Raw genomic sequence first — 245438 nt, 5'->3', positions numbered from 1 at the left:
GTCCCTAAGAACATTATTACTCCTAATCATAGCTACTGAAAAGACACCAGCTTAGTTAGCATGGTGCTTTTTCAGACTGTACAAATTAATTGCATGCAATTTCCCATTTAGAAATGGAATTATAATTTCATCAGCATCTATGGGCTCCTTTTCTGTTCTTCCATAGTTTAATTTCCTCTAATACGCTAATAACTTCAGTTCTAGCTAAATCATCGCATTTTAACTAAATTCATGAGGGAAAATTTGGTAATAAGCTTATGAAGAAACAAGTACAGTTTCAGAATATGAAATTTTTTTTTACTATTAGACCATGTGCTATTACACTTTACACTTTAAACATGCAAATTCAAATGGATATATTTTATTAAAAGTTTGATGTTGAATTCATTAGTTTATCAGTCTAATAGCTAATCATATTAGTCAGCTTTCTATTTCTATGAATTTTAAACAGCCAAAAAAAAAAACCCCAGAACATTTTGACTTATTTTAACAGAACATGTTGACTCATTCTGTATCTACTTCATATTTTTGAAAAGCACTTGACCGTTTAGGTTTTTTTCTTATAGTTTTTATCTTTTCAACATGTTCTGCAATCCACCACAGGAGGGATTGTGACCTGAGCTGTATTCTCCTGCCTCCCCCTTGCCCCCACTCCCCGACATCCCACCCACCCTCACCCCTCAGACATACATTCAGGAACACATTAAGTAAAATTTAAGGCGAGTTCCCAGGCCTCGGAAAATGAACATATCTGTTGAATAACTGCTACTTGCGCAACGTGATACCAGACCCTGCCCTTCAAGAGAAACTTAGAATATGGCCTCCAAATGAAAGCGGGGGTGGAGGTGGAAGTAGTAACCAGTAGTTACTACTAGTGCCAAGAGGACTTGACTCCTGCAATGAAGAATCTGATATCATTAAACTTGTCAGTTAATTGGATCCCATGAGGAACAGCCACGAATAGCTATCATAGGAGATGCAGTATTACCCCAGCTCCACAACGTATCAGCTTTGTGACTTGACCAAATCACTTCTTTTCTCTGCTCTTCGTATTCCCACTTGTAAAAGAGGATTGATAGTTCCCATCTCCTGAGTTTTTTGAGGATTAAGGGCATCCCTTCTGTGGGACCTGTGCCATCATGGAATCTCTGTAGGTGGAGCATCTTTCATACTCTCCCATGTTGCTCTATGTTTATGTTCTAGGGGTGATATCCCCCCAGAAAGTTTCTCCTCCTGGCTTTTATGAAGGACTGCAGCACAGCATCCCAAAGTCAAACAATCCTGCAGGTCAGGCCAGGGTTGGCCTTCAGGCTGTCAGTTTTCAGGGCCGAGTGGGGATGGAACCATCATTGTTTAACAGGACAGCCCTTCTCAAGCCCAGCCCGGCTCTGTGCCCTTCTCTGTACCAGCTACTTTGTTGCCATGCGGTAAAGGCCAGATTTTTCAAACTTTCTTGTGAAGCTAGAAATGCAGATTTTTGTTTTTATGTTAATGTATCCTATTTCTAAATGCTGGGAACCAATTTCAGTTAAACAACAACTACAAAAACAAAAACACACCACGAACCGATCCAAACATTTCTGCCAGCCACCAGTTAATTAGCGCCAGCCTAAATGCATCAAGGTGTTTACAACAGATGTCCCTGAAGGGCAGAGAAAAGAAAGTAGTAGGAAAAAGAGAAGAGATTACCCAAACCTGGGGAGGAGAGGGGTGCCAGTGTTCTTGAGGCTAGTTGGGACCCACATTCCGCTTGTTGGCAGAGCGTTGGGGAGGGGAGAGAAACAGGGATTGGTCCCATGGGGCCCTTGGGTGGTGGCATCTTCGGCTCTGACTTACCATCTTTGGCTCAGACTCTTAGGCCCCTAAATTGATGTCCCAGCCTCAAGGGACTTTTCCAGCTAAGAGACCAAAGAAAACACCAGACACGGACTGAGACAAGAGCATTTATTATAGGTATCTATTTACAGGAGTGAAAGAAGAAAGTCAATCAGGGAATCAACCTGCTCTGACAGTGGCCCATACAGAGCTCAGTGTGAAAGTTCTCCAGAATTCGGCGGGAATCAACAGGGCCAGTTATAGGGTCCAAGACAAAGACAGCAGAGTGGTCTTGCAAGTAAGATTATAGGTTAACAGTAAACATAATTCCAGGAAGGAGGAGTAAGGTATAGATTAACATTTTACGTAGACAGGGGTCTGGTTCCTTCCTTACATTGATCATCTGTGCACTCTTCCTTTGTAAAGAGTTTAGCTTAAACATTAACTGACCCAGATCATGCTAGTGGCTGCGAGCTTTAAAGTTTCACAAAGACCCAGGGAATGGTTTGGCCCCTGGGCTCCCACAGTTAACATAGAATCAGCAAACTCACTAGACTTTTACGAATCTTGTAGGCTTGGGTGATGGACAGCTCATCAATGACCAGCAAGGGCAAAAACTGCCAAGCCTCCCCCAAAATTTGCTCTGTGTGAGAAACCCAACCCTTCTGCATAACACTTTGTGTATGGCATAGGAGCCCCAGTAATGACTGAGATTGAGTTTCCTCACTTTCGGAATGGAAGCTTTGGTTTGGATTTAAGTGTATAAAGGAAAGCAGCATTTCTTACAGCTGTTCTTAACAAGGTTACTTTCCTTTGGGGTGAGCTTTGGGCCACCCAGTCCTGGTGGGAGCCACTGTGGTTCTCTCTGGAGGCATGGTGTAGGGGGCAAGAATCCCCACTGTCCACACAGCTGCAAAGCTGGGGACATTTCTGGGACTGTGGCAGAGGCTTCAGTCCAGCAGAAGATACTGCTCAAGGGTGCCCTGGAAAGGGTATGCCTTTAATAGAGGGCTTGTTCTAGTTTGCTAACTGCCAGAATGCAATATACCAGAAACGGAATGACTTTTAAAAAGGGAAATTTAATAAGTTGCAAGTGTACAGTTCTAAGGCTGAGAAAAATGTCCCAATTAAAACAATCTATAGAAATGTCCAATCTAAGGCATCCAGGGAAAGACACCTCGGTTCAAGAAGGCCAATGAAGTTCAGGGTTTCTCTTCAAGTGAGAAGGCACATGGCAAACACGGTCAGGGTTCCTCTCTCACCTGGAAGGGCACATGGTGTCATCTGCTGGCTTTCTCTCCTGGCTTCCTGTTTCATGAAGCTCCCTGGGAGGTGTTTTCCTTCTTCATCTGCAAAAGTTGCTGGCTCGTGGACTCTCTGCTTCTCATGGCTGTGTCCTTCTCTGCTCTCAGAATCTCTTCCGTTCTCCAAAATGTTTTGTCTTTTATAGAATTCCAGTAAAAAGTAATCAACACCCACCTAGAATGGGTGGAGACATGTCTCCACCTAATCCAGTTTACCAAGTGCTCTGGATTGAGTCACATCTCCAGGAAGATAACCTAATTAAAGTTTCAAACATACAGTACTGAATAGGGATTAGAAGAAATGACTGCCTTTGTAAAACGGGATTGGGGTTAAAATATGGCTTTTCTAGGGTACATACCTCCTTTCAAACTGGCGAAGTGGTCATATAGTAGAGGCAGCAGACTTTTGAGGGGGCTTCACTCAGCCTGCCATGAATTATCATAAACTGGGTAGCTTAAAACAACAAAAATGTTTTCTCTCACAGTTTGAAATACCACAGGTCAAAAAGTCAGAGTGACAGCAGGGTTGGCTCCTTCCGGAGGCTCTGAGGAGAAATCAACTCATGTCTCTCTCCTTGCTTCTTGTGTCTGCCAGCAGTCCTCAGTGGTCCTTGGCTTGCAGACACATCACTCCAGTCCCTGCCTCCATCTTTACATGGCCTCCTTATCTGTGTGTCTCTCTGAATCCTCTCCTCTTCTGATAAGGACACCAGTTACTGGATTGAGGGTCCACCCTAAATCCAGGATGATTCATCTCAAGATCCTTAACTAATTACATCTGCAGAAGCCCTATTTCCAAATAAGGTCACATACTAACGTTCCGGCAGAATGCTGGGGATACACTATTCACCCCGCAGTAGGGATGGGGAGATGGTGGACACTGGGATGAAAGATCCACTCCTGTAACATTGCGACTTTGGGAAACACGAGGTGACCTTGTGGGGGTTTGATTCACCCACTGCATAATGCCTGTGTGTGTCAATATTCTTTTCCTCTGAAAAGCTTCCTTTGACATCCTGAAGCCAATAGTACAGGAAAAACTGGTGCCAGCTTACTCAGCTGTCTGGTGAAGAAACTTCCCAGGCTTCTGGGTGAGTGTCTTGGCTCACACAAGTCTGCCCCCATAGCGTCTTCTGTGTTATGAGATCTCTATGGCACAAGAGTTCTGTTTTTATGCTGCTATTGCAAATACACCTGAAGGCTATGAAGCTACTCCCTACCTCTCTGTACTATAATGAACAATAGAAATAAATTACAAAAACAGAAAATAATATCCCCCCTTTGAATTCAAAGGAAAGCCTAAACATATGGCCTGGGGTCAAAGAAAAGTCTCTTTAGACTTCTTGCCTGATCCCTAAATGATAACACAAGCAGGTCCCCTAGTCACAAGCTGTTTTACTCTTTTTTTTTCTGGGTGCATGGTTCAGGAATAGAACCCAGGTCTCCTGCATGAAAGGCAAGTATTCTACCACTGAACCACCACAAGCTATTTTAAAAGCAGGGTAACACAACTGCTATTCCTTGGTGATTGCAAAAACAAACAAACAAAAATACTGTCCTTCCTAAATTTCTACTGCCAGCATAATGCTTTGTATTTGTATAAATGTGTACATTTCCAAGCAGGTTCTAACATGTGTAACCGGATACTGAATGGGGACTTTTCAGGTTGCCCTGCAATTATCACCCAAGACCCAAAGGATGACAAAGAGGCCTCACGTTCCTTCTTTCCAAAGAACATCCAAGGCAATTAAGGCCCAGTCACCGCTTCTGCTCTTTGTAAAAGGTGACGCTACTGCTTTGCTACCCACAAACATCACTCTACCACCCACCTAAGGCTGTGTTCAAAGATGATGGACCAAGGAGTGGTAAGTGATAAGCCTAAGGCCTTTCCTGTAATAGGGGGGTAAGAGTTCTTGTTCTCTCTACCCTAAGCCAAGTTAAAAAGGGTAAGTCCAAGAGAAGCTCTCACGGATATTGAGGGACTTGCTTAGGTAGAAAGAAAAGAGAGAAAGAAAGAATTAGGGGAAGGAGAGAGAGCAAGAGAGAGAGATTAGCAACCTGCATCCACATGTCCACATTTTACTGAGGAAAATATGTGTGAGATTCCCATGGATCAAAAGGATATAGTGGCAGGTTACTTCCACCGAGCCCACTTGTGGCACTCTTTTGAAAAGGACACCTTGCCAGGTGTGAAGAATGCAGCAGCAAGATGCCGTGGGGTGAAGATTCTGGAAAGGAACTGAAAAGAGTTTAGAAGCTGTTGAATCAGACTAAGTTAGACAAGTCTCTGGGAGGAGAATATATTGCATTGGAAAACCCTTCCCTTAATGCATTGTCCCCAGAAAACTTACACATTTATTCTAGGAGAGACTTAGCATTTAGCTGGCTGCCACCCAGAGGGCATCAAAGACTGATGGATTTGGACCAGAAAAGCAGCAAGAGAGAGAGAGAACCACGCCTGCATCTATTAAGATAGGGACATTTGCACTGTCTCACCACCCCTGATCCCACGGTTTTGGAAGGGAAAGGACCCCAAAAGAACAGAAGAGAAGGAGTGAAAAAGTTGATCCCACATCCTCCCTAATCCAAGTCTCTTAGGTGCACATTTTGCTGGATTGGGAGGAGATGAGATGCCAAACAGATATGCAGTTGAGTTTTAAATTGCATTACATTGAACTGGTCTGATATTTTAATAGCTGAAAATGGCCAGAAAACAATGGGATCAGCCCAAACTGTCATTATGGGGTGGGAAAATGGAGCATAGTAATTGGAGAGCAGTAATTGGAGAAAAGTGAAACTATTTCATATTTGTACTCTGATCACAGTTCAGACTGTTGAATAAACCAGTTATACATTTTGACTCTTCTGATCTTTCCAGCAACAATATGTGGAGAGTAAAGCATGGTGTTTTACCACCATTTAGCAGATGAGAAAAATCTCAAGGATGATAACTTCAACAAATTGGTGAGTGTCAGAGCTCAAATCTTTTGAATGCCTTTGTTAACCTATCCCAGTGATTCTCAAACTGGGCTACACATAAGCCCTGGGAACACTGTGCTAGAGTAGCAACTCTGGGTATCATATTGTGTAGCCACAATGTTAATCAATGGTAAAAAATTAAAACATTGTTTTCATATTAAAACAAACACGAAGCTATTGTGGATACGATATAAATTTTGCATGACTTTAAAAGATAGAAGATAACACTTGAAAGAAACGTTTTGGACTACATCTTCAGCCTTCACCTCCCCAGCCCCATCCGTGTTAGCTCTCTTCTGCGGTTAAGGGATCAGTTGGTGGACTTTGTGAGACGCCACCACTCATATCTTTTTCTTTTTTTTTTTTTTTACATGGGCAGGCACCAGGAAATGAACCCGGGTCCTCTTGCCTGCTGACCCACCGTGGCCCGCCCACCACTCATATCCTTGAGCCATATTCACCTTGAAAGTCATTTGGAGTGAAAAGAAGAAATGTAATGTTTAAGGGAGCAGTTGTGGTGGACTAGATTATATCCCCCGACCAAAGACATATTCTTAATTTTGTATCAGATTTTTATTTTGAAATAATTTCAATCTTACAAGACAGTTAAAAACCCATAAAGGCAGCTCCAACATACCTCTGCCCACCCAGATACCCCGATGCATCAATTTTTATCATTTTGTACATTTGCCATATCATTCCATCTGTCTAGCCATCTATCTGTCTACTGATCTATATAATTTCTAAGCATGTGAACATAGGTTGTCATACATCGTGCTCTGGAAAGATGTAATACTTCCACACATATCTCCTTAAAACAAAGCTACTCACTTATGAAACCACCTTAAGTACAGTTATCCAATTTAAACAATTTTGCCTTCATATTAAGCTTACAGTCTATATTCCAGTTTATATTTCCAAACAATTTTATTTTGGCCTTTTCTCCTCCATTATTATTTGCAGTCCAGGATCAAGGATTGCATTGAATTGCCATTGTCTCTTTAGCCCCTCTTTTTTTTTTCCAAGGACATGTCCTTAATCTTAATCTGTGTTCCTGTGGATATGAACCCATTTGTAAATAGGGCCCTTTGAAGATGTATTATCATAAGTTCGTGTATCGACTTTGCTAGGTTCTGGTGTCCAGCTGTTTGGTCAAGCAAGCACCAGCCGGATTGTTACTGGGAAGGTATTTCATGGATTTAAGTCATTAGTCAGTTTATTGCTGCTGTGACTAATTATAGCTAGGTCAACTAAGAAGATTTCCTTCAGCAATGAGAGCCATCTCATCCAACCAGTTGAAGGCCTAAAAGGTGGAAATGATGACTAAAGCAGTCAGAAGGAAGAATTTCTGTCTCTACTTCAGCCAGGCAGCTTCTCCTGGGGAATTCTTTGAAACCTTCAGTGTTGTTGCCAGCTTGTGGCCTGCCTCTAGAATTTGGACTTGTCAACCCCCACAGTCATGTGCGCCATTTCTGTAATGAATCTCATAATGTTTACATACATATATATCCTATCAATTTTGTTTCTCTGGAGAACCCTGATTAATAAACCATGTGGTATATTAATATATATTAATATATTAATATTATTATATAATAATATATATTATTATTAATATGGCTTAATAATAATATGGGCTTAACATGGAGTAAGCCAAGGAACTCCAAGGATATGGCAAGCCAGCATCAGAAAACTACAGACTTGAGGGAGAAAACATGCCTTGCTGATGCCGTCATTTGGACTTCCAGCCTCCAAAACCTTAAGATAATAAATACTTGTTTAATGCAACCCATTGTGCAGCATTTGTCATAGCAAACCTGACAAACTACTTCCACATAAATCCCCATGGGGTGGAAGAAGTTTAAATTTATTATCTTGAATATATGTTAAAATTATCTCAATATAGTGAATGAAGTTCATAGGAAGATTCATTTACGTATTCTACTTACTACAGATGTAAAGGGTTTTACATTTAATACGATGTACCCTCATGATTGCTGACTATGATAACAGAATGTTACTGTACTCTACAACATGCATTGCTTTTTTATTACAAAAATGCTTTATGTCCCAGATAAAAGCTGAATCAAAGATAAAAATAATGATTTTTCTTTTTCTTTTTTGGCTAAGAATTTGCTGGTGTCAACATTGACAGGCTTGTCCTAGCATTAGCCAGAAATATATAATCTTTCAAAATTGTCAAATATAAATTCTAGTAAGTTAAAAAATAAGTCTATTTTGTTCATTACCATATCCCTACTACCTAGAAGAGTATCTTACACAAATGTATAATAGATTATCAATAAATTCTTATTTGATGAATAAATTAAGCCAAACTTACAACATTAGAATTATATTTACACCAGATTTAGAAAGTGATAGAGATATAATCCTTGAATGCGTAGTCATGGTGAATACAAAACTAGGTGTGGATTAAAAAATATAGCTGTGAAATTGTGGTATTTAGACTGAATATAGGAAAATCACTAGCCACTCTCTGATACATTTAGAAAAACATTCTCATCTACTTTATTTCAGAAACTTTTTAATAATGTGAAGAAAATTATTTATTGTACTAGAGGAGAAAATAAATGTTTACAGTGATGCTTTGAGAAAAGTCTCAAAGGTTAAGATAAATATAAACAGATGATATGGATGAGTGCCAGGGACAAAGAATGAATGGCTTTATTTTGAAAAAATATTAATAGTCCTCCAAGTGTTTAGAGGAAAGAGAGAAAAAAAATGAAGAAAAAAAGGAAAGGAAGCAAAAAAAAGGTAAGGAAGAGGGACATAATATTAAAGTTCTATGTTTCCTTAGTGTTCTCATTGGCAGTCTCACAAGAAGTCTGAGTAGCAAAGGGGATTGCTCCATTAGGGAGTAAGAGGAGTATTAGAAGGAAAGAAGGAAGGAAGGAAGGAAGGAAGGAAGGAAGGAAGGAAGGAAGGAAGGGAGGGAGGGAGGGAGGGAGGGAGGGAGGGAGGGAGGGAGGGAGGGAGGGAGGGAGGGAGGGGGGGAGGGAGGGAGGGAGGGAGGGAGGGAGGGAGGGAGGGAGGGAGGGAGGGAGGGAGGGAGGGAGGGAGGGAGGGAGGGAGGAAGGAAGGAAGGAAGGAAGGAAGGAAGGAAGGAAGGAAGGAAGGAAGGAAGGAAGGAAGGAAGGAAGGAAGGAAGGAAGGAAGGAAAGAAGGAAAGAAAAGAAAGTGTGGTAGTTAGATTCAGTAGTTAACTTGGCCAGGTGAAGGTGCCTAGTTATATTGCTGTGGACATAAGCCAATGGTAAGTGAACCTCATCCATTGCTGATTACATCTGCAGTTGGCTAGGAGGCGTGCCTGCTGCAATGAATGATATTTGAGTTAACTGGCTGGTGCTTAAATGAGAGAGCTCAACCTAGCACAGCCCCAGCAGCTCAGCATACCTCATCTCAGCACTCGCAGCTCAGCCCAGGCCTTTGAGGTACAGAAAGGAATCACCCTGGGGAAAATTGTTGGAACCCAGAGGCCTGGAGAGAAGGCCAGCAGAGATCACCCTGTGCCTTCCCACATAAGAAAGAACCTCAGTTGAAAGCTAGCTGCCTTTCCTCTGAAGAACTATATGTCAACTAATTAAATCCCCTTTTATTGAAATCCAATCCATCTCTGGTGTGTTGCATTCCAGCAGCTAGCAAACCAAAACAGAAAGTATAACAAAATAAAAAATAGATAATTGGACTTCATGAAAATTAAAAACTTTTGTGCATCAAAGGACTTTATCAATAAAAAGAAGAGATAGACAAGAGAATGAGATAAAATGTTTGGAAACCATATATCTTATAAGGACTAAATATCCAAAAGATATAAAGAACTCCTACAACTCAACAACAAAAAGATAAACAACCCAATTAAAAATTTGGTGAAGGATTTGAAAAGATATTTCTCCAAAGAAGACATATAGATGGCCAATAAGCTCAGAAAAGAAGCTCAACATCATTAGCTACTAGGGACATGCAAATCAAACCCACAATGAGATACCACTTCACATCCACCAGAATGGTGATTATTTTAAAAATAGAAAATAAGTGGTGGTGAGGACATAGAGAAATAGGAACACTTATTCAGTGCTAGTGGAAATGTGAAATGGTACAGCCTATGTGGAAGAAAGTTTGGTGGTTCCTCAGGAAACTAAGTGTGCAACTGTCATATGACCTGGCAATCCCATTATTAGGTATATACCCAAAATAATTGAAAACAGAATTTTGAATGGATATCTGTACATGAATGTTCATAGCAGCATTATTCACAATTACCAAAAGATGGAAGCAACCCAAATGTCCATCAACAGTAGAATGGATAAACAAAATGTGGTAAACAATAGTATATTATTCAACCATAAAAAGGGATGAAGTGCTGATATATGCTACAACATGGATGAACCTTGAAGACATCACCTTAAGTAAAATAAGTCAGACAAAGTAGGACAAATTCTGTATGATTCCACTAACATGAAATAATTAGAATCTGCAAATTCATAGAGACAGAAAGAAGAGTACAAGTCACCAGAGGCAAGGTAGATAGAATTGTGGGAAGGGTGAGGGGGGATGTGGAGTCAATGAAAAATGAGTGCAAGATTTCTGTTAGAGATGATGGAAAAGTTTTGGTAATGGCCAGTGGTGAGGCTAGGATATCATTGTGAGTGTAATTAATCCCATTGAATTGTATGCTTGGGAGTGGTTAAGATGAGAAACTTCATGTTGCATATTTGTTTCACAGTTCCAGAAAAGAGAGAGTACAATGACAATTAAATGCAATACAGGCTTCTGGACTGCATCAAATAATGGAGGAAAAAATATCCAAAGGACATTATTGAGACAATTTAAAAAATTAGGAGTATAGACTGTAAGGTTTATATCAATGTTAAATCTTGAACTTGACACCTGTTCTTAATGTGGTTACATAAGTGAATATCCTTGGTCTTCAGAAACATAGATGGAAGTATTAAGTCTTCAAGGAACGTAATGAATGGGACCTATTCTCAAAGATTTAGAAATTGTTTAACAGATGACTGATAGAAGGATAGATGATAGAAAGAATGTTATAACAAATTGACAAAACTTTAAAGGGTTGTTAAATCTGGGTATCTGATAAGCTGTTTATTAGCGTTCCCCATATTAGATTTTTATTATTTTTGCAACTGTCCTGCAAGTTTGAAATTATTTCAAAATAAAAGTATAAAAAGAAAGACATATTTTAAAATCTAACCTTCTACAAAATATAAACTAATATTTCTTAATAAATGAGATGTATTTTTTGAAATATTGTTATTTAAAGTATGTATTTCTCAGTCAGTTATAACAATTCTTTTATTTATTTATGTATTTTTATTTAAGAAAAACAAGCAATACACTTAAACCCACCAAAAACGGATATCTTAGTTAGCTTAACCATAGGCATATTTAAATAAAGTAGTCATATAATAATTGTAAAGCCTGTGTTTTTGCAGTAAGTTTCATAAAACCAATTTAAAAATAAGGCAACAAGGAAAAATCTACATATTCCGATAGCAGAGTTCTTAAATTCTAATTATTAAAAACTAACTTAGATATCATATGATCAGATGTTAAAACTCTGAATGTTCACAAAATATCAAGTAGAAAGTTTTTACAAATATCTGCATTACTATAGTAATGACCTATATAATAATTCTTATTTATATAACATTTACATTATACCAAGACATGAGATATTTTAGTTTTGTCCACCATCCAACTTAACATATTGGTTTCTGTTACCTCTATTAAGGGATATGGACACACCAAAATGGTGTCTGTTCACAAGGGTGGCGTTAAAAAAAACTGTAATTACTTGGTTTTTTATCATTTTTATGCGATTTTACTGAGATATAGTCACACTTTATATAATCCATCCAACATATGCAATGAGTGGCTCACAGTATCATATAGTTATGCATTCATCACCACAATCAATTTTAGAACATTTTTATTACTCTAAAATCAGAAGTCAAAAGAAAAAAAAGAAAACCCAAAACATCTCATATCCCTTAGCTCCCACCCCATTATTTTTGTGGTCTTTATTACTAATCCACCAATATGCTGTATAAAGGGAGTGTCAGCCACAAGGTTTTCACAATCACACGGTCACATAGTAAAGGCCATATAGTTATACAATCATTATCAAAGATCAAGGCTATTGAATTACAGTTCAACAATTTCAGGTATTTCCTTCTAGCTATTCTAATACACTAGAAACTAAAAATAAATATCTATATAATGAGTCAGTAGGCATGTTTATCATTTTAGTTGTTGAGAATTTTAATGGTTTTGATACAGAGCATCCAAAAATTATTTTTTGTTGTTTTTTAATTAATAAGTCATTATGTGGCTAACACAAATGCCAAAGTCCAAACTTTTAATTAAGTTCCATGAGACAGGAAACTTGTTTGTTCAGAACTCTATATCCAGGGCCTGGAATAGTGCTTGGCTCACAATAGGCATTCAATAAAATATTTGTTGAATGAGTGGACAAAACTGTAATGTATTTTAGCCAGTGGATGATTTTAAACCTAATCTAAATGTGATGCATTGAAGTAATATCCTCTATTATAAATTTCTCTAAATAGTAAAAAATCTGTTGGAATACTGAATTCTTCAAAAGAAAATATTACAATATTGTTTTGGTTTGCTAAAGCTGCTGGAAAGCAATATACCAGAAATGGAGCAGCTTTTGAAAAGGGAATTTATTAAGTTGCAAGCTTACAGACTTGATATGAAGATATCCAAATTAAGGCACCAACAAGAGGTTACCTTCACTCAAGAAAGGCCGATGCTGTCCGGAACATCTGTCAGCTGGGAAGGCGTTCTGCTGGTCCATTGCTACTTGGTTCCATTGCTTTCAGTCTCTGTTCCTGTGGGGGTTCCTCACCTGGCTTTTCCAGGCCTGGGTTTCAGCTCTTGGCTTCCTTAGGCTTAGCATCTTATGGGAAGGCACGTGGCATCATCTGCTGAGCTCTGCCCATGTCTAGGCAACTGCTCTCTCTGTCAGCAATCCAACCATCTCCAAACATCTGTGTCTCTGTCACCTCTGAAGCAACTGTTCTCCAAGCATCTGCATCTGAGGTTTCTCCAAACTGTTTCCCCTTTTGAAGGACTCTAGTGAACTAATCAAGACACACCTTGAATAGGGCTGAGTCACATCTCCATCTAATCAAAAGGCCACACCCACAATTGGGTGTGTCACATCTCCATGGAAACAATCCTATCAAAGTTTCCTACTCTAAACCATAAGTCTAGCCCCACAAGATTGGATCAGGATTAAAACATGGCTTTTCTGGGGGTACTAATAGTTTCAAACCAGCACACATATTATTTTGTTATATTTTGCTAGTAGCTTACTACTTTTGTCAAATATTTATGCTTCAATTTTTTTCTCTGTAGAAATCAGAAGTATTCAATGACTTTCTCTTATTTCTTAACTGGACTAAAATAGAACTGTCAGCCACAAAATTCCCAAGTTTCTTCAAATTTTGAATATCTAGATTTGCCACTCTCAATATTCAAAAATTTACTTCAAACTTATACTGGGGGATTGAATGCATTTATCATATATCTGTTTTCAGTGAAGTTCACTGGTGATTTTTTTAAATTCAAGTAAGCATTGAAAACTGAGCAGACATTCCGTGGCTTAAGTTTGCTTCCATTTATAAAGTATTAAATAGTATAACAAATGCATCCAAATGGACTCAATTATAATCCCACCCAAAGAGTCAATTTATTACCTCTAAGAGTAGAGCGTGGATTTGTGCATAACCTGGTCAGTCCCTGGAACTTCAGGTATCTGTGAGACACCTGAGACTGAGAGCTAGAGTTCTACAGCTATGAAAATCAGCATTATCCTAATCAGCAATTTAAAAAAAAACTGAAAAATGGATCAGACTTCAATTAGAGATATGAATAAAGCAGATCTTGTAAGGAATAAGGTAAATTAGACTGAAGGGTAAAAGATGCTGTTGATTGCGTTTGTTTGTGTGCTGGCTTGAAAGGATGTATGTCCCCTAAAAAGCCACGTTTTAATCTAAATCCTATTCATAAAGGTAGAATAATCCCTATTCAATACTGTATGCTTGAATCTGTAATTAGATCATCTCCCTGGAGATGTGATTTAATCAAGAGTGGCTGTTAAGCTGGATTAGGTGAGTCTTCACCTATTTGGGTGGGTCTTGATTAGTTTCTGTAGCGCTATAAAAGAGGAAACATTTTGGAGAAAGGAGATTCAAAGACAGCAGAGAATGCTGTAGCACCATGAAGCAGAGAGTCCACAAGCCAGTGATCACTGGAGATGAAGAAGGAAAATGCTTCTCGGGGAGCTTCATGAAACAGGAAGCCAGGAGAGGAAGCTAGCAGATGATGCCGTGTTCACCATGTGCCCTTCCAGAGAGAAAAACCCTGACTGTGTTCACCATCTGCATCTCCCACTTGAGAAAGAAACTGTGAACTTCATCACCTTCTTTAACCAAGGTATCTTTCCCTGGATGCTTTAGATTAGACGTTTCTATAGATTGGTTTTAATTGGGACATTTTCTCAGTCATGGAACTGTAAACTAGCACCTGATTAAATTCCACTTTTTAAAAGCCATTCTGTTTCTGGTATATTGCATTCCGGTGGCTAGCAAATTAGAACAAATCTTGGTACCAGAGAGTGGGGTGCTGCTGCTGCAGTTTGCAGATACCAAACATGTTGGAACAGCTTTTTAAATGGATAAGGGGAAGATTCTGGAGTAGAAAGTGCCAAGATGGTGGCTTAGCAAGGTGTGGAACTTAGTTTGTCCTCCAGAACAGCTACTAAATAGCCAGGAACAGGACAGAACAACTGCTGGGGCCACATCAGTGACCAGACACACAGTGTACCCCAGTCTGGACAAGCTGGACCAGCTGTGAGCCCCCCCTGAACTGTGAGTTCCCCAAGCCATGGCAGCTGGCACCCCACCCCCACAGGCTACTTCCCAGAGGGGAAAGGAAAGAGACTTTACCAGCAGCAGGGGCTGAGCACAACCAAGCTCCAATTGCGGAATTAATTTTAAAAATCTGACTGCTAAAAATAGGCCCCCAGTTCAGCTGAACCATGTCAAAGCAGAGGTTGCTGATTTTTGCCCCAGCACTGAGGGGGAAGGGCTGACAGAAAAAGAAAAAAAGAAACAGAGGTTTATTGGATCAGATAGCACATGATACTTGAAAGGGTCTGAACCCTGAAGGAAAGGAAGGGGCACATTGGACCTGAAGGTACACAAAGCAACATGCCAACTTATGCTCTTGATTGGCAAACCTGAGGAATGGGGTTGTACTCTGAGAAGGATTTTTCTCTTTCTCTCTTTTTTTTTTTGTGGCTGTGTTTCTACAAAGGCTGGACTGCCTTTGAATACAGTGGCAAGCCTTCTCAGGCTCCAACTGCCACAGGCATAGGCAGAAACAAGCTTGTTTGAGAGCTTGTCTGGAGTCTATGCCTTCTGCAGGAGAGGGGTGGGGCCCAGCTCAGATGGATTCGCTCCCTCAAGGAATTTAGACCCCAGGGTTTGGAAATTTGAAGTGATTAAAGCCAGCCTAAAACCTCTCCTCTGTCTCCACCATGCCCCCAGCATGGAGAGTCTGCTGGAATTAAAGGTACCACATCACCTTATGCTGGTGGGACCTGCAGGCAGAAAAGCACCACATGCTGGGCAGGATAGGAAAAACACAGAGTCCAGATGCTTCACAGGAAAGTCTTTCAAACTGCTGGGTCTCACCCTCAGGGAAAACTGATGCAGGTGACTCTTTCCTCCGGACAGGAAGCCAGTATGGACTGGGAAAATCTGGCTTGGGTCTATAATATCTAAGTAGACCCTCCTAAGGAGGGGAAAGGTACCATACAGGCAGGGTAAGAAACAAGAAAACAAGAACTGAAAAATTCTGTTCTGTTAAACAAAACTAAGCTAGTGGTCCAGAATAAGCTGAACGGAACATCAAAGAACAGATAGACAACAAATTCATCCAGCAAGAAAACCCTAGGTAAAAGAAGCAAAAACAATCTCCAGAATAAACTAATTAAAGTAATTAAATGCCTAGATGCCAGCAAGAAAAAATGAATCACACTAGGAAAATTGAAGTATGGCCCAGTCAGAGGAACAAACCAATCATTCAAATGAGATACAGGATTTGAAACAATTAATTCAGAATGTTTGAACAGACAGGGAAACCTCATCAAAAATCAAATCAATGAATTGAGGGAGGATATAAAGAAGGCAGGGAATGAACAAAAAGAAGAAATCGAAAGTCTGAAAAAACAAATCACAGAACTTATGGGAATGAAAGGCACAGTAGAAGAAATGAAAAAAACAATGGAAACCTACAATAGTAGATTTCGAGAGGCAGAACATAGGATTAGCGAACTGGAGGACAGAACATCTGAATTCTGACAAGCAAAAGAAAATATAAGGAAAAGAATAGAACAACATGAGCAGGGACTCAGGGAAATGAATGACAACATAAAGTGCATGAATATATGTGTTGTGGGTGTCCCAAAAGGAGAAGAGAAGGGAAAAAGAGGAGAAAAGCTAATGGAGATTATCACTGAAAATTTCCCAATTCTTATGAAAGACTTAAAATTACAGGTCCAAGAAGTGCAGCGTACCCCAAAGAGAACAGATCCAAAAAGATATACTCCAAGACACTTACTAATCAGAATGTCAGATGTCAAAGAGCAGGAGAGAATCTTGAAAGCAGCAAGAGAAAAGCAATCCATCACATACAAGGGAAGCCCAATAAGACTATGCGTAGATTTCTCAGCAGAAACCATGGAGGTGAGAAGACAGTGGGATGCTATATTTAAATTACTAAAAGAGAAAAACTGCCAACCAAAAATTCTATATCCAGCAAAATTGTCCTTCAAAAATGAGGGAGAAATTAAAACATTTTCAGACAAAAAAATCGCTGAGAGAATTTGTGACCAAGACACCAGCTCTGCAAGAAATACTAAAGGGAGCACTAGAGGCAGATATGAAAAGACAGGAGAGAGAGGTGTGGAGAAGAGTGTAGAAATGAAGACTATCAGTAAAGGTAAAAAAGAAGAAAAATTAGACATGACAAATAAAATCCAAAAAGCAAAATGGTAGAAGAAAGTACTACCCGTACAGTAATAATACTAAATGTTAATGGATTAAATTCCCCAATCAAAAGACATAGACTAGCAGAATGGATTAAAAAACAGGCCCCATCTATATGCTGTCTACAGGAAACACATCTTAGACCCAAGGATAAACATAGCTTGAAAGTGAAAGGTTGGGAAAAGATATTTCATGCAAATAACAATCAGAAAAGAGCAGGAGTAGCTATACTAATATCCAACAAATTAGACTTCAAATGTAAAGCAGTTAAAAGAGACAAAGAAGGACACTATGTACTAATAAAAGGAACAATTCAACAAAAAGACATAACAATGATAAATACTTATGCATCGAACCAGAATGCTCCAAAATACATGAGGCAAACACTGAAAAGAGAAATAGACACATCTACTATAATAGTTGGAGACTTCAATTCCCCACTCTCATCAATGGACAGGGCATCTAGACAGAGGATTAATAAAGAAACAGAGAATTTGAATAATGCAATAAATGAGCTGAGCTAGACTTAACAGACATTTATAGAACATTACACCCCCCAACAGCAGGATACACCTTTTTCTCAAGTGTTCATGGATCATTCCCAAGGATAGACCATATGCTGGATCACAAAGCAAGTCTCAATAAATTTAAAAAGATTGAAATCATACAGAACACTTTCTCAGATCATAAAAGAATGAAGCTGGAAATAAATAATAAGCAGAGTGCCAGAAAATTCACAAATATCTAGGGGCTTAACAACACACTCTTAAACAATCAGTGGGTCAAGGAAGAAATTGCAAGAGAAATCAGTAAATATCTTGAGGCAAATGAAAATGAAAACACAACGTATCAAAATTTATGGATGCAGCAAAGGTAGCGCTAAGAGGGAAATTTATTTTGATACAGGAAATGCCTATATCAAAAAAGAAGAAAGGGGGAAATCAAGGAATTAACTGTCCACTTGGAAGAACTAGAGAAAGAACAGCAAACTAACCCCAAAGCAAGCAAAAGGAAAGAAATAACAAAGATTAGAGCAGAAATAAATGAAATTGAGAACATGAAAACAATTGAGCAAATCAACAAAACCAGAAGTTGATTCTATGAGAAAATCAATAAGATTGATGGGCCCTCAGTGAGGTTGACAAAAAGAAGAAGAGAAAGGATGCAAATAAATAAAATCAGAAATAGAAGAAGAGACATAACGACTGACCCCACAGAAATAAAGGAAGTAATGAGAGGATACTATGAACAAATTTATGCGAATAAATTTGACAATGTAGATGAAATGGACAACTTTCTAGAATGGCAAGAACAAACATCATTGACTTGAGAAGAAATAGATGACCTCAACAAACCAATCAGAAGTAAAGAAATTGAATCAGTCATTAAGAAGCTCCCCAAAAAGAAAAGTCCAGGACCAGATGGCTTCACATGTGAATTCTACCATATATTCAAGAAAGAATTAGTACCAGTCCTGCTCAAACTCTTCAAAAATTGAAGAGGAGGGAAAGCTACCTAATTCATTCTATAAAGCCAACATCACCCTCATACCAAAGCCAGATAAAGATATTACAAAAAAAAAGAAAACTACAAACCAATCTCTCTAATGAATATAGATGCAAAAATCCTCAACAAAATTCTAGCAAATTGAATCCAGCAGCATATTAAAAGAATTATACACAATGACCAAGTAGGATTCATCCCAGGTATGCAAGCATAGTTCAACATAAGAAAATCAATTAATGTGATACACCATATCAACAAATCAAAGCAGAAAAACCACATGATCATCTCGATTGAAAAGGTATTTGACAAAATTCAACATCCTTTCTTGTTGAAAACACTTCAAAGAATAGGAATAGATGGGAACTTCCTCAAAATGATAAAGGCAATATATGAAAAACCCACAACTAGCATCATCCTTAATGGGGAAAAACTGAAAACTTTCCCTGTAAGACCAGGAACAAGACAAGGATGTCCACTATCACCACTTTTATTCAACATTGTGTTTGAAGTTCTAGCCAGAGCAATTAGACAAGAAAAAAAAATACAAGGCATCAAAATTGGAAAGGAAGAAGTAAAACTCTCACTGTCTGCAGATTATATGATACTATATGTCAAAAACCCTGAAAAATCCACAGCAAAACTACTAGAGCTAATAAATGAGTACAGCAAAGTGGCAGGTTACAAGATTAACACTAAAAAATCTGTAGTGTTTCTATACACCAGTAATGAACAATATGAGGGGGAAATCAAGAAAAAAATTCCATTTACAATTGCAACCAAGAGAATAAAATATTTAGGAATAAATTTAACTAAAGAGACAAAAGACCTATACAAAGAAAACTACAAGAAATTGTTAAAAGAAATCACAGAAGACCTAAATAAATCGAAGGGTATACCATGTTTATGGATTGGAAGACTAAATATAGTTAAGATGTCAATTCTACCTAAATTGTTTTACAGATTCAATGCAATACCAATTAAAATCCCAAAAATTTACTTTTCAGAACTAGAAAAACCAATAACCAAATTTACCTGAAAGGGCAGTGTGCCCAAATAGCTAAAAATATCCTGAGGGAACAAAATGAAGTCAGAGTTCTCATGCTACCTGACTTTAAGGAGTATTATGAAGCTGCAGTGGTCAAAACAGCATGGCATCTGTTTTGGTCAAAACAGATATACTGTCCAATGGAATGGAATGGAGTGTTCAGATATAGACCCTCTCATCCATGGACAATTGATCTTTGATAAGGGAGTCAAGCTAACTCACCTGGGACAGAACAGTCTCTTCAATAAATGGTGCCTAGAGGAGTGGATATCCATATGCAAAAGAATGAAAGATGATCCATATTTAACACCCTATACAAAAATTAACTCAAAATGGAGTTATAGATGCAAAACTATAACTTAATATTAGATCTAAGACCATAAAAACTGTTAGAAGAAAATGCAGGGAGATATCTTATAAATCTTATAATAAGAGGCAGTTTCCTAGACCTTACACCCAAAGCACGAATATTGAAGAAAGAAATGGGAACTCAGAATTAAACACTTTTGTGCATCAAAGAACTTTATCAAGAAAGTAAAAAGACAGCCTACACAATGGCAGACAATATTTGGAAATGATATCTCAGATAAAGGTCTAGTATCCAGAATATATAAAGAGATTGTTCAACTCAACAACAAAAAGACAGACAACCCAATTACAAAATGGGCAAAAGACTTGAACAGACACTTCTCAGAACAGGAAATGCAAATGGCCAAAAGGCATATGAAAAGATGCTCAACTTCCCTGGCTATTAGGGAAATGCAAATCAAAACCCACAATAAGATATCACCTCACACCCACCAGAATGGCCATTATTAATAAAACAGAAAATGACAAGTGCTGGAGAGGATGTGGAGAAAGAGCCACACTTATCCATTGTTGGTGGGAATGTCAAATTGTACAACCACTGTGGAAAGCAATTTGGTGGTTCCTCAGGAAGCTAAATATAGAATTGCCATATGACCTGGCAATGCCATTTATGGTATCTACTCAGAGGAAATGAAGGCAAGGACACAAATGGACATTTGCACACCAATGTTTATAGCAGCATTATTTACAATTGTGAAGAGATGGAAACAGCCAAAATGTCCATCAATAGATGAGTGGGTAAACAAACTGTGGTATATACATACGATGGAATATTATGCAGCTGTGAGACAGAATAAAGTTATGAAGTATGTAGCAACATGGATGGACCTTAAGGACATTATACTGAGTGCGATTAGCCAGAAACAAAAGGACAAATACTGTATGGTCTCACTGATATGAACTAACATTAGTGAATAAACTTGGAGAATTTCGTTGGTAACAGAGACCATCAGGATGTGCATCAGGACTGAATGTAAAAACTCAGAAATGGACAGCACAATACTACCTAACTGTAATACAATTATGTTAAAACACTGAATGAAGCTGAATGTGAAAATGATAGAGGGAGGAGGGCTGGGGGCACAAATGAAATCAGAAAGAATGATAGATGATAAAGATGAGACAGTATAATCTAGGAATGCCTAGAATGTATAATGGTAGTGACTAAATGTACAAATTAAAAAATGTTTTTACATGAGGAAGAACATAGCAATGTCATTACTGCAGGGTGTTGAAAATAGATGGTAATTAATATTTTAAAATTTTAACTTATGTGTGAGACTAAAGCAAAAAAATGCTTAATAGGTACAAAATTTATATTTTGACTAGTGCATTTCTTAATATAACTTAGGTAGACAGCTTAATTGAACACCATAAGTACATGGAACCTTGAGTAGGGCATGAGATTTTGTTGGTCTGTCCAGAGTGATGCCCCGATAAATCCCAGAGTGATTTGAACAGTGAATAAAAAAGTATCTGCAAAGTCCCCTTTGGGGAATGGTGAGAAAGGGGGAAAATTCAACTTCCCCAAGTTGAATTCTTGATATTCTCACAAGCAGTGGGGACAACCAGAGCAATAGGCTGAGCCCCCAATCTTGGGGGTTGTTCATATGAAACTTAAACCCACAAAGTAATAGGTCAATCCTACTTAAAATTAGGTCTAAGAGTCACCCCCAAGAGAACCTCTTTTGTTGTTCGATGTGGACTCTCTCAGCCAACACAACAAACAAACTCACTGCCCTCCCCTCTCTACGTGGGACATGACTCCCAGGGGTGTGGACCTTCCTGGCAATGTGGGACAGAAATCCTAGAATGAGCTGGGACTCAGTATCAAGGATTGAGAAAACCTTCTCAACCAAAAGGGGTGAAGAGTGAAATGAGACAAAATAAAATATCAATGGCTGAGAGATTCCAGAGTCGAGAAGTTATCCTGGAGGTTATTCCTACACATTAAATAGATATCACCTTGTTAGTATAGAAGTAATGGAGAGGCTGGAGGGGATCTGCCTGAAAATATAGAGCTGTGTTCCAATAGCCATGTTTCTTGAAGATGATTGTATAATGATATAGCTTTCACAATGTGATTGTGTGATTGTTAAAACCTTGTGTCTGATGCTCCTTTTATCTACCTTATCAACAGACGAATAAAACAAATGGAATAAAAATAAATAATAGGGGGAACGAATGTCAAAATAAAATTAGTAGATTGAAATGCTAGTGATCAATGAAAAGGAGAGGTAAGGGGTATGGTTTGTATGAATCTTTTCCTGTTGTCTTTTTATTTCTTTTCTGAATTGTTGCAAATGTTCTAAGAAATGATCATGATAATGAATATGCAACTATGTGATGATATTATGAATTACTGATTATATATCTAGAATGGAATGATCATAATAAAAAAAGAGATTCTGGAGTAGTTGTGAGGATCTTTATAGAGAAGGCCTGGAATGCTTTGAAGGGACTGTTGGTCATAACATGGACTCTAAAGATATCTCTGACCAGGCTCTAGACAGAAATGAGGTGTGTTCTACTGCAGACTGGAAGGAAGGTGATCCTTGTTTTAAAATAGCAAATAATCTGGCAAAATTGACTAGTGGCTTTGGCTGGAAGGCTGATTTTAAAAGCCATGAACTTGGATATTTAGCAGAAGAGATCTCCAAATTAAATGTGGAAAGTGCAGCCTGGTTTCTCCTCACAGCTTATAGTGAAATGAGACATGAAAGAGATAAGATGAGAACTGAACTCTTGGGTACTAAGAAAGCAGGAATTGATGTTCTGGAAAATTCTGGGCTTCCAGGAGGGGAGACCCCAAAGAATCGTGCCCCATTTGAGGATTTGGCTAAATGTTGGACCAGCCAGCCACTTCAGAGAAAGCCAAGATGGGACATAGAGTTATCCGGGAAGGTTTTGTGGAAACTCTTTATGTCTGATGGGCATGATCCAAGGTTACTGCATAGAAAGCCAACGACAGTGCTGTGGGACCTGTATAATCAGAGCTGCTGCCAGTCTGGACTAAGGGGTTCAGAGAAGGAACACATTGGAGGAAAAATAACTTCAGAGGAAAAACCATGGAGGTTGAGGTCTGAAGTCAAGAGGCCTCGGGCCAGAAGAGTGGACCAACCCAAGCCCATGGAGAGGGTGAGTTTGCCCCAAAGGCAGAGGATGGGCCTTCCACCTGGTTGCAGTGGAAGAGTCATGCCGCCTCAGGCCTTGGAGAGGGTGAAGCACATTCCTTGGGGTTTGAGGAGAACCTGGCTGCCACCACATGGAGGGGTTGAGCATGTGCCCCAGAGATGGCAGAGAGCCTGGGTGCAGTCCCAATGCTTGTAGAGGAGCCGAGAAAAAGGTGGTCTCCCCGATGTCCCCCAAGGTTGCATTCAGAGAGAGGCAGGCCTCTGTGTAGGCCCTTGGAAAGGGTGGGACTGCCACTTTCAGAAACCCTGAAGATAAATAACTCTCAGACTTTGAAATCTAATGGTCTTTGCCCTGCAGTTTTACGAAACTGTATGGGTCCAGTGATCCCTGTGTTCCTTTCTCCCTATAGAAATGGGTCTATATATCTCATGACTGTTCTTCCTTTGTATGTTGGCAGCAAATAACTGAGTTCTGGGTTTTTATAGGTCCAGAGCCAGAGGAGAACATTGCCTTAGAAAAAACCATGCCTGTAACTAACTTTGATAGGAGTTTGTACTATTTCCAACTTTGTATTTCATGTATATTGCTACTGAAATGGTTTAATTTCTCTGATATTGTTATGGAATGAATGTATTTTGTATATGGGGAAAACGTCTTTTTTAAGGTCCAGAGGGTGGAATGTACTCATTTGAAAGGATGTGTGTCCCCTTAAAAGCCATGTTTTAATCTAAATCCCATTTTGTAAAGGCAGAATAATCCTTATTCAATACTGTATGTTTGAAACTGTAATTAGATCATCTCCCTGGAAATGTGATTTAATAAAGAGTGGTTGTTAAGCTGGATTAGGTAACGACATGTCTCCACCCATTTGGGTGGGTCTTGATTAGTTTCTGGAGTCCTATAAAAGAGGAAACATTTTGGAGAAAGGTGATTCAGAATGCTGAAGCACCATGAAGCAGAGAGTCCACCAGCCAGCGATCTTTGGAGATGAAGAAGGAAAATGCCTCCTGGGGAGCTTCATGAAATAGGAAGCCAGGAGAGAAAGCTAGCAGATGACACCGTGTTTGCCATGTGCCCTTCCAGTTTGGAGAGAAGCCCTGACTGTGTTCACCATGTGCCTTCTCACTTGAGAAAGAAACCCTGAACTTCATCGTCCTTCATGAACCAAGGTATCTTTCTCTGGACGCCTTAGATTGGACATTTCTATAGACTTGTTTTAATTGGGGCATTTTCTCGGCCTTGGAACTGTAAACTAGCATCTGATTAAATTCCCCTCTTTAAATGCCATTCGATTTCTGGTATATTGCATTCCAGCAGCTAGCAAACTAGAACAGTTTGTTTGTTTTTTTACTGTGTTTTAAAACTTCAACTTCTGTGTGAGACCAAAGAAAGAGGTGTTTATTTGGTGCAAAATTTATATTTTCTGTTGCACACTATATAATTTAACTTGTATGGTCAGTTTATTCAAACACCATAATTACATGGAAACTTGAACAGGAAGTGAGATCTTGTTGGTTTGTACAGATTAGCATGATGCCATAATACATCCCAGAGTAATTTGGGCAGAAATTTCAGCAAGTTGATTCTTGAAGATGATTGTATACACACATATATATAAGTGTGACCATGTGATTGTGAAAACCTTGTTGTGCTGACACTCCTTTGACCAGTGTATGGATAGATGAGTAAAAAAATAAGGACAATAAATAAATAAATAGTAGGAGGAGATAAGGGGTGCCCTTGTTTGCTAGCTGCTGGAATGCAATACACCAGAAATGGAGTGGATTTTTTAGGGGGAATTTAATAATTTGCAAGTTTACAGTTCTAAAGCTGGGAAAATGTCCAAATTATAGCAAGGCTATAGAAACGTCCAAGCTAAGGCACCCAGGGAAAGAAACCTTGGTTCAAAAAGGCCAATGAAGTTCTCTCTCAACTGGAAAGGCACATGGTGATCATGGTGATGTCTGCTAGCTTCCTCTCCAGGCTTCTTATTTCATGAAGCTCTCCCAGGGGCATTCATCTCCAAAGGTCTCAGCCTCCATGGGCTCTCAGACTCATGGCTCTCTAGTTGTTCTTTAAAAAGGGACTCTCTCCAAAATGCTTCCTCTTTTAAAGGATTCCAGTAAACTAATCAAGATCCATGTGGAATGGGTGAGTCACATCTCCATGGAGATAGCCTAATCAAGTTTCCAACCTACAGTACTGAATAGGATTTAAAAGAAATGGTTACTCCCACAGAATTGGATCAGAATTAAAACATGGCTTTTCTAGGGTACAAATTCTTTCAAAACAGCTCAAGAGGTATGGGATGTTTGGGGTGATCTTTTTTATTTTTATTCTTATATGTATTTTGGGGGGAGTAATGAAAATGTTAAAAAAGTGATTGTGGTGAAGAATGCACAGCTATATGATATTATGAACCACTGGTTGTATACTTTGGATGGTTGTATGATATGTAAATATCTTGATAGATTTGCATTTTAAAAATCGTATATCTTGGAAGCTTTCATTTTACACATGTGGTCAGGTTTTTTTTATTCCTGTTCTTTCCCCCAAAAATATTTCTCCCCAGCTCACTTGACTTTCTCCCTGCCCAGCCTGGTTCTCAAGCAATTTCGTGCCTAATGTTATAATTTTGGTATGATAAAGTGGGCCTTCATGTTTGTTCCTTGTATCTATTAACTTCAAATTCACTTAAAGCAAACATACTCTAATCTGGTACTCAGAAATGACTCAAAATTACTCAGTACATTTTTTTTCTTTTCTCCTCCTCAAATAAATCAACCATGGAGCGGTTCAAAAATAATAACTGTTCCAATCCAGCACTTTAAGAGCCCTAAAACCAAAGAACGTGCTGGGCTGAGAGTCAGGCATGGATTATATAAGGACTTACGAACAGGAGACCATCCTTTCCAACAGCGGCCAGTCAGAAATGGAAGTTAGTGCTGCGCAAAGGGGCGGGCAGTGCAAGGGACTGATTCTAAGGGTTTAGGGCAAGGGAGTGAGAACAGAGTTTCAGCAAGGCCTTGTGACATGTGGGTCTGGAGGTTTGTTATCAACGGTGATCAAGGGAGGGCAGTTTTAATGCTTTGTTTACCTACCATCTGTCCATTCTCCCCTCCCCACCCCAGGAGGTCTGATGATTTCATCTTCTGCGGGATCATGCAGGCAGCTACGTAGAATAATTTATTTTTAATATGGAAGAGGCTGGGGTCTGCTCAGTCCTGGGTCTCCACAATAACATACCTAGATTACAAAAATCCCCAAAACAAAGCCTTACGCATTAAATGTCTTTTGATTTTTAGAAATATTTCCAATAAATCAGCTCATATAAATTGTTTAGACCTTGTCTTCCATTTTAAAATCTCAAACGTGAACCTCCACATAAAAAAAGAATAATTATTCCATTTTTCTTTAATGTAAGAGCTTTCTCTTTTGACACATCTATTTCTTTTTCTTAGCTTTGCATGCCAGCTAAATAGAAATAAATTAAACCTAGCTGCTCAATATTCAGCTACCCTGGATACTTAATTTCCTCTATGACCACATGCTATTATAATTTGTAGGAATGTATGAATCTAGCAAATTAAATATAAGTAGTAATGGAAGATGGGTGTCAAAGTGCGTATAGATCTGTAGTGTGCAAGTTAAATACTGCTGGGTTTAATAGAGAAAAAGTGGAAACCCAAAAATTAGCATCTTTGAAGGGCAGAAGATTTTTCTATTGAAATGTAGCATGGGTTTTCCACAATTATTTAGGCACATATGTAATTGCCAACATGTAACTCAAATTCAATTGCATTTCTCTTAAAAAGAATCATGTAATTATCTTCCATCTGTTTTTCATCACCACCCTTTCTCCTCAGACTCTAAACGTATTAATTTCCTAGATGCACAAGTTACAACACAGAATGTGAAAATTATTTCACCAGAGGGAGAAAAAGGTGGGCTTCTTTTAAAATTTTTGACCTCCTTTCATTTTTATGCTTTAAATGTTATTTTAAATATGTATATATGTTTTAAGAAATTTGATAAAATTATTTGAAAAAGCACCACTTATTTAAAAACCTAAGGATTATTTTTGCATTGCTATTATGGTGAATTAATAAAATCTCTCTTCAGTATAATTTTTCAGCTTGATGATTCAATATATAAATTATTCACAGAGAAGTGTATTTTTTTTGGCATGGGCAAAAGAGGTGTATTTTAATGAGTTCTCATCAGCATTGATATTTTAAGATTAGATTTCAAGGGCATAATAGGTAAAACATAGTTTAAGCAACAAATCTCATTACTGAGATTTGCCTTGAAATCATTGGCATTTTAAAGGTGATTGCTAAAATCCTTTATCTATTAAAACCCAATCGTATTATCATACTGTATTTAATGGAAACTTTTAGAATTACTCTTTAAGATGCAGTGGTGGTTTGTATCCCTAGGTACCCCAGAAAAACATCTTCTTAAACTGAATCCATTCCTGTGAACTCATTCTAAGTAGGGCCTGGACTTCTTTACGTGAGGACTCTTAGAAAGAGAGAAGCCACACGGGGAGTACCCAGAAGCTGAACAGAGCCTGAAAGAGAAGGGAGAGGCCAGGAGAAGCCACCCTGTGCCATGCAACATGCTGAGGGCCAAGGATCACTCAGCCAGCCCCAGAATGCCAGTCTTCAGGGAGAAAGCATCACCTGGAGGACACTTGCTTCGGACTTTCTTTTAGCTTCAAGACTGTGAGGTAGTAAATTCCCAAGCTATTTCATGGTATTTGTTTGAGCAGCCAAAAGAAATAAAACAGATGCTATTTTTAAGATGATTAACTTATTTTGACAGGTACAGAGACAATAGCAACTTATGTTTCCCTGTGCATCCCAACTTAGGAAGTGAAACTCAGGTCACACTAAAGTCATGGTGTGATAAGTGAGATGATAAAACTATATTCTGAGGAATTCTTCCATACAGATAGGTATGTTGTATCAGTGTTTGTGTGTTTCCAGGTAGAAGAAATGGAAATTTTACTGATTTAGGGAATGAGGAAATATGTAAACTGGTATTTTAGAAGTTGGAAAGGCTTCAGTGTTAGCACAGTCCCTGAAAGTACCTCAGTTGGGCCTTATTCTCAGGGTGTTTCATTCTCAGGCCAGCGTCCCTCACTGGGGAAGAAGGTATAAATATCCAACCGCTCCACAACGGCACACAATGATTTCCTGAGGAAGAGAACATGTCTTTTCTGATGGCTTTCCCTTATTAGCAAGGATATTTCTTTCCCAGCAGCCCCTGGCAAACTTTTCCTGGAGCCTCGTTGGCTCACAATGGCTCTCATGCTCATTCCTGAACTAATCTTGTGACCAGAGCAATGCCACAAGCATCTCTCCTAAGACTACGTCTCTTGATAAAGAATGGTGCAGGACTGACTGGAGCATTCCTGTCCCTTTTGCAACAGAGAAAAAAAGAATTTCTCAAAGAGGCCTGAACAGCAGTGGGTACCATTTTAGGTGGTATTGACTTCATCCTGGAAACACAGGAATAGGAGAACTTCTTTTTTAACCTCAACTCTATTGTAAATTTAATAACATATTTCAAATTTTAAACACAATATGAATTCAGCGTGGAAAATTAAGAACATGTAGGAAAGTATAAAGAATAAAAGCCCTCATAATCCCTCCAGTTAAGAACCATTGATGAAGACAACTTAAGTAGAAAAATGAATGAAGCTGGTCTGGATAGGACTAAGGTAAATCAGAATACAGGGTAAGGGATGATATCATCCATATTTTAAATTTTCAACTTCTGTGTGAAACCAAAGGGAGAGATGTTTATTTGGTGCAAAGTTTATATCTTTGGTAGTGCACTATCTAATTTAACTTGTATGATCAATAATTACCTGGAATCTTGAATAGGGAGTGAGAAAGTAGGATATTGTTGGGTTTTACTTGTTAGGGTGATGCCCCAATACATTCCAGAGTAATTTGGGCAGAGAATAAAAAAGTATTTGCAAAGTCCCCTTAGAGGGACTGGGGAGAAAGGAGGAAATTTTGAACTTCCCCACCAGAGGAACTTTTGATATTTTTGCAAGTGTTGGTGACAACCAATTTAATTGGCTGAGCCCTTGATCTTGAGGCTAACCTCTATGACACTTATTCCAGCAAAGAAGAAGTGAAGCCTACTTACAGTTGTGCCTAAGAGTCACCCCCAGAGAACCTCTTTTGATGCTCAGATGTGGCCTCTCTCTAAGGCAACTCGACAGGTGAACTCACTGCCCTCCTGCTATGTGGGATGTGACTCCCAGGGGTGTAAATCTCCCTGGCAACATGGTCACATGACTTCCACACGATGTGACCCAGCATCATCAGAATGAGAAAGCCTACTTGACCAAAAGGAGGAAGAGAGAAATGAGACAAAATAAAGTCTCAGTGCCTGAGAGATTTCACCCAGAGTCAAGAGGTTTTCCTGGACATTATTCTTACACATTATAGAGAAATCCCTTTTTAGTTTAGGGTGTTTTGGAGTGGTTGGAGGGAAGTACCTGAAACTGTTGGACAGTATTCCCATAGCTTTGATTCTTGAAGACAATTGTATAATGATATAATTTTACAACGGCCATGTGATTGTGAAAACCTTGTGGCCGATGCTTCATTTATCCAGGGTATGGACAGATGAGTAAAAAAATAAGGAAAAGAAATAAATAAATGATGGGGGGTGGATAAGGGGTTAAAAAAAAAAGGTAGATTGAAATGATAGTCATTAATGAGAGGGAAGGGTAAGGGATATAGGATGTATGGTTTGTTTCTTTGTTTTCTTTTTATTTCTTCTTCTGACAAGGATTATGTTCTAACAAGGATTATGGTGATGAGTACACAACTACGTGATCATATTGTGAGCCATTGATTGCATACTTTAAATGAACCATATGGTGTGTGAAGATATCACAATAAAAATATCATTTAAAAAAAAAAACCATTGATAACTTTGTGGTGGTTTGGAGCTATGTATACCAGAGTGAAACCCTGTCCTGTGGGTAGAAATTAATTTAGATATCTAAAGAATAAGGCCTTTAGGCAAAAAGATGCTTATCTGAGAACCTGGAAAGTGAGGCTAGAAACCCAGGCAGTCCACAAGGGGACCGACTTCCCTTTGATGTCTGAGGTGGTTTCCCTTTGGGACTCCAAGATATAGAGAACTTAACCATTCCCCTTCTATGCTGTAATTCACCTTCTGAAATTGTAATAACCTTAATAAAGAATTAGTGCATCCTTCAGCCACCTGCATCATCAGGCATCATGTAGAAGGCCCAAAGTCCATAGTCCATCAACATTCTCAATTTTAGATAATTTCATTGTTCCCAAGAGAGAGAAAACCAATAAGCACACCCTCACCAGTAGGAAATCGAAACCTCCTCTTAGCTCTTGTCCCTCCCCCCATTATTTACCCCTGCTGTTGCTGTGGTAGTGCTGATGGTTTTGTCTTAAACATAGCCCATAGCATGCAATAGCAGTTTTCCCCCTGAACCCTGAACTTAAACTCTCTTTGTGCATGAATCATACTTTTGAAGTAGTTCTTGCAAGAACTTATTTATAGTTGTAGTGTTAATCAGTGGGACACATAGGTCTATACAACCCCTTTCAATCTTGTTCACCTTCAATATGGTAATATTACTTATAGACCTACTAGAGAACTGCCTTCATTTCTATCTATTCCCTTACATTTGAGTTCAACCTCATTAGCTAACCATTCACCCATCTCTAGCTTCTGTGTATCTCTAAGTCCCCTATATTCTATATTATAAGCCTCTGATTTTACCTTTACCGTGGTCATAAAAGTGGAGTCATAGAGCATCTATCCTTTTGTGTCTGGCTTATTTCACTCAGCATTATGTCCTCAAGGCTCATCCATCTTGTCATGTGCTTCAGGACATCATTTTGTCTTACTGCTGCATAATATTCCATCATATGTATATACCACATTTTGTTAATCCACTTGTCTGTTGATGGATATTTGATTTGTTTCCATCTTTTGGTGGTTGTGAATAATGCTAACATGAACATTGGTGTGCAAATGTCTGTTTGTGTCATTGGTTTCAGCTCTTCTGGGTATATGCCAAGCAGTGCTATTGTTGGGTCATAGGGCAACTCAATATTTAGTTTCTCAAGGAACGGCCAAACTGTCTGAGAAGTAGATTGACGAATGATGGTGGATGCCTAGGATCAAATATTGTGCTGCTACAAAAAGGAACAAAGTAGTGAGGCATGCGATGATGCAAATGAACCTGTGGGACATTTGGTGAGGCAAAATAAGCCAGAAATGAAAGAACAATTATTGTATGGTCGCCTTTAGAAAATGTGTATAAGAAAACGGGTCCTAGATTATAAGCTTTTAGAGCAGACACTTTTAGTCTGGCGTGGTAATTATTATTTCTGGATTTTGAGAGGCTATTATGTATATATGTATATATAAAACCTGGTGTTTAGAGATAAGAATGAAGCTGATCAGGTCGGGGTTAAAGTAATTCAGAACACAGGGTTAAAGAAGACACTGTCGATATTTTAGAATGACACATACTCTTTGAAAACAAAGGAAGAAAGGTTTGTCTGGAACCTAAATTTTCTGTAGCACATAATCTAATTCAACCTATCCGTTTAGCTCATTTGAATAATTGAAACACAGGGAGCCCAGAATAAGAAAGAGGACTTTAATCCTGTACAGCTTAATGTAATGCCTGGATACATCCTAGAATGTATTAAGCAGATAATCAAAAAGTATTGGCAAAGTCCCTTGAGGGATGGGAGAAAAAATATGGAACTATTAAACTTTACCATCAAGGAATCCCCTGATACTGTGTCAAACTTTAGGGACACCCAAATCAATAGGCCAGGCCCTTGATCTTGAGGCTTACTCTTGTGAAGCTTATGTAGGTAGTGGAGAAGCTTAGCTTACCTATAGGTATGCTTAAGAATTACTTCTGGAGGACCTCTTTTGTTGCTCAGATGAAGCCTCAGTCTCTTTAAGCCCAACTCTGTAAGAGAAATCATTGCCCTCCCTACCAAGTGCAACATGACACCCAGGGGTGAAAGCCTCCCTGGCAGCGTGGGAGATGACTCCCAGAAATGAATCCAGCCCTGGCACCATGGGATCAACGATTCCTTCCTGACCAAAGGGCAGAAAAGAAGTGGAACTGGTAAAGTATCAGTGGCAGAGAGAGTTCAAAGAGTCGAGAGGCTACTCTGGAGGTTGCTCTTATGCAAGCTTCAGTTAGATATTGCTACCTATCATAACTTGTCAAACACCAACCAAAACCATTCCAGCCAATCCTAAAGAACACCTAGGGCAATATATAGGATTCTACAAAGGTTCCACGCACTAGAGTAACCTCCCAGAAACCTACAACCTCCAGATGGGTCCCTAGACCAGGTAATTCCTGAAACCTAGAGGGCCCAGCCTCTCCAGAATGTTAGCTAGTTCCATCTCCTTACCCCATATTATTGACAGGCCCTTCCGACATGAAAAAGTTAGAATGGTCATAGCCCAAATACCCCTAAAGAGAGGGACAGAAGGATCAAAGGTGATGGTGGAGTTATACAGAGAAGATAGGATTTAACAAATGAATATGATTGCTGAATCATTAAATAGATATCTCTTTTAGTCTCGGGTATCTTAGAGCAGCTAGAAGTGAAAACCTAAAATTGTGGAATTGTAACCCATGCCAAACTCTGAAATCTGTTCTACAACTAATTGTGGTGCTATATTTGAAATTTGTTGCTTTTTTGTATATATGTTATTTTTCACACACAAAAAAGTTGATTGTGATGATTAGAAAAAAAAGTATTTACTTCTTCTAGCCTCCTATATTCTGGAGCAGCTAGAAGGAAAAATCTGAGATGATGGTAGGGTAGCCCCTGACAAAGTCTGGGTTCTGTCCTATAACTACTTGTGGAAGTATGCTTTGGAAATTATTGTTTTCTTCTTTCTTTGCTTTCTATATATGTTATATTATACAATTATATAAAAAAAGGAATTAATATACATCTGCACAGCTGACCTGGCAGTTTTCTGGAGAACAAAAAGTAGAGGCAGTTTGCCCCACTGTCTCCTGGTAGACTCCAGCAGAAAAGCCATTTCATCCAGATGAGTAGACCATGGTTCTTGTGTGTGTGTGTGTGTGTGTGTGTGTGTGTGTGTGTGTGTGTGTGTGTGTGTGTGTGTGTGTGTGTGTGTGTGTGTGTGTGTGTGTGTGCATGGTTGGTCTGGGAATTGAACTGGGTCTCCTGCATGGAAGGTAAACATTCTACCACTGAACCACCTGCATACCTTAGTCCGTGACTTTTAGAAACAGGTTTTAACAGGTAGTGCTGAGGTGATGGTCCAGGGTGGAGCTAGAAGTGGCATTGCTTAAAAGAGTGTCCCTTAATGGACAACTCAAAATTCAGTAAACTAATATTTCTATCTTTCTTATGAGTTAGAGCAGCATTTCCAAAACTTCAATGCTTTGGAGACCACCTTCATGATTTTGCCAAATCTTCCTACCACCTGTACTGTCATTAATATTTTTCTTTCGATTGATTCACTGTGTATAAAAACCATTCTTAAATTAGACAACAGAATCACTTACCACAAATGCAAATAGAAGGTAACCATGTGAGTCCAATGAAAACAAACAACAAAAAAGTTAGGGCTAAATGCTGTTGCTTGTTTCAGGGGTGGGGCATTAAGGAGGGAGAAATTAGGAAGTGTGGAAAACATTAACAAGAAATTGAGATTACCCATGGACTTCCCGAGAAAACTGCAAGGAAACAGAACCACTTTCACTATGTGATTTGATGTTATTTATATCACCTAAACTCCTGTCCATTGGTGTACACTCTTCTCTAGCAAACATTGTTAGAGGAAGAGGAAGCTGTCCACTATAAAATAATAGGAAGCAGGCCTTAATTTGCCCTAGTGCAGGCTTAGAAGCTATTAAGAAGTTGAAGAGATACTGAAACCCCTATACGCTGTAGTTATATGCTGGTCAGGGAATGATCTCATATGCTGTAAAAAATTCAAGTGGGAGAATATTTGGATGAGACAGATTTTGTACAGTTGCTTCCTGTAATATTACAAAGTAACTTGTGTCTGGAGTGCAGGTAGGGGCCATTTGGATTTGGTTCCCTGGGTGGCAATGGAAACACATAATGGAAATTATGCATAGGGAGGCATCAGTGAATATACATATAATTACATCAAGTAACTGAAAAGCAATTTTGTATCATTGATGTCATGATGTGTATATTCCAAGGCTGGAAACCCCTCTAGGCTAAAAATAACCAAATTCTTAAAGGTGTGGTCCTTGCCAGAGCTGCAAATGGACCTTTTTCAAAGGTAAGCCTTACTCAAAGGTGGACCTCTTCTAAAATTATAAAATCAGTCATAAATGAAAAAGTAACCCATTTGTCTTCATCAGCTGATGGCCATCTCTCCTGGTGTACAAGCTTTAAAAGTCTGACCTGTCCAGCTGGTGGGCCCAAGACCCAGTTTGGCCACTTTGAGGAGTAGCTTAACTTCCGAGGCAGGCAGCAAGTTTCTGATATGGAACCTGGGCATCCCACGAACCATATCTCCCTCTAACATCCCTTATGGTGGCACGGATGATCCAGCTGATAGATTTATTAATACGAATCCAAGACATTCCTGTATTTTGCCACAGCAATCTCCTTCAGATCTGAGAGAGTGCAGAGAGACAGGATACCAGAAGATGCTGCTGTATGCATTAGATGACCCAGTGGTGTCAAGGAGAACCATCTGACTCAACACAGCCCCTGGAGCACACACCAGTGCCATAATCCTCCATACAAATGTATAATTATTGTAGTTGTTTGTTTTTTTCCTTTTTTGTCTGTCTCTTCTCCTAGATCATAAGCCCCTTGAGGTCAGAAGTTATCTAACCTGACATGGATTATCAGCACCTGACAGGATACCTGACATGCAGTATATGCCTAATAAGTATTTTCTGAAGTAATGAATGGGAGCTAAAGAATAGGTTATGAAGCTAAACTGGCTAGATATGAAGCTCAGCTGCACCATTCACTAACTCTATCACTGTGCTGGTTTGAAGTATTACATACCCCAGAAAAGCCATGTTTTAATCCTGATTCAATTTTGTGGGGACAGCCATTTATTTTCATCTTGATTCAGTATTGTAGGGCAGAAATTTTGATTAGTTTATCTCCCCAGAGATGTGATTCGTCCAGTTGTGGGTGTAACCTTCTGATTAGATGGCGACGTGGCTGCATCCATTCCACGAAGGTCTTGATTAGTTTACTGGAGTCCTTTAAAAAAGGAAACATTTTGGAGAGAGTTCAGAGCCAACAGAGAGAGAGCTGACATGAACTTCAGAGCAGAGTGAAAGAGATATCAACACTTGGAGAACAGAGGTATGATGTTTGAAGATGCTTGGAGCCCAACAGACATCTTGAGATGTTAAGTAAGTCAGAACCTGGAGAAAGCCAAAGGAAGCCAAGAGATGAAAGCCAGCCCTGGAGAAGCCTCTGTCCTTTGGGGACAGAGGCTGAAAGCAATGGAGCCCAGGAGCAAGGGACCAGGAGATGGCTAGCCACGTGACTAGTCATGGTCACGTGATACGAGGGGCTCCTGACCCATTGGCATTCCTTGAATTAAGGTATCTCTTACTGGATGCCTTAGTTTGGACATTTTTATAGGTTTAGAACTGTAAACTTGTAACTTATTAAGTTCCTTATATAAAAGTTGTTCCAATTCTGGTATATTGCATTCTGGCAGCTTAACTAATACAATAACATTGGACTAGTTACTTTCCTAAGTCTCAGTTTTCTCTTCTGTAAAATGGCTTTAGCAATATAAATTTCACAGTGTTGTTTTAATGACTCATTGAACTAGCACAGCACCTAGCACATAAGTGGCTGGTAAATATTTGTATCATTGTAATCATTTGTTTAGAAATATCAGAAATTCTGAATCTGATTGACAGAGAACGGCTGTTTGGGCAAATGTAGATCATGGAAATCATTGTTGTTATTGATGTTTTTCTGAAAGAGGGAATTCATTAATTTGCAAGCCATAGATCCAAGGCCACAGAAATGTCCAAGCTAAGGCATTCAGAGAAAGATACCCTAACTTCAAAGAAAGGGCCAATGACATTCGGGGCTTCTCTCAAAGCTGGGAGGGCACATGGTGACATCTGCTAGCTCTCTCCACTGGCTTCTTCAAATGGCTTCTCCAGTGATGCTTTCCCCTTGCATCTCCAAAAGTCTCTGACTATGTTGGGCTCTGAAACTTTTTACAAAATGGTTCCCTCTTAAAGAGTTCCAATAAGCAACTCCACTTTAAATGGGTAGAGACACATTCCATGGAAACCACCTAGTCAAAATATCGTACCCACAGTTGGGTGGGTCATATGTCTATGGAAACAACTTAATAAAAAAATCTCATCCAGGGCAGTGCAATGGTGGCTCAGTGGCAGAATTCTCACTTGCCATGCCAGAGACCTGAGTTTGATTCCCCAAGCCTGTCCATGCAAAAAAAAAAAAAAATCCCATCCAGCAATACTGAATGTGGATTAAAGAACATGGCTTTTCTGGGATTCACAACAGTCACAAACCAGCACATTTCACCTTCTGGACCCCCAAAAGACATGTTCTTTCCATATGCAAAATTTATTCATTTATTACAATATCAAAAAGCCTTAAACCAGATACAGATACAATGCCAACTGAGAAACAATACAAAATCTCATCAAAGTCACCTAAAGGCATGGTCTGTCCTAAGGCAAAATTCTCTTTTGGCTCTGGACCTGTAAAAATCAGAACAAGTTATCTGCTGCCAACATATAAAAAAGAGATAGTAATAGGATACCTGTTTCCATTTCCATAGGTAGAAATTGGAAGTAACACAGGGGTCATCAGACCCAAATAGTTAACGAAAACTTGCAGGGCAATCTCCATTAAATTTCAAAGCCTGAGAGTCATTTATCCTTGGGGTATTGGAAAGTGGCAATCCCACCCTTTCCAAGGGCTTACATGGCAGCCCTATTTTCTCCAAATGCAACCATGAGGGACGTTGGGGAGACCAAATTTTCTTGGCTCCACCCTCTTCAAATATCATAGCAGCACCCGGAATCTCTGCCATCTGTGGGGCACATGCTCAACTCCTCCAGAACAATGAGGTGGCAGCCAGACTCCCTCCAATCCCCAAGGAATGTGCTCCACTCTCTCCAAGGCTAGTCACACCGTAACTCTTCCAGAACATGTAGGTGGCAGGCCCGCCCTCTGCCTTCAGGGCAAACTCGCCCTCTCCAAGTACATGGGTGGATTCACTCTCCCGGCCTAAGTTTTCTTGGCTTTAGACCTTAGCTTCTGTGGTTCTGCCTTTGAAGGTATTTTTCTTTCAATTTGTCCCTTTTTAGTCCAGATTGTCAGTGGTTCCATTTATACAGATCCCACAATACTCTTGCTGGTCTTCTATGTAGTATGCAGAGATCACAGCCATCAGACAATAGGACTTTCCACAGATTCTTCCTGGATAAGTCCATCTCCAATTCTGGCCTTTTCTGAAATGGCTGACTGGTTTCATGTTTGAATAAATTCTCACATGGGGCACTATTATCTGGGGTCTCCCTTTCTGGAAGCCCATAATTTTCTAGATCATCAATTTCTGGTTTCTTTGCACCAAAGAGTTCAGTTCTCAGCTTAACTCTTTCTGTCACATTTCACTATAAGCTGCAAGGAGAAACCAAGCCATCCTTTCCACATTTAATCTGGAAATCTCTTCAGCTAAGTATCCCAGCTCGAGCTTTTAAAACCTGCCTCCTATCCAAAACCAGCAATCAATTTTGCCAGATATTTTCTTCCCGTTTGCAATGACACATTTCTCATTTCTGTCTAAGGCTCATCAGAGGTACCTTTAGAGTTCACATTTCTACCAATAATCCCTTCAAATCATTCTATGCGTTTTTTATCAAGTATATCAATTCTTCCAGAATGTCACCCTTATCCATTTAAAAAGCTGTTTCAACATGTCTGGCATTTGCAAACTGCAGCACCCCACTTCCATGGTACCAAAATCTGTATTGGTTTGCTAAAGCTTCCAGAATGCAATATACCATCTATGGAATGGCTTTTAAAAAATTAATTAATTAATTTTTATTGTGAAAAATAACATACATACAAAAAAGCAATAAATTTCAAAGCACACCACAATAATTAGTTATAGAATGGATTTCAGAATTTGGCATGGATTACAGTTCCACAATTCTAGGTTTTTCCTTCTGGCAGCTCCAAGACACTGAAGACTAAAAGAAATAACAATAAGGAGACATACACATTTGTTAAATACTTTCTTCACATTTATAACTCCACTTTCTCCTTTGATCATTCTAATTTATGTTTACTTATATATATTATATATTTACATACTATGTACTCATCCAAAGTGTACAATTAATGGTTTACAAGACCACCATACAGCTGTGCATCTATCATCACAATTGACTTTTTTAAAAAATTTTTTATTGTATAGTATAACATATATACAAAGCAAAGAAAATAAAAAAGCAATAGTTTTCAAAGCACTCTTCAACAAGTAGTTACAGGACAAATCCCAGAGTTTGTCATGGGCTACCATATGATACTGTCAGATTTTTCCTTCTAGCTGCTCCAGAATATAGGACACTAGAAGGCTTAAATATTTTTTATCATCACAATCGACCTTTTTTCCTTCTTTTTTTTTGTAAAAAATAACATATATGCAAAAAAAGCAATAAATTTCAAAGCACAGCACCACAATTAGTTGTAGAACATACTTCAGAGTTTGATATGGGTTACAATTCTACAATTTCAGGTTTTTACTTCTAGTTGCTCTAAGATACTGGAGACTAAAAGAGACATCAATTTAATGATTCAGCATTCATACTCCTTTGTTAAATCCTGTCTTCACTGTATAACTCCACCATCACCTTTGTGGAATGGCTTTTAAAGAGGGAATTTATTAAGTGCAAGTTTACAGTTCTAAAGCCATAGAAATGCATAGATGCATCCAGGTAAAAGATACCTTAACTCCAAAGAAGGGCCGATGATGTTCAAGGTTTCTCTCTCATCTGGGAAGGCACATGGCGATGTCTGCTATCTTTCTCTACCAGCTTCTTCAAACGACTTCCCCGGGGTTGTTTTCTTTCTTCATCTCCAAAGGTCTCTGGCTATGTGGGTGCTGAAGCTTTTTCCAAAATGGTTCCTTCTTAAAGGGGTCCAAATAAGCAACCCCACATTGTAGGAGTGGGGGTGCCTCTGCTTCCACCGCACCAGGAGCAGCTGGGCCACCACCAAAACACCAAGGAGGATGAGGATCATCTCTGCGTGCATGGCTTCTTGGCCACCGGGTTTGGCATGCACATGTGCAAGCTCAACCCTCCACTACTCCTCTGGGAACAGGTCTGACATAACCTCAACCAGGTCTCCTTCCCCAGCAGCACCTCCTCCAACCTGCTCCTCACCACAGCCGCCATGTTCACAGCTTGCCCCCTCCCCTCAGTCCTTCCATCACTGTTTATTAAACTTATTTCCTGTGTGCAGTGTTGATTCCCATTAAAAAAAATTTCCTGACCACCAAAACATATGCTTGGACATACACGAGGCATTACACCGTGAAAGTTATAAAAATCACAGCCTACTTTTTTTTTCATTTTAGAATGTTGGTGCTCAAGTCCAATCAACTTATTTTGTGCATAATTAACTTAATTCACTATGCGAAGTGATCCAAATGCTTACTGAAAATAATTTGTCATACCATAAATATTGTTTTTAAAATCTAAAACTATTATGCGTTGAACAAAGCATTTCACATCTTCATCCATTATTAAAGGTCCATATGGGATAATGACATTACTGCAGATCATTATGAAAACTTCAAGTTATAAATGATTTATATAAGGATCTAAAGGAAATACTTCCGGAAAAAAATTTGCATTCAGTAAATGTCATCTGTTTCCTAGAAGCAGGTTTGTGTGGGTGTATTTCAGGAACATAAACACTTTTGGGTCTCTGAATATAAAGGACTGTAGTTAAAAAGAGGGTCTGACAAAACTTGAAGTTCTAGTTTAGCTTTATAGATGGTCTAGTGAGGAGCATTTGTGGAAGAACTAACAGCTAATGGTCAAATCTCCATTTTGATTGCTAGTTTTGCAGGAATATTGAAGGCTCTTAATAATATATTCCTATCTGATAATCATGCTATTATAAAATGCTGTGTTTCTATTCTCCTTAATTATCATGTCTCCAACTGTGTTGGAGAATGCGTGCGCACATCCATGTACATCCACTACACAGACAGAATACAGAATGCCCTATTTTAAGTGGCATTCATTATACGCTAAAAAAAAATTTAAAAGTCTTTATTTAGTTATTTTCGAGTAAACCCTGTCTTGCAGAATTCTTTAATAGAGTCCATAATATCTTCTTCAATGCACTCTGTTTTATTTTGAATACATTGTCATGCACTTGGTTTAGATATTTTTGTTCATTTATTCGAAGACTTGCAATCTTTAAACAAATATTCATTGTATTTAGGCTGTGAGGGAATTCAAGAAAATTATGAGATGAAGTCCCTGCCCAAAAGGAGTTTAAAATGAAATTAGGAAATAAGACATCCTCATGAAGCAAGTAGTAAACATATGAACAAGGTAGGATTATATACACATACAAAAGTGACCTTTTATCTTGATTTTATACAAAGGTTAGGCAACCCTGCCCTCTCCCTAAGGAGACAATTACAGTTAGAAGAAGAAGAAATTCTCACTTTTATTTTTCATCTTGCATTAACTGAGGTTGATGTGGGTGAATGATACTATCTCTTTTTCAGGAGTAGTGTATTGTGTCACAGACATGCACATGCTTTGTTACTGGAAAGGGTGGGAGGAGGGTTGATGAAATGATTTGGTCCCTCTCTCCTTGAGATGTGTTGTTTTGCAACTAATAAAGACTAAGAAATTCTGTTTTAAATCTGTTCCTTGATGACTCAGAATTTTAGAGCCCAAGTTCCTTTTCATCATATGCTGCATTACATCCTCAGTGGATTAAAAAATGAACAAAAATATCTGTATGATAGGAATAAACCCACATGTATTATGCTTCTGATCTATTCTACTCTTGACTGCAAACCCGGGAGGATTCTCTCTGGCTCAGAGAGATTGAGGTAGAGCTTTCCTCTGTCTTATATCACACACTTTAGGTTTCTGAAATAATGCAAAACCTGGAGATTTAGTTGAGTAGATGTCTGAATTTACCATGTTCCTCACTAAACAATGTATAGGCATTCTGACTATTATGTTTTACTTACACAAGTTTATTAGGCATCAATTGAAAACCCGTACTTTCCATACATAATGTGTGAAAGGGGAGTTTAAGCAAATCACACATCTCTAGCTATGCAATTGACCGTGACCAAGAATCATTCATTTATTCTGCATCAAAAAAATAACGATCATTAGGCATTCATTTAAGATGCCTTACTCTCTCTGGTGTGATTCTGAGCACCTAATTAAAGTATAACTGGGGACACAGGTGGCTACATGATTTTCACAAAGGGAGCAGGCGGTTGTACTAATTTACTTCTTGAGCTCCGGTTCTTTTCTGTAAATGATGCAGAACATGACATTAAATATCACCATTTTAGAGTGTGAAAGAGAATTCAGAGGGATTATAAACCAAAAGCAGTATGTACAAAAATATAAATTAGTTTTGCATTCTTTGGCTTGCTTGATTTTCACCTCCAATAAATAACTGAATTTGTCAAATAATGATTGTTAGAAATTATCCTCAAATAAATCCTTTTTAAGATTGTCATTTGAACTTCCTTTTGAGAAAAGAAAAAAAAAACCTTTGAATCATTTTGTCTTAATAATACACATTTTTTTCTTAGCAAAATTCTAGTAATTTGTTGCATAATTAGGGGTGAGATTTTAAATTTTGGCCTCTACAACAGGGTGTAAAAAAAAAAAACAGTTCCTTTAATAGTTCCATAAATTCCTTTTGATTAGTCTAATATACAATGTGTTCTTGAAGTGAGCAGCAACAAAAATATTGCCCTACAGCAATGAGGACAAAAGAAAAAGATGAATACAAATGGCCAATAGGCAAGTGGAAATATGCTTAACTTCAGGAGTACTTAAAGGAATATTATTAGGTATAACATTGAGATACCATTTTTCACCTACCAGTATTTTTTTTCACTTGTCAAATGCCCATAGCTCACAGGTTGGTGAGAAGATACAGACTCTTTGGTACTGTTGGTGGGAATATAGATTGGTACAAAATGTTTGGTTAACAATTTGTCAAGGTATAGCAACCTGTGAACAGTATGTAAGTTTTAACTTAGTAATTACACCATTAGTAATTTATCCCAACAAGATAGCAAAAGCAATACTCAAAAATATTTTACAGATATATGAACTTTGCATATCAAATCATGAAAATAGAGCAACCTGATCATTGATCATTAAGAGATTTGCAAAATAAATTATGGTATAGCCGTACAACAGAATATTATGCAGCAATAAAAATGGTGATTATTAAGGTCTGCATTTGACATGGAAAGGTGCATAGGACACGATACGGATTATTAAAAAAATCAGATCACATTGCAACATATATAATATTATCCTAACTCAATAAACTTATATGTTGCAAGACACCTGGAAGTACGTTATTCAAAATACTAATAGTGACTATATCTGGGTGGTGGAAATTTGGTTGTTATTTAATCATATTCTTATTTTTCTGTATTACTTAAGATTATTATAATGAACATGTTTTACTTTTATAATTAGAACAAAAGGCAGTTGACCTCTCCATTTTTAAAGTAAAAATCTTCTTTTATGAATGACAATGGTACTTTTTAAAAAGCTGAAAACACCTCAGTTCCTCCACACTCTATTTGGGAAAATGTGTATTATAATTACGCAGTGTATTTAGTAAATCAGTGTGAGTCCTTTGTGACTGAGTTTTGTCTAATTAAGAGTAACCAGTAAAACAGGTGTGATGGGTGGGACAGGCCATCTGTTTCTCTTTGTGGAGGTTTGTTGTTTGTTTTTTATTTAAGGATGGAAAAGGATTTAAAATCTATCCTCATTGACTGAAAAGCTGGAAGAAAATTAATACCTTTTCCCCAATCCAGCATTACCTTCTGTTGTTTTCAGTGAACATATTTAGAAAGTACTAACAACATCTGCAGAAAGTTTTGGAAATACAAGCTTTGACTAGAGCTAGAATCTCAATGTTTGCTTGCCAAAAGGATGTTAATTAGTGGCTGAGGTTAAGGGGAAAACAGCCATAACTATTGAGATCTTTTCAGAAATTCTCAGTTACTTTGTTTTGTGCTGGAAAGGTTTGGAGCTCTCCTGTGTATGGAGTGGAGAAAATTTCTCACTGTTCTCTCTGCTTTATTCTTTGTTTTCTGCTGCCTGAAGAGAGAAACACGTTTGGTTCACTAACTGGAAAGTTGATAATGTTTCATAATGGTATTATTTTTGTTCTTTAAAGGAACCTGTGCCAGTTTGTGTTATGTAACCCCAGAAAAGCCATGTCTTTTAATTCTCATTCATTATTGCTGGGTGGGATCGTTTGGATTGTTTCCATGGAGATGTGACACACCCAGTTGTAGGTGATAACTTTTATTAGATGGTTTCCATGGAGATGTGTCTCCATCCATTCAAGGTGGGATTGCTTCCTGGAGCCTTTTAAGAGGGAACCATTTTGGAGATAACTTAAGAACCAACAGAGCCCACACAGCAGAGACCTCTGGAGATGAAGAAGGAAAACGCCCCTAGGGGAGCTTCACAAAACAAGAAGCTGGGAGAGAAAGCTTGTAGACAGTTGCCATGTGCCTTTCCAGCTGACAGAGATGCTCTGGACCCATCGGCCTTGAATCAAGGTACCTTTCCCTGGATGCCTTAGTTGGAACATTTTCATGGCCTTAGAACTATAAACTTGCAACTTAATAAATCCCCCTTTTAAAAACCCATTCTGGTATATTGCATTCTAGCAGCTTACAAATTAAAACAGAACCTTACAGTAGCTCTCTTATTTAAAACGTCATTTGGATGGTCCACAGTGGCTCAGCAGGCAGAGTGCTCGCCTGCCATGCTAGAGACTCGGGTTCAATTCCCAGTGCCTGCCCATGCAAAAAAAAAAAAAAAATATATATATATATATATATATATATATATCATCAGTGGCTGCTATGTGAACATCTGGATCATCATTACTCTGGACAGTATATATATATATCTGCCTCTGGCAGACACTGCCAGACCGAAGATGGGGCCTCATGTCGTGAAACATATTGCACACCTCATGAATGGTAGAACCACGAGAACCATGAAAGAATTACATTGGGTATTTTAATGGGATGTATGCAACCTATTACATTAATTTTTACCACATGACACATTGGAATATTCTGATCTCAAACCGTATAATAAAATTCTTTATTGTCTTTCAAAAGTAAGTTTAATCTTGTGTCTGATGCTCCTTTTACCTATGATATGGACAGATAAGTAAAAAATATGGATAAAAAATAAATAATTGGGGGAACAAATGTTAAAATAAATTGAGTAGATTGAAATATTGGTGATCAATGAAAGGGAGTGCTATGGGGTTTAGAAAAAAAGTAGGGGTGACAAAGGTTAAAATATATTGGTAGATGGAAATACTAGTGGTCAATGAGAGGGAGGGGTAAGGGGTATGGTATGGATGAGTTTTTTCTTTTTTCTTTTTATTGCTTTTTCTGGAGTGATGCAAATGTTCTAAGAAATGATTATGGTGATGAATATACAACTATGTGATGATATTGTGAGCCATTGATTGTTACAAGTATGGAATGTTCATATGTGAAGAATGTTTGTGTTTCTACGTTGTTTCGTCAACAAAAACATTTTTATTTAAAAAAATAAGTTCAAGTTTTTAGCACTGAATTCCTTTAAAAATATCTCAATAACCATTTGTTGTATTCATTTTAGGAATCTCCAAGTATAAGAAACATGATTGGGAGGATCTGAAGTATGACACCACTATGTCTTGAGAACTATGCAGATGAACAGGCAGAGCATATGCTGTTTTCATAAATCAGCATTTTATGTTTTGAAATCACTCAGATGAAAACTCTGGTGACTGTGAAAATGCACCACTCAGTTCTCCTGGGGCAGTGTGCATGGTTGATGTACAGCGCTAGCCTTCTGGATCTACAGTGTCTGAGCCGAGACCATATGTGCTGGTTTGAAAGGAAGTGTGCCCCCTAAGAAAAGCCATGTTTTAATATGAGTCCCATTTCATAAGGTAGAATAATCTCTATTCAACACTGTATGTTTGAAACTGTGATTGGATCATCTCCCTGGTTGATGTGATTTAGTCAAGAATGGTTGTTAAACTGGATTAGGGGATGGCATGTCTCCACCCATTTGAGAGGGTCTTGATTAGTTTCTGAAGTCCTATAAAAGAGGAAACACTTTGGAGAATGAGAGATTCAGAGAGAGCAGAGGATGCTGCAGCACCACGAAGCAGAGAGTCCAACAGCCAGCGACCTTTGGAGATGAAGAAGGAAAATGCCTCCCGGGGAACTTCATGAAACAGGAAGCCAGGAGACAAAGCTAGCAGATGACACCATATTCGCCATGTACCCTTCCAGCCGAGAGAGAAGCCCTGACTGTGTTTGCCACGTGCCATCTCACTTGAGAGAGAGACCCTGAACTTCATCGACCTTCTTGAACCAAGGTATCTTTCTCTGGATGCCTTTGATTGGACATTTCTATAGACTTGTTTTAATTGCGACGTTTTCTAGGCCTTGGATCTGTAAACTAGCAATTCATTAAATTCCCCTTTTTAAAAGCCATTCCATTTTGGTATATTGCATTCCAGCAGCTAGCAGACTAGAACACCATACTTCCCCCTGGGCTGCTCTCAGCCAGTGACTGGGAGCGGGAGAGCTCCTAGGGCAGGACTATTGCTGCAGGATGCAGGGGTCCTCTAAGGAAAGGACTCCCCCTCAGCCTGGCCAGAACCCACACAGAACTGTGCTGTAGTCTGAGACCTCTCCCCTTCCTCTCTCTCCTTTGCCCTTACTTTTCACAAATGCCAGACCTACCTTGCTGTCTGATGCTTCCCCAGCCTATGCCAGATTCCTCCTCTTTATCCTTTACAAACGTTTCCCCTAGTAAATCTTTTGCATGTCTAATCCTATCTTGGCATTTGCGCTTTAGAGAACTTGAACTGACACAAAACATACCCAAGCTCTAACACATGGTCTTTTTTTTTTGTATGCTATATGGCGGGGGTCACATTTCATTCTTTTTCCATGTGAGTATCCCATTATTGCAGCACCATTTGTTGAATTTTGTTTTTGTTTGTTTGGGGAAGTGCATGGGCCAGGAATCGATTCTGGGTCTCCCGCACGGGAGGTGAGAATTCTACCACTGAACTACCCTTGCACCCAACACATGGTCATTTTAATCCTTTGACGCAAAACCATGTTAATGAAAATCTATAAAGCTTACACCTATGCTTTTTTAACTTTATTTTATACACGTATGTTTTTAAGGATTAAATTTTGATATTCAAGAATTGTCAAACTCTTTTTGTTAATATAATCACATATTCTGGGTAATATTTCTTTTATTTGGAGACTATCAACTTAATGGTTTATCATACAGCTTCCAAGAAGGCATTGGATCATTTAACTGATGTGTTTTTCTTTCTCTTTCTCTTTCATTGGTATAAAGAGCAAAAGTAAGGAAGAGACTTCAATTTAATACAGGTTTCTTAGCAAACATCTTTGTTTTCTTATTAATTGGACATGAGAAAATCTTATCCTTTTCATATTTTTAAGGTCGTTTTTGTGAAAAAAAATTTTTATTTTGAAATAATCATTGACCCATAGGAAGTTGAAAAAGTGGTAGAGAGGTGCAGCATTATTCACAATAGCCCCAAAATGGAAGTAACCCAAGTATTGCTTGGGGTGTGAAGCAACCCAACAGATGAATGGATGAACAAAATGTGACATACATACATTAGAATATTATTCAGCTGTATAAAGGAATGAAGTTCTGACGCAGACTTCAACATAGATGAATTTTGAAGACTTCATGTTGAATTAAATAAGCCAAACATTGTGTAATCTCACTGATCTGAAATAACTAGAATATGGAAATTCATAGAGACAGGAAATACATTACAGGTTATCAGGAGCGGGGCGGGGGGAGGAAGAGGAATTTAATGCTTAATGGGAATGTATTAGCTTACAAGAACCTTATAGTTCGGAGGCCTTGAAAACATCCAAATAAAGCCTTCATCAAGACGATACCTTTTTTCCGAAGAAGCCTGCTGGCAAGCTTGGACTTCTCTGTCTCATGGCTAGGCGCATGGCAGCGTCTGCTGCTCTCTCCCCTTCTCCTCCAGTTCCTTGCTTTCAGCTTCTTGCCTCCAGGGCTTTCTCTCTTTTCTGAATTTTATTCTTTTATAATGGGCTCCAGTAAAAGAACCAATGCCCATCTTAAATGAGGTGGGTCACATCTTAATTTAAGAGCCTGTTCACCAAAAGATCCTACATACACCCACAGGAATGAATTAACTTTAAGAACATACTTTTCTGTGGTGCATGCAGCTTCCAATCAACATACCAGCTTAGGCTACTTTGAAATAGGCTGATCTGTTGCTGACTTTCGCATGTAATGGCTTTAGCAATATAAAATGGCTCATTTATTTTTTGTTTTTCAGATGCTGATACTTTTTCTCTTTGATATTTCTAATGATTTTCATCATTTCAGGTTTTTGTAATTAGTATTTGATTTCTGTTCATAGCTGCCTTAGAATTGTAAGAAAATATTCTGATTCTGATTTTGTCTCTGTAAAATAACTCACTACCTGAGAGTCACTCCTGAATCCTGGAAATTTTGATGAGTTAGTAAAATGTCATATTGTTTCATTATTACTTTGGTGGTTACAGTTTTCTTTTTTCCCTTCTGCTTTCTGTGCCTTCGTTTATGTCACGCTAGAAAATACTTTTGATCTTCTCTTGATAACCTGACTAGACATAATGTCTCCTATCAGAGATCTGGGGCTGCAGGAGAAAATGAAATCTCTATTGTCTGTTTATGCTAATTGGAACTGGCTGTCTTGTTCTCTTTTTGCACAAGATAAAGAAAATGATAATTTTATCTTGCCTAATTTTTAAAAAAGCATTTAGTGTTTTATGTAGGATAAGGAAATGGTTGTTGTTTAAAAAATACAGCAAGTAACCTTGTAGAGATTCCCTGTCACAAATAGTTAAACTCTGAAGGAAAAATTATAACAGTTGTTCCTAATTTTTGTAACCGAAATTGTCTGTGGCAGATTAATTTGATATGGATATTAAATTTGTAGGGAATGGAACACTCTTAACTTGGAGTCTGCTATTTCTTTATTATAAGCAGGCTGCTTGCTGTAAGAATAAGGACAGTTTTAGCCTCTTCAAAAGCTCATTATTTTGAGGGGCAGGCTTTGTCTTGATAACTAGAACAATTTCTGGCTCATGGCCAGCTTTGTCTCCTTCTAAACCAACATTCAAGCGATTGACTAGCATCATAGAATGTTAATATGGAAGGTGCATTAGGGATAATGTAGCTCCATTGGTCCTCACATGGTATAAATCCACCAAACCCCTGGGTCCCACCATAACAGGAAGAAAAATATACACACACACACAGTCTTCTCTGAGAAGTTTTGTGCTTTCTACTGTTGTGGTAATGTCTTAGAATGTGTTCCGAAGACGCAGACATGCTATCTATGCTACAACTCTTTTCCTGGGTTGAGAGCCACTGCTAGTTTCTAGATTGAGAAACAGGCTCTAAGTGACTGAGGACTCAACTGATGAGTGGCCAAGTCAGCATCAGGGCCCACATCTCTTTGCTCTTTTTTCTCAATTTCTTGTCTCCTGGGGCACTGGACAGATGCTCAATTGACTCTGGAGTGATCTAACCCTGCTTCTCTTTACGTCTGCACTCTATGGGCAGGTCTTCATTTGATGAGAGTCAGCCCCCAGCATAAATCAGGCAGTTTTCATGAATATTTAAAGGTCACTAGGGTACCCTTTAATAATTTAAAGTTTTAGTTTAACTAAGAGACATTCTGGTAGCCTGAGAGCATTCACGTGCCTCTAAACACATTAAACCAGAATTGAAGAAATCTATTTTAGTGAGTTAGCAAATAATCGACAACTTTCGTTCTTTCAAAATTAAGAATCTATGTTTTTTAGCTGATGAAAATTAAATCATTTCTGTCACATGTTCATCTTGGTGGCTATTACTAAATCACTGCTAGGTTGCATAGTGATCAGATCATACCATTTTATTGAGTAGCTATTATGTAATAGGAACTCGAAAATACAGAGATAAATCCCACACACTTCCTTTACTAGATTCAAAATCTAGTAAAGAATTTAAAAAATATATAGACAGAAAATGTTTTTGGTGTAAAGACTGAGTCGTTTGGCTTGAATAGGTATGGAGAGGATCAAGTGTTGTACGGCTTTTACTTTCTAAAATATATTATAAAACTTCTGCTATTGAATAAGGTCCCCAGCAAAGTTATTTTCAAGTCCTAACCCGGGTCATTTGGGCCTGGATTCATTTGTAAATGGGATTTTTAAGTCCTAATCCAGGCCATGTCGGTGTGAACTCTATTGTAAATAGGCTCAGGAAGACCCCATTATGATGAGGCCAAACTGATGGTCTTAATCCAGTATGACCAGGATCTTTATAAGCAAAGGGAATTTGGACGCAGGAGGTGAGAGAAAAGGACAGGTCACCACATGACAGAGGTAGAGATTGATTTCCAATAAGCCACCGCCAGAATGCTATGGACTTCAGAGAAGGTGCAGCCCATTGCTACCTTGAGTTTAGATTTAAAGCCTCTAGACTGTGAACCAATAAACTCCTATTGTTTAAGCCAATAAGTATGGGATATTTTGTTATGGCAACCAAAAAAAAAAAAACTATGACAGTTACTAATACAGAATCCTATTATATCAAGATAATCCTGAATATTAGTAGAAACCCATAGCAAAGAAATATAAAGCATATATTTCAGCAATAACTACTTATTGGTTAAAAATAAAAGATCGGTATGGTTTTCTAAGAACTTATGTGCATGTCATCTTATTTAAACTTCAAAACAACTCTGGGAAATACATAGAATATATAATGTTATCATTTGATAGGTTAGAGAAAGAGATTCAGAAATTTGGAACCTAGCAAATGATAACCAACTAATAAACTGGAAAGTCATTGGAAGCTCTCCCCCTTCGGCTTCTACCCTTGCATACAGTCCTGTGAAGTGGGACTCATGTTTTGGACCCAGAATCCCTTCCTCTTTTGCCTATGATTGGAAGCCAGAAAAAAATGTAAAGGTTCATTTGCTTCTCTTCCTTAAGTTGGGTGCAAAACTTAAATAGAGTGAAGCCCAAATGAAAAAGTTGAAGATAAAGACCTCAACCCCTGATGGGCTGAACTTTCAAAGACCAGAACCTACTAAAAACCCTACCTCTGAAAAGCTCCTCTAGCTCTCCTTAATTGTCAATCCAGTCCCTTCGTCCACCAGATCCAAGCACCATCTTTAAGCTGTGATACTTCTGCTTTGGGAAGTTAGAATGATGCAAAGGAAGAATGCTACCCACTGTATTCCCCCGGTTTGGTATTATTTACTTCCTCTCAGTCTTTCCTAACCAGTCTACTATTGTGAACACTGTGCGTATGTTTCTGGTAATATTTTGGAGCTCTTTCCTCTCTTGTCATCTACCAGAATCTCTCCTTGAGGAAATTAGAGTGAATACAGTAGGAAGTTTAGCCAAAAGAGTCAATATTGTACTTAGTGTTTCTGACCCCATGTCCATTCCATACATCAAAACCCCTCAACTAACCTCTTTATATTTTTAATATTTGCTTCACTGATTTGATAGTGATAGCAAACAAACACGAGCTTCTTTGCCTGATGTTCATAAATACCAGTCTATGATGCCTGGATTTCAGAGAGAGAAAGAGTTTTTTGCTAAGCATGAAGCAGGAGATCAGATGGCCCCAAAATCTGCTTCCCTGAGTCTAAGGATTTTAAGGATTTCATAGATTCAAACAAGGGGAGATGGAATTGTTATGATAACAATAACGAGCATGAGCAGCTACATTTTAGAAGTGTAAAGGAGTGGAACTATGTTAGAACTAAGCTAGCTATTATAAGAACAAGTCAATGTTTCTGAGTTGACTCAGGTTCCTTCATTAACATTAGATGATTGTCTTTGTGATTATAAGAATAAGGCAGGGCCAGGTCTGAGGTTTTCACAACTTGCAGCTCAGTGGGTTTCAATCATATCAGGTATTTGGCTCTTCTACAATATACTAGACAGTGCGAAAAAAAAAATCTATATACTGATTCAGTAATCATAATCATTTGTTAATTTTTAACTTCTTGGTTACAGTCATTATTCACAAGTGCTCAAATTAAGACATAAGCAATAGCAGTGTTTTTATATACTGATGAGGCAACCCTAAGTTAAAGAGCCATTTCTCTTCCAAATCAAATTCCACCTAGAAATCTTTTAACCACTAATTAATCTATAATAACATAAAGAGTTTGCTAATTTTTATTTGGCTGTATAAGAGCTGTATGTTGTTGCTAAAGTAAAATAGAATATCATATATGTAATCTGATTATTCTCAGAGCTGTGGATTTAACACTGCAAGATAGTGTGGTAAAGGGGTGAAGAGTGGGGTATGGGCTTAAACTGCCTGGGTCTGTTTTGGAGCTCTACCATTTAATTGTGTGACTTTAGGCAATTTATTTAACTTCTTCCTGCCTCGGTTTTATCTAAAAATCTAAAAATCAGGATACTAATAATATCCATCCCATAAGGTAGATGATTTGGAACAATGTTCCAGCCCAGCACAACCCCGAGATCAAAGAATATGCAAGAGAGAAGATGAGCCGTGAGTCTCAATCAGGGACTGGGAAGGGAGGGTGGCTTCTACCCAGCGGTGACTGGTTGGAAAATGGAAGTCTGCACTCTGCCCAGAAGAGAGAGAGAGCAGAAAAGAGAGAGCAGGGGTCGGGGATTGGGGGAGAGAGATGCATTTTATAAGGTTCAGAGTCCTGCGATTTGACCTTTCCCTCTGTCCCGGTCACGGAGGCAGCTGTGTGACTTGCTCCCAAAATAGAGAAGGGGGTAGGGCCCGGCCCTGGGTCCTTACAATCCTCCCCACCCCACCCCACCCAGCAGACTACATCGATCATAGGACAGACATTGCATTCTCTAGCAGTAGAAGACAAAACAGACCATTAGGAGTTCCCCACACTCGGATAACTCCACAAAGTGATGCCGTTATGGATACTTGATAAAACCTGTGATTTCCATCCTACATGAGATGATTCTCATCCACATTTTTCCTACGTGCTGAATTCTTCCAGGCCAGAAGGGTGTTCCACGCAGTCCGGTTTACAGGGGTCACAGTCCAAGGCAGGCGGGTGGCCCTCGACTGCGGCAGTTCAGGGCACACTCAGCACTGAGATCTGCTGTGCACGCAGGTTACTGCAGAAGCCCGTTGCAGAAAGGTACTTGCTACAATGCTAAGGGCAAAAAGAATATAAGCTAAATGTCCATTAGTAGACAGATACCACACCTTTTCCCCCTGCAATTGCAGGGAGATTTCTGGAGCCCAATCCACAGTTAGCCTGGGCATAAGAAGTGTCCACAGAGTCATACATACTGTGCCTTGCGGTATGGGGGGGCCCTGGGCCGGTTGCATATACGACTTTTGGCATTTTGTCAATAAACTGTGGTCTAATACTTAAATTCTAGGCCACCCTAATGCTTTCTGGGCTTAGGATTCCCAACCAGTGTGGCTGCTTTGGCTAGGACCACAGCCAATTGACCTTATTTTCCCCAATTTCTAATGCTTGTGGCATAGGCAAGAGCAAGTTATTTTCATTACCTCGTTGTGGTTGTAGCATCACTGGTCCTTTTACCTGAATTTGCAGCACTTGCATGGGCCCCGCCATTCAGGGATATGGCAGCATACCTAATTCTGCCTGGTACACTGATGGGTCAGCACAGGGGCAGCCTGCCTCCTGGATGGACCCTACATGGCGGGAAACCGAAACTATGCAAAGCAGTCAAGGGGCTGAATTAAGGCCCGTATGGATGGTCATTGTTCACAAGCCAGGAGGTGCATTAACTATTTATGCTGACAACTGGGCAGTGTACCAGGGCTTGGCAGTGTGGATGGCCACGTGGAAGCAAACCAATGGACTGTTGTCTGCTGCCCCTCATGGGGAAAAGAAATGTAGGATGATATCTGGACTACCTGTCACAAGCGAAAGGTAATCATGTTTTATGTCTCTGCCCATAACACTGATTCTTCACCGGGAGATACTGAAGCAGATGCTTTAGTGAAAAATTGTAGTCTGAAGTCAATATCGCACAAGGCTGCTGAATGGTTGTGTGGAAAGACAGGACACCAAGGGTATCAGACTCTATGGAGACTGGCACAGCAATTTCAGCTGCCCATCACCAAACAACTGGAAGAAGTCATGGCCGCCTGCCCCTCCTGTTCGCTGTGATGCTCAAAATGCTTCCTCATCAGTTCAGTCACATTGGCACAAGCATGTTCCAGTCACCAAGTGGCCAGTAAATTATATTGGGCCTCTCCCCTTATCTGAAGGTGCAAAATATGCTTTACAGCTGTACATATAGCTGCTGAACTGTTGCTGGCCTTCCCGGTAGAAAAAGCTAACCAAAGAGCTCCAGTACATAGCATAGAAAAGTTCAATGCATTCTTTGGGTTCCCCACACATGTGGACCATGATGGGGGGACCCTTTTTATCAGACAACTAACCCAAGCCTGTAAGAAGCAGAGAAGAAATGATGTCTATGGTTATTATTGCATATGGGCCAATATTCATGGAAAAATATGGTTTATTCTCCCACCAGATATTGCAGGAATTCTGGCCCCCAAATCTCAACAATGTATTTCTAGTATTTCCCAATTATGGTTCTCATGAAGTCACAAATACTTATATTCTTCTGCTTTGGCCAAAACCACCTGAGTGCATCTTTCCAGTCCCCCACTGCTGGCCCTGTGACAAGGCTGGTGTCTGCCAAAATAAGGCTGTCATCTCTCAACTTCCATTCCCAGGAGGCTCACTGCCTCAAAGCCAATGCCACTTCCATCCAGAAGGGAAGGGGACATGCTCCTCCTACCTCTTGATATCATATACTAACCCCCTTGAGTGTCTCAGGGAATTTGCTTCTACTCCTCTTGCCTAAGGCCTCTTTTTCCATAAGCTCCAGACTTGGAACCCTGGCTAGGGAATGGTGATGTCTGAGGCAGAAAACCCTTTGTTCTCTTTACCCCTTCCCTACTTGTCAATGAAATACCCTCTTGGAAATGGAGTAATGACAGTACTAAGATGTCCTTGGTAGGTTTGACTCTTACCTCCATTTCCCCTATATTGTTATGCAAAGTGCTAATAAAGCCAAGCCACCTTCCTTTGGCTTCTAGCCTGTAGTGTTTCCTCCTAGTGCTCTCTTTGGGACAATTTACATTCTTGTACTATTTTTATTACAAACATTTTCTAAACAAAGTGAAGTTTTCCATACTTTATGATTTTTTTTAGTATGCTAGCAAGTGAGCAGAATAAAAGCCTGAAATATGCACAGTGCTGCTAAAACAGTCTTATATATATAAACTTCCTTAAACCATTTTCCATCAAAAGTACAAAATTCTCCAGAATATATACTATGCACAAAATTCTCAACTCCATGTTATGTCAACTTAGGCAAGTACCTAATTTAATATTACCTAGAAGATGTCTTTGTGATTCAGAATAGTAGATAGAAAGGGAAATTAATATGCTTAAAGCTCTGGGGGGAAAATATGAAGGATTTCATAGTTGTGGGGAGTGGGAAACCATTTTTTCTGTGACACATTTCTAATGGATAGTGCTTATATACATGGGTATATACTTCCACTGTTGCTATAGGCTCAGCAGAGATACAATCGGCTGTAGGGTGTGTACAATAATCTAAAGCCTAGTTGTAAGACTTTTTCTTCATCTCCCATTAATCTGGCACACATTGATGGTCAGGAATTCCTGGTCCCACCATGAGTATTAGTGCTCTGTGATTTGTGATTGCAGTTGCTAATATTTCCTGTAATGTATCCAACCTCTGATTGTTGTTGCATCTGTTGGCATTTGCAGTTCAGCGAGTTTTATCTCTGGGTCACCTCTAATAGAAAATGACAATGTTCTGAAGCATTACCAACAACTTGGCTCTTGAACCCTATGTATCTGCATTTCATTAGTGTACCTTTTTATTTAAGTACAGTGGGCTGGGAATGTCTAGAGAAAGCTTTACACACAGGATTCCCTGCTATCTGCATTATAGCCACATATAACTATGTGCCACTCAACTGTATTGTAATAAAAGGGAATGGATTAGTCTGGGGTGGAGCAATGGAAAGAAGGCAGCTTGCCAGGAAAAAAGGATAAAGATTTTAAGAACAGAGATGCCTGTTTACCATCAAAGCCAGGATCTACAAATAGCAGTGTTAGCCAAAAACAAAAAATGGATATTCTTCATACACAAACTTTTCAAAACCACAACTATCCCAACACTGTCACTAATATCATCTTTCAAAAATTTATGTTTAAAAAGTAATTGGGGGCGGGCCACGGTGGATTAATGACAGAGTTCTCACCTGCCATGCTGGAGACCTGGGTTCAGTTTCCGGTGCCTGCCCATGCAAAAAAAATAAAAGTAATCTGCATAGAAAAATCAGGATGCTTGCTTTAAACATAAAACCAGAGTTCATGATATAACGTATATGTTATTCCTAAGTTTAATAAAGAGAAAGAAAGCCCACGGAGGAACTATCCCATTTATTCAAAAATGCTAATATTTCTGCTTCGGTTGCCTCTTCTCTCTAACACAAAGACTATTGGGAGCTTCAAATGCCTCTCAATTGCTAGGAGCTAGCATGGCACATAAACCAACATTCATTTAGCCTCCTGCGAAAGAGAGAGCTAGCAAATGGCTTGAAGTTTCATAATTTTAGAAGAGACCATCAGCATCCCAGAATACCACAGAACACCACATTGCATCTGGATATATGCAAGCGATGCAAGCTATGATCCTATTTCAATCTTGTGCAGATGAAACAGAGACACTGCAACAGACCTGCAAATCTCATTATGGTGCCACTAGGATGTCCATCACTGTCAAAATCCTACTGACATTCCCATTAAAGAAGGAGGAAGAGGAAAGAGAGAGGCAGTTGAAAGGAGGACAAAATCTTAGCCCTTGAAAGGGGGCTCATATATTTGCATTTAGTGTTTTCTATGCTTTGATGATTTGTCATGTGCAATGGGAGAGACTGACATCCGACTCTGTTTGGCATTTACCTTAGCTTATCCTTTGTTCCTAACCACAAACTGAACAGGAAGTACCATGCGAAGGATCCATGATGTCAGAACTTTAAGCCATTGGGCTACTTTTGTAGATGAAGATGTTTCACCAAATGAATAATTTATTATTTACTGAGCTTTTTCCCTGCAGGAGTAATCAATTGCCACCTAACATTTACATACACTCATTCAATTCTTATAAAAGGCAAAGGCCAATCTCTTGCTCAGGAACATGAAGTATGATCACCTGGACAGAGATTTTTTTCCATGGAGTGAGAGCAGATGCCTACAGAGAGGGAACCCTTCAACCGGGACTCATTAGTGCAATGCTCTTGCCAACTGAACAAATTGGCTAAAGAACAAAACAGCTTTTCCAATCAGGAAATAAGCCTGGTTGTCCAATGCTGTCTACTGAATATTAAGCTATTCTCAGCACTTTTGTCTCGGGTTAAATAATTATATCACTTTTCATCTTTTCTCAAAAAAAGCTATCTAATTTCCAGAGACCTGACAACCAAGGGTATCTGCCAAACTTTGATTAGAGTCCTTGATGAAAAAAAAATTGTAAAAGACATTCTGGAGAAAATTGGAAATGATAATATTAAGAAATTACTGCTAATTTGATTAGAGACAATAATGCTATATAGTTTTGAATAAAAATGTCTTTCTTCTTGGAAGTTGCAGCTGAAATATTTAGGGGTGAGATGTGATGTTTCTTTTCAAATGACAGACACATAAGTAAATGAAATACTGCCAATAATTAACAAGGTGGTGAGTATCCAGATATTTATTGTACTATTCTTTCAACTTTTGGGTATTTTTTTTAATTTTCATAATAAAAATTGGGAAAAATAATCTCTATTTCTCAAGTCAGAGCAGTTTGATGAAAGCAAACTCCAGGCAATACCAATGTTTAAAATTCAATACAGTAAAATGAAGCTGAAAACTTCCTCTCCTAAGTAGGGTTGCAAAGGAAAATAAATTTAAATGAATTTATTTCATTCTTTCATCCACCAAATATTTTTTGAATATTTACTCTGTGCTACATAATGTGGGGGTAAAATGATAACCAGAAATTTCTCTAGGAATCTATAATTCAATAGAGAAAATCAGCACCAAATATTGTCAATTCTGCTTCCAACAGCTTTCCATTCCCTTCCCTTCAAATATTCTATTTAACCATCATCTAATATTCTTACAACTACTGCTCAAAATCATCATCTCACCTGGATCACTGCAAGCTCTCCAGACCTAATAATGCCATTTCAGTGCTTAAATAAACACTTGCCTCTCTATTGGTTTTAAACCAGTATAATCAATTAGGTCTCAGCTTGTCTCTCCAGGCTCTTCTATCACTTCATACCTCAAAATCTACATTCAAATAAACTAAATTGCTTACTATTTTCTACATATGCCATGTTCCCTCTCACTTCTAGGATTTGCACATGACATTCCCTCTTTTTGAACCACATTTCTTCATCGTACTCCTCCTCTCTCTTTGCTTAACTCTTGTGAATCCTCTGTGTCTCAAATTACATGTAACTACCTGCAGAGGGCTTTCTTTAACCTCTGTGATGGTTAAGTTCACCTGTTAAGTTGGTGTCCAGTTATTTGGTTAAGCAAACACTGGCCTGACTCACTGTGAGGATATTTCGTGGATTTAAAGGATCAGTAGGTTGAGTGCATTTATAACTAAATCTACAGGCAACTAAGGAGATTGCTTTCAACAACGAGAGGAGTCTCATCCTGTAAGCTGAAGGAGAACTGATAATTTCAGCAACCAGAAGGAACAATTTCCACCTCTATTTCAGCCAGCCATCTTTTCCTAGGGAGCTCATCAAAAACTTTCATCAGAGTTCTCAGTGTGCAATGTGTCCTAAAGAATTTGGATTTGCCCATCACTGGGCTTGCATGAGCCAATGCCTATACTAGCTCTCATAATATTTACATTATATATTCTGCCAATATATGTATACTGTCAGTTCTATTTCCCTGGAGAACCCTAACTAATACATCCTTCAAAATCATAACCTTGGCATAACACCTCCTATTTTTTCTATCATTCCACTTATTGCACTATATTATTATTGCCAGTTTAATAGCCTATTAATGCTTAAAAACCAGCCCGGAACACTTCTCACTATGAACTCTGCCATTATTCATAAGATGAGGATAATAACATTAACTGGAAATACCAAATGGATGTCAGAAGAGACTTCAGTTCTTTGTATATGAGTAACCTGAAAGAAATGGTTATTACCATACGTTGCCATGGTGAAATTGTCTAATTAAGAATTTTCAACAGAGACTAAATGGCAACACATTAGCTGTGTTTTGTTTGGAATTATAATGTTCTTAGAAAAATGTAGGGAGTCAGGATCCAACCCTTTTATGCCTGCCTGGTAAGGTGGTACCACGTAACTTTAAAAGACACACACACACACACACACACACACACACACACACACACACACACACAATTACTAAAATGGTACGGAATAAGGGAGAGTATGCTTATCTCTACCCCTAGGTTTTATTAAACTATTTACTAGAGAACCTTTCCTGGGTCCTCTGGCAATATGAAAACTCTAATTATAGTATAGTTTATGCTTTACTATGTGTCTTTTACTCAGTACTCTCTCCTACCTTTCTTTTCTTTTTCTTTTCCCTTCTGCCATGGATTATTAATGAAGGCCAGCTGTGATTTATTAGCCTTCTTGTACAGTGTTTCTTAAGTGTATCATTGACATTAGCTAATTGCCAATGCTACAACCCTACCACAATCTGTCACATTGTTTTCCATTTAAACACTTGCTGTTTTAATGGAAATTTCATTCATCACTGATGTCTTCTAAAGACAAGATAATTACAATGCTGCCCACAATGTGCTATTTATAGTACTTTGATTCAGCATGTTTTAACATGCGAAGTTTTGCTGAAAGAAGAGCAAATATGATACCATATGTTATCATGAATGTTTCTTTATATATTTCCTATAGAGTTTTAAAATCCAGCTGACCCACAAAATACACCAGTTACAAGGCTGAATTATCACTCTTACGTGAAAAATGAAGAGTAATTCTGATTTATCATTTGTATCAGACATTTATAGTGCTCATCCACAAAAGCAGGCCTATCCAGCCTTCCACCTTCTGATAGTTCCAATATCTGCAATGAGTAATGCTCATAATGATGAAAGTTAGGAGCTGCCAAGATCCTGAATATTAACTTATGGTCAGTGTTATCTTAATGTCAAATGTGCTTAATTGTCAAACTCTTCAGAAATGATGATGCACGTGTTGTATGGGTGTTCAAGGTGAGGGCTTGTTTTAAACTGTTAATTGTCATTAGTCTGTTTTTCTTAACAGAGTGCCCTGAATGCACAGAGTTGTAATTGTGAACTCTAGCTATCTGCCTAATTTTTAGATGTTTTTCTGGATGGAAATGATGAGTCATTTCAGAATCCAGGAAAAAAAATATAATAATAGTTATGAAAGTTATTTCTCCCACCAATTATCACCAGGGAAAGTCTGATATTGAATTTTCCACTAACTACCCTTTAGTTGTATAGTTCAATGGTAATAAATGTTAGAATTGCTTGCAGTACCCTTAAACAAGATTCTCAACTTACTGATACACCTTGGCCATCAGTTCTAGTCTCTCTGCGTTCTTCCTCTGAAGGAACAGAGGCACAGACCATTCATGAGCCTATATAATCAGAGCATGGGACTTATTTCACTAGTTGCCCCCCCCTTAAATTTATTCATTAATCCAAATTCTAGTAGGATTGGATAACAATCAGCAACTCTCACTGACTAATACAGAAAACTTAAAATGCAACATTGTCCTTAGTTTAGTTTTTAGTGTTTTAAAATAAAATTTAAAATTCTGAAGTTGTTGATTAGAATTGCAACAGATGAAACAGAGCCAAAATGCTTTGACTTTTTTTCGCCCATTAAACATTGTATTTTCTGGTAACAGAAGCCTTGCTCAAAACTGATAGTTTGAAAAATAAAGTAAAACAATAAAGGAAAAAATATAAACTCACTTGTAATCGTTCTTTGTTTCCAGAGATAAACTCAATTAACATTCTGGTTTGTCTTTTCCAATGCCCGATTACACATCCCTATAGAATAAAATATTTCCCCTGTATAATTGTCATCACACCTGTAATATTAGTTAGTATTTGCCTTTCCCCATTGACTGCAAACTTTAGGAAGCAGGCCTGTCTCTGCCTTATTACTCTCATATCCAGTGTCTGTCTCATAGCAGGCATTCTACAAATATTGGGCACAGACAAGTGGCTGTTTTTCTATGCATTTTTATAACATATATATTTGCATTCAAAACAATAGTACTATATAGTACACATTGTATGTGCTTTCAATAAAATCAACTTTATGTGCAATTAAAAATATTATCTCAGGTGATTCCATTGTCACCTTACTCTGCTTTTAGTTTGAAAAAATATTCTTAATACATCTTCAAGTAAATACTTCACAACATAGTATATGTTTTAAGCCAGGTCACACTCACACAGCACAAAATCAATGAGTCAAGCATGGACAGCCAGCAAAAGTCATTCATCTTAATTTTGATAATGCTGTAGTGGCTTTTCCAAATTTATGGTATAGTACCATATCTTTTAAATTTGTGACAACTTCTCATTAGGAAAGCAATTGAACTGCAGTGCTCCCATGAGAATAGACCAATCTAAAAGTAAATAAATAAGGGAAACAGGAGACAGAACAATCCCTTGCCCATTTAGAGGAGGTGAAATCTTCTAGAAAATTTTAAAACCAAAGCAAATATATAATGGTGACAGGTTTCTTAATATGAAAATATACCTATGTATAACTGTGTATTTCTCAGAAGTCTGAAATAGAGAGATAACTAAAATATTGGATCTGATGCCTTGCATTCATTCTACAACTCCTCGAGATTATCAGGAACTCACTAATCACGAATACAATCATTATCTCTTTTCAACCCTCTTCTCTACTGACATCTTTTTTAATTCAATTTTAATTCATGCAAGGCACTGTATTAGGCATATTCAAAATGCTAACTAATTTGATCCTTATTACACCCAATGAGATACTACTGTTATCAACTTAACTTGCAGATGAGAAAAACCTCATCGCCATATTGGCCTTGCTAACCAACCCTTCTTGAAACTGTCAAAATCAGTGTATATTGGTTTTCCTCTTTTCTCTCTGACAATGCTTTATTATCTTTAATGGACAGAGTTGCCTTTCCTTGCTCTGCACAAATTAGTGATGTACTTTCATTTTTTGATGCCATGACCCCCTCAGAAAGTTTTATTCTACTTTCATACTTTCAACTCTAAGTCGACCTCCAGAACCATATTTTCAACTTTCTAGTCTATCGCCTTTTCATTGTCTGAAATTTTGGGCACCTAGCTTGCTCTTTCTCTCCCCTCCAAGCTAGCTTTTGTACTAGGTGATTCAATATCCTGGGTGATCTATCCAACATCTGCTTCACAATTCTATTTCTACACATCTCCTATGACCTCTGTCATTCTACCTCAATCACCTGCTCCATGCTTATTCTTCGGAACCCAAAATCATCTGAAAATCCAAATCCAAAATCACTAATTCAAGTATTCTAGTCTCTGATAAAAGCTTCCTCTTTTTCAGTTGCTTTTATTTTTCTTTCTTCTATAATGCTAGCTCAAGGATCACACCTGAAGAAGAAAAGTGATCGAGGCAGATAGAGTGTTTCCTCACGATACCCTAATGATGCTGAAAACCTGAGTACACTATAACCTGTTCCTTCTCAGGCCTCTCTCCTGAGAGATTCCGGTTCCTTGGGACTGGGGTGGGGTCTTGGAATTTGTGTTTTTCACATGTTCCTTAGGAGATTTTAACCATCTTGGAAGGCTAAGAAAAACAGGTTTACATGAAGTCTATTATTTCCCTGCATGCTTCACATTTATTGGTGATTAATACATTTATTAGAGGTGATTAAAATAATCTATTTTCCCTATGAAACTTATTCCTGCAAAGAATAGGCTAAGCCTACTTATAATTATGTCTAATTATATCTAAGAGTCATCCCCCAGAGAATGTCTATTGCTCAGATGTGGCCTCTCTCTCTAAGCCAGCTCAGCAGGTGAACTCACTGCCCTCCCTCCCTATGTCGGACAGAACTCCCAGGATGAGCCAAGACCCAGCAACATGGGATTGAGAAAGGCTTCTTGACCGAAAGGGGGAAGAAAGAAATAAGACAAAGTAAATTTTTAGTGGCTGAGAGGTCTCAAACAGAGACAAGAGGTTATTCTTATGCATTATATAGTTACCCCTTTTTAGTTTTGGCTGTGTTGGAATGGCTGCAGGGAACTGACACTGTTGAGCTGTGTTCCCATAACCTTGTTTCTTGAAGACGGTTGTATAATGATATAGCTTTTACAATGTGACTGTGTGATTGCGAAAACCTTGTGTCTGATGCTCCTTTTATCCAGCGTATGGACAGATGAGTAAAAAAACAAGGACTAAATAAATAAATAAATAATAGGGATAAGGGGTAAAAAAAAATAGGTAGACTGCAATACTAGTGGTCAGAGAGTGATGGGTAAGAGAGTGTTGTGAGTTTTTTCTATTTATTTCTTTTTCTGGAGTCATGTAAATGTTCTAAAAATGATCATAATGATGAATACACAAGGACACAATGATATTGTGAGCCACTGATTTGTATATTTTGGATGGACTGTGCATGTGTGAAGATACTTCAAATATATTTTTTAAAATCTATTTTAATAGCAGTAAAGCTGCATACATGTTACATGATTACGTAACAAAAATTAGTAATGTTTATCAAACAATCAAAATGGAAAATTTCTATCATTATTATATGAACCTTAGGTAATACCCCTTCTTTAAGGCATATTTGCCCTGTATGTTTATCACAGCTAAAATGGCATCATTTCTACTTTTAATGGTCTGAATCTCATATATTGGTAATTGAGAGACAAATATAACCCTTTGTCAATTATAGGGAGAGACAAAAGTCTTAATCATTATTATTTACAGAGGATGTATGATCTGTCCTGCAGGAAAACTGAATTTGTGGTAGAACGTAACTATCGTATTACTTAAAGGAGTTAATTTCTTTCTAGTTAGATTAAAAATAATAAAATACTACCCCAAGAGGAAAAACTATGGCTAAGTCCCCACATATTTTTTTTTCATATCCACCAAATACACATTCTCCCTTACACCTTTTTCCATTCCCTGGTAGCCTCTAATCACTAATCTCATTCTCTAAACTTGCTATTTCTAGGCATCTCTTATATGACATCTGCAATATTTGTCCTTACGTATGTTTCTTATTTCACTGAGCATCATGTTTACAAGGTCTTTTCATGTTATCCACCTGTTTTTTAAATTATACTCTAACCACATAGGGTGTGTGTGTGTGTGTGTGTGTGTGTGTGTGTGTGTGTGTGTTTGTCTAATTCTACGTTCAGTTCATTGACCCCTGGTCTTTCTCCTGACAATCAATCCTTTGACTTTACTTCCTTTCTATAGAGCTCAGTTACTATAACCCAACACTTCAATATTCTCTTCCCAATATTCTAAACTCTCTTCACTTTATTGTCCTTCTCAGAGAAGGAGAATATTGTTTCTCCAACTCCTGAAATATTCCTAACTCTAAAAGAGCCTATTTATCTGCATTCATCAAATTTCCACATTCCTCTGAAGAAACTCTTACAACCAGGCAGGCTGATGTTGCCATGTATTCACAACCGTGAACCTTAGGCCATATATAGTTTAAATAGATAGCCATGTTACTCAGGCAGCTCTCCAGTTTTTTACCGTAATTATTCAAAAATATTTCCCATTATTTTAAAAAACTGGAGAGCCTTTCTTACAAATCCTTAGTTGCTCTCCAAAGATTTTCTTATCTTCTACTGAGAAAAGAGTAATTTCAAAAGGCAATTTCCTCAACTTGTCATTTTAAGACCTACAAACTTACGTGTTTCTGCACCCATTATTTCTTTCTTCCATCTTACTATAATCCATTCAACAAGAGCTTACTATGTGCCAGGCACTGTACTAGGTTATGAGAATAAGGTAGATACAGTCTCTTCCCTTATGTTGCTTACGGTTTTGCAGACAGGAAAGCCATTAAATAATTATACTGACAATTAATTAATTACATGTGTGATAGGTACCATGAAGAAAACAGTGCTTTCTTATCATACAACAGACCTATATTTAAAATAAGAATATTAGAAATATTTAAATATTTAAAGATAGGTAGGAGTTGGTTAGCCAGAGGTATATTTATGCAGAAGGAGTTCCAGCCAAAGTCACTCTATGGATAAGAGACGGCATGTCCAAGGAAATGAGAAACAGTTAATGTGTCAGGAGTATCACATGAGGCGGAGGGTAAACAGATCCTCGTTGATTGTGCTAAGGATTCTGGCCAGTTTTCCAACAACAGAGGGACAGTTTAAGCAGGAGAGTATATGATTGGATTTGCTTTCTTTCTTTTTAAAGAAAAACTAACTCTGGCATTTAAAAAAATGTTCAAAATTTGGGGTGGGGAAGCAGTTGAAGTAATGGGAGCAGAAGTCTGATTAGATTGTACTTAGGAGTGAATGTGAAAGCAGAAAATGGATCAGCAAGAGCATATTAATATTTCCAGCTTGATTATGAAGGGGAAGGAAACGCTGTTACTGCAGAAGGGTGTGAGGTTTGCTTTCATATGGGACACACATGAGTGTGGATATAGTAGAGGTGGTGAGAGTGAAGGAAAGGTGCTGCATTTACAATGATTCAGAGAAACCTTAGGAATAGGACTTTTCGCAGTCAGCTTATGCTATAGTTAGGCATACATATGTTTGAAAAGATCTCTTTCTATACCAGAAATATGTCACGACAGCGGCACATATAAATGACATAGTTTAGCTATGAGATGAAAGGAGAGATGGAAGGATCAGGAAGGGGTGAGTATTAGGGAAGATGTGGCACACAAACTGAACTTTAGCAAATGTGTAGACTAAAGATGTCCTGAACTATAGTGATGGCAGGCTAGATGCAAGAGACATTTCAAGAGAAGAGTACATTATATTTTATCATTAGGCTCATAGAGACAATTATGATGGGAAAAATCTCCAAGGTATTAATTCTAGGTTTTGTGAATTGGTTCTACTGGTTTTGGAAAGAAAAGGGTTGGTGCATTTGAAAATGGTTAAAATGGGAAAATTTAGGTTATATACATGTTATGCAATCTAAACAGAATACAAAATGTATATATATATATAAACCTTAGAATGGTACAACACAAAGAGTGAACCCTAATGGAAACTATGAGCTATATTTAAATTAGTTATAATATTGTTTCAATTGTGACAAAGGTACCAAACTAATGCAAAATGTTATCAATAAGGAAAACTGTGTGAGAGAGCTGGTGGTATATGGGAATTTTGTACTTTCTGCATGATTTTTCTGTAAACATACAATTGTTCTTAATAAACAAAAAAGAGAGGGGGCTGGGTCTCTGCTTCAGTCTCAGAGATGATGTTTTTCTGCCCCAGATGAAGCAGGGAATAATGAACAGAAAATGTAGGGCTGGGTGTGCAAAGTAGAAAATGACCAATGTCCAGATGTTACCAAATCTATTCTTCATTTTGTGGCTCATTTTCTTGTAAAAATTTCCAAAAATGTCAAGTATGTGCACGTTCAAGAATAAGTCCAAAATTATTATCCATTTTTTTCTCTCAGTTGGCAGAAAGGAAAAAAGAATAATAATGCTTAATATTGATGAGGGTGTGGGAAAATCAGTACTTTCATACTTGTAGTGAGAGGCTGAATCAGAGGAATATTTGTATAGTCTAGTAACCAGTGTTATAATTACTTCTTTGGGATAAATTCCTTTTCTAGAAATTTATCCCAAGAAATGAAATGGAAAAGTTTAGGTATTTTTTTAAAGTACAGTACTTAAAAAAAAAAAAAGGTATAGGTATGGCGACTTTCATGGCAGAGTTATCTGTAAGAGTGAAAAATTTTGGAAACACTGTAAATGTTCATCCTGAAAGTACTGGTTAAATAAAGTATGGTATATCTGTACCGTGTAATACTGTGGCGATGTTTAAAAGACTCCAGCAATAACTATCTACATGTATCAACATAGAAAAATACCCACAATAGAGGCAAAATATAACAAGCTACCCAATATGTGGTATATATATATAATAACATTAATGAAAGAACTGCTTACTTACATGTGAAATTCTGAAAAGGGATCCAGTGAGAGGCACAAAAATGATTTTTCCAGGTTATTGGGAGTGGGATATGACTGCTAGCCAGTTTATTTTTGTTTTTAAATATTCCCTTTGTATTTTCTAATTTTATTCAGTAGTTTGTAAATATTGATCTTATAAAGAAAAATTGTTTTTAACTTTAAAAATTCAAATTTAAAGTATTTGTGATAATACATACCAATGCTTTCACTCATCAGCAAACATAATGGACTATCCATAATAAAAGGGAAAGGAAAGTGAAATTTTGGAACTAAAATGAGTAATGAAAAGCTATCTCATGCTTAAGCCACCACGGGCTTTTCTTCTTCTTAATGTGATACTATGCTAAAAGGTTCTCCAGAGACTTAAAAGCGTTAATGCACCTCTCTAAGTACCCAGCAAAGAAACATGCAGCAAGTAAAATGACTCTTCAAAATTGGAAAGATGCCCAAGTAAAATCCAATTAGCGGCAGCCTCCTCCACCAGTGGCAACTAAGAATCCATTTCCATTAGAGTGGTCCCAGGTCCAGATTAAAGATAATTATTTTTGGAATTCAGGTCTCTGCATGATGGACCCAGCTTAGCTCAGGATTCTTGGAGCTTTAATACTAATCTACCTATGAAAGTGCCTTCATATGAAAAGACTTACTGAAATGAATGAATTAATGAAAGAAAAATTAAATAATTATATGGCCAAGATGCGTCAGAAACTTTAAGATGCTGACTGTGACAAAATAACAGTAAGGATCATAATAGTTGCTACAAGGTAATGCAAAACTACAGCTCTCAGGGTCTAGTAGAAGTGACACAATGAAATCAGAAGCATGTCAAGATGCTTACAGAGATAGAGTATGCCTTTGATCATATTATAACCGGTTGTACATTAATTGACGGCATTTTTGTAAAAGAAAAATTGGGTGCAGTAAAAGCCTACAGTCAGCAGGGAAGCCTAGGAAAAAGGAGGTGTCAGAGAGAAACCCTTGGCAATACCCACTAGGCATGTCCAGTGGCAGGCAGGGGCAGAGGGTGGGTGCTCTGACCTCATGGCTGCTCCACCAGGTCCCTGTGGCAGGTGACCTACTGTGTAGGCTGATAATCAGGGGGTTGGAGATGATGTCATTAAGCATTTAAACACTACAATTGTCTCTCTCCCCTCTCAGCCATCACTACTGTTTCTCTCATTCTGTGCTCCAAAACAACTTCTGATTGTAATGCGCTTTCCCACGCAGATTTCCTCCAGGGAAAGAATGTGCTGCTCTTGCAGACTTTAATAGTCCATGGGACAGCTACATTTCCCTTTTTAGCTAACTGTCATTTTCATTTATACAAGCTCATCTGGTGTATGCTGGATATCTAGAGGCTAAAAAGAGTCTAGGAATACTAATCAAAAAGGATGAAATCTCCTAACTATTTTACTCATTCAGAGAATTTGGTCCCTGGTTTCACAGTCTCTTTATCCCAAATTGTACCATCCTCATGGGTTATTTAAACATGCATACAAATGTCCAATCCAACTTTCTGCCCTCTTAGTTCTTTCTTCCTTTTTTTTTTTTTAATATAGTTGATGTTTTATTATTTAGAACAATGGAAAAAATGCAAATGACCAAAATAGCAAAGGTCAAAAGGACTCAACTGCATCCACTCACTCAGTGGCATATTTTGCAATTTCTGAAATTTTTTAATGAGTGTTTATAACTGAGATAGTCTTGTGTAGTAACATGAAACAAAAACACAGTTTCATATGTGGTATAGCATTGGTGTTTAAAAGGAGACTGGAGACTACACAAAACATTGAGTTATTGATTTTGAGTGGTAGAATTCTAAAAATTATTATTTCCTTTCTCTGTTGCAAATTTTCTATAGAATGCGTGTACTATTAATTATGGGGGGTGCATTTAAGTGCTTTTAGTTTATAAAATAATGTACCAACAACATGGTACATTTGACTTTATTTTGCTGCAGAGTTCTCTGAATGTGAGGAGAGCGCCCAGACCTCTGGAAAGTGACCACGGTCCCAGCTGGGGTGCTGAGCTCACCAGGATGACATCTCTGACCTGTCTGTGTGCAGCTACCATGCTAGAGGGATGAAGAGACCCCACTCTAAGCACGTGCCAGTCCTTCTGCTGCTGGGCACCCGAGTGGAAATCCCTACTGATTTCCTGGGAGCCTTTCACTAGGCCATGACCGCTGACCAAACGCTGAGTATTCGCTCAGAGCTATTGTGTTCTCAAAGCCCTCCAATATTTATTGTCTATTTTCATACTCACCCCCAAGAGATAGGCGGTACTCTCTGTGTTATGGATGTGAGAAGCAATGTTCAGAGACATTCAATAACCTAGCCTGTTCAAGGAAGTTGAGAACTGACAGAAGTCAAATCTTTGGATTCCAAATCCTGGGCTCCCCTTGCCACATCTCTGTCTCTGATTTCCCAGCTGTGTTCTGTGTGGATGAACTTGACATAGCTTCCTCCATGAACTGTCATTAATTGGCTTAATGCCACACACAAAGTGCAGTTCAGAACTTGCACTAAGGATTTTTTTTCTAAACTTGGCTACTTGCTTCCGCCTCATGAATTTTCTCATTCCTCAAAAGGCAAGTTCCCAGTGGTCCTTGCAAAGCCTCCAGCTGCCTGATTCCCTTCTTCAGACTTGCCTGCACCCTCGGCCTTCCCCGCCGAGATCTAGGTGACCCAGAGCTACTCAGAAGCCTGGCTCCAGGTGTTCACTTGAATGTATCCAGGATCCCAAACCCCTGCATGAAATGCTCTTTGTCCAGGGAGTATCCATAGTGCAGCGTGAGACATAAGGTTTGTATCTCACTGTACTGCTGGATTCACATGAATGCTTCCTGGGGCCGGTCTCTGGTTTCCATCAGGGGGCCACATTGGCCACAGGGCAGTACGTACCTTTCCACCACCCCCAGAAGGTAAGGTTGACCACCTGCAGCATAGTGCTCCACTCATTGACGCACAGGATTCCCACCAGCCTTTGGAAAAATTAGCTCATCTTGTTAGCATGGCCAGGGCAAAGCCAACTATCCCAGCCACAAGGCACAGGGAGCTGAGACTCATGAGACCCTGGGAGTACCAGCAGAAGCCTGGGAGCAGGGTCACCACTGTCAAGACTGCCTATGCCACCTTCAGCTGAGACAAATACCCAAAGGCTCTGATGGCATCAACTCGGCAGACCATCTGGAATTTCTCTTTCTCTGTGTCAGATGGTTTCTCCTTTGAGGCGGGTGCCCTAGTCTCCACACACTTCCTAGAATCCTGCTCACTGCAGCACCACAGCCCATGGAGAGGCCTTCCCCATGTAGCCTGTCTCCACAACCAGGATACAGCTCCGAGGAGGGCAACCAAGGCCCGGCCGCCTGCTGCGGGAATTTTCTCTTTAGTTCTCTGAGACACACGTATCCCATTATATAATATAGGGTGGAGACAATTAGGCACATAGACTCAGATTTTCCTTATCCCATGGCTTCCCCAGGTAGGGTCATTACAAGGACTTCAAGCAAGGCAGGAACAGCTGTATCCAGAAAGAGGGAAGAGGCTCCTCTTTGAGTCATACAGATCCTTCCACCTATTCCTGGAATGGTTAATTTTATGTGCACTTGGCTAGGTTTTGGCATCCAGTTGTTTGGTCAAACTCTGGCCTTTTGTTGCTGTGGAGGTATTTCATAGATAGGATTAGCAGCTATGACCAGTTGACCTTAACTAAAGGAGAGCACCCACAGGGAATGGATGGACTTAATCCAATCAGTTGGAGGTCTTAAAAACAAGAACTGAGGGTTTCATGAATCAGAAGGAATTCTGCCTCAACACCATAAGCTGGACTCTTCCCTGGCTTTCAACAACATCCTTAACTGGAATTTCCAACCTCCAGCCTGCTCTGTGGAGTTTGGACTTGCTAGTCCCACCATCATGTGAGCCAATTTCTTATAATGTATCTCTTAATAAATGCGTGTGGGTGTGTGTTTATTTAGTTAGTTATTAATTATTAATTAATATTATGTACTTATATCCTGTTGGTTGTATTTCTCTGGAGAACTTTGACTAATAAAATCCCCATTCTAATTCTTAAGGCCCCACTCTTTTCCAATATTTTCTCTAATTTCCATAGAAGAAATCTGGAGAAGTTGTGGATTTTTTTTGGGGGGGGGTGCTGGTGGGTGGTGCATGGTCTGGGAAACAGAAGCTGTGGATTTAATGGACATTATTCAATAACCCACTGGGTCAAATTTTGGATTTAAATTTTAACCATTTTAGCCCAGCAACTTCAAGAGATAAGAAAGGTCTTGTGTATATATTTATTTGCTTTTTAAGTACTACCATAGATGTCTAATGTCATTCACTATCTTCAACTGAAGATAGCCAATGGAAGCCAATTATTACATCCAACTTTCCTTTATCTCTCCATCCTGGACTGACCATAGGATTTGTCACCTAAATTGAGACATTTTGGAGAATGAAAGGGAATGCTAATGAAAAATTATTATCACTTGTTCTAATGGGCTATAGCCCATTCAAAAAGTTTTATACTGCTTCCTCAATTTAAGCGTGCAGATTAGTCACTTAAATGGATGTTTGTCCCAGGCAATGTATTTGTGTAATTTTCCAGGTTAATTGTGTAGTTTAGAGCTAAGCCTTTCTTTTAATACTCAGAATAATGGAGACACTGCATTGTATGTGAAAAGAGAATAAAGGACAATGCCAATACAATGTTGAATGTGCCAAGAGGAATTACTTTCATGCTTTTGGGGAGAAGGTGACCAGGATCAATTCTCTAGCTCTAGGACAGATTTTTGGTTCATTAATAAGTGAAGAGTTGGATTAGGTGAACTATAAAGCATTTTCAGCTCCGTTATTCTATGAGTCTAAAAACACCAGCATGGAAAAATATCTGCATAATTATGTATCACTCAATGTTATAAAATGATAGTTATGTTACTTGATTAAAATGTGTATGGTAGCTCATTAAAATGTGCATGGTTATAAAGTTTAGGGTTTATAAACTAAACTATAAACACCTTTCCTGCTGGCAAGAGAGGCGGGTAGAATGGGAAAAAGCTGTATGGCTTATTCCATGCTTAGGCAGAAGGGAATTAACGTGGGCAAATCACTCTGTCACTGGTCTGGCGGATTTTGAAGAGAGGATTCTGACTGAGAAGGTGAGCCTGCTGGGAATCCACTCCTGTGGACACTGCAGGTATGAGTTTGGTGTGATGCGGTTGGCTCTCTCATTTTGATGTGGCCTCCAACCTTTACTGCCAGGTTGGATTGCAAGCCTTTCCCGCATGGGACACTACCATTTACGACAAGGTACACATTTCCTCTGTGGTTACAAGAAGTGTGGTTTTGTGCAAATGAACATGACTCATCCTCCAAATATCATGCTCCAGAAGATTAAATGATCTTTTCATATTACCATTTGAAAGTTATTTAAACGACTTGTCTTAGTACGTTTGATGCCTAATAATTGTGCTGTTCCTTTGGACGAAAGGTTATCAGACAGTAAATCTACCCCAGAAAATATATTTATAGAAATAAGCTGAAGAGGAGTTGAGTGTGGGGACATGAATGGACATTTGCACACTGGTGTTTATGGAGGCAGTGTTCCTGATCCACAATGAGTGGAGGTGGCCTAAGGGTACAACCACTGAGGAATGGAAGGGGGAACTGTGGTGTTTACACCCAATGCACTACTGAGCTGTCACAAGAACGAATGAAGTTGTGAGGCATGCAACTAGATGAATGAATATTAAGGGCCATATGTTGAATGAAATGTCAGGAACAAAGAGACAAATTATTATCATATGATTATGTTATAATAATATGGACTAAGTATAATATAAAAATACGGTGAACTAAAGTTGAGAGCATAGGTTATCAGGTTGGGGCCTATTGTAAAGGGTCCTAGATTGTAAGCTCTTACAGCAGTCACATATATTCAGGAGTTGTAGCTGTTCATTCTAAGTTCTCAGATACTGAGACGTTTGTATATGATATGGTCTTTTCCAGAAACTTCAGGTATTTACGTGATACCTGAGACTCACAATCAGAGTCCTGAAGCTATGAAAGCTAGTAGTATCCCATATAGGAACTGTTTCAAAAGTTGAAAAAGGGATCAGACATCAAGTAGAGATATGAACGAAGCTGATCTGAATAGGACTAAGGTATATTCGAAGACTGGATAAAGGATGATATCATCCATATTTTAAAACTTCAATTTCTGTGTGAGACTAAAGGGAGAAATTATTTGGTGCAAAATTTATATTTTGGGTAGTGCATTTCCTAATTTAACTGGTATGGTCAGTTTCATCGAACACCGTAAGTACATGGAATCTTGAATAGGGCATGAGATTTTGTTGGTTTGTCCAGGTTAGTGTGATTCACTCCCCAATAAATCCCAGAGTGATTTGGGCAGTGAATAAAGAAGTATTTGCAGGGTCCTTTTGGGGTAATGGGGAGAAGGGGGAAATATTCAACTTCCCCATGTGGAGAATTTCTGATACACTCACAAGCAGTGGGGACAACCAGATCAATAGACTGAGCCCTCGATCTTGAGGTTCACTCCTATGAAACTTATCCCTACAAAGGATAGGCTAAGCCTACTTAAATTAGGCCTAAGAGTCACCCCCAGAGAAACTCTTGTTGCTCAGATGTGGCCTCTCTTTCTCTAAGCTGACACAGCCAGTGAACTCACTGCCCTCCCTACCTATATGGAACATGACTCCCAGGGGTGTAAATCTCTCTGGTAACATAGGACAGAAATACTGTGATGAGCTGGGACTTGGCATCAAGGAATTGAGAAAACCTTCTCGACCAAAAGGGGAAAGAAAAATGACAAAAATTTCAGTGACTGAGAGATTTGAAACTGTCAGGAGGTTATCCTGGAAGTTATTCTTATGCATTATTTAGCTATCCCCTTTTTAGTTTATGGTGGATGTATTGGAGTGGCTGGAGGAAAGTACCTGAAATTGTTGAGCTGTGTTCCAGTAGCCATGTTTCTTGAAGAGGATTGTATAATGATATAGCTTTTATGATGTGAGTGTATGATTTTGAAAACCTTGTGTCTGATGCTCCTTTTATCCAGGGTATGGACAGATGAGTAAAAAAAATAAGAATAAAAAATAAATAAATAATAGGAGGTGGATAAAAAGAAATAAGCTGAAGAAAATACATCTTTAAAAGCAGATGTCTTACAACCACTGTTGTAATAGAGAAGCAGACATAGTTCATCTTCCACCAGGATTGCATTTTTTGCCTGTGTAATTCTTGGTTTTGATTAATGACAATGCAAAACAATACTATAAGATCAGGAAGGCATAAATTTGTTCTTTAAAATTCATTTTTATTGAATTTCTGAAAGCCACTGAAATTGCACTCATCAAACAAAACTCTATAGTTTGATGTTCTTTCATATTGAATCCAGTTTTCCCATTTGAGAACTTTGGCTTTTATCTTTATCTGTGAATTTCTTAACATTGGCCATAACATGTTCAATTTTGTAAGAAATTATTGTGTTCTACTCCTGGAATGTATTTCCCCAGGGCTTCTTTATTGGTCCATGCTTTAATGTATGATAGTTTAATTTTTTTCCAGTTTGATCAATTTCTTTTAAATTTGAATGAGATTCTGCTTTTCCACAGTACTCAGCTAATACTATTGACTCATGGTCAGTAGGGTGTGCACTTGAAGTAAATTTTGCAGTAGTAGTGATGTGAATCCATACACACACTCTTAACCACTTCTTATGGCTAAAGATGCTTCTGACTGGGTAGGGAATGGCTGTATTTTTTAGCTTTGTGATCTGCCAATTCACACTGGGTCCACTCTCAGCCTGGGCACCATCTTCTGACCAACAGAATTAACTGACAGCAGACAGTTATTTTCATCCCCGGGGGAATAGCTAGGCTTTTGCTGTCTTGTTTGTTCTTTCCATTTCTTTAGGTTGAAATTGCTTTATTTGCTAATATTTCCTAGCTCAGGTTGAGTTTCAATCCAAGGACATTACTGCAAGAGTAGCAAGAATAGAAAATCAATAACATATTGATTGCCAGTGAAAATGATTAAGAATAACTTTGGTTACCTGTTTGCAGTTTAAGTTCATTGTTCTATCTCCTCCATTTATGTCTTTCTGAAAATTTTTAGTGAAAATATTGACATTGAATCAAAGACCTAGGGAAAAAATATCATGTTTATAATAGTTTGTAAACTCCAAAGTAGTGTATGTTTTAAAATATCTTTCATCATGGACCTAAAATGGTTCATTTTCCTCTTTTGTTTTTTAATAAATGTCATTTTGGAAGCACATGTCTAATAAAATGGTCATGTTTAGCTTGAAGTAATTTAAGATAAAAATATTTACCTGTCCACAATATTTTTATTCAATTTCATGATGTCAAAAAGTCTATTGTGTATTTATATATTTCTCTTGGATCTGATATTTCTTGCAAATTTTGAGTATGAAAGATAATAATTAGCTAACCTATTAACTTAGAAATGCTTCAAGTTTTAGAGAAATCAAAGATAACTAGGTCATGCTTTAAGGATTTTGGGGGTTAAGAAAATGTATTCATTAGTAAGTCTGATTGATACTAAATGTATCCATTAGTAAGTGGGGTGGGGAAGGAATCTGCCCTGTCTGGTAGGCTCCTGCAGCTCTTTGAGCACAGCCAAACTGCAGTCTCAGGGACATTGATTAGGACTCTAACTTTGGGAAGACAGATTTTAAAAAGAGTAAGAATCTTATGTCTCTCAGTGGTAAGAGTTTAAAGGAGGGACTCCTTCTTCATTTTCATCAGTGCTGTACCTCGTCATCTTTGATATTGAGTCACTCAGAATACTTTGGTTGTACATAACAAAAATGACCTTAACTAACTTATGAAAGGTTGAATTTATTGGCAAAAAATGAATACTCTGAGAATCCAGCAAATACTGAAGACCCAGACTACAGAAAGGGCAGCAAGCAGAATGACTTTGGTGATCTAGGTGGCCACTGAAGTCCAGACTCAGGATGAAAGAACATCATTTATTTATGATCCTTTTCTTCCTTCCATTGGGATTCGACTTCCTGGGAGAGGGAGTGCAATTGACCCAGCTGTGCTCCTGGCCCACCCTTGAGTTAGGCTGGGCAAGACTTCTTGATTGACATCCTGCTATGCCTTTATTCATGAGGGTTGAAGAAGGTCTCAAAGTTGTGCATATAACCCCTTGATCAAATTTAGAATACTTTCATTACTCCAGAAAAGAAATAAAAATAAGAAAACCTAATTCCTCCATACCCTTTATCCCCCCCCCCATTATTGACCCATAGCATTTGTGTGGTACATTTGTTACTGTTGCTGAAAGAGTATTAAAATATTACTGTTAACTATAGTCCATAGTTTGCAATAGGAATATTTTCCCCATATACCCTTCTATTACTAACTCCTTTGAATAGTGTCATACATTTGTTCTAATGAAGGAACTTTATTAGATTTTTACAGTTAATCATGGACATTGTCCACCCCCAAAATTATACATTTCCATGTTTTAACCTCCAACTTTCCTTCTGGTGACATGCATGCCTCTAAACTTCCCCCTTCCACCACACTCACACACCAGTTAGCACTTTGATTATTCTCACAATAACATTCTACCATCACTTGTATCCATTTCTAAACTTTTAAGTTCACCCTAGTTAAACATTCTGCACATATTAAACAATGATTACCCATTCTTTAGCTTCATTCTATATCCTAGTAACCTATATTCTAGATTTTATGTCTATAAGTTTTCATATTCTAATTGGCTCATATTAGTAAGATCATACAACATTTGCCCTTTTATGTCTGACTTATTTCACTCAACATAATGTCCTCAAGGTTCATCTCTGTTGTCATATGTTTCAGGACTTCTTTCCTTTTACTACTGAATAAGATTCCATCATAAGTATATACCACATTTTGTTTATTCATTCATCTGTTACTGGACAGTTGGGTTGTTTCCATCTTTTGGCAATTGTGAATAATGCTGCTATGAACATCAGTGTGCAAATGTCTGTTCATGTCCCTGCTTTAGATCTTCTGGGTATATTCCAAGTAGAATGATTGCAAGGTCATAAGACAACTTGATACTTAGCTTCCTGAGGAACTGCCAAAGCATCCTCCACAGCAGCAGTTCCATTTTGCATTCCCAATTACTAATATTTTTAAGTTGCCTTTTTCTTGATTCAATGCTTCCCAGTTACTACAACACTTTAACAGTTTTCTGGAGCTCTGAGAAAAAAATGGCTCTGCCAGTTTTTGGTGGTTATTTTAATATCCTGAGGGAGAATGGAACTCCAGAGCATTTCACTCCACCATCTTGGTCTATGGGAAGTTGTTCTTCTTAAATGATGCTAGATTCCTCAGCTCTGTGCTTCTTCTAGCATAACATTTCTGATATTCCAGGTGGATCCCAGTGATGTCAAATGATCATCGCAAAATTTTCTTTCTTTTGTATATTTGGAAACATCTCTTTATACGGTTCTTGCTTATCCAGTATTTCCATCTAATCATATTTAAATTTTATTTTAGTAAATATTGAATACATACAAAGTCCTAATGATAATATGTATAAGAAATACCAAATAATGATCTTATGTACCACACAGCTTAAGAAGCAGGATGCAATGTCATTCTCTCTTATAGTAATGTTCTACTTGACTGGTTAGAATGGATCTGTCCTACCTTTGAAGTTAGGGAAACTGTATTAGAATCCCAGCTCTAATAATATCTGCATGATCTTGGGTAGGTTACTGTATCTCTCTGAGCCTCAATTTAAACCTCACATGTTTAAATTATTTGACAACGTAATGAGCACTCCAGACATATTTCCTTCTTTTGCCTGCTGTATCTCAGTGAGTGTCTAGCCGCACCCCTTCTTATGCCTGCTCCCCACTGCCCTAGCCAACTTGCTTAAGCCCACCCTGCCACAGGTAGGACCCTTCTGGGAGTTGAACCAGAAATCCTTAAATCTTTTTTAAATTGGTCCAAGATTGTCTTTACAATCTTGCAAAAGCCCAAGTGGAACATAAGGGTTCTATCTAAGGGAAAGGAGGATATACAGAGGGTTTTGGCTACTTGGAGGTTCATTATCCATGTCCCAAAGTTACAAGGTTACTGAGGGAACCAAAGGTTTCATAAGAGGAGATTATTCTTCCATAAACTGACCACTTAATAGGTGGTCCTATTTAAACATCTCATCTGTCTCAACATCATTGCTTACTTCAGCCTATTAATTCATCTTTTTTTGTTGTTGTTTTTTGATACATGTACTTTCCTGGAGTACATGTATCAATTATAGACTTTTATCATGCCACATATTTATTATTTATTTCAATGTCTTTTCACATTAGACACAGATCCTCAAATATAGGGCTCTTGCATTTTTTATCTCATTACCTCTCTACTCAGTACCATGACTGGCACCTAATAGATGCTCAATAAATATTTGTTTCATGAGAGGTGCAGAGGCAGGGTACTGCAACAATAGAACTTGCATTATAGAAGAATTAATAATGGAACTTGCATATATGATTAATAAAACATACAATGGGGTCAAATTGTCTTTTTATATATATATAAATTAAGAAATCCTTTGCTTTAGTTTGCTAAATATTGCCAAATTGCAATATACCAGAAATGGGTTGGCTTTTACAATGGGGATTTGTTAACTTACAATATATAGTTCTTAGGCCATTGTACTGGTTTATTAACGCTGCTGGAGATGCAATATACCAGAAATGGAATGGGTTTTAAAAGGGGACTATATTAAATTACAAGTTTACAGTTCTAAGGCCAAAAAAAGAATGTCCAAACTAAGGCATCCAGAGAAAGATACCTTGACTCAAGAAAGGCTGATGGGTCCAGAACACCTCTGTAAGCTGGGAAGGTGTGTGGCTGGTGTCTACTGGTCCTTTGGCTTCTGGTTTCAAGCAGCTTCCCTGGGAGCATTTTCTTTCTGCATCTCCAAATGTTTCTGTCTGTGTTAGCTCTAAAGCAATGGTTCTCTCAGTGTTTCAGCTTTCTCCAAAATGTTTCCTTTTTTAAAGAACTCCAACAGACTAATCAAGACCTACCTTGAGTCACATCTCCATCTAATCAAAAGGTCACACCCACAGTTGGGCATGTCACATCTCCGTGAAGACAATCTAATCGAAAGGTTTCACCCACAACTGGGTATGTCATATCTCCATGGAAACAATTCAATCAAAGTTTCTACCCCACAATATTGAATCAAGATTAAAAGAAACATGGCTGCCAAATCAATAGGCTGAGTCCTCAACCTTGGGCTTTGCCCCTATGAAACTTATTCCCACAAAGGACAAGCTAAGCCTACTTAAAAATTAGGCCTATGAGTCACCCCCAGAGAACCTCTTTTGTGGCTCAGATGTGACATCTCTCTCTAAGCCAACTCAGCTTGTGAACTCACTGCCTCCCCACTATGTGGGACATGACTCCCAAGGTGTAAATCTTCCTGGCACCATGGGACAGAGAGCCTGAGATAAGCCAGGACCTGGTATTAAGCAATTGAGAAAGCTTTCTTGACCAAAAGGGGGAAGAGAAATGACACAAAATAGTTTCAGTGGTTGAGAGATTTCAAACAGAGTCAAGAGGTTATCCTGGAGGTTATTCTTATGCACTATATAGATATCCCTTTTTTAGTTTATGGTGTATTGGAGTGGCTGGAGGGAAGTACCTGAAACTGTTGAGCTGTGTTCCAGTGGCCTAAATTCTTAAAGAAAATTGTATAGGGATATAACATTTAAAATGAAACTGTGTGATTGTGGGAACCTTGTGTCTGATGCTCCTCATATCCAGGGAATGGACAGATGAGTAATAATTTGGATAAAAATAAATAAATGAATGAATAAATAATAGGGGGTACAAAGGGTAAAATAAATTGGGTAGATGGAAACACCGGTGGTCAATGAGAAGGAGGTTTGAGGGGTATGGTATGTATGAGTTTTTCTTTCTCATTTTAATTTCTTTTGCTCAAAAAATGATCACAGTGATGAATATATAGCTATGTGATGATATCGTGAGCCATTGATTGTACACCATGTATGGAATGTTTTTATGTCAAGAATATATGTTTGGGGCGGGCCACGGTGGCTCAGCAGGCAAGAATACTTGCCTGCCATGCCAGAGGACCTGGGTTCGATTTCCGGTGCCTGCTCATGTAAAAAAAAAAAAGAATATATGTTTGTTAAGTTTTTATGATAAAAATATCAAAATAAAAGAAAAAGAAACATGGCTGCCCCCACAAGATTAGATCAGGAAAAAGGGCATGGCTTTTCTGGGGTACATAACAGTTTCAACTGGCACTGCCATGAAAATGTCCAACTCAAGGCATCAACAGGATGATACTCTGAAGACAGGCTGCTTGCATCTGAGGTTCCTCTGTCATATGGCAAGGTACATGGAGATGTCTGCTGGTCATTCTCTCCTGGGCTTCATTGCTTCCAATTTCTGGCTTTAGTGTCTTCCTCTCTCAGCTTCCGTGGGTATGTTCTTGTCTCTTGTCTTCTCTTAGCTCTCTGGGCTTTTTCGGTGTGTCTTTTATCCCCTCATAAAGGACTCCAATAAGGGGATTAAGACCTGCCTTGGATGGGGTGGGGCACATCTCAATTGAAATAATCTAATCAAAAGGCCCCACCCACAAACATGAGTCCCAGGGATATAAGCCTCCCTGGCAACATGGGACATGACTCCCAAGAATGAACCTGGCCCTAGCATCATGGGATTGAGAATGCCTTCTTGACTAAAAGGGGGAAAAGAAATGAAAATGAATTAGGTATCAGTGGCTAAGAGAGTTCAAGTAGAGTTGAGGGGTGATTCTGGTGGTTATTTTTTATGCAAGCTTCAGCCAGATATTGCATATTGTCCCAGTATGCCAAGCGCCAACCAACAGTATTCCTGAGAACCTTAAAGAATACCCTGGACTCTGTCTAAAACCTTATAAAAGTTTCTCTTAGTAAGTTTAGTCTTTCAAAAACTTAAAGCCTCCAGATGGCTCTTAGGCCAGATGAGCCCTGAAACCCAGAGGTTCCAGTCTCTCCAAGAGCATCAACCAGGTTCATTCCTCTACCCCATAAGGTCAACACCCTTTTTCAGCATGAGGAAGCTAAAATGGTCATTTCCCAGATATCCCTGAAGAGTGAGAGAATGATCAAATGAGAGGGAGGACTTGTAACTGTGAAGTCAGTATTTAACAAATGATTATGAACATTGACTCATTACATAGATATATCTTTTTAGTTTCTAGTGTATTCGAATAGCCAGAAGGAAACACCCGAAATTGTTGAACTGTGATCCAGGAGCCTTGATCTTTGATAATACTGCATAATGACATTGTTTTTATCTTGTAACCATGTGACTGTAAAAACCTTGTGACAGACACTCCCTTCATCCAGTGTATAGGTAAACGAATAATAAAGACACACATTAAAAAAAAAAGTTGGGAATTCGGAGGAAAAAATACCCCTACATAAACTATGGACAATAGTTAGTAGTATTACATTTAACAAGCTTTCATCAATTGTAACAAATGTAGCTACTGCTAAAAAAACAACCCAGAGAATTACAAAAAAAAAGTGCTATCATCTATTGTAACAAGTTTTCTGCACCAATGCAAGTGTTGGAGATAGGGTGGTGTGTGGGAATTCTGTTCTGTAAACCCACAACTTCTCTAATAAAAACAATTTTTAATAAAAAAAGGTCCCACTCACAATAGGGCTACACCTGCAGAAATGGATTAACTGAAGAACATACTTTTGAGGTCCATAAAGCCTCCAAATCATTATTCCCTTAGAACAACATTTCAAATCGCTATGTTATTATCCTAACATTTTCTACACCCCATTTCTGACTCTGTTTCAGGCTGAATTTGAGTCTATTCTTGAGTGAGCAAGAGAATACTTTATGCTCAGCCTGAAATTGTGAGCAGGAGAGCTTCAGGGGAGCAGAGCATCTCCCTGCCAGCCTTCCTGCCCCCACCCCCTGCCCAGGGTGCTGTCACATTATTAGTGTGGGGAATGCTCTGTAAATGTTGACAGAATCACATCCATAAGTTACTTGATGTCAGCTTAAGTGGATATGTCTAAGTGAATTGCCACCCACATCTGAAATTTCTGGGTGTTTTTATAGTAACAGTATTTATTTTCCTTATAAAAGCAAAAAGATCACCGTTCTAGGGACAAAATTGACTCAAAAATCAGAATAATTTTAACAATCTTTTGTAATGATCATTAAGGGTTTTTAAATCCAATTTAGGAAAATTCACATAAATATATAAAATATTACTTTAGATTTAGGAAAAAAAAATCCAACAAAATTGCCATCACAAATTCCAAGGAGGACATAATAAGTACTTTAACAGTTACTGTGTGTGGGTTGATTCTATAGTGGCTGAACAGCCCAGAATATTCAAAAAGCAGTATTTCTATGTGTGGGTGGTGGGTGGGAAGGGGTGTCCTAAATGAAAGCAGCTAAGCAGCAAACATGATTGTGATTGCAACACGGTGGAAAACACTGGAAAAGCTTATAAGCTTGAAACAATGAACACAGACTTTGTGTCAGCTTGCATGCATTAAAGGAAGTATGGTAACCTAGAGCCCACAGTCTGATTCTGGCTCATTTTAACAGTCCTTAAAAACCCACGGTCCAGTTCGCACCAGTCTTAACTAGATCTGGCCAGCCACACGGTTGATGTGTTGCAGCTTTCCTTTTTCCGTAATGTCACTGTGCCACTCAACTCCACCCCAGCCTCCTGAATTTAGAATTCAATTGCACTTGGCTTTCCATGATTAAGTTTTGGGTGTTGTTTTTAATTTTTATTTTTTTGGAGTAAGGACAATGTTCAAATATTAATGGTGGTAATGAATGCACCACTGTATTATGATACTGTGAATCATTGATTGTACACTTTGGATGATTATATGGTATGTGAATATACACCTCAATAAAATTGTATTAAAAAAAGCAGCTGGGCGGGCCATGGTGGCTCAGTGGCAGAGTTCTCGCCTGCCATGCCAGAGACCTGGGTTCGATTTCCGGAGCCTGCCCATGCAAAAAAAAAAGAAGCAGCAGCCCAGTAACATTTGGCAAATCTGAAATTTTGTCATTCTTAAAAAGACGAATTTCTAGGCTTTTTTTAAGCATAATGTGTTTTTGTTCTGTCTTCTGTTATCATTTATGTATTTTTAAAGGCATTATGAAAGTGAAACCTACTTTTTTGGGAGGAAGAGGGGCATAAAATCACAATAGAAAGCAACTGGAATTCTGAAGTCATTTTTAAATGAGGATAATTATTGTTAAGCTAAGTGCAATAGAGAAAGGAGCGATCTGAAAATGAACATTATCTTCACATGAGAAACACCAATCAACTAAGAATTTCTAAATATAAAAAAGTAGTCTGAAAATGTATGAGGGTGGGACAAGAGTCAGATTAGCCAATCAAAACACCCTACTTATAGGAAAAAGATAATTTGGCAAGTCAGTTCACTCATTCATATAGGAAACTGGAACAATCACTTTATGTAAACTATGGACAATAGCTAATAGTACTACTTTAATAGTCTTTCATCAATTGTAAACAATATAACGACTGTTAAAAAAAATAATAGAATTACAAAAAAATTGCCATCATCAATTGTAACAAATTTTCCTCACTATTGCAAGTACTGGTGGAGGGATGTTTATGGGAATCCTGTATTTTATGCATGATTGCTTTGTAAACCCACAACTTTTCTAGTAAAACATTTTTTTAATTAAAAAAATCCAAAAAAAGAATAATAAAACAAAAAATTAATTTGCAGATCTTTCATAACACAGCAACAGATTTCCAAGATTTCCAGTTGGACTTTTGCTTCTACTGCTAGTGTTTTTTGAATGAGAGAGTACTATTTTTTTTTGGAATTTTCATCATCATGATAATTTCTTAGAACATTTGCATCAATTCAAAAAAAGAAATAAAAAAAAATTCATACATATCATACCTTACCCCTCCCTTTCATTGATCACTAGCATTTCAATCTACTAAATTTATTTTAACATTTGTTCCCCCTATTATTTATTTATTTTTAATCCATATATTTTTCTCATCTGTCCATAAGATAAAAGAAGCATCAGACACAAGGTTTTCACAATCACAGTTACATTGCAAAAGTTGTATCATTATACAATCATCTTCAAGAAATATGGCTATTGGAACACAGCTCTACATTTTCAGGCAGTTTTCTCCAGTCTTTCTGTTACACCTTAACTAAAAAGGTGATATCTATTTAATGTGTAAGAATAACCTCCAGGATAACTTCTCAACTCTGGAAACTCTCAGATGTAGACACTTTACTTTGTCTCATTTCTCTCTTCCCCTTTTCAGTCAAGAAGGTTTTCTCAATTCCTTGGTGCTAAGTCTCAGCTCATTCTAGGATTTCTGTCCCAAGTTGCCAGGCAGGTCCACACCCCTGGGAGTCATGTCCCACATATAGAGGGGAGGGCGGTGAGTTTGCTTGCTGTGTCGGCTGAGAGAGAGAGGCCACATCTGAGCAACACAAGAGATTCTCTTGGGGGTGACTCTTAGGCCTAATTTTAAGTAGGCTTAATCTATCCTTTGCAGGGTTAAGTTTCATATGAACAACCCCCAAGATTGGGGGCTCAGCCTATTGCTTTGGTTGTCCCCACTGCTTGTGAGAATATCAAGAATTCTCCACTTGGGGATGTTGAATTTTCCCCCTTTCTCACCATTCCCCCAAGGGGACTTTGCAAGTACTTTTTTGTTCACTGTTCAAATCCCTCTAGGATATATTGAGGCATAAGAGAGTGCTATTTTTAGAGTCAAAATATAACTGCTATTAGGAGCATTTTCTCAAGAATAGTACTACTCTTCAGTAGATATTACTTAGATTTTGTTTGAGTTTTGTATTGATTTAGATTTGCTCCTGAATAGCTTTGGGAACACTAGCTGGTATATTCTTGTGATTCAATATAAAGTTAGAAATTTTAATATATATCACTTCTTACACTAGCATTACACTGAATTGGGTATTATAACAAAAAGTATTTGCATAGTATAACTGCAAGGTTGAGCACAGTAATTTCCCTTGTGATGTCATTCCTTGCAAATGGGAATATTTTCTCTGAAATGGTGGATCATCTTCACGAGTAAACTTATGATATAGAATGAACCAATAAGAAGTTTTAAAATTATGATTGATCTGTCAACTGGACTGGCTTAAAAATCAACAAGTGTAGGATACAGCAATTCTAAAATCATGTTCTCTATTCTTTCTATGTAATCCACTTTAGTCAAAGGAACTATTATTCTCCTTCAGAATCTCAAATGATAAGTGTTGGCCTATTTAAATGAAATTTCTATAAGGAGTTTCAACAAATAGCATACAGTTTGACTTTTGCAGGCAGTAGTTGATCAATAATGAGTGCATGAAATGGAAATATTTTCTCTCCAAGGGAGGAAATAATTTCATGTAATACCTCTTAAGGAACCAATACGTACTTTCTATAAAGGATTATTAAAAAAACAAGATAAGACAACAAGATAAGGAGCAAATATATATTGTTGTTAATCACCAGGCTGATGTATCATGTACTCTGCGGCTTTGAATGATAAAATAAGCTGTGCTTGCCTGAGTTTGAGCTAAACTTTTTTTTGATATCTACTCTTTGACTTTGCGGTATAATTGCTCTCCATGTTTCACACATTTTTCATAAGCACTTAAGAAAATGCTAAACGAGAAGCTTTGTTTTACATTAATCACATGAAGCAGAGAGATAAATACCCAGGAAAGAAAAGACAAGTTGGCCAGCAGCTATTACAAAGGCTTTTGTCCCTTATTTCATGCTGTTGGTGGTTTGTTTTTTTTTCTCTTTATCCATTCGTGCTGTATCAGGATGAGGTTAATTCCAATGATGCAAGGTGTGTCTTCTCTTCTTCCTCATCTTCATTTTAAGTCCTTGCCCACTTATGCAGAATTCAAGAAATTGAAGACTTTTTGGAATGGAGTGAGCCTTTGAGCATATATAATTAACAGTGACGATTACCTCCAATCTGCACAGGATGGTGTAGACCTGTTTTTTCACCTGTTCCTCCCCCACCAAACACATCTATAACACCTGGAAATTGGAGATAATGAAAGGAGAACTCTGAAAAGTGGTTACAAGAAGGTGAGGCCGTTTGGGACCCAGAACTGGAGCTGCAGCACAGTGGCAGGATGCCCTATGCACTCCTACCCAGGCTCCTTCCTCCCCCTGGATCACACTGAGTCTCTCTGAAAATATTTGGTGAGGCCAAAACCACCTGCAAGGAGGATCGATTAGGAATCCCACTGGAAATAAGTGACTAGGGAAGGCATTCTCTTTCCCAGGTGGTACTGAGGCTCCACTTTTCCATTGCAAGGTACCAAGGTAGGCAGGAAGAGCTGGCAGTGGTGACCCAGTTATGATAGGTATCCTGCTTTGGGAAGCGTGTTTGTCCCTGCAGGCCAAGACTCTCGACCTCCACCCAGAGACACAAGGGCGGCGATGAGGCCAGCATTACCCTCATACCCAAGCCAGGCAGAAACAGGAAAACCACCAACCAATATTCCTTGTGAACTTACATGTAAAAGTCCTCAATCAAATATTAGCAGACCAATACCAGTAATGTATAAAAAAATCTATATACCATGATCAAGTGGCACTTATTCAAGATATACAAAGCTAGATAAGCACTAAAAAAATCAATGTAGCCCATCATGTCAAAAAGTCAAAGACAAAAAATCATAGGTCATATCAATTGATGCAGAAAACGCATTTGCACAATCTGTGCCAGTTTGAAACTATTGTTATGTACCCTAGAAAAGTCATATTTTAATTCTGATCTAATCTTGCAGGAGGAGCTATTTCTTTTCATCCCTATTCAGCGCTGTAGGGTGGGAACTTGATTAGATTATCTCCATGGAGATGTGACACACCTAATTGTGGGTATTAATTTTTGATTAGATGGAAATGTGACTCCACCCATTCCAGGTGGGTCTTGATAAATCCTTCAAAAGAGAAAACATTTTGGAGAAACGACAGAAATGACAGAGCCTAAGAAACGACAGAAAGCCTGACAGACAACAGAAACTTCAGAGCAGGGCTGACAAAACAAACACGGTCACGTGGAGAACAAACACAGATGTTTGGCGATGCTTGGAGCCCAGCAGATGTCTCCATGAGATGTTAAGCAAGCCAGAACCTGGAGAGACAGATGCCAGCCACATCACTACCAAGCTGAAAAATGTGTTCCTAACCCATGGATCGTCCTTGAATTAAGGTAACCTCTTGTTGTTGCCTTAATTTGGGCATTTTTATTGCCTTAAAACTATACACTTGTAACTTAGTAAATTCCCCTTTTTAAAAGCCATTCCAATTCTGCTGTATCACATTCCATTAGCTTGAAAACTAACACACAATCCAACATCTGACCATGACAAAAATTCTAAGCAAGTCAGGAATCGAAGGGAATTACCCCAATCTGATAAGGAGCAGCTAATATCATGCTTAATGGTGAAAGACTAAATTTTTCCTCTAAGAGGAGAATGAGGCAAGGCTTTCAGTTCTAACTACTCTTAATCAACCTAGTACTGAAGGTCCGACCACTGCAATAAGGCAAGAAGAAGACATAGAAGGTATACAGTTTGGAAAGGAAGAAATAAAACTATATTTGCAAATGATATTATTGTCTACATAGGAAAACTAAAGAAATCACCAAAACAAAAAAAATAAAAACAAACCCTCCTAGAACTAGTAAGGGAGCTCAGCAAGGTCACAGTTCAAGATTAACACCCAAAAATCAATCACATTTTTATACTCTAAAAATGAACATGCAGAAACCAAAATTAGAAACACAATGCCACTTCCAATTGCTCCAAAGAAAATTAAGAACTTAAATGTATAATTAAGCAAACATGAACAGGATTTCTATGCTGAGAACTACAAAATCCTGATGAAGGATATCAAAGAAGACATAAATAAATGGAATGACAAACTATAGTCATGATTTGGAAGACTCAACTTAATAAAGATGTCAGTTTTTCCCCAAATTTCTCTATAGGTGCAATGAAATTCCTATAAAAATCTCAGCAAGGAAAAAGCACATGAAAAGATGCTCAGCTTCACTAGCTATAAGGGAAATGCAAATAAAACCCACAATGTGATATCATCTCACACCTATTGGAATGGCCACTATTAAACAAACAGGAAACTACAAGTGTTGGAGAGGATGTGGGGACATCACTGCTGGTGGGAATGCAAAATGGTACAGCCACTGTGGAGGACCATTTGGTGGTTCTTCAGGAAGCTAAGTATAGAGCTGCCTTACGAGCCAGCAAGCCCGCTACCGGGGATATACCTGGAAAATCTGAAAGCCGGGATGTGAACATATTTGCACCAATGTTCATAGTGGCAATTATTCACAATTCCCAAAATTGGAAACAACTCAAGTGTCCATTAACAGATGAATGAATAAACAAAGTGTGGTATATACCTATGTTTTGGTTTGTTAAAGCTGCTGGAATACAATATATCAGAAATGGAATGGCTTTTTTTTTTCATTAATTAAAAAAAAATTAACTAGCACAACATTTAGAAATCATTACATTCTACATATGCAATCAGTAATTCTTAATATCATCACATAGATGTATGATCATCATTTCTTAGTACATTTGCATCAGTTTAGAAAAAGAAATAGCAAGACAACAGAAAAAGAAATAAAATGATAATATAGAGAAAAAATAAAAATAAAAAATACAAAAAATATTAAAAAAACAACAAACAAACAAACAAAAAAAACTATAGCTCAGATGCAGCTTCATTCAGTGTTTTAACATAATTACATTACAATTAGTTAGTATTGTGCTGTCCATTTTTGAGTTTTTGTATCCAGTCCTGTTGCACAGTCTGTATCCCTTCAGGTCCAATTACCCATTATCTTACCCTACTTCTAACTCCTGATGGTCTCTGTTACCAATGACATATTCCAAGTTTATTCTCGAATGTCGGTTCACATCAGTGGGACCATACAGTATTTGTCCTTTAGTTTTTGGCTAGTCTCACTCAGCATAATGTTCTCTAGGTCCATCCATGTTATTACATGCTTCATAAGTTTATCTTGTCTTAAACCTGCATAATATTCCATCATATGTATGTACCACAGTTTGTTTAGCCACTCGTCTGTTGATGGACATTTTGGCTGTTTCCATCTCTTTGCAGTTGTAAATAACGCTGCTATAAACATTGGTGTGCAAATGTCCGTTTGTGTCTTTGCCCTTAAGTCCTTTGAGTAGATACCTAGCAATGGTATTGCTAGGTCGTATGGCAATTCTATATTCAGCTTTTTGAGGAACTGCCAAACTGCCTTCCACAGTGGTTGCACCATTTGACATTCCCACCAACAGTGGATAAGTGTGCCTCTTTCTCCACATCTTCTCCAGCACTTGTCATTTTTTGTTTTGTTGATAATGGCCATTCTGGTGGGTGTGAGATGATATCTCATTGTGGTTGCATTTCTCTAACGGTCAGGGACATTGAGCATCTCTTCATGTGCCTTTTGGTCATTTGTATTTCCTCTTCTGGTAGGTGTCTGTTCAAGTCTTTTTCCCATTTTGTAATTGGGTTGGCTGTCTTTTTGTTGTTGAGTTGAACAATCTCTTTATAAATTCTGGATACTAGACCTTTATCTGATATGTCGTTTCCAAATATTGTCTCCCATTGTGTAGGCTTTCTTTCTACTTTCTTGATGAAGTTCTTTGATGTACAAAAGTGTTTAATTTTGAGGAGCTCCCATTTATTTATTTCCTTCTTAAGTGCTCTTGCTTTAGGTTTAAGGTCCATAAAACCGCCTCCAATTGTAAGATTCATAAGATATCTCCCTACCTTTTCCTCTAACTGTTTTATGGTCTTGGAATGGCTTTTTAAAAAGGAATTTATGAAGTTGGAAGTTTATAATTCTAAGGCTGTAAAAATATCCAAGCTAAGGCCTTCAGAGAAAGATACCTTGACTTAAGAAAGGCCAGTGGGTCCAGAACATCTCTATCAGGTGCGAAGGCACGTGGCTGGCATCTGCTGGGGTCTTTGGCTTCTAGTTTCAAACAGCTTCCTTGGGGGCATTTACTCTCTGCATCCCCAAACATCTGAGTCTCATGTTGGCTTTGAAGCAACAGTTCTCCAAGCATCTGCATCTGAGGTTTCTCCAAAATGTTTCCCCTTTTAAAGATTCCAGTAAACTAATCAAGCCCCACCTTGAATGGGTGGAGTCACGTCTCCAACTAACCAAAAGGCACACCCACAACTGGGAGCACCACATCTCAGTGGAGAGAATCTAATCAAAAGGGTTTCTACCCTACAATGTGGGTATAGTGTGTACCCCAGAAAACCATGTCCTTTAATCCTGATTCCATATTACAGGGACAAAAAAGCTAGCAAAGGACAGCATGTGCTTTCCAACTGACAGAGAAACCCCGAATGATATCAGCCCTCTCTTGAGTCAAAGTATTTTTACCTGGATGTCTTAGTTTGGACATAGTTATGGCCTTAGAACTGTAAACTTGTAATGTATAAATTCCCTTTTGAAAAGCTATACCATTTATGGTATATTGTATTCTGGCAGCTTTAACAAACCAATGCAACACTTTCAAACTAGAACATAGAAGGGAATATTATTCAGCAGTGAGAAGGAATGAAGTCCTGAAGCACATGACAACATGAATGAACCTTGAGGACATAAAGTGAAATAAGTCAGACACAAAAGGATAAATATTTTCTGATCTCACTGATATGGACCAATTATAATATGCAAAATCATAGATGTAAAATATGGAATACAGTTTACTAGGATACAGAATGAGGCTGAAAAATGGGAAAAGGTTGCTAAATATGTGCAGAATGTTTAACTAGGGTGAACTTAAATGTTTGGAAATGGACATAGGGGAAGGTAGCACATTATCATGAGAATAATTAACAGTGCTGAATGGCATGTGAATGTGGTGGAATGGGTATGTTTAGAGGCATGTATTATACCTGAAGGAAAGTTGGAGGTTAAAGCATTTTCCATGTATAACACAGTGAATCTTGTGGTGGACAATGTCCATGATTAACTGTAAAAATATAAAAAAGCTTTTTCATGAACTAGAACAAATATATGACACTATTAAAAGGAGTTAATAATAGGGGGTGTTTTAGTTTAGTACCTTGACTCAAGAAAGGCCGATGTCTGTCCCATGGGAAGGCACATGGCTGGCGTCTGCTGGTCTTTGTTCCAGGTTCCTATGCGGTAGTTTCTTCTCTAAGAGTCTGCAGGCCTTCCCTTAGTTCCTCTGTGACACAACTCTGGGTTCTGGTTTGCTTAGCATCTCATGCGAAGGTATGTGCTTTTCCAAATGTCCCTGTCTAGATATCTGCTCTTCTCTGTTGGCACTCCAAGCATCTCCAAATGTCTGCAACTTGTTTGGCTCTGAAGCAACTCTAAAATGTTGCTCCTTTTAAAGGCTGACAGTAAACTAATCAAGACCCACCTTGAGTGGGTGGAATCACATCTCCATCTAATCAAAAGGTCACACCCACAACTGGGTGTGTCACATCTCCATGGAAACAATCCAATCAAAGTTTCCACCCTAAACAACAGGCTGCTCCTACAAGATTGGATTAGGAAAGAAAACATGGCTTTTCTGAGGTACCTAATTTCAAACCAGCATGGGAGGGTTTATGGGGCAAAAATTGCAAACTATGGACTATAGTTAATAGTAATATGTTAATACTCTTTCATCAACAGTAACAAATGTACTATACCAATACTATGGTTCAATAATAGATGGAATAAGGGACATGGGAGGATTTGGGTTTCCTTTTTTATTTTTATTTTTCTTCTAGAGTAGTAAAAATTAATGCAAATTAAAACAGTCACGAGATATCACAACATACTATTAGAATGGCTAAAATAAAAAAAAGTATTGACAAAGACATGGAGAAACTGGTCATTCATACATTACTGGGAATGTAAAACATTACAGGCACTTTGGAAAACAGTTCGACAATTTCTTAAAAATCTATGCATGCAACTATCATATGATGCAGCAGTTGTACTCCTGGACATTTATCTTAGAAAAAAGATGAAAACTAATGTCCACACAAAAACCTGTATACAAAAGTTCATAGCAGTTTTACTCAAAACAGCTAAAAGCTGGAATTGGCCATATGTCTTTCTACAGGTTAATGATTAAACAAATGGTGGTATATACATAGCATGAAATATTACTTAGTAATAAAAAGGAATGAATTATTGATTGATACGTGTAGCAATTTAGATGAATTGCCAGGCAATTATGCTGAGAGAGAACAAAAAAGCCTGGATTGGAACAGAGATGAGAGGGGATGGAGAAAATATCAATTTGTGCTAACATTTTTATTTCTCCAGAAGATGAATATATAGAACTACCCAGGCCACAAATACAATAAACTTTTACCTGACAGCATGCCAAATGGCCTAGGATGTCACTATGATTTTCACCAAGATGTGGTAGTATGATTTCCATTTGGGTTTAGTTCTGAGGTTCTGATCTTGCTTGCCTCTATTCTAGAGAAACTTAATTAAGGGGTCATGTCTGCTCTGGGATAGGTCTAGAATGGCACTAAAGATCCTAAAGCAACAACAAGATAATGTATATAAGAAAGCACAGTGAAAACTACAACAAAACAAATTTAAAAAACTAAAAAAAAAAAAAAAAGAAAGAAAAAAGTAAAAACAATACAGTGTAGCTAATTCAAATCCATAAATAGACCAGAAATTACTCAGAAGCTCTTCAATTTGGAATGGTCTAAGTCAATCGGAATTCCCTGGGCACTCCCCACCTCCAAGAGTCCTTGAAAACCAGATCAATTCTCAGAACTGCATGCAATTGTAGGGATGTCATGTTGCCAATACAATGTCTTCATGGAGATCATCTTGTAATATCAGCCATAAAAGAAATTGTCAGCCTTTGAAAGCAAATGCCAGAGATGTTTCACCATCAAAAATGCAGAGACTTTGTTAATATTTTAATAGTACGTATTAAAATTCGTTCTTTTGTAGTTGTTATTTATTTCATAGGTGTTGTAAGTTCTATTACTATTTTGACTTTTAGAGTCATTGTATTACCTGTTTATCTTTCCAAAATATACTCCCCATAGCCTTTAAACTCTAAAAAGTTAATTAAATTATAATTAAATTGAATCATCAGCATCAAGGAATAGATTCACTAAACAATAAAATAAAAGAAGGGCTTTATTTTCAAGATTTTTTGCTGTCAAGAGGGCTCTATTCTAGGAAGGAGTATTCTGCCATCTCTAATTAACAAAGAGTAAGGGAAAAAGCTAATCATGGCCAACACTAGTATCCAGAATTTTTTCCTAGCACCTGTATTAATACAAAGAAATATTTTAATTATAGTAATAAGGTACATTGAAATATTACTGTGCTGGATAGCCTATTGTTAAATATTGAAGAATTTTGTGAGGCGGCTGATGTTACATTGGTTCTCGAAATTTGCCATTATAGGAATATTTCTACCATGGAGATTGGCAAAATTTACTCTCTCACCCTAGTACCTGTACCCCCACCCCTGATAGCTCTTTCTCTTCAGAGAGCCAGTTGTTAAACATTTACCAATATACCACTGGATTTAACTCACATATTGGTAGAGTAAGTGACTTCTCAGACCTGTGATTTTTGAAAGGGGAAACTAATGCAGGTCCTGCCTACCCTAAAATAACTTCTTGGCTAGTTTATTATAGGAATCATTAGAGCACTGTTAGTAGAGGAATTGTACCCAGAAAACCTGTCTCACAGTGAACTATAACTTAGAAAAATACAGTAAATTGCTTGTGTATATTATTATTATTATTTTCTTTTGGCATGCTCAGGCACTGGGAATCAAACATGGGTCTCCAGCATGGCAGGTGAGAACTCTGCCACTGAGCCTCCGTCGCATGACCCACTTGTGTATATTCTTATATCTTTTACAAAGCTCTTGATGTTGTTGATGTCATTTGATCTTTACAATAATCCTATGAAGCAAGTTTTTTCCTTCTTCTCATTTTACAGATGTGGTAACTGAGGCTCAAATGTATTTAATATCTTGCCCAAGGTCAAACAGCTGTGGGGGAACTGATACTAAACTGGTTCTTCCAGCCCTAAATTCAGAATACGTCATCTTTCAGGAGGAAAGGTGCACTAAGTTTATCATACAGGTTAAATTAGTTTGGATTCCAAAGGTTGGGTTTGAGAGAGGTGAAGATCATGAACTGTTGTCTAGTAATGTGCAATGTGCTATCAAGCGACCAGGGAGCTACAAGACGGCAATACACACGTAAGTAGTGAAATGCCAGAAAAGGAAACTGGAATATTGAAAGAGAGATGAGGAATTGTGCCAAAGATGCCCTTTATGTCTGTTCTACTTTACCTTGGATCTTGGTTCAGGCCCAAAATCTTGGGAGCAGGCAAACCTGATAATATGGAAGCAGCCTCAAGCAAATTTTAAGAAACTTTGAAACACACATTCTATTTGCAGACAGCAGAGGGGCATATGGAAAACCCATATTACTGAGACCACAAAGAGATCATAGAGAGGGAAAGTATTTGAGGCAAGAAGAGGGCACAAATTAAGACTTTGGTGGGACGGGAATGTCCACATCATACTATGTCATTTTGAAACACATTTTGTTTTATGGGAGCAAGGGCTTGGTAACACAAGGAAATTCATTTAAGTGAACATTCCTTAGGCTTGAGAGCTAACAAAAATTTATGCTGATTCTTACATTTTCATCTTAAACTTTCCAAGCTATTAGAATCTCCTTGCTGTCATTTTGCATATGAAAGCTCTGTATTGAGTGGTAAGGACATATAGACAGGAAATGTTAAAAAATAGCAAATCAAAGTGGGTGGGCCACTGTGGCTCAGCAGACAAGAATGCTTGCCTGCCATGCCAGAGGACCCGGGTTCAATTCCCGGTGCCTGCCCATGTAAAAAAAAAAAAAAAAAATAGCAAAGTGGTCAACCAGAAACTTTAGCTTGTATATATATGTTACTAGAATAAAATCTAAAAAAAATTCATGGAACCATCAACACAGATAGTGAACCCTAAATTAAACCATGGACTATAGTTAATAGCACAGTTATAAAAATGTGCTTTTCTTAATTGTAACAAATGTAACACCAATGCAAGATGTTAATAATAGGATGGTATATGGGAACCTTGTATTTTATGTGTGATTTTTCTGTAAACCCACAACTTCTCCTATGGAAAAAAAAAAAAACAGAGAAATAACTAAGATGTCTTAGAATCTTAAAAAACTTCCAAGCTTTTTTGCTCCCTAACTTCTGTTCTCCCACATTCCCCAACAAAGTTCCCCTCGGTCCAATGGTCCACTCAAGAGAACTGAGGTGGCACTCACCCAATGGGGACAGAATAAGGAGGGGAGGCAGCTTCTGCCCATGATAACATCACACCCCTTGGTGGGAAGGCACCCTAGCTGGGTAGCATCAGATCATCTGACAAAAGACCCTGGCTTTACCCTCGGTGTGAACTGGGATAAAAAGGGAAATTCAAATTCCAATCACTTAACTTGATAACCTTTATTTAGCCTACTGAGAGGACATTGAGATCTTTTGCTTAAGGACCTACCAGGAGCTGCAGGAAGCTAACAGTCTACAAGGGAATGTGCAAGACTGACCTGTAGACAGACAGTGTGGTGGAGGTGACTGAAGCCTGAGACAGCAGAAATGTCCAGACATGATCCTCCTGATGCTTCCAGCTAACAGTTCTAGAAAATCAGCTCACAACTAACTGTCCCCTTCTGCCCATCCCTGCAAGAGTGACATTAGCATTGACTCCCCCAAACTTTATTTTAGTTATCTAAGTGTTGCCTGGCTTTCCCATCTAGTCTCTTCTATTAGACAAATACATGAACATTCCAAAGAATTGAAAATGAAATCTATGGTGTGGAATACTTTGCTTCTTGTGTATTGTGTCATAAACAGAAAATACACTGAATTTTTGCTTTAGAAGCAAACAAAAATATTGTTTGTTTTCTCTGACCACAACATTTTGGTTTAATAGCACATTTCTCCCAATTAGCAGTCATATTGGCCTCCTTGTACCTCGGTTTTGGCTGTAATGGAAGATGAATTTCTTCCTGGAGGATCTCCTCAGGAACATTTAATGTGAAAGTCAGGTATGCCACATTTCGATTAGAGCAATCTATACATACTTTCTACATTTTAGGAAAAAAATATGAACACTTTCCATGAAATGTGCTAAATAAATAGACAAACAGAAATAATACTTTTCCCATATTTTCTATACTCTGCTCCATTATCAAGAGGAATCAAGTCAGTTTATAAGATACATACAACATAACAAGATAAAAAGGGGGGGTGGAGAGGATAGGACTAGATAATACAAGGTTATACCAGGACTGATCAATCAAAATGCATGTCGTAAGATACACGGACTACCTAAAGGTGAGCTACAAAGTTGACTCTAGGTCTCCTAGCAACTAGCACCAGAAGCAAACATAATAATTAAATGATTTATGGCACCTATAAGATTAGAAAGAGCAGATGTTTAATAGAAACAAAGGTCCTTCTGATATTGCAACTTACAAGGAATTTGTTCTTTAGGTCCTCATGTAAAAGATTTGGGTGATACAGTGAATATATCACCCTTAAAAATATTCCTTAAGTAATTACCATGAGTTTCACGGGACTGTTCATTGTAATGTCCCTCAATGTAGGTAGTTATAATGAAAAAGCTATAAAGTAATTTGGCAAAGCAATTCTATGTTTCTTGGGCCAGTGGAACAGACATAAAAGAAAATGTGACAAGATATATCTGACTGAGTCCTAGGAAATCTTTGAGAGTTTCTTAGAAATAGATCTACTGCATATTTTTTCAGAAAATCTTCCAAAAAACATAATGTGTTTTCAAATGCACTTCTGATAAGTATTATGTGTCAGTTGATAGACATACCTTAAACACCTCTCTCGCTAATTATTGGCAGATCCACTGGTTATACTGAAATCTTCTTATCAAAGCTTAATCTAATCAGGACATGTTAGAACAGACACTATCTAATTTTAAATAATGCTACTTCCTATTGAAATCTTTTAGATAAACTAGTTGAAAAGACTTGATAGTTGTAAGGACTCAGCAGTTGGAGGATGTTTACTAAAAATAATTATTAAAAAAACTATTTGTTGTGTATGTACATGGATAGTTTAGTGGTAGAATTCTCACATCCCATGTTAGAGACCCAGGTTCGATTCCCGGCCCATGCAGTCCAAAAAAACCAACAACAAACAAACAAAAAACACCACCAACAAATAGTGCTATGCTGTTACAATAATGGGATATCACATAGAAAAAGAATGAAATGTGATGCCCCACTGCACAGCATGCAAAACAAAACAACCTGTTTGTGCATTTTTGTGGATGAAAAGACCAATATATATATAATTAAGCCAATTGTACACAAGTAAATCTCGTTCTTTAGTTTAAAGAACGTGTCATTCTTTGGGTCCTGAATTTGAAAGAAGTGCTTAGTAGAAAGTACAGGACTGCAAACCATAGTAATTCTCTGATCCATGCTGTTTCCTGGAAGTGAATACCATAATTTTGGAAGCTGTGCTCCAGAAAAAAGCCTCAGAGTTTTCCTTCAGTCTGTCCTTCTCTACTTCTCCTCAACATGCATACCTGTGGTTGCTCTAATTCAACTCAGCACCTGATTTAGCATCCCTTCTCTCTGACCATCCACCCCTCCCTGCTTCCTTCTTTCTTTCCTTACTTCCTTTGCCTAAACTGGTTCAACCTGAAGGTGTGGCATTGTAATGAGTACTTCCTCTGCCAGGTAGTACATTCCAAGGTTTTGTTATTCATCTGTCCTATTACATCATGGAAAACAACATAAATACATGGATTTTGGAGTCAGGCATATCTGTATTCAAATCCTAGCCCTGCCATTTACTAGCTGAGTGACCTGAACACTTTGCTTAAACTCAGTTTTAATTTTCTCATCTATGAAAACAGGAAAATGATACCTAGCTATGATAATTAAGAGCAATGCTTTCTAGAAGTGCCTAAACATAGTAGGCACTCAATGGTTGTTAGTTTCACTCCACCCCATTTATCATCACACAAGGCTTGTAGATAATACTGATAAAATTATTCTAAGAGCACAGATGTGATATTTATAGGCATTGGATTCTTATCTCAAGAAACTGAGGTTAGATTAGCCTTTCCTCCTTTAAAAAAAAAAAAAACAACTAAACTGCTTCTATTTGACTTGGTGCCTGTGGCAGGCAGAATAATGCTCTCCCCCCCACCCCCCAAGATGTCATGCTTTTATCTCCAAACTTGTGAATATATTACCTTACGTGGCAAAAGGGACTTTTGCAGGTGTGATTAAAGATCTTGAGATAGGAGATTATTCTGAATTATCTGGATGGGAACAATGTAATCACAGGAGTCTTATGTGAAAGAGGGAGACAGGAGAGTGTGAGTCAGACAAGGAGATAAAATGGAAGCAAAGGTTAGATTGAGATGATGCTGGCCTTGAAGATGAAAAGGGGGCATGAGCCAGCGATATAAGCAGTCATTAGAAGCTGGAAAAGCAACGAAATGGATTTTCCTTTGGAGCTTCCAGTAGGAACACAACCCTACCAACACCTTGGTTTAAGCCCAGTAAGACCATTTCAGACTTCTGACTTCCAGAACTATGAGGCAATACATTTATGTTCTTTGAAGCCATGGACTTTGTGGTAATTTGTTACTGTAGCAATAGGAAACTAATGCGGGGCCATATTCTGTTTTCTTCCACGGCTCTGCTAGTTGGAATCTGAAATGTGGACTAAAGGTACTCAAGGCAACTGGGCTGATGTTGTTTCTGGCCTTTTCAGTGAACTGAGCTAGGAAATATCTATGTAATATATTTAGTGATGATATTTATTTAAATTGAAGACTACAGTTTATTTACTTATCTCTTCTTTCATCTGTATCTACATAGGCGATAGGAGAATGAGAATATCTCCTAATTATTAATTTTGCTGTATCCCACATTACCCACATATCAGTCTCAGAAAAACAGTTTCAATACTACCACCAACAATATGATTAATGAAAGGCTAAAAAAATTGCAATTTTTAAAATCATCAGACTATATGCCATTAGGGATAGATAATCAAATTATTATATTAAAAAGTACCTGGAATTATGATCTCTTTAAAGGTCATTTTGCACGTGCATGATAGAAATTATCTTTCTTTCCCCTTATTTGCCAGTTATCATCCTAGCAGAAGAAACAAGTAATACGTGTAAAAGGGATGAGATGCAGGATTATACTGGGTTTTACTATTATGAATACAAATTGGCATATGTATACTAATGGATATCAAAGTTTTAAAAAGCACACATGTTGGCATTTGGTTGAACTTTGTTCTCAGATCAGGCCACACAGGTTGGGAGAATGCAAAGTTTCAAGTTACAGTTCACAGGTTTAGGTCTACAACTGGCAGTTTCACCAAGAAGCTGAGGTAGGGCTGCCTGGTGACAGGAGGCAGCTACACTAAAATATAAAACTTCGGGAGGGTGTGGCCAGTTTTGTCAATTAGGAGAACACAAATCTGAAACCCGGGGGGTTTCACAGCAGTATGACAGAGATTATGATTATGGTAGGGTGAAGCCAAAGAAATGAAACAATTCAGTTTGAATTCAAGCGTTCCTGTGGACACAAAGCCAAACTACCTACAGAATGGATATTTGTAGGAGAGACTGAGAAGTGAGCTGAACAAAAAAAGCTAGGAATAAACTCCTGGTGTTCAGGATTCTTTAAATGCAAACAATTGAAATACTCTTTGGTGTAGTGGTTTATATCCCAGAAAAACATGTTCTTAAATCTAATCCATTTTGTGGGTGTTATTGTGAAATATATATGAAAAAAGTGATAAATTTCAAAGTACATTTTAACAAGTAGTTACAGAACAAATGCCACAGTATGGTATGGGTTACAGTTCCACAATTTCAGGTATTTCCTTCTAGCTGTTTTAATAAAATAGAGAGTAGTCATACTCATTTGTTAAATCCTATCTTCTCTGTTACAACTCCTTCTTATTTGATCCTTCTTCCATTTTTTAGGGATATTTGGCAATGACCATTTTTGCTGGTTTGAAACTGTTGCGTACTCCAAAAAAACCATGTTCTTTAATCCTTATTCAATATTGTTGGGTGGGAGCTTTTTTATTAGGTTTTTTTTCAATGGAGATGTGACCCACCCAATTGTCCTTTTGATTAAGTGGTTTCCATGGAGATGCATCACCATCCAATCAAGGTGGGTTGCTTACTGGAGTCCTTTGAGAGGGAACTGTGTTAGGGTTCTCTAGAGGAACAGAACCAACAGGAGAGATCTGTAAATATGAGATTTATAAAGGTGTCTCATGCAACCATGGGAATGGAAAAGTCCAAAACCCTTAGGGCAGATTGTGAAGCTGGCAGCTCTGATGAAAGGTCTGGATGAACTCCACAGGGGAGGTTTGCCAGCTGAAGAAGCAGTGAAAAGGTCTCTCTTCTCCTTAAAAGTCTTTAGCTGATTGGATTATCATCTTTGTGGGAGACACACTGTAGTTGACCACAGATGTAATCAGCCACAGCTACAATCAACTGACTGATGATTTAATACACCAACCTTCTGTTTTATCAACCAGTCATGAAATATCCTTGCAGCAATGGTTAGGCCAGTGTTTGCCTGATCAGACAACAGGGCATTATCAGTTGGCCAAGTAGACACCTAACCATTACAGAAGCATTTTGGAAAAAATAAAAGGGATTTATTTATTTAGCTTAAAAATATTTTTATTCACAAATCTTCACACATATAAATCTCATACATGCTGTACAATCAATTCTCATAATATCATCACACAGCTGTGTATTAATCACCATGATCATCTTTCAGAACATATGCATCACTCTAGAAAAAGAAACAAAGAAAAAAGAAAAATCTCACAGATACCATACCCCTTTCTCCTCCCTCTCATTGACCACCTCCATCTACCTAATTTATTTTACCCTTTTCCCCGCTATTATTTATTTATTTTTATTCATATTTTTTCACTCATCTATCCATACTCTGGATAAAAGGAGCATTAGAAACAAGGTTTTCACAATCACATAGTCACATTGTAAAAATTATATCATTATACAATCATCTTCAAGAATCAAGGCTGCTGGAACACAGCTCAACAGTTTCAGGTACTTCCCTCCAGCCACTCCAATACACTACAAACTAAAAAGGGGATATCCATATAATACATCAGAACAACCTCCAGGATAACCTCTCAGCTTTGTTTAAAATCTCTCAGCCACTGACACTTTATTTTGCCTCATTTCTCTCTCCCCCCTTTTGGTGGAGGTTTTCTCAATCCCTTGATGCTGAGTCCCAGCTCATTCCAGGATTTCTGTCCCATGTTGCCATGGAGATTTACACTCCTGGGAGTTGTGTCCCCCAAAGGGGGTGGGGGCAGTAAGTCTCCCGTCAATTTTTAACTTCTGTTGACCTTCTGTGATTTTGTTCCTTAAAGTCAGTCTTTCATCAATACCATAATAGAAACAGGTGGGAGAATTCTGAAGCCGTGCCAAGAATTTAGCTGTGCTGGTTGGTGAGAAGGGTGAAGTTGAGACTAAGCATGACCAAGCATGGCAGGGACTAAGGAAACAAAAGTACACACAGAGGCTGACCCCAACAAGGTAGTCCTCTGTTTATTGTCCAAAGCACACGTGAAGTTCAAACATGGCTTAGCTGGAAGAAGAATATAGTAATCCAGTAAGCCTCGTCAATCTATGATTTATGAAGAAACTCAGTATTTCGGGGGTAACTCATCATAGCATAATCCTAACTGCTGAATCAGGATCTAGTCAGAACCGGGATTAGTGAAAATTTTTCCAAACAAAGCTCACATTTTCCCCAAGTTTGGATGGGGCTCTGGGAAAACATGAGGGAGTTATGGGAGTGGCACAGCTTTAAGTCTACACAATACTCCAGAGGACTTCCCTGGCACTTTACACATTCATTTCCAATGAACGGGGCTGATGAGACACTTAGTCTTGCTCAGATTGCGCTCATGAGCTGAAATGAGCTTCTGAGGTAGATACAGGTAGATAGAACTATGGGAGCAAAAGAAGACAAGGGGAAGGAAAATAAGGCTGAGACTAATAATTTGACCATCTCTAAACCTCAGATTCATATATTACCCAAAATTCAAGCTGTCCTTGAAACTATTACAAAAATCACAGCATTAGCTAACTCTTCCATTTATAACAAAACAACCTTCTCTGATAGCCAAATTTACTTAAAAGCTGCCAAAATTCAGTTCTGCTAGTGGAAAAAAACAAAAATTAAATCACCTCACTAGAGATTTAATCACTCTTTTGGGCAAGAAATGTTTGTACTTTTCATACTGTCTCTGGCTTTTCTTTATAGATGGCTTATCTTTATTGAATATAATCTTTTTCTCTGCAAATTTTTCCCGTTATGCTGGTCCTGAGTTGTTTCCCTTAACATTCAGTCCAATCTTTACCTTCTATTCACAGATACTATGCTTTTGCATAGAAAGCATTATTTTGGGGAGTCTTAAAAATGTGGTTTTATTAAATATTACTAAAGATCATTATTATAAAATATAACAAAACCTCTCAGAAAAGTGTCGTGATTCTTGCAAATTTAATTTCTTGTATATACATTCTTCTCAGGATGATCTAAACCCATGTCTTGAACCTTTCTAGCTGAACTCATGTAACAATCTGAAGAAAAGGTTCCTTAAGTGAAAGCTTCCCCCAAATTTGACGGAGTTGCTGTATGTGATTGAGATCCTCCCAGATCCAGGCTTAACTGGGGAAGTTATTTCCCTGCACTTAGTAAAATATGTTGCTTTGCTCCCAGTCCCTAGCTATTGTTATAATGCTTCATCTTGAATCTTTGTTGTTTGTACTTGGCCATTTATTTTTTTCTTAATTATATTGTTCTTCCAGGTAGTTTACCTTAAGGCCAATACTGAAAAAGAAAGAAAATCAGTATAGTTTGGAGATAAATTAGCCCTCACTTCATGCAAACCAGTAAATCACCATACCAGGTTTACCAATGCAGTTAACTAATAGGGGGATGAAAAATCAATGTTTTTCCTGTTTTTATTTTGAAAGTTTTAGTAAACTTTTTTTTTTTTTTTTTTGCATGGGCAGGTACTGGAAATCGAACCTGGGTCTCCGGCATGGCTGGCGAGAACTCCGCCTGCTGAGCCACCGTGGGCTGCCCAGCTTTAGTAAATATTTTAATCTCATACTTTTGTATTTTAACAGTTATCACCTTCCACAGTCATTTCAAATAAATTCATAAATTAATCCAGTTTCTGCCAATATAAATTGTGTGTAATCTTGAGCAAGTTATTTAACCTCTTTGAGACCATTATTCTTCATTCCTAACAGGGGAATAATTATAACTTCCCTGTTACTTCACAGGTCTTGTTGTCAGAATCAGATGGAATAATATAAATCAGGGTTTGTACAAATGTTGGTTGTTACATAGTTTGTTAGGAAGCATCTGCCTGTATTTAATGCAGCCAAATTGGTCACGTGGCTCCTACACCGCATCAACAAAGTAGAATGCTAAATTAATCTTTGCTGCTTATTTGCATTTTTCGATTTCCTTTGATCAATGTTTGCAAAACAATGCTTTAGGAAAGCATTTTAATTGTGCAAATTTGGGGGGAGAAAATGATTATAGCACAAACCTGAGTGCTAGTGCTGTCACAATCTTTAATGGTACACTGAAAGTTTGCGTTTGTCAAATTTTTTGGTTGCAGAATGTTTTCTCTTCACAACTCATGCATACTTCGTCTGAGGGAGGGAAGAGTGCACACATCCTGTGAGAAGTAAAACTGGACTTTTCCCTTCTTGTGTAAGTAATAATATTTCAGACAGGCGTAAAAGGGAAAGGAACAGTTTTGCTGCCTAACAATCTAATCTGAAGTGTTAATCCTACACTCTAAACTTTCGTGGGGGGGGGGAGAGAGAGAGAGAGAGAGTGTGTGTGTGTGTGTGTGTGTGTGTAATGGGGAGTGGGAGCAGTGGAGGTGAGGGAGCAGAAAGTTGAGAGGAAGTGAAAAAATAACACAAGTGAAGAAGGAAAAAGATGTAATGATATACAGTGATGACTTTTTACACTGGCTCAGAACTGAAGTAAAGACACCAAGGAATTCTGCTTTCATTCTCTTCTCACCTCAAACTACCCACTTGATGTATTTTTTTCCCCTAAGAAATTCATAATGAATTCAACTGCATTCATTTTGAGGTAACTTTTATTTTCCCATTTTTATACAAATATGAGTAAAGCTTCTGTCATTCTTTTATTCTGTTTTTCATAGCAGTCATTACAGTTGTTGCAAGCCTAATGGTGGAACAAATATTCACTTTTTCTATAGAGCTATAAATAAATTCAGCATAACAAAAGTTCTTGGTAATAAAAACATGTCAGACACTGCTTTGAAAAAAATAACGAAAAATATTAACAGAAAATAAATACTTGAAGAGTGGCAAGGTCAGGAAACATGAGGTGACACAGAAAATTCACTGTATTTGATTTGCAATATACGAGATAGAAGAGTCTGGTCTGTCTGCTTAGCTATGGCACTATGCTATAAAACAAAGTTTTGGGTGAGCTGTCACTTGGCCTTGCCTTCACTAACTTAAACTATTTTCATGTTACCATTTTTTCTTACGAATTAATAGAGTGACATGAAAATATAATTGGGTCTCCTTAGGTTACTTATCAGTTCTAATTTACATCAGTTTTTTTGCCAAAGTTTAACAAAGTATCTTTACTGACGCGCTAAAAAATGTCAACACGTATTCCTATCCACATATAATATTTTTAAATGTGATTTAATCGTTTATACAATTTCTTAGACATTTATCAGTACTTTGGTGAGTGGAAGGAGCTCTTTACCTAAACGAGTTTTCTGAGACCGAGTGTCGAGTCATTTGCTGGGAGTTAATGATCATGTCCCATACTGAGTTCCCTGGATTGCAGAATTTCCTCTCCACCCCGTGAGGCAGGGCTTCCGCCCATTTTTCATGGTGGATCAGTTTCCACAGAGATCTTCCGAAATGACCTATACTCACCCCGGTTAACCACTTAGAGAGGGCAAGGGGAAGGCATGCAATCAGCCCCTTCTCGCGGGCAGGGTGAACTGCAAAGCGGAATCAGGAAACAGCAGCTCCACCCGCGTTTCACAGCTTGCTGACCCGAGCGAAGCTGAGCTTCTCGGGGCGTCAGGAGCCTCGTTTAGGACACTGGGAGACTACCTGCCACGCTGCAAGGCTCACCTGGGTTCACCAGCCGAGGTCCCCGCGGCAGTAAACGAGGAGCAAACGTGAGCTACAACTGGTATTTCTAAGCAGAATACCTGACGTAGAAGTGGGGTGACGAGAAAGTGGGGGGAGTGTCACCCCAGGGACGCCACACCCTCGGGGCTGTGGCTACCCCGCAGACCCGGAAAAGCCCCGCCGCCGGCTGGGCACAACGGCGCCTTTAGGCTACTTGCTCACTCCGCCGCGAGTTTGTTTTTTAAATTGCTTAAACCGTGGGGGCGTTTTCCTCCAACTCTCCCCAGACCTCCTTCGGCCTCCCGTCCCACGACCTCACGCGGAAAAACAACCGTATCCACAACCTCCCCTCGTGCTCCCTCACGTACCAACCGCGCAGAAGGCGAGTCGGCGCTCGGTTTGGCTTTTACGAGTCCTGTTAGCCAATGAGCACTCTGCTTTCCTTCCGGTAGGCGAGCCAACCAATCCGAGCAGGACGGGGTCATCTTCGGCTTCGCTCGGCTCTTTTCGCTGATGCGGGCAGCTTGGAGGCCGCCGCCGCTGGAGAGACGCTTTCCTTTTTTGTTCCCCCCCCAACCCCCATGTGTTCACTTCCGGGTCCGGCGCCGATCCGGATGCCCGAGGCAGAAGGATGTTTGACCTCCGGATAAGCGAGGCGCCGCTGTGCATTCATTCCCGGCTGCAGCGGCGGCGACAGCAGCGGCCCGGACCGAGACTCTCCAGCCAGCGGCGGCGGTAGGAGGCGCCGGCAGCAGTACAGGGACCGAGTCGGAGCCGAGCTGCGTTCCCTCCCTCGCTCGTTCCTTCCCCCCCTGCCTCGCTCGCTCCCTCCCTGCGTGGCTCGCTTTCCTCCTCCGGCCGCCGGCGGGTGTGCTGTGCGGCCGCCGCTGCCCCCGCCGCCGCTGACTGACGGACCCGGGGCGGCCGCTGACTGACGGACCCCGGGCCGCCGCCGCCTGACGGACCCGGGGCCGCCGCGCGCGCCGGGGACCTACCCTGCTCGCGGCTGCGCCTCCGAGGTAAAGCCCCCGCCTCGTCGGCCCCCGGCGGGTCGGCCCCGGCCCCGCGGCGGCCTCGGCTCGGCCGCGGCTCGTTCCCTCGCGGGTGGGGCCGGGTGGGCTGGGGTCCCCGGCTGGGTGGGGCGGGGGCGGCGCCGCGGGCTGGGGGCCTCGGGGTGGGTGGGCCGCGGCCGGGTGGGCAGGGACAGGGCCCCGGGGCGCTGGCCGGGCTGGGTGCCGAAGTTGCCGGAGGGGCGCGGCGCGGAGGTGGGCGAGCCCGGAGGCGGCGGGGGCTGCGGCGGCGTCGGGGCTTGAGGCTGGCCGCGCGGCGCCCCGCGCTCCTGGGAGGGCTCGAGACCGCCGCCTTCGGGCTCGGGGCTCGCGGCTGGACGGAGGGAGGCGCTGGGCGGCTGGACGCGGAGGCAGCGCTCAGCGCCCGGGCCCGGCCCGCCTCCTGTGTGGGGGCTCGTTTAAGGGTGGGGGGCGGGACTGACCGAGTGGGGAGGCTTTTCGGCTCCGCTCACACCCCAGCCGAGGCGCCAGTCAGGGCCCGCCGGGCGGCTCGGAGGGTGACTGCCGGGCTGCCGGCTCGTCCCTTCATCCCACCTGCGGGGCAGAGGCAGTGCGAAGCGTCGGTGGTGGCGGAGGTGCGTCTGCCGGACGGGGTGGATAGGCCCGGGGCACGGTCCTTCCTGCCCTCCAGGCCAGGAGGAGAAGTCGGTGGGTGGGAGAGGCCGTGCGGGAGATGGCCTCTCTTGCTGCAAAGCGGGGATTAGTTTGAACTCTGTTGGAGTGGGTGTGCAGACGGGTAAGCCGGCGACCCTCTTTCACCCTTTTGTTAAAACGTCCGCTTTAAATTGAAAAAAATTCGAAACTTACTTATTTCTAGCAAGCTAAGAAAATAAGTCTTTTTATTTTTACTTTTGCCACTTCTTCTGGTATGAATGACACTTGCTCACAGTTAGAGACGTTGAAGAAAACTGTATCTAAATTACTCTAATTCAAAATATCTACTTTTTAAAGGCGTGTTGGAAGGAAAATATCACAGAAAATAAGAATTATAAAGATGTGAGACTAGTTTAAGAAAACCTCCAACAAAAATTTGATCTGGTTTGTGGTGTTCTTAATAACTTTTTTCTTTTGAGATGTGTTTAAAGTATTTTATTTTTGAGCCTTGTTCCACCTGTATTCTCAGCTAAGATGGATAATCTTAATATCTCTTTAGCCTTTAAGGTTGCACAAAAGATGAAAATTATATTTATGGGCATTGGAAAGATGTTATCAAATACAGAGCAAGACTTTAGCATAGATTTTGTTTTCAGAATGTGTAGACACATATGCCTCCAGTCAGCTTGCATTTCTGGGTTGCACCAGGTGAGTAGTTCTTTTTAGAATGGGGAACAGAAAGGTTAAGTTTAATGTTGAAATACATGAGAGTTTTTTGGAATTCAGGGAAATTATTATCTTTTACTTATGCTTTACTATGATTTATTCATTGACATCTCCCAATCATCAACTTAAGATTAATGCATTATGTAATTACTGACATTTTCATCAGTAGATTTGCAAACATTAATCTATTAACAAAATCTTTGGAACATGGGAGTTGTTTATTTCTTTCTTCAAAATAAAGGACTAGGATTAGAATTTAAAAAATTAGTTTAATTCAACCTGTATGGTATATAAGGGACATTTACTATGTGCTGAGGATGGAGGAGAGGGTAGAAAATGAAGATAAATGAGACTCAGGAGCTGCTTTCAAGGGAGAAGCAGACATGCACAGAAATAATTGCAACAGAAAACCCCTATGGGCCTTTTTTTAAAGGTACGTGGAAGCATAGGTGGGGAGGATGTGTATGAGATATTAATTTTTAAAAATGTATTTTGAAATAATTTCAAACTTACAGGACAGTTGAAAAAATAATACAAAAACCCATTTAGAGAAATCTGACATACCCCCTGCCCAAATACATAGATCCACCACATTTCACATTTTGCTACTTGCTGTATGAGAGAATTTTTTAATATTTTAGAGATGTTAAATTTTAACCAGGAAATATTATGGACAAGTTTTGAGCAGGTGGCACACCATCTGGCCTTAAAATATCTTAATGCGTGAAATATAAGGTGGTAAGTTTTCTAGGTGAATGAACCAGACGGGCACAGGCACATTGATTGGGTATTATAAGGTGGCTGCACCGCCAAGTCTTTGTGGGAGAGGAAGCTGTGAAAATTGGTGGAGACCAGGCCGGGGAGGTTCAGAGTGCTTTGACTGAAAAAAAAAAAAACCGGGTCTGTGGAGGTGTGAAGATCCAAGTGTGCAGATGCTATGCTGATTGGGGAGAGTAGATAGGCGAACAAAAATAGCAGCTTTAAGGAAACAAGTTACAGTATTCAACTTGCTATATCATTCGCGTTAATGAAGGAAAGCAGGAAACAGTTTTACTTGGCTTTATTATGTTTCTTTACATTTGAATATGGGTGTGTCTGGTAATCTGATAATTAGTTTTAGATGAATGGATAAATCCAGGCTGTAAAAATGTGACTCAGGAAGAAATGGGAAGCTCTTGAGTTGTTTCAATGTGTCCTTTTTGATCTGTTCTGTAATCCCCTCCATGCTAGGAATTGACCATTATACTGGTATAGTTTATTAGTCCAGAGTTTTTCAGAATAGGACAGTGATTGTTAGTTTCAAAGGGCTTGTCAAGTGATGCATCGCACTAAATACAGGACAAGCTGAAATATTAAATCAAACCAAATACAGGTCATTGGATAGTTATATTATTTTTAATACATTTGGAAGTAGTGTTACTATGGTTAAAGTGAAATGTTAAGAATGTACATGGGAAGATAATTGACTGCAAGGGGTCGGAAGATAAAATTAGAAACTCAGATTTCCAGGTAAAAATATGTATAAGCATTTTCATCATCCTAAATATTAGATTACCCTAAAACAATTTAACCCCAAACTTAATCATTATCAAAGGATGGCTTAGAAAAATATTACCCTTACAACATCACTTTCTAAGTTCATGTAGAATTATATCACAGGAAATGTTGTTAGATGAGTTTTCTTAATTATTCGCCTCTTAGCATTCAAAAGGAACTTATACTCTATTTGTTACCTTGAACCTCACAGTAACAACAGTAGCTGTCCCTACTTTGTACAGGGACCATAAATGATAGTTCTGTATATTGTTTTGTATCTTAAAGATGAATCAGGTGGTATAACCCCCATTTTTGGGACTAGGAAACAAATTATCCCAGAGTTTAAGTAACCTGTTCAAAAATTATCTTGGAAGCAGCAGAGTGCATATTTGAATTAAGTTTTTCTGACTTCAAAGATGTGACCCACCAGGGATTTGTTCTTTCTCATCTTCCACACTCTTCCTTTTTTGTCTTCTTCAAGTGAATGGCTCTTAATGGTGTTGATTAGCATGTGTGTCTGGGTGTAGGTTCTTTAAGATGATTTCTTTAGACGTGTATTTCTCTAACTCTAGGGATTCCGTAGGACCAGACAGTATGTTTCTGGTAACTGAAATTCAGAGCATGATTTTTGTGGAACTGTAGGACAAAACCATGTTTAAGATCCTTACTGTCAAGAAATTGAGCAGATGTTATCCATTAATGTGAAGGAACTTTGGAAAAACTCTGGACTGCCCAGAATCTATCCCCTTTCCTTTCTTCTTAGAAATGTTTTTTTATTTTCCATTTCCTTTTATAAATCTGAGATTTAGAAACTATGAATGTTTGATGTTCTCTCCTATTATGGGACCTAAAGAAGGTGCATACTAATTTGTTCTTAGGCCATAGTAAATGATTGACTATCTTTTCTCCTGCTACTCATGTCTTCTTTATGAGAAAGAATTCTTAAGAATGAACTTGAAGTGTTTATGTATTTGGAAGATAAGCCACACTATTTGGTCATAGTTACAGTTATAATTTAGTTTAATGAAAATTTATGGCTAAATCATTTCCACATTTTTTATGGATTTCACTTTTATTAGGTGAAATCTCGTCATAGATTTTTCAAAATTATTAAACACAAATTTCTAACTCTTTTTCTTTCGTTGCCAATGCCACATTTTAAGCTGTGTTCCTATTTATTATATTTCTTTAGCTAATTATGTGTTAATTTGAGCTACTTCCTTTAACTAAAAGTTACATTTGCAAAAAAGTAGGAGAGAATTTCTCTACCATTATACTTTTCATCCACATTGGAAAATCCATGTCTGTGCCAAAGTGTGATGCCTGACACATAACAGGCACCATGCAGAGCTTCCTCTTCTCTTCCATTCAGAAGTTGCTGATATATACGAGTGATTAGAGGTTGGTTTGGTGCGTAGGAATAAACAAAGACTCTTGGGAACAGTCTGTTAAACAGGAGAATTTCTCTTAACTGACCTCTGCTTAACCTATTTACGACATTAAGTAAAACTCTTCATTCTCTATGTAGAATTTATAGACTGATGTCCACGCTACATTGGATGCCAGTAGTTTACACTGCAGTTCCCTCTTAATCTTTTATTCTCACCAGTTATTGTAGACTTACTGAGAATTATTTGTGCTTGTATCCAACAAACTTTATGGTGGTAGCATGTGATGGTGTAATTTCATAGTTTAATGAGATATTCAGTGAAAAACAAAGTGAAAAAGCTGTTTATATGAGAACCAAGTTGGTTGCTTTGAAAACAGTAAATAGCTAAAACCAATTGTAGTTTGATATAGGAATGGGTGAAATAACCATAGATGGTGAGGATGAAAGAAAACCAACAATCTAAAAGGTTTCTACAATAAGATTGCTTTTCAACTGTCTGTGAGGTGTTTTTCTATGTTTAAGAATTAGAAACTGGAAATCACAGGTAATGTACTGTGGGTATGGTTTTTCCAAGAAAGATAAAGTAGAATTCCAACTAATAGACCAATACTTGAAGAAAAGGCCTCACTTTGAAAGGTTGTCTGATGAATGTACATTTTTATGTTTAAGTTCCAATTAAACTATCAAGGTACACAGTTTAAAAAAAATGATTCTCTTTTTTAACTCACTGATAAATTATTTAATATTTCTAAGAAGGTGTCTGCTTCTGAAATATTTTTTCTTGTTTACACTCACCTCTTAGAGATTTATTTAACAGCATCCTCTTTTTAAAAAGAAATAAATTTTGGTATTCCTGAACATGATAATCTTTCATATTTTAGGGTGAATTGTTTAATTATCCGATTAAGTGATCAATCTGTGGCTCACACATACTTTCTTATATAATCCCTGATCTGATTTTACACAGCATCAGTGTTGGAGCCTTGTTATTCATTTATTTTTTATTGTGAAAAATAACATATGTACAAAAACAATAAATTTCAAAGCACACCACAACATTACTTATAGAACAGATTTCAGAGTTTGGTATAGGTTACAGTTCCACAATTTTAGGTTTTTTCCTCCAGCTACTCCAAGACTCTGGAGACTAAAAAGAAATATTGTAAGTATTCAGCAATCATACTCATTTGTTAAATCCCGTATTCTCTGTTATAACTCCACTTTCTCCTTTGTTCTTTCTCCTAATCTTTAGGAGTAACTTTTTCATGTTAGAAAAGGTTGTTGTTAATATGGGGTAGGGGTATGAAACTAGTTGATATTCTTGAGAGGCTGGATCCTTTGGGTTTCACTTCTTATCTGGACTAGGAACACAACTGGTGTTTGCAGATATCTGGAAAGTAATCATAGTGCATGGAACCTTTGCAGAATCTCAGATAAAGCCCTAAGTGTTCTTTATGGTTGGCGGAAATGGTTTTGGTTGTGGTTAGCAAACTATGATAAATAGCAACATCTAGCTGAAGCTTGCATAAAAGTAGCCTCTTTACTCTATTTGAACTCCCTCGACCACTGATAACCTTGTTACAATTCTTTCCCCCCTTTTGGTCAGGAAGGTATTATCCATCCCATGGGTGCCTGGGCCAGGCTCATTACTGGGAGTCATACCCATGTTGCCAGGGAGACCTTTACCCCTGGATGTCATGCCCCATATGGCGGAGAGGGTAATCATTTATTTGCAGAGTGGGGTAAAGAGAGAGAGAGGCCACATCTAAGCAACAAGAGATACTCTGGAAATAACTCTTAGGCATAGGAATAGGGAGGTTTAGCTTCTCTACTACGTAAATAAGCTCCACAAGAGCAAGCCTCAAGATCAAAAGCTTGGCCTATTGACTTGGGAGTCCCTAATGTTTGTGACAGTATCAGGGGTTTCCCCAGTGGTAAAGTTTAATAGTCCCATATTTTTTCTCCCATCCCTCAAGGGACATTGCCAATACTTTTTAATTATCTGCTCAACATACTCTAGGATATATTTGAGCATTATATTAAACTATACAGAATTATAAGCCCTATTCTTATTCTGGGCTTCACGTGTTTGGGTTTTTTAAATGATCTATCCAGACAAATTGAATTCGATTATGTACTGCAGAAAGTTTAGGTTTTGGACAAGATAAATCTCTCTTCCTTTGTCTCATAGAGTAGGTGTCTAAAATGCAGACAATATATTTTATATTCTGATTTACCTTGGTCTCAACCCGATCGGCTTTGTTCTTAGCTCTAATTGAAGCCTGATCTCTTTTTCAGTTTCTTTAACAGCTGATGTATATTGCAAGGCTGACCTTCAGGCATGCAGAACTTTGAGTTCTGAGTCTCCCTGAGTCTTAGGTGTCACACAGGTACTCAATGTTCCAGGGAAATATGAGGTTGTACATATGTAGCACAGCCTTTCAAAATCTAGAAATACAATTACAGCTTCAAACTGAATGTGATTGCTCTAAGAGTTTACAATCTAGGCCCCGATTTTCTTATAAATGTTTTCTAAATGATACTATACAATATTTGCTCTTTTGTTTCTGGCTTATTTTGCTTCACATAATGTCCCACAGGTTCATTCACAACGTTGCATGCCTCACGACTTTGTTCCTTTCTGTAGCAGCACAATGTTTGATCATAACAGTGCAGTTTGCCATTCTACTTCTCAGTCAGTGGTTTCAGCCACCTCCATCCATTGGGCATGATACATAATGTCCAAAAGTCAACAGTCCATGTCTCACATTATTTTCACTTAGTGGTATAGTCATCAACACCGAGAGGAGCCTTTTTATAATTTCAACATCTCCTCACCCCAAGTAGGGACTGCTGAGGTGAATTAATAGAGGAGTTTGTCCCTTAGAAGAGGAAGTACTACACCTTGAGTGCATACTGAGAGCATCTGAACTTGGTACAAAGCATGTTTTATCTAACAGCTTGCCATAGCTGCCCACCTGTCCTTGCCAAGCTCAGTGCAACTAGATAGGAGAGCTTCCATTCGTAGGAGGAGTTCAGGTTGGGGAATGGAGATAGATGGGTTTTTGACATCTATCTTTGGTGTCACTAAGTTCAAATGCCTGAAATACAGTAGGTACTGAAATGGAGCGAGAGGGAGAGAGGGTGACTCTAAGCTAGTACTTCAGAGCAGTGATCTGCCTTTCTGTGATTTTCTTGGCTCTGCCCTTATTTGTATGTTGGATCATCTTCAGGCTGGTAGCAAGATCACATCTGCAGATACATTGCCCAGAGGAAGGAATTAATTTTTTTCTTTCTATGTATCTCATTTTGGGGGAACAAGGAAATCTTTTGCCCAAGCCTAGCAGCTTATTTTTCCCTTCATGTTTTATTGCCAAGAATTAGCTTATATATGCTTCCTAATCAGTGGTAGCAAGGGGTATGGGTTATTTTCATTTCTACTAATTGGGATATACCTCTGGAATTGGGGGTGGGTGTCATATTTCCCTGAGTTACATGGAGGAAGAAAGATATTTTAGAATTTTGTGGGAAGAATATGGGGAAAATGGATGTCATAGAGGCAGTCAGTAGTGGCCACCACATCTACCTGTTTTGAAAGTGAAAATAAATAATTCATATGAATGTGCTTTCAACTTTATGTACTTTAATGTACTTTAAAATGTTATACAGATTTAATAGATGAAAGATTATAAAGCTGCTTCCATGTTGCTATCCTAAGTATGCTCAGGTATGAATGTTTTAGGAGCCAAAAACACTGCCAGTTTTATTAACTAGTTTTGAGCCAGTAACATAAGATATCTAAGTTGTAAGATTATACATTTTTTTCCTATGGAAATCATAAAGCTATTTCAATTTTGAATTAAAAATTTGTTCCTGTAAACTTCAGAATTTATTCTGAGTTTCTACCTTCCTTCCCCACCAAAAATTTGACCATTACTTTGGTCTCATCAGATTCCTTATGGGGATTTGTCAACCAGACGAAGGGTTTACTTTGAATCAGAATTCAGTGAGATGGGAGAAAAGGACAGTTATTATACATTGAGAGCAGCAAAAAGATGATGGGGGATGGAAAAGAAGGGGAGAATCACAGAATTTTAGAATTGAGAGAAATCATAGAAAGATTGAATGAAATGCTCAAATCACACACCTGGTTTAGTGAACTCTCATATCTTAATTGATATGAGATAAACTGCTAGTACAGAGCCCTTTCTGACCAAGAGGTGAAAGGTCGTAAAAAATAATCTTGTCTACTTTGCAGTTTCGCTCAGCACCATGGCCTACTACTGTGCATAATTCAGCCAGCCACCTTTTATACAGGTATCTGTGTTCTCAGGCTTTGGAAGAGTTCAGCGAGAGTGTTTGTTTTTAAAGTAAATCAAACCGACAAAATCTGTCCTTTCACCTGCCTTCAACCAGTCAGCAACAACGACCATAATATCAGTACGTGGAAATGCATTTGCATGTAAGCACACACATATTATACTATAAATAACCTCAGACCTGGTCTGCTTAAATAAAAATTCAGGAGCAGAATGAGTGCTTTGAACATTTTATATCCTTCACTTTTATTTTCAATAAAATTCTTGTAATTTCTCTATATTCAGTATATGTAAAAGAAAATATATGTATATGTTCTAGTTTTGCAAGCTGCCAGAATGTGATATACCAGAAATGGAATGGCTTTTAAAAGGGGGAATTTATTAAGTTGCAAGTTGACATTTTCTAAGGCTGTGAATATGTCCAAATTAAAGCAAGGCTATAGAAATGTCCAATCTAAGGCATCCAGGGAAAGTTACCTTGGTTCAAGAAGGCTGATGATGTTCAGGGTTTCTCTCTCAACTGGAAAGGCACATGGTGAATGTGGGGACGTCTGCTAGCTTTCTCTCCAGGCTTGTTTCATGAAGGTCCCCCAAGGGTGTTTTCCTTCTTCGGCTCCAAAGGTGAGCTCTTGTGGCTCTTGTGGCCCTGAAGCTTTTTTAAAGGATTCCAATAAACAAATCAAGACCCACCTGGAATGGGTGGAGCCACATCTCCATGGAAATAATCTAATCAACCTTTCAACCTACCATGCTGAATAGGGATTAAAAGAAACAGTTGGCTCTACAAAATGGATCAGTATTAAAACATGGCTTCTCTAGTGTACATAATCCTTTCAAACTAGCACAGTATGGTTATAAATACATAGAAATAAATTCATCCATCCACCAGAAGGATATTCATGTTCATGACATTTATAAATGATGGGATTTGGAATAATTTTTTCTTTTACACTTTTTTTTTTAACTTCTCTGCATTGTTTGGATTTTGTATAGTGAGTGCATTTTTTTTACCATCAGAAAAAATAATGTCTGTTTTACTTGGAGGAAAAAAATAAAGTCTGGGGTGGGATGCTTTTGTCAACCTCAACTTTAACACATAATTCTGCTTTCATTGTGTATTATCTTGAATAAAGTGTACCTTGAATACATTGTTGTTTTGCAATTTTCTTCATTTTTAAAACCGGGACTTATTAAATTATTTAATTTAAGGTTTTAAGTTGAAGCTGGCCATTCGATACATTTTGTTATACATGTATTTTATAAAAGTAGTAGATTTCTGAATATTTTGTAATTTTTAAGTGTTTTCTGTTTTTTTTAACTAGATTGGTTTTGACTTCTGTTAGTATACTGATGATATATTAAAATATGATGTATTAAAGTTATAATCAGAGTTTCCTTTTGCGAAAAGGAAAGTGAAAAATGTTTTTTTTCTTACACCCATTCTGTGCTACATTTATTTTCTATTTCTATTAAATACTTATTTTATATTCTACCAGTGAATACTTTCAGCTGGCAGGCAAATACATTAGGTAAGAAGAGATAAAATTCATGGTATTCCATATGTATGGCTATAAGGTTTTAAAATAAAATCCTAACTCAGGGTACAAAACTAGCTTATTATTGTTCTGGGAATGAAACTAGTGGGTATCACTTGTAGGTGGCATTTAAAAAAACCTTGATATTTATAGGTGCATATTTTTCTAAAATGTCATCTTATTTTTTATTTTTATTCCAGGATATGAAAATATACAAGCTAATAAAAAAAAAGTGTAAATCTTAAAGATGTGAAACTTTGTAATGCCAGTTTTCATTTTCCACCATATCAGTGTCAGGGTATATATTGTGTCTAATGTTTCTCTATACAATTGAGATTCCGCAGATGTTTGTAATTGTTGTAGTTGGTTAAAGCTGCTGGAATGCGATATACCAGAACTGAAATGGCTTTTAAAAAGGGGAATTTATTAAGTTGCAGGTTTACAGTTTGAGACCATGAAAGTGTCCAAATTAAGACACCACCAAGAGGTTATCTTCACTCAAGGGACTGATGCTGTCTGGAAACCTCTGTCAGCTGGGAAGGCTCGTGGTTGGTGTCTGCTGGGGTCCTTGGCTTCTGGACTCCCCTGTCAGCTGGGAAGGGCCATGGCAATGTCTGCTATGTCTTTCTCTCCCAGCTTCTTCAGAGGTTTCCCTGGATGTTTTCTTTAATCTCCAAAGGTCTCTGGCTTTATGACCTCTGCTTTTCCCAATGCTTCCCTCTTAAAGGGCTCCAGTAAGGAATCCCATCTTGAATGGGTGGAGACACACCTCCAAGGAAACCACCTAATCAGAAGGTCCCACCCAGCAGTATTGAATGAGGGTTAAAGAACCTGGCTTTCCTAGGGCACAGTAGTTAATAAAGTATAAATGTAATCAGCTCTTTAAGATCATTCTTGTGGGTAATTTCTGCTAATCTGTTTGAACATTGATAGCTGGAATGGGTATTGTGTGTTTGTTTACTATTTGATGGTGGTTTTTGAAGACTGATTTAAACAAATCCTGGGCATTTGGGAAGTAGAATATCAAATAAAATAAATTTTGTTATGTACACTTAAAAATTTCCAATTGAAAACGTGATTTTTTTTCTGTGACAAGAAATGAGGGACAAAAAATAATGGATCTTAAAAGATAGTCTTTGCAGTCTTTGCTATAAGACTGGGTGTGATAACATTAATAATGAGAAGAGAAAGTTCTGTGGAGAAGAAAGCTTATACCAGTGGTTCTCAGCCCTGACTGCACATTAACAATTTCAGGGAGCTTAAAAATAGTCAGATATTGGGACCCTACCTCATGCAAACTTATATTGGGGTAAGGCCAGGGATTGATATGTTTTAGAATTTTCTACAGGTGTTCCAGTGTGCAGCAAGGTTGAAAATGGCTGTTTTTTCCCTTCCCTTTATACATATCTCTTAGCTCTTTTTAAAACAAATACTTTCCTGTCATTTTCAGCTCTCTTTTTAATTCAGTGTGGGGAGAGTAAGTGAAGATGAAACAGAAAAAATGCAAAGAAAATAACAGCAAGTGGTCCAAGTTAAAAAAGTGACTTTTCTTTATAATTTCGTACCCAGCATATTTAGTGAGACTACTGTATTCAGTTGCACATTAACAATTTTGGTAAGGATAGCACCAAAGAGGATTTTAAAGCTTGAGAAATTTGCTAAAGGGAAATTTGTCAAGAATAAGTTAAGGCATTCATTCAGATGCCATGGAAATCTGGAGACTCTAGTGCTAAAAACAGTAATATCCTGAAAGCTACTATAAACTCTTAAGACAGCACAAATTGTTGCTAATTAAAAGTTTTATTAGTTTTAGGTCATATTTATTATATTTATAATATCATTGAGTTGTCATGTCATGGAACACTGGTATGAAAAGGGCCTTAGTGGTTATTTAATTATGACCTCAGGTCTGCTTTACTTTTTTTTTTTTTTTAATACCATTGGTGATGAGTAACTATCCCTGTTTTTCTCCTCAGTATAGATATTTTACATCGTACAGCATATTTTATAGTAGTTTATAGTATATATTGTATATAGTCAATAAATATATCCACATAAATGCACTGTTTTAAATGAAAATAGGGGTCCTTTTATGACAAATTGGGGTCCTTTTTGTGACTCATTTGATGTTGCTGCTTGGGTCAGGAGCGCGCTTACCAGGGATGAGATTGCTCCTGTGACAGAATGAGGGGCAAACCATTTTATGATGAGCTGTGTATTTTCAGTTCAATTCAATGAACACTTTTTTTTGCAAGATAGCAAAATAGGATTTGGCATTTCTTCTATAAATTGCAAGGGTTGGGTTTCAGAAAATGGCCCTGATGTGACAATTTACGATAGAGAAGTTTAAGACTGGATAGGATGTATAGCGAAATGTTAATGTTTGAATCTATGAAAGTATTTAGAATTACTTTGGGTTCACCAAAATACAGTAAAATCTGTATATGAGGGTGGTGTGATGTGGCTCAGTGACAGAATTCTCACCTGCCATGCCGGAGACCTGGGTTTGATTCCCAGTGCCTGCCCATGCCAAAAAAAAAAAAAATTTGCATATGATATGTCCCAGTGACACTTTGCATATATATAATTAGTGATCGTATTTTGCAGGACTATTGTTTTGCAGGACTGCAGTTCCTTACCAATAGTTCTAAAATCCAAAAATGAAAACCAAAGCTTTTTTTGCATGTGTTTGGCACAAATTTATTTCTTCACAAAACGTTTTCTAAACTGTTGTGAGTCTTTATTTCAAATTGTAATTGTAGGTTGCGCTGCAAAAATATCAAGTATTTGATTATAGTCTGCCATCGCAGACTTCTTTGGAAGTGTCACAAAATATATATTGTGTGTATATATATATATACACCACTTGTCTGAAATCTCCCCAAATTCTGAATTCCCAAACATGTTTGGCCACAAGAACTTTGGAAAGGGCCTGTATTAATTTGCATCATCCCTTGTTTCTTGATAGAAAGTACTCAGCATTCGTTCCTTAGAGATGGAGTTTGGGTAAGATACCGATAAATGGTTTTTGTTTGTTTGTTTTTTTGCTTTTTTTTACATACCAAGAGGTACTTTATTGTAATCTATGTTCGTTCATCAGTTGCTCAAAGCTTTTCTGGTTTTTTATGCTGAGTTCTTAACCCTGGTTGAGTGGATCCCATTCTGGTCTCAGAATCACTGTAAGGAAGCTTAAGATGAAAAAAGTTTAGGGTAACTGACAAACTGAGTATTCAGCATACATGCTCCTTAGTAGTCCAGGTGATAATAGTTTTACCTAAGTACATGATAACTTCATGCCAAAGTACCTCCAGGCAGCCCCCTTTTATGTTTTTTGGCTTCCATTTCATAACAGAAGAAGTAGAAGTGTGTTGTAAGGGCTCTGTTTTATTTCCTTAAACTCCCTTAATTTTTTTTTTTTTTTTTAAGACTTCATTGCAAAGTATTTCTACTTTGGCATCTTTTTGCCTCCAGTTTCTGTTCTTTTGTGCTTTTCTTCCTTTTCTCACTTTTCCCTCCCCCCTTTTAAAACAATAATATTCCTCAAGAAAAGAAACTCATGTTCATGGTATTCTCTATCAGAAAAACTTACTACTTGCTGGAAAGGTGAAGAAATAAACCTATACCTTCTAATATTTTCCTAAAGTGGATCTTGCACAGGGAAGTAATTATTGTACTGCTTGTACAGAAATAGTGTGTTAAGTGTATAGAGCTACTTTTTTAAATCCTTGGACATTGAAGGGTAATGGATAGTGCATACATTTTAAGCTGTTTTTTGAGTTCATCAGGATATCAGGCATTTAAGGTATAGATCATAATGAGAGCATATGAACTTCATGAATAACCCTGTTTTGCACCTCCAGGTAGGATTTAAAACTTACATGGTTAGATTATGTGTACTTGCTATGTGCTACCAAAGCACTATAATTTCAACGTAGTCCCTATTGTATTTTATATTATTGTTTGCTTAAGATATGTGATGATAAAGACTGTGATTGTCTTGTTTGCCATTTGCATTTCCTGTGCTGAGCCTTTAAATGTTACTTATTTATTGAATGAGGGGATTAATTATTTCATCTTTTTTCATTAGGGAGAACTTTAACATAGAAGACCCTTGGATAAATGCCTCTTGAGATGTTATGCTCACCCCAAACCAGAATAGTTTGCATCATCACTGTTGTCAGAGACAGATTTTACACAAATGGATTTGCCTCGATTTAAATACAATAATAAACACAAGCATCTATACTCAATTACTCAGGCTTAAAAGTGGAAAAATACTTTATAGAAAAACTTTTAAGTGGCAGAAGTTGAAATTAAAAACATTTATGGGTTAAACAGGGAATTTAGTTAAAGGAAATATTCCTATTTTATTTATTTGTTTATTTTTGAGCATTTAAGCTAATTACAGCTTTATTGAAGATTTTTTTTAATATTATATAAGCCGCTTTTCTCTTTGTCTTTTTAATTTATATGCAGTAAAATGTATTCCTCTGATAGTCAAGGTATAAAACAGATCCATCACTCCAAAAAGTTCTCTCATGCTTACCAGCCCCTAGAAACAAAATGTTTTCTGTTCCTATAATTTTACATTTTCCACAGTATCATATAGACTGAATCATGTGGTACGTAGTCTTTTGAGTCTGCCTTCTTTCACCTGAGATTCATCCATGAGATGGTGTGCATCATTAGTGTCTTTTTACTGCTGAGTAGTATTCCATTGTGTGAATGTACCTTGGCATGTAGCTTACAGTTTTTGATAATTATGAATAAAATTGCTAAGAAACATTTGTGTACAGTTTTTTGGTGAACACAAGTTTCTAATTCTCTTGGGTAATTTCCTAGGGTTGGGAATGTTGGGTCATATGGCAAGTATATATTTAACTATATGAGAAACTGCCAAACTGTTTTCCAAAGCAGCTGTACCATTTTGCATTCCTACCAGCAGTGTATAAGAGTCCCAGTATTAAGCATTTTTTAAAATTTAAATTGGCTATATTGGATTCCATTGGTTGTTAGTTTTGTTGCATATCAGCAATATCATGACAGTAATTTAATTCAAAATATGGTATTTTTGTTGCTGTATTATCAGCTAGAGATAGTGATTTAGGGGAACCTCCCTGTTCAGTGGATGTAATCTTCCATGCGCTCTGGAAATTACCCTCTCTTGCTCAGGTAATGTGGCCCTGAGGCTCTGTAAAAAAGAGCTAGACTTTTAACCCTGTTGCTTATATTGAGGATTAAGATCGTTTTGGATCAATTCTGTCTCTAAGGTAATATCATTTACTTCAGTGAAGGGTTCTCTTGGAGGCCAAAAGAAAATTCTGTCTCTGGAAAAGTTGTACTTTCAGCTTATTTCTGTCACCTGTTTCTGTTTCATTCTAGAATTTGTAGTGACTAACTTGGTTGTTTATGGTTTACTGTCATTTGCACTACTAGGTCCCTTCTATAATAAGAGTTGATAATATTAGCTTTATAATCAAAGTCCCCTTACTTCAGAACCCTCCAATAAACCTTTTACGTTGTGGCCCTTGCCTACCTTAGACTGTTATTTATAGTTATATATTTTTTTATAAATTAGGAAATCACATTAGTTAAGAAGTAATATAATTTTGTTGTGAGAATCACAGGTTAAGCAACCACTGACTCTTCTGAATGTGTTTTCTCATTTATATGGCATTACTAAGGAAATGAGCTGTTAAATTAGTAGAAAATTGAACCATACCATTATATCAAAATATTTTTTTTTGAGTTTTAATTTTTTTTAAATGGCAAACTTTACAGGGTAGTACCATTCAAATCTTTTCTCACTGATGCAGAATTCTCATTCTGGACACTGATATAAAGTGTGCTGTTGTGCAGTGATGTCTGAATTTATTGAGGTATATAAGGTAGTTTATCTTCCTTGTTCTCATATTTTTTTCTAGTCACCTCAGGTTTTCCTCTTTAATTTGATTTTTATTGTAAACTTAGAGTTATTTAAAAATAAGAGTAATATTCTAGGTAGATGTTGTAGGGGCTCTTGAGGTATCACTTCTTGTAGTATCTCAGAGATATAAATGGCCTGCTTGAACCTCTTTCTCTTGGGAATATAGCAATGAACTTGGAAATCTAGCACCTAGAACTGTGTCTGGTATATGGTATATGCTAATAAATACAGAACATGAGTTTCCTTGATAGCTTGCAGTTTAGATTTATTATTGCTGTGATGGGGATTTGTAGTCAAATTGTGATTATAGATAATGAGATGACCTGTTCATAGTTGTTGGGACAATGAGTATTTCAATAATATGTATTTAGCATGACCTGTGCTTGATTTTTCTTTTTATAAACTTTTTAAAATTGTGAAATATAACGTATATACAAAAAAGCAATACATTTCCAAGTAGTTATAGAACAGATTTAAAGTTTGGTATGGGTTACAGTTCTACGATTTTTCACTTTTTCTTCTAGCTGCTCCAAGATACTGGAGACCAACAGAAATATCAATATAATGATTAAGCAGTCATACTCATTTGTTAAATCCTACCGTCTCTGTTATACTACTCCTTCTCTTTAAATAACATATATACATAAAAGCAATAAAATTTAAAGTACATCACAACAACTAATTGTAGAACAGATTTCAGAGTTTGGTATGGGTTACATTTCCACAATTTTAACTTTTTGTTTCTAGCTGCTCTGAGGTACTGAAGACTAAAAGAAATATCAGTATAATGATTCAGCACTCATACTCATTTGTTAAACCCGACCTTCTCTCTATAACTCCACCATCACCTTTGTGTGCCTGTTATTCTTAAGGGACAAGTGCTAAGGATGATCTGTGTTATTCTGGGTGTACGTATGATATGTGCTTAGAGCATTTTAAAATTAAACGTTCTCTCTGCCTTCAACTATTGAGACCCACTGACTGTGATGAGAGGGTTATTACCTGTGGGAGTGTAAATTCACTTGTGAAATTGAGAAGAGGGGCACAAAAGACAATTTGAGGACCTATGAAATGGTTTTATCCTAGTTATACTTGGGGAACAGTAAGACCTCGAGAAGTAGTCAGTAATATTTATGTATATTAAAGGAAATTTAGATTTTAATAATGTTTGTCTTTTAAAATTTGACTTAATTATTAACTGATTAGTATGTAGTATGGTTTGATATTTCCAGGTGTATTAGTTTGCAAGCTGCTGAAATGTATACCAGAACTGGAATGGCTTTTAAAAAGGGGGATTTAATAAGTTACAAGTTTACACTTCTTAGAAAGTGGAAGTGTCCAAATTAAGGCATGAAAAAAGTTACCTTCACTCAAGAAAGGCTGCTAGTCAGGAACACCTCTGTCAGCTGAGTAGTCACGTGGCTGGCATCTGCTGGTCCCTTACTCCTGGGCTCCATTGATTTCAGCCTCTGTCCCTGTGGGGGTTCCTCACTTTACTTCTCTGGGGCTGTCTTTTATCTCTTGGCTTCCCTTGGCTCTGTCCAGGTTCTGGCTTGCTTAACACCTCATGGTGATGTCTGCTGAAATCCAAGTATCTCCAAACATCTGAGTCTCTGTTCTCCAACTTTTGGCAGCTGTGTCAGCTCTGCTCTGAAGTTTCTGTCTGCTCTGCCCTTTCTGATTCTCTCCAAAAACTCTTTTAAAGAATTCCAGTAAACTAATCAGGACCCACCTGGAATGGGTGGAGTCACATCTCCAGGGAGATGATCTAATCAAAACTTTCCTGCCTACAGTGTTGAATCAGGATTAAAGGAAATGGCTGCTCCCAGAAGATAGGATCAAGATTAAAACATGGCTTTTTTGTGGGGGGGTACATAACAATCCAACTGGGCTTAACCTGGAGTTCATAGTAGATTCAATCCAGCACACCACACCATTTATACAGTGACTTTTTTTTTTCGTTCTCTCTATACAACTATGTACTTTTTAAAAATAATATTTTTATTGTGATATCTTCTTGCACCTTACTGTCCATCCAAAGTACATAGTCAAGTGTTCACAATATCATCTCATAATTGTGTATTCATCACCCTGATCATTTTTAGAACATGTACATCACTCTGGAAAAATAAGTAAAAGGAAAAAACTCATACATCCCATACCCTTCCCTTTCATTGACCACTAGTACTGCAATCTACCCAATTTTTTTTCACCCCTTATCCCCGTGCCCCTATTATTTATTTATTTTTTGTCCTTATTTTTTTTCCTTGTCTGTCTATACCCTGGATAAAGGGAGCATCAGTCACAAGGTTTTCAAAATCACAGGATCACATTGTAAAAGCTATATAGCTATACAATCGTCTGCAAGAATCGAGGCTACTGAAATACAGCACAATAGTTTCAGGTACTCCTGCTAGCCACTCCATACACTATATACTAAAAAGGGATGGCAGTATAATACATAAGAATAACCTCTAGGGTAACTCTTGACTCTGTTTTAAATCTCTCAGCCACTGAAACTTTTTTTTTTGGTCTCATTTCTCTGTTTTCCCTTTTGGTTAAGAAGGCTTTCTCAATCCCTTGATGCTGGGTCCCAGCTCATTCCCAAGAGTCGTGTTCCATGTTACCAGGGACATTTATACTCCTGGGAGACATGTCCCATGTAAGATGGAGGGCAGTGAGTTTACCTGCCCAGTTGGCTTAGAGAGAGGCCATATCTGAGCAACAAGAGGTTCTCTGGGGGTGACTCTTAGGCACAATTATAAATAGACTTGGCTTTTCCTTTGCAGGAATAAGTTTCAAAAGGGTGAACCCCAAGATTGAGGGCTCAGCCTATTAAATAGGTTGTCCTCAATGATTGTGAGAATGTCAGGAATTCCCCAGGTGAGGAAATTTACTATTTCCATATTTTTCCCCCATTCCCTTCATGCTGCTTTGCAAATGCTTTTTTAATTCTTTGCCCAAATTATTCTGGGATGTATCGGGATATCAGACTAATCTGTACAGACCCACAAGATCTTACTCCCTATTCAAGATTCCATGTAATTATGGTGTTCGAATAAATTGCCCATGTAAGTTAAATTAGATATTGTTCTACCAAAAATATAAATTTTGCATTAAATAAACATTTCTTCCTTTGGTTTCTCATGGAAGTTGAAGTTTTAAAATGTAGACCATATCATCCTTTACCCTGTTTTTTTTTTTTAAATAGTTTTATTGACAAACCTTCACACACATGCAGTCCATACATGGTGTACAATCAGTGGCTCACAGTATCATCACGTAGTTTTGTACTCATCACCATGGTATTTTTTTGAGCATTTGTGTCACTCTAGGAAAAAAAATAAAAAGAAAGGAAAAAACTCGTACATATCATACCCCTTTACCCCTCCCTCTCATTGACCACTAGTATTTTCATCTACTCAATTTATTTTAATGCTTGTCTCTATTATTTATCTATTTTTTATCCATATTATTTTACTTCTCTGTCCATACCCTGGATAAAAAAAGCATCAGACACAAAGTTTTCAAAATCACAGTCACATTGTAAAAGTTAAACCTTTATACAATTGTCTTCAAGAGTCAAGACTTCTGGAACACAGGTCAACAAGTTCAGGTACCTCCCTCCAGCCACTCCAATAAACCATAAACTAAAAAGGAATATCTACATAATGCATAAGAATAACCTCCAGGGTAACCTCTCGAATGTTTGAAATCTCTCAGCCTCTGAAACTATTTTGTCTCATTTCTCTCATACCCTTTTTGGTCAAGAAGGCTTTCTCAATCCCTTGATGCTGGGACCTGGCTCATCTTGGGATTTCTGTGCCATGTTGCCAGGGAAATCTACCCCCCTGGGAGTCATGTCCCACATAGGAGGGAGGGAAGTGTGTTCACCTGCTGAGTTGGCTTAGAGAGGTCACATCTGAGCAACAAAAGAGGTTCTCTAGGGGTGACTCTTAAGCCTAATTTTAAATAGGCTTAGCCTGTCTTTTGCAGAAATAAGTTTCATAGGGGTGAGCCCCAAGATCAAGTGTTCGGCCTATTGATTTAGTTGTCTCCACTGCATGTGAGAAGATCAGAAATTCTCCAAATGGGGAAGTTGAATCTTTCCCCCTTTCTCCCCAGTCCCCCAAGGGGACTTTGCAAATACTTATTTATTCACTGCACAGATTACTCTGGGCTGTATTGGGGCATCACATTAACCTGGACAAACCAACAAAATCTCATCCTAATCAATAGTCCGTAAACTTATGGTGTTCAGCTAACTGACCATACAAGTTAAAGTAGGAAATGCACTACCCCAAATATAAATTTTGCACCCAACATCTCTTGCCTTTAGTCTCACCCAGCAGTTGAAGTTTTAAAATATGGATGATATCGTCCTTTACCCTGAATTCTGATGTACCTTAGTTCTATCCAGATCAGCTTCATTCATATCTCTACCCAAGGTCTGGTCACTTTTTCAACTTTTTAAACAGTTCCTATATGGGATACTGCTGGCTTTCATAGCTTCAGGGCTTTAACTCTCGAGTCTCAGGTGTCACATAGATACCCAAAGTTTCTGGGAACAACCGGGTTATAAACAAACAGCTCGTTTCAGAATTTAGAAATAATAGTTACACCTCCTTCAAATATGTGACTCTGTAAGAGCTTACAACCTAGGACTCTACAATAGATCCCAACCTGATAACCCATGTTCTCAACTTCAGTTCGCCAAGTTTTTATATTATAATTAGACCATATGATTGAGGCATAATATTTGTCTTTTTGTTCCTGACATTTCTTTCAACATATTGTCCTTAAGTTTCATTCCTTTAGTTGCATGCATCACAACTTCATCCCTTTTTACTACCACTCAGTAAATCCATTGTATGTGTACACCACAGTTCCCCCTTCCATTCCTCTGTTGTTGTACCCGTAGGCCACCTCCATCCATTGTGGATTGTGAAAACTGCTGCCATTAACACCAGTGTGCAAATGTCCATTTGTGTCACCATATTCAGTTCTTCCAGGTATATACTGAAGAATGGGGTATCAGCATCTTAAAGCAAACCCAACTGAGCCTCCAGTGGAACTACCACATGCCCTCCAAGGGACTGCACCTCTTAGTTTCCCTACTGACAGTGAATAGGTATATCTTTTCCTCCGCATTTTTTCCAGCACTTGTTTCTTTTTGTTCATTTTTAAAAGTTTTATTCACACATCATACACTCCGAAGTAAGTGTATAGACATGCCTTTGCCACTATAATCTATGTGAAGACGTTTCCTTTTCTTCCAGAAAGAATCCATACCTGTTCCCCATGCCCCTGCCTGTTGACTTTTAGTTTTGTCATCATGCCTTTGTTGCATTTAGTAGAAGCATATTACAGTTACTGTTGACTATAGGCCCTAGATTGCATTGATTGTACTTTTTCCCTTATACCAACCACAATAATTTTTTAAACATTTGCATCACTCCAGAAAAAGAAAAAGAAAAAAGGAAAAACTCATACATACCATTCCCCTTACCCCTCCCTCTCATTAACCACTAGTATTTGCAGCTATTCAGTTTATTTTACTCTTTAACCCCCCTATTATTTATTTATTTTGTACCCATATTATTTTACTCCTCTGTCCATACCCTGGATAATAGGAGCATCAGACACAAGGTTTTCACAATCACACAGTCACATTGTAAAAGTTAATTCTTTATACAAATGTCTTCAAGAATCAAGGCTTCCAGAACACAGCTCAACAGTTTCAGGTACTTCTATCCAGCCACTGCAATACACCATAATAAGGGATATATCTATGTCATCCTTTACCCTGTCCTGTATTCTGATTTACCTTAGTTCTATCCAAATCAGCTTCATTCCTATCACTAGTTGAAATCTGATCACTTTTTCACCTATTTAAACAGTTTCTATATGGGTTAATGCTGACTTTCATAGCTTTAGTGCTCTAACTCTGAGTGTCAGATGTCACACAAATAACCATAGTTCCAGGGAACAACTAGATTATGCACAAATAGTTCAGCATCTCAGAATTTAGAAATACCTGTTATAATTCTAGAATAGATGTGACTGCTATAAGACCTTACAATCTAATAATCTTTACAAAAGGACTTAATCTGATAACCTGTACTTGTGATTTCAATTCTCCGAGTTTGTATATTATAGTTAGTTCACATGAGAAAGGCATGATGATATTTGTCTTTTTGTTTCTGACATTTCATTCAACATCTGTCTCAGGTTTCATTCACCTAGTTGCATGCCTCACAACTTCATTACTTCTTGCAGCTGCTCATTAGTGCATTGTAAGTACACACCACAGTTCCCCCTTCCATTGTACCCTTAGGCCACCTTTGTCCATAGCAAATCTTGAACACTGCTGCCATAAAAATCAGTGTGCAAATGTCCATTTGTGTCCCCATTCTCAGTTCCTCTAAGTATATACCTAGCTGGGGGGTTGCAGGAGCATATAGTATCCCCACCCCTACCCTATTGTGGAATCACTGAACTGAAAAGGGACTGTACCTTTCAGTTTATGCACATTTTCTCCAGCATTTGTATCTCTTCATTTTTTTTAATTACTTTTTTTTTTGCATGGGCAGGCACTGGAAATCGAACCTGGGTCTCCAGCATGGCAGGCAAGAACTCTGCCTGCTGAAGCCACCGTGGCCTGCCCTAAAATTACTTATTTTTGATACATATTATATATTTACATACCATGTTATTACCCAAAGTGTACAATCAATCAGTGGTTCACAGTATTACCACATAGCTGTGCCATCACAATTGGCTTTTTTCTTTCTGAAAAATAACATATATACAAAAAACAAATTTCAAAGCACATCGCAACAATTAGTTGCAGAACAGACTTCAGAGTTTGGTATGGGTTACAATTCCACGATTTTATGTTTTTACTTCTAGCTGCTCTAAGATACTGGAGACTAAAAGAAATATCAATATAATGATTTAGCAATCATACTCGTTAAATGCTACCTTCTCTGTATAACTCCACCATCACCTTTGATCGTTCTCCCACTCTTTAGGGGTATTTGGGCTATGCCCATTCTAACTTTTACAAGGTCAAAATAAACCTTTCTTCCTTTGGTCTCAAAGAGTAGATGAGGTCCTAAAATACAGACAATGTCTTCCTTACCCCTGTATTCTGAATTATCTTAATCCTGACTTGATCGGCTTCGTTCTTATCTCTAAATACCAGGTTATACATATACAAAACAGCTTCTCAAAATTCAGTAATAGCAATTAACGCTCTGGACTAAATGTGACTGCTCTGAGTTTACAATTTGGGCCCGTTTTCTTATAAGTATTTTCTAAATGAGATCACACAATATTTGCTCTTTTGTTTCTGGCTTATTTTGCCTCACCAGATGTCCCACAGGTTCATTCCCAAGTTACATGCCTCACAACTTTGTTCCTCTATAGCAGCACAATATTCAATCATATGTATACACTATTATTCACCAATCTACTTCTCAGTGCTTCCTTCAGCCACCCCATTCATTGGGCATCATGTATAATGTCGAAAGTCAACAGTCCATTAACATTCTCAATTTTAGATAATTTTGTTCCCTGTGTATTCTTTGATGTTGATTGGAGTTTGGCAAAATGTAGCGATTAGTAACATCTTGCTGAAGCTTGCATAACAGTATTCTCCAGAATCAACTCTTTACTCTGTTAGAACTCTTTTAGCCACTGATCCCTTATTTGGTTATATTTCTTACCCCATTTTGGTCAGGGAGCATTGTTGATCCCACAGTTCCAGGGCCAGGCATATCCCTGGGAAGCATGTCCCATGTTGCCAGAGGGGCTCAGACCTCTGGACATAGGGTTTTAAAAACCAACCGACTTGGGTGGGCAGCGGTGGCTCAGTGGCAAAGTTCTTGCCTGCTGAGCCGGAGACCCAGGTTCGATTCCCAGTGTCTGCCCATGCAAAAATAAAAACAGAAAAAATACACAAAAAACCAGCTGACCCGCATAATACACCAGTTACTACTAGGCTAGAGTGATAATTCACTCTTACTTGAAAAATGAGGAATAACTCTGACTTATTTGTATTGTATATTTATAGCATACATACCACGAAAGCAGGCCTACCCAGCATTCCACCTTCTGACAGTTCCAATATCTATAGTAAGTAATGCTTTGTTCATTTTTAAACGGTTTTCTTCATAAATCATAGAATCCAAACTTAGTAAAACAATCAGTCGTTCCTGATATAATCACATAGCCATCCCTTCACTACCACAGTCTATATGAGGACATTTCCTTTTCTTTCACAAAAGAATCCCAAATCCCTCCCCCATATCTCCCACTTTTTGACACTTAGTTTTGGCATATTGCCTTAATTATATTCAGTGGACTATATTACAGTGTTACTGTTGACTATAGACACTAGTTTGCTTTGGCTGTATTTTTTCCCATAACCATCCTGTTTTCAACACCTCGCAATGTTGACATCCATTTTTTCTCTGTCATGCAAAAACATCCTTATATGTGTACGTTGAATTACCATCACTGCCTACTCTAGGCATTGCTAAATTAAACTGTCTCAGTCTTTTCTTTTGGTGTCATACCTGGTCCAAGCCCATCTTCCTCAACCATAGTCAGACTCAGCTTCATTCAGTGTAGTTATATTATTGTGCTACCATCAGATAGTAATATGCTATCCATTTCTGGATCTTTGCAATCAGTCCAGTAGCGTGTTCTGTACTCCTTCAGTACCCAGTGTCCAATCTCTACCCTCTTTTTTATCTCTTGACAACCTGTGTTAACTTTAACTCTCAAAGTTCACACATTAAAGTTAATATTAGTGAGCCTATACAATATTTGTCAGTTTGTTTCTATTTTCATTCAGCATAATGTTTTCAAGTTTCATCCACGTTATTACATGCTTCATGACTTTATTCTGTCTTACAGCTGGGTAGTATTCCATTATGTGTATATACCATATCTTGTTTAGCCACTTGTCCATTGATGGACATTTGGGCTGTTTCCATCTCTTGGCAATCATGAATGATGCCTTTATAAACATTGGTGAGCAAATGTCCATTTGTGTTCTTGCCTTCAGTTCCTCTGAATATATACCAAGTAATAGAATTGCTGGGTCAAACTGCCAAACTGCCTTCCAGATCACTTGTATCATTCTGCATGCATTCCCACCAACAGTGAATAAGTATGCCTCTTTTTCCACATTCTTTCCAGCCATTGGCATTTACTTTTTTTTTTATAATGGCCATCCTAGTAGGTGTAAGATGATATCTCATTGTGGTTTGATTTATAATTCCCTTATAGCCAGTGAAATTGAGCATCTTTTTATATGCCTTTTAACTTCTGAAGAGTGTCTGTTCATGTCTTTTACCCATTTTTTTTAATTGCGTTTGTCTTTTTTGTTAAGTTGTAGAATCTCTGTATATTCTAGCTATTAAATCCTTATCTGATATGTGGTTTCCAAATATTGTCTCCCATTGTGTAAGCTGCCTTTTTACTTTCCTGAAAAAGTCCTTTGATGCAAAAATTGTTTAATTTTGAGGAAACCCCATTTATCTGTTTCTTTTTTCTTTGCTTGCACTTTGGGTTAAGGTCTAGGCAGCTACCTCCTTTCACGTGATTTATAAGAAATTTCTGTACATTTTCTTCTAAAAATTTTATGGTCTTAGTTCTAATGTTTAGGTCTTTGGTCCATTTTGGGTTAATTTCTGTAGAGGGTGTGAGATATGGGTCCTCTTTCTGTCTTTTGCATATGGATATTCAGTTTTCCTAACACCATTTATTGAAGAGGCTGTTCTGTCCCAGTGGGTTGGTTTGACCACCTTATCAAAGATCATTTGTCCATAGATGAGAGTCAGTTTTTGATTATTCAATTTTGTTCCATATGTCCTCTCATATTTTTCCTTCTAGCTGCTCCAGAATATAGGAGGCTAGAGGCTTAAATATTTTTTTATCACAATCAACTTTTTTCTTTCTTTTTTTTTTTGTGAAAAATAACATCTATACAAAAAAGCTATACATTTCGAAGCACAGCACCACAATTAGTTGTAGAACATATTTCAGACTTTGACAAGGGTTATAATTTCACAATTTTAGGTTTTTACTTCTAGCTGCTCTAAAATACTGGAGACTAAAAGAGATCAATTTAATGATTCAGTATTCGTATTCATTTGTCAAATCCAATCTATGTTTAACTCTACCATCACCTTTGATCTTTCCATCCCTCTACAGTTTTTGCCTTTTCTCTCCCCTATTATTTATTTTTTAATCCTTATTTATTTATTTATTCTTACTCATCTGTTCATACCCTAAATAAAAGGAGCATCAGACTCAAGGTTCTCGCAATCACACAATCACATTGTAAAAAGCATATAGTTATACAGTCTTCTTCAAGAATCAAGGCTACTAGAACACAGTTGAATAATTTCAACGATTCAGGTACTCCCCTCCAGTCACTGCAGTACACCATAAACTAAAAAGGAGATATCTATATAATGAGTAAGAATAACCTCCAGGATAACCTCTTGACCCTGTTTGAAATCTCTCAGCCACTGAGGCTTTATTTTGTCTCATTTCTCTCTTCTCCCTTTGGGTCAAGAAGGCTTTCTCATTCCCATGATGTTGGATCGCAGCTCATCCCCGGGAGCCCTGTACCACATTGCCAGGGAGATTTACACCCTTGGGAGTCATGTCTCATGTAGGGGGAGGAAGGCAGTGATTCATCTGCCAAGTTGGCTTAGAGAGAGAGGACACATCTGAGCAACAAAAGAAGCTCTCCGGGGATGACTCTTAGGCATAATTATCAGTAGGCTTAGCCTCTCCTTTACAGGAATTAGCTTCATAGGGGCGAGTCCCAAGATTGAGTTCTCAGCCTATTGAATTAGTTGTCTCCACTGTGAGGATATCAAGAATTCCCCAGATGGGGAAGTTCAATATCTTCCTTTCTCCACAGTCCCCAGGGGGACATTGCAAATACTTTTTTATTCTCTGCCCAAAATACTTGGGATATATCAGGGCATCACACTAATCTATACAAACCTCAACAAGATCTCGCACCCTATTCAATATTTCATGTAATTATGGGATACAAGCATTTTTTTTTAAAATAAATTATTTTCAAACCCTTGTGTCAAGGACTGACTTTCAATAGATTGCAGTGAGGGAGCCGTACTACTACATATGGAACCCCAACTCAGAAGTAGGTCATTTAGGAATAGGATATGAGTACTTCAAATTATTTCAATTGTAAACACTTCAAGTGGTTGCTTCCATATTTCTAAATAGTGCACATACATATTTTTTATATTTTGCCAAGCTTTTACATTATCTTTTTTAAAAATGCACTTTATTTTTTAGAGTAGTTGTAGGTTTACAGAAAAATTACGCAGAAAATATAGAGTTCCAAATACTGCTCCACCCCCCAATTTTCCCTATTAACATTTTGCATTACTGTGGTACATTTGTACAATTGATGAACCAATATTATTAGAGTTATGGTATTAACTAGAGTCCACAGTTTATATTAAGGTTGAGTCTTTGTACTATCTAGTTCCATGGTTTCTTTTTTTGAAAATTTTATTGTGGTAATATATATCACGTAACATTTCCCATTTAACTGCTTTCAACTATCCAGCTATGTAATTACCATCATCACCATCTACTACCAAAAATTTTCCATCATCTTGAAAAGAAACTCTACCCATTAAGCAATAGCTCCCCATTTCCACCATTCCTAGTCCTGTCCTGGTATCCTATAATTTAGTTTTTATCTCTATGAATTTGTTTGAATTACAATATTCTACTGGTTGTATATAAATGAGATCATACAATATTTTTTCTTTTTGCATTTGACTTATTTTAATCAGCATTATGCTTCATTTTATGACTTCGTAATATTCCATTCTATGTATATACCACATTTTGTTTTTCCATTCATCCACTGATGGACAGTTGGATTGTTTCTACCTTTTGGCTATTGTGAATAATACTCCTATGAACAGTTGGTGTACAAATATCTGTTCAAGTCTCTAAATTCTTTTGGGATTGCTGTGTCATGTGGTAGTTCTATGTTTAACTTTTTGAGGAACTACTATGCATTCTTCAGTGGCTGTGCCATTTTATATACCCACCAGCAGTGCACAAGTGTTCCTGTTTAACTGCATCCTTGCCAACACTAATTTTTTTCCATTTTTTTTTTAATGATAGCTAATTCTAGTTGATGTGAAGTTATCTCATTGTGGTTTTTATTTGCATTTTCTAGTGGCTAATGATCTTGAGCTTCTTTTCTTGTGCTTTTTTGGCCATTTATATTTCTTCTTTGAAGAAATGTCTCTACAAGTCCTTTGCTGATTTAATAGTTGGGTTGTTTGTCTTTTTGTTGAATTCTAGTTTTTTGTGTATTCTGAATACAAAGTCCTTATCAGATGTATGGTTTTTAAATAGTTCCTCTCATTCTGTAGATCATCTTTTCACTTGATAGTGTCTTTTGATATGCAAACGTTTTCAATTTTGATGACGTCCAATTTTTATCTTTTTTTTTTCATTGCCAGTGCTTTCAGTATAAAGTCTAAGAAACCATTACCTAACACAGGGCCCTGAAGGTATTGCCCTATGTTTTTTTTCCTAAGGGTTTTATAGCTTTAGTTCTTATATTTGGGTTGTTGATCCATTTTGAGTTGATTTTTCCATATGATGAAGTAGAGTTCTAATTTCATTCTTTTGTAAGTGAATATCCAATATACCCAGCACTACTTGCTGAAGATTCTTCTTTCCTGATTGAGTGGACTTGGTTTCTTGTCAAAATCAGTTCACTATTAATGGTTCTACCATTTATTCAAAGAAGGCTGTTGGAACTTTGATTGGGATTATATTGAATCTGTAAATTGCTTTCGGTAGTATTAATATCTTAACAATGTTTAGTCTTCCAATCCATGAATACAGAATGTCTTTTCATTAATTTAGGTCTTTAATTTTTTTTCAGCAGTGTTTTGTAATTTTCCTTGTATAATTTCCATTTAGATGGAAATACTAGTGGTCAATGAGAGAGAGGGGTAAGTAAGGGTTATGGTATGTATGAGTTTTTTCTTTTTTCTTTTTCTGGAATGATGCAAATGTTCCAAAAAATTATCATGGTGATGAATACACAACTATGTGAAGATATTGTGAGCTACTGATTGTATACCATGTATAGACTGTATGCATGTAAAGATATGTCAATAAAATATTTTAAAAATATAAATAAAAAAAGCAGCAGACACAACTCACAAAAATTTCTATATATACTATATGCATGTACAGGCATTAAATTAAGATCTGGAGCCTATATAACAAACTGGAAGTAATGGTGATCTCTGAGATAGGCAAGTAAAATAATTAGGGACAAGAGCTGTGGGCATTCCAAAGTATATTTTTTCTTCCCCAAAGTATATTTTTTCTTCGTATTGTTTTAGTTTTTATTACATGTAGAAAGTATGCAGTATTATGTCCGGCAAGTTCCAATTGCTTCAGCACTTTCAGACTGTGATCTGTGGTCATTGTACTGAGCCTTACTTCCTTGTGCTGCAGTGGGGAAATTGTCTGCAGACAGAGAGCTTGGGTGAAGGTGAAACTTACCTTGTGTACTTCCCTTTTCTCGGAATCACAGTCTCCACTATTATTTGATGTCTGAAAATAGATGCTGCATATGTTTTGTCTAGTTTTGTAGTTGTTGACAGCAAAAGAGGAAGTTCAGAGTATCAGTTAGTCTTTCAGGGCTGGATGCAGAGGTCTCATTCAATTTTAGATATGATAACAGAAGCTCACAGTTTCATCCGCTAAATGAAACAGTATGGAAAATATAAGAAAACTTTATAAATACATTGGGTGTTAGGACTAATTGCATATTTTCGGAAGTTGCTGACAATGAGAAAATACTATTTATTTCAACCTTTGTTAGCATTTCTTTATACAATCAAACAATTTCCTAAATAGGAATAAGGTCTTGATTATTTATTTTTTACATATGCTTGTTTTATTCATAATTTGTCATGTACTGAGATACCAAAGAATTTCTAGTGATGGTTGAATTTAACAAAAATTTTTAACCTCGTCTTAAAACATCCATTGCACAGTTTTCATAAAGGTCTATTTCATTATTGGTGGATAGTGCATTTAACACTTCAATGCGCTTAAATAATGTATAGGTGATGGCATGACTTCAGCATTGGTAACTAGATCAGCTAACAAGTAACTCTAAATATTTAAAATACAGCTCTTGATTAGATCATCCTTTGATTTGATCATCTTCTTGGGGGGAAAAAGCCTGCTGATCACAGTGTGTTCTAGTTTGCTAGCTGCCGGAATGCAATATACCAGAAATGGAATGGCTTTTAAAAGGGAGAATTTAATGAGTTGCTAGTTTACAGTTCTAAGGCCGAGAAAATGTCCCAATTAAAACAAGTCTATGGAAATGTTCAATCTAAGGCATCCATCCAGGGAACGATTCCTTGGTTCAAGAAGGCTAATGAAGTGCAGGGTTTCTCTCTCAAGTGAGAAGGCATATGGCGAACACAGTCAGAGTTTCTCTCTCAGCTGGAAGGGCACATGGCGAACACGACATCATCTGTTAGCTTTCTCTCCTGGCTGCCTGTTTCATGAAGCTCCCCGGAAGGTGTTTTCCCTCTTCATCTCCAAAGGTCGCTGGCTTATGGGCTCCCTGCTTCTCGTGGCTATGTTCTTCTCTGCTGTCTCTGAATCTCTCATTCTCCAAAATGTTTCCTCTTCTATAGGACTTCAGAAACTAATCAAGACCCACCCAAATGGGTGAAGACATGTCATCACCTAATCCAGTTTAACAACCACTCTTGATTGGTTACATCTCCAGGGGGATGATCTAATTACATACAGTATTGAATAGGGATTATTCTGCCTTTACGGAATGGGATCTTGATTATAACATGGCTTTTCTAGGGGACATACTTCCTTTCAAACCAGCACACAGTGGAAATATATTAAGGCCAAATCTGATATTCGTTCTTAGAGGTTTCTTCACATCAGACCTCAGAGTCTGAACATAGTCCACTCCAGTTAAACTACAGTTGTTGACTTTTGCAGAAATGAGAGCAGTGGGATTCAACTGTTACTTAGCTGCCCAAACAAGTGCATTTGGTACCTGATCCATGCAAGGTTTACTGATATCAGGATCTTCACATACTTTCTAATAAATTGAACCTTCAAATTCTGTCCCATCATTGACATTAGTGTGAAGCCAGCTGGAAGTCTTTAGTCTGGTAGCATACTGCAAAGTTGTTTCTTGTCAGCTTTGATTTGGCTCTGTCAAAGTTCATTTGGTAACTGGTGAGCCAGCCCTGATAACCAGAGATGACTGAGCCATGGATTTCAGGTCCAGCAGAATAAAAATAAATATCGCAACCAAGGTTTAAATACTCCTTGTTGTAAGAAGACATGATTTTACCATGTTTCTTTCCTGTGTTTGTTGAGAAGGTGATATCAAATGTCAGTTTCAAACCTTGAAAAATCTGGTCTTTCATTGCCATTTCTATTCCCAGAGTGTTATCTGTGTTCTGTTTTTCTGTGAAAGTGAGACCATGCTCACACCATTTGTATTTGGTCTTCAAGGTCCTGGTAACTTGACCATCTCTGTATTAGATAAACCAGATGTTGGGAATTCCACACCACTGCATGACTTTGTTTTCACATCCAGTTTCACCAATCCAAACTCAGATTCTTTGCTGAAATTATCTCTAGCAGCGTTGCCAAGGTCAGCATGTGTTGGAGGAATACGCATTGGCTGCTGCAGCTCTACCCATAGGTCGCCATGGTGAGGCCATGGGAAGGGATGATCTGGTTGTCTCTTGATGGGGGCGGTGTCTGCTGTTCCATTTGTAGCTGAACCCTTAGGCTTGCACAAGGTAGAGCTGTCAAAAAGTCCTTGATATTGATCCTATTTTCTTTACTAGTGACTTTCTTTTAAAAGTCAAAACTCCTTTAGTTGCAAGGAACAGGAAACCCTTCAAATTGTTTAAACAGAAGTGGGGAAATTATTGAAGGCAAGGCTGCAGATTTACTGCAGCATTGAGATGTGTTTGGCTGAAATTCCTAGAGGAGAAGAAGAATGAGGCAGACTCCTCCAAAAACCTTGAAAATTTTTTTGAACTTTAATGCTTTCATCTGTATATTAGAAAATTTAATACCTGTTTAAAAATCCGCCTTGTCTGGTTGATGCCCGCCAACATCTTTTAACCTTGTAAAGTTACATTTATTCTTTAAGGTCTAGTTCAAAGGTTACTCACATAGGAATTGTTTTCCTTGCAGGGTAACAGTGATGAAGAATATCAGTTCTGCGCTCCATTACCATACTTCGTTAATGCATAGTAAATATTTGAATAAATGAAGAGCAAATGAGAATGTATTTTTAAAAAGAATTTGAAAATCATTAAGTGTATAAACATGTGGAAGATATCATTAATGTAGTTTTATTAAATTCCAAAATTATCCCTTTTTTGCTTTTAGATTGATAACATTATATTGACTTATTGGAATGTTCTGAGTATTTACTTTTAATTGAGATGATTTTAAATTAGGAGGTCTAGGTTGGTGAATAAAGATTGGTTTATGAAACTGAATAAAATCTTTTCCTTTTTTTTTAAAGAAGTAAATGCCTGATTTATTTTCGTTGTTTTACTTTTGTGATATCTTTAGTATTAAAATATACATATAAAGGGTAATTGTTAGTTTAATAGTTTACTCTGGTTTGATTTCAGTGGGCATCAACAAATAGCAATAATTTATTGCTTAAACTTTTCTATCTTACCTAGTTTTCCAAACATGTTTTTAAATTATCTTGGTTAACTAATTTTCTTTTCTTAATATTCTAGCTCTCCATCAATATCATATCAGCTTACATCATTGGCCAGAAAATTTTGAGGACATGTTTTGCTGAAGAGAAAACTGAGGGGAAAAAAATCATTTTACGAATGGGATGAACACGCAGCAGTTAATTGACTACCTTCCGCAATTTGAATGTTAACATTGCCCACCTGGTACAGTTACCTAGTGATGTACCTGTTCCCACAATACCCTGTTTCAGTGAGCTTGTCTTGATTAAAGAATCCAAAGTGGAGTACCGCAAACTTGATATGGATAATAAAAAGAAAGACAAGGACAAATCAGATGATAGAATGGCACGACCTAGTGGTCGATCAGGGCACAACACTCGAGGAACGGGGTCATCATCTTCTGGAGTTTTAATGGTTGGACCTAACTTTAGAGTTGGAAAAAAAATTGGATGTGGTAATTTTGGAGAATTACGATTAGGTAAGACTATTATTATGTTTATTCCGTTATGTTAGAAACTTTTTTTTTTAATGGAAGATTCTTTTTAATGAAAATGGTGTAGCTATTTAAATTTGTCTACTTGCTTAGTTGTAGTGATTTTAACAAATAAAGATGTTGGAAATTTCTTATGTATTTGTATTTTCATTTGTAAGAAATTCCCTAGTATAGGAATGTCTCCCTACTTGAGATTAACCAACCAGAACCTGAAAAAAATAAGAAAGTAAATTAAAAAGTTCAAACAGACTGAAATATCTTCCAGAAATCTGTTTACTCCATTTAAGCAGTATATGATTTAGGAATAATAATTAGGCAATTTTTTTTCATATTTGAAAGCATTTAGTAACTGATCACTTTAGGACCATGTGTATGACTTTAATCTGATAATATTCTAAAACTATAAAATTGATTAAATTAACCCCCTTTCCCATATGCCTAGAATGGGGCTTAGGAATCTAAATTTTTTTTAATGAAGGGACCTGGACTCAGGTTATTCTTATAACTAGGCAAATTTGGAAGACAATGGAAGTTCAGCCAATATATTTAAGGCAGTTGAAACTTGGAGAGGGAAAGTTACCTGACAAATGTCATACACCAATTCAGTGATAGACTCAGGGCCTCCTAGTGTGGAGATGTACCAGTCTCCCTTTAATGGGGTTAGCATTAAAGCATGTTGTGAGCTCTGGCCAAAGTACCATGAAAAGTGTGAACTTCAGAAGTAAAAAGAATAAAACTTGGCTTTACAATTTTCCTTAGATCCATCCGTGATGTTAGAAATAAACCAATTTTGTGTTTATCTACTCAATACTTCTTTTCATCTTGGAAAATACTCTAATTTGTAGTCACTCCTTCATTTTATTAGTATTGTGTGGTTAATATACACAAGAAGAAAGAAGAAAGAATGCCAGTAAAAGCAATAATATACTTTGTATATAGCTGTAACATGATGTGGCTGGCAGACTCTTGCATTTAGCAGGAAGTCAAATATTTGAATGGGTGAATGTTATGCATTTTTGTTTTTTGAAAGATTGATACTTTGACATTCTTAAACCATTTCTGACATTAAAGTTAGAGAAATCAGATTATTTACTTGTCTACCCTGGGGCAGTATCCATACGCACATGCACACATCCATCCTTCCTTCCTTCCTTCCTTCCTCCCTCCCTCCCTCCCTCCCTCCCTCCCTCCCCTACCTATCTACCTACGTACCTAACCTACCTACCTACCTAATATTTCATGTCCATCATGTACCGAGCATGATTAGGCACTGGTAATATACTGCAAAAATATAAAAATGATCCCTGCTGTCATGGAACGTATAAGTCACTTAACCACTTGGGCCTCTATTTCCTCAGCTTAGGTTATTGTGAAAACTAATTTGGATGGTAATGTAAAAGTACTAGCACTGGGTTGGCCATGGTGGCTCAGCAGGCAGAGTTCTCGCCTGTCATGCAGAGACATGGGTTGGATTCCTGGTGCCTGCCCATGCCAGAAAAAAAAAAAGGATTAGCACTATGCAAACATATTTTAGGAAAACATTGATTGTTCTATTCCTTTAAAAGATTCTGTCAAGAAATTTGTTCTTTTTTAAAAATTAATATTATGGCATGTTGTTTACATTTATTTTTTATTATATTTATTTTTATTTGAATTTATGTAAATCAGCTCTGCACTCTGCAACCATATATTGTTATATGCATTTATTTGTACTGTATATTTTGGCCATTTTATTCAAACTGGTTTCTTATAATTCTCAAAGTAAATACATTGCAATCTCTGAATAAGGAGGAGGAGGAAAAAGATGACTAGCTTAGCTATCTGCCTGTCTATTTTTCTGCCTAATCTCTTTATGGGAGTGTGGTGTATATACATGTAGTATATATTTATTTAAATCAATGTATTACATTTTTATATGTGTGTTTTATATACATATATAATATGTTTATATGTATTTATAGATATATAATGTGTTTTGTGTGTGTATATATATATGTAGAGCTAATTGAGTCATTTTATTCCTCTTCCTCTTATTCTTAAACTAATAAAAATAAATAAAATAATAAAAAAGGGGCATTTTACTGCTTTTTGAAGGCCTCACCTGGTTTCTCTGTTTAGAAAAAGTTGTAAACAATCATTTGTTCTATGTTTGGATAAACAAATGTAAATGTTAAAAGCTGGTTTGGATCTTTAAGTACTTTTCTAAACCAACACCTTGAATATTTGATTCCTAGTACTAAACTTGTGGCTTGTTTTGGATAAGAAAGAGTATAAGGTGTATATATATTATGGGTATGTGATTTTTTTCAGTAACTTTGTTCACATTTTGGACTAGTCAATTCTTTGTTTTTCCTTTTCTTTCTTTTATTTTTGAATAAGACTGTCCCACACATTGCAGAGGTGTTTAGAACTTCAGACCCCTTGGGCATTAATAGGTGTTGTGCTCCTGCACTCCTCTACACAATCCAAAGTGCCCCCTTCCCATTTTAAATACCCCAGGAAGAGATAGTATTACCCAACATTGAAACCAACCACTCTTATAGGTAATTAGGAAAAAGATTGACCATGAGAGTTCTTAAAATTTTTAAATAATAATGTGAAATTATATTTAAACAAATGCACTATTTACTGTCATTTTTATCTGTTTTCCTTTTTTGTGTGTGTGTGTGCTGTTTGGTGGAGGTCACATTTCATTCTTTTCCCATGTGACTGTCCTGTTGTCGCAGCACCATTTGTAGAAGTATTTTTTGAGGGGGAGTGCATGGGCTGAGAACCAAACCCTGGTATCCCACCTGCAGGCAAGAATTCTACCACTGAACTACCCTTGTACCCCACATATTCCTTTTTATATTATAAAATGATGCATTGGTGTATTTGTGGTTTTATTTTATCTTTATATGTTCATGGTAAGGCTCATTCTGCATGTTGGTAAAAATGTACTTCTAGTTTATATAATCATGTGAAACTCTTACAAATGTTTTCAGCATGGACTGAATAAAACCAAGCATAGTTAGCTAAAATAGGGAGTGTTATTTATTGCTTTATGAATTACCTTATCTGAAATAAGATGATATCTTAATATATGACAATTAAATATAACACAGGAGTTATGAAAAACTTCTCTTACTTTTGTCCTCTTCCTATTTTTATATAGCTCGCAACCTTCCTTATATTATTGCTTATATTTGAGAATTGTTTAGTTCAACATTCTACAAGCCTTACGATATATATCAAATAAATATTCAGATTGGTTTATGAACATTTTTAAGTTTATGAATTTTCTGTTTCTAATTGAAGCAAATACCACTTAGCTGAAAAGTTCAATAACTAAGGAATAGGCTAGTACTATAACAAAGAGATCCCAAGATATAGTGGTATTGATCAAAATAGTTTATTGTTCTTTCATATAACACAGACCAGAGAGAGAGAATCTAAGGCTGTCAGGGTACCACTGCATCCTCAAAATATGGGTCAAATCTCTGTGTCCAAGAGATTTCTCTAATTGTTCCTGTCTTCCAGCCAGCAAGAAGAAAAAGGGCCAAGAGAGCTCTGGCCAACTGAAAGCCAACTGAAGCATTACTTTTAGGAGTATTTGCTGTATTTTGGTTGTATAGTATGTGTATTTAAACAAACTCCTTATCCTGTAACTTTTCTTTGAGTACTTGTGAGTAATCATCATAAACAGAATAGTTATGAGTAGATTTTACTTTCTTGAAGAAACACAAATTCCATGTTAGATCTCAAAACCAAAATTGCTCCTTTCTTAATTAGATACCAGTTCCTCAAGATTAAGCTCTTTGTTGTATCATTACATTATTCACTATACTCCTACTTGAGGAAGCCTAAAATTTCATATATAATGCAGTCTTGAAAATGTGTGTTATATCTAAATGTTGTACTATTTATTGACTAAAACTATGAAGTATTCTATAATTTTTTTGTTTTTGGTATTTATACATGATTTGCTGACAACTTGATTATAGCTTTGGTTCCACCACTTCTGGTACTTCTTTTGAATTCTATCTTTGTACCAACTATATGAATTTATGAGACTTATACTTAGCATTAGTATTAATGCTTGCTTTTTTTCCCTACTCATTTTTATAAAGTGTCAAAATTCGGGCGGGCCACGGTGGCTCATCAGGCAAGAATGCTTGCCTGCCATGCCAGAGGACTCAGGTTCGATTCCTGGTGCCTGCCCATGTTAAAAAAAAAAAAAAAAAAAAAAAAGTCAAAATTCAGAAAGTTTTTATATTTGTGTGAGTAAACACTACTGTACAAAGATGGCAACAGATCCAAGACTGAAATGTTGCCTGAAAGTTATACTGCCATTCATCAGCTGCTGTATAAAAAGAGGATGGAGGTATTATGCTGGAAAATCACGTGTCAAAGTTGACAATCGCCTGTTCAGTGTCCCATAGTCAATGCAACAAGGGCCAGTTACTTTCATAGCTTAAAAGAAAAAACAAACTGTTATTATTCTATTTCCCTCATTATAATCATACTTACTGAAAAGGTATTGGAAATTCAGAAATCATATGTGGCTCTATATCTTTTTTTTCATTCTTTTTGATGTACTTGGAAAGATATACATAAGTTTAATTTATATGAAAACTTGACTTCATGTACTTACTGCTTTCAAAATGCTCCATATTACACTTGAACTATAGATACTGACCCATTAGAATTTTCTAAATTATTTTCAATTTGTCAGTGCCAAGGATCAATATAATATTTTACGTGTTAGTCATATTAAATCTCTATTCTGGTTTGTCATTTAATGCTTTTTTTTTTTAAATAAAATAGATTGTTTTCAGCATACAGAAATGTAAAATATTTTATAAAATCAAATCTGTATAGAATCTTCTTCTTGATCTTTGTGTCTTCTTTTACATTCATAAAGGACTCTGTTATGTTGGGTTGTATATTTTCTCTTGTTTTACAACTTATATTTAACTCTTTAAAATATCTGGAATTTAATTCAGTAGTGATGAAGCACCCTTCTTCCCTTGATGTAGTTAATTGGTTTGTTAGAACCTATTATTGAACAAATACTTTTCTTATTTTATTTTTCATATATTCCAGGTTTTTCTATATATTTGATCTATTTGCTCCATTAAATATGAGCCCTATTATGACTATATCCCATAGTAATGAAGGATTAAAATGAGTTTATTAGAATTTAAAATGAGGTAATTAGTAATTAAGGAGAAGAATTTTGTATTTCTGAATTTATATAGGCATTCTGGTTTTGAAATTTAGTTAGCATGCATTTGGTATTATTTTCCAAATTGTGTACATTATTTAAACAAAATCAGTCTTTCCATTTTAATAAGTGGGATTAAGTATTTACTAGTATCATTTCCTTCTCTGAACTCACATTAAATTACTAAATAGATCATTGAGTTAATAATAAATGTAAATGCTTCTTTGTCATTCATTGAGTTTTTGCTTAATTGTTGAAAGCAAAAGCCTATGCTTCATATTTTGCTTTCTTTTGGAGGGGAGAGTATAGTTTTGTATATCTGTAAAAGCTAATTACTTGCAGAATCTGATATTCTTTATTTCTTTTTCAAGGTAAAAATTTATACACAAATGAATATGTGGCAATTAAGCTGGTAAGTTCACATTTCTTATTTTTCCTCAATTATTTTCTTGTTACTTCCTTAAATAGTAACATATTTAAACTATATTTTTGTTTTCATATCATTTATAGCTTGGGTGTTTATTTGAAAATAAATGTGACATGAATAGCTGATCTTTTGTTATTAAGCTCATAATGTCAGAATGCCCCTCAAGTTTATGATAATATAAGGACCTTTGTGTTTTTTATGCCATAAAAACTCAATCTCTTTACTTTAGCAACATTGTAGCATGAATTTAAAAATTAGAAAACATGATTCCTCTTTCTAATCCAAACATTTGGACAAAATAAAAACATGCTTAGTATTCAGATTACCTTCCTTAAAAACAAATTTTAAGATAGCTTATCAAATCTCTTTTTCTGTTACTATTTTATATATGATAAAGCTGGCTATTGCTTGAGATTCAAGGTCTACCCTTGATGTGGGTAGAGGATAGGAGCAAAAGTAAACTTCCATGGGACCATTCTAGAGTGCTACATGTGTTCACTGCAACAACTACAAGTCCAAGAGATCTCTTTCTGAAGAGATGGGATCTGGTAATTATTTCCCTAAGACGAATCTTTCTTTATTCTGATAAAGCTGTTCTATCTGGTTTGCCGGTCAAGTTTCCTTGACGGTAAATAAAGCCTGGATTTCCCATTTTGCCTGCTTTTCTCAATTTTGTCCCTACCGATATAACCTCTGTTAGAGTAATATAAGGTTAATCTATAAGGAGAGACTTACCTTTAAATACTAGTTAACCCATTGAAGGAAAAGGCAAATAGAAGGAAATAGAAAAACTTCCATGAGGACATGGAAAAACCACATTCCATTTTTTTTTTAATTACATACTTTTTTTGTTTATAATTACTATTGTATAAGTACAATGAAGAAAGAGTACAGGCTACTAGCCAAGAGACTGAAACCCATTATATGACAATTTCAGCAGAAGTGGTTGTGGTTTTGGGGGAGGTTGTTTTTTTTAAATATTTTTATTGACAACTCTGCACACGTACAGTCCATACATGGTGTACAATCAATGGCTCACAAATACAGCACATAGTTGTGTATTCATCACCGTGATCATTTTTTAGAACTTTTGTATCATGCCAGAAAAAGAAATAAAAAGGAAAAACTCATAATCCCATACCCCTTAATGTTATTGTGAGTGTAGACCAAGTTTCATTGCAACAAATGTTTATTTTTACTGGGAAATAAAAATGTATAGTAGGGTTATGGTCCCACAATGAAAAATTGATGGCTGACTTAAGGCTTCAGCCTGGCATTTACCTAGGTGCGTTCACTGTGGTTTTAAGATCTGGTCCTTCTATGACACAAAATTTGCTTAGGTCATTTTATCAAGATTGTCATTGTTTCTCAGAGGTGGATGCACAGTATTATCAATCGCTTCAAGATGGCAAAGGGTTTTAAATTTATAATAAGATAGTTTACTATGTTGTTTAGTTTTGTAAGCTGCTGAATGCAATATACCAGAAATGGAATGACTTTTAAAAAAGGGAATTTATTAAATTGCAAGTTTACGGTTCTAAGGCTGTGAAAATGTCCAAATTAAGGCATCCGGAGAGATACCTTAACTCCAAAGAAAGGGCCGATGAACTTTGGGGTTTCTCTCTAAGCTGTGAGGGCATGTGGCAATATCTGCTGACTTTCTTTCCTCATTTCATAAGGCTTCCCCGGGGGTATTTTCCTTCTGCATCTCCAAAGGTCTCTGGCTACGTGGGCTCTGTCGGCACTCTGAGCTTTTTCCAAAATGGTTCCCTCTTAAAGGGCTCCAATAAGCAACCTCACCTTGAATGGGTAAAGACACCTCTCCATGGAAACCATCTAATCAAAAGTTACCACCCACAATTGGATGGGTCACATCTCCATGGAAACAATCAAAATGACCCCACCCAGCAATATTGAATGAGGATTAAAGAGCATGGCTTTTTTGGGGTATGCAGTTGTTTCAAACTGGCACATTCTACTGTTTGGACCCTCAAAAGACCTGTTCATTCTAAATGCAAAGTACATTCATTCCATCATAATATCACAAAGCCTTAAACCATTTCAGTAAAAATACAATTACAGTACAAGTCAGAAACAGTACAAAATCTCAACAAGGTCAGCTACAGGCATGTTCTGTTCTAAGGCAAAATTCTCTGGCTCTGGACCTGTAAAACTCAGAAGTTTATTTGCTGCCAGTATAAAAAGGCGAAACAGTCATAGGATAGATGTTCCCATTGCCATAGGGAGAAATTGGAAGGAACACAGGAGTAAACCAGACCCAAACAGTTCGGAAAGCCTGCGGGGCAAACTCCATTAGATTTCAAAGACTGAGAGTCATTTGTCCAGGGGGCTTTAGGAAGTCCCACCTCTTCCAAGTGTGTATACAGCAGCGTGGCTCTCTGCAAATGCTAGGGTGAGAATTGCAACCTTGAAGAACATTGGGGTGACCAACTTTTTCTTGGCTTCACCCTCTCCAAGCACCGAGCTCTTTGTGGTCTCCGGGCACATGCGTAACCCCCATGGAAAAATGTGGTGGCAGCAAGGCTCCCCACAATCCTCAAGAATTGTGCTCCACCCTCCCCTCTGAGGCCTGGGGCACTGAAACTCCTGCCCTCTGCCTTCGGGGCAAACTCACCCTCTCCAAGTGCATGGGTGGGTCTGCTCTCCTGGCCTGAGGTTTCTTGGCTTCAGACCTTAGCTTCCATGGTTCTGCCTTTAAAGTTATTTTTCCTTTAATTTGTCCCTTTTGGGACAGACTGGCAGTGATTCTGTTTTTTCAGATTCTACAGCACTCTTGTTGTAGGCAGGGATCATAGCCATCGGAAAATAGGAGTTTCCACAAATCCTTCCTGGATAACTCCATCTCCAGTCCTGGCTTTTTGTGAAATGGCTGACTGGTTCTGTGTTTGGTTAAATCTGTACATGGGGCACTATTCTCTGGGGTCTCCCTTTCTGGAAGCCCAGAATTTTCCAGACCATCAATTTCTGGTTTCTTTGTACTCAAGAGTTCAGTTCTCAGCTTACCTCTTTCCTGTACCATTTCACTATATGCTGCAAGGAGAAACCAGGCTTCACTTTCCACATTTAATTTGGAAAGCTCTTCAGCTAAGTGTCCCAGCTCGTGGTTTCTAAAATCTGCCTTCCATCTAAAACCAGCTTTCACTTTTGCCAGATTCTTTGCCACTTTTAAACAAGGATTGCCTTCCTTCCAGTTTGCAATTACACGTGCATCATTTCAATCTAAGGCCTTATCTGAAGTATCTTTGGAGTCCACATTTCTACCAACAGTCTCTTTAGAGCACTCTAGGCCCTTTCTGTCATCCAGGTCCTCACAACTCTTCCGGAGTCTTCCCCGTATCCATTTAAAAAGCTTTTCAGCATTTTTGGTATTTGCAAATTGCGGCAACATCCCACTTCTCCAGTACCACAATCTGTTTTAGTTTGATAAGCTGCTGGGATGCAATATACCAGAAATGGAGTGGCTTTTAAAAAGGGAATTTATTAAGTTGCAAGTTTACAGTTCTAAGGCTGTGAAAATGTCCAAATTAAGGCATCCAGAGAAAGATACCTTAACTCCAAAGCAAGGGCCGATGAACTTTGGGGTTTCTCTCTCAGCTGGGAGGGCACATGGTGAGGTCTACTAGCTTTCTCTTCTCATTTCATAAGGCTTTTTCCGGCGTGTTTTCCTTCTGCATCTCTAAAGGTCTCTGGCTATATGTGCTCTGTCAGCACTCTGAGCTTTTTCCAAAATGGTTCTCTCCTTTCCAAAATGGTAAGCAACCCCACCTGGAATGGGTGGGGACACATCTCCATGGAAACCATCTAATAAAAAATTACCACCTACAATTGGATGAGTCCTGTCTCCCTGGAAACAAAAAAGATCCCATCTAGCAGTACTGAATGAGAATTAAAGAGCATGGCTTTTCTGGGTTACACGACAGTTTCAAACTGGCACACTGTGTTTTCTTTCTATAGGCTGATCTACATGGCAAGACAAATTACAAGATTCATTTGTGAGCATGGAATTAGGTCAAGGGGACTTAGTTGGTATGAATTTTAATAGAGAGACCTGGGATGCAGGGTAGGATTTGAATGGGCTTTGCTGACTTTACTCCTTTGAAATTCTTCCTTTTCTCATGTTCTAGGCTAGTGGTCTTGGATCTTGACATTATGGGCGTTGGGGCTGAGGGTGGTACACAAGCATAGAGGTTTGAAAAAGTCCATATCCTGTGTTATTGATGCAGCAGCCTCTGGTGAGCAGCTCCAGTCATGGAAGCATGTCTTAACATGTGAATATTTATCTGATATCTGAAGGCAAATAAACCATTATGTCAAGGCAAGACCCACTGCTTAGGCTGACCATTCCTTATCTGTTTCAGTCATTAACTGGTGACACTTAGATCCTTTTTTATTTTCAGATTTGGAACTTGTTTATTCTGTCCATACACTGACGCCTTCATTTTAAATATGTCTCATCTTTTAGCCTTCATATGTATATGTACATATATCACTTATTTTAGTTTCTTTGTGCCATATCACTCTATCTTCTTAATTCTTTTTCTTTTTCTTTTAGTTTAGACATTATTCCTCTGCTCTGATTTGCCATTTCTAAAGGCCAACAATCAACATTACTTTTAATAATTTTGGTAGTTCTAGTGTTCTTTGAGGGAACTTGGAATATTTTTGGGTCTTTGTCCTGAGCATTTTGAGATTGAAGTGTGGTAATGTTCTCCTAAAAATGTATATTGAAAGGACTGAAAAAATTTCACAGGAACTGTGTTGTACCTTAATTTGGTACCTGTATTGTCATTTCCTTACAAATGTTTTTGTTTGTATCTATTGTATCTCTTTTTTTTAAATTTTAATTTGTGTTTATTTATTTATTTATTTATTTTTTATTAACGGAAAGAAAGAAAAAAAGAAATTAACACAACATTTAGAAATCATACCGTTCTACATATGCAGTCAGTAATTCTTAACATCATCACATAGATGCATGATCATCGTTTCTTAGTACATTTGCATCGGTTTAGAGGAACTAGCAACACAACAGAAAAAGATATAAAATGTTAATATAGAGAAAAGAAATAAAAGTAGTAATAATAGTAAAAAACAACAACAACAAAAACCCTATAGCTCAGATGCAGCTTCATTCAGTGTTTTAACATGATTACTTTACAATTAGGTATTATTGTGCTGTCCATTTTTGAGTTTTTGTATCTAGTCCTGTTGCACAGTCTGTATCCCTTCCGCTCCAATTACCCATTATCTTACCCTGTTTCTAACTCCTGCTGGACTCTGTTACCAATGACATATTTCAAGTTTATTCTCGAATGTCCGTTCACATCAGTGGGACCATACAGTATTTGTCCTTTAGTTTTTGGCTGGACTCACTCAGCATAATATTCTCTAGGTCCATCCATGTTATTACATGCTTCATAAGTTTATCTTGTCTTAAAGCTGCATAATATTCCATCGTATGTATATACCACAGTTTATTTAGCCATTCTTCTGTTGATGGACATTTTGGCTGTTTCCATCTCTTTGGAATTGTAAATAACGCTGCTATAAACATTGGTGTGCAAATGTCCATTTGTATCTTTGCCCTTAAGTCCTTTGAGTAGATACCTAGCAATGGTATTGCTGGGTCGTATGGCAATTCTATATTCAGCTTTTTGAGGAACGACCAAACTGCCTTCCACAGTGGTTGCACCATTTGACATTCCCACCAACAGTGGATAAGTGTGCCTCTTTCTCCGCATCCTCTCCAGCACTTGTCATTTTTTGTTTTGTTGATAATGGCCATTCTGGTGGGTGTGAGATGATATCTCATTGTGGTTTTGATTTGCATTTCTCTAATGGCCAGGGACATTGAGCATCTCTTCATGTGCCTCTTGACCATCTGTATTTCCTCTTTTGGTAGGTGTCTGTTCAAGTCTTTTTCCCATTTTGTAATTGGGTTGGCTGTCTTTTTGTTGTTGAGTTGAACAATCTCTTTATAAATTCTGGATACTAGACCTTTATCTGAAATGTCATTTCCAAATATTATCTCCCATTGTGTAGGCTGTCTTTCTACTTTCTTGATGAAGTTCTTTGATGCACAAAAGTGTTTAATTTTGAGGAGCTCCCATTTATTTATTTCTTTCTTCAGTGCTCTTGCTTTAGGTTTAAGGTCCATAAAACCACCTCCAGTTGTAAGATTCATAAGATATCTCCTACATTTTCCTCTAACTGTTTTATGGTCTTAGACCTAATGTTTAGATCTTTGATCCATTTTGAGTTAACTTTTGTATAAGGTGTGAGATGCGGGTCTTCTTTCATTCTTTTACATATGGATATCCAGTTCTCTAGGCACCATTTATTGAAGAGACTGTTCTGTCCCAGGTGAGTTGGCCTGACTGCCTTATCAAAGATCAAATGTCCATAGATGAGAGGGTCTATAACTGAGCACTCTATTCAATTCCATTGGTCGATATATCTATCTTTATGCCAATACCATGCTGTTTTGACCACTGTGGCTTCATAATATGCCTTAAAGTCCGGCATCGTGAGACCTCCAGCTTCGTTTTTTTTTCCTCAAGATGTTTTTAGCAATTCGGGGCAACCTGCCCTTCCAGATAAATTTGCTTATTGTTTTTTCTAATTCTGAAAAATAAGTTGTTGGGATTTTGATTGGTATTGCATTGAATCTGTAGATCAGTTTAGGTAGGATTGACATCTTAATTATATTTAGTCTTCCAATCCATGAACACGGTATGCCCTTCCATCTATTTAGGTCTTCTGTGATTTCTTTTAGCAGTTTTTTGTAGTTTTCTTTATATAGGTTTTTTGTCTCTTTGGTTAAATTTATTCCTAGGTATTTTATTCTTTTAGTTGCGATTGTAAATGCTTGTTCATTACTAGTGTATAGAAAAGCTACAGATTTTTGAATGTTGATCTTGTAGCCTGCTACTTTGCTGTACTCATTTATTAGCTCTAGTAGTAGAGCTAATAAATGTATTTATTTTAAAATGAATTTATTCCTGAGCCATAAGTTTTTGTTTCTTCAGTTTCTTCTGAGCAACCTCTTCTAGTTTAAGGACAGTTTGTTCCTTTTCAATAAGCATCATCTCAGTGTGGCAGGGCAAGCTCATGTATGGGTTAATCTGACCATGAGCTCCATAAATCCTGAGGCACATCTTATTAGGGGATTTGTTCACCTGGATGTACTCAGTGGCCAGAGAATCTACATCTAAACCCTTAAGCGCAGCATTGCTCTCTGCCTTTTTAAGCATGTGCAACAAAAATTCTTTTTGGGCCACCGACCCTGCAGCCCCACTGTGTGGCCTGGGCACCCCTTCCCACACCATCATTGTAAGGACGGAATGGCACCCACTGCTTCTATAAAGTGACGTATTTCAGATACTTGGTGGCTTTTCGAACATGCATCCCTTTGACGGCCTGAGCAGTTTCTTGGGTGTTCTTAAAGTGAACTTGAAGATTTGAACCTCTTGATTTGCATGATTTTGAAGGGTTTTCTGGGTCAAATGAATAGTGAACCATTTTCAGAGATCAACCGGGGGGCCTGCTTACAGGAAGAGGAAACTGTTTGTACTATTATATATATATTTTTTGCTGCAGAAAACATAATTTGTTCAGAACGTGACATAAAAGTAATCACTTGAATATGTTATATCCCTATACCTATAGTGTTACCTGATTTTTGTACTTTGGTAAAAGTAAAGGTGGTATTTGATAAAATAGTACTCACCAAATTACAGTGACTACTTTTAGTTTTGTTATCTCTTATAAAGATTTTTACATTTATTTGGTAAGGTTCCCCTTGTTCAGGTTAACTTACTAATTGTACTTCAGGCACCACTTTTATTTATTATTGATTGCACTTATATAATAAACTGCTATCTATGAATAATTAAAATGTTATTCTGTGATAGGGTGACTTGTTATATTATGGTATAATAAAATTTTACTCCGAGTCAAGTGCTGGAGTCAATTTGAACTGACTTAACTAAGATAGATTGGATTTCTATTTTTACTTAGGAGATATTAGTGATTGAATAAATTGTGTATTTATTTCCACTTGTGATTGCTAAGTGAATAGCTTTTATTGTATTTTAAGATTACATACATCTAGATAGTGAATTAATGAATCATAGTTAATATGGCACTTGTTATGTGGAAGATATTATTTTAAGTACTTTACAAATATTAAGAGAAAGGTATTTTACAGATGAGGGAACTAAAGTACAGAAAGTAACCTACAAAAAGTCACCCGGCTGATAAGTAGTGGAGTGAGGATTCAAATCCAGTGTCCGTGCTCTTAACTACTGTTCAGTCCTCCCTCTAAAGAACTAAAGTGGATTATCTTCTCGTATAATGATTCTTATTATAATTGTTTCAGTTGGAGAATTGTTCCAGAGAGAGAGGGAGGGGAAAAAAAAGAAAAGGAAAAAAAAGCCCTACACATTTTTAAGTATCATGTTTGCTACACAGTGCTTTGTTTTGTTTTGTTTTCTTTTTTTGTAAGCTAGCATTTTCTGTTTTTAGTAGATATAAATATGTGAAAACCTAGCTTGCTATTACCAGGAACCAGAACTCCTTGGCAGCACTTTTCTATACTTTCAGATAGGCATAGAGCCAGTGGTCCTTACCTAGGAGGAAGCCCACAGTGATCCCTAGAAGCTTTGCTCTTCCAACCCCCAGCATCTTTTCCTCCTATTAGAAGGGAATACACAACATCTCTCTTGGGTCACAGACTCTCACATCTGCCTGACAAGGCCCATCTCAGTTAAGGATTGAGGACCTGTCTGCCTCAAAGGAGGGTCTCTCCAGCTATTTTTCCATTTTTCTAATCTGCTGTTCTTGGTTTCATGGAATAGCAGCATTTGCACCAGCATTTTTCATGATCAGAGGATAATTGTCAAAGACCCAGGTTTCACATCTACACAATGTCCAGCTGAAGGAAAAAGAGCCCTTTCCTTCTTTATATCTTTTTTTAAATTGATAATTTAAACTCATCCAAAAGCTCCCCAGCAGACGTCCCTTTAGTCTCATTGGTCAGATTTTATTACATAACCATATCTAAATTAATCCCTGGCAAGGGGGATGTCACCTCCATGGCATTCCAATCTGGAATCACAGTAAGGCTCTAGCCCTTCACCTGGAGCTCATGGCTATTAGAGGGAAGTAGATTGCAGCAAAATGTTAGAATTTTGTTAGAAAAGCCTAAGGAAAATAAATGGTTATTGATTGCAGTATCTTTGTGTCCAGCTTCTCTCCCCCTGCCTATAAAACAGCATCTACATCCATAGTTTTCAAAATGGATTATATAGCCAGTGTCCTATAAAACTGTGCAGAATAAAAGGTAGTTAGTTATTGGGCCTTTTCCATCGCTCACTTCTTCAAGTAGAGCAGTATCATTTTTATCTTGCTATGTAGTTTTCTTTTTTTTTTGTTTGTGTGTCAGAAATGAACCCAGGTCTCCTATGTGGAAGGTGAGCATTATACCGCTGAACCACCTGTGCACCCTCTTGCTGTATGTTTTTAAGGGTTAATAAAAGTTGTGCTAAAAAAAAAAAAAACTCTACCCAAATATAAAATAGTTTGGAAACTGTTGCTCTCCTTGTCTTTCTATTTGTTTATCAGTTTTTAACCAAATTTATCATTCTTTATTACAAAGGTGATTGATTTTGTTGGTTACCTGAAGAGATTGTATAATATACTTGTTAAGAATATGGTTTTACAGTCAGAAGGACCTGGTTTCAAAGGCTTGCTCTGCTACTTAAATTATTTAATCCCTGTAAACCTCTCATTTAAAAATTAGAATAATATATCATAGGAAAAGCTTAATAATATAATATATAGCACTTAGCATGATGTCTGACACATAGTAAGCTCTTATTATACAATAGTTATTAACAACAATGATTATATATTGAATGAAAAAAGCCATTAAACATATAAAACATACTGAGTAGTATTTTGATGAAATTCAAAAATAGACAAAACTAATTAAAAGGTGATAGAAGCTAGAAAGTGATTACCTCTGGGGGAAGGATAATGGAAAGGTACTCTAGGTTGTTTGAGGTGGTTGCAGGGCTATCTACAGTTGGCAAAACTCATTGACCTAACACTTAAGAATTGTGTGTTTTATTGTATGTAAATTATACCCAAATGCAGCAATTTTAAAAAGAGTTGTTTCTGTTAAAGTTTTCATATCTCCATCTTTGTTGTTTCTTACTTTTCTGTGACTTCGTTTGAACATAGAACCTCTGCATCATAATTTACAATTCAGAGGTGAATTCTTGGGAATGGGAGAAGAAATAGGATACTGACCTACATTTCCCAGTTCATGAATGTTCAGAATTGAACATTCTTGATGATCAATAAGTCTAACATAAGAGATTTCCATAATGCTTGATCTATTATCAACTTAGCCTATGTACATTTATGGCATCAATTTATTTTATCTTGAATATAAAGATAATTTTTTAAATGATTTTAACCTTAGGCAAAGTTACCCAATGGAATGTTACATTTTTTAAGGGTGACACCAAGAAATTTAACATTTGAAATTGGGGTTTGATAGTCTTTTAATAATTTGAATATTGTCTTTTGTTTGTTTGTTGTTTAATTTAGGAACCCATGAAGTCCAGAGCACCACAGCTACATTTGGAATACAGATTCTATAAGCAGTTAGGATCTGGAGGTAAGGTCATATTTCATTTTTAAATTTGGGATGAAATAGATTGTTGTGACAATACCGCTTTAGTTTCAAGGAATAGTGTTTTAAATTGGTTAAGAGGAATCACTTCTTAAGACTTTGTCTGCTGGACATTTTCTTACTGGAGTCTAATTTTTCCCTTTTAATTTTTATTTTTTATTTTTTTTTTGGCATGAGCAGGCTCCGGGAATCCTTTTTTATTTTAAATATAAAATTTTAGAGCTTCTTTTTTTTGTTAGTGTGGGTAGAGAAGATTTTGAGAAAAAATTAATTTGAGATGTTAAGATGCTTATGGCTTCCATATTCTTAGCCTTCTGAGCAAAATTACAGCTATTGAAAGAACTTATGATATTGTGGTAGGCTGAAAGATGGATCCGCAAAGTGTCTACATGATAATCCTTGGAGTCTGTAAATGTTATGTTATGGTAAGGACTTTGAAGGTATAATTAAGTTAAAGATCTTGAGATGAGAAGATTATTCTGGATTATCCAGATGAACCCTAAGTGCAACCAAGGTGTCGTTTAAAGAGAGGGCAGAGGGAGATTGTACACACACAAAAAAGAACAAGACATTAAAGAACAAGACATTGTGACCACAGGGCAGAGACTGGAGTGATGTAGCCACAAACCGAGGAATGCTGGAAGCTACAAGAAGCAGGAAGGAATAAGGGATAAGACTTTTTCCTAAAACTTCTGGAGGGAGTATAGCCTGGCCCTTGATTTAGTCCAGGGAAATTGATTAGAATTGTGAGGGAATAAAATTTCTTTTGTTTTAAGCCACCATATTTGTGATAATTTGCTACTACAGTCCTAGCAAACTAATACATGGTGTATTTATACATAAACTCTAAATCTAAGTGAGAGTGGATATTTTGTGCCATTGGAAAAAAACTAATGGGAATATTTCCTATTGTATAGTTCCTTTATGTTAAAGCTTTTTACAGCTCTATGTTTTCTGTTTACTCCTATTTTATTAAATGTAATGATTTTATTTGTATAGTTTCTTACCAGATAGGGGTATATTGTTTTCCCAGACTTAATAATATATCATCTTTCCATGTATCTTTCTGTAAGCAATTTTGCATTCTAGTTGGTGAAGCTGTCTGTTTCTTTTCTTTTTTTTTAAACATGGGCAGGCACTGGGAATCGAACGCGGGTCTCTGACCTGGCAGGCAAGAATTCTGCCACTAAGCCACAATCGCACCACCTTCTTTCTTAATATCTTATTTTTCCATTCTTTTTTTCTAAGAGCATATTCTAGTGTGGGGACATTAAATCTGATATTTTGTATTAATACCTTTATCACTATAGACTTCTTATAATACATATTTAATTCTTAATTGGGGATTTATTGGCTCATGTACTAGAAATTCAAGGAAATTACCTAATATATTAGACACTGCTGTATGCAGGGCTGCAAATGCTGTCATCATAATACTCTTGGGCTTATTTCTATGCTGGTTTTATTTTTTTTTTGGTGTTGGCTTCATTCTCTGCTTGGCCTGACTGTGAGGTGGTAGAGATGGCTACCAAAAACCTACCATTAGCTATTAGGAAAGCATCTCTTTCTAAACAAATCCTAAAAAAAAAGCTCTAGGACTGAGTCTTACTTTCTTACCTGTGTCCGGTGCTTTCCCCTGACTTAATCAATATGAATTTGTCCATGTTGAGATTATGTGTTCATCCTAGGAGCTACCTGAACCTCAAAAACTGAGAATGGGAAGTGATGGTTGCTGGATGGGAAATTGGGTTGTTATTAGAGAAAGGTTGGATAGTGGGAAGATGAAAATGACAGATTTATCTATTAAAGTAGTGAAAGTATCATTTGGAAAAGTATGGTTGAATGGCTTAATTGAATAAGAGTGAATCAGTTTGGAGTTCAGAGAGTCATTTAATTGAATACCGAAGATGCACTTACTTTTATTCTTTTAGTCTTTGCCTTTTTAATTTTTATTTACTTATTTTGCCTTTTTTAATTTTAAAAATTGTGTCGGAAATAACAATAATAGTAGTAAAAATGAACAGGGTAGTCTACATATATTGAGGTGCTCCCTTGTGCTCCATGGGATACCATTTGCCATCAAATGATCTCTGACCCCCTGCTTCCTTCTTTCAGATCTCATTTCTTTGCTTTTGTGTGCATATAAATCCCCTGTAGTTTCTAATTGCGTTTCCTTCAGTTCCAGTTACTTGGAGAGAATGACTAGTTGCCGCTAAATCTTAACTTCAGGTTCCTAGGAAGATAGGCCCAGTTTGGATCAGATGCATCCCCTCCACCCCTCACCCCCTGCCATACCTCGATTCAGACAGTTGTGGCAAGTGGGTGGAACATGGCCATTAAAAGCAGAGCTGCTGGCTATTTGCTTATGTATATAAGTGGAGGGAAATTCTCAGAGGAAGAGAATCATTCTGAGACTGGTAGACATCCAAGCTTTTTATCTGAGAAACTAGGTAACTTTACCTTGTTAGAATTGTCAAATGTGAACAAGTAGTTTTGACGTGAAAATATTGGGAACTGTCCTTTATTAGTATTTGTATTTTTCAACTGCCTGTACATTGTTCTTATATCTTTTCTGGTTTGATTGCCTTCCCAACTTTTGAACTCATAAAACGTTGTCTTGTAGGTAAGCAAGATATTATAGTGATCAGAAACCTCTCCAACTCACATAAGGCAGTAGAGATTACAGAAAATCATGCTGGACTTGGGGTTAGAAGATCTACATTTACACTTTTCCCTTTTCTTCTAGAATATGCGCCAGGACCTAGGCAGACTCAACGTGAATGGTGCCTTGAGCAGGCTTAGCAACTTGGCTGTACTTTAGAAGTTTTAAAAATATTTATTAAACATTTATTTAATTGATGTAGGAAATTATTCCTAATAAAAATGATTAATTCATTAACTAATGGATTTGTTATATTCAAGGAATGCAACAAAATAGTATTTTAAATTGTTTGGAATTGTTTTATTTGGCAGTTTTTCCATCCTTTTAATTAGTTACACATACACTGAAGATGGAGGTGACTCACAGTGTTTCATTGGCTTTCAGTGATAGAATTTGAACATGATTCTCATCTATTTTCCATTTTGATCTTGTGATATGAATCGTACTCAAGAAACTTTAAAGAAACAAGGGGAACAGTAATCAATAAGTTCACTACTGGTAATTTACTACCCCTGGAAAAGCAGAGAGAATGTAAAAAAAATTGTTGGAATTTTTCTTAAGTTTTGGTTTTGCTTTGGTGTGTGTGTGTGAGTGTGTGTGATTTTTCCACACTGGAAACATTATTTGAGATAAATAAAAGGTTTTACATATTAGATAAATTAGATTAAAAAAAGATAAATTAGATATATCACTCATTCCTTGAAATGCCAGTTATTATTTGGTTTCAGAATTTTTTAGCTATGATTGCATGCTTAAGGTAATTGTTAAGCCAACCTGTAAGTGTGTAACTTGCACATGTGCAAGGTAAATCTATTCAACTGAGCTGTCTCCTTCAGTGGGTCAGGAATCAATTTATATTCTATCAGTTTATATATCTATCTACCTATCTATCTTATCTTTCTATCTATATATGAAACTTGAAATAACTAGCACCATATTTTCAGTTTATTCCAAAGATTATTGGCAACCCTTATAGATAGTGACCTAGCTGGCCTACCTCTTACAGTTGCTTCCTTAGGGTATTTTACCTCTTTAGATCTGTCTGTTTAAAAAATGAGGGAAATGGATAAGCTGATATCACAGATCCTTTCCCAGCCCATCTACATAATCAACAGCTGTAAAACACTGATATTGGAACTCTAAAGTATGTTGCCTTTATAAAGGTGGCCTAATATAGGAGTTCCCAGACCAGGTTTTCATCAGAATCATCTGTAGAAGTTTTTTTTTTTTTTTTTGTATGTTGTATGGTGGAGGTGTCACATTTCATTCTTCTTTCCATGTGACTACCCCGTTATGCAGCACCATTTGTTAAATTTTTGTTATTTTCTTTGGGAAGTGCATGGGTCAGGAATTGAACCCAGGTCTGCATGGCAGGTGAGAGTTCTACCACTGAACTACCCTTGCACCACCACCTGTAAAGTTTTAAAATAGGTAATTGTTAGAGTCTGACTTCACTGATGATTATGGTTGGTAATAAGGTTTTGAAATCACTAGCCTAGTGATTATACTCCTGGGGGACAGGAGGAGGTGTTTTATTTGCTGCTATTATAATTGTAATGACAAATCCATAGAACAATCTGTGATCAACATTTTGCTTATGAGAGTACTTGAAAACTCTGCTCTCATTTAAGTAATTTTTCTATAATTTCTTATCTCTGCAGATAGATTTGATTTAAAGATAAATCTCAGCTTAACCCTTTCAAGTAGCCTGTTTTGCTCTCTAATCCTTTATTAGAATGTCTTTAAAGAGCCAGTTAGCTCAGTTGAAAAAATTAAGGTTTGGAATTAGTCTTGAGATTGTAGCTTCATTTTAGAAACCTTGACTATTTCAACTAATTTATCTCCCTTAACATACACTCTTCCCTCCAATCTGCAAGAAAGAGGTGACTTGTCAGCCATACTTTCCATCTCTTCTTGATATTAGTTTATTGCTTGCTTTGAGTATTTTAAATCTACCTTTAATGGCCCTTTCTTATATTTTAAACATGTGCAAGTTTCTTTTATCTGAAAAACAAAAAGAACATGGAACCTTTCTTGCATTCTGCTGTCTATCTAGTACCTTTCTCTCTCTCTCTCTCTTCCTTATTAAGATTTTTTAAAGTTTAATCTCACTGTCTTAAGTTCAGTTAAGATCATCAAAAGATGCTTTTCAGTCCTTAAAGTATTTTGATCCCTCTCAAACCCTAGAAACTGTTGACAGCTAACTTCCTCCTAGTTGAGGAAGTTCCTTTGGTTTTCATGATATTCTTGTCTTCTAGTTTTCTCCTTAGTTTTCCTCTCTCCTTAATTTTCTTTGAGAACTGTTTTTCTCCTGCCTATTCGTAGATGTTGGTGTTTCTCAGAGCTTCATCCTAAATCCTTTCCCCTTTTACGTTAGGGCTAGCTTTCCCTGGGTAATTTATCTCCTGTTCTGATTTTAATTGCCATCCATAAGGTGGTGATTAGGTGCATATTCTTGCTAGACTTCTTTCTTTATTTCCAGAACCACTGTGTAGACCTCATTGGATGTTTCCACCCAGATGTTCCTTCAAGGACAGTACCCTTGAAATCTCTGCCTGTTCTCTTTCCTTTATTTTGTGTTTCTTTAAGTGACAGCACTGTTTACTCAGTAACCCAAGCCAAAAAACCAGAGAGTCATTTCACTAAGCTCCTTTGTCATCCATCATGAATGTGGGAAAACAGTCCCCTGTCCTTTTTTCCCCCATCCTTTTTATGTGTTTCGGGCCCCCCCTAAAATTCATGTACCATCAATTGCAGTATTCTAACTGATCCTTTTGCTTCTGACTTAAGCCAACCTTTCAATGAGAAGATGATTCTTTTTCTTATTGAGCTAAAATTCACTGACATAAAATTCATCATTTTAATCAGTGGTTTTTAGTATATTTACAATGTTGTAAATGTGCTCCTCTCAACTGAAGGGGTGTTAATTTAATTAGCATATATAATTTGTTTGGATTCAGTAAATCAGTGCACGCAATTCAGAATCTATTATGTTACAAGATATGTTTTTTACAAAATGGATTTATCTTGTGATATGAGCAGTTCAAAAATAGTCTAGCTCAAAAATAGTTACTGAGAATCCGTTAGCCAGTACTTGATGACTGCATTACTAGTCACTCTATAATGCAGAGTCAGTAAAAATTTTACATGTATATTTGTATATATTTTTGCATATTTGCATAAAATGTCTTTATTCCACATATATAGGCAACCCCTTTAGCAGGTGGGGTCAGAATTCTTTGAGATATAAATAAAATTGGCTTAAACATAATACATTATTATATTTAACAATTAATGAAGCTTTTTATCTGAAAACTATGTTTGAATGTAAAATCTTTTATACTTGCATGTGGAAGTATGTCCCGCTCAAAGAGTAAATCATTAGTTATATTAACATTACAGAGCTAGGTCTATTCAGGCATATTCTTGGAGGCCTGTCTAGCCCAGAGTCAGTGTTTTCTTGACTACATTGCCTCTGATTGGGGGAATCAGCACTATTGGATGTATATAAAACAAACCATTACATATCTGGGTCTGGGAAAATAATGAGTTTAGCTAAATAATTTTAATTATTTACGAGTTTGTAATTTTAAAAAGTTATGCATTATAGATTTGAACTCAACTTTGGCACTATCTTTAGGAGTTAGAAAAGGAGCCACTTTCATTTTGATACTGATCTTTGGAAATTCACAGCTATGTGCTATTATTAGTATTGATTAGCTAAAAGAATCCATTAATAGCTTAGCTCAAAGGTACCAAAACAGTTTCTATTCTAGGTCTGATAGAGATTGCTTTTAGAAGCCATCATAAATTATAAAATAAATAACTTCAAAAAAAAAGGAATGAATAAATTTAACCTACTTGAAGTTATTGGATGGTGACTGACATAATCTAGTAACTTCATGGTGATTCACTAAGGTAATTGTAGCTCCTGTTCTAGTTTGCTAGCTGCCGGAATGCAATATGCCAGAGACAGGATGGCTTTTAAAAAACGGGAATTTAATAAATTGCTAGTTTCTAGGGCCAAGAAACTGTCCAGTTAAAACAAGTCTATAGAAATGTCCAGTCAAAGGCATCCAGGGAAAGATACCTTGGTTCAAGAAGGCCAGTGAAGTTCAGGGTTTCTCTCTCAAGTGGAAGGGCACATGGTGAACACAGTCAGGGCTTCTCTCTCAGCTGGAAGGGCATGTGGTGAACATGGCATCATCTGCTAGCTTTCTCTCTCTCCTGTCTTCTGGTTTCATGAAGCTCCCCGGGAGGCATTTTCCTTCTTCATCTCTAAAGGTCACTGGCTGGTGGACTCTCTGCTTCGTGGTGCTGCAGCATTCTCTGCTCTCTCTGAATCTCTCATTCTCTAAAATGTTTCCTCTTTTATAAGACTTCAGTAAACCAATCAAGACCTACCCAAATGGGTGGAGACATATCATCACCTAATCCAGTTTAACAACCACTCTTGACTAAATCACATCATCCAAGGAGATGATCTGATCACAGTTTCAAACATACAGTATTGAATAGGGATTATTCTACCTTTATGAAATGGGATTTTGATTAAAATACGACTTTTCTAGGGGGCATACTTCCTTTCAAACCAGCACAGCTCCTTTTCTCTGTACCTATCACAGAAGCTTTGTTTTATACTGAAGATTTTATACAACTAGCAATTGTCTATTTTTAGTTTTCTTTGGAGTTTTGATAGTGGCAGCATACCAGCTGAACACTTATGGGGCAATATTTCATCATTCTAAAGGTTGCTTTGGGATTTATGGGCACATATAAGTTGAGAGAAAGTTATGTAAACTCTTTAAAGTTCTTTATAGGTATTATTTGGGAAGATTTTAATGGACATTTTATTAGAATAAACGAAGTGCCGTTACAGAGAAATTCAGAGATGTTGTGCTTTAATATACCCAGGATTTGAAAATATATTACTCTCTTTGATTCTTCAAGAGTTTTCTCCGTTCATTATGTTTGTATAACTCCCATGCCCCAAAAAGATATACAGAGAGAAAATTTACAAAAACATTCTGTGAACAAATGGTATCTCTTAATATTTTCATTGTCTTTTCTAAATAGTAACTTGCATTATCTATCTCTACACATTACTAGTATGTTGCATGCTCCTGTTTGCTCCTTACTTTTTTTCCTGCCACTCTTCTAGCGTAAGTTTTAACTGCCTCTGAACTACTGCAGTCTTCTACCTGGTTTTTTTTTGCATTTCTGACTTTAATCCATCATATGTGTTCTTGCTTAGAATAATGTATTAAAGTATAATTCATGCTGTTTCCTTTTCTGCAAACATTCAATAACTCCTTTCTGTCCATCTACTAAATTGGAGTTGCATAAAAGGTTGTTACAATCTGATTTCAGCTTTACTTTCTATCACTTTATGCTTTATCCAAATTGGATCACCAATCATTCTTTTTGTCCTACTATGTCCCATGTCTGGAATTTGCTCAGTTTTCCCATGTTGACCTATGAGAATACCACTGTTTTTTTTAAATTTTTAGTGCAGCTATAGGTTTACAGAAGAATCATACTGAAAGTACAGATTTCTCATATGCCACACCTCCCCCATTTTCCCCAGTTATTAACATTTTGCATTAGTGTGGCATATTTCACTAAGTTTTTTTTAAAAAATATTTTTATTGATAAAAACTTATATAAATGTACAAACATTCTTAATATACAAACATTCCACACATGGTATATAATCACTGGCTCACAATATCATCACATAGTTGTGTATTCATCACCATGATCAATTTTTTGAACATTTGCATCACTCCAGAAAAAGTAAAAGAAAAAAAAAAACCAAATCCCTTACCCCTTTTTCTCGTTGACCACTGGCATTTCCATCTACCTAGTTTACTTAACCTTTGTTTCCCTATTATTTGTTTAACTTCTCTAAATTTTAAAAGCCTAACGCAAACATTTTCTTCTCAAGAAAACCTTTTTTTTGATCCTACTGCTTCATTCCAAAATACAATATATCTCTGTTGCAAACTTACAGCAGTGTGCTACATTTGCCACTTAAAGGTGTTTTGTATTCTAGCACAGTGATTGGAAGATTTTGTCTCCTTCATTTGATTGTAGAATATTGTGGGTAGGGACTTAAAGGTGGCACAAACCATAGTTAGAACTCAGTAAATATTTAAAAGGAAAAAATGAGTTCTCTTGTCTCTTGTATAAATCTACTCTAGTGTCCTCTTTCTCCCCTTTTTTGTGTCTCCCTCCTACCCAAGAAGAGATGAAGAGTCCTATAGTTTGGGTTAACTAGGTTTTACCTTTTTTTTCATACATCATAATATTAACACATATTTGTTGTTTAAAGCTCATTGTTGTATTTTGATTGGTCTAAAATTCTTGAAAAAAGAGGGGTGGACTTTACATCTCATTCGCTTTGTATCCATTATGTCCAAAATAGTCCCATCAGCACTTGATAGATGTTCAATCAATATTTGTTGATTTAAGGCAGTGAGATTTCTTAAGTGGCTTTCCATTTTTTTTGTAAAGCAACATTTGAAGAAAATCAGTCCTTCAATAAACTAAAATATATTGCTACCTTATTCAGAGATCATTTCTCAACAACTTTAACTTTTAGAAATGTAGATGGTGATTCAGAAGGAAGTAGAAAAGTCTTTTGACTTTAACAGTCTTTTCATAGAAGAACCTCAAAACATTTTACAGTATGTATACAGTTCTGACAAGCTTGACAATCTCGTTTTCTTGCACCGTATAGATCAGAAGCAACAAATTAAAGAGTAGAAATGAATTTTTAGAGATTGTTTAATGGAGAGCTTAAAGAATTAACAACCTCAGGATAGAGAATAAAAAGCATTTTAGAAATAATTTTAAACACTTAGTATCTGAGAGCTGTTTGTAAGTCTTAATTGCAGCTCTGTGCTCTTAATGTGTATATCATAGTAAAAGCAGTGTTTCAGAATTTTGGAATAAACTTCAGTGTACCTCTCAGCCACTATTTTTTTTTTCAATTTTTTTATTGAGAAAAATCTTCACACATACTTTCTGTACATTGTGCACAATCACAGGCTCACAATATCATCACATAATTGTATATTCATCACCATGATCATTTTTTAGAACATTTGCATCACTCCAGGAAAAGGAAATAAAAAGAAAAAACTCATAAATACCTTACCTTCCCTCTCAGTGACCACTACCCAATTTATTTTACCCTTCCCCCCTTATTATTTATTTGTTTATTTTTATCCATATTTCTACTCATCTGTCGATACCCTGGATGTAAGGAGCATCAGACACAAGGTTCTCACTATCACACAGTCACATTGTAAAGGTTATTATCTTTATATAATCGTCTTCAAGAGTCTAGGCTATTGAAAAACAACTCAACAATTTCAGGTACTTCCCTCTAGCCATTCCAATACACCATAAACTAAAAAGGGATATCTATATAATGCATAAGAATAACCTCCAGGATAACCTCTCTGCTTTGAAATCTCTTAGCCACTGAAACTTTATTTTGTCTCATTTCTCCCTTCCTTCTTTTGGTCAAGAAGACTTTCTCAGTCTCTTGATGCCAGGTCCCAGGCTTTCTGTCCCACATTGCCAAGGAGATTTAAACCCCTGAGAGTCATGTCCCACGTAGGAGGGAAGGCAGTGAGTTCACCTGCTGAGTTGGATTAGAGAGAGGCCACGTCTGAGCAACAAAGGAGGTTCTCTGGGGTGACTCTTAGGCCTAATTCCCCCCCCCCCATTATTTATTTTTATTCCATATGTTCTACTCATCTGTTGACAAGGTAGATAAAAGGAGCATCAGACACAAGGTTTTCACAATCACACAGTCACATTGTGAAAGCTGTATCATTATACAATCATCTTCAAGAAACATGGCTACTGGAACACACTCTACATTTTCAGGCACTTCCCTCCAGCCTCTCCATTACATCTTGAATAACAAGGTGATATCTACTTAATGTGTAAGAATAACCTCCAGGATAACCTCTTGACTCTGTTTGGAATCTCTCAGCCATTGACACTGTCTCATTTCACTTGTCCCCCTTTTGGTCGAGAAAGTTTTCTCAATCCCTTGCTGCTGAGTCTCAGCTCATTCCAGAATTTCTGTCCCACATTGCCAGGAATGTTCACACCCCTGGGAGTCATGACCCACGTAGACGGGGGGGAGGGTGGTGAGTTTGCTTGTTGTGTTGGCTGGAGAGAGAGACCACATCTGAGCAACAAAAGAGGTTCTCTTGGGAGTGACTCTTAGGCATAATTTTAAGTAGGTTTGATCTATCCTTTGTGGGGTTAAGTTTCATATGAACAAACCCCCAAGACTGGGGGCTCAGTCTATAGCTTTGGTTGTCCACACTGCTTGTGAGAATATCAAGAATTCAACTTGGGGAGGTTGAATTTTCCCCCATTCTCACCATTCCCTGAAGGGGACTTTGCAAATACTTTTTTATTCATCGATCAAATCAATCTGGGATTTATCAGGGCATCACTCTGGACAAACCAACAAAATCTCATGTCCTACTCAAGGTTCCATGTACTTACGGTGTTCAGTTAAGCTATCTACATAAGTTATATTAGGAAATGCACTAGTCAAAATATAAATTTTGTATCTTAGGCCTAATTTTAAGCAGACTAATCTGTCCTTTGCAGGAATAAGTTTCATAGGGGCAAACCCTAAGATCGAGGGCTCAGCCTATTGATTTGGTTGTCCCCACTGCTTGCAGGAGTACTAGAAATTCTCCAAATGGGAAAGTTGAATATTTCCTTCTTTCTCCCCATTCCCCCAAGGGGACTTTGCAAATACTTATTTATTCACTCCCCAAATTGCTCTGGGATTTATTGGGGCATCACACTAACCTGGAAAAACCAACAAAATCTCCTTATTCAAAATTCCATGTATTTATGATGTTCAACTAAATGGACCATAAAAGTTAAATTGGGAAATGCACTACCCAAAATATAAGTTTTGCACCAAATAAACATCTCACCTTTTAGTCTCACCCAGAAATTAAATGGTTTTAAAACATGAACGAGATCGTCCTTTATGTAGTCTTCTGGTATACCTTAGTCCTGTCCATATCAGCTTCATTCATATCTCTAGTTGAAGTCTGATCCCCTTTTCAGCTTTTTAAACAGTTCCTGTTTGGTATACTGCTCACTTTCTAGCTTCAGAGCTCTAACTCTGAGTCTCAGGTGTCACATAGGAACCTAAAATTTCTGGGAAAGACCATGTTATATATAAACATCAGCCACTATTTCTGAACCTTTTGTCAGTCCATGCACATGAAATGTATATATGAGGCATATATGGTAAGAAAGGCTCTGGTAGAATGTCTCATACTAAGATAAAGATTCCCAGTGGCAGGAGGTATGTGACAAGTGGGTTTGAGTGTGTGTGTGTGTGTTTGCACGCACATGTGTGGAGGGGGTAGGGAGTGGGTACTGGCGTATAACCCATAGGGGTTTATCAGAATCTCTGTTTCTAGGGAAGAGGACAATGTATGCAGTTTGAGCTCGCCCCCGTGCCCTATAATATCTCACCTCCCCATCTCCAGATGTTCTGCTGCTTCGTTTGTATTCTCATTTGAGAAATACTGGTCTTATCCAACCTGTTAATATTGTAGATAAGCAAATTGAGGCTGACTAGAGAGACTAATCTCTCCCTGCAGTAATTAATATTCAGCAGTTATAGAGTAACAGCAAGAATGTAACTGTTTCCAAAACTCTTCATTAAGAATGAGGATTTTTTATCTTGTAGAAAGTTTTATTTCTTCTGAAATTGCTTTAAAAAACATGCGGAAGTAAAACTGAGACATTTAAGGTAGAAGTCCATTTTCTTATGATGCATAAATAGATAAATGTAGTGTTAAGAGAAATTGACCACCTGTTCTTAGTTTAATAGGAATCTGTTAGTTCTAAAAATAAAAATATAGATTACTTCTGAGTATTCATATTTTATATTTGGGATGGCTTGTATTAATTTTCTGTTATTGCATAAGTTATCACTAACCTAATGGCTTAAAACAAGAGACTGTTATCACGCAGTCTCTGTGAGTCAGGAGCCTGGGCATGGCTTAGCTGGGTTCTCTGCTGAGAGCCTCACTATGCTGAAATCAAGGTACAACCTAGGACTGTGGCCTTATCTAAGATTCAGAATCCTCTTCCAAACTCACTGGTCCTTGGCAGAATTCAGTTCTTTAAGGCTATAGGGACTGAAGCCCTCCATTTGTAGAGGCTGCCCTCCATTTCTAGCATGTGGCACTCTTCGTAACATGGTATTTTGCTTCTCTGAAGCCGACAGAAGAGCATCTCTGCTGCTTAAAATCTCTGTGATCTCTAGAACCTCTTTTTAAAAGTCTTGCCTTATTAAGTCAGGTCCCAGGATAATTTCCCTTTTAATTTAAGTCACCTGATAGGGGCCTTAGTTGTACCCCCTCTGGCAGGTAACATTACTTAATCACAGGAGGGAAATCTCATGACTCTTGCCCATACTCAAGGAGGAAAGGATGACATAGGGTATACCAGAGAATGGAATCTTGGGAATGATCTTGGCATTCTTCCTCCATAGTAGGAAGTTAGCAATGATTACCATGTCCCATAAAAATTCCATCTCTCCCATGTGCTAAGCATTTCTCTAGGCCATAAAAGTACAGGGCTAAAAAACCCAGTTCCTATCTATAGTGAGACGGTGGAGACAAACAATAAAACAATATGCCATTCCATAAATACCACAATAGATGTGTACCCAGAGAGCAGTGAACATCAAAAGAGAGATAGGGAAAGAAGAGATTTGGTTGTGGAAAGTTTATTGTGTTATGGAAAAAGTGAAAAAAGTTCTTGAAACTATAATCTTGAAACTGTAAAATACAAAAAAAATTTGTTAATGGATTTTCAAGTTGATGAAATTATTAACTTTTTCTTTCCCCCCAGATGGTATACCTCAAGTTTACTATTTTGGCCCTTGTGGTAAATACAATGCTATGGTGCTAGAACTGCTGGGACCTAGTTTGGAAGACTTGTTTGACTTGTGTGACAGAACATTTTCTCTTAAAACAGTTCTCATGATAGCTATCCAATTGGTAAGTAAAGCAGGGTGTTTTGAAGTTGTTTGAATAACTGGGTGGCTTGATCACAAATTTATATTAAAAATTTAAAGTTTCGTAATGTTATCTTACAGAGCATTTGACCTAGCAAAGTGCTTCTGTTTTTCATATTATTGTCTTTTTTTAGGATGTATATAACTTAAAGTAGCTGAATAAGAGGTTTTTTATTTGTATGGAAGAATTAATATCTTATCGCTCTTTGATCAGAATGCTCAGTTTGAGAATTAAGTTGTTTCTGATACCCTTTTCATGTTGGAGATGAATACTTGGAGAGAAAAACCTCAGAACATAGATTCTTAATCTTGGTAATAGTCTCTAATGACCTAGAAAAAAAAGAAAAAAACTGAGTCTTAATAAATTATTTAAATTTCATGAAATCTATGGAAAAACATTTTACATGGTGATTTTAAGGAAGATATGAAATAAGTGCCATTAGGAGTCTACTGCAGAAGTCTTTAAAATGTTTTAATCCTTCACTCATTCCACTTCTACAGATTTATCCTATGGAAATATTCACATGTACTTAAAGCTTTATGTGCATGAATGCTTATAATAAAAAACGGGAAACAACTCAAATGTGCAGAAATAAAAAGGCTAGTTGAGTAAATTAGGAATAGCCATAAAATAATATGCAGCCATTAAAAAGTGTGCATTAAAGAATGTTTCATAACCTGAAAAATATTCATAATAAGTGAAAAATATAGGTCACAGAATATTATGTATTATAGAATCCAGATTTGTTAATAAACAAACAAACTAGAATGACCCATGCAACTACATTTACATTGCATGGTTAACCATGATTATCACTAAATGAAATGATTTTACTTCCTTATTTGTAAGTTCTACTTGTTTACAATTTCTGCAGTAAACATTTTTGAGAACTCATAAAACTTAATAAAAATGTACTATATTATTATTAGAGTTTAATTCCAAAATTTTCTAGTTTCAAGATCTTTTTGAGTATCGGGAAAAAGTAAAGAAAACAAGTGATAAGGAAGAAAAAGAAAGGAATACTGAAAGGTGCTTGATAATTTATACTCTCAAGTTTCTTTAATAAAATTGTAGAAGTTGCTTGATTATTGAACTGATAAGAATGAGTTGCAATTCTACAAATATGTTTTTTATCCTTTGAAGATCAGTTTTGTACCAGAAAGGTATTTTGATTTTATGTGGTTGCAGGGTCTCAAAGTGTTTATTGAATCAGGCTTAGTGATAAGCACAGAATTTATAAGATTCAAACCCTTTCAATTATCAGGGACTATACTATAAAGGCAAAGGTTCTCAATCATATTTTATTATATTTGAGGAACTATAGACTGATATGTTACTTTTTAAAGTTGAAGTAATTTCTTTTTTTTCCCTTTTTATGTTTCTTTATGAGAATTCTGTCTTCTATCATGCTTTCTTATATTAGTTAAAACTTAAAATTTCTCTTTTTTTTTTTGAAATAGATTTCTCGTATGGAATATGTCCATTCAAAGAATTTAATATACAGAGATGTAAAACCTGAGAACTTCTTAATAGGACGACCAGGAACCAAAACCCAACAAGTTATTCACATTATAGATTTTGGTTTGGCAAAGGAATATATTGATCCAGAGACAAAGAAACACATACCATACAGGGAACACAAGAGCCTTACAGGAACAGCTAGATATATGAGCATAAACACACATTTAGGAAAGGGTATGTATACTTTTTGTAAGTATGGAAGTTTGAATTTAGCAACTATGCTAACAGTATGAGTTTTTATTATTATGGTTTAATTTTTACAGATTACATTCATCTGTTGTCATTTTTATTTATCACATCTAACACATTATATTCTAATAAAACTCTTAAAGTAGGTTGTGCTATTAAATGAATGATAGCCATCCTTACATTTCCTACATTTTTTTTTTTAATATGATAACTTGAAATGTTCAACTTTGATATCGTTAGGGTTATGCACTTAATTTCTATTAAAGGACATTAGAGAATAACTAATTTAGTTGAATTTAATGCATGTGAAAAATTCTGATCGAAACTGTAGCTCTCTGACATGACTAGCCAGAGATTTAGCAACCTGCCTAATAAGTATAATGCTAAGAGCACATGTTCTGAAGTTAGGCAGATGTGGATTCTAATATTAGCTATATACTAGCTGCATAACCTTGGACAAGGTGTATAACTTCTTTAAGGAGAGTTCTTCTTTGTAAAATGAATAAAATAATGTCAACCTCACAGGGTTCTTGTGAAGATTAAACAAAATAATATATGTAGATTATATAGATAGTGTGCATAGAAAACATGCAGTAAATGCTGGTTTAATAAAAGTACTTTAAATAAAAATCCGCATTTAAAAATATAAATATCAGTTATGATTATCTTCTTTACAAAAGGAGTTGTCATTTTAAAAAGACTATTTCAAAGAGCATACTCTTGTATATGTTGAAAGTGTATAGACAGTTACCTGCTTTTGTATATGATATTCTACTAAAATATCTGAAAGGCATTGTACAACATTTAAATAACAAAGTCACAGAATTTTAGCTCTATTTACAGAGAGTTAAAAACAAAATTCCTAATTGTACCGTATTTTGGTGAGTCAGCTGTTAGGTTGAAACTTTGTCAAATATTGGCAGTTGCATATGATTTACTTAATATTTATTTCTAGCATTTTATACATGTTCATTCATTCACTTCCTTCTCAGTTGCTGGTTAGCCAGCTTAAATCCAAAGAGTATCTTATACTAAAGAAATTGTGCTTACCTTTTGATAAAAGTAGAATATATAAATAGAATATACACTTACCAGTGAGATTAATGCTTTATTTTTAAATTAATTTATAAAAAAGGTAATGCCTACACATGGTAAAAATATTTAAAGAATATGTAGTTAGTAATATGTCTCTCATTCTTCTTTGTCAGTCAGACTCACAGTTCTCCATAGGCAACATAAATGAGCCGTTTTATATATATATATATATATATATATATATTTGTTATACATCTCTTTTCTTCAAGTGGTACAGATAGAGCAGCAGCATATTAATTTTTCTATTTTTCACTCATTTAATGATGAGCACAAATGCAGTAAGTTATCCAGGTAATTGTATAAAATAAATAAACAACCAAATGCTTTATGAAATTGAACCATTATCTGACCAGCATCAGAATTATGTGATATAACTCACAGTGTTCATTTGCTGATATAAAAAGAGACCAAGTACTAAATAAATAGAAGTTGAGAAGTATAATGTATTAAAACACATATTTAAAAAAAACACTAAAGAAATAACTCTAGGAAAATTACAATAATGATCATAATAGTGGACATTTATTCAGTAAATTAAATATTTGTGCAAATTTTTTTGTGAGCCCTGGGCACTGTTAAACTGAGGCCTTAGCAGTAAAGCAAGCACATAAAATCCCTAACTCTCATGAGACTAATAGTCTAATAAGGGATGGTAAAACGTAGATGGTAAAATATGTGAGAAGGTGAAGAATACTTTGGGAATCGTATAGCAGGTGGGAAGGGAAGAGAGACTATTGGGAAGTTCTGAGCTGGGTGTTCAGAGAAGGACTAGCAGCTAACATTTGACATTTGAGAAAGACTTGAAGGAGGCCCTAAGAAGGGAGCATGTCTTGGCATGTTCAAGGAATAGCAAGTTGGTCAGAGTGGCTGACTCAGAGACAGTAAGGGGGTAGTGGGAAGAGAAGGAGTTCAAGAAGTAAAGGGTGGGGTGGGATGCTGCTTCAGACTGTGATTACTTTGTACCAGAGACTATAAATCAGATGTCTAATTTATTTTTCACAACATCCCTTGAGGTAAGTACTATCATTAGTCCCATTTTACAGGTGAGAAAATTGAAGCTTAGAGTAGTTAAGTGATTTGCCCAAAGACACATGGCTAAAAGTGGTAGAGCCAGGATATAAATCGAGGCAGACTGAATTCTGTGTCTGTGCATTTCACTACAGCACTCTATAGCCTGTCCAAAATGTATACACTGTTTTAAGATCATATCTCTTTCATAGTTCAAGACACATATACAGTGTAGCATTCTCCGTAGCTGCCACTGACTCTTACATAGACTTCTAACCTATGTTGTTTAAGAACAGGTGGTTCTTTGTGACATTTTAGCTTCTATATCATTTTTGGTTTAAATTCAGCATGGGGGCTTTGGCTTGGAATTGTCTTTTTTTTTCATATACTATTCTCTAATAAAATATCATTACACACGAATACCCATACTTTCAAAAGTCATATTGAATAATGTCAAGAGAGGAATGACTATTGTTTAATGCAAGTGAGGTATTAATAAACAGAAGAAAAAGTTTGTTTAAAATTTTAGTGACATGTTACTCCAATACCTAAGTGGCTCATTCCCTTAAATTATATGATTTCAGCTGAGATAGGGAGCAAAAGAGGACACAGGTAAGAAGTGAGGGCAGGTGTAGAGGAAGGAAATATTAATTTCTTCTCTTCTTGTGTGAGAAGTGGACATTTTTCTATGTTTGGGCCTGTATGAAAGTGTTAGGAGTTTAAGGTGTTAGAGTATAATTGGAAGCCAGGTGACAGGTTTTTCAAATAAATTATAATAGGAAAATTGCTTTAATAGAAGGATTATCCATGATAAAGTTAATAAATCTTGGGCCATCTATGCCAATTATTAGTAATACTAAAAAATGCATATTTTGACTTTGTTTCTTTGTAGTTCATACTGCCTTTAAATACACTGCAAAAGTATGTCATCTCTAGAGTATTATAATTAAAATTCCTTGTCCCAGTTACTTTTATTTGTGATATGAAATGTTTTTAACTTTTTTATTGTATAATATAACATATACAAAGCAAAGAAAGAAAAAAGCAGTAATTTTCAAAGCATTCTTCAACAAATAGTCACAGAACAGATCCCAGAGATTGTCATGGGCTACCATTCCATCATCTCAGATTTTTTCTTCCAGCTTCTCCAGAACACTGGAGGCTGGAAGAGATATTTTTATTTGTGATATGAATTTAACAATAATTTCCATTTTATAGTAAACTTGATTAAAATGTAAGAACTATAAGGAATTTTACTTTAACCTGTAAAGCTAACCTCTCTTAAAAGTTTGAGGTGTTTATGAATTTCTACTTTTCATCCACTTATTAACCAATTAGATTAAGGTTGCACCTTAATATGGTCTTCAAATTTAATCAGAAACTAAAATTGCCTACATTTGACATTAGGAACTTATATAAGGGCTCAGAGAGAAATTTAGCTATAATGCCATTATAAAAAAAGACCTCAAACCAATAACCTAACTTTACATCTGGATGAATTAGAAAAAGAAAAGCAATCTAAACCTAAAGTAAGTAGAAGGAAAGAAATAATAAAGATTAGAATGGAAATAAATGACATAGAGTATAGAAAAACAAATGAGAGAATCAGTGAAACCAAAAGTTGGTTCTCTGAACCTGATAAAGAATAAAAGAGGGAAATCACAAATAACTGAAATCCAAAGTGAAGGGGGAGGCATTACCACTGATCTTGCAGAAATCAAAAGGGTAAGAGAATAGTATGAACAATTAATTCTATGCAAACAAATTAGATAATCTAGAGGAAATTGACAAATACCTAGAAGCACATAAGCTACTGAAACTTACTCAGGGAGAAATAGAAGATCCCAATAGATCTTTAAAAAGTAAAGAGATTGACTCAATAATCAAAAATCTCCAAAAGAAAGAAAAATCCAGGACCAGATAGCATCACTGATGAATTCTACCAATCATTCAAAGAAGAATTAACACAAATCTTTCTCAAACTTTCCAGAAAATAGAAGAGGAGGGAACTCTTCCCAACTAATTCTATTTGGCCAACATTACCCTAATACCAAAGCCAGATAAAGATACCACAAAAAATAAAACAATAGGCCAATATCTCATGAATATAGAATCAAACATCATCAACAAAATACTAGCAAATTGAATTCAGCAGCATATTAGAAATATACACACGACCAATTGGGATTCACCCCTAGATTGCAAGGCTGATTCAATGTAAGAAAATCAGTCTATGTAATATACCATATTAACAGAACTAGGAAAAAATCATGATGTTGTCAATTGATACAGAAAAGGCATTTCACAAAATCCAACATCGTTTCAACCTTTCAACACTCAGGAAAATAGGAATAGAAGGAAGGTTCCTCAACATGGTAGTTTAGTTTCTTAGTTGCTGAAATAAGTACCATACAGTGGGTTGGCTTAAACAATGAGAATTTATTGGCTCATGGTTTTGAGGCTACATTAATGTATCAGCAAGGTGATACTTTCTACCAGAAGACTATGTTGTTCTGGGGCTAGCTGTTGGTGATCCTTGGTCCTTGGCTTTTGTGTAACATGGCAGTACATATGGTGGCATCTTCTTTCTCATCTGGTTACCACTGACTTCCAACTTCTGGCTGTTCCACCATGGATTCTCTCTCCGTCTGAGTTTCGTTCTACTTATAAAGGACTCTGGTAGTTGAGATCAAAGTCCAACCTGAAACAGTTGGGCCTTACCACAACTGAAGTAACATCTTGAAGAAATCTTATTTACAATGGGTCTGCACCGATCAGAATGTGGACTAAGACCAAGAACTTCAAGAACTTTTCAAAGCTGGGATATACAATTTAATCCACCACAATAATAAAGAGGATGTATGAAAAGCTCACAGCTCATTTTATACTCAGTGGTGAAAGTGTGAAAGCCTTACCCCTGAGGTCAGAGATAAGACAAAAATGCCTGCTTTCATCACTGCTAGTCATTGCACTGGAAGTTCTAGCCAAAGCAGTTAGGCAAGACAAAGAAATAAGAGGCATCCAATTTAGAAAGGAAGCAATAAAACTATCTCTATTTTTAGATGACATGAGCCTTTATATAGAAAATCCCAAAGAAATCCCAAGAAAGCTACTAGAACTAAAATTCAACAAGATTACAGATTAAAAGATTAACCTGCAAAAGCCAGTTGTGTTTCTGTACCCCAGCAAAGAATATTCTGAAATGGAAATCAAAAGATTTGTTTCATTCAAACAGTAGCTCCTGAAAGAATAAAGTACTTTGGAGTATATTTAATCAAGGAGGTAAAGGACTTGTACACTGAAAATTATAAGCACTGCTGAAAGAAATTAAAGAAGACATAAATAAATAGCAAGACGTAAATCCTGTGTTCATGGAAAGGAAGACTTAGTATTATTAAGATGTCAAGGCTACCCAAAGTGATCTACAGAGTCAGTGCAGTACCTATTAAACCCCCAGCAGTATTAGTTACAGAAATGAGAAAGCTGATCCTCAAGTTCATGTGCAGTTACAAGGAGTCCTAAATAGTTATATCAGTTTTGCAAAGGATTCAGGAAGTTGGCTATCTCACAATTCCTGATTTCATAACTTACTATGAAGTCACAGTAATGATAACAGTGTGGTACTGACACAAGAACCTACATAGAGGCTAATGAAATAGAATTTTGGAGTTCAGAAATAAACCCATACATCTATGCCAACTGGTTTTAAAAAATTTTTTTTTGGCATGGGCAGTCTCTGGGAATTGAATCTGGCACTCTAGCGCAGCAGGTGAGAATTCTGCCACTGAGCCACTGGTGCACTGCCCTATGCCAACTGATTTTATTTATTTATTTTTTGCATGGGTAGGCACTGGGAAGCAAACTTGGGTATCTGGCATGGCAGGTGAAAACTCTACCTGCTGAGTCACTGTAGCCTGCCAACTGATTTTTGATAAGGGTGCCAAGTGCATTAATTGGAGAAAGAACAGTCTTTTCAACAAATAATGCTGGGAAAACTGGATATTTACTTGCAAAAGAATGATGTTTGACTCCTACCTCATGCTATATGGCAAAAATTCTACATGGACCAAGGACCTAAATATAAAACCAAAGACATAAAGCTAAAAAGAACGAATGGGGGAGCATTCATAATCTTGGATTTGGTAGCAATTTCTTAGATATGACTCCAAAAGTATCAGCAACAAAAGAGGAAATAGATAAAACAGACTGCATCTAAATTAAAAACTTTTCCATATCAAAGGACACTATTAAGAAAATGAAAAGCCAGCCTATAAAATGGGAGAAAATAATTGCTAATCACATATTTATCAAATATGTGGGTTTAATATCCAGAATATACAAAGAACTGCTACAACTCAACAACAAACAACAACACAGCAAACAACAAAGCAACAACACAATTGTAAAAATGGGCAAAGACCTTTAATAGACATTTCTCCAAAGAACATTATATAGATGGTCAATAAGCACATGAAAAGATGACATATTTAGTCATTAGGGAAATGAAAACCAAAACCACATTGAGATAACCAGTCTACACCCACTAGGATAGCTGTTATTTTATAAAAACAAAACAAAATATGAGGATGTGGAGAAATTGGAACCCTTATACATTGTTGGTAGCATTGTAAATGGTTAAGCCACTGTGGAAATTAATTTGGCTTTTCCTCAGAAAGTTGAAAATAAAATTACCATATGACTTAGCCATCCTTCTTGGTATATATCCCAAATAACTGAAAGCAGGGCCTTGAACAGATATTTATATAGTTTTTATAGCAGCATTATTCACAATAGCCAAAAGGTGGAAGTAACCCAAGTGGTCAACAGATGAATGGATAAACAAAATGTGTGTGTGTGTGTTTGCAATGGAATATTATTCAGCCATAAGGAGAAATGAAGTTCTGATACATACTACAAAGTGGATGAATCTTGAAGACTATGTTGAGTGAAACAAGTCAGACACAAAAAGACAAATGTATGAGTTCACTTTTACTAAATACTTGGAATAAGCACATTTTATAGACAGTAGGTTATAGGTTCCCAGGGGCTAGGGATAGGGTGGGATGCTGTTGGGAGAGGAAGAGGGAGTTGTTGCTTAATGAATGCAGCAGTTTGAAAAAAGTTGGGGTAATGGACATTGGCAATAATAGGAGAATAATGTAAATGTAATTCATTCTAAATTGTGTACTTGAAAGTGGTTAAAATGGGAAATTTTGAGTTGTATATATGCTATTGTAATAAAAAGTTCAGAAAGAATTTATATAGATAGGTAAATTAATGCATATATATATATATATATCTGCCCTTTCCCAACCATTTAGAGTAAGTTTGGGAGACATCACATTTCTTCAACCTGAAATACTTTGGTGTGTCCTCCCTAAAAATAGAGACTGTTTCTTAAAAAAATCACATAACAGTAATCCAAATCAGAAAATTTAATATTGATACAACACTATTAACTAATCCATAGTCAGTATTCAAACTTCATTTGTCCCTCAACTGATGAAAAGATTATCAAAATTATCAAAACACATCAAAATGTGTTATATCCATGCAGAGGAATATTCTCAGCCATAAAAAGGGATGAAATGATACATGCTACAACATGGATGAACCTTAAAAAAAATTACTCTAAGGGAGCCAGACACAAAAATGTATGATTTCATTTAATTGAAATATATGATCAGCAAATTCATAGAGACAGAAAGCAGGTTGTGGTTGCCAGAGGTTAGGAAAAGGGGAAAATGGGGAGTAACTGCTTATGGGTATGGGGTTTCTTTTTAGGATGATGAAAGTGTCCTGGAACTAGATAGTGGTGATTGTTTCACAACACTGTCAGTGTACTACATGTGACAAAGGTACATTTTCTGTTGTGTATATTTTACCACACACAAAAAAAAGGAAGCCAGAAAACAAATGGAGGATTTTTAAAGTGTCAAAAGAAAAAAAAAAAAATCAACCCAGAATTCTATATCCAATAAAAACATTGTTCAAAATGAAAGTGAAAAAGACATATACAGATAAACAAAAACCTGAAAGAGTGCATAGCTGGCAGATTGGAGAGAAATTGATAAGTACGTGAAAACTCATATATACAAGAAGAAACAAAGAACACCAGAAATAGTAAATGTGTGACTAATTAAAAGACTACATGATTATTCTTTTACTTTCTTTAAAACATGGCCATTTGAGCAATATTTATAATACTGCATTGTGGTTTATAACATATGTACATGTTTTATAGATGAAATAACATCACAACAGGATGAGGGGATATATTCCAGGTAAAATGGCAACTACTGGAATTGCTTTTTCTTTTTCCTTTCCCTTTGGAGAGTGATGTAAAAGCAATCTGGGTGCTCTATAGTGAATGAAATTTAAGGAGGAAGGAGTCAAAGCAGAGTTAACATAGAAGATTCTTGCCTTTGTTGAGGAAAAAGATGAAACTGCAGCTTAAACTAGAGTGTTTATACAGATTTGGTGAGAAATTCATAATTTAAGGTTATGTTTTAGAGGCCAAGTTGGCAGGGAGTACTGATGGAGAGAAAGAGAACCAAGAAGAATAGTTCCTGTAATTTGGGTTTGAGCATCTAGTTTTTTTATTCCTCACTCAAGAAGAAAACAAAAAAATCACTTTTTGGCAAGTGTTACAAACAGCAATAGCTGGGCGGGCCGCGGTGGCTCAGCGGGCAAAGTGCTTGCCTGCTATGCCGGAGGACCTCGGTTCGATTCCCGGCCCCAGCCCATGTAACAAAAACGGAGAAACAGAATACAATAAAACAAGAAAATGTTTAAAAAATGTTTCCCTTTCTTCCTTCCTTCCTTCCTTCTATCCTTCCTTCCTTCTCTCTGTCTTTCCTTTAAAAAAAAAAAAAAAAAAAAAAAACAAACAAAAAAAAAACAGCAATAGCTTTAATCTTCCTTTTTTTTCCCAAAGCCTTGATTCTCAGTTCTGATATAGAATTTAGGAGTAGATGAATAATTAAGAGAAAATCTGTTTGCTAGATTATATGAATTACTATTTTAAAAAATTAAAAGTAAACTAAAATAATATGAGTTTGAATAGGGGAAACTGAAAGCATTCTGTAAGTTTGTGGCATCTGTGAGCATGGACTATGTAGTGGTACAATGAGTTTACTTGGCTTTTTGATAAGTCAGGAAGAGCAAAAAAAAAAAAGGAACAATGAAATGTAACCTTTAAATGGGCAGTTTGAATTAATATATAATTAATTTTTCTCTTTTGCTCATTGCCTGTACGTTTCGTGGTACATTTTTTTCTATTGTTTCACTTTTATTCTGCTTGTGTCATTGAATTTAGTGTGAATCTCTTTTAAATAGAATATAGTTGAGCCAGATTTTTTTATCCAGTTGGCCAATCTTTGCCTTTTGACTAACGAATTTAATCCATTTACATTTAAAGTAACTGCTGATAATGAAGGACTTTCTTCTGCCAATTTGCTTCGTTGTGTTTGTAAGTCTTATCTTTTTTGACCCTCAATTTTTCCATTACGGCCTTATTTCATATTTATTTGATTTTTTGTATTATACTGTTCTAGTTTGCTAGATTCTGGAATGCAGAAACAGAATGGCTTTTAAAAAGGGAAATTTATTAAGTTGCTAGTTTACAGTTCTAAGATTGTGAAAGTGTCCAAATTAAAGCAAGGCTATAGAAATGTCCAATTTAATGCACCAACAAGAGGTTACCTTCACTCAAGGCTGATGAAGTTCAGGGTTTTTCTCTCAACTGAAAAGGTACATGGCGAACATGGCAATGTCTGCTAGTTTTCTCTCCAGGCTTCTTTCTTCATGAAGCTCCCCAAGGGAACATATTCCTTCTTCATCTCCAAAGGTCTCTGGCTGCGTGGGCTCTGTGGTTCTGGCTCTCTTGTGGCTCTGAATGCTCTCTCCAAAATATTTCCTTTTTTAAAGGATTCCAGTAAACTAATCAAGACCCACCTGGAATGGGTGGAGGTACATCTCCCTCTTAACAAGGTTAACGCCCACAATTGGGTGAGTCACATCTCTGTGGAGATATTATAATCAAGTTTCCAGTCTACAGTACTGAACAGGGTTTAAAAGAAAAGGTTGCTCCCACAAATTGGATCAGGATTAAAACATGGCTTTTCTAGCACACATAATTCTTTCAAACCAGCACATATACCATTTGAGTTCTACCTCATTTCATTCTGTAAAAATTTTCTATATCTTTTCTTTGTGGTTCCTATGGCACTAAACTTTAACATCCTAAATCTATAACAGTCATGTTTGATTTGATACCAACTTAACATCAATAGCCTACCCAAACCCTATTCTCTATTTCTGTGCCCCCACCTTTTTTGTTATACTTGTAACAAAGTATACTTTATATCTTACATGTATTACATTATGTTCAAAACCATAGATTTATCATTATTTTTAATGCATTTGCATTTTAGAACCTTAAGAAGTAAAAAATGGAGTTGCATACCCAAAAACAACATAATAGAACTGGCATTTATAATAACCCTTATAATTACCTTTACCAAGGTCTTTTTATTTTAGTGCCAATTTGATCCATGTGTAGTGTCCTTTCCTTTGAGTATGAAGAACTCCTTTGGCATTGTTCATAGTGTAGATGTAGAGGTGATGAACCCCCTCAGCTTTTGTTTACCTGGGAGTGCTTAATTCTCCATCATTTTTGAAAGAAAATCTTGCTGGACAATTGTTGGTAATTGTTTTCTTTCAACTCTATTTTGTCCCACTGCCTTCTTGCCTCAGTGGTTTTTGCTGAGAAATCAGCACTTAATCTAATTGGGATTCACTTTTACATAATTGTTGCTTTTTTCTGGCAGCTTTCAGAACTCTCTCTTTGACCTTGGCATTGGACATTTGGATTACTTTGTGTCTGTGCATCATTCTGTTTTAGTTTTTAGTATTTGTATTTTGTTGAGCTTTTTGGTTATGTATATTCATGTCTTTTGGTAAATTTGGAAAGTTTTCTGCCATTATTTCTTTGAATATTCTTTTTGTCTCTTCTCCTTCTGGGACTCCCATAATGCATGGATTGGTATGCTTGATAGTTTCCTACAGGTTTCTTAGGCTCTGTTTGCTTTTTCTTATTCTTTTCTCTTTCTGCTCTTCAGCCTGAATCATTTAAATTCTGTTTTCTTCAAGATCACCAGTTCTTTCACACAGCTCCAATGTGCTGTTTAAACCATCTGAAAATTTTCATTTCAGTTCTTGTCCTCGACTCCAGTAACTCTGTTTGGTTCCTTTTTAAACTTTCTCTTAGACTTTCACCCCTACCATATGCTCTTGTATGACTTAATGCTGGTTGTCCTTTGCTTAAGGCTGCTTTGAATTAATTATTTCTTTCACTGCATTAATTGCCTGCTATTGCTTCTCTGCAGTCAGGACAAATTCTGGGAGGGCAGTTTGAGACAGGTTTCCTAGTTCATGCTTTCAGGCGTTCATCAGATAGATTGGCACTGATAACAGGCAGCCCAGTCTGTGCATAAATTATTCTGCTCCTTCTGGAACAGGGTTAGGGACCCACAGTGCCTCAGGGAAGGGTTGGAGTTGGGGGCTTTCAGGGGCTCTAGGAGCTGCACCTACTCTTTTGCAAGCCACTTTTTCTTGATTTGGCACTTACTCAGTTATTGTCACCCTTTAACTGTTTTTCAGTTTTGAGGAAGATGGCTTTACCAGCTTTTTGCTAGTTGTTCAAAGATTCTGTGGGGGAATAGTACCTGAAGCATCGTACGTTACTGTGTTGGTTGCTTGGTCACTATTTTTTTTTTTTTTATTGAGATATACTATATAGTCACATATAATATAATTATCCAAAGTGTACAGTCAGTGGTTCACAGTATCATATAGGCATGCTTCATCATCACAATCGATTTTTGAACATTTTCATTATACCATAAAAAATAAAAATAAGAATAAAAATAAAAGTAAAAAGAACATTCAAAATATCCCACAACCCCCATACCCTCATATTGTTTATTTTTTTTTTGTCTTATTTTTTTTCTTACTCATCTGGCCATACATTGGATAAAGTGATTGTTAGTCACAAGAGTTTCACAATCATCATATGGTCACACCTTAAAAACTCTATAGTTACACAATCATCTTCAAGAATCAGGGCTCTAGGATAACTAACTTGCTTTTTGAGATGAAAAAAATTGCAGATATTTGGGTTGGAATCCTGCCTTCCGCCTTTTAGCAGCAGAGTTTTTGTTTAGTTACCTAACCTTTCAGAGGCTTAATTTCCTTATTTGGAATTATTTATGTGTATTTTTCAGCTTAATTGTCATTTTAAAATATCATATGAATGAAGCATTGACACACACTAGGCTGTTAATATGTTAATATGTTAGTTGTGTTTATATGATATATATATTCCCAAAGGGCTAAGTTTTAATTGATTTTTTACATATCTTTAAAATTTATTTGAAGGACCTGTTTAGAGGAATCTTTAATTGTACCTGTTGTAAGACAAATCACACTTACTGTAAAACTGATTTCTTTAGTTGTTCCTAGGAGGGTTCCCTATAGTAAGGATTCTTGGCGTTGAGGAAAAACATCCATTTTCAAACAGGCCTTTTTGGTTAGTGCTTAAAAAAATGTGAACATTGTTTAATAGGGGCAGAGTTACCTTTGGGAGAATTTTTTCATGTAACAAAATTGTTCAAGAAGTGAGGTGGTGTTCTTTAGTTACTGTGTTTCAAAGAGAACTCCTTCCCTGTGACTTCTATTGCTAGGTTGTGAAATGTACTTCTAACTCTAGATATGTCAGTTGGTGAAAGAACACAAAGAAAGGAATTATGAGGGTAAGGAGCCTTTCAGACTGAGTTTCAGTAGTCAAAATGATAGGCTTATTTTACTAGCTTATATTTGTAACTTGTATTTTTAAATACTTTGTAAGTTAAGAGACTAATCTGTTCTGGGACAGCCAAATAGGTGAAATTATCTTATGATCATGGCTCATTGGCAGTGTGATAACTAAAGGCCCCCCCCCCCCCCCGCCCCGGGTGGAATTCAAAGGGAAATTACCTTTTACGTTGATTTACTCTCCTTAAAAAAGAGTCCTACTGGAGGTGGTAATACATTTTGATATATTATTTAATCTTTTAAACTATATGCTGTAATGTACAGGTTTTACATATATATTGATAAATTTATCCATACATATTTCATGTTTTTAATGCTGTTGTAAATGGTATTGCTTTTAAAATTCAATTTTCATTTGTTCTTTGCTAGCATAAAATGTAGTTGTTTTGAAGTACCGACTTTGTCTTCTGCAAACTTCACTTGTTCTAATAGGCTTTTTATAGATAACTTAGGATCTTTAATATGCACAATCAAATCCTGCTACCTGTAAGGAAAAATAGTTTTATGTCTTTTTCTTACCTTTTTTTGTATAAGCGAGAGCTTCCAATACAATACTGAATGGATATCAATGTTGAAAAAAATGAATGTACACCCTTAACCCACACCAAGGCAATAAAAAGTAACAGATGACCTACATATGCTAGGACATGGACAAATCTTAGAAACATTATACTTACTGAAAGAATCCAGAATCTGTACTGTATGATTTCATTCATGTGATAGTCTATAAAAGTCAAATCTTAGCTCTAGTGGCATAAGTGGTTGCTGAGGCCGATGCAGCTGGAGGTGGTAGGGGTGGAGATGGTGAGGGTAATTGGAAAGAAGCATAAAGGAGCCTCTGGTGGTGGTGGAAATTTCATTTGGTGGTAACTCAGTTGTGTATGTTGTCAAAACTTACAAAAATGTACATTTATTATGGGTGCATTTTATTATGTGTAAATTATACTTAAGTAAGAATAGGTTTCTGTTTCATGGTTAAAAATCTGGCTGCACTTCAGTCCTCTGCTAAACTTTTAAAAAGGTACATTTCCTCCACCCTCCTTTATACACAAAGAATCGGACTCTCCAACAGTGAGGCCTACTTATCTGAGTTTTCAAAAAGTTTTAGAAGTGATCCTGATTCTTAGCTGGAGTTCAGAAGTACTTTTCTCTTTGTATTACTTATTCTTAAAGCTCCCTAGGACATATTGAAGTGAAATTTTAGTCATAAAAAGCATTATTGAATTTTTTCATGTTATTCACATCCCTAACTTTCATTAATAGATATAGAAGGGACTTTTGGTCTACTTGATCCTTATGGAGAACTTTGCTCTTTTTTTTTTTTTAAAGGAAAGACAGAGAGAAGGAAGGAAGGATAGAAGGAAGGAAGGAAGGAAGAAAGGGAAACATCTTTAAACATTTTCTTGTTTTATTGTATTCTGTTTCTCCGTTTTTGTTACATGGGCTGGGGCCGGGAATCGAACCGAGGTCCTCCGGCATAGCAGGCAAGCACTTTGCCCGCTGAGCCACCGCGGCCCGCCCAACTTTGCTCTTTTTCATAGTATAAACATATTGTTATAACAAGAAGTACAAGAAAGAAAAGAATTCTCTATTATACTACGTTTCTGAGTATATGAAATGTGAAGTTGAAGTCCCTCCTTCATTCCTCCAGTCTCATATCCATGGTTACTAATTATTTTATGCCTATTTTCTAGATATTTTTGTATGCTTATAGAAAAGGAATATAAATCTAGTATTATATATTTTCAAATATTCATTTATCTGTATGTTTCTGTATATGTGTTGAGTGCCTGATCTGTGCCAGCCAAAGTAATAAGTTCTGAGGATAATGAACTCAAGAAACACTTGTCCTCCTGCAGCTTGTATGGTGGGAAGGTAGATATTGATTAAATAATATCTACCTATATCTCTCTATCTAATAAACACAAATATTTATTTTAAAACTATTAGAAGAATTTTATGAGAGTATGTAGCAAAAATTATAACCGTTTCTAATGCTTTCATTGTAATTCAGATCTGGTTGCTTTATGGAAAGCATTTAGTACTGCTCATAGTATAATAATTATTATTTGGATAAAACATCCTCTTATTAAAGTACAAATTTTCTTTCATTTTAGTCAGTCATTATTTGTATTATTTAAAATACATTTAGAAATCATGAGTATTGAACTGCAGTAAAAAAACTGAAATATTTGGTCAGCAAATATTTTCATTCAGTTATATGCCATACAATATTTTGTATAGCAGCTTTTTGTTTTTGTTTTTGGTAGGAATACTAACCTTCAAATTGGTCAAATAGTGTTTTTATATTACACAAAATACTAATTACATATAATGTGAGATGAAAGCTTTGTGCTTATTAGTTTAGAAAATGTAGGTTAAATTAAGTTAAACATTTTTAGCTCTAGAGCTTCTTAGAGCCTTTAATATATTACATTCTGAATCTTTAAGAAATAACTATATTACGTAGTGATTTTCTATTTGACCATGAAACTTGTTTTCTTGGTTTAAATTTCTATGAATAAATATCTGAGGAGATAAATCTGTCATTAGTATCTAAAAAATCATATTGGCATATTTTAAAGATGTACGATAGCTTAATATAAAATGTTTAACTAGACTTAATTTTATCACTTATAGGCACTAGATATAAATTTTGCTTATATGTTGAATTTTTGGAAATTAATTTCTTCATAATGAAAAAGCTAATTCTCCAGTCTTCCTTAACTGGTAAAGGAAAGTGATATTTTGTTTCTCTTATATTTCAGAACAAAGTAGAAGGGATGATTTAGAAGCTTTAGGTCACATGTTTATGTATTTTCTGAGAGGGAGTCTTCCTTGGCAAGGCTTAAAGGTAATTGCTTTTGTATTTCTTTATTAAATTTTACAAAATGTTACTATATACTAAGATCCTCTCTTCCAATGAAGTAATTTGCAATTGTTACCTTCTCAAGGTTTGTTTTTGGTTTCGTTTTTGTTTTAGGCTGACACATTAAAAGAGAGGTATCAGAAGATTGGAGATACAAAACGAGCTACACCAATAGAAGTGCTGTGTGAAAACTTTCCAGGTAATGAATAATACCAAACTGATGTATGTGTTTATAAACTGAAAATCAGAACTGTTAATTTTCATTACTTAAGTTCATAAATGCTTTTTTCCTTGTCTTAAAAAAATGAGCTCTGAGCTCAAATTATGATTTAAAATATGCTAGCATTTTATGCATAGACCCCAGGAGCAATTGTACATTTGCTTTACAGGTAGTAATAATAGAAGAAAATCCCACTTTGTAATAGTGTTGACCAATGTCAGCTGAAGTAATCCTTTCTTCAGTGATATACTTTTAATAAGTTAAACTGTTTGCTAAAGAATATCAAGTTTAACATTTTTATTTACAATGTTATTCATTTGTGTCTCAATATCAAACTCATAAGGTTTGATATTTACTGGTTCTCCTATTCAGTGTTGCATTATTACTGTAATAACATAGCAGCAGTAGCATAACTTTAGATAGCTTTTTCTCAAATTGCTTATATTATTTACTGACAGTAAACTTAAAGCATAGAAATAGTACAAAGAAAACTGCCACTTAAATTATCAAATATTTTGAATTACTGTGTTTTATTTTATAATTTGTAGCCTTTTAAAAAATTGAAATATATTAGTTTGCTATTTAATCAACTTGTTTATCATTTTTAGAGAAGAAACTTTGGTTCGTGTGGCTTATTTATTTATTTGTATGCTATATTGTGGGGGTCATAGTTCATTCTTTTTCCATGTGAGTATCCCATTATTGCAGCACCATTAGTTGATTTTTTTTTTGTTTTTGGGGGGAAGTGCATGGGCTGGGAATCAAACCCAGGTCTCCTGCAAGGCAGATGAGAATTCTGCCGCTGAACTAACCTTACACCCCCCACATGGCTTATTTTAAACTTTTTATTTAACTGTGTATATTTCTTTTTTGTGATGACATCTAGAACTGGAAGTTTTTTTAATTGATTGATGGTACTAGCAGTTTAGGTATAGACAGATTGACTCTCTTTCCTTAGAAAGCCTGAATTAAATTACTGCAGAAAAAAATGGAAGTACCAAAATAAATTAGCCAGGTGATTAGCTGACTGGAAGCTGGAATAATAGGAGGGACCCCCTGTGAAGAAGTTTACTAGATGGTTGCTCATTGAGCTGTGCATGATCTTGTTCTTACTTGTTCCTGTGAATGAATAGGAGCAGGAAAGCAGCTGGGTGTAATCTAGCATTTCTTTCTATAATGATTATCTTTGCTGATAGTGAAACACTATTTTACTAATTGCATATTTTACCTTCCTGCTCCCCCTTGTTTTCTTTCTGGAAAGTATGACCTTTTAAAAATACATATTTAATACTTGGGAATTATGTTGGTGTGCAGCTTTATAGATTATCAAATAATTCCTAATTATATGACCAAAAAATAAAAGGTGTACACTGCTACTGTGTTATGCTTCTGAGATCTGTTTTAGCTTTATTTTGATAGCTAAATTGATCAGAACACTGATTATAGCCAGGGTTAAGAATTTGAATCCTACATTGGTCAGTTAATATATGTCACAAATTCCAAAGGGAACCCAGCAAGCCAGTACAAGCACTTTTATTTATGGTTATTCCCACCAGTATTTTAAAGAATTTTTAAATTTATGAGCTGAATATGGTGCTCTGTGACTGAATAATCATGCATTAAGGTGCTGATTCCGCCTCTAATCCTATCTGAAGTTTCTATTATAAATAATATTATAAAATAAAAGTGTTAACCTTTCCTAATGGAATGAAGCAAAAATAATGCTTGTTAAGCTAAACCCTTCTTTTGTCTCTTTCTTTCTTTTCTTCCGTTTTCCCTTTTTTATGTCATTGTAATCACACTCTGAAAATTTTAAATTATAATCGTATCTTGTACTTTTAAATGTTTTTTGTAGTACAGCATAGATTTAGACATTAAAAAATTTTTAAAAACTGTAGAAAAGTATAATCAGAATAATTTTTATTTCTTTTATAGAAGAAATGGCAACATATCTTCGTTATGTAAGAAGGTTAGATTTTTTTGAAAAACCAGACTATGACTACCTAAGAAAACTTTTTACTGACTTGTTTGATAGAAAAGGATATATGTTTGATTACGAATATGACTGGATTGGTAAACAGTTGGTGAGTACTCTATGATATATAATAAAAGGTTATTTATAGTATTCAGTTTCTTTTTTTAATTATTTTTATTGAGTTATTTTTCATGTACCATACAGTGCATCCAAAATATACAGTCATTTGTTCACAATATCATACCATAGTCGTGTATTCATTATCATGATCATTTTTAGTATATTTGCATCACTCCAGAAAAATAAATGAAAAGACAAAAGAAAAAATCCATACAATCTCATACTCCTTACCCCTCTTGTTTCATTGACCACTAGTATTGCAATCTACTCAATTTTTTTAGCCCCTTATATCCCCCTATTATTTATTTATTTTTTATCCTTATTTTTTTACTCTTCTGTCCATACCCTGGATAAAGGGGGCATCAGACACAGGGTTTTCAGAATCACACAGTCACACTGTAAAAGCTGTATAGTTATACAGTCTCTTCAAGAATCACATCTTCTGGAATACAGTTCAACAGTTCCAGGGTACTTCCCTCAAGCCACTCCAATATATACCATAAACTAAAAAGAGATATCTATATAATGTATAACCATAACCTTCAGGACAACCTCTTGACTCTGTTTGAAATCTCTCAGTCACTGGAATTTTATTTTATCTCATTTCTCTCTTCCCCCTTTTGGTCAAGAAGGCTTTTTTAATCCCATGATGCCGGATCCCAGTTCCTCCCCAGGATTTCTGTCCCACGTTGCCAGGGAGATTTACACCCCTTGGAGTCATGTCCCATGTCGAGGGGAGGGCAGTGAGTTCACCTGCTCAGTTGGCTTGGTGAGAGAGAGACCACATCTGAGCAACAAAAAGAGGTTCTCTGGGGGTGACTCTTGGGCATAGTAGGCTTATCTTCTCCTTTGCAGAAATAAATTTCATAGGGGTAAGCCCCAAGATTGAGGGCTCAGCCTATTGAATTGGTTTTCCCCACTGCCTGTGAGAATATCAGAAATTCCCCAGATAGGGAAGTTGAATATTTCCTCCTTTCTCCCCAGTCCCCTAAGAGGGCTTTGCAATGCTTTTTTATCCTCTGCCCAAATTACTCTGGGATATATCAGGATATCACACTAACCTATATAAACCAACAAGATCTCATTCACTATTCAAGAGCCCATGTAATTACGGTGTTCAAAGAAACTGACCGTACAAGTTAAATTAATGTGCTACCAAAAATATAAATTTTGTACAAAATAAACGTCTGTTCCTTTGGTCTCATACAGAAGTTGAAGTTTTAAAATATAGACCATATCATCCTTTACCCTGTACTCTGATTCAGTTTCTTTTTAACAGTATATATCCTTCAATGAAAAGAGTTGAGAATTAATAATATTTTGAAGCATTAATTGTATTTCCTTTTTATGGACATTTCTTAAGATACCATGATACTAAGTTATTCTTAGTTATTCTTTGAATTTTGTGAAAACCCTACATTTGGACTCCCTGGTTTTTAGAGAAATGAGTTATTTTGAATTTTTTCATTCCTGAATTAGTTCTTGTGTCAAGTATACTTTTTTTTGTGTAATATTTTAGTGATTTTATAGGTAAACAATTTTTTGTTTACTCTTTTCATCTTTTAAAATAGGTGTAATTTATTTTTCTGGCTTATTTTGCCTGGCTTAAATTTATTTTTTAAAATAGGTTTTAATTATGCTAATAGTTTTAGATAATCTTTTAGAATGGTTGTTTCTTATAAAGTAGAGCATGCTCAGGTTTTTAAACATAAATTTAAGTTTTTACAACTTTTAAAAAAAGTTGTGTTCCAAATTGTAATTGAGTGGATGGGTGCTTATCACTTTAAAGCAAACGTCACTAAATTCTTTGAAGAGGTGACTCCTAAAAAATAAAATGTTTATTTTCACTAGTCTTTTTTTAAAAAAATAAATTAGAATGTCTTACAAGATTTACTTAACTTGTGGCTCACTTTTAGTGTCTGTGGTTTTTAGTTCTGTGGTTGAAACCACAGAACCATCATAATAAAATATTTTGAACAGTTAATTTACTCAAAAGTTTCATGTATATATTTTCAAGTCCAAAGTGATTTGCATGTATATAGTTTCTATAACATGAACATGAATGAACTTTGCTTAAAATTTTACATTAAAGTGTGAATTATATTTGAAAATTAAATTTTTTCATAAACCTCTCTTTGAGTCAAAACATTGACAATAAGCAATTTTATAAGTTCATTAGGCATCGTTTCCTTAGCTTTCTTAAAATAACTTATTCTGTTTATGCATTAGCTTTGGAAAGGAGACCTGTCAACAAATATGTTTTCATTGTTTGGTTATGAAAAAGTAACCTAGGAGTAAAGACTGTATTAGAAGTTCTTTTTTTTTTGCATGGGCAGGTTCTGGGTCTCTGGCATGACAGGCGAGAGCTCTGCCTGCTGGACCACCGTGACCCATCCTAGAAGTTCTTTTGCAGATATAAAAATAAATATAAGTATCTAAGTATTTAATAAGTACTTTAAAGTAATTGTGTTCTACTTGCTTTAATTTGTTATTAGCTTTAACAGCAAATTTTGAGAATGAAACCTTTTCTTAAGGCTTGTATTTATTCAACACTGTCCTTTATTTTTCCCTTGATTGCTTTAAGCAGTAAATGATTTTACTGAAATAGACTGTATCGATACCAATTGTTACTATATTGTAGCCTACTCCAGTGGGTGCAGTTCAGCAAGATCCTGCCTTGTCGTCAAACAGAGAAGCACATCAACACAGAGATAAGATGCAACAATCCAAAAACCAGGTTTGCTGCCCTTTTAGAAATAAAACTTCTTAATTTGTTTCTTTATGAACATCTTCTGACAGTTTATAAATATATTTGATTTTATCATGTCCAGATGGTAGCTGTATATGCATGTACACATATGTATACATGTACATATTGGGGAGTTGAAATATATTTTTCTTCAATAGATAAAATAGAGTATATGCATACACATATTGAGTGATTAAAATAGATATTTTTCTCTTCCATAGATACATTATCTCCCCTAGTTTTCACTGTTTTTTTAGCCTGAGGAATAATCCTTTTCCCAAGAAAGACCAAACCATAGCTTATTTGTAGCTGCCTAATTATAAATTGTTAATTAGTAGTATGAATTAGTGTGAACTTTGGGCAGTATTTGATATTCTGTTAGAATGGAAGTATTTGGATACTTTGTTGGAATGAATTACAATAGTAGCTGATCTTTCTAATCATAGTCTATTTTAGTTCAATAAATTACTTACTTAATTTCTGCTACTTGGTAGCTAGTAGAATCTACAAGAAATGACTTTTTAATGATGGCTAAAAGCAGTGTTGGAGTTAGAGCTCACTCATTGCCTCGAATCAGACATACCTGGATATGATTGACCCTGGGCAAGTTAATTAATCTCTTAAAGCCTCAGTTTCTTCATCTGTAAAATAGAAATGATGCATGTTAATTCCTAGCATATGGTAAAGTTTCAATAAATCTCACCTCTTGTGTGTGGCTGGTCTTAATAGTACAATGATTATTATAATAGATACATAAATACATTAAAAAGCAGAATAAGCCATATTACACAAAGCAATAATAAGGTACTATGGAGGGTCTTTGAAATATGTGCAGATCTATAACAATTTTATGGAGAAGGTAGCTTTTGAGATGAGCTTGAAGAATGATGGAATTGTTAAAGGCAGATTAAGTAATAAGGTCATTTTGAGGAGAATGAACAGTATAAGATATGAAACAAGTTTAAAAATGTAGAATTTGTTTTTAACAAGTAGTCAAATTTGTTTGGAGCAGAAAGTAGGTAGAGGGGAGTAGTTCATGCTAAGAAAGTTTATCAAGAATGAGGAATTCATGTCTCCTAGGTAGGTGATGGAAAGTTGTTGAAATGTTTGAATAATGCTTTCACCTCTCTTTTTTTGTAAAAAGAATCTCTTTTGAGGCCATCTTTGCCATAAAAAATTTTGTTGATATCCTGAATTAAAATAGAGTCCTCATAGCAATATCTGGTGATGACCCTTTTTACTTTCATATCTTTATGTTCTCAGGGTGCGAATGAGGGTTAAAACAGGAGGTAAAATCCAAAGGAAAGTTCACAACATTAAAAAACATAGCAAAATAAAATACTACATTTTGGGGGGTATTTAACAATACTGTGCTATAAAATACAGCCATTTTAAAGAAATTAGTTATAGAATTTTGCCTTGGGGACAATAAAGGGTCTCATATATAAATTACCTCAAATAGAAATTACGATTAGTTGATAACTTGAGTATCTTGATAAGATGCTGTCTGTATAAAGAAATGGGTTCAGAATTGAGACTCATAGTTAGAGGTTTTGTAAGTAGAGTAAATTTTTTATATGCACTTGTAAGATCTTCAATTTGTGTTTTCTGATTTTCTCTACTTGAGCTTTTATGTATTATAAGTGAAACTCTTCTTTTATTATTGAATTAAATTATAATTTAAATATTTTAGAGTTCAATTTTCTACATGGTTTAGACTTATCTATCTAGCTAGATTGTAAGCTTAGTGAGGCTGGGAGCCATGTTTTTCTCATGTAGTTAGTGTCAAACTAAATATAAGATCTCAAATATTTTTTTGATTTCAGGAAATTCTTTAGGATAGGGTCATATATTGAATTTGATACAGGAACAGACCTCATGATAGGAAATTTGTATCTAGAAAAAACTGTTTTTCTATACCTGATGTAGTAAACAGTTTAAGTTTTATGAGAAATCCACATACATTACATTCTCAAAGAAAAAAAGGTGATTCTGTCAAATGACTGAAACCTTTGTAATGTCCCTAATGTAATGACCTAGAGTCAATGATTGAAGTTTAGGGGATCCTGAAATTGTATTTAAAATGTTAGATGCATATAAATGTTTATTCTGAGGAAAGCATCTATAGGTTTTATATCTTCTTAAAGAGGTCCATGACCCCCAGATGTTGTCTTTTACCCTGGGTATGTGTCTCAATTTTACCATCGTTTTCATTTGTTCATCTTGTCTAGATTTGATTTCATGTAATTTATTTCAGTTTAAGATACAAATCTGTTAAATTCTGCTTATGAATTTGGAGAGTTAAATGAAATGACATAATAGAACTACCATAATTGTTGTGATGCATACTTTCAACAATTTTCTTCATGCTGCAAAGAATGTAATTTGGCATTGTGTGCAATTCAGTTTAGGAAGCTTAGTGTCAGAACATTTATTCATTGTGTCTGCTTGAATTTAACATCTCCTCCTTAAAGGTGCTCTGGCCCCAGTGTGCTTGGGCTCAATCTGCCCTCTAAACTCCTTGTTATTGTGTATATGTTTAGTTCCCTCAAAAACAGAGATAGAATACGAAAAAATGGAGAATTGGATATGTCATATAAACTCGTTCAAACCACTTTTTGTATCATTTCTGGAATTAATTGCACAGCAAATGTTTTCTTCTTTTTTTACTGTATTTAGCTGAATTTTATCTAGCAAAGAGGCCCACTGCCTTCTGCTAGAAGTGGAACATACTAACACTAACTCATACTCTGAATCTTGAGATAGATTGGCTGCCGATCCTTGTTCAGGAGTGTGATGGGCCTTTAAATCTCTAGGTAGATCTACAAGTCAGAGAAACTTAGAACTCTATAAGGAAACCATAGCTCATCTGTGTGCTTAGGAACTTCTAGGGCAAGAAATGATCTGGCTGGAACTTTAAGCCAGCAGAGACTTTGAAATATCCAGAAATACTCTTTGTTGGGGGAGTCAGGGGAGGGGGGTACCTGTCTTATTACTTGACATTTTGTAGCAAGATTTTCTAGGCTTTGGTTGAAAAAGAAAGAAAAGATCAGGGGAAACTTTAGAATATACATACTTGTGATATGGAATGGGAAGAGTTTGAATCCCACTGTACAGTACTCTCTGCTAGCTCCCTGACCTCAGGGAAGTGTTTAATATCTCAATGTCCTTATTAGTAAAACAGGGTGATACCATCTATCTCAAAATGAGATAACACATATAAGGCAGCCAATAGAGAACCAAACATGGAAAAAGAACATAAGTATTGTGTTCTTCCTCCTTCTCTTTAGTAGTGCTATCAACATTCCTCAATCATAGCAGACAATCTCTATCAAGCAACTACTCTTAATTCTGCTAGTAGATTATTATTATTTCATGGTTATAGCCATGCACATTTGCTGAAGGGTCTAACATTGGTTCCTTAATTTGAACCAGATAAAAAGGCAGATCAAGGAAACAAAAGGATTGATGTATATAGGCTTGTCACTGTTTTTTTTTTTAATGTGTTTGTTTTGTCATATCTCCGTAATCTACATAGAGCTTCTCATTTTCCAAAGAACTTTTCTGTTTTCTCGTATTATTCTCACAATCAGCAGTAGGGTATTCAGCAAGAGAGAATTTCTTTTAGAATCCTAAGTATGACTGTTTAAGGGCTACCTTTTTTACCTTGTTGAAAGTAGCTCCTCATCAGAAAAACAATAGGGACCACTATTGTAAGAAAATGTAATAAATGTTTTTTTGATGCATTCATGACTTATTTGGAGTGCTTTCTGTGGCACATCATTTTTACCTTCCTTGTTCTTTAACTTTGTTTATAAAGTTAGAGGATGGAGTCTATGAAGTCCTTTCACTTCTAAAATTCTATAGTTTTATTATTTTTTTTTGTTGATCATCACACAGTAGTAACAATATAAAACCTCTCTACGTTCAGTATGAAAAGACAACCGAATCTATGATTCAGAATAGTCGGGGAATTTTAAACTTCCTTTTGTATGTTTGTTTACTTATTATGAGGATGAGATGTTTAACATATTGGGTTTTTCTTCTTCCATGCATGCCATATGCATTAAATAAATGGCAGTCGGCAGACCACAGGGGAGCTTGGGACTCTCAGCAGGCAAATACCCACCATTTGAGAGCTCACCTTGCAGCAGACAGACATGGTGGCTCGGTACAGGTATTTTCTGATTTTTGCATGAGTAATTATTTCCCAAATTTATACAACTAACCCTTTATTGGAACTCATGGCATGATTTCATATCCTAATGAAAAGCGTGTTGCTGGACTCTTACCCATAACTCTTTTCCTTTGTTATTTAACAACAACAGAAAAACAACATTGAAATGGTCTGGAAAGACCATCAGGGACTCTAAGGTTTGCCTTTGTTCTTTTTGCCAGTTTACACAGCAGTGCTTAAGTGTGCCACATTCACAGCAGGTTAGAACAGCGAACTGTGTCATGTGAAATATGTTATTTTCCAGTCATAAGCTCAATAATTTGTAAAGCTTTGTTAAATAATAGAACATTTTTAACATCTTTTCCTTTTCATTGATTTTGCCTCCTTCAAATTTAAGTTAATTAACTAGATATCTAACTTGCTTCATCCTTGGCTGATTTTAGCTTTTCTTTCAGTCAATCTGCTCACTTGTATCTATTCTTTCTCCTGAATCAATTAGGACCCCTCAGTAATATAGTAACATATACAATGGTAGGAACTCAGACTGTACTTTCTGATGAAATTGGTCAAATAGACATGACCCTGATTTTTATAATGGTTTATTTTGTGCTTGTAGAAAATAAAGTAATTTCAATACAAGTATTTATTAAATACTTCCCTCAGTAAATTTTGTAGATATTTTAAAAATTTAATGCAGTCCTTTGTTTTGATTTGTTCCTTTTTTTCCCCTTTTCTATATGCTTAAACAACTATAGTTTGCCCTCTTTTCCCCTTCAGGGAGAGATTACTGAATTTTTTGTCTTTTAAAAATGTTGATTTAAAGGTAATCCAAATGCCAGTTTAAAGTAGTAATCAATGTAACAGATCTAATCTTAAACCACTGTAATTGAAAACTTTTTGAAATCTTTTTTCCTCCACATATTTCAAATTGAACATTTTTCATTGTTTTATCAAATTTCCATTTTTCTTAGTGTATATATATGTACTTCTTAGTATATTAAATATATAAAAAATGTATATCTATTAATATATATTTGGATTTCACTTTATTTGCATTCTAAAAATCAGTTCATGATTATAATCTTGCAAGCTCTCATGCTTTTCTTACCATTAAATTTTAGAAGTAGTTTAAATAATAACCAAATATTTTTATAAAATTTCTGAAATTCCAATGCTTAATAGAAGCATTGGAATAGTTCTATTGAAGTCTAGAGTGAGGGATTCAAAGGCCTTAATTGTAAAAGTTTTTATGACCTCAGTTTGTATCATTGGAAAAGCTAATTGAGCAAATTACATATTTAATTTTCATAGTACAAACTGGATTGTGTATGTATCTTTATGTGTTTATATGTGTGTGAATTTGTGTATATATATTATAGCAACTGTTTGCTTAGTAAGCAGAGAAACTGGCAACAATTAAGGCACTATTAGAGAGCTTCCAACCATTTCTGTACCATTACCACAAATTTATTTTCTTAGCCTCTCATACGATTCTCAAAGTCGTTCATGCCATCAAAGGGCAAATAACTTTGATTATTGCCTCATTGCTCCTATGCCTCATGTTCTGTGTTTTCACATTTTCAGAGAGATACTGGAACTTGACTCATTTCTCATCATTTCTTTCTAGAAGTCTTCTGCCCATATAACTTATATCTGTCTTCATTCTAAAATTCAGTGAGATTCGTTTTTCTTACTAGTATTCTAGTAATGCATAGTAAAATAAAAAAAAGTTATGCACTTTTTTCATTAACTTCATGAATGTATTTTACAACATTAAGTGACCTGATGTGATGGACAGGAAATAAGTTTGTCATGAAAAATTTACTAACAACCTAAGTAAGATCATGTGAGGATCTGATCCCATTCCAAAATAAAGATAGAATTTATTTATAATTTAATTCTACCCACTTCCAAAATTATTTGAAAAGTTGTAACATGACACTTGTATAATTAGACTAATAAAATTGTAGTTTAAAGCTAATAATAATAGAAGAAAAGAAAAGTAGTTAAAATCTAAGTCATTATGTTTACTATGATACTATATTTAATTCTGAACAAGGAAAGTGGAACAATGTGTCATCATCTGATAAAGGGAACAGATAAAGACCAAAAAACCCCCTTTTTACTAGAAGTATGAGAGGAATTTCCTTGAGGTTCTTCCTGCAAAGATCATTAAACAACCTACTAGACAGAGTCTCCAGCACTGGCTTTGCAGAAGATGCAAAGTTTATATATCAATTTAAAAAATCTTCTCAGCATACCATGAAATAGTTTCACAGTTAAAACATTTAGTTGTACTTCCACAATAAGCAGGTAGTTATCTGGTAATAAAAACATGATATGGGTTTGAGGTATTCAGTGGCTGAATCAGCAGTTACTTTAGAATTAGTTACCTCATTCTGGGCCTATGATATTCATCCTCTCTTCATCACAGCACTGTTTCCCATGCAACTGATAATTGTTCTCATTGCCACACCACAAAGCTTTCTACACTGTTGATATGCAAGGTAAACCACTGGCTATTTTGATCTGCAGAAAGATCCTCAGATATTTATTATTTCAAATGTGCTTTTACTTTTAGCCTTTAATTTCTGAAATAGCTTTAAATGTACAGGACAGTTGCAAAAGTAATATATAAAAAAAGGATACAGAAAACTGCAGTTTACCTCCTACTCACATGCCCATATGTACCAACTTTTAACATTTTGCCACATTAAAAAAAAAGTATCTTGGACAGAGGCTGGTCTTAGAAAGTACTCAATAAATATAACCTACTGCTTTCGCAAAGTAAGGAACTTGGCTGATACTTCTATCCATCTTTGAGAAGTGGAATATAGAGAAACAGCCAAAAGAAAACATTGCCAAGTAGGATTAGTCTGTCTATTCATGAAATCAAATTAATTCACTAACCAGAAGGTATGGCTGTACATTTGAGAAATTTTTCCCTACCATATTCAATTTCCTAGCCATTTATTATTCAGCAAATATACAAATGCCTACCAGTTGCTAGGTTCTTTGAATAAAAGGAAGGAAAACAGCAATATGGTGCCTGTCTCCATGAAGCTGTCAGTCAATGGGGAAGGTTAATAAACAGGTGCTGTGATAAGTGGAGAAAATACAGGTGCTATGGGAAGATAGAGGAAAAGTACCTACCCTGGATTCAGTGGGTCAGAGTTTCTTGGAAAAGGTGGTATCTAAATTGGGACCTGAAGAATCATTAGTGATCAGTCAGTTGAAGAAGGTAGAAGGGGTCAAGAGAGGAGTATGAAAGGCAGAGAAAAGAACATGTGGAGGTTGTGGAGGAGAGAGGGATATGCTGAATGACTGAATACAATTCAGCCAGGCTGGTTTGTGTTGAGAAGTGAGATTGAGAGGTAGGCAGGAGGCAGGAGGACCTCACAGGTTTGTTATTAAACTTGGACTTTATATGGAGTCTATTGAGTAGCCATAAGAGAATTAGGTACGGGATAACTTGATTAGATTAATGTTTTCTAAAGATGACTTTTACTGGAGACTTGATTGAAGGGAGACTGGTCCGAGGCAGGGGCACAGCTTTCAAGTCTATAGCTGAGGAGAATGATGGGTAGCAGAGAGGAAGGGAAGTGAAAGGACTTGAAAAATAGAAGGTAGAATTTAGTTGGGTGTGGTATCTGAGGGGAATAAAGTGTTAAGTTATTAATCCGTTTTTGACAGATTTCTACCTAGAAAATCAAGCTCACCAAAACTATGTTTTGAAACTTACAGCAGGGTGCAGTAATCTAAATTCCTTGTAGCTGTGCCTTTCACTGTAGCATTAACTCCACTGAACTCAGTAACAACTGAAAACCTGACCATGTAAAAGCTGAGAAGCCACTACAAGCAGAGGAAAGAAGGCAAATAGTAAGGAGACTACTAAAGAGCAATTTTGCCTGGTATAGTATACTCCTGATTGTTTGGACAGCCTTCAAATTGGATAGCTTCTGGTTTGAATCTAAGGAATGACGTGACACTGAGCACGTGGGGCAGAACAAAGGGTGGAGTCACACAGGTGCAGGCACAGTGTGCAAGTAGGCACTGCGGATGCCGATGAAACACCATGATAAGCAGTCTGATGCTTTAGCCAATATAACACCAGAAACATAAGCACAGTTGATGATAATAGAGAAAGGATCAAGCAACTCTGTATCTTGAGATAATGAGAAAACATACATGGTTTAAAAGTCAGAGAAGTAATAGACACTATATTATCAGTCAGATCTCAGTTATGGTAATTGTGAATGTTGACCATCCTAAAACATTTCCAATAACTAGTTTCAATATTCTCCATCAAGTCTTTGAAAATACAGAACACTAACAAGAAACAAAACTGAGTGATTATTACAGTCGTATCTTTCTGCTCATGGTTTTCTTGAATACCAAAATAGGCAAAAGAGAGGTTATGGAAGGAGGGTAAGTTACATGCCTTTATTACATAGATAATTACAGGCTATCTCCTTTAGGAAATTCCTCATCAGGTTGTCATTGGAGTGAGAGACATTTATTTGTGTTGATAATCTTTTACAATAACATTTATGATAATATATCTAAAGACTGGAGCGCTCAAAGAATATAGCGCTCTGATTAATAGCTAAATTGAAAATCTGTTTTGGTTTATCTTGTTGAAAGTTAATGAGAATGTCACTGTGTTTGAGGGTCATCATTTGAAATATCAAGAATATCAATTATAACTATAGTGTTTAAGAATATGTGAGAAGAGTGGTTTTATATAGTACTAGTAATCAGTCTGATAAATTACTAATATTTCAGAGACTATTATGTTCTAGTTCAAGTTATAATTCTAGAAATGTCACCTTGATAAAATAGTTCTTATAAATTTACAAGAATTTGGCTTTTGAAAATAATTTGTATGAAAAGAACACAAAAACAAACAAAACAAAAATAAAAATAATTTGTATATATTTCTTTGATTGATTTAGACTTCCAGGAATATAATGAACAGATTATTTAAAATATTTTTTTATTTCTCCTTTGTAAAATCTCTTTGTAAAGAGACCACTATTTTTTTTTTAGGTGAAAACAGTTGTAATGCCATGGCCCACTCTCCTCTCACTGGTGTTGAGGGGAGGACAGTATCACCATCTCTAAATTCTTACAATATTGAGTCTTAATTCTGACCCTGATATATTGGCCTTTGTGCAGAGGGTTAGGGAATCTGGGAAACCCAGAAGAAAATTACATGAAGGAAGATGCTGCTTCCTTCTGATCTGGTTCTAGTAAATCATGCAGAATGGGTTTTAAAACATTTTACTAAAATAGAGTTTATAAAAGTCAGGTATAAAAATTCCTCTCCTATAAACTGAATGAGTCAACTTATATAAATACACTCTATAATTGTTACTGTTGCTGGAAAACATCTGAAATTTAGAAACCTGGATTTTCAGTTATTCTCATTTAGGTAAGGAAAGACATGTTAACTAATGTCTATAATTTAAGGAGGGGTTCCTCCATCTATCTGGGATTACTGATCAAATGGAAGAAAAAGAAAACCTATGGAATATTATGTTGAGGGCAGAGCAGTGGAAATTGTTTAATGAACAGTTTTGTTGGTTTGCTTTATATAAGGCACCCTGCCAGCTAAAGGTAATAGAAAATACAAAAGTACAGTAAGAATCCTGCTTTTTAGCTCCTTTCCAGTGTAACCTAAGGACTCTGACGTTATTAAAATTAATAATAAAGAACCAAATTATGTTTAGCAGTTAGAACAAATAATTATTTTTAAATGTTTTCAGAAAGAGGAGAAAATAAAGAGAAAAATGTGCACAGAGCAATAGAACTGTTAGAGTGAAGCAGGCATCCAGAAGCAGAGAGGATGATTTAGATGTTAGAGTATTCTTCTTTGGTGACTGCTCGGGTTGCCTCTGAAGATGACAGTTTTGCATGTTTTCAGCTGTATGCAGAAATGCAATGTTTAATTCTAAGTACTTGCCCCAAAGATGTGGATGAGTGGGTTAGGCTCAAAGAAGTCTTTACATAGAGCTGATAGCTGAAGCCATGATTATGAATGAAACTACTAGTACTAATAATGGTAATGATAACCACCATTAAATGAGCTTTTGTGCTTTATATATTGATGTCATTTCATCCTCATGTCAACTTTGTGATATAAATATTATTACTTTTCATTTCATAGTTGAGAACACTGAGGTTTAGATTAGATATCTTTCCCAGGGTCACATAAGTGGTAAATTGTAAAGCTAGATTTTAAATCTAGACCTGTATACTCCAAAGTGATCAGCTGCTGCCAAATGATTCAGGAATGTACTAGAAAATGAGGACTGGCAAAAGGCCACTGAATATATTTTGTAGGAATTATTGGTTACCATCAAGAGAACTCTTATCAGAATGTTGATAGGAGGGCAGAGTACAGATTGCAAAGAGTTAAGGAATAAATTAATAAAAATGTTTAAGTTTATGTTTAAGACCTTTTTTATTTTTAAGAAGCCTAGTGATATGAGGAAAGCAAGAACTAGGGCAGTAAGTTGAATTTGTAGGACTGGGAGAATTTTGGAATTTTTTGTGCTTTTTATCTTGGTTTGTTTTAGGATATCATTCATGCATGCATGCACTACTCTATTTCAACAAGTATTTATTGATTGCCTATACTGTACCAGATATAGGTGGGGAGGTATAGTGGGAAACAAGACCAATAAGGTTTCTGCTGTCATGGAGCTTAAATTTCAGGGGAGGCAAGGAAACACAATAAATAAACAGCAACACTGATAAATATTTACAATGAATTAAAAATAAAAAGAATTACTAATACTGTGAAAGAGTATGTCTGGATGGATGGAAGCTTTAGATTGTGTGATAGGAAAGGACTGTCTTGGAGATGTTCTCTGAGAATATATATGAAAAACATAAAGAAGCCAAGAAAAGAATTACAAGCAGTGAGACTAGCTGATGCCACCTTAAGGTAGAGATAAGCTTGACATATTAGATGGAGGCTAGAGTGAAGGGAAAAGTGATATGAAATTAGACTATGGAGGTCAGATCACATGGAGATTTATAAACTGGGGTAAGAAATGTAGAGTTTTCTTCTAAATGAAATGGAAAGCCAGCAAATAGATTTAAGCAAGAGCTTATACATATTCTAATTTTTAGCTTAAAAGGAGCAATCTGGTTGCTCTGTGGAGAATACTTAATGGGGGAGGAATTCACAAGTAGAAGCAGGAAGATTAGTTAATGGTTTTTTATTCTATTTTGAACAAGAGATTATGGTAGTAATCTGAAATTATAAGAGTAATAGCGTTGGCGAGAACTGATTAAATTTGGAATGTGTTTGAGGAAGAAAATTTCCTAAACCTGCTGATGAATTAGATATGGGGTTTAAGTCAAAAAGGAATCACAGTGACTTCTGGATTTGGGGCTTGAACAACTAGTATTGCCGTTTCTTTAAATGAGCAATAGGAGATGGAAATATGAGTGTGGTTACAGGTTGAAGAGACAAGCCCACCAGAAGGAGAAATATTGAAGTTTCTAAAAAGAAATGATTCATAATTAGCAAGGTACCAAGGGAGATGAGCAGACAGAAGGAACTGATTGAGATACACATATACTAATTTACCTTAAAAACTAGAGGGAAAGAAACTGAAGTCAGAAATTTCCTGATAGAAAGGAAAGAAATTGAAAAAGCCCATATTGGATGACTTTGATCTTTAATAAAATGCTAGCCCTATTAATGCATTTTGATTATGAACAACTACATACTAATTGTTTTGTGTTCCTCATATTAACTTTCTAATTTAAATCCTTTAACCATAATTGTGTTTGTTATTATATAACCCATTACTTAGCATATATATATATATATATATTTTTTTTTTTTTTTAGGTTGTAAGTTCTACAAATGGGGAGTTAAACACGGACGACCCAACTGCAGGACGTTCAAACGCACCCATCACAGCCCCTACAGAAGTAGAAGTGCTGGATGAAACCAAGTACGCATTCATATTGCTTGTTTTTGTAACTTTTTGACTTAAGGTCTGCATGTTAGAGATTTATAGTCATGTACAATTATTTTCAAGGATTTTTTTTTTAAGAAATAGGTGCATGTAAAATAAGTGGCATGTTTATTTTAATCGCTAAGTTTAAAAAATTGTGTTATTCTAGTAAAGTCTTTAATAATACCAAAATAACTATTTATGAACTGTGCTCAAATTCTTAATCAGAATTACCAGCATAGTTTTAGCTTTTGAATTGTAGGATTCTTTATGCTTGAAAGTTATTGCTGTACTACTGATGCTTATTTTCTCTGTAAACATAAGTGTAAATAATTAATTTTATAGAATGCTGCATGATTGACATTTATTTTAAATTAGTTATCTTGTGTATGAATGTAAATTATAATAAGGCTGCTTAGAAAAAAGTCAGCATGAAAAACAATGTGATAATTTCATTGTGGACTGTTTTCTGATGATCTCTCTCTCTTTTTTTTTCCTTGTATTTTTTTGTATATAGCTGCCAGAAAGTGTTGAACATGTGGTGAGTTCTCAAGTGTAGGCAGGCAGAAATAGCTCCGTTGACTATAATTGCAAAGATTTAGAACCCTTTTGTGTTTTAAAAACAAACCTCTCAAAATAGAAATTATAATTGCTAAAAGTTATTCAAAAGTATCTGATATCATTAACGTTAGTTCTGAAAAGCAAGAAATAATTGTGTGAGGAGCTCTTTTGCCTGCTGCAACTTATGCTTCAAGTAGCGTAGATTTGGGGGCACTTTTGAAATGAGTAGTGATACACCAACCCTGCTTGTGCTTGTGCTTTTGTTGTATAACACAGAGGCTTTATTTGCTATTTTAAAGAGAAAAACAGGTTTTGGAGCTATGCTTTCATTTTCTCTATTTATAATTATTAAATACACATTGCTGCTCTTCCCTAATAGTACCACTAAAATAGTATTTAATTTACTAATTGCCATTGCCATTGAATACCCATGGTATACAGTGATAAATTATAATGAGATAGTGTTATGAAAATCATCATCTAGATATCCTACTAATTGCAGATCTTATGAAAAATAATATTCCTACTATTCTACAATAATGTTAAATTATTTTCTGAAATTTGCTTTTAGTTTTAAAATTATGCTTACAATGCTTCTCAGTTTCAGGAGAAATTTTGAGTCAGCTTTGAAGTGCATTAAGAAAGTTGCTTAAATTAGAATACATTTTTGAAACATTTTTACTCATAGCCAAAATGAACCTTCTATAATTTCCAAAGTAATACTCGTTTGCTAGCTGCAATATGAGAAGACTTGTGGATATTTCTTTTTAAAGAGCATTAGTGAAGTATCCATTCTAATCAGGTTTCACTATGAACTTATTGACAGTGTGACGCAGTTTAGTAGATTTCATGATATAGTCAACTACAAATGTGTGTATTTTAAAATAAAAGCTAAAAACAATGGCTTATGCTTGTTTGTGAATTTTAGGTACAATTCTAAGTACAGTTATAAAAGTAGGGAGGCAGTGTGGCAGGTGAGAAAACACATGTTCTTTGTAATTAAGCATAGACTGTAGAATCTAGTTCTGCCACTAATTTGTTACTTTCTTCAAGCTTGTTTCTTTTTCTGTGAAACGAAGCTAATAATACCTACCTCACAGTTAGAAGATTAAATGTGATAAACCATTGGTATTTTCTCTGACACATGGCAGATACTCAATAGTTATAATTACTTCTATTTATTTCTCCACTTCCAGCTGCCAATGACCTTTCTCATTTGTGTACTTTCCAGGCTTGTGCTTCTTCCATCAGTGTTCTAAATTATCACTTCCTTACCCACACCCTTCAACTAAAACTGCTGTTCTGGGTTTGCATCCTCCTGGAGACCTGCTTTCAACCACATCTATTACGTTTATTCATCCAAAAATTGCACTGCTGAGATTCCAGAAATATTTGACTGTCCTTGCCCTTAAATAGATTACAAACCAGTATAGGAGATTGCAGTTCTGTTAGCAGACATCAGTATGTGATAAATTCTGTGAAAAACGTGGAAACAAACTGTAAGAGCTTGTAAAAAAAAAAACAAAAAAACTTCCTGATAGGATGATTAGAGAATGCTTTATGGAGATTGCTTTGAAGAATTGCATAGTAATTTATTTAGTTTGGATGAGAGTAGGAGTATATGTTTATATGTTTGGGTGAGTCTTATCTGAAGGTGGTGGGGGATGAGAAAGGTGAGGTGGCTATTTCTGAAGGACAGGTTCTCCATTGCTTGGAGCATCTGTTCAGACTCCTTGGCATGGCAGCAAATCCCTTCATAGTCTGGCTTTTACCTGTCTGTCCCAGTCCCATTTCCCAGTATTTTCGATTCTGAATCCTGTATTCCATTGGTTCTTTAAATATACCTCTGTATATGTTATTCTCTTCATCTAACCTCTTATGAACTTCTTGAAAACAAGGACTCTGCCTTTTCTATCTTAGTATCCTCAGTGTCTAACACTGCATACTTCAAGAAATAAATAATTAGCCTTTTACCTATCTATCTTTCTACTCCTTTTCAGTTACTTCCATATTTTTAAATCCAGTAGTCACTTTTCAGATTGATCTTTTAGTGACATTTTTCAGTCTTTCTTTGCATGCACCTGCTTTGATTGGCACTATATCCCTAGTGCTTAGCGTGGTGCTTGACATTTGGTATGTGCTCACCTAATATTTGCTGAATAAATGAATTCTGATCTTTTTTGCTAATTTCTTCTCTACCCTCCTTCTCAGTGTAGCAGCTCTTCAGGTTTCAATCTTAGGCCCATTCTCATCTCATGGTTAGTTACATCTGTTCTGTAGGTGATCTCATCCATCACTTTAAAAACCATCTTTATATTGACAACTCCCTAATTTATATCTCTAATTTACTTCTTTCTTCTGACTCACAAATCCAGCTGCAAACTTGCAGCTTAGATGTTGCTCAGGCATTTTAAACTTCACGAATCAAAAGCTGAACTCTTGAAACTTCCACACATATACGTCCTTTAACTTGTCTTTCTCCTTGGTATATTCCAGCTCAGTGAATGAATGCTCTATTTATCCAGATGCTGAGAACAGACTCATAAGAGTTAACACCCCACTACTCCTGTACCAGGTCATACAAACTTTGTAGTTAAAACATCTCTCAAACCATCATCTACCTGCTGCTCTGTCTGGCTTCTAGCAAAGCATTTAGCATATAATAGATTTTCAATAAATTTTTGTTAGGAAAAATGCAAATGCATAAATATTGCTAAGGAAAAACTGCATGGTTTAGTGTGTCAAGTGAAACATTTTGTGTTTTTAGGAGAATTAATATAGATACAACTTATTAGATAATTATTTTTTAAATGTTACTACACAACATAATGCTGTTATGCAGTAATCTGTACATTCTATTCTACAGACTTTTGGGTTAAAAACCAGAAGGACTTTCCCTATAGGGACTGAGCTTATGCAACAAATATATAAATTTAAACACGGAGAAAAATTTAAATATAATTATATAATTAGAATCAGAAATGCCACATTGAAAAAGACAAAGCCAAATCCGTCCTCCCTAAAGTCCAAACAAATAATCAAAAAGCACTCTTGTGCTTCTTTTTATATTGGATGGTAAGGGTTGTAAATGGGACTCATTCTCGCTAAGGAATTCCTATTTAAAATGGCCTCCCCGAGAAAGCTTGAATGATCTTTCAAGTTGCTAGAAGCTGTTTAAAACTCTTGTATCTAATATCATGAAAAACAGTATGGAATGTACAAGATACTCATTTCAACATCTTTTGCATAGTTGATTACATGATTAAGTCATGTTACTGCTTTTAGTAGCATGTATGTGTTGTTGGAAAATGAAGGAAGATTTTAATCTCCTTTTCAGATAATTATGCAGTTCCTTAAAATGCTAAACATTGAATTATCATATGATATAATAATTCACTCCTTGGAGTATATGCAAAAGAAATGAAAACATGTATCTGCACAAAAACTTGTATATGAAGGTTGCACAAGTTTCTTTTCCGTATTCATAGTATACACAAAGTGGAAACAACTCAAATGTCCATCAGCTACTGAATGGATAAATTATGGTCTACTTACACAGTGGAATATAATTAACAATATAAAGGATTGAAGTACTGATACATACTACAATATGAAGGAACTTTGAAAACATTCTACGTGAAAGAAGCAAAACACAAAATACTATGTTTTGTATGTTTACATTTATATGAAATGTCCACAGTAGTGGTAGACAGAAAGTATATTAGCTGGAAAGTAAAGGAGGAGAGTGACTGCTGAGTGGGTTTCAATTTTGGGTGGTGAAATGTTGTGAAATTGGATAGGATTGATGGCTGTGTGACTGTGAATATGCTAAAAACCATGGAATTGTATGCTTTAAAAAAGTTGATTTTATGGTATATGGATTATATCTCAGTAAAACTGTTATAAAACAAATAGATAGCAGCCTATGATTTCAGTAATGCATTAATCCAAGTTGGTTACAGAAATTCTTGGAACTTGTTTTAAACACATAAATTTTGTCTTTTCTTTAATCAGGTTCATTCTAACATTTCTACTTACTTAATATTGCATTCTTGATATCCTCTTAGTTTGTGACTAAGAATTGTGAGCATGATTTACTTTTCAAAGCAAAGTTGTATCTTATGCTTACTCTCTTCCGTCATTTCACGCGTAGCTAGAAATCTGCTTAGAATTCTCCTTTAGAGTTTGTTTTCTGTCTGGCTTCCTCTCTCTTTTTTTTAACCTATGATTGGCAGAAACTCTGTTAATTCGAAAGCACTCTCCAGTGGACATATCAGCATCCTCAAATCTTTTAGTGTAGTACCTCATGGGAATAAATATGTGATTTCTAAGTGATAAAAATGCTCTATTCCCCAAAGTATAAAATGGTCCCTTTAGAAATAATGAGACTATGCCTTGCTTGTTTATTGTAACTGAGAATTTTACTACAAGATGGGCGATACAATTGACAGAATCTTTATCATTCTTTTGAGGAATTCAGGGGAACAAGACTTCTTTTAGTTACTGAGCATTTAAGTAGTATGAAACAATCTTTTCTCCTTTCTTTCTTTTTTCTTCTTCTGCCTGTTCCAACATTTACTGAATAGGAAACCGTGTTTGGTCCTATGGTGGTTATGAGGATAGATCAGGACACTTATATTCCATTAGGGAAGACAGGAAGTGTACCAGTGATTTTTAACTGGTGGTTTTCAATTCTGGCTTTACATTATAGTCATAGGGTTTTCAAAAACAACTTACCAATGCTTATGCTGCACTTTCAGAGTCTCTGATTTAATTAGTTGTATTGTGGTGAAGCCTGGTTTCCACTATTTTTTAAATGCTTCCCAGGTGAACCTAAGGAACAGCCAGGGTTGAGAATTATTGGTCCAATACAAGAAATTCTTATCAGATCCACACTATAGGAGAGGGATAAAATGTTATGCACCTTTAGTTGGGAAGATCAGAGAAGTCTTTGTGATAAACTCTCCAAGGCTGAGCATGATTTGACAAGGAGGGTGGGTGGAAGGAGTCAGAAGAGGATAAGGAACAATGTGGCACAAGGAAAGAATGGGCATGTTTAAGAAATAGCCCATGCAGGTATATAGAGTATGTGAATACATGACTGGGAACCGAGATAGGCTCAGTGCAGGGCCTTGGTATCAGGGGAAAGAGATTTAGGCATTATTCTTTCAGCACAGGAAAGCAAGGCTGTAGATTTGAGCCAAGAAATGATATGATTAGATTGAGCCTTAGGAAAATTAATTTGGCAGCAGTTATGAGGCTTATGCCACTTCCTGGGGTTCACAAGATTGCAGGCAATGATTCCAAAACATAAATTAAATTTTCATGAAATTTGATGGGTTAATTATTTTGTGGGTCAGTAGTCTCTGATGATTAAACTATTGTAAAATTTAAAGTTTTAAAATGACAGTCTTAATCCATTTATTTTCTACTGTGTGTTCAGGACTTTGATAGTCTCTAGAACTATAAAGAGATCAGTGAGGAAAAGAGAAAACTAGTCAAAGTGATAAAGACTGTGTCTGGGGAGCGGGTAGATGGACTTCAGGCATAAAGACAGGCATATGCAAAAGACCAAATGATGTGTTTTAGGAATGGCAAGTTAAAAAGGTCTGAACCAAGTCAGCATAAGAGGATGAGAAAATTTTGAAATTCATTTCAGTATTGAGGGGCTAACTGCATGTTCGTGGAGAGGAAGAGATTGGAGAGGAGGAAGGTAAAGGTTCCTAGCTGGACTAGTTATGTGGATGGTCTTGGCCTCAGTCTAACTTCTTCTTTCTTAACTGAACAGTTAACACACTTTTTAAATTGAGAGATTCAGAGAGATGAAATTACTATGATTATGTATTTTAAGGGAGGGAAATCTGTTGTCAGAGATTAGATATGAAACAAGTAGGTCAGGAGAGGCTCAGTTCTAGCATCCCAAGCGGGCTAATAAATCATTGTAGAAGAGAAAAGCGAGAATTTTAGATCCAGGCAGAAACATGCTCAGTTTCTGGGTGGATTTGTTGAGAAGTAAGGGTATGCCATAGATGCAGAAAGACAAACCAAATTCTAGATAAAGGAAAAGCCAACCAATAATGGGGAAAGATGGCACAATGTCAACAGCAAACGCTTGACTGTTACGATGTATGTTTTCTACTTAGTTCAGGACTTTCGAATCCATTACAGTCTCCTGTTTCTTGCTTTAACAGTATTTAAAACAACAACCTTAGAGTTCAGCAGAACTCTAAATTAGTATTTATTCCCAAAGATTTTCTGGAGCAGAGATATGGCTTCACAGCTTTTAGTCTGGCTACGGAACGATGGTCAGAGCGTGAACCTGACTTGTGAGAACAGATAGGTTAGCTGGAATCACATTAAGGGGCAATAAAGAAAGAACCAAGAAAAAGAGAAACGCTGACAAGAACATGATTTAAATGTTTGGGAAGCTTACTCACTTTCCCAGTGTAGTCAATAATCTGTATCGGAAGAGACCCCCAACTGAAGTACATCCAAATGTATAAGAAAATTGTAGCCTTTGAATGGCAAGAGGAGAGAATCTGTATTTTAAAATTTTAAAGGTGTTGATAACTTTCTATATATTTTTCTAAGATCAGATAACTGAATTTCTTGGGAAAAAAATGAACTGCTTTAATCTGTGAGCACTTGCTAATTCCTGGAATCCTTGCTATCAATTTTGCAGTTATTTCTAATGCTGTTTTCTTTTCCTTTCACTAAAAGAAAGTACTGAAATTATATAATCTCTTTTAACTCATTTGCCTGCACTCATAAAAATTAAAAGCATGAGGTCCATTCAGGGTCTGCATTGCCAGTCCTGAGGCTCCGTTGGGAATGGAAAAGCAGGATGGATGACTGAGCACCTAGAGAGTGATGGTTCTTAACTTTGGAGATTCAGACTCCTTTAAGAATTTGGTGCAAGCCATTTTTCTCTAGAAAAGCCTCACACAGAAACTAAAATGTTCATTTCATAAGTTTCACTCGGGTTTGTGTCCTGTGGCTAAGAACATACTTTGGAATCTTGACGAGGTTCTTAGTAGTTAGACGTATCTATGAGGCAAATTTGGAGCAATTTTTGAAGATTTTGTGTATATGAAACTGCTCATCATTCATTCATTCAATAAATATTTAATGAGTACCAACTTTGTGCTAATTTTTTTGGATACATCTGTGAACAAACCCTTATAAAGTACATTTTAGTGTTAAGACAGAAGTAAACAATATTTTTGGATTAGTGGTAAATAGTGAGAGAAAAATAAAACAGTAATGGGATCAGATGGTTGTATGGGAATGGCACTGTTTCATATTGAGTGCTTGGGGGCAGGAGACAGTTGAGATAAGACCCAGCTTCCTAATCTCTAAAACTCAATTAGCTGTTTGGGTGATGACTTACACATCAAGAAATCAGCCACAAGCTGTTTGTGAGTGTGTCATTTAGCTTATTGTCAAAGACAAAAATGACCTTTAGCCTAGTGAATATTTTTCTTTCCTAGCAATTCTAAAATATAAATTTCCTTCTTATGTAAGTATGTCATATTTTGAGAGCATCTCTGTTGTCTGTTTCTGAATGCGTTCATGTCACATAAGGCAATGCTGCCCTCTGGTGGTAGGAAATTTGAAGTAAATGCCAGCTTTACTTTTACAAATCTATTTCGAGGGTTTACTCTTTATTTAGTGGTATGCCTTTATGAAAAAAGTAAACATCTAAAACTTTAGATCAATTTTGAATTTTAAAGGCCTCTATCATGAGAATTCATTTGAAAACCTTATTTAGTATCAAATAAATGCTTGGTGTGGTTTTCCTGAGTAATTGCACAGTTGAAGGGAAGTTTACATGAGAATTAGGAAGAATTCAACCATTAGGAACTGAAGGCAGGTTAATGGTACAGGAAAAATAAATCAGACTAGGTGAATTGCTAATAGAAGTGTGGAAAATCTGAAACTTTAACTTGTTCATCAGAACATTACATTAAATTCACTCTTCTAAATGACTTTTAAATATATCAACTTTTCAGTAGGCATTTTAAAAATGGTATCCTTTGGAATTTAAAAAGGAAAATTAAATATTTAGAAACAGTGAACAGTAACAGCCTTACTATATGTGGTGCATATCATCTTGGATATTCTGATAGATTGACTTTTTTTTGAGTGTGGAAGGGGAAAAAAAGCCATAATTTTCTTTGAAGAAATGTGTGTGTATTGTGCTGATCAGTGAATCTCATTTAACTCTTTCAGTTCATACCAGCCTCCACATTCTAGAACAGCCATGTACATCTTCTCATGACTAGGAGAATTTACCGTGAGAGAAACTAGTTCTTTCAAGGACCATATTTTGACTTTTTTCACCAGGAATAAAAATCCAGACTATGTTTTTTTCATAGATATGAACTGAATCAACTAACCTTGTTTATGCTATTTAAATGTTAAGCATAATTTTTACTTTAATTAAATAACTATAAGCCTAAGAAGATCCCCTTAAAGAATTAAAATGTACCAATGTTAACTTCTTATTCTATTTAATGTATTTTCTCTCTTCCAGTGTGTGAAAATGATAGGAAGATGTTTGTTGAATGAATTTTGGAGTTTTCTTTTTACTCTTGTAATCTAAACTAATTCTTAGAGAAAACAAAAATCACTAGTCAGGATCATTACTGCCTTTCTAACAGTGGCTTCAGCAATCACATAGAAATATCAGGGAAAAAAGGAGAGAATACAATAAAATGAACCTTATAAAAGCATGTGGCTGCCATAAGTTCTTGAGTATACTAAATAGAATGTGGTGGGTTAGTTAGGATTCAGGACTCCATTCCTTCTCAGTTAGTCTTGGAGCAAAGCATTTTTTAAATTTATTGATTCCTTTTGATGCTGCACACAATGCCCTGCTATTCCTAAAAGGCATGATGATGAAACATAATAGCAGTAATTCTGCTGTAGTTTAATATATGTGCTTCATTGGCATGCTCACTGTTTATCTTGCACTGGCCTGTTGCTTTTTATGACCATTTAAACTAACGTGATAGATTCAGCCTTACTTTGTGACACTTTAGTACATTTATATGGTGTTTTTGTCTATCTGCAGGTGCTGCTGTTTTTTTAAACGAAGGAAAAGGAAAACCATCCAGCGCCATAAATGACTCTGGACACAAACAGATCGTGAAGAGTTACTTATGTGTTCATCTGCTGTCTTGTGATTAAAAATCATCTCTGTAGCCACATTTATTTTCAAGGACTCACTCTTAAAGACAAAAAATGTTTTATCTTCATAGTTCATTTCGTGATTGTCTTACATTCATTTTTTTTTTCTTCTAACTTTTATGGAAGCTTTAAAGTTCTGTGAAAATGTGAGTGCTTTGCCCATCAGTGAATGGACTGGACCAATGAGATGGTATTGATCAATACAGTTCTGTTTTCAGAAGCTCGATCCCTACTGTAGAAAGCAGTACAGTTTCTTAAATATCAACCAGTTAGCTACCTAATCTGATTTTTCATAAGTTCTATAAGAGCATCAGGAAATTTCTCCCCACTGGATAATGCAACAGAGAAAAGAGTTGCCCAAATATATAAAGGAAGTTATTCCTTGAGAAGTTCATATTTCATGTAACATCTGCATTGATTTCAGTATTACTGATGGTACTACTGTTCATGAGTGATATTAACATTCTGTCTGTGAAATCATGGTACAGTCACTGCCCAAAGGTACTAAGAAAAAAGTTCTATGGGTTTTGCAGATGGGAGTGGTAAAATGGATCACAAATAGTGTGGTAAAGTTCCGCTTTTGTTGCACCACTATGTGAAGTGCAGTGTTGCAGAAATGGCAAAAGTGCTTATTTTAAAAATTCAAAATATTTGTATAACGTAACTTTATGCTTCCAGATAATAATGCATGTTAGACAGCAGGGAATGAATACTTTGAGAAATGAGGTATGTTGGAGTTTTAAAAAATATGCTAAGGAGAAGAAATAAACGTTAACCTCATTGCAGTGTATTAAGATCGAAACCTAAGGAGATCCCACAGAAACCTATTGCTAAATGATTACATTTTTCCTTAAGCAGAATACTTTGGATGTGCCATGCAATGGTATTTTTTAAATTAATTATTTAGTTCTTTGTTAAAAAAAAAAAGACCCACAGCAATAAAAACTGGGTCGTTTTATTACCCTCTGTGCACATTAGTCTCTTGTATTCAACTTTGCTGGCCTCTGGAATTTTCCTACTTTTTAGGATAATTGTGATGATTGAAAAATGTTTTGGAGAGGATGGGTCAGGTGCTTTGCCTCCACAGTCTTGAAGTGCCTGCATATGAACAAAGTAATGGTTCTATATAAAAGGAAACCCATTCCACTTTTCAAGTATGCTTTGTTTTAAGCCATAAAAACACAGGTCTATTTTTGTCACATTGTACTAGCCAGAATTTTCAAGAAGAGTTAAAACAAAAAGACTGGCTAGAAAGATAATTATATTGATCAAATCTCATACTCGTCTTTCATTTACAAACTTGTCACTTACTCCTTCCATACAGTTCCTTCTGGTCTTTAAGCGCATGCCTCCAGGCTTGCTTATTTATTTTAATTGTCTCAAGGCAACATTTAAAATGTGTTTTCAAGTAAATAAATCCACATTTTTTTACTTCATTCTTGCATTTACAGGGATTTAATTGTGCTTTGTAATTTATTTTTCTTACTAGCCAGAAGTTGAGTGCATTGTTTCTGGTGAGTTGAGCGCCCATATGCGCACGACGATTTTAGACATTGTTTATCACTGTTGTATGAAGCCTGTGAATGATCTTTTCAAATGATGGACTTTGAAGACCTGCACTCAGTGTGGAAAACATTTGCTGTATAATTCGGTCAACAGTTTCCATTCTATTTATTGTATACTGTCACGATGTCTTAAATTACAGGTGTTACATAATGAGTTTTAATTTCTATTTGCTTTGAGCAAGGCAGATGGTTGTTTTGGCCATTATAATGTGAAACCACTTCTTCTTTCTTTTCAGTATTTGACCAAATTTGTGTGTCTATGATATTTGTAAATACATGCAATATCTGTGTTTCTTATCATAAGCCTATTTAGTTTTATTCTCAGTAGGGTTTTTTGGACTGTACAGTGTTTATATGATCTGAACTCCTTATACATAAGAAGGTGTGTATATTAATCCAATTATGGACTTAAAATATTTTAAAAGTATAAATACCCTTATTTGCTGCAAAGACCAGTGTGTAGGCATTTGCTTTTTAGCAATATTTTTAAGTGCTCCATTTTAATGCCAAGGAATAAGTCTTTTGGCAACACAAACTGGTCAATAATAAGTAATGCAGGTATGTTCAGGTTAAGCCACAATATTTTGCATTTATATGCTTCTTTTCTGTCAACACTAATGAAGTCAGCATTGCCTGAATGTCATAATGAAACACATCCCTGTTTAAAAGTATGTAACTGAAAAAGAAATAAAAAATAAAGGTAGTTTTTTTAAACTTGCTCTCTCCCCTTTCCTCAATCATGGGTAAAATGATGCCATTCACTAATCTAAGATAGGAATAACATTTTCAATCCATTCAATGTATCGTATGTGAGAAGCAGAGCTTAAGGAATATGATTTTGCTATTTTGTTTTTGTTTTGCTTTGTTGGAACCCAGTTGTAAAGAGCACAGATTTTCTGCAAAGCGCCAGATAGTGAATAGTTTAGGCTTTGCAGGTGAAGAGGCAAAATCAAAACTACTGTATATTTGCATGATGAGAGAAAACAAGTTTCTGAACATTTTTTTATCATAAAATCCAACATATACTGATAATAATTGAGTACAATATTTTTGGCAATACAGGTCTAATAATGATAAGACTTGAAATATTGGGGATGATAATATTTAACTTAGCTGGGTTCAAAATTGATTGTAAATGTTCATTGCTAATGTTGACCTGTAGTACAATTTTACATATTTCATTTTTCAAAATGTCATTTTACACAGATATATACTACCAAATACTGCTAAATATATATAATTTTATATGATTTTATATGAAGTCAGTATATATCTGACTTCATATGATTTTATTTAAGCATATTTGTCATTTGAAAGATATGCATAGATTTCTGTTAGATTCTTTTGTTTTTATTTTATTTATTTGTTATAAGGAAAACCATGGTATTTGTCTTTTGGCATATCGTTATGTTGCAGATTAATCACTTACAATTGAAAGTTAGGTGGATACCCCTCAGTCATACAGTTAAATGGATTTTAAAATATGGTAATTTCCTTTGCGCTTGCACTGAGCTCCAAAAAATATAGCTGGAACTGTAGTTGAACTCGGAAAAATATGTACTCTGCAAATCTGTCCAGGACTGGGGATCTTGCTTCTTGTTTTAACTTAGCAGCATGGGAAATGTGTAAAGCATCTTGTAATTGTGATTTAAACAACATTAGTTGTCATGGACATGACTTTGCAATGGTAAAACATTCACATATAAGTGCTATTTGCTTTGTAATTTTAGGATTAATTTAATAAGAAACATTATCAAGTCTGCAGCAAAAATAAATTCCCGAAGTCCTTCAGTGTTCAGTCATAGTGGCTGAAGGTGATTCTTCTCATTTTGAAAAATTTTGGTCATGGTTCTGAACTAAAAAAAAATTGCAGTAAAACTGTACTCTGTTAAGCCATCAAACTGCTGTGTAGTTGGGCAAGTCAGGAGAGTCAACTTCTATTTCTGACGAGCCTTAAGGGATGGCTAAGACCACCAGAGCGAATACTCTTGTTGATATTGTACAAACTCTATCAAATATTTTCCTCAGAATACCTGCTTTCTAGTTTCATTACATTGTCGCTGGAGAAGATATGTTGTATGGTTTCAATAGTTTTTAATTTATTGAGACTTGTTTTGTGACCTAACATATGGTCTATCCTAAAGAATGAGCCATGTGCTCACTCTTAGTTCTGTTAATGCCTACTTTCATATTTATTTTTTGCATTGTACCATTTTTAATCCTTTCTCATTTCATAATACATTTTTCATATATTTAATTTGTGGTTACCAAGGGGCTTAAATTTAACATCCTAAATCTTTATCAATCATGTTTGATTCAATACAAATGTAACTTCAATAGCATATACGTACACTATTCCTGTACCCTACTATCCACCCACCTTTATCTCATTTGGGTTTCATGAATGTGTATATTCATGTCTTTCATTAAATTTGGGTAGATTTCTGTCATTATTTCTTTAATATTCTTCCCCTTTCTCTCCCTCTTCCAGGATTCCCACAATGCATGTAACAGCATGCTTGACAGTGTCCAAAATGTCTGTCAGGGGCTTTTTCTTTGCTTATTCTTTCTGATCCCCAGCCTAAGTCATTTCAGTTTTCTTGCCTTCAAGTTCACTGATTCTTCCACCAACTTCAATTTGCTGTTAAAACCCTCTAGGGAATATTTTATTTCAATTATTGTGGCCTTAAACTCCAGTATTTCTGTTTAGTTCCTTTTAAAAATTTCTGTCTCTATTGAGATTCTCATATTGTTCACTCATTATTTTCCTGATATCTTTTGGTTCTTTCTCTGTGTTTTTCTCTATCTTCTTGAGCATGTTGAGGATCATTTTTTTAAAAGCCGTTGTCTGGTGTGTCCAAAGTCAGGTCGTTTTCCTCGATGGTTTCTGGATTTGTATTTTGCTCCTTTGAATAGGCCTGTTTATTTGTTTGACTTATAATCTTTTATTTCACACAGTACATTTTTTTTGACTTTTAAAATTTTTTTATTAATTAGAAAAAAATTACAAGAAACACAAACATTCCCAACACATACACTCAGCAATTCACAATATCATCATATAGTTGCATATTCATCATCACGCACATTTCCCAGAACATTAGCATCAATTCAGAAAAAGAAATAAACAGAAAACAGAAAAATATAACAAAGAAAAAAAATTTTACATGCCATACCCCTTACTGATCCCTTTCATTGATCACTAGCATTTCAAACTAAATCTATTTTAACATTTGTTCCCCCTATTATTTATTTTTATTCCATATGTTCCTCTCATCTGTTGACAAGGTAGGTAAAAGGAGCATCAGACACGAGGTTTTCACAGTCACACAGTCACATTGTGAAAGCTATATCATTATACAGTCATAATCAAGAAACATGGCTACTGGAACACAACTCTACATTTTCAGGCAGTTCCCTCCAGCCTCTCCATTACATCTTGGATAGCAAGGTTGTATCTACTTAATGCATAGGAATAACCTCCAGGATAACCTCTGGACTCCGTTTGGAATCTCTCAGCCATTGACACTTTGTCTCATTTCCCTCTTCCCCCTTTTGGTCAAGAAGGTTTTCTCAATCCCTTGATGCTGAGTCTCAGCTCATTCTAGAGTTTTTCTCAATCTCTTGATGCTGAATCTCAGCTCATTCTGGGATTTCTGTCCCATGCTGCCAGGAAGATCCACACCCCTGATAGTCATGTCCCACGTAGACAGGAGGAGGGTGGTGAGTCTGCTTGCTGTGTTGGCTGGAGAGAGAGGCCACATCTGAACAACAAAAGAGGTTCTCTTGGGGGTGACTCTTAGGCTTAATTTTAAGTAGGCTTGACCTATCCCCTGTGGGGTTAAGTTTCATATGAACAAACCCCAAGACTGGGGGCTCACTATAGTTTTCCCCCGTTCTCACCATTCCCCGAAGGGAACTTTGCAACTACTTTTCCACTCACTGATCAAATCGCTCTGGGATTCATCATGGCATTACCTGGACAAATCAACAAAATCTCATGTCCTATACAAAGTTCCATGTACTTAAGGTGTTCAATCAACTATCTACATAAGTTATATTAGGAGATGCACTAGTCAAAGTATAGATTTGTACCAAATAAACATTTTTTGGTTTAGTCTCACACATTAGTTGAAATTTTAAACTATTAAGTACCATCTATTTTCAGCACACTGCAGTAATGACATTCTTTTGTTCTTCCTCATGCAAAAACATTTTTTAAATTTGTACATTTAGTCACTATTATTATACACTCTAGGCATTCCTAGATTACACCATCTCAATCTTTATTGTCTATCTTTCTTTGTGATTTCATTTATGCCCCAGCCCTCCTCCCTCTATCATTCTCATATGCAGCTTCATTCAGTGTTTTAACATAATTGTATTACAGTTAGGTAATATTGTGCTGTCCATTTCTGACTTTTTATGTTCAGTCCTATTGCACAATGTGTATCCCTTCAGCTCCAATTACCCAATATCTTACACTATTTCTATCTCCTGATGGTCTCTGTTACCAAGAAAATATTCCATGTTTATTCACTAATGTCAGTTCATATCAGTGAGACCATATAGTATTTGTCCTTTTGTTTCTGGCTAATCACACTCAGCATAATGTCCTTAAGGTCCATTCATGTTGTTACATACTTCATAACTTTATTCTGTCTTACAGCTGCATAATATTCCATCTTATGTAAATGTCACAGTTTGTTTAGACAGCTGTCTGTTGATGGGCATTTTGGCTGTTTCCATCTCTTGGTAATTGTTAATAATGCTGCTATAAATATTGGTGTGTAAATATCCATTTGTGTCCTTGGCCTCGTGTCCTTTGAGTAGAGACAGCGTATAGATGGGTCCTGTTTTTTAATCCATTCTGCTAGACTATGTCTTTTGATTGGAGAGTTTAATCCATTAACATTCAGTGTTATTACTGCATGGGTAGTACTTCTACTATTTTGCCTTCTGGATTTTATATGTCATATCTAATTTTCCTTCTTTTTACCTTTACTCATAGTCTTCCTTTCTACACTCTTCTCCACACCTCTCTCTTCTGTCTTTGTATCTGCCTCTAGTGTTCCCTTTAGTATTTCTTGTGGAGCTGGTCTCTTGGTCACAAATTCTCTCAGTGATTTTTCATCTGAAAATGTTTTAATTTCTCCCTCATTTTTGAAGGACAATTTTGCTGGATATAGAATTCTTGGTTGGCAGTTTTTCTCTTTTAATAATTTAAATATATTATCCCACTGTCTTATCGCCTCCATGGTTTCTGCTGAGAGATCTGCGCATAGTCTTATTGGGGCTTCCCTTGTATGTGATGGATTGCTTTTCTCTTGGGGCTTTCAAGATCCTCTCTTTCTCTTTGACCTCTGACATTCTGATTATTAAATGTCTTGGAGTACGTCTATTTGGGTCTAATCTCTTTGGGGTACGCTGCACTTCTTGGATCTGTAATTTTAAGTCTTTCATAAGAGTTGGGAAATTTTCAGTGATAATTCCCTCCGTTAGTTTTTCTCCTCCTTTTCCCTTCTCTTCTCCTTCTGGGATACCCACAACACGTATATTCTTGCGCTTCATATTGTCTTTCAATTCCCTGAGTCCCTGCTCATATTTTTCCATTTTTTTTCCTATAGTTTCTGTTTCTTGTCGGATTTCAGATGTTCCGTCCTCCAGTTCAGAAATCCTATGTTCTGTCTCTCGAAATCTGCCATTGTAGGTTTCCATTGTTTTTTTCATCTCTTCTACTGTGTCTTTCATTCCCATAAGTTCTGTGGTTTGTTTTTCCAGACTTTCAGTTTCTTCTTTTTGTTCATTCCTTGCCTTCTTTATATCCTCCCTCAATTCATTGATTTGGTTTTTGATGAGGTTTTCCATGTCTGTTTGTATATTCTGAATTAATTGTTTCAGCTCCTGTATGTCATTTGAATTGTTGGTTTGTTCCTTTGATTGGGCCATATCTTCAGTTTTCTTAGTGTGATTTGTTATTTTTTGCTGGCGGCTAGGCATTTAATTACCTTAATTAGTTTATTCTGGAGATTGCTTTCACTTCTTTTATCTAGGATTTTCTTGCTGGATGAATTTGTTGTCTATCTGTTCTTTGACATTAAGTTCAGATTTATCTGGACCTTTAGCTTAAGTTTTGTTTAACAGAGGAGAATTTTTCAGTTCTTATTTTCTTGTTTCTTGTCCTGCTTGTGTGGTGCCTTCCCCCCACTCCACACTTAGGAGGGTCTACTTAGATATCATAGACCCCAGCCAGATTTTCCCAGACCAAACTGGCCTCCTATCAGGAGGAAAGAGTCACCTGCGTCGGTTTTCCCTGAGTGTGAGACGCAGCAGGTTGATAGACTTTCCTGTGAAGTCTCTGGACTCTGTTTTTCTTATTCTGCCCAGTATGTGGCACTTGACTGCCTGCACGTCCCATCAGCATAAGGTGATGCGGTACCTTTAACTTTGGCAGACTCTCCCTGCTAGAGGCGTGGTGGAGACAGAGGAGAGGTTGTAGGCTGGTTTTAATGGTGTCAAATTACCAAGCCCTGGTGTCTGCATTCCTTGTTGGAGGGATTCCTCCTGGGTGGGGCTTCACCCCTCCCCTGGGGAAGGCACAGGCTCCAGATAAGCCCCCAAAAGAGCTCACTTCTGCCTATGCCTGGGGCAGTTGCAGCCTGAAAAGTCCTGCCGCTGTATCCAGAGGCAGTCAAGCCTTTGTAGATACACAGCCACAGAAACCTCTGTTTCCTTCTCCCCACCCACCCCTTTTTCTGTCAGTCCTGCCCCCTTGGCACCGGGGCAAAAATGAGCAACCTCCGCTTTGATCAGGTTCATCTAATCTGGGGGCCTATTTTTAGTAGTCAGAATTTGTTAATTAGTTCCACAATTGGCATTTGATTGTGCCCAGTCCCTGCTGCTGGTAAAGTCCTTTCCTTTCCCCTCTGGGAAGTGGCCTGTGGGGGAGGGGCACTGGCCACCACAGTTTTGGGAACTCACGGTTCTGGGGGGTGCTCGCAGCTGGTCCAGCTAGTCCAGACTGGGGTACGCTGAGTGTCTGGTCACTGACGTGGCCCCAGGAGCTGTTCTGTACTGTTTCTGGTTATTTAGTAGTTGTTCTGGAGGACCCACACAGTACATTTTAATGTGTTAATTCTGGGATTTATTCTCTAAGCTGTCTGTTGCTTAAGTTTATATCTAGCTAGGGATAAGGTAGAGATTTCCTTGAGAGCCTGATGCTAACAAAAACAAATAAGCCAATGCATAAAACGCCTTTCACAGTCTTTGCCAGATGGCCCTACTTTACCTTGTGGTTTCCCTCAGAATGTAGCCCTCCAAGAAGAGCGGACTGAGATGAATGTGAAGTCAGGATCATTTCCATCTTTTCTGAGCCTATGCCTTGTCCTGGTCCTATGCTTGTTCATGGCCTTAGGAATTCCCTAATTTATAGGAATTCTCATGCTCCCTCTACTTCTTATGCAATAGACTTTGTCTCCCACCTGGGTGCTCTATCATATGACTTAAAAAAGGCAATCGTTGGGCCTTAGCCATGTTAGTGGTTTCTTACATTGCTTTAGCTGTCTGCAACCTTCTTCTACCTTTAAGCAAGGCTGAGAGGAGTTCCCAGATTCAGTCTTTCAAGCTGCCACCCAATAGATTGGCACCAACATACAGATACCTTAGTTTGCACATAGGAGTTACTTTGCTACCTCTGGAATAGGGCCAAAGACCCACAGGGGGAGCACAGGTTAGCTCAGCACCTTCCTTGCTAAGGAAGGGTTAGCAAGGGTGCCACATGTTTTGCCTGCCATTTTTAAAGCTGCGTTGTCTGAATTTAGCACTCACCCATCTACCGAAACCCTTGAACTGTTTTCTGGAGTTTTAAGAAAGATGACTCTGCCAGTGTTTGCTAGTTGTTCAAAGATTCTCAGGGGAACTACACCTGGGAGTGTCTTACACCACCATTTTGGTCGACTGTGTCTTGCCTTGGTTTTTATTTATTTGGGGGGGGTGGTGTGTGTGCATGGCCCATGAATCAAACCTGGGTCTCCTGCAAAGAAGCCAAGTATTCTACCACTGAACCACCCATGCACCATCACCTTGGGTTTTTTTTTTTTTTTTCATGGGCAGGCACCGGGAATTGAACCCGGGTCTCCATCATGGCAGGTGAGAACTCTGCCTGCTGAGGCACCATGGCCCACCCCTCACCTTGGTTTTTCATTGACTGTCCTCCATACCCTCAACTCTTTGAGCAGATGTTTTCGCTGAAAGGCTAATAGTCTCAATCATTTATTTTTTCTGGACACATTTCTGTCTGCTGCAATCCAACTTCCTTGCTTCACTAACTAATGAGCCATTCCAAGCTACTTTGGTTGCAATCTCTGTTTCATTTTATATTTTTGGGAAAAAGTTAATTCTGATATGATGAAATATTCTATTTTAAATTTTCTAATTATTTTGGTTGTATATCTGGGAGTTGGGAATATTGTGATGAGTGCTTGATCTGATAATATTGAAGTACATTCTACTCCATAAGCACAGCTATTGTGTCATTACATAATAAGCTCAATGTTTTGCCATATAATAAAAATAATCCATGCTCCACTGTGCCTTAAAAGTGGGACACTGTTCTAGTTTGCTAGTTGCCAGAATGCAATATACCAGAAACAGAATGGCTTCTAAAAAGGGAAATCTAATAAGTTGCTAGTTTGCAGTTCTAAGGGTAAGAAAATGTCTCAATGAAAACAAATCTATAGAAATGTCCAATCTAAGGCATCCAGGGAAAGATACACCTAGGTTCAAGAAGGTTGATGATGTTCAGGGATTCTCTCTAGGTTGGAGGTGCACATGGTGAAATCGGCTAGCTTTCTCTTCTGGCTTCTAGTTTCATGAAGCTCCCTGGGAGGTGTTTTCCTTCTTCATCTCCAAAATGGTGGACTCTCTGCTTTGTGGGTCTATGGCGTTCTTGTACTCAAAAGGACCTCTCTGCTTCTTGTGACTATGTCATTCTGTCATCATTCTCTGCTCTCTCAGAATCTCAAGACTTTTCCAAAAATGCTTCCTCTTTTAAAGGATTCCAGTAAAGTAATCAAGACCCACCTGGAATGGGTGGAGACACATCTTCATCTAATCAAGTTTAATGGCCACACTTGATTGAGTCATATCTCCATGGAAATAATCTAAATAAAGTTTCCAATGTACAGTACTGAAAAGGGATTAGAAGAAATGGCTGTCTTTACAAAATGGGATGAGGATTAAAACATGGCTTTTCTGGGGTACATAATTCCTTCAAACCAGCACAGACACTCAAAGCCCATTTTTATTTACTTGATGAGCATGCACTGGTAATAAAAAATAATAAATTTTGCTTTACAATGGTGGATGTGGCACCTGAGAGGCTATTGAGTTGTAATTGCAGCACTGAGATTTGTATGTTGAGCAGCACTGCAAAGCAATGAGAGTGCCATTTATGTCCTGTACTGCATCTATTCAACTCTTTGTAGCATGTACTATAATAATATGTAAACAAATGAATAGGGCTGTGTTCCAAAATAATTGAGCTGAAATTTTAATTTCATATATTGTAATGTGTTACAATGTATTTCTATTCTTTTAATTTTTTTCCAAACATTTAAATATGGCTCATAGGCTGTATAAAAACAGGAGGTAAGATGGATCTAGCCCATAGGCCATAGTTTTCCAACTCCTACTATCAAAAAAAATTGAAAATATTCATGTTTGGAGTGAATTAGTTTTGATTGAATAACTACTTACCAAAAGATGGCCTTTGCTTTATGAAAGGGATGTTTTTAAATAGCATTAAGAATTTTGATCATTTTTTTTTAATGCAGCACAGCACATATGGGAGTTATAAATAAAGTAAGACTGGATCCATTATGAACTTAATCATTAAAGAAGCTTGGGGTCTTGCAAAGAGCTTAGAGTTTGGAATCAGACAAATTCGATTTGAGTCTTCTTTACTTAACTTGTAAGAACTATGGCAAGTTTCTTGGCTTCTTAGCTTAAGTTTTCTTCTCTCAAATTGAAGGTAATTTCTACTCAGCTGCGTGGTTCTGAGGATTTGCAATTGTATTTTTAACAGCGCTCAATGAAAGGTAATGTTTACCATAGTGTCACAATAAAGTATAATTTAAAACTGAACAACAGCTTAATTTCTCATGTAATGTGTTTCTGTTCTTAAAAACAAGAATAAGGCCTAGTACTTATTAACCTATGTCTTCTTAGATTGAGACCATCATTGTGATCTGTTTAGAAATACTGGTATCCTAACTCCTCACATGGCTCATTAGCTATCTTGCCTCACTTAATAACACTGACTCTACCCCTGTGATAGCATTCTATACCTTTATTAATAAAATGACAGGTAAGAGAAGGCCGAGGCAAAGCTGAGTCATGCCACTATTTTCCTACTTTAAGGTTCAATCCTTTAAGCCAATAGCACAATATCTAAGCATTCTCTCTATCTTAGGATAATTGTTCTTTACCACTTGGTTACCATAATTCCATTTATCAGATGCATTACCATATTCAGGTAAACAATTTAGTCCATTTCCTTGACCTATAGTTCTCATCCAGTCAAAAAGTAGACTAGATTCAGTTTGATATGACTCATTCCTAATGAATCATGCTTACTCTTACAGATGACCATTTCTATTTCATCTGTAAATCACCTTTTTTTAGCGTCTTTTTTTATTAGAGAAGTGTGTTTATAGAACAATCATACATAAAATGCAAATACATAAACTTTTAACTATACAATCTAATCTTGGAATCAACATTGTTTACCAATCTGTAGCTGTATAAAACACTTCTAATTTTTAAAATAGGAACCCCATTTTCGTCTATACTCTTTTTGCCTGGCTCTGGTTGCCACCAGTAAGGTCTTTCACTATGGGTCTGGAGACTTTCACTCATTCTGCATTGTTAGCTGTGTAGTGACTTGGAGTCATTTACCCTAGAAAAACATGTTCTTAAACTTAATTCATTTCTGTGGGTGTAGACCTGCTTTAAACAAGATTTCTTCAAGATTTTACTTCAGTTAAGGTGTGGCCTCAATGAACCAGGTTGGGTGTTAATCCGGATAATTGGAGTCCTTTACAAGCAGAGTGAAAGTCAGACAGAAAGAAAGCCAGAGGTAGTAGCAAGAAGCTGAATGTCAGGAACTCAGAAGAGAAGGGAGAAGCCAGGTGAGGCTGCTATGTGCATTGTCATGTGACAGAAAAGCCAGGACTGAGAATTGCTAGCAGCCAGTGCCAGAATGCCACAGTCTTCTGGGAGAAAGCATCACCTTGATGATGACTTGATTGTGGACTTCTCCTTGTCACAAAACTGTAAGCCAATAAATTCCAGTGTTTAAGCCAACCCATTGCATTGTATTTGCTTTAGCAGCCAGAAAAAATAAAACAGTTGCCCTTTTTAAATCTTTGTGCCAATGATGAGCTTCATTTCCCTCTTGTCATTTCCCCCTTAATTTTGGAAATGAAGATTATATACTTCATTTAAAAAGAAAAGACAGTAAAGTTAAAAAACAAAATAAATATTAAGTCTTTCATTCTCTTTGCCATTCTTCACCTATCCCTTACAGCTGGTTCTATACACAGTTTATATAGACTATTGTTGCCTTTAGAATTTTAAAAAATATTCTCAGCTAATTGGGGGGCTTAAACATTTTTCCATTTCTCATTCATTTGCTATGCACACTACATTTCAGCTTTTGTAGGTATTCTTTTTTTTATTATTAAGCAGTTTTATTGAGATATATTCATATATCAGAATCCCTACAAAGTATACAATCAATGGTTCACAGTATCATGACATAATTTATGCATTCACCACAATCAAATTTGGAATATTTTCGTTACTCCACAAAACTGTAATGAAAATATTCTAAATCAGGAAATGATTACAATATATGAAAATGTAATTTTATTGAGATATAATTCATATACCATAAAATCAATCAAATTGAGGAAATGATTATAATATATGACTGATCAATTGAGGAAATGATTACACTATATGAAAAGATGAGGAAGAAAATAGCACAGGATTTAGCAAAGTATGTTCTATGAGTAAACTCAGTGGATGAGTTGAGACATTACACACCTCCTACCACAAGATTTTAATGATATTTCCCTACATTTTCTTCTAATAGTTTTATGGACTTAACTCTAATGTTTAGGTCTTTGATCCAAATAGAGTAAATTTTTGTATAAGGCATGAGATAGGGACCCTCTTTCATTCTTTTTGATATGGATATCCAGTTTCAGTTTTCCAGCACCACTTGTTCTGTTCTGTTCCAGGTAGAGTGGACTTGGCCACCTCATCAAGAATCAATTGGCCATACATTAAACGGTGTATGCATGAGCTGTGTACTTGATTTCATTGATCAGTGTATCTATCTTTACACCAGTATCATGCTGTAAATGCTGACCTTTCACCCAAAGAGCTAGCAATGAAAGAAAAAAAAATAAATGGGAATTCCTCAAAGTCAAATACTTCAGTGCATCAAATGACTTTGTCAAAAGGATGAAAAGGCCTCCATCTCAATAGGAAAAAGTATTTGGAAACCACATATCTTATAAGAGTTTGCATACAAATTATACAAATAAATCTGATGACTTAATAATAAAAAGACAAACAATCCAGTTTAAAAATGGGCAAAAGACACTGCGATGGTGGCTCAGTGGCAGAATTCTTCCTGCCATGCCAGAGACCCGGGTTTGATTCCCAGTGCCTGCCCATGCAAATTTTTTTTAAAAAGCAAAAGACAAGTAGATATTTATTCAAAGAGAAAATACAGATGAAAAGATGCTGATCTAAACGTCCTCTTTTCACCACATTCACACACCATTAAGCACTACTAGCTATTCTCACGATAACATGCTACTAACACTTCTGGACAAGAGTCATGTATGTCATCAGAAGCAAAGTTGGAGGTTAAAACATGGGAATGTAGGACACAGTGAATCTTGTGGTGGGCCATGTCTATGATTAATTGTACAATATAAAAACAGTTGTTTCATTAACTAGAGCAAATTACTATACTATTACAAGGAGTTAATAATAGTAGGTATATGGGAAAAATGTATCTACTGCAAACTATGGACAATAGTGCATTTTAACTCTCTTTTAGCAGCAGTAACAAATGTACCAACCAATACTATGGGTTAATAGTAGGGAGAATAAGGGATATGGGAGGATTTGCTTTTTCTTTTTTATCTTTTTTTTTTCTGGAGTAATGAAAATGTTCTAAAATTGTTTGTGAGGATGTAAGCACAACTATATAATGTTATGGTGAAATGGTGATTGCATACTTCATATGGGTTGCACGGTGCGTGCATCTACGTCCATAAAATTGGATTTATAAAGGCATATGAAAAGATGCTCGATTTCACTAGCTATTAGGGTATTGCAAATCAAAACCACAATACCATATCATTTCACACCTACTAGAATGGTCACTATTAAAAAATAACAATAACAGAAAACTACAAGTGTTGGAGAGGATGTGGGGACATAGGTAAACTTAATCGCTGTTGGTGGGAATGCAGAACGGTGCAGCCACTCCAGGAAGGCCACTTATCAGTTCCTCAAGAAGCTAACTCTAGAATTGCCTTATGATCTGTCACTAGGAAATTCTGTCACTAGGGAAGTACTCAGAAAGCAGGAACATTAGTAGACATTTGAACACCAATGTTTAAAGCAGCATTATTCATGAATATGAATGGATAGGGGCAGCCCAGATGTCCATCAACAAAGGAGTGTCAAACAAATTGCTGTATGTATAAACATGGGAACATTAATAAGGTGTAAGAAGGAATGTCTATGTTTATAAAAATAAATGTTGGCTTTTCCTATTCAAAGACAGTCATAGCATTTCTCTTAAAGGTGAATCCTCTCATGTTTTCTAAGGCCAGAGTGAGTGAAAGATATCTTTATTCATGTGATTTATGCTCACTGTGAATTCTTCCATATTTTCTAAGGTCAGAACAATTAGTGAAGGCTTTCCCACATAGATAACATTTAAAGGATTTTTCTCCAGTGAGTTCTCACATGAATGCTGTATTAGTTAGGGTTCTTTAGAGAAACAGAATCAACAGGGAATGCTCGCAAATATACAATTTATGAAAGTTTCTCACATGACCACGGGAACGCAGAGTCCAAAATCCACAGAGTAGGCTGTGAAGCCAACGATTCCAATGGAGGGTCTGGACGGACTCCACAGGAGAGGCTCACCAGCCAAAACAGGAAGAGAGCCTGTCTCTTCTGAACCCTCCTTATAAGGCTTTCGGTGATTAGATTAAGCATCACTCATTGCAGAAGACACGCCCCTTTGGCTGATTACATATGGAATCAGCTGTGGATGCAGCTGACATGATCATGATTTAATTCTATGAAATGTCCTCATCACTACAGACAGGCCAGCACTTGCCCAACCACCACTTGGCCAAGTTGACACATGAACCTGACCATGACAGTCCACCCCTTGTCAACTTGGCAACTATACATACCACTTTAAACCATACCTAATTTCTAAATAAAAAACAATAAAATGCACTTTTTTTTTCTTTCACCTAACAATATCCTACTGTCCTGCATATAACTGGAAACACATTAAATCTCTCCAGAATAGGGTGTAAATCCTTGGGTAACATTCATTCTTAAACTTGATATCTTACAACTTAAATAGTATAACATGAACAAAACAGTGTTACAGTCCTCGTTTCTGTAACTGATCACGTGGTTGAAGTTCATATTTATCACTACCTTCTTCCACTACCCGTTCCATGTTCCCTTTACCCTCAGCAAACACTTCAGCTGGCTGTGGTTCTTTGCCTGGTGGAGTAACCCAGCCTTTCATTCCTGAAGTTTCAGAGCCATTGGTAGTCCTGCCTGGATTGTGTTGTTGCAGTTTTCCATTGATTTGAATCACAGGGCATGGTAGTACTAAAAGACGCCCTAGGGGATCTCCTATATTCCAAGAAAACTCTTCTTTACCTCCATTATGTAGTTGCAGTCCTACTTCCTCCTGATAGTCAGGGTCAATTACCCCAGACAATAATGTAATCCCCTTCTTGGCTTGTTGATCCAGTGGCATAAGTAGCCCAAAGTGACCAGGTGGCAGTCTTAACTTCCAGTTCAGTGGAATCATTATTGTTTCTCCTGGAGGAAGCACTCCCCCTTTTGGAACTAAAACCTATAGACCAGTAGAGCTCAGGGTCACAGGGACAGAAAGCAAAAATTTTCCTAGTGGATCACTAGGAGTAATAGTGAGTGGTACTACTCCCATTTCCACCCCTTGGTTCCTGGACCCATGGATCCTGGCTATGGGAGAAACAGCACCATACAGTGGACGCTGATTCAGAGCATACACAGCTTCCTGGAGAACATTACCCCAGCCTTTCAAGGTATTGTCACCTAGTTGGCACCGTAATTGAGTTTTCAAAAGGCCATTCCATCGTTCTATCAATCCAGCTGCTTCTGGATGATGGGGAACATGGTAAGACCAGAGAATTCCATGAGCATGTGCCCATTCTCACACTTCATTTGCTGTGAAGTATATTCCTTGATCAGAAGCAATACTATGTGGAATACCATGATGATAGATAAGGCATTCTGTAAGGCCATGGATGGTAGTTTTGGCAGAAGCATTGCATGCAGGGAAAGCAAACCCATATCCAGAGTATGTGTCTACTCCAGCTATGCATTCTGGAACTGAGGAAATAACTACAGAATCAGTCTGAGGGCCCACCGGACCCACTGTGAGACTGACCTGAGCTAAAACTCCATCAATTACCTGATCTCCATAAGCCCCCACTCTGACTGGTGAGCCAAAGTGACGTTTTGGGTTCCCTGGAATTACTGTCACTTCTGAACCAATGTCTAATAACCCCCCAAAATATCTGATCATTTCCTTTTCCCCAATGCACAGTTACCCCGGTGGTGAAAGGTCATTGGTCTCCTTAGGGAGAGCTTGAGTGAAGATTAACAGTATAAATTTGTGGCAGTGTAGCAGGGTCCTTTCCCAAAGGGACCTGGCCTCCCCCTCATTCAAGGGGCTCTGGATCTGTAAATTGTCTCAAATCTGGAAACTGATTAAGGGACTGTGACTCTCTGTTTTTGTAATTCAAGTTAAGCTTCTGTTCACTTGACCTAGAACTCTTCTTTATACAGCCCAAACAAGAATTTAGTAGACTACCCATCTATTGTACTTCTAGGGAGCCCAAGATTTACTAGCTAATGCCACAAATCTCTGCAAATCAGATTATTTTGACTCCTGCTTTGAGTCTGCTCTCTATTATGATAGCCATATTCACCTTGTCCTTGGTGATTAAGTGCTGCCATGTGGCTTCTGCCAACTCAGAATCTGGTCATCCCCATTGTGTTTAAAGACTCCAGCTCAGTGACAGCAGTTCCCATGGTACTATCTGACCTACAGAGAAGTGCAAGTATAGAGCTCTTCAGGAATGATGGCACTAGTCTCACAAATTTATTTCTCACTGTTCTGGTAAAAGGTACATCCTCCGGACATTCCTGGGCTTTGCATGATAAATCCACTCTAATATTATAATCTCTCAAAGCCTCTGGATCCCCTCATCTACATTATAACAGGGCAGTTCTGGCATTTCAACCTCAGGTAATGTCGGCCACCTTCTGATCCATGTTTCATCCAACCATCCAAACAAACTGTTAATGCCTTTTCTAACCCCTTGAGCTATAACATTGAATGCAGAATCTCTGTTAAGTGGGCCCATATCAATAAATTCAGCCTGATCCAGCCTTACATTCCTCCCACCATTATCCCACACCCTTAAAATCCATTGCCACACATATTCCCCTGACTTCTGTCTATATAAATTGGAAAACTCACACAGTTCTTTTGGAGTAGAACGTAACTCCTCATGTGTGATACTTTGTACCTCACCTTTAGTGGTCTGTTGGGACTTTAGTTATAGGTCTGGAAGAAATAAGGGGTGGTGGGGTGGGTCATAAAAGAATTAGAAGTTTGTTCCAAGTCATTTGCTTCAGGACATTCATTTGCAGTTTCATCTGGTGAAACATGATTAATCTCTCTAGGGCTAATCCCTTCAGGTGGAGATTGGGTAGCCAACTCCTCAGGGCAGGCTGGAGGTGGGGCAGCTATGTCCTCAGGGCAGACTACTACAGGGTTATCTATGGAAGACCCAGGATGACCTAGGGTTTCAAACTCTCCCCCAACATCATTATCAATCCATATGTAGCCAACCCATTTTTCAGGGTTTTACTCCTTTCCAATCAATGGCCTCACTTTAATGGCAGCCACCGTGCAAGATTGAGATTTCAGTTTATGTTCTAAAGTTGCTACTCTAACAATAAGATTCTGAATCTGGTTTTCAGAAATCTCAAGTCTACAGCTACAGGAAATAAGATTTTCCTTCAGGGCCCTCATAGAAAGGTTTGTGTCTGTCAGAGGGCACATCAGTTTATCATTTGAAGGCTTAAGACCATTGCTTCCATTCACTAATGTATACAGTGTATCTGACAACAACCAGCCAAATCTCTATACCTATTTCCACAAAACTCCATAAAGGTGTAAAAAATATTATCCCCCAAAGCCTAGGTACATTCAAGTGAAGCATTAAAGGAATCCAATAGTGATATTTTGACTATCTCTTTTTTCACCCTATGGATTGGCAGTATCACTGATAGTGGGAATTAGAGTCCTTAGTGCCTTTGAGTACAGTCAGAGTAGAAAATGAATCATAAAAACCCATTTTAAAGATTCTGATTCTTAAGAACTACCCCATTCTTGGTACCAAGCTTTGTTAATTAGGGTTCACTAGAGAAACAGAATCAGCAGGAGATATCCATAGATATAAAATTCATAAAAGTGTCTCACGTAACCATGGGAACATAGAATCCAAAATCTGTAGGGGCTGTAAAGCTGATGGTTTCAATGAAGGGTCTGGATGAACTCCACAAGAGAGGTTTACTGGCCAAAGCAGGAAGAAAGAATGTCTTTTCTGAATCCTCCTTAAAAGGCTTCCAGTGATTAAATTAAGCATCACTCATTGCAGAAGACACTCCCTTTGGCTGATTACAAATTCAGTCAGCTGTGGATGTGGCTGTTGTGATCATGACTTAATTCTATGAAATGTTCTCATAGCAACAGACAGGCCAGCACTTGCCCAGCCACACAAATGGGTACCACCACCTGGCCACGTTGATGCATGAACCTGACCATGACAGTCACAAATTCTCTCAGTGATTTTTTGTCTGAAAATGTTTTAATTTCCCCCTCATTTTTGAAGGACAATTTTGCTGGATATGGAATTCTTCATTGGCAGTTTTTCCCTTTTACAATCTTAAATATATCATAACACGGTCTTTTCACCTCTATGGTTTCTGCTGAGACATCCATGCATAGTTTTATTCGGCTTCCCTTGTATGTGATGGATTGCTTTTCTGTTGCTGCTTTCAAAATTCTCTCTTTCTCTTTGACACCTGACATTCTGACTAGTAAGTGTCTTGGAATATATCTGTATGGATCTACAAGAAGTACGCTGCACTTCTTGGACCTGTAATTTTAAGTCTTTTGTAAGAGTTGGGAAATTTTCAGCTATAATTTCCTCCATTAGTTTTTCTCCTCCTTTTCCCTTCTTTTCTCTATCTGAGATATCCACAACACATATATTTGTGCACTTTCAATTCTCTGAGGACCTGCTTATAGTTTTCCATTCTTTCTCCTATATTTTCTTTTGCTTATCGATTTCAGATGTTCCATCCTCCAGTTCATTAATCCATTCTTCTGCCTCTTGAAATCTAACATTGTACGTTTCCATTTTTTTAATCTCTTCTACTGTGCCTTTCATTCCCATAAGTTCTGTGATTTGTTTTTTCGAACTTTCAATTTCTTCTTTTTGTTCACCATTGCCTTCTTTATATCCTCCCTCACTTCATTGATTTGATTTTTGATGAGATTTTCCATGTCTGTTCAAACATCCTGAATTAGATGTTTCAACTACTGTATCTAATTTGGATTGTGGTTTGTTCCTTTGGGCCATATCTTCAATTTTCCTAGTATGATTTTCTACTTTTTGCTGGCCCTAGGCATTTAATTTACTTAATTAGTTTATTCAGGAGATTGTTTTCACTCTTTAACCTAGGATTTTCTTGCTGAATGGCTTTGTTTTCTATCTGTTCTTTGACATTCAGTTCAGCTTATTCTAGACCTCTAATACAGGTTTTGTTTAATGGATCCAAAATTTTCAGTTCTTGTTTTTCTGCCCCGAGTGTATGGAGCCTTTGTTTTTTTATTTAGGAGAGTTTACTTATATATTATAGACCCCAGTCAGATTTTCCCAGATGAGACTGGCCTCCTCTCAGGAGGAAAGTGTCACCTACATTAGTTTTCCCTGAGGGTGAGACCCAGCAGGTTGACAGACTTTCCTACGAAGCCTCTAGACTCTGTGTTTTTCCTGTCCTGCCCAGTATGTGGTGCTTGTCGGCCTCCGGTGTCCCAACAGTATAAAGTGATGCAGTACCTTTAATTTCAGTAGACTCTTCCTGGGAGGTATGTGATTGAGACAGAGGAGAGGTCGTATGCAGGCTTTAATTACTTTAGTTTCCAGTCCCTGGGGTCTGAATTCCTTGGGAAGGATTCCTCCTGAGCTGGGCCCCACCCTGTCTTCTGGAAGGCACAGCTTCCAGGGAATTGCTTCCTTTCACCTGGCCAGCCTCTTTGTCTCTCAGACAAGCTTAATTCTCCCCTTGCCTGGGGCAGTTGGAGCCTGAGAAGCCTTGCAGTTGTGTCTAATGGGCAGTTAAGCAGTAGAAAGAAAGCAAAAAAAAAAAGATCCTTTTCAAAGCCGGACCCCCATTCCTTGGATTTGTTAATCAAGATTTCAAGTTTGTACATTGCTCTATGTATCTCCAAGTCCTATGTGCCTCCTCTTTTTTTTTTTAGGGTCCAGCACCTTTCAAGTATTTTGTGCTGTCTGATACAAAAAACCCTCTGTTTTTCCCCCATCAGCCCTGCCCTCCTCTGCACCAGGGCAAAAAAAAATAGTAACTTTAGCTCTTATTTGAGGTTTATCTGAACTGGGAGCCTATTTTCAGTGGTCAGAATTTGTGAACTAATTCTGCAATTGGAGGTTGGTTGAACTAAGGGCCTGCTGCTGGTGAAATCTCTTTCCTTTCCCCTCTGGGAACCAGCCTGTGGGGAGGGGCGCCGGTCTCCACAGCTTGGGGGACTCACAGTTCTGGGTAGGATTGCGGCTGGTCCATCTTGTCCAGACTGGTGTATGCTGTATGTCCAGTCAGTGATGTGGCCCCAGCAATTGTTCTTTACTGTTCCTGGCTATTTACTAGCTGCTTTGCAGGATGAACTAACTTCCACGCCTCACAAAGCCATCATCTTGGAATGTCTGTGGGCACTGTGTTGCACTACTCATAGGAGCGGGTTCCCTGGGCATGTTCCACTGTGCACCCATGCAACCCAAGCATGCCTAAATGACTGCTTCTTGTCCCCAGGATGGGGGGCCCCTGGACAGCTGTAGTTGCTGTGTCTGGGGGGCTGCCTGGCAGCTTTGGCAAGCTTTGGGTATATTTCCTGAGCCCTGACTTTCCCCTCTGCCAGCTCCACATGGTCTTATCATTGATTTGATTTTTGATGAGATTTTCTACATCTGTTCAAACATCCTGAATTAGTTGTTTCAATTATTGTATATCATTTGCATTGTTGGTTTGTTCCTTTGACTGGACCATATCTTCAATTTTCCTAGTATCACTCGTTTCATTTTTTGCTGATGTCTAGGCATTTGATTTCATTAATTAGTTGATTCTGGAGATCGTTTTCACTCTTTTACCTAGGATTTTCTTGCTGGATGGCTTTGGTTTCTATCTGCTCTTTGACATTCAGTTCAGCTTATTCTAGACCTTTAGCTTAGGTTTTGTTTAATGGATCAGAAATTTTCAGTTCTTGATTTTCTGTCTCCTGTCCTGCAAATATGGAGCCTTTTTTTTGTGGGAGATCTGCTTAGATATTATAGACCCCAAATAGATTTTCCCAGACTGGACTAGTGTCCTCCCAGGAAGAAAGAGTCACCTACATTAATTTTCCCTGAGGGTGAGACCTAGCAGGTTGACAGATTTTTATTACAAAGCCTCTATACTCTATGTTATTTCCTATCCTGCTTGGTATGTGGAACTTCTCTGCCTGTGGTTTCCCACCAGCATAAACTGAATTTGTGCCTTTAACTTCAGCAGACTCTGCCTGCTAGGGGCATGATTGAAACAGAGGAGAGGTTGTAGGTTGGCTTTAATTACTTCAGTTTTCCAGTCCCTAGGTCCTGAATTCCTTGAGAGGGATTCCACTTGAGCTGGGCCCCACCCCTCTCCTGGGGGAAGGCACAGCCTCCAGGGAATTAATTCCTTTCACTGACTAGCCTCTTTGTCTCTCAGACAAGCTTAGTTCTTTCCTTGCCTGGGACAGTGGGAGCCTGAGAAGCCTTGCAATTCTAACCAATGAGCTGTTAAGTAGTAGAAACAAAGCAAAAAATAAAAATAAAAAATCCTTTTCAGAGCAGGACCCCCATTCCTTGGGTTTGTTAATCAAGAGTTTAGTTGGTATGTTGTTCTAAGTATCTGCAGGCTCTACGCGCCCACACCTTCCTTTTTTGGGTCCAACCCTTTTCAAGTATTTTGTGTTGTCCAATCCAAAAAGCCTCTGTTTCTTCCCCCACTCCACCCCCCACCCTGTCAGTCCTGCCACCTCTATGCTGGGGCAAAAACTCCTAGTGCCTTTAGCTCTTATCTGAAGTTTATCTGAGCTGGGGGCCTGTTTTCAGTATTCAGAATTTGTTAATTAATTCTACAATTAGAGCTTGGTTGAGCTAAGCCCCTGCTGCTAGTAAAGTCTCTTCCCTTTCCCCTCAGGAAACCAGGTTGCCATGCCCATGGGGGAGAGGCACCAACCTCTGCGGCTTGGGGGACTTACAGTTTTTGTGGGATCATAGTTGATCCAGCTTGTCCAGACTGGTGTACTCTGTGTGTCTGGACACTGATATGGCTCCAGGAACAGTTCTGTACTGTTCCTGGCTATTTACTAGCTTATCTAGTAATGAACTAAACTCCACACCTCACTAAGTTGCCATCTTGGAACTCCCCCTCAGTTAATTTCTTCTTGTTCATAATTTTTAATGGTTCAGAGTAGTAGCTTCAATTTTTGTTTTCTCTACTTTCTGAGACATTAGGTTTTCAGCCAATAAAGAAGTGTTAGATGATCTGGTTTTCACACTATGTGAATTAGAGAAACTGTCTGGACAATTGGAGGCTATATCACTACTAAATTTTACCTTTCTTAGTTTTGTGCTTTTTCAAAGTTCATGTGTTCAGCTACTAAATTTTTAACTTTTAATTGTATAACACATATAGAAAGCAAAGAAAGAAAAAAGCAGTAGTTTTCAAAGCACTCTTTAACAAGTAATTACATGGTAGATAACAGAGTTTGTCATGGGCTACCATACCATCATCTCAGATTTTTCCTCTAACTGCTCCAGAATATAGAAGGGCTAGAAGGAATAGTTTTTTATTTTTTCAATCATCACAATCGATTTTTTTTCTTTTTGTGAAAAATAACATATAAACAAAAAAGGAATAAAATTCAAAGCTCAACACAATAATTAGTTGTAGAACAGATATCAGAGTTTGGTAAGCACTATAACTGCACAATTTTAGCTGCTCTAAGATACTGGAAACTAAAAGAAATATCAACTTAATGCTTTAGCAATCATATTCATTTGTTAAACCCTACATTCTCTGTATAACTGAACCATCACCTTTGATCTTTCTATCTTTCTCTTTAGGAGTATTTGGGATATGGCCTTTCTAAATTTTTCATGTTGGAAGGGGCTTTTGATAATATGGGGTAGGGAGATGGAACTATCTGATGTTCTGGAGAGGCTGGGCCCTCTAAGTTTCAGGACTTATCTGGTTCAGGGGCCCATCTGGAGGTTGTAGTTTTCTAGAAAGTTACTCTAGTGCATGGACTTTTGTAGAATCTTATATATGGCCTTTAGGATTGGCTGGAATGGTTTTGGCTGGGGGTGGCAAGTTATGATAGGTAACAATGTCCTAATTGAACCTTACATAAAAGTGACCTCTAGAGTAGCCTCTCATCTCTATTAGAACTCTATCAGCCACTGATACTTTATTAGTTACACTTCTTTCCCCCCTTTTGGACAGGATGGAATTGTTGATCCCAAAGTTCCAGGGCCAGACTCATCCTTGGGAGTCATTTCCCACAATGCCTAGAAGACTTTCACCCCTGGATGTCATGTCCCACATAGGAGGAGAGGGCAATGATTGCACATGCAGAGTTGGGCTTAGAGAGAGTGAGACCACATCTGAGCAACAAAAGAGGTCCTTCAGAAGTAACTCTTAAGCATACCTATAAGTAGGCTAAGCTTCTCCATTACCTACATAAGCTTAACAAGAGTAGGCCTCAAGATCAAGGGCTTGGCCTATTGATTTGGCTGTCCCTAAATGTTTGACACAGTATCAGGGGATTCCCTGATGGTAAACTTTAATAATTCCATATAGTTTTTCCCATCCCTCAAAGGATTTTGCCAACATTTTTTGATTATCTGCTGAATATATTCCAGGCATTACATTAAACTATGTAGGATTAAAGGCTCTCATTCTTTTTCTAGGCTCCCTGTGTTTCAATTGTTCAAATGAGCTATCCAGATAGGTTGAGTTAGATTATGTGCTAGAGAAAATTTAGGTTCCAGACAAACCTTTCTTCCTTTGGTCTCAAAGAGTAGGTGTAGTTCTAAAATATAGACAAATGTCTTCCTTACACCTGTGTTCTGAATTACCTTAAGCCCAACTTGATCAGCTTTATTCTTATCTCTAAATACCAGGTTATACATATATAAAACATTATCTCAAAATCCAGAAATAATATTTACCACACTGGACTAAATGTGTCTTCTATAAAAGCTTATAATCTAGGCCCCTGTTTTCTTATAAGCATTTTCCAGACAAACTCTCAAACAAGCTTAATTCTGCCCATGCCTGGGGCAGTTGGAGCCTGAGAAGCCTTGCAACTGTATCCAAAGAGTAGTCAAGCTGTAGAAACACAGCCACAAAGAAGAAAAAGAAAAATCCTTTTCAGAGCAGGACCCCTGTTCCTCAGGTTTGCCAATCAAGACCTTAAGTTGGTATGTGCTTTGTGTATCTTCAGGTACTATGTGCCTCCTCCTTTCCTTCAGGGCCAAGACCCTTTCATGTATTATGTGCAATCCAATTGAAAAACTTCTGTTTCTTTTACCATCAGCTCTGCCCCCTCTGCATCAGGGCAAAAACCAGCAATCTCAGCTTTTACTTTGAGGTTCAGCTGAGCTGGGGGCCAATTTTTAGTAGTCAGAATTCATAATTCCACAATTGGAGCTTGGTTGCATCCAGCCCGTGCTGCTAGTAAAGTCCCTTTCCTTTCCCCTCTGGGAAGCAGCCTGTGGGGGAGGGGTGCTGGCCATAATGGCTTGGGGAACTCACGGTCTGGGTGGGCTCGCAGTTGGTCCAGCTTGTCCAGATCTGGGATATGCTGTGTGTCTGGTCACTGACGTGGCCCCAGCAGTTGTTCTGTACTGTTCTTGGCTATTTGCTAGCTGTTCTGGAGGATGAGCTAAACCCCACACCTTGCTAAGCTGCCATCCTGGCCCAGAACTCAAGCCCAGTTTGTAATTAGGCTGTTTGTTCTTTTGTTCTTGAGTTGCATGATTTCTTTATGTATACAGGATATCAAACCTTTTCCCAATATGTGATGTCTTTTGAGGTGCAGAAGCATTTGATTTTGAGGAGTTCCCATTTGTCTATTTTTTCTTTCACTGCTTGTGCTTTGGGTGTAAATTTTAGGAAGTTACCTCCTATTACTAGGTCTTGAAGATGTTTCCCTAAAGGTTTTTCTAGATACTTTGTGGTCCCAGTTCTTATATTTACATGTTTGATCAACTTTGAGTTAATTTCTGTATAGGGTTTAAGGGAAGGGTTCTCCTTATTCTTTGGGCTATTGATATCCAGCCCATTTATTCTCCCATGCCCATTTATTGAAAGGACTATTTTATCCCAGTTCAGTGGATTTGGGGGCCTTGTCAAAAATCAGTTGACCATAGATTTGGTGGTCTATTTCTGTACTCTCAATTCTATACCATTGGTCAATACTTCTATCTTTGTGCCAGTACCGTGTTGTTTTGATCACTGTGGCTTGATAATAAGTTTTGAAGTCTGGAAGTGTTAATCATCTCACTTCATTCTTCTTTTTTAGGGTGCTTTTAGCTGTCTGGGGTCTCTTTCCCTTCCAGATGAATTTGGCCATTAGCTTTTCCAAGTCTTCAAGTAGGTTCTTGGAATTTTGATTGGCACTGCATTGAATCTATAGATCAATTGGGTAGAATTGACATCTTAACTATATTTAACTTTCCTACACATGAACAGGGAATGTCTTTCCACCAATTAAGATCTTTGATTTCTCTTAGCAAGTTTATGTAGTTTTCTGTGTACAAGTCTTTTATGTCCCTAATTAAGTTCATTCCTAAGTACTTGATTCTTTTAGTTGCTATTTTGAATGGACTTTTTTTCCATAACTGACTCCTCAATTTCGTCATTGCTTATGTATAGAAATGTTACTAATTTTTGCACATTAATCTTATATCCTGCATCTTGCTGAATTTGTTTATTAGCTCTAGTAATTTTGTTGTAGATTTCTCAAGATTTTCCAAGTGTAGTATCATGTCATCTGCAAATAATGAAAGTTTTACTTCTTCCTTTCCAATTTGGATGCCTTTTATTTCTTTGTCTGCTTGATTGCTCTAGCTAGAATTTCTAGTACAATGTTTAATAATAGTGGTGGCAGACAGCATCTGTCTCATTCCTGATCTTAGGGGGAAAGCTTTCAGTTTCTCTCTGTTGAGTACAATGCTGGCTATCATTTTTTCTTATATGCCCTTTATCATATTGAGGAAGTTACTTTTGATTCCTATCTTTAGAAATGTTTTTATCAGAAAGGGATGTTGAATTTTGTGAAATGCTTTCTTCAGCATCAACCTAGATAATCATGTGATTCTTCCCTTTCAATTTGTTAATGTGCTGTATTACATTAATTGATTGTCTTATGTTGAACCATCCTTGCACTTCTGGTATAAACCTTACTTGGTTGTGGTGCATAATTCTTTTAATGTGTTGTTGGATATGATTTGCTGGTATTTTGTTGAGAACTTTTGAATTTATATTCATTAGGGAGACTGCTTTCTTATAACATCTTTACCTGGTTTTGGCATTAAAATGGTATTAGCTTCATAAAATGAGTTAGGTAGTGTTCCTTTGTTAATTTTTTGGAAAAGTTTGAGCAAGATTGGTGTTAATTCTTTTTGGAATGTTGGACAAAACTCCCCTGTAAAGCCATCTGGTCCTGAGCTTTTCTTTGTAGGAAGATTTTTGGTGACTGATTGAATCTCTTTATTTGTGATTGGTTTGTTGAGATCTTCTATTTCTTCCCAAGCCAGTGTAGCTTTTTTGTGTGTTTCCAGGAATTTTCCCATTTCATCTAAGCTATCTAGATTGTTGGCATATAGTTGTTCATGGTATCCTCTTATGATTTCTTTTATTTCTTTGGGGTCTGTGGTAATGCACCCCTTCTCCTTTCTGATTTTGTTTATTTGTATCTTCTCTTTTTTTCTTTGGCAGTCTTGCTAGTGACCCATTGATTTTATTGATATTCTCCAAGAACCAACTTTTGGTTTTATTGATTCTTTCTATTGTTTTTTTTGTTCTCTCATTCATTTAACTTTGTTGTAACCTTTATTATTTCTCTTCTCCTATTTGCTTTGGGGTTAGTTTGCTGTTCTTTCCAAGTTCCTCCAGGTAAGCAGTAGCTCCTCGATTTTTGCTTTTTCTTATTTTTATTTATTTATTTATTTTTGGCATGGGCAGGCTCCAGGAATTGAACCAGGATCTCTGGCATGGCAGGTGAGAATTCTGCCACTGAACCTCTGTTGCACTACCCTCTTTCTTGTTTGTTTTTTTTTAATTTTATTTAAATGTGGACATTTAGGGCAATAAATTTCCCTTTCAATACAGCCTTTGCCACATACCATAAGTTCTGATATGTTGTAATCTCATTTTCATTTGTTTCCAGATAGCTATTGATTTCTCTAGCAATTTCTTCTTTGACCCACTGGTTGTTTAAGAGTGTGTTATCTAATCTCAATATATTTGTGGAAGTTCTGATTCTTTGGTGGCCATTGATATCCAGCTTCATTTCATTGTGATAAGAGAAAGTATTTTGAATAATTTCAATGTTTTTAAATTTATAACGACCTGTTTTGTGCCCCAGCATATGATCTATCCTGGAGAATGTTCCATGAACACTAGAGAAGAATGTATATCCTGGTGTTTTGGAGTGAAATGACCTATGTCTGTTAGGTCTCATTCACTTATCAAATTGTTTAACTTCTCTTTTTCCTTGTTGAGCTCCTGTCTAGTTGTTTTATCTATAGAGGAAAGTGGTATACTGAAGCCTCCTTCTATTATTTTATTTATTTATTTATTTTTGCATGTACAGGCACTGGGAACCTACTATTATATTTATTTTTTATTTTTTTATTTTTTTATTAACGGAAAGAAAAAAAAAGAATTTAACACAACATTTAGAAATCATACCATTCTACATATGCACTCAGTAATTCTTAACATCATCACATAGATGCATGATCATTGTTTCTTAGTACATTTGCATCGATTTAGAGGAACTAGCAACACAACAGAAAAAGATATAAAATGTTAATATAAAGAAAAGAAATAAAAGTAGTAGTAATAGTAAAAAACAACAACAACAAACAAACCAACAAGCAAACAAAAACAAAAGAAACCCTATAGCTCAGATGCAGCTTCATTCAGTATTTTAACATGATTACTTTACAAATAGGTATTATTGTGCTGTCCATTTTTGAGTTTTTGTATCTAGTCCTGTTGCACAGTCTGTATCCCTTCAGCTTCAATTACCCATTGTCTTACCCTGTTTCTAACTCCTGCTGAACTCTGTTACCAATGACATATTTCAAGTTTATTCTCGAATGTCCGTTCACATCAGTGGGACCATACAGTATTTGTCCTTTAGTTTTTGGCTGGATTCACTCAGCATAATATTCTCTAGGTCCATCCATGTTATTACATGGTTCATAAGTTTATCTTGTCTTAAAGCTGCATAATATTCCATCGTATGTATATACCACAGTTTGTTTAGCCACTCTTCTGTTGATGGAGATTTTGGCTGTTTCCATCTCTTTGCAATTGTAAAGAACGCTGCTATAAACATTGGTGTGCAAATGTCCGTTTGTGTCTTTGCCCTTAAGTCCTTTGAGTAGATACCTAGCAATGGTATTGCTGGGTCGTATGGCAATTCTATATTCAGCTTTTTGAGGAACCGCCAAACTGCCTTCCACAGTGGTTGCACCCTTTGACATTCCCACCAACAGTGAATAAGTGTGCCTCTTTCTCCGCATCCTCTCCAGCACTTGTCATTTTCTGTTTTGTTGATAATGGCCATTCTGGTGGGTGTGAGATGATATCTCATTGTGGTTTTGATTTGCATTTCTCTAATGGCCAGGGACATTGAGCATCTCTTCATGTGCCTCTTGGCCATCCGTATTTCTTCTTCTGGTAGGTGTCTGTTTAAGTCTTTTTCCCATTTTGTAATTGGGTTGGCTGTCTTTTTGTTGTTGAGTTGAATAATCTCTTTATAAATTCTGGATACTAGACCTTTATCTGATATGTCATTTCCAAATATTGTCTCCCATTGTGTAGGCTGTCTTTCTACTTTCTTGATGAAGTTCTCTGATGCACAAAAGTGTTTAATTTTGAGGAGCTCCCATTTATTTATTTCCTTCTTCAGTGTTCTTGCTTTAGGTTTAAGGTCCATAAAACCACCTCCAGTTGTAAGATCCATAAGATATCTCCCAACATTTTCCTCTAACTGTTTTATGGTCTTAGACCTAATGTTTAGATCTTTGATCCATTTTGAGTTAACTTTTGTATAGGGTGTGAGAGATGGGTCTTCTTTCATTCTTTTGCATATGGATATCCAGTTCTCTAGGCACCATTTATTGAAGAGACTGTTCTGTCCCAGGTGAGTTGGCTTGACTGCCTTATCAAAGATCAAATGTCCATAGATGAGAGGGTCTATATCTGAGCACTCTATTCGATTCCATTGGTCGATATATCTATCTTTATGCCAATACCATGCTGTTTTGACCACTGTGGCTTCATAATATGCCTTAAAGTCA

The 245438-nt window shown here is 36.9% G+C and overlaps 1 protein-coding gene and 2 pseudogenes across 13 annotated transcripts; 1 reads left to right on the top strand and 2 right to left on the bottom strand.

Annotated features, from left to right (window-relative positions):
- Nucleotides 1–69740: 69740 nt before the first annotated feature.
- Nucleotides 69741–105969, bottom strand: LOC143665806 (transmembrane protein 186 pseudogene; annotated as a pseudogene).
- On the top strand, nt 105432–216825 carry CSNK1G3 (casein kinase 1 gamma 3). 13 transcript variants are annotated; one of them, XM_077138795.1, is made up of 14 exons: nt 105432–105531; nt 139452–139890; nt 145483–145523; nt 156177–156246; nt 169850–169998; nt 171477–171711; nt 187473–187558; nt 187688–187772; nt 189729–189877; nt 192530–192625; nt 196719–196814; nt 204684–204790; nt 205311–205334; nt 214431–216825. In XM_077138795.1, the coding sequence occupies exons 2-14, from the start codon at nt 139713–139715 to the stop codon at nt 214483–214485; spliced, it is 1371 nt and encodes a 456-aa protein (XP_076994910.1). In that variant the 5' UTR covers nt 105432–105531; nt 139452–139712; the 3' UTR covers nt 214486–216825. The 13 variants fall into 13 exon arrangements, with proteins under 13 accessions (XP_076994910.1, XP_076994913.1, XP_076994911.1 ...); XM_077138796.1 differs by lacking the exon at nt 105432–105531 and adding an exon at nt 106003–106219 and having other exon boundaries at nt 189732–189877; XM_077138789.1 differs by lacking the exon at nt 105432–105531 and adding an exon at nt 106004–106219.
- On the bottom strand, nt 137811–138361 carry LOC143665805 (non-selective voltage-gated ion channel VDAC2 pseudogene; annotated as a pseudogene).
- Nucleotides 216826–245438: the final 28613 nt, after the last annotated feature.

Source organism: Tamandua tetradactyla, chromosome 21 (assembly GCF_023851605.1).
Source record: "Tamandua tetradactyla isolate mTamTet1 chromosome 21, mTamTet1.pri, whole genome shotgun sequence".
Taxonomy (NCBI): domain Eukaryota; kingdom Metazoa; phylum Chordata; class Mammalia; order Pilosa; family Myrmecophagidae; genus Tamandua; species Tamandua tetradactyla.
This window is presented reverse-complemented; position numbering and strand designations above follow the sequence as displayed.

Excerpts from the sequence above, each read along its gene's own strand:
- CSNK1G3 (XM_077138795.1), top strand. The coding sequence starts at position 139,713 with ATGGATAATAAAAAGAAAGACAAGGACAAATCAGATGATAGAATGGCA. Across the intron at positions 145,524-156,176 it reads AATATGTGGCAATTAAGCTG|GAACCCATGAAGTCCAGAGC; the intron begins GTAAGTTCACAT and ends TGTTTAATTTAG. Across the intron at positions 156,247-169,849 it reads TAAGCAGTTAGGATCTGGAG|ATGGTATACCTCAAGTTTAC; the intron begins GTAAGGTCATAT and ends CTTTCCCCCCAG.